The sequence below is a fragment of the Plecotus auritus genome (assembly GCF_963455305.1).
Source record: "Plecotus auritus genome assembly, chromosome: 1".
In the NCBI taxonomy this organism is placed as follows: domain Eukaryota; kingdom Metazoa; phylum Chordata; class Mammalia; order Chiroptera; family Vespertilionidae; genus Plecotus; species Plecotus auritus.
In genome coordinates this window covers 68,555,689-68,837,917 of record NC_137770.1, presented here as the reverse complement: position 1 = coordinate 68,837,917, position 282,229 = coordinate 68,555,689, and the positions used below count along the sequence as shown (strand labels likewise).

General features: G+C 45.6%; 9 protein-coding genes and 1 pseudogene across 19 annotated transcripts; 5 read left to right on the top strand and 5 right to left on the bottom strand.

Moving 5' to 3' along the window:
- Positions 1–9,054: 9,054 nt before the first annotated feature.
- Positions 9,055–27,867, top strand: TERB2 (telomere repeat binding bouquet formation protein 2). Its single transcript, XM_080677901.1, has 7 exons — positions 9,055–9,145; positions 9,262–9,343; positions 10,277–10,416; positions 12,831–12,892; positions 16,708–16,778; positions 25,421–25,509; positions 27,314–27,867. Exons 1-7 carry the CDS (start codon positions 9,082–9,084, stop codon positions 27,451–27,453), a joined length of 648 nt encoding a protein of 215 aa, XP_080534027.1. The 5' UTR covers positions 9,055–9,081; the 3' UTR covers positions 27,454–27,867.
- Positions 27,868–36,990: 9,123 nt separating this feature from the next.
- Positions 36,991–37,485, bottom strand: LOC308235107 (high mobility group protein HMG-I/HMG-Y-like; the record flags this gene model as incomplete). The annotated part of the gene is made up of 1 exon (XM_080643777.1): positions 36,991–37,485. The coding sequence occupies exon 1, from the start codon at positions 37,303–37,305 to the stop codon at positions 36,991–36,993; it is 315 nt and encodes a 104-aa protein (XP_080499903.1). The 5' UTR covers positions 37,306–37,485.
- A 17,876-nt stretch (positions 37,486–55,361) lies between these two features.
- SORD (sorbitol dehydrogenase) lies at positions 55,362–87,388 on the top strand. Its single transcript, XM_080672658.1, has 9 exons — positions 55,362–55,738; positions 64,681–64,714; positions 68,441–68,605; positions 72,465–72,624; positions 76,569–76,687; positions 81,082–81,147; positions 82,206–82,381; positions 85,044–85,165; positions 86,045–87,388. The coding sequence occupies exons 1-9, from the start codon at positions 55,676–55,678 to the stop codon at positions 86,208–86,210; spliced, it is 1,071 nt and encodes a 356-aa protein (XP_080528784.1). The 5' UTR covers positions 55,362–55,675; the 3' UTR covers positions 86,211–87,388.
- Positions 87,389–89,659: 2,271 nt separating this feature from the next.
- LOC308235036 (hyaluronan mediated motility receptor-like) lies at positions 89,660–104,050 on the bottom strand (annotated as a pseudogene). Its single transcript has 4 exons — positions 104,020–104,050; positions 102,961–103,529; positions 100,178–101,008; positions 89,660–89,820 (listed from the first exon to the last, which is right to left on the bottom strand). The product of its transcript is annotated as a hyaluronan mediated motility receptor-like (transcript).
- A 12,602-nt stretch (positions 104,051–116,652) lies between these two features.
- On the bottom strand, positions 116,653–134,189 carry DUOX2 (dual oxidase 2; the record flags this gene model as incomplete). The annotated part of the gene is made up of 33 exons (XM_080659071.1): positions 116,653–116,775; positions 117,081–117,209; positions 117,315–117,470; positions 117,826–117,984; positions 118,234–118,463; positions 119,574–119,727; positions 119,980–120,107; positions 120,392–120,441; positions 121,142–121,241; positions 121,410–121,640; positions 121,729–121,907; positions 122,631–122,714; positions 123,089–123,158; positions 123,713–123,894; positions 125,555–125,648; positions 125,728–125,953; positions 127,055–127,240; positions 127,461–127,663; positions 127,847–127,960; positions 128,178–128,315; positions 128,668–128,786; positions 128,990–129,165; positions 129,740–129,903; positions 130,409–130,511; positions 130,783–130,873; positions 131,315–131,411; positions 131,548–131,608; positions 132,041–132,207; positions 132,327–132,528; positions 132,715–132,902; positions 133,410–133,574; positions 133,763–133,852; positions 134,120–134,189. 33 exons carry the CDS (start codon positions 134,187–134,189, stop codon positions 116,653–116,655), a joined length of 4,629 nt encoding a protein of 1,542 aa, XP_080515197.1.
- Positions 134,190–135,185: 996 nt separating this feature from the next.
- Positions 135,186–138,599, top strand: DUOXA2 (dual oxidase maturation factor 2; the record flags this gene model as incomplete). The annotated part of the gene is made up of 6 exons (XM_080651588.1): positions 135,186–135,351; positions 136,599–136,656; positions 136,929–137,063; positions 137,320–137,533; positions 137,830–138,044; positions 138,406–138,599. Exons 1-6 carry the CDS (start codon positions 135,205–135,207, stop codon positions 138,597–138,599), a joined length of 963 nt encoding a protein of 320 aa, XP_080507714.1. The 5' UTR covers positions 135,186–135,204.
- Positions 138,600–139,886: 1,287 nt separating this feature from the next.
- DUOXA1 (dual oxidase maturation factor 1) lies at positions 139,887–143,103 on the bottom strand (the record flags this gene model as incomplete). Its single annotated transcript, XM_080659084.1, has 6 exons — positions 142,948–143,103; positions 142,565–142,622; positions 141,758–141,892; positions 141,296–141,509; positions 140,835–141,052; positions 139,887–140,143 (listed from the first exon to the last, which is right to left on the bottom strand). Exons 1-6 carry the CDS (start codon positions 143,092–143,094, stop codon positions 139,887–139,889), a joined length of 1,029 nt encoding a protein of 342 aa, XP_080515210.1. The 5' UTR covers positions 143,095–143,103.
- A 9,071-nt stretch (positions 143,104–152,174) lies between these two features.
- DUOX1 (dual oxidase 1) lies at positions 152,175–183,137 on the top strand (the record flags this gene model as incomplete). Its single annotated transcript, XM_080659134.1, has 33 exons — positions 152,175–152,232; positions 154,662–154,745; positions 154,928–155,092; positions 155,858–156,045; positions 156,231–156,432; positions 156,579–156,745; positions 157,178–157,238; positions 157,375–157,471; positions 158,699–158,789; positions 159,883–159,985; positions 160,248–160,420; positions 161,771–161,946; positions 162,136–162,254; positions 162,855–162,992; positions 163,593–163,706; positions 164,454–164,653; positions 165,277–165,462; positions 167,895–168,120; positions 168,390–168,483; positions 168,765–168,940; positions 171,233–171,302; positions 171,699–171,824; positions 172,380–172,558; positions 172,865–173,095; positions 173,688–173,787; positions 174,029–174,078; positions 175,436–175,563; positions 179,042–179,195; positions 179,587–179,816; positions 180,063–180,221; positions 181,601–181,756; positions 181,985–182,113; positions 183,015–183,137. The coding sequence occupies 33 exons, from the start codon at positions 152,175–152,177 to the stop codon at positions 183,135–183,137; spliced, it is 4,653 nt and encodes a 1,550-aa protein (XP_080515260.1).
- Positions 183,138–185,302: 2,165 nt separating this feature from the next.
- SHF (Src homology 2 domain containing F) lies at positions 185,303–205,830 on the bottom strand. Of its 10 annotated transcripts, none has more exons than XR_013959487.1 (8): positions 204,421–204,925; positions 195,478–195,619; positions 193,056–193,262; positions 191,404–191,544; positions 190,745–190,821; positions 190,000–190,171; positions 189,743–189,862; positions 185,303–186,044 (listed from the first exon to the last, which is right to left on the bottom strand). XR_013959487.1 is itself a non-coding variant. In XM_080649092.1 (8 exons), exons 1-7 carry the CDS (start codon positions 204,916–204,918, stop codon positions 186,965–186,967), a joined length of 1,287 nt encoding a protein of 428 aa, XP_080505218.1. In that variant the 5' UTR covers positions 204,919–204,925; the 3' UTR covers positions 185,303–186,044; positions 186,927–186,964. The 10 variants fall into 10 exon arrangements, 8 of the variants coding, with proteins under 8 accessions (XP_080505218.1, XP_080505223.1, XP_080505221.1 ...); XM_080649092.1 differs by lacking the exon at positions 190,745–190,821 and adding an exon at positions 186,927–186,971; XR_013959488.1 differs by lacking the exons at positions 190,745–190,821; positions 204,421–204,925 and adding an exon at positions 196,109–196,204 and having other exon boundaries at positions 191,376–191,544.
- An 18,671-nt stretch (positions 205,831–224,501) lies between these two features.
- On the top strand, positions 224,502–259,315 carry SLC28A2 (solute carrier family 28 member 2; the record flags this gene model as incomplete). The annotated part of the gene is made up of 17 exons (XM_080672177.1): positions 224,502–224,588; positions 224,723–224,811; positions 235,096–235,187; positions 236,467–236,650; positions 238,045–238,186; positions 246,469–246,582; positions 246,872–246,949; positions 247,998–248,078; positions 248,526–248,606; positions 250,015–250,140; positions 250,223–250,353; positions 250,779–250,947; positions 251,137–251,334; positions 251,912–251,993; positions 253,262–253,360; positions 253,570–253,681; positions 259,198–259,315. 17 exons carry the CDS (start codon positions 224,502–224,504, stop codon positions 259,313–259,315), a joined length of 1,983 nt encoding a protein of 660 aa, XP_080528303.1.
- Positions 259,316–282,229: the final 22,914 nt, after the last annotated feature.

The window sequence follows — 282,229 nt, the reverse complement described above, 5'->3', positions numbered from 1 at the left end:
TTTCAATTATAGAAGATAAATAAATCCCAGATACCAGGGCCTCAGCTTGGGTTGCCAGGGGGCGTGGCCAGCCTGCAAACAACCACAGACCCCTCACCCAGGCTGCCCCACACCCCAAGAGGACCCCCACCCTGATCCAGGACACCCTTCTGGGCAAACCAGCTGGCCCCCACCCGTGCACCAGGCCTCTATCCTATCTAATAAAATAGTAATATGCAAATTGACCATCACTCCAACACACAAGATGGCTGCCCCATGTGGTCAAAGATGGCTGCCTCCATGTGGACACAAGACCTGCAGCCGGACATCCCTATCACAATCTAGGACTGCTGGCTCCCAACTGCTCACCTGCCTGCCTTCCTGATTGCCCCTAACTGCTTCTGCCTGCCAGCCTGATCACCCCTAACCACTCCCCTGCCAGCCTGATTGATGCCTGCCTAACTGCTCCCCTGCCAGCCTATTTGCCCCTAACTGCCCTCCCCTGCAGGCCTGGTCACCCCTAACTGCCCTCCCCTGCAGGCCTGGTCCCCCCCAACTGCTCTCCCTTACAGGCCTGGGTCCCCCCCAACTGCTCTCCCCTGCAGGCCTGGGTCCCCCCCAACTGCCCTCCCTTGCAGGCCTGGGTCCCCCCCAACTGCTCTCCCCTGCAGGCCTGGTCACCCCTAACTGCCCTCCCCTGCAGGCCTGGTCCCCCCCAACTGCTCTCCCCTGCAGGCCTGGTCCCTCCCCAACTGCCCTCCCCTGCAGGCCTGGTCACCCCTAACTGCCCTCCCCTGCAGGCCTGGTCCCCCCCAACTGCCCTCCCTTGCAGGCCTGGTCCCTCCCCAACTGCCCTCCCCTGCAGGCCTGGTCACCCCCAACTGCTCTCCCCTACAGGCCTGGGTCCCCCCCAACTGCCCTCCCCTGCAGGCCTGGTCACCCCTAACTGTCCTCCCCTGCAGGCCTGGTCCCTCCCAAGTGCTCTCCCCTGCAGGCCTGGGTCCCTCCCAACTGCCTTTCCCTGCAGGCCTGGTCACCCCCAACTTCCCTCCTCTGCCAGCTTGGTCACCCCTAACTGCCCTCCCCTGCAGGCTTGATCACCCCCAACTGCCCTCCCTTGCAGGCCTGGTCCCTCCCAACTACCCTCCCCTGCTGGCCTGATCACCCACAACTGCCCTCCCTTGCAGGCCTGGTCCCTCCCCAACTGCCCTCCCCTGCTGGCCATCTTGTGGTGGCCATCTTGTGTCCACATGGGGGCAGGATCTTTGACCACATGGGGGCAGTCATCTTGTGTGTTGGAGTGATGGTGATGGTCAATCTGCATATTACTCTTTTATTAGATAGGATAGAGGCCTGGTGCATGGGTGGGGGCCAGCTGGTTTGCCCTGAAAGGTGTCCCGGATCAGGGTGGGGGTTCCCTTGGGGCATGGGGCGGCCTGGGCGAGGGGCCTGTGGTGGTTTGCAGGCCGGCCACGCCCCCTGGTGACCCAGGTGGAGGCCCTGATATCTGGGGTTTATTTATCTTCTACAATTGAAACTTTGTAGCCTGGAGTGGAGCCAAACCTGCTTGCTCCGAGGCGGCAGCCATTTCTGTTGGGATTTATGTATCTTCTATAATTGAAACTTTGTAGCCTTAAGCAGAGGCCTGGGTCGGCCAGGGCTGCAGAAGCTTGGCTTCCTCCATCGCCGGGGGCAACCCTAGCCTCCCGCTCTTTCCAGCTCCATGGCTGTTATCATTTCTGTTTGGATTTATGTATCTTATATCATTGAAACTTTGTAGCCTTGAGTGGAGGCCTAGGCCGGCAAGGGCAGGCGGAAAGCTTGGCTTCCTTCATTGCCGGGGAAACCCAAGCCTCCCTCCTGCTCTCTGTGGCCGTAGCCATCTTGGTTGGGTTTATTTGCATATCCACTCCTGATTGGCTGGTGGGCGTGGCTTGTGGGTGTAGTGGAGGTACAGTCAATTTGCGTATTACTCTTTTATTAGATGGGATGAACTACAACATTCGCTAATGACTGATTACTATAATCATGTTGCATTCATTTCCCTTACTCGTCTTAAGCGCAGGCGCACCATTTCTCTTTACTAATATTAGCAGCGAATATTTTAGCAGCCAATTACCATGTCATTAGTCTTGTACTGACTTGTTTGGTGTGCACAACAGGAAATACTTCGCTTTCAGAGAACAAGAAAAATAGGTTTATTTGTTTTACGCTTGTTAATTTGTGCAGTTACTCAGTGTCTGGTAAGTTAATGTTCAAGAAAAAATATTAATTTTTATTAAAATGTTCTATTATTTTATGTTAATAATTACTTATTTATTTTAGCACTTTGCATTCAGCATGTCTCTATCAAAATAAACCTACGTTTCTATGAAAATTGAAGCTTTTGTTTTTTTGCAGCCCACATAAACTTAAACTTGTTTATTTGGCCTATGTTAGCCTTTGAGTTTGACATGCTTGTTCTAATGAGTATGAATCATAAAACATCAATGTGGGACCTCCCTGCTAGATACAGATTCTGAATGATAATTCATTAAGAAGTGTGACTGGGGCTATCATACATTGTTTATCTGAGGGCATAGGAAATGAGGCTGATAGTGACAAAAATATCCTTATATGAAGTCGAAGATAAAAGAAGTCCCATTGCATTAGAATTCACTGTGGCGAATGCCTTGCACTTTTCTTCAACTAATTGGACATTTAAAATAACAGTGGTAATATCATTGCACAGTTGTATAACATAGCTGAAATACAGAAGAAAAAAAATAGTAAAACTGTATTACCAGGTATTTTCAGGGTAACAGATGCCCTGGATAAATTAATTTTTCAGATGAATAAACATGGTTTATTCAAGGCCTTATTTATTTATTGTCTAAAGTTTTACATATGTCTCCTTTTTCCCCGCTTGACACCCCCCCCCAAAGCCATTCCCACCCCAGGCAAGCCCCCACTGCCCCAGTGTCTGTGTCCATTGATTATGCTAATATGCATGCATACAAGTCCTTTGGTTGCTCTCTAACTGCCCCCCCCTCCCCTGCCATTTGTCTCTGGATCTATTCTTGTTCATCAAATTATGTTGATCATTATATCCCACATATGAGTGAGATCATGTGATATTTATCTTTCTCCGACTGGCTTATTTTGCTTAGCATAATGCTCTCCAGTTCCATCCATGCTGTTGCAAATGGTAAAAGTTCCTTCTTTTTTATACCAGTGTAGTATTCCATTGTGTAGATGTACCACAGGTTTTTAATCCACTCATCTGCTGATGGGCACTTACGTTGTTTCCAAATCTTAGCGATTGTAAATTGTGCTGCTATGAACATAGCAGTGCATATGTTCTTTCTGATTGGTGTTTCTGGTTTCTTGGGATACAGTCCTAGAAGTGGGATTACTGGGTAAAATGGGAGTTCCATTTTTAACTTTTTGAGGAAACTCCATACTGTCTTCCACAGTGGCTGCACCAGTCTGCATTCCCACCCGCAGTGCACCAGGGTTCCTTTTTCTCCACATCCTCACTAGCACTTGTCGTTTGTTGATCATAGATAGCCATTTTGACAGGTGTGATATGGTATCTCATTGTTTTGACTTGCATCTCTCGGATGATTAGTGACTTTGAGCATGTTTTCATATGTCTCTTGGCCTTCTGTATGTCCTCTTTCGAAAAGTGTCTATTTAGATCCTTTGCTCATTTTTTGATTGGATCGTTTATCTTCCTTTTGTTAAGTTATATGAGTTCTCTGTAAATTTTGGAGATTAAACCCTTATCTGAAATATCATTGGCAAATATGTTCTCCCATGCAGTGGGCTTTCTTTGTTGATGGTTTCTTTTGCTGTGCAGAAGCTTTTTATTTTGATGTAGTCCCATTTGTTTATTTTCTCCTTAGTCTCCATTGCCCTAGGATCTGTGTCTGTAAAGATATTGTTACGACATAGGTCTGCTATTTTGCTGCCTATGGAGACTTGTAGGATTTTTATGGTTTCCTGTCTTACATTTAAGTCCTTTTACCATTTTGAGTTTGTTTTTGTATATGGTGTAAGTTGATTATCTAGTTTCATTTTTTTTTTTTTTGCATGTATCTGACCAAATTTCCCAACACCATTTATTGAAGAGACTGTCTTGACTCCATTGTATGCTCTTGCCTCCTTTATCAAACATTAATTGAGCATAATGGCTTGGGTTGATTTCTGGGTTCTCTGTTTTGTTCCATTGGTCTATATGTCTGTTTTTGTGCCAGTACCAGGCAGTTTTGAGAACTGTGGTTTGGTAATATAGCTTGATATCTGGTATTGTGATCCCTCCAACTTTGTTCTTCTTTCTCAGGATTGCTGTGGCTATTCAGGTTCTTTTTTCATTACAGATGAATTTTTGGAGAGTTTGTTCTAGATCTTTGAAGTATGCTGTTGGTATTTTAATGGGGATTGCATTGAATCTGTAGATTGCTTTGGGTAGTATGGACATTTTAATGATGTTGGCTCTACCAATCCATGAACATGGTATGTTCTTTCATTTGTTTATGTATTCTTCTATCTCTTTTTTCAATGTCCTGTAGTTTTCCAAGTACAGGTCTTTTACGACCTTAGTTAAGTTTATTCCTCGGTATCTTAATTTTTTTGGTGCAATGGTAAATGAAATTTTTTTTCAAGGCCAAATATTTGATTAACTATTTAGATAAAATCCTCCTAAGTTGACATACTTGACTATTTTTTTTTTTAATTAAAATGTAAGCCCTAACCGGTTTGGCTCAGTGGATAAAGTGTCGGCCTGCAGACTCAAGGGTCCCAGGTTCGATTCCGGTCAAGGGCATGTACCTTGGTTGCGGGCACTTCCCCAGTAGTGGGTGCGCAGGAGGCAGCTGATTGATGTTTCTCTCTCATCGATGTTTCTAATTCTCTCTCCCTCTCCCTTCCTCTCTGTAAAAAATCAATAAAATATATTTTAAAAAATAAAATGTAAAATACATATGTAAGAGAGTATAGAATGTATATGTACAGCTTAGATTATACTACAACGATCAAGTACTCATTGACCATTTAGCTTTGGAAACAGAACAGTATCAAAATCTTTGTGTACCTCTCTCATCTCTGAGGTAATCACCAATCTACATCTTGTATCTGTCTTTTTCCCCCCCTTTTTTAAAAAAATATATTTTATTGATATTTTACAGAGAGGAAGGGAGAGGGATAATCAGAAACATCGATGGTAGAGAAACATCGATCAGCTGCCTCCTGCACACCTCCTACTGGGGATGTGCCCCCAACCAAGGTACATGCCCTTGACCGGAATCGAACCTGGGACCTTTCAGTCTGCAGGCCGACGCTCTATCCACTAAGCCAAACCAGTCAGAGGTTTATTCCCTTTTTGAAAATGATTTATAGGTCAACAAATATATTGTTTAGTTTTTTTCTATACTACATATATAAGTATAGTTTCACTATCTGCTTTTTAAAAATTTTAAATGAATGGAATCATGTTGTATGTCTTCCTCAGTTTTTTAAAACTTCAAAATTATGTAGTGTTCCATTTTATAAAAATAAAACAATTTAAATATCCAAAATACTGTTGATAGATAGTGGTTGTTTCTACTTTTTTTATTTTTGTTGTTGTTGCTATTGCTTTAACAACAATGTTGCCATAAATATTATTGTATACTAGAGGCCCAGGGCACGAATTCGTGCACCAGTGGGGTCCCTTGGCCTGGCCTGCAGGATTGGGCCAAAACTGGCTCTCTGACATCCCTCGAGAGGTCCCGGATTGTGGGAGGGCACAGGCCAGGATGAAGGACCCCACCGGTGCATGATCAGAGCCAGGGAGAGATGCAGGAAGGCTCCAGGGCATGTCCGGCCAGTCTCACTCAGTCCCAATCAGCAGCAAGCTAACCTACCGGTCGGAGCCTCTACCCCTTGTTGGTCAGTACATGTCATAGCGAGCGGTTGAGCATCCTTAGCATATCATTAGCATATTACACTTTGATTGGTTGAACGAACGACTGGACAACTGGGCACTTAGCATATTAGGCTTTTATTATATAGGATATGTATTGGTAAATAGGAGCAAGGGTTTCTCTAGGTATATATCTAATAAATGCTGGGACATACAGTATACATATCTCCATGTAAGTAATGCTAAATTGTTGGTCAAAGTGTTTGTGCCATTTTACATCCTCACAAGCAATGGGAGTTCCCACTACTGTCTTTGCCAATTCAAGTTTTACCAGTAAGGTGGACACATAATAGCATCTCATTTTAGTGTTACTTTGCATTTCCCTAATTACCACTGTGGTTGGGCATCTTTTCATAAGTTTATTTGCCATTTAAGTTTTCTCTTCTATGAAATTCCTATTTAGGTGTTTGTCCATTTTTTCTATTGGGTTATTTGCCTTGTATTGATTCATAGGGTTATTTGTAGGTTCTGGATAACCAATCCTTTATTGGTTATTTTCTCTGCAAATATCTTCTCCTACTGGTTAATACTTGTGTAGATTCTTCTCTATTCAGAGGCCAAAGAGATATTCTCCTGTGTTTTATTCACATGTTTTAAAAATTTGCTTTTCATATTTAAATCCCTAATAGTTCAATCAAGTAGAAAGTAACAAGTGTACATTTGCATGCACCTAATATCATAATTTCAATATATATAAAGCAAAAATTAACAAAAAGAAATCGATAAAACTCTAAGTAAAGTATATTTTAGCATGCTTCTCTCAGTAACTGATAGAGGAATCAGACAATATGAACATGCTTTAAACACACAGAGAACTCTGACCATATGCTTCCATCATAAGGATAATTTCAACCAATTTTAAAGGATTATTATCACACAGGCTATATTCTTTGACCTTAGTGCATTTAAGTATCCAGAAATAAATAACAATAAGGTAAATAAATAATCCCATGTATTTGAAAATTCTAAAATATTTTAAATAACACATGGATCAAATAACTTACATTGGAATTCCAAAAATACTTTAAATTGAACAATAAAAATGGCATCTCAAAAACTTTGGCACACAGTTTAAAGGAAATTTATACACATATGCACATTTTAGAAAAACAAAGAATGAAAATCAGTCATCTCTTTCAAGATGTTAGAAAAAGAAAAGCAATCTAAAACCAAGGAACTTATAAGATCAGAAATTAATGGTATAGAAAAGAAATATGTGAGAGTATGAAGCCAGAAGTTTCTTATTTGAAAAGGCTAATAAAATTGACAAACCTTAAGAAATAAAAAGGCACAAATAACTAATATCAGAAATGAGAAAGAAGCCATTACTACAGAGCCTTGCAGACATTAAAAGAATAATAAAAGTTTTTAAGAACAGTATTATAATAGTACTAGAGGCCCAGTGCATAAAATTCGTGCACAGGTGCAGTCCCTAAGCCTAGCTGGCAATCGAAGCGTGTCTGGCATGGAAGGGCAGGTCCCAGCTGACTTCTGGGCCCTGGGCAGCACTTGGGTCCCTAGGCCCCCATGTACCCCCCTCCACCTGAGTCATCGGGTCCCCTGCCACTGCCTCTGGTCACTGTCTGTGGGGCGATCAGCAGGGCAATTGGGCCTCACTCACACCTGCCTTGGCCTGGCGCCACCTGCTCACCAGCTCCACCATCCTGCCGCAGTCCCGCTATCGTCGGGCCCATGAGGGCCGGCAGCCCCTCCACTGCCGCCCACTGCCAGTGCTGCATCATGGATGCAGCTGTGTTCTACGCTGCCCCCTGGTGGTCAGCGCACATCATAGTGAGTGGTCGAACTCATGTTTGAACTCCATTCTAGGGGACAATTTGCATATTAGGCTTTTATTATATAGGATTTTTGAAATTTTAGATTAAATGGGCCCAACACCAGAAAATATAGCTTATCAAAACTGATCTAAGGAGGGAGGTGGATACTGTAAAAGAAAACCATAATTTTGAGAAAATTGGAAATTTGAACACTCATCATATTTGACTATTAAAAATTATTATTTTTAAGTGTGATAATGATATTGTGTTATTTTTTAAAGCCCAATTAAAAACAATTACAGATGAAATGATAAAATGAGTTTGCTTCAAAATAATACTTGATGCTACAATTCCACTTCTGGGTATTTAACTAATTCGAAAAGACAGATGCATCCCTATGTTCATTGCAGCATTATTTCCAATAGCCAAGATAAGTGTTTGTGGATTTTATAAATGGATAAAGATGTGGGATATATATATATATATATATATATATATATATATATATATATATATGCAATGGAATTTTATTAGTCATAAAAAAGATTGAAATCTGCTGGGCCAGTGTCAGTGCTTGAACTTCGACCTATGAGGTCCCTGTTCCATTCCCGGTGGGGGCACATGCCCTTTCTGTGGGCTCAATCCCCAGTGGGGGTCATGCAGGAGGCAGCCAATCAATGATTCTCATCATTGATGTTTCTGTCTCTCTCCCTTCCTCTCTGAAATCAATAAAAATATATTTAAAAATAAATAAAACAAATGAACAAATAAAACAGAAACAGACTCATAGATACAGAGAACAAACTGGTGGTTGCCAGAAGGAGGCAGTAGCAGGGAGTGGGCCAAATAGGTGAAAGGGATTAAGGGGTACAAACTTCCAGTTAAAAATTATGACACAGGGATTATAATAACTGCAGAGAGAATAGTCAATAGTACTGCAATAACTTCATACAGCGACAGAATGTAACTAGACTTATGGGGATAATCACATTGTAATATGCATAAATATCGAATCACTAAAACTAATATTGTAAGTCAATTATATTTCAATTAAAAATTTGATGCTACAGAACCTGCAATCATGCCTGTACAACATGGCACAATAATTTTGTTAATATGCACTTTGGGTTTAAAACTCACAAGTGTGACTACTGACCCCTTCCGGCTGAAGGAGGGGAAGCCGAGCCGTCCTGTCCACAGTCCTAGGAGTTGGTTTGCTCAGTCTGGTAGTGGCGGGATCCTTCTTCCTCCTGCCCCCCGCCCCCTGGCTTTTCCCGCCCATTACCCTGAGAACCAATCATCGAGCCCGGCTTTGGAGCCAGGACCAATCAGCGACCTCTGCTACAGTTCCCTCCCCCACATCCTGACCCGCAAGGCGGCGCCATGTTTCAAGGGCAACGGGGCTGGTTCTGCCGCAGCGTCAGCCGCAACCTGAGGCAATTCTGGGGTAGGAAGCTAGGGGGAAAGGGTGGGTAAGGTGGTGAAGGTGGCACCCCTCCCACTCTTGTGCCTTGGCCCCAGGGTCCTTGCTGGCTCACCCTCTCTTCGCTCTTGCCTCCACAGTGTCCGAAGGGGGGACGATCAGTGACCTGAGGGCCGCCGACTTCTTGTTCAGCTGTGATGCTTCGCACCCAGACACGCTGAGGTACCTGAACGCCGCCTGGCATTGCCTCTCGAGTCATGATGAGCCAGGAGTTGGTGGAAATTGCGGTCGCTCATCAATGTGGATGACTGGAAAAGAGCAAGTTTCCAGTCCTAGATGTGGGGATTAAAATACATAGCCTTTCTCCTCTCCTTTCTGCCACGATGGCCTGGCCTCCTGCCTGGTCCCCGAGTCACTTCTTGCGTTCCAGTATTAACAGCTGTCCCTCCCACAACTCCACGTGACTTTTTAAAAAAATATGTTTTTATTGATTACAGAGAGCGAAAGGGAGATGGGAAAGGAGAGGGAGAGAGGGACAGAAACATCAATGCTGAGAGAGAATCATTGATCGGCTGCCTCCTGCACGCCCCACACCGGGGGTCGAGCCCACAACCCTGGCCTGTGCCCTGACCTGGAACCAAACCATGACCTTCTGGTTCGTGGGTGGAGGCTCCACGTGACTTCTTGGAGGCCCCTCATATTGAATACGTTTAACTAAATCTCTTGCATGCCCCTCATACCTGCAGTAGGTCCTGTGTTCTTAAGCTTAAAACCTTCCTAGCTTCTTTTGAATAACACCCCCCCCCCACATTAATCAGTCAGTGTTCAAACACCATGGAGTGTGCCCCTCAAACGCCCTTAGCACTCACTCTCACCACCTTAGTACACACCCTAATCACCTCTTGCCCTGACTCTCAGCGTGTTTTTCTGAGAGGTTGCTGGGCTTTCAATCTGTCCCCTGCGATCCGATCCTCCTCCTCATTGCTGTGGGGTTATGTTTGTAAAGCTGAGGTCTAATCCCCGCCCTCTGAACCCTCCGTCTCCTGGTTACCTATGGATAGTCTTTCCTACTTCCATTTATTTATCCCATTTTTGCAAGGTTGAATACAGTCTTGTTTATTTGATAACCTAAAATATTTTCTTTTTTTCTCCTAGAGTCTATCAGAGCCTCGATTACATAGATGATAATGCTACCGTTTTTCATGCCTACTATCTCTCTGCAGTAGCTAATGCTGAAATTAAAAATTCAGTGGCTTTAGGTCATTTCATTCTTCCTCCTGCATGTCTGCAAGAAGGTTAGCAAAGATCATTCATCCAACCCCTTGTTAGACAGCCAGATCCAGCTAAGTTACCCAGCTGTACTGATCTAAGTGGAAAAGCATGGACTTGGGATCAGATTGCCTTGATGCATATTCTAGTTTTAAATGTTTATCCTTGATTCATGCATTCACTGAGCTCCTACTGTGTGCCAGGTTTCAACCCAGGCGCTGGGGATTCGGTGCTGAATAATGCACATGCAGATCTTGTCCTCACAGTGTTCACTGGCTGGTATACAACACTTACTAGTTCTGTAACCTTTAGCAATTTCTCCCAAGTTGTTTTGAGGTTAAAATGAGATAATATAAGTAGTCTGATATGTGAGCATTCAATAAACTGTTCTTTGCTAGTTTTGAATCTCTTTGTTATATTTCTGAAATTTTTTTCTATTTTTAAAGATTCATTATGATAATAAACCCATATATTACTACTGTTCTTTATACTGTTTAAAGTACTTTCACATTAATTATTTCAGCAACCCTGTGAAGTAAAGGGCAAGTAAATAAACTGTTTCTGAAATTGGTTCTTTTAGTTTTCCCTGATTTGTTCTGTTCAAATCCTACCTATTTTATCTGGGCTAATTAAATATCCCACTTTAAAAAATATTTTATTGATTTCAGAGAGGAAGGGAGAGGGAGAGATAGAGAATCATTGACTGGCTGCCTCCTGCATGTACCCCATTTGGGATTTAGCCCACAACCTAGGCATATACCCTGACCATGAATCGAACCCTGACCTCCTGGTTCACAGGTCAGTGCTCAACCACTGAGCCACGCAGGTCGGGCAAAATATCCATTTTTATAGGTCTTGCGTTATTACCCAATTCTTGATGTGTAAGTGTCTATCCCTAGCAAGACAGATGTACACATTCCCAATGAGCAAAGTATTAAAAAAAAAAAAACACCAAACAATTCAAAAAAGATTTCTATAGAAGAGTTTTAGAAACTCCCAAAATTGGGTTCCTTTCATAGTTTTAATCCCCTGGTAGGAACTGTTTATAACAAGTTGCTCTAAGTGGTTATGTAAATAAGTAAATTAATGTCTCCTGTCTTTGAGTATAGCGTCTTCAATTAAAATGTATTTAAATTTTTTAAACTATCAGAAATGAAAACATGCTCCTTTTTAAAAATAAAAACTATACATTATTATCCACCTAGACCAGTATTGTCTAGTAGAAGTATGAAGATGCAAATATGAGCCACATATTAATCATAAATTTTCTAGTAGTCACATTAGAAAGAATAAAAAGAAATAGGTGAAATTAATTTTTAGAATGTATTTTATTTAACCTAATATATCTAAAGTATCTATCTATCTATCTATCTATCTATCTATCTATATACTTTAGAGAGGAAGGGAGAGGGAAAGAGATAGAAACATCAATGATGAAAGGATCATTGATCAGCTGCCTCCTGCAACCCACAACCTGGGCATGTGCCCTGACCAGGAATCAAACCATGACCTCCTAATTCATTGGTTGATGCTCAACCACTGGGCAACACCAGCCAGGCATTTGCACTCTTGTTTTGATACTAAGTCTTTGAAATTCAATATGTTATGCTTACAGCACATTTCAGTTTGGACTAGTGGCACATTTCAATGTGGTGCCCACATCTGCCTAATGGCTACTACTAGGCAGAATAGATCTTGAGGAATGCTACCTTTTTGTCCTTGAGTGGGCTACTGTGGAATCTTTAAGGATCTTTGAGTTAGGATGATGACATACTAAGCATTGTAAAATTCCTGTACTACCATGCTCACTAGACACGTTGCTCTTCCACCCTTCTTTTAACAAAGTAAATTATTGAATTATTGAGGACCTCTATTCTACAAATTCAGGAATTTTATAGCTTTTTAATATATATATTGATATTAGAGAAGAAGGGAGAGAGAGATAGAAATATTAATGATGAGAGAGAATCACTGATCAGCTGCCTCCTGCACGCCCCCTTACTGGGAATCGAGCCCGCAACCCTAGCATATGCCCTGACCAGGAATCAAACCAGTGACCTTTGGTTTCTGGGTGGATACTAAACCACCAAGCCATGCACGGCTGGGCGATATAGCTTTTATTTTGACTGGACAGTCATTTTCTTTATTAATGCTTGGCCTAAAGACACATTTAATGAAGAGATATATTCCAGAAGGAAAAGTTTACAACAACGATTCTCATAATGCATTGGAATCGTCTGGAAAGTTTGATAGAAATGCAAATCCCTTAGCTCCTTCTCAATGATCTGATTCAAAAGGAATCTGCATTTTAAACAAGTATCTTAGGTGATTTTGATACAGTGAGAAAATGCTGGCCTAGAAATTTCAGACTTCAAGTAAAATTCAGAAAATGTTACATTTACTTTAAAAAAATGGTATTGGATTTTTTTCCCCATCACAGAAATAAGAAGAAAAATTGGTAGTTTTATTTGGGAACAAGACCGACATTTTCTGACAGAAAAGGTAAGAGTAAAATAAGGTACTTATTTAAAATCTATAGTTTCAAAAATTTTTGAAAGCAATGTAATCTTAAAAATGTTTGCCTGTGACATGATCCAGATTAAGGAATTTAAAGGTCATGCTTTTATTGAACACTATCTGATTTGACGTAGTTTTTGTACTAGTACAATAGTTATATTGAGACTTTTTGTATGAATAAAATTATCACATAACTTGAAAATTTGCTTTTGTCAGTAATATTAAGGAAGTGATAGTTGCACAGTATAGACAAGTTCTTTACTGCCAGTGTAGATTCTAATTGATTAATTACTGTGTTGTGCCATTTGTTAAATGTTTTGAATAATACCTCTCAATACATGTGTATAATACTAAAAACTGACTTTAGCTTTTGCCATCCTGCTTCAATTTGCCTATGCTTTTGACTTCAGAATCTTTATGCAATAGCCAAATTTGGGATAATTTGAACATCAAAATTAACAATGACAGTAATGGATTATAAAACATTAAATTTTTTAAAATCCATGATTATATAGTGATACTTCCAACACATAAAGAAAAAAGTGGAAGAACGGAAGGAAGGAAGGAAGGAAGGAAGGAAGGAAGGAAGGAAGGAAGGAAGGAAGGAAGGAATGCAGGAAGGAAAAGGTGGGATAAGAGAAATTTTCCTTACAGAATAGCAGCTAATAAATACACAAAGAATGACAGAATAGAAAATTTTAAATGATAGAATTAAAATTTTAAAAGTCCATGACTATATAGTGATACTTCAAAAACATAAAGAAAAAAATGGAAGAACAGAAGGGAGGAAAGGAGGGAAAGAAGGAAGGAAGGGATGAAGAAAGGAAAATGTGGGATAAGAGAAATTTTCCTTATAGAATAAGAGCTAATAAATATACAAAGAATGATAGAATAGAAAATCCCCACTTTATCACTCCCAATAAAATAATTGACTTGGGCAAGAGTCATTAATGGATGTTAAAAGCATGCTCGCAAATGATCACCCCACAGATTACTTATTATAAAGGTAAGCAATGTACCTTTACACTGGAGAGATCTATCAGACCACCACCTTAACCAATTGATTGAATTTAGCATCACCAATACTGGACAACCTCTCATTATGTTCAGCTTGATGTAATATAATAAAAAGTACACAATATTATCTGTATAATGTTCTTGTTCAAAATGCTTAACCTGAACCTACTTATGGGTAAACTCTCAGGCAATTCTAGAATATTGAAAATATCAGAAAACAACGAGCTGGCTCAGGCTCTTTAAAACAATGCCATTAAAAAAAAAAAAAAAAAAAAAAAGGCAGGAAGGCACTCTCCTTCCAGGGAGCATGGCCATGCCATTCCATTCCCTCTCCTCCCGCGACAGGCATGTATCCTCTAACCTCAAAGGGACCCCATGAGACTTGCAACTCGGTGACAATGGCTAGCAGCAGCTGGTCCAGAACTAACTCCCTCAACCTGTCTCCAAGGCCCCCTATTCTCTGACTTCCCAGTGAGCTAAGGTAGCCCAGCCTAGGTCTCTTATTGCTCCTTCTATGCCCTTCTTTGTTTCACTATCCTAAGTATATTTTTGCTGCAGTCAATATATTCTTGCTTGCTTTAAGAAAAAAATAGCAGGAAGACTGTTTTAAATTAAGACATAACCAAATGTGATGTACAAACCTTGATTGGACTGGATTCTGGATTTTTTTAAAACAAGACATTTTTAGAATAATTGGGAAAATCTAAATATGGATTGTATATTAGGTGATATTGAATTAACATTAATTTTTAAAATTATGATAGAAGTATTATAAAGATAAAATATATTTTTTAGAAAATGCATGCTAAAAGCCTGGCCAGCGTGGCTCAGTGGTTGAGCTTCGACCCATGAACATGGAGGTCATGTTTTGATTCCCGGTCAGGGCACATGCTTGGATTGCAGGTTCGATCCCCAATGTGGGGTGTGCAGGAGACAGCTGATCAATGATTCTTTCTCATCATTGATGTTTCTATATCTCTCTCCCTCTCCTTTCCTCTCTGAAATCAATAAAAATATATTTAAAAGAAAATGCATGCTAAAGATTAAGGAGTAAAATGTTATAATATCTGAAAATATTTTCAAATGGTCCATTAGAAATAAAAATTTATAGAAGGAATGCAGGATGGTAAAAATGTTAACACTTTGTGAATCTAGGTGAAAGGTATATTGTACTTATTGTATTATTCTTTAACATTCGGTAAGTTTGAAATTTTTTCAAAATAAACAGTTAGGGAGAACATCTTTATAATATAATATATCTAAAGCCAAGCAATTAATTTATGTATTTTGTACTCCTTTTATAAATTTTTCTTCCCAAAGTGTTATCATCTGAAAATACTAATAGTTCTTTTATATTCTTTGTCTATGTTGTACAAAGAACCAAAATATTTAACTTATCACAGTGTTTCCAGGGACATGAATGGTTATTTAACAGTAATTATTGATTATACCAGAACATTAGAGCTAAAAAGTTCTTAAAAATCATTAATTTAATCACTCAGTTTTAGAAATGAGAAAACTGAGGTAAAGAGAAGCAAAGATTTGTCTTGGTTCACATAGCCAGATATTATTAGCAAAGTTGAACAAAATTTTCTCAGCTTCAACCCAGTCCAATGTCTTTTTCTACTAAAAATTAGTACAACATTCCTGCTGTACTATTGACTATTGACTGAAGACTATTGACTTTAGAAGTTGTATGATTATATAACAAGGGGTTTTATTAGTTCTTTCAAAATATTGATTGATATAGACATTATATTAGCCAATTATAATGTAATTATTCTATATAATAAAACCCTAATATGCAAATGGACCGAATGGTGGAATGACCAGTCATTATGACGTGCACTGACCACCAGAGGGCAGACACTCAATGCAGGAGCTGCCCCCTGGTAGTCAGTGCACTCCCACAGGGGGAAGCACTGCTCAGCCAGAAGCTGGGCTCACAGCTGGCGAGCACAGCGGCAGTGGCGGGAGCCTCTCCCGCCTCAGTGGCAGCACTAAGGACCCCTCAGAGGTCCTGGACTGCGAAAGGGCGCAGGCCAGGCTGAGGGACACCCCACCTCCCCCAGTGCACGACTGTTGTGCACTGGGCCTCTAGTAGTATATATAAGTAGAAGGTAACAATAAAGGTAAAACTGGTAAGTAATTTTGGGGAGCATTATTATTGTTATTTAGAGTGTATTTGTAGACCTAAATATAGCAATTTCCTAATGGCATATTAAGTAAATATATTATGTGATAGGTACCAGTATTTGAGTTACTGTTACATAATCTTCAGTTCTTTTGTAACGCCATAGCTAAATACTTCACTTTAATTTTGAAGGGGAAACAATTTGTAAAGCTTACTTCATATTTTTGATTTGTAGCTCACAAACAGCTTAGGAATCTTCAATTCAAAAATTTTAAGAGAGTTTAATAACACTTTTTTTGTTTCCTTATTTTTAAAAAAACTAAGAAGTAATATGACCACATTAGGGAAAATTTCAAAAACTGAAAAAGAATAAAATCAGTCAAAAGTTTGACTATCTAATACAACCACAGCTCATATTTTAAAAATTTTGTTCTTCTTTCTTTATGTATCTCTAAAAATATAGAGTGTAATTGTGTGTGTACAAAATTTTGTTAGGTTTTTCCACCAAACTAGATTGAATGTACCTAGGCATATAAATACTTTATGACTCTTATATAGTGCCAATGTACTTTTCTTTTATTAAAAAATTTATTGATTGGCTTATTGGTGTGCTGATTTTTAAAAATGTAATTTCTTTTGCTATCCACAGCATGATGAAGTAATGTCAAATGAGGAAAGCAGTGAACTGGCCACAGATCACAAAAAAGAATTATCCAAAAGGTATTGAATTCATATACTTCATTGATATTCAATTCAATGTAGACATCTTTGAGCACTGACAGTGCATTTATCTCATTTAATTTTTACAGTCTTCTTATGAGATTATATTATCATTTTCACATTGACATTTTAGAAAGAGATCTAGGGTCAGATAGATTGTAATTTGTCCAAAGTTTTGTATAAGTGGGGAGAAGCAGGATTTGAACTGGATCAGCCTAATTCTACAGCCCATGCATTTAACTACTATGCTAGATTAAACTTGCAGAAAAGAAACTAAAATTTTATCTATATTATGAATACGGTTATATTATTTTTAAAATATGTTTTTAATAATAAGAAAATATACTAAATATTAGCAGTAATATTAGGATTGGAAGTTCTGGGTGATTTCTCCTTCTCCTTTCCAAATTGTTTGTAATGTGATTACTTTGGTTTAAGAAATTAAATTTAAAAAGACAAACATGGACTTGCCATTGTGTTAGGGCCAATCTATGAGAGGCCCCCTTATTGCAGGCTTATTTATTATCTAGTCCTAATTTCATATTTCCAGTTCAATGGTTTTAAAATATTCATAGGGAGCATTGGTTATGTGAAAGTCTGGTATTTGGCTACTAAAATAAAAATGATCAATATTAGTCTTTCTTCCATATAAAAAGTAATGTTTAATCTTTATCATTTTTTCAATGTTAAGTTTTTCTCCTTATATTTTTTCTACCTACGATTTTAGTTTATTAAAATTAGATGTAAGTTGTTGTCTGATTTAATACAATGCTGTATATTCAATTATGCTAAGTTTAATAAAACATTGCTTCATGGTCCTGTGACTTCTAGATATTTTACCACTTAAGTTTAAGAATCCATATTTTAGTTCTTTTGGATCTCTATGTGTAACACTCCTTGGAGCTTACTTGTTATGCTTTTTGAGATAAGAAATTGGTAAGGAAAGGAAGAAAAATGAAAATAGAAGAGGTGAGATCATGAAGATATTAAGAGATGGATAGTGGAGAGAATACTAGTAGTTATCCTAAATGGCCTTGTAAGAGAAGGCTGGGAAATGGAAAGAAAGTAACTCCCCGTGATTCATTTTACTAGGAAAGATACAAGATATATAAATTCTTTAAGAAACAGTTGTCCTGACCTGGCCAGTTTTACTCAGTGGTTATGTTAGAGCATCAACCCTCAGATCAAAGGGTCGAGGGTTTGATTCCCAATCAAGGGCATGGACCTTGATTGGGGGTTCAATCCCGCCCCAATTGGGGCGCACGTGGGAAGCAAGCAATTGATGTTTCTCTCTCTCTCCCCTTCTCCCTCCCTTCCACTCTGTCTGAAAATCAATGGAAAAAATATCCCCAGGTGAGGATTAAAACAACAACAACAAAAACAAGTTTCCTCCAAAGCACAGAATCCATTAAAGAAAAGATTGCCCAGCTGGTGTGGTGCAGTGGTTGAGCGTTGACCTATGAACCAGGAGGTCATGGTTTGAATCCCAGTCAGGGCATATGCCCTGGTTATGAATAAGCTCCTGCAGCCAATCAATGATTCTCATCATTGATATTTCTCTCTCTCCCTCTCCCTCTCCCTTTCTTTCTGAAATGAATAAAAATACATTTTTTAAAAAGAAAAAATTGATAAACATGACCAAAAATATTTTAAACTTGTACATGGCAATAAAAATATTATAATCTAAGTCAAAAGAAAAATATACATTAGGAAAAACATTTGACAAAGGCTTGTTTCCTTAATACTATATAAATACTATATAAAGAGGGCTTGCAAATCTGGGGAAATATGTCCAATCCAATAACAACAAAAATAGACGAAGGATATGAATAGACACCTTCAGTAGGTGTCTACTTAGAGCCATTTCTTTGTGGAACCACCAGAGGGTGTAGTGCAAACATAGATAAAATATACTTTACCCTTGAAGCATTTATTTTGTTGGCATACTACTAGTATTGAACACTAAGTGGCGAACTAGTTATCTAGCACTTGCTAAATACAAGACTTGTGAGCTCAGCAGTTCACAATAATTAATTTGTTTCTTAGAACCTTATAAGATAGATAAATAGTATTAGACCCATTTTATAGTTGAGGTCTCAGAGAGCTAAATAATTCACCCAATATTATTTAAGTGGTGAAGCTGAAACCGGCTAGCTAATTGGCTCAGACTCCAAACCCTTAATCACTATGTTGTTTTCCTTTCCCAGTACATTCACAAAATCTTCAGAAAATTGTATGGATTTCTTTTCTTGTTTTTAATTACAGTAATTTTATTATTATGAATGTAATGCATGCAATTTGTCAAAATAGAAAATACAAAAAATGAATAAAGAAAATTTAAACCCTACCACTGAGAGATAACCATCATCAACATTAGCATATTTCTTGCTAGTTTTATACAAATAGATGCATTAAATAAAATTGATGTTGACTGCATATACAGGGTGGTGCAACAATAGGTTTATAGTTGTGAGTGTGTAAAACACAGAGTTTATACTTATATTATTATTTATTAATTACTGTATTAATTTCCACATAAATAACTATAAACCTACTTTTGTCCTATCCTCTTTAGTTTGTCTCTTGATTTTCCCCATTTTGAAAAGCCTTATTTGATATTATGATTTGTAATGGCTGCATATGGTATTTCATCTTGTTTAATCACCTTCCTTCTTTTTCTTTATTGAATAAGCTATTACATATGTGTCCTTATCCCCCCATTGCTCCCTCAAACCCCCACTCATGCCCTCACCCCCCTGTTGTCTGTGTCCATTGGTTATGCTTATATGCATGCATACAAGTCCTTTGGTTGATCACTCCCCTTTACCCCCACCCTCCCCTACCTTCCCTCTGAGATTTGAGCATCTGATTGATGCTTCTATCTCTGGATCTGTTTTGTTCATCAGTTTATGTTGTTCATTATAATCCACAAATGAGTGAGATCATGTGATATTTATTTTTCTCTGACTGACTTCTTTCGCTTAACATAATGCTCTCCAGCTCCATCCATGCAGTTGCAAATGGTAGGAGATTCTTCCTTTTTACAGCAGCATAGTATTCCATTGTGTAGATGTACCACAGTTTTTAATCCATTCATCAGCTCATGGGCTGTTTCCAAATCTTAGCTATTGTAAATTGTGCTGCTATGAACATAGGGGTGCATATATCCTTTCTGATTGGTATTTCTAGTTTCTTGGGATATATTCCTAGGAGTGGGATTACTGGGTCAAATGGGAGTTCCATTTTTAGTTTTTTGAGGAAACTCCATACTGTTCTCCACAGTGGCTGCACCAGTCTGCATTCCCATCAGCAGTGCACGAGGGTTCCTTTTTCTCTGAATCCTCCCCAGCACTTGTCCTTTTTTGATTTGTTTGTGATAGCCATTCTGACAGGTGTGAGATGGTATCTCATTGTTGTTTTGATTTGCATCTCTCGGATGATTAGTGACTTTGAGCATGCTTTCATATGTCTCTTGGCCTTCCTTATGTCCTCACCTTCCCTTTTTTAAAAATATATTTTTTATTGATTTCAGAAAGGAAGGGAGAGAGAGATAAAAGCATCAATTGATGAGAGAGAACCATTGATTGGCTACCTCCTGCATGCCCCCCACTGGGAATATACCCTGACTGGGAATGGAACCATGACCTCCTAATTCATAGGTTGAGGCTCAACATTGAGCCATGCTTAAAAATGTTTTAAATTATTTACAGGTTGTTTCCCTTATGGCAGCTTCATGAACATCTTTTTAAAAATAAATCTCAAAAAGAAAAAAAGAAAAATCTTTCTCTACTTTTAAAGATAATTTTCTTAATGTAAATTCTTAGATGTGAAATTTACAGTATGAAGAGATATGAATACTTTTTAAGGGCCATGACATCTACTGTTAGTTGCTTCCCACAAAAGTATAAATTTAGATTACTACTAGTATTGGTCTTGCTGCATCCTCATCATTATATTGAGTGTTAATAAGAAGCCTTGTGTTAATTTAATAGATGAAAATGGCATCTTCTTTTAATTTTCATATTTATTTGATTACTAATAGGTTTGAACATTTTAAAATTTGTTTATTAGAATTTTATAGTTCCTTTTCTGTGGCTTTTTTGTTTCTATTCTTTCTCCATTTTCTATTGGGGGGGTCCTATTGTCTTTCTTATCAACTTGTCTGTCATCTTTATATAATAACTATATTAAACTTTTGCCAGTTTGTCACATTATATCCTCAGTTTGTGGTCTGGTTTATACTTCCTCAGAGATACAAGTTTTAAATGTTCACATTATTAAATTAATCACTTTTATAATTTTTTCTATTGTTTTTACCTTCAGAAAAATCCTTTCCCAATCAGAGATTAAATGGGTTTTTAATTCTGCAGGTATTTATTTTGGTATAAGTTAATAAGGGAATATCTAAATTTATTTTTGTTTTTTAAATAAGAAATTTCCACCAGTTTTTTGAAAAGTAAATCTATTTCTACTGATTCGTGATTTTCCTTTGTCATATGTTGTTTTATGTATTTGAAGATCTATTTTTGGACTATTTGTTTTATTCCATTAATCTGTGAATCTATTTTTATATCAATACAATCTTATTTTAAGTTAGATAACTTTATTTATATTTTCTTTTTTTATTTTTATTTTTTTCTTTTTATTTATTTATTTTTTTAAGTAAATCTTTATTCAGATTATTACAATTGTTTCTCCTTTCCCCCCCCATAGCTCCCCTCCACCCGGTTCCCACCCCACCTTCTGCCCTTACCTCCCCCCCACTGTCCTCATCCATAGGTGTATGATTTTTGTCCAGTCTCTTCATGAACCCCCCATACCCCTTTCCCCCTGAGAATTATCAGTCCACTCCCTTTCTATGCCCCTGATTCTATTATATTCACCAGATTATTCTGTTCCTCAGGTTTTTAATTCACTTGATTTTTAGGTTCACTTGTTGATAGATATGTATTTGTTGTTCATAATTTTTATCTTTACTTTTTTCTTCTTCCTCTTCTTTAAGAATACCTTTCAGCATTTCATATAATACTGGTTTGGTGGTGATGAACTCCTTTAGCTTTTTCTTATCTGTGATAAGCTCTTTATCTGCCCTTCAATTCTGAATGATAGCTTTGCTGGGTAGAGTAATCTTGGTTGTAGGTTCTTGCTATTCATCACATTGAAAATTTCTTGCCACTCCCGTCTGGCCTGCATAGTTTCTGTTGAGAAATCAGCTGACAGTCGTATGGGTGCTCCCTTGTAGGTAACTAACTGTTTTTCTCTTGCTGCTTTTAATATTCTCTCTTTGTCTTTTGCTCTTGGCATTTTAATTATGATGTGTCTTGGTGTGGTCCTCTTTGGGTTCCTTTTGTTTGGGGTTCTGTGCGCTTCCTGGACTTGTAAGTCTATTTCTTTCCCCAGGTGGGGGAAGTTTTCGGTCATTATTTCTTCCAATAGGTTTTCAGTATCTTGCTCTCTCTCTTCTTCTGGCACCCCCATAATTCTGATGTTGGTACGCTTGAAGTTGTCCCAGAGTCTTCTTACACTATCTTCAACTTTGTGGATTTTTTTTTTTCTTTTTGCTTTTTCGGTTGAGTGTTTTTTGCTTCTTTGTATTTCAATTCTTTGACTTGATTCTTGTGTTCCTCTAGTCTGTTTTTGGGTCTCTGTATAATATTTTTTATTTCAGTCAGTGTATGTTTAATTTCTAGTTGGTCCTTTTTCATATCTTCGAGGGTCTCGTTGTATTTATCGGCCTTTTCTAGGATATTCTTGAAGAGCCTTATAACCGTGGTTTTGAATTCTATATCCAGTCGTTTGTTTTCCTCCATTTCTTTCGTTTGTGATCTGTTTCTTTGACGCCGCATTTTCACTGCTTCCCTGAGTTGGTAGGGTAAATTTGTGTGCTAGGTTTCCTATATGGCCCAGTGGGTCGGCCTCCCCAGTTAACCTGAGGTGGACACTCTTGGTGCACCCCTCTGTGGACTGTGTGTACAGCCTTGTTGTAATTAAGTCTTGATTGTTGTTGGTATCACTGGGAGGACTTGACCTCCAGGCCAGTTGGCTGTAAGGATCAGCTGCGTCTACGCTGGGAGAAGTTCGGTGCTGGAGACAGCCTTATAGGATTAGACTTGCCAAATTGCAATAGCCTCTGTGTTCAGCTTGGATGGGGTGGAGTCTCAGGGCGGAGCAGACAGTCTTGGCTTCCCGTCAGCCTTGCCCTTGCGCACACGCGCAGACCTCTGCCTTCCCCGGCTCCCGAGTCTCCGCCCGAGAGTCCAGACTCCCCCCACAAGAGCGTGGGTCCCCAGGGGCTCGCCCGGAACTGGGGTTCAGTGCAGTCAGAACTGGGGCTCAGTGCAGTCAGGAGCTTCCAACTCCCTTCCACTAGGGAAAGCCTGTGGCAACCTCCGCAGCCTTTGTGCGCACTGGCAGGCGCGTTCCTTCAGACCTCTGCCTTCCCTGGCCCCCGAGTCTCTGCCCGAGAGTCCAGACTCCCCCTACGAGAGCGTGGGTCCCCAGGGGCTCTCCCGGAACTGGGGTTCAGTGCAGTCAGAACTGGGGTTCAGTGCGGTTGGGAGCTTCCTTCCCCCTTCCGCCAGAGAAAGTCAGCCAGGCTCTCGGCCGCCCTTCCTCTCTGCGCGCACAAAGACCCTTTGCCGTACCTCCAATTCTCTGTGAGGTTTTCTCTTTCCTTCTAGTTGTAGAATTTTCACTCAGCCAGCTTTCCTGTGGTTCTGGATGGTGTCCGTTCTGTCTTTTAGTTGTAGTTTTGAAATTGTTGTGCGAAGCAGCAGTTTAGGTGCTTACCTATGCCGCCATCTTGGTTTCTCCTATTTATATTTTTAATACCTGAAAAAAACAAGTCCCAAACTCCTTTTTCCTTGGCTTTTCATGCTACACATTATTTTTCTATTTTCAAAATTTAATTATTTTTAATAGGTAAAATATTCACATGGTTCAAAATCAAAGATATATAAAAGAGGGTACTATGAAAATATACTGGCCCCTAAAAAGCCAGTTTCCTTCCAGAGGCAATCAATATTATCAGTTTCTAATATATGCATGTACTAGAAAATTTATAAAATATTCTTTAATTTCTCCTTTTTGCACAAATAGTAATACACTGTATTCCATTTGTGATGCAACAGGGCCACTGTTTTAATTACTTATAATATGATTTAATATCTAGAACTAGTTCCTCCTCCTTACTCTTTTTCAAGTTTTCTTAGCTATTACTTCTCAAAATTTCCTTCTGATTTTTGCAACCATCTTGTTCATATTTTTTAAAAATTCCTGTTGTTATACTTAGTGATATTACAAAGAATTTATAGATTAACTTAGGGACAATGTCTATGATATCAAATACCTCTATCCGAGAAAGTGGTATTTCCCCCCATTTGTCCAAGTTTTCTTTTGTGGCCCTCAGGAACTTCTTCATATTTTCTTTATATAAATCTGTACTTCCTTTAAGAATATTCCTCGGACCGAAACCGGTTTGGCTCAGTGGATAGAGCGTCGGCCTGCGGACTGAAAGGTCCCGGGTTCGATTCCGGTCAAGGGCATGTACCTTGGTTGCCGGCACATCCCCAGTGGGAGGTGTGCAGGAGGCAGCTGATGGATGTTTCTCTCTCATCGATGTTTCTAGCTCTCTATCCCTCTCCCTTCCTCTCTGTGAAATATCAATAAAATATATTTAAAAAAAAAAAAAAAAAGAATATTCCTCGGTATGTTATTTCATTCTATTACAAATTTAGTCTTGCCTCCTATTAGATCTTCTAACATGTTGTTAAGATGAATTTTAGAAATTTTTTTCTTAAGCTCTAAGGGACTTTATTGAGAATTGTGTTAAACTTCAATTGGAGAAGAACTACTGTCTATAATTTTCAATATTCCTATCCAGGAGAATGCTTTGGTTTTCCTTTATTTTTTCTTCTATATCTCAGTCAAGTTTTTTATTTTTCTACATATCTACACTAATAAAAGAGAAAGATGCAAATTGACCGTACCTTTGTGATGCCCACCAGCCAATCAGGAGTGAGTATGCAAATTAACCCAACAAAGATGACAGGTTAATTTGCATATGCAGGCACCCAGTGGCCGGGGGTGGGACACAAGCATTTCGCACCGCCCCAGCCGTTCAGTACCAGCAGCCAGGGGAAGGAAGGCCCATTCTTGCACGAATCTTCATGTATCAGGCCTCTAGTCTAATTATAAAGCACTAGAGGCCCAATGCTTGAAATTCATGCAAGGGGCTCAGCCCTCACAGCCCCAGCTTGGTCCAGAAGGTCGTCCAGACAGTGGTCCAGAATGCTGTCCAGACGGTCGTTCTGCTATTTGGTCTAATTAGCATATTAGCTAAGTATTATATAGGATTGTTGAATTATTATGCATTCAAAAATACTGAGTAAAAGACCCAGGCCTCTATATAACTCAATAAATACTTGTTTTATAAAGTGGCCAAGATAATAAAAAATATCTATAGAGGCCTTGTATTACTTAGAAGCACAAAAGAATTTCACACTTAACATTTTTACCCAATTAAGACTGAAATCTGATCAAAGAGCAATTAGATTACTATGTATATTGCCTGGAATAATTTCTCATTTGTAAAACAAGTCCAAAAAACAAATATAAATGTGACTTTCTCTTTAATTTTACAGCACAAAAGAGCATTTTATAAGGACTCCAGTTGTAGAAAAGCAGCTATACTGCCCTCTTCAGAATTATCCAGTGAACAACATGGTAACAGGTAATTTAAAATAAAATTTAGCCCAGCTGGTGTGGCTCAGTGGTTGAGTATCAAATCAGGAAACAAGAGGTCACTGGTTTGATTCCTGGTTCAGGGCACATGCCTGGGTTGCAGGCTTGATCCCCAGTGTGGGGCATGCAGGAGGCAGCTGATCAATGATTCTCTCTCATCATTGATGTTTCTATCTCTCTCCCTCTCCCTTCCTCTCTGATATCAATAAAAATATTTTTTTTAAAAAAGAGATTTTCTGAGGTAAATGACTATAATTAAAATATCTTTAAAAATACTAATCAGTTTTATCTGATTGAATTCATAGTTAATTTATTAACTGTAATTTGTTATCTATTATGAGAAACAATCAAACTATATGCATAGATAACCTGTTGGTAGTGGTGTTCTAAATTCAATCATTCTTACATGCTATCAGAATTTTTGTCATACAGGATTTACTTTTTAAATTAAGTTTCACTTTTAGCATAAACCATAAACACACTGAGTGGCCAGATTATTATGATCTCTGATCGCATAATAATCTGGCCACTCAGTGTGTATATGTGTGTGTGTGTGTGTGTGTGTGTGTGTGTGTGTGTGTGTGTTTTATTAGAGGTCTGGTGCATGAATTCGTGCATGGGTGGGATCTGGCCAGCCTGACCAGGGGAGGGAACATGGGCAGTTGGCCAGCCTGCCTGCTGGTCGAACTCCTGGTCGAGGGGACAATTTGCATATTAGCCTTTTATTATATAGGATATACACTGAGTGGCCAGATTATTATGCATTCAGAGATCATAATAATCTGGCCACTCAGTGTATATTACACATGAAATATAATCACTCAGATAAGAATTCCATATGAAGGTAATATTGCTAAAGTGACTGAGTTCTTCTTTTTTTAAAAAAAATATTTTTATTGATTTCAGAGAGGAAGGGAGAGGGAGAGAGAGATAGAAGATCGGCTGCCTCCTGCACACCGCCTACTAGGGATTGAGCCCACAACCAGAGCATGTGCCCTTGACTGGAATCGAACCTGGGACCATCCAGTCTGCAGTTCAATGATCTATTCACTGAGCCAACCCAGCTAGGGCAAGTGACTGAGTTCTTAAATTCTAGAGTTCTTTTTGACATTAATATCTATTTCAGATTATTCATGACATCAAAATTACTCACACCAATAATCTTTGTTGACTAAACAATAATGTCAATTTTCCCATTAAGTTTTTATTAAAAGAATATTATCTCAGTGTTAGCAGTTAAGGAAAGTGTTGCCTGTGCTATTAGGAAAGATGAACTATTTGTGCCGATTGTAGCTAGTTGAATATTTCTAAATGATTATACTCTAAACCAGATACACTTCCCAGTTTTTTTTTACCTAGGTACTTTAATATTCAGTTCCCAAATTCAACATGACACTCTCAATAGTCAAAGTGGTTAATTAAGTATCTTTGTTTTAAAGGGAGGTAGAAGGGTAGCTCAGTTAGTTAGTGCTGTTCTGATTCTCCAAGGTTATGGTTTCCATCCCCAGTCAGGACACATACAAGAATCAACCATAAATAAGTAGAATAACAAATTGATGTTTCTCTCTCTAAAAACCAATAAATAAAAATAAAAGGAAGTAGAAGGTTGTGGGGAACAGGTAAGGGATAAGAAGGTTGTTCACTGATAATTATCAAGTGTCATGGAGAATCTTCTGACTAGTATTATTTCTTCTTTTCTAAGAACCTTCTTTAGAAATCTTAACCCTAATCAACCACAACACTGAAAATCAGATAGTATGACAAAATTTCAAATATATGCTTTTTTTTTGTAGGCTATATATCAATTGATGCCATGAAGAAATTCCTTGGGGAGCTACATGACTTCATTCCTGGAAGTTCAGGATACTTGGCATACCATGTTCAAAATGAAATTAATATGTCCACCATAAAAAACAAATTGAAGAGGAAATAAATTGTCCTTGTACCTGGGCATTTATTTTCTGTAAAATATTATCAAAGATGGGCATGATTTTAAATTCTCCAATTTGGGACAGGGGTATGAGGAAATGGGGATAATTTCTTTCCTTTCTATCTCAAAAATGTATCTTTTGAAAATTCAAAATCTTTTTGGCTTTGTATTTTGACATTTGGGCTGGACTGTTTCCCCAGCTTGTAACATATGTCCACAATTCTGAGTGTACAGTTGTTTGGAGTAATTGTCATTGAAACATACTTTATAAGATCTCTCTTTCTCTCTCCCTCTCCTGATTCTCTTTTAGCTTTAACATTTTATTATATGTATATTTTTCTAGGTTCATTGTTGTGAATGTAACATTTATTATTCTGATCATCTTATTTCAATTAAAAAATTAGAATGCTATAGTTGAATTCTGAATTACTGTTTCTTACTTGAAAATATGGAGTAGAACATTTTAATAATTCAGACTTCAAGTGTGGACAGTTTCTGATAATAAATGTATCAGAAGTGGTTTAATATAAACAAGTGTTATGTCATCTGAAATGAACCCTCAAGGCATCTTAAAATCTTAGTACTGGAAAGGACCTGAAAGAACATAGAGTCCAACCCATGTATTGCTTTTAATGAGGAAGGCCTTGAAAAGGTGTCTTGCCTGGGTAACTAATTGGGGGCTGATCCAGGACTGGAACATAGTTCTCTTCATTTTCTAGGCCAGTGCTTCCCTCCTCTTCCATGTGGTATATGCTGTAGGCTGTGTCAGATATAATATGTCTTGAGATGTAGTGATTTCAATAAGTAATTTCTTTATTCAATTCATATGGGCATGCTGTATAGAATCTGATAGATTTATTGCATTTTGAAGATTTGTAGATGACATTATTTGTAAAACTATAATCTTGTTAAAACTGTACTCTCTCCTAGGAAGTACATGCCAGCTATAGAATTATCTAAAGAAAATACACATTTCTTTTTTTTTTTTTTTTAGCGTTTGGATCATTTGAATATATGTGGGCTCTGGCCTTTCTCCTGTGACTTAAATTTCATTATACAAAATTTAACACTAATCGCAGCATCAGCATTTGGAAGTTCTATTTTTCCCATATAATAACTTTTATTTATTTATATTCATATTTTTTGTTAAACTCTTCTGAACTCGTAAACTTTAAAAAAAAATCCTTAAATGTGAATTATCTTTTCCTGAAACATAATAAATATTGTCTTTCATGAAGGCTTTATTTTAGTCACATTCAACTGATTATGTTTCTTATGTAGAAACAAAGGCTGTCTGTGGACATGCAAACATATCTCCTCTGATGCTTTTTCACTATTAGACATAGTTAGTTCTCATACTGTTTAATTTAGTGTGTAGTTCTTAATTCATCTTATTTCTTTTTGTTTCTTTTTATATTAAATTAATTAGGGTGATATTGGGTAACAAGATTATATAAGCCTGGATTTATATAAGCGTGGCTCAGTGGTTGAGCATCCACCTATGAACCAGGAGATCATGGTTCAATTACCGGTCAGGGCACATGCCCAGTTTGTGGGTTCGATCCCCAGTAGGGAACATGCAGGAGGCAGCTGATCAATGATTCTATCTCATTGATATTTCTATCTCTCTCTCCCTCTCCCTTCCTATCTGAAATTAAAACAAATATTTTTTAAAAGATTATATAAGTTTCAAGTCTATAATGCTATCATCTTATTAATTTCATCTTTTGTGAGCAGGTTGTTTTTCTTTCTAGCCTTTGGTAGGGTCTGTGTCATTAGGTAAGTTATGGATCAATGGCAGAGTCTGCTAGTGATTTCTGAATGTCTGTTTCCCTGTCTTCCAGGATGATAGAACCCCTAATTCCTATCTGGGCACAGGCTACCTAGAATAAAGACCATATTCTCAGTCTCACTTGAAATTAAATATGACTATGTCACATGTTTTGGTCAATGATGCACAGTGGAAATGGCATCTGGGAACCTTTCTTAAAGACATCTGGCACCTACCCTTTGTCTCCCCCATTTTTCCTGCTTCTTCTTTCATTCTGTTGCTTGGAATTCAAATGTGATAGCTACTATTTGAACCATAGAAGTGTGGCAGGATAGTAAGAAGCTAGGAAAATTCCTGGGTGAGTGGAAGGGAAAACTGAATTAAGGCCAAACTGTTTGGGCAACTTGGAACCAGCTTGTGAATTGCAAGACCTTATCTTCCCCAACCAAGGACACTTAAGAGCAAATGATTAATACCTTTCCTCTCTAACCAGAGAATATAGGAAAGGGGGTAGGGAGAAAGGAGAGGGAGTTTTATTTTACCTACTGAACAAATAAATCAGCAATTTTGGGACTTGACAAGATAAAATCACCAGATGCTCTTATAAATTCTGAAAGAAGCCACAACAAAGTAAAAGGGGGACCGTGAAATTTAGTCTATTTTCTAAGATATCCAGCAGAGGAACCTTGAAATCTGTAGACAAGAAAAGTATGAAATCCCTGAACTTCCACCAGATGGGACATTCAGATTAGCTGGGTGCCTTCTTGTGCTGTACACCAAGTGTATTTTTTAAATTTTTGATTGCCTTGCTTCCTTTTTTCTTTTCTCTTTTTTTTTTTTGAATATATTTTTTTGATTTCAGAGAGGAAGGGAGAGGGAGAGAGAGAGAGAAACATCAATAATCAGAGAATCATCGATCCGCTGCCTCCTACATGCCTCACACTGGGGATGGAGCCCACAACCCGGGCTCAGGCCCTTACTGGAATTGAACCTGGACTCTTCAGTCCACAGGCTGACGCTCTATCCACTGAGCCAAACAAGCTAGGGCTTGCCTTGCTTCCTTTATAAATTATCTTGCTTTGCTTCAACACTGCTTGTCTGTCACTCGTTTGAAATCTTTCTTATGAGACTGACTAGAGCTGAGAGGGTATGCTCTTGTTATCAGACAGTCCTCTCCCTCCTACTCAGGCGGCTGGCCAATAACAAGAGCATAACCTAGGGTTGGCAAAGCAGGAAACTGAAAGGATCCTTGGGTTCTGAGGGCATTGTGGAGATATCTGCCATCCCAGCTCTGAGTCACCTACCTCAAGACATTTATGTGACAGAGAAATAAACTTTTTTGTTTAAGGCACTCTATTTTGTGTTTCTTACTTCCAAACTAATCATAACTGAGGCTTTGATGATGAACAGGCTGCTGACCTTTTCGGTGGGAGAGAATTGCATGGAAGATACTAGTTCTTTATGTCTGTGAAGTATTGACTAAAAATAACCTTAATGTTTACTAATAATGAATGGCATCTTAAATCATATTGCATCAATTTAATGAAATAGCCATTTTTTCTTTTTAATATTAAGATATACCACATACCATACAATTCACCCTTTTAATGGGTATGGTTCAATGGTTTTTAGACAGAGTTGTGTAACCATCACCATGATCTGATTTGGAACATTTTCATCACCCTAAAAACATACCTCTTGCCCATTAGCAGTCATTGCCTATGCCCCTTTCCCACACTCACTCCTCCAGCCCTAAGCCACCACTAATCTACTTTCTGTCTATATAGATTTGCCCATTCTAGTCATGTTATATGAACAACATTGTATAAAACCTACTCTTTTGTGACAGGCTTATTTCATTTAGCACAATGTGTTCAGAGTTAATCCATGTTATAGCATGTATTAGTACTGCGTTCCTATTTATTGCCAAGTAGTATTGCATTGTATATGGTGTGATGTAGGAGTACAAATTCATTCTTTTGTATGTGGATATCCAGTTATTCTGGCACCATTTGTTGAGAAACCTATTCTCTTCTCCATTAAATTGTCTTCACAGGAATAACCACTTTATTTTTCTGATTATGTGTGATGTGTTCTTAATTATTAAAAAATTAAACAGCATATAAAGGTGCTCTCCCTCTCAGGAGCACACCCATGCCTTTCTTCCCTCTCAGCATATGTCTCCTAAACTCTCAGGGTCCCTAAGAGACTGGCAACCAGGGGAGCAATGGGCAGTGGCAGCTCCTGCTGGGCTGACCTCCTGAACCTGTCTCTAAGGCCCCTTTTCTCAAACTTTCCAGTGAGCCAAAGCAGCCCCGCCTGGGCTCTCTCCTGTACCTTCTTCCATTCTAAGCCCTTCCTCGTTTCACTGTCCCCAGCTTTAATAAATGTTCTCTCAAAATAAATAAAAAATAAGCATATAAATAAATAATATAAAAAGTAAAAGGCCCTTAGAATGCCACTTCCAAAAGACAGTAACTATTACTACTATAAATGAGTGGTTTGGAATAATTGATCTCTAGGGGCCCTTCCAGACCTATGAGTATATAAATTTTTACTAGGAACAAATTATTCCCAGAAATACTATTTAACATAAATTCCTATTTGACATGAGTGATTCCCTCAAGTACTCAAGTGAAAGACCTAGTGGCCCAGTGATATATCTATTATCCTGTTACTATTATATACCACTTGAAGCTATTTATACTTTTATTCAAATATGCTGATCTTTTCTGGAGTACCTAACCTGTTTATTTCTGTTTACCTTGCATTCTGTATTATGCCAAAGCAAGCATGCTTATAAATATTACTTGGACTCATACATTCTGTACCAGAGAAGGCATCACATCTCACTAGTAGTATAAAGAAATGGCTGAGAGCACAGAATCAGACTGTCTTGTTTTAAATTCTAGCTATAGTAGGTGTGATCTCGGACCAGTTACTTAACCTATCTGTGGAAAATAGGGACCATATTGCCAAAATTATAGGCAAATTGTGAGGATTAAGGAAATAGTACACATAAGGTGCTTAGGACAATACCTGGCACTGAGTAAGTGCTTAATGATAAAGCTATAGAGCTTCATTGTTATTATTACTAGCATATTCTGGTTTCTGTCACAAAATAGATGATTGTGGGAAGCCGCCTATTGTCTTCACTGCAGAGAGGTGTGGACAAGGAGCCTGGAATGCTGGTGACCCTTGAGCCCTGGCAAAGGTCAGAGCTATGCACCAACTGTTTAGTCGAGACAATAGTAGCTGAAGCAACTTTCTGACCAGATAGTCATGTAAATCCTTACTGATAAAATAGTTTGTCTGTTACTGGAAATTGTCTGCCTAAGGGCTACAGGTGTATCCCAAACTGAATGAAAGGATGGCAAGGCCTGAGCACAAGGGGAGTCCTTCCTCTTGGGTTGGGCTCCCTCCTGGCCCCCTAATTTCCAAATTATTATTTCTGGTCTTGTCTCTGTCATTTGTGCTGAGCCCCTCTTCCAGAGCCTGAACCCTGAACCACGCGGGATGTGGGTCATCACAGATGATGCATGACCATCAAATTAGTGCTTTCTAAACTTAATTTGGGATTATTGTGTATAGGGACATTGGGTAGATTTATGGAGTTCTGTATCATCTCCTGTAAGACACAAAGAGTTCATGGCAGCTCCATTTTTTTTTTTTTTCCTAAAGGATTGGAAGAGACAAGAGTAGCTGAAGGTAAAAATGTATTTATCCAAGACATTTATATAGTTGAGACCTTGAACAAAAGCTTTTAAAAAGCTCAATTGACAGGAACAATATATTTGGAGTAGTTTTTTTTTTTTTTTTTTTTTGATATTTTACAGAGAGGAAGGGAGAGGGATAGAGAGTTAGAAACATCGATGAGAGAGAAACATTGATCAGCTGCCTCCTGCACACCTCCTACTGGGGATGTGCCCGCAACAAAGGTACGTGCCCTTGACCGGAATCGAACCTGGGACCTTTCAGTCCGCAGGCCGACGCTCTATCCACTGAGCCAAACCGGTTTTGGCTGGAGTAGTTTTTAAAGTGAAAAGCATCAATGTACTTACCCACATTCTTTGCCAAGAAAAAAAATTTCCCCTTTTAGGGAAAGATATATAGTAGAAATGTTAATTATTTATCTTAAATATATCAATAGTTACTTTAAAGGTAAGTGGACCAAATTCTTCAATTAAAAGACCACTATTGGCAGTTTAGGTTTTTAAAATAATTGTGTGCTGTTTATAAAAAATTTAAAATATAAGAATGTTGAAAAGTATATATATTTCATACACATTCACATATATATACACATATGTATATATAATATAGAATATAAGGTTCTTGAAATGTTGAAAGTAAATTAGAATAGAAAATGCTAAGCATGCAAACACTAACCAAAAGAAAGCTGGTGTAATTATATTAATACTAGAGGCCCGGTGCATGGATTCGCGCACTGGTGGGGTCCCTCGGCCTGGCCTGTGGGAATCAGGCAGGAACTGGCTCTCCGACATCCCCCGAGGCGTCCCGGATTGTGAGAGGGCTCAGGTCAGGCTGAGGGAACCCACCAGTGCACGTGCACTGGGCCTCTAGTATGCATATAAGATCTTTGGTTAATCTCTTCCTACCCTCCCCCTCCCCTCTTCCCCCTTCCCTCTGAGATTCATCAGTCTGTTCCATGTTTCCATGCCTGTGGGTTGAGCATCTGCCCCCTGGTGGTCAGTGCATATCATAACTACCAGTGGGACAGTCGAACAGTCCACCGGTCATTTAGGCTTTTATATATATAGATCAGACAAAGTAAACTTTAAGCAAAAGCATTACTAGAGATAAAGAGGACTACTTGACAATGATAAAAGTTTGTGTTCACCAGGAAGATACACAACTCTAAATGTGCTGTCACCCAATAACTTAGCCTCAAAATATGTAAATTGAAAATTGACAGAACTAAAAGAAGAAATAGGCAAACATAGAATCATAGTGAGAGATTTCCAATATGCCTATCTCAGCAATTTATAGAAAACAAACCAAATCATTAAGGATATAGATTTGAATATGCAAACGAATAAACTTATCTTAATATATATATTATTGATTTCAGAGAGAAGAAGGGAGAGGGAGAGTGAGATAGAAACATTAATGATGAGAGAGAATTATTGATCAGCTACCTCCTGCATACCCCATACTGGGAATTGAGCCTGCCACCCAGGCTGACCAGGAATGAGACTGTGACCTCCTGGTTCACAGGTCGATGCTCAACCACTGAGCAACACCAGCTGGGCTGAACTTACCTTAATTGACATATATAGATCATCACATCCAACAGTTACAGTTGTTAATTCTTTTTAAATATGCATAGAACATTTAAACAGATCAATCATATTCAGGATAACTATTTCTATGTTACAAATTACCCATAAATGTAGAGCTTAAAATAGCAATTTATTATCTCTCAAGATTTTGTGGTTGATGGCTCAGATAGGTGGTTTGCATTTGAGGTCTCCTACGTGATTGCAGTCAGAAACAGCTGGGACTAGAATCCTCTGAAGTCTTGACCAGATTAGATACCCAAGAAGGTGCCTTAGTCACATATCCTGACACCTTGGTGCTCCTTGGTCTCTTTTCATTTCTCAAGATATCTCATCCCCTTGATGGAGAAGTGGCAATATCACTTAGCAAAAATCATGAAGCATTGGAGATACTGTTGTGGACATTTGGGAAAATATAACCTGCTACAGACATTAGAAAATATAATCTGCTACAAACCATATATTGAGTCATAAAGCAAGTCTCAACAATTTCAGAGAATTAAAATATTCAAAGTATGTTCTCTGATCACAGTGCAATTAAGCAAGACATCAGTAGAAAAATAATAACTAGAAAATCTTCATATCTGAATATTAACGAGGTATACTTGTAAATAACCCATGTATAAAAAGAAATCACAATGGATATTGGAAAACATTTTAAACTAAATGGTAATAAAATACAAAAGTTGTGAGATGTAGCCAAAGCCATTCTTAGAAAATTTAGAAAAAAGTACTTTAAAATTTAAAAATAAAATTGAAAGTAAATCACTCTGGTCTTTAAATCAGATTCTCTCTGCTTTCCTTTTATTTTATTTTTATTACTTTTTTTCTGCTTCCTTTTATACACCTGCCCTGATGCATGTTGGAATTTTTCCCACTGCTGTGGATACAACTTTTGTGTGTACAGAACTACCTACACACCTCCAGGCATGAATCCTGATTTCAGTGGCTTGGTAAAGGGTATCACAACTTGTAATATAGAGTCCAACCCTGCCAATTGCTGTTCCCATTCTCCTTCCATCTTCCCACCCAGGGCTAATTTCCCAGGCGGGTGTTTGATTCCCCGCTATAACTGCTCCTATGATCTCTGGGGCATGCAGGACTAGCTAGCCACAATATCGCCCACATCTCCTGCTTACCTGATCTCTTCTTACCTCTAATCTGGCTTACCTGATCTCTTCTTAACTCTCTCACTCTGGGGCTTTGCTCAAATCTGGTTGTGTAACATTCTTTAGGAGTTTTCTCCTTCCTTGACCCAAGGGCTCTTCATTTCTGCAGTCCTTGCCTCTGTGACAGAGACCGACCTAACCCCCTCCTGGCAAGCTCTTCTTTGTGGCATTGCCTTCTCTTTTTTTACAGAAAAGGATATCTTTTTATTCAAATAACTGCAAGTAGGAAACCAGAGGGAGAGGCCCAGCCTGGGACAAATAATGGCTACCTCCTCCCCGGCAGAACAGGGGGAGGTGGCCCTACACTCAACGCTGTCAACACAGGCCCTCCCCTGCTCACTCTGCTGCAGCATCCTAGGGGCAGAGCCCCAACTTCCCTGGGACTGGGGCAGTCGATTCCCAGCCTGCTTTGCCCCTGGCTCCTTCCCAAGAGCATCTTGGAGGGGAATGTGGGCAGAACAGGAGGCTGTGAGGGTGAACATTTGGCGCTGGTAGCAGCAGCAATGACAGATGTCTAAGAATGAAACATGGAACAAAAAAACAACACAACTGTCCAGAGGTAGTTTGTGAACAGAGGAAAGGTGGAACCAGAACCTTGGTGGGTGGGAAGGAGAAGGGGGTGGGAGTGGGCAAGGCTCGCTCCTTGTTAGTGCCCCATGTGAGGGGGAGGAAACTGGAGGCCTAGAGTGGAAGCAGATGGGGTCAGGGGCTCACACCCCTCCTGCCTTCCCTCCTGTGCCCCAGGGGGCGCTGTTCAACCTAGTGCAGGGCTAGGCACCTCGTGGAAGGAAGGAAAGTGGGTGTGAGCCACACCTGGTGAGAGACACAGGTTCATTGGGTCATCTTGGGGCCAAACAACCCTATCCATGACCACAGGTGCTGCTGCCCGGACAGTGGAGTGGGCATGTCAGAGTGAGATGGGGCTCAGGCCCCTTTAAGGCCAGGGGAGCCCTCCCAGGCCCCCTAATGGGAAGCCAGAGGTAAGAGTGGGGAAGAGACCCCCTAAACCGGGAGCCCAGTCAGCAATGCCTCCACCACCCAGGGAACAGGGACGCAGCGGGCATGGGGTGCAGCTAAGTGGGATGTCAGCTTTGTCAGGAGGCCGGGGGAATGCATGTGGGGGTGAGAGGGTGCTGGGAATCGAGACCAAAGGAAAACTGTTCCCCACTCGGGCCACCAGGGTTAGGGTTAGTGCTGTGTAGTGTGGCGGTGCAGGCGGGCGCAGGTGGGTGGTGGTGGCCCGGGGAGGGAGCGGGGGCAGTGGGAGCGGAGCTGTCCAGTCCCAGAAGGAAATGGCTCTTCAGGGAGGAAGCAGGTGGCACGGTCTCTGCTCTTCCTCGGAGGACTCCTGCGAGATGCCCTCTTCTTCCTCCTCCTCCAGTTTTTTGGGTCTGCCCCTTGGTTTCCTCCCTGGAGTTGTGGTGGTTTTCCGGGTCTTGGCAGCGCCCTTGTTTTTGCTCCCCTTTGGTCTGCCCCGAGGTCTCTTAGGTGTTGGCACTTCGCTGCGCTCCTTCGGAGGCTGCTTTCTCGGCCTGTCCCGCCCTCGCTTCTCAGTGCCGTCCTTTTCCTGCTTGGAGGCCAAGGGCTGGCTGGACTTCGGACTTGACTCGCTCATCTTCCCTTCTTGATGGAGCAGGCGGAGGAGCGATGGCTGAGATGCGCGAGCTCGGCCGCCGGCCTGTGGTGCGCGCTCCGGGCTGCTAGGAGCGACGGTGCTGGGCGCTGAGGACCGGCCTGTCTTCGCCGCCGCCGCCGCTGGTAGCAAAGGCTGATGCCTTCTTGGAGCCGCGCCAGCGCCAGAAATAGCCGGGCCCGGAGTCCCAATTAGAGGAGCGCAGCCCCGGCTCAGGGGAGCTTCGGCATTGCCTTCTTAAACAAGAGTACCTGCCTGCTGTGGAGCCCTCACCTCTGTTGATTTCTTCCACCCTGCTCTTATTTTTGGAGTCAGTTTCATTTCCTTGTCCTAATTAGTGTCTTCACCACACCTCCTCTGTATTTCTTCCTCATTAGTCAGATTTTTAAAAACTGCTTCTTTCCCTCCCTCCATTCCCACCTGTCCTACCTTCAAGTATCATCTCAAAGGATAATCTGAATGAAGCTTCTTTTGCAAGTCCCCCTTCTTGTGCCTTCTCCTTACAGGACTCTATTTCACTTACAGCACTCAACTTACTCAACTCAAAATTATAATTACTTACGTTTACCTATCAAAGGCTCCCTCCCTACTAGATATGTAGGGACTTGAGGGCAAGGATATTTCTTACTCGTCTTTGCAACTCCCACAGCACACAGCACACAGCACAGTAGCTGGAACATAGGAGTTGTTCAGGAACTATTTGTTGAATTTATGAGCGTGAGATCCCAGAGGATAAAGGCAAATATTTCCTTCAGTTTCTAGGCTGGGACCAACAGTGCCTTGACTGGTTTCACTGTTTATCAGGAAATGGTTTGTATGGACCTGGAAGTGCCAGATGAAACAAAGATTTCCATAATACATGTTCATTGATCCTGTAAGGGTTGTTTCATTCATTCATTCATTCAACCAACATTTATTGATGACTAAGTGCTAAACCTACTGCAAAGAGAGATGACAGGGAATAGGACAAATACCAGGAAGGCATTAGTAATCTGGTTTGAGAGTTTGAAACACGAACAGCTGACTGTAGGGCAAAGTGAAATAGGTGCTATAATCCAGTACAGACCAAATTTGCTGACAGCACTAGTCCTTGATTTCAGGAGGGGAAAGAAGAAGGACATGGGATAAATGAGGAGGGTTCAGAAGAAGAGCAACTTAGTTTTTTCCAGTGGACTCAGCATCATCATGACACAAGGCCCCTGAACATTTCTGACCCACCACTCAAATCTCTGAACCTCATGGGAGTGGGAGGTAGAGTGGGAAGGAGGAAGCAAGTCAGGTTCCTCCAGGCCCATGCTGTCTAATTAACCACCTGCCAGATACAGCTACTGGGCACTTGAAATGTGGCTAGTCTGAATGGAGATGTACATAAGGGTAAAATAGAACTGGATTGTGAAGACTTAGTACACAAAAATTTTTTATATTGATTACTTATTAAAAATAACATTTTGTTGGGTAGAATAAAATACGTTATTAAAATAAATTTCACTTATTTCTTTTTAAAAACAATATTTTTATTGATGTTTAAAGAGAGAGGAAAAGAGGGAGAGAAAACGAAACTTCAATATGAGAGCAAAACATGGATTGGCTGCCTCCTGCATGGGGACTGAGCTCGCAACTGGGGCATGTGGCTTGACCAGAACCAAACCAGCAACCTTGTGGTGCATGGGATGATGCCCAACCAACTGAGCCACACCAGCCAGGGCACTTTTTACTTTTGTTGTTGTTGTTAATCCTCACCCGAGAATATTTTTCCCATTGATTTTTAGAGAGAGTGGAAGGGAGGGAGAGAGACAGAGAAACATCTATGTAAGAGAGATACATGGATTGGTTGCTTCCCGCATGTAGTCGGGGATCCAGGTACATGCCCTTGACCGGAATTGAACCCAAGACCCTTCAGTCTGTGGGCTGACACTCCAACCACTGAGACAAACTGACCAGGGTTCTTTTTACTTTTTTATGGGGCTCAAATTACATTTATTTCTATTGGACAGCCCTGTTTTAAAAACACTTCCCAGGTTGCGGGAGCCTAGAAAATTTGGAAAATATGTGAGGGAAACAGACAGACTTTGACCCTGAACCAGAACCGTGGCTCAGTGGTGATTCCCAGCCCTGACCTGTATCCAGACTCCTAGGGACTTCAGTCATCACTTGGGCCTGGGCTGGGGCAAAGTCAAGCCACAGTTGGGATCTTGGTTTTCTCCTTTTTGCATTTCTCTGTGACTCTGGCCATAGGGACAAAGGTGACAGGGAGTTGGTTTGTTTTCTGTATTTCTTTCAAGCAGCTTCCTTGAAGACACAGCTTCTGAATGGTGAAGACAGGGGCTAGTGGAGTCTTTCATAATAACAACTAGGCTTATCATTAATCAGTTAGTATACTGCTTGGGGTGGGGGACTTATTATATTCAATTGTTGACCGATCTTTGAAACTGTTAAAGATGATATGTATTATTGACAGCTTTACAACTGTTAAAGATGATATGTATTAGTAAAATAAAACCTGGAGAGTGTGAGAATAACCAAGCTTCAGCCCCCGATAACGAAGTATAGCTAGCTGCCCATTGGTGTGTTGGTTCCCAACTACCCTACTCTATCCTACTTCCCTTACCCTTTGGTTCCGATCTCTCACAACCCTCTGTCTAATGTTCTCAGATTCTGCCCATCCACCAATATCCTTAACATTCACCTCTAAGCCTTGACTCCTGATATTCCGTTTGCCAGGAATATTCTCCTGCCTCCCTTATGCTCTGCTGTTTCATGATCCATTTAAAAGTGAGACAACCCTAGCCCATTTGGCTCAGAGGTTAGAGCATGGGCCCTCAGATTGAAGGGTCACAGGTTTGATTCCAGTCAAGGGCACATACCTCGGTTGCAGGCTCAATCCCTAGTGCTGGGTGGGGGCACGTGTGGGAGGCAACCAATTGATGTGCTCTCACACATCGATGTTTCTCCTTTCTCCCCCTCCACTCTCTCTAAAAATCAATGGAAAAATATCCTCAGGTGAGGATTAATAAAAATAAAAAAATACAACTAATTTCTGGATATTTATTTTGTTACTTAATTCATTTATCAGTTCTAGTAGTTTTTTTGGTGGAATCTTTAGGGTTCTCTATATAGAATATCATGTCATCTGAAAATCATGACAATTTTACTTATCATGTCATCTGAAAATCATGACAGTTTTACTTCTTCCTTTTCTATTTAGATGCCTTTTATTTCTTCTTGTCTTATTGCAGTGGCTAGGATTTCCAGTACTATGCTGAATAAGAGTGGTGAAAGCGGCCATCCCTGTCCTGTTCCCAGTCTTTTTTTTTTTTTTTTTTTTAAATATATTTTATTGATTTTTTACAGAGAGGAAGGAAGAAGGATAGATAGTCAGAAACATCGATGAGAGAGAAACATCGATCAGCTGCCTCTTGCACACCTCCTACTGGGGATGTGCCCGCAACCAAATTACATGCCCTTGACCGGAATCGAACCCGGGACCCTTCAGTCCGCAGGCTGACGCTCTATCCACCGAGCCAAACCGGTTTTGGCGTGTTCCCAGTCTTAAGGGAAACACTTTTAGTTTTTGCCTATTGAATATGATGGTGGCTGTAGGTTTGTTGTATTTGGCCTTTATTACGTTGAGGTATGTTCTCTCCATTACCACTTTGCTGAGAGTTTTTATCATACATGGGTGCTGAATTTTATCAAATGCTTTTTCTGCTTCTATTGGTATGTTTATGTGGATTTTATCTTTCATTTTGTTTCTGTGGTGTTTATTGATTTGTGGATATTGTACCAACCTTGCATCCCCAGAATAAATCCCACTTGATTGTGGTGTATGATCTTCTTGATCTGGGTGTTCCTGAGTGATACATCTATTACACATTCACAAATAATCCCTTTAGCTGTGTCATTTCTACTGATGTGTCTGATCTCATCCTTTTTGTTTCGGTCTTATTGATTTTATTCTTACTGTGAGGATACTTTGGGGTGTCGGCCCAACATATTGCCCATATAAATACTGTCTCATTAATTCCATAAATGAACATTAAGGAGTAGCTAGTGTTATTCTCATTTTGAAGCTGAAAATTTGATACTAAGGCTTATCTGAACTTGTCTGAAATTACATAGCTGGTAAATTATAGAATTGTGATTCCATAATTTCAAAGTTCCTCCTCTTCCTACATAATACTAAAATAACTAGAAAAAAATCAAGCTTCCAAACAAACATTTAAGTTGGGAATTTACTATCATGTTTCCTGGTGATAACATCTTATGCCATGTACAATAGGGGTTCAAACCTGACTGCATAACAAGTCACATTGTTGAGCTTTTAAAAACCACACATGCTTTTAATGTATTACTGCAAATTTGCTGGCATTTTGTTTAGGATTTTTGCATCTATAAAGGTGAGAGAGATTGGCTTGTGATTTTCCTTTCTTATAATATCCTTGTCTGATTTGGGTATCATGGTATGCTGACCTCATAAAACAAGTTAGAAAGTGTTCCCTTTTTCTTTTATTTATTTTTTTGACTTGTGTTTAGAAGATATCATCTGTACTATTTGTGCCATTTGTTCTTTACAGAATTTTTTTTGGCCTGATATATGGTCACTTTTTATGAATTATTCATGGATACTTAAAAGAAAGTGTATCCTCTTTTTAGAATGCCAAGTTTTATCTGTTTTTAATCATGCAATTTAGACCTTCTATGTCTTTAAGGCTTCTACTACAGTTGTCCCTCCTTATCTGCAATTTAACTTTCTGAGGTTTTAGTTACCAGAGGACAACTGTGGTTCAAAACATTAAACTAAAAAGTCCAGAAATAAGCAATTCATAAGTTTAAAATTTTTCGTCATTCTGAGTAGCACGATAAAATCTCTCACTGTCCTGCTTGGGACATCATCCTTTTGTCCAGCATATCTGTGCTGAATATATATACCTTCCCGTTAGGTAGTAGCAGTCTCAGTTATCACGTGGACTGTCCCGCTATTGCAGTGCTTGTGTTCAAATAATCCTTAGAGCGATCTAATGCTAGTCACAATACCTACGTCATCCACCTCAGTTAATTTAATCACATAGGCATTGTAATATCTCACATCGTCACAAGGACAAGGTGAGTAGAGTACAAAATTTTGAGATAGAGAGACCATAGTCATGTAACTTTTATTACAGTATATTGTTCTAATTGTTCTGTTTTTGTTGTTGTTAATCCTCACCTGAGGATATTTTTTCCACTGATTTTTTAGAGAGAGTGGACGGGAAGGGGAGAGACACACAGAGAGAGAGAGAGACATCTATGTGAGAGAGACACATCGATTGGTTGCCTCCTGCATACATCCCAACCCACCAGCACCAGGGATCCAGTCTGCACCCCAGCTATGTGCCTTTGACTGGAATTGAACCTGAGACCCTTCAGTCTGCAGAACAATGCTCTAACCACTAAGAAAACTGGCTAGGGCTATAATTGTTCTATTTTATTATTAGTTATTATTGTTAATCTCTTACTGTGACTAATTTATATATTAAGCTTTATCATAGGTATGTATGTATAAGGTTTAGTACTATCCACTGAGGGTCTTGGAACATATCCCCCTTGAATAAAGAGGGGACTACTGTATTGTGTTTCTGTTTTTCCCTGTATATACTGTGGTTTTATGTTTGTTTGTTTTTTTAAAAATATTTTATTGATTTTTTACAGAGAGGAAGGGAGAGGGATAGAGAGTTAGAAACATCGATGAGAGAGAAACATTGATCAGCTGCCTCCTGCACATCCCCCACTGGGGATGTGCCCGCAACCAAGGTACATGCCCTTGACCGGAATCGAACCCGGGACCCTTCAGTCCACAGGCCGACGCTCTGTCCACTGAGCCAAACCGGTTTCGGCTGTGGTTTTATGTTTTAATTAATATTCATGTTGATGCTATGTAGTTTGAGGCATAGATATTCATAACTTGGAAAATTCATTGTGGATTGCATTCTGGATCATTATAAATAACTATTCTTTGTCACCTTAACACTTATTTCTCCTGGTGTTAACCTTGCCTGATATTAAAATTACAGCCCCTGATTTCTTGTGTACAATTGTGAAGATTTCTGAATTGTTTAGTATTAGGTCCGTTGTAAATAACCTTTAGTTGGATTTTACTTTATAATTCAATCTGAATTCTTTTAATAAATTAGTGTAGTCCAGCCCTGGCTGGTGTGGTTCAGATGGTTGGGTTTTGTCCCGTGCACCAAAATGTTGCTGGTTCAGTTCTGATCAGGGCAGATACCAGGGTTGCAGGCTCAGGCCTTAGTAGGGGGCGTACAGGAGGCAACCAATCAATGTTTTACCCTCACATCAATGATTCTCTCTCTTTCCCTCTCTTCTTCTCTCTCTTAAAAAGAAAAGAAATCACTAAAAATATATGTTTTAAAAAATTAGTTTGGTCCTTATATATTTTTCATATTGAATATATTTGGTCTTGGTTCTTGCAGTTTATTTTATATGAATACTTTTTTGTGGTTTATAAGAAATATATATTTGGTTTTCCATTCACAAAACCCTTGGAATTGCACGTGTCAAGAGTAAAAAAAGTATCTTTTGTTATGTTAATGAGGTGACGTTTAGAAAGCACTTAAGGATGAGGGCTGGTTGCCCAAACTAACCATGTGATTACAGAGTTGAAATTTTTAGTCCTACTTCCTACCTCCCCATCCCCACCCCTGACCTTTGGCCAAGGGAGATTATCTGGAGGGTGAATCAATTACCAATGGCCAATGATTTAGTCAATCATATCTGTGTAATGAAGTCTCCATAAAAACCCAAGCCCTAACCGGTTTGGCTCAGTGGATAGAGCATTGGCCTGTGGACTGAAGGGTCCTAGGTTCAATTCCGTTCAAGGGCATGTACCTCAGTTGTGGGCACATCCCCAGTAGGGGGTTTGCAGGAGGCAGCTGATCGATGTTTCTCTCTCATCGATGTTTCTAGCTCTCTATCCCTCTCCCTTCCTTTCTGTAAAAAATCAATAAAATATATTAAAAAGAAAAATCAAAACAAAATGAGGGTTCTGAGAACTTCTGGATTGATGAAGGTGCTGAGTGCGTGGCATGCCCAGAGAGGACATGGAAGCTCCACATACCTTGCCCTATGCATCTCTTCCATGTGGGCATTCCTCAGTTCTATTCTTTTATAATAAACTGGTGACCTAGTAAGTACCGTAACATGTTTCTCTGAGTTCTATGAGCTGGTCTAGCAAATTAATTGAAGCCAAGGAGGGGGTTGTGGGAACCTCTGACTTACAGCCCAAAGGTCAGAAGTACAGGTAACAACCTCAAATTATAATGGATATTCTGAGTTGGGGGTGGGGAGGGGTTGTTGGAACTTCTGACCTATAGCCAGTTGATCAGAAGCATAGGTAAGAGCCTGGGCTTGTGGCTAGCATCTGAGTATGTGTGTGTCATAGTAATATATAGAAATGTTTTTAAATGCTTTAAAAATGCCATATATATGTGTGTGTGTGTGTGTGTGTGTGTGTGTGCATATATATATATATATATATATATATATATGGTTTTAAAATGTTCAAATTAACTTTCCTTGAAACTTAAAGATACATTCCCCACTGCCCTGAAGCGTGTGTACCCCAGAGATAAGGATTTGAACTGACGCAGAGTGACTTGTGTCAGGATAAACACTTGAGTGAGTGACGTACTCTCCTTAGCCCCCTCGCGGTGTTTAAGATTAACATATGTGCATTGACATAAATCATTGATAGCCACCTGAGCTGCTGCAGGTACGAACAAGCTTTAAATATGGACCCCTGCCAGCCAACAATGCTCCTCTTGTCCAGACATTACAAAGGCCCGTCCCTTTGTCGGTCTGACAAGCGACGCCGCTCCACCCTCCTTTTCCTGCCGGATGACAGAAGAACGGCCAGTAATCCCCAACTGAGACTCTGACTGAGCTCTTGGGAGAAGAACGCCAGCCCCCTGCACCCGGACCAGCCCAGCCCAGCCCAGCCCAGCCCAGCTGCCAGACCACAGAGGACAACACCACAGGGATCCCTAACTAAGCGAGTACCCGCAGCCGCTCAGGAGTTTGTGTAAATAATAAAAAGCTGAGTAATTTGCAACTGCATATGTTTCATGTGGTATAATTCCTCCCGCAGTTAAATGAATTATTTTGTGTACGCTTAAAATTTAAATTAAAGCCTCTGGTCTTTGTTGGTCCTAAGCCTGCCACTCTGGACCTGCGTGTGTTAAGAGCAGTCTCTTTGCTAGCAACTACTTGAATGTCCCACACCTGCACGGTTAACGTTTATCTCAAGGGATGCCTTAAATAAACACCCCAGATCCTTTCCCAGGATCTCCTTGGGACAGTGTGTGTGTGTGTGTGTGTGTGTGTGTGTGTGTGTGTGTGTTCGGGGATCGTGGGGGAGAGACGCAGTCTCTTAGGAATGAATTCTTCATCTGTGGAATCTGGTGCTATATCTGGTAGATAGTGTCAGAATTAAGTTGAATTTTTGGACACCCTACTTGTGTCTGAGAATTGTTTGTTAGCGTCAGGGAAGCCCTCCTCTAGCCTCAGGTTGGAATTGGGTCTAGGAACCTAATTTAGATTACTTATTTTATAGATTCTTTTATTTTTATTTTTTTAAATATATTTTATTGATTTTTTACAGAGAGGAAGGAAGAAGGATAGAGAGTTAGAAACATAGATGAGAAACATCGATCAGCTGCCTCCTGCACGCCCCCTCCTGGGGATGTGCCCGCAACCAAGGTACATGCCCTTGACCGGAATCGAACCTGGGACCCTTCAGTCCGCAAGCCGACGCTCTATCCACTGAACCAAACCGGTTAGGGCTTATAGATTCTTTTAAAACTTTGAAAATATGGTGGTATGTATTTTTTTTTGGTATTTTTTCTGAAAAATTGGCTAATATTTTTGTTTTAGTGGGTGACTTTATAACTTACACATCTAATCTTCATTTCTTAGGCATTATTTTATCTATACTATAATATTAAAAAATAATGAAATTAATATATTTGCTTTGCTTTCTCTTGTACTCTATATAGACCACTTTTTGCTATATATTTCTCATTCATCACTTGGTTGACTAAATTCATCTTCTAGTAGTTACTTCAAGGAAGGCTCACAGAAACAATATTTCTTGAATTCTTGCATATTAAAAATATCTCAGTGTGCCATTTAATTAACTAATTAATTTATATTTTTTAGTTTGTTAATCCTCACTCGAGAATATTTTTCCATTGATTTTTTAAATATATATATATTTTTATTGATTTCAGAGAGGAAGGGAGAGGGAGAGAGAAACAGAAACATCAATGATGAAAGAGAACCACTGATCGGCTGCCTCCTGCATGCCCCCACACTGAGGATCGAGCCTGCAACCCGGGCATGTTCCCTTGACCAGAATCTAACCTGGGACCCTTCAGTCCACAGGCTGACACTCTATCCATTGAGCCACACCGGCTAGGGCTCCATTGATTTCTACGGAGAGTGGAAGAGAGAGGGAAACACATTGATTGGTTACCTCTGCATGAGCCCCTACCAGGGCCCAGGCTGGGGAGCAGCCTGCTAGCAAGGTATGTGCCCTTGACCAGAACCGAACCTGGCAACCTTTAGTCAACAGGCCAATTCTCTACCCACTTAGCCCAGTGGTCGGCAAACTCATTAGTCAACAGAGCCAAATATCAACAGTACAATGATTGAAATTTCTTTTGAGAGCCAAATTTTTTAAACTTCAACTTCTTCTAACGCCACTTCTTCAAAATAGACTTGCCCAGGCCATGGTATTTTGTGGAAGAGCCACACTCAAGGGGCCAAAGAGCCGATTGTGGCTCGCGAGCCGCAGTTTGCCAACCACTGACTTAGCCAAACCAGCTAGGGGTCAGTGTGCCATTTTAAATAAACCATGGTTTGGCTGGGTATAAAATGTGTGGGTGACACTTATTTTTCCTGAGGACTTTTTAGGCATTGCTTCTTTCAATAAGTGTTGCTACAGGGAATTCTACTAAGATAAGCCTGATTTTTCCCCCCTCCCTTGTAAGCAACGTGATTATTTGCCTTGATTTCCAAAGGATTATTATTTTTAAACTAGAGGCCTAATGCACAAAATTCATGTACGGGTAGGGTCCCTAGGCCTGGCTGGCAATCAGGGTCGATAGGGGCCTTCTGGCTGCCAGCTGGGGTCTGCCTTCCCTGGCTTCTGGCTGCCAGCCGGGACCTTCCTTCGTTCTGCGCTGCCCCCTGGTGGTCAGTGCATGTCATAGCGTGCGATCGAACTCCTGGTCACCTGGTCGAACTCCCGAGGGGACAATTTGCATATTAGGCTTTTATATATATATATAGAACAGTGGTTCTCAACCTGTGGGTCTCGATCCCTTTGGGGGTTGAATGACCCTTTCACAGGGGTTGCCTAAGACCATCGGAAAACACAGACATTTACATAACGATTCATAACAGTAGCAAAATTATAGTTAGGAAGTAGCAACGAAAATAACTTGATGGTTGGGGGTCACCACAACATGAGGAACTGTATTAAAGGGTCGTGGCATTAGGAAGGTTGAGAACCACTGATATAGAAGATTACTGATTGATTTGAGAGAGAGAGAAAATTGATTTGTTGTTCCACTTACTTATGCATTCATTGGTTGCTGTTTGTATGTGCCTGACCATACTGAACCTGTAACATTGGTGTATTGGTACAACACTAACCAACTGAGCTGCCTGGCCAAGGCCCAAACAAATAATTATTTATCTTTGAAATCAAGCAAAAGCTTCTCAGTGTTGACCTCTTCATATTCACTTTTCCTTGGACATAGTATGACCTTTCCCTATGTAGATTCAAACATTTTTATTTTTGGAAGATTCTATTGAATGGTACATTGAAATTGCTTTCTATTCTAATATTTTGGGCTGCTTCATATGGGAATCCATTATGCAACATTGGATCTTTTTTGCCTGTCTTCCATATCTATCATTTTCTTTCTCCTTTTAGACTTGTTCATTTCATTTTACTTACTTTTCTCAATCCTGTCCTCTGTCTTTCACTGTTTTTGTCAGTGTATTTATTTCTTTGTGATAATTCTGGTTTTGCTTTTATTTTTCAATTGCTTTGTTTTATTTCACTTTTCTCCTAAGGTCTCCCAAGTTCATATTTTATTTATTTTTTTCTAATATGTCACTATTGCTTCCCTAACTTTTTCTTTATCTCTGCTTTATGCTGTTTTCTTATAAAGGCAAATACATTATTGAACTTTCCTTCAAATTTATTTTTAAATTTTTATTTATAGAAAAGTTGCAAGAACAATACAAAAAAGTTTATTCTTGCATTCCTACATTGACATATAATATTACTATCAGTTAATCCTTGGACCGATGTGGGAACCCCTTTCACGTCCCGAGTGGTTCAGGGTTCCGGTTCAGGGTTCGGGTTCTGGAGAAGGCCGCACACAAATGAAAAGAGACTTGGAAAAGTATTAATTTGGAAAAATGGGGGGCCAGGCGGGAGCCCACCTCTAGTGGGAGGACTACCCTTTGCTTTGGCCTTGCCATCCCTTTTATTCAGGTTTGGGATACACCCATTGCTCTTAGGCAGGTAATTCCAGTAACAGGCAGATTATCTGATTATTTGGTGGGGAAGTTGCTTCAGCTACCATTGTCTCAATTAGATAGGGAGTGGTTGGCTCTGACCTTTCAGAGCTTCAAGGTTGACCAGCCTTCCAAGGTTCCTTGTCCACACCTTTCTAATTAGTGAGACAATGATCGGTTTCCGGCAGACCCCTATTCTGATTTTACCAATTGCCCTAATAGTGTCCTTTATAGGATATGAATTCCATTCAGGGTCATGTGTCACCTTTGGTTGTTATATCTTTTTAGTTTCCTTTAGTCTGAAACATTTCCTCAGGCTTTCTTTGACTTCATGACATTGACATGTTTAAAGATTACAGACCAATTATAGTAGGGTGTCTCTCAATTTGGTTTATGCAATGTGTTCACATGATTAGAATCCAAAAAAAAAAGAAAAAAAGAATCCACTTATGCATTGTTTTTTGTTTTTTGTTTTTTGTTTTTTGTTTTTAAATATACTCTATCGATTTTTCACAGAGCGGAAGGGAGAGGGATAGAGAGCTAGAAACATCGATGAGAGAGGGACATCGATCAGCTGCCTCCTGCACACCTCCCACTGGGGATGTGCCCGCAACCAAGGCACATGCCCTGGACCGGAATCGAATCCGGGACCCCTCAGTCCACAGGCCGACGCTCCATCCACTGAGCCAAACCGGTTAGGGCTATGCATTGTTTTTTGCATGAATATCTCAGTAGCAATGCTGTTTTCTTTTCATTGCGTTCTATCAAATGGTTCATGATTTCAATTTGCCCATGGCTGATGATATTAACTTTGCTCATTTAATTAAGGTGGTATACCCAAGGATTTTCCACTTTAAAGTTACTCTTTTTCTCTGTGTAATTAAGAAATACTTGCCGAAACTGGTTTGGCTCAGTGGATTGAGCGTCGGCCTGTGGACTGAAGGGTCCCGGGTTCGATTCCGGTCAAGGGCATGTACCTTGGTTGTGGGCATATCCCCAGTGGGAGGTGTGCAGGAGGCAGCTGATAGATGTTTCTAGCTCTCTATCCCTCTCCCTTCCTCTCTGTAAAATATCAATAAAATATATTTTTTAAAAAAAAGAAAGAAATACTTTGTGGGGTAGGTGGTGCTTTACATTTTGTAACTACTCATTCTTTGTCATACTTTTAATTGATTAATTAGTTAATTTTTCTCAGTATGGTCTTGTGATTTCCTATTATATTTAATAGGAGGCCCAGTGCACGGCATTCACGCACTGGGGCGGGGCGGGGAGGGGCATCCCTCAGCTCGGCCTGTGCCCTCTCAAAGTCCAGGACCCCTCGGCGAACATCCCCTGAGGGGTCCTTAGCACTGCTGCACTCGCCAGCCGCGAGCCCAGCTTCTGGCTGAGTGGCACTCCTCCTGTGGGAGCACACTGACCACCAGGAGGCAGCTCCTGCGTTGAGTGCTTGCCCCCTGGTGGTCATTGCATGTCATAGTGACCAGTTGTTCTGCTGTTTGGTTGATTTGCATATTAGGGTTTCGTTATATAGGATAGGTTATAATCTGTTACTATTACTAATTTTTTTTTTTTATGCTCAAAATGCCTTTGATTTGGCCAGTAGGTCTCTTCCTACTGGCTTCTGTGTCCTTTGATGTGTTCCATCATTCTTGGAATGCTTATTCTGGCACAATAACATATACCAGGTTTATTTTGTACTTTTCATGTCCCAGACCTAAATTAAGTCATTTCTTTAAGGAGCCGTCATTCCTTGTAGTGGAGAATAGTATTTAGAAACCAAGATTTGGGTGCTAGATATGCTCTTTGCTATCAGATATCACTGTTTCCAAGCTCTTTCAGTAGACAGAGCTCTGGCATTTATGTGAACACACATACTAGTACAGATACTTAGATCTATATTTATTTATACGTTTATCTATCTTAACATTGAAAACCATGAGTTTACACTGATCTGTTTAATTTTATGCAACACCACACAAGCTTCATTCTGTTTTTTTCTTTTTCCATATTTGTTCCTCTCTTTTCCAACAGCGAAAAACCGCAATCTCATCATCCTTGATATAGTTACTTGTTTTATCAATTGCCCTGTATGTACCAACCTCCCATCTCTGTAGCTCTTTCCTTATCTGAGCAAATGCTGTCTCCAGTCTACCCAGGTTCCTACACCCCATACTGGCCCTTCCCTGAGGTTATCCTCCTCATCGTCCTCAGTCTCCCTTACCTCACACTACATTTCTTCTTGCACTCCCACATTTCCAAAAATGTGAAACACTAGAAGACCTATGTACATCCATGGGTTGGGTCCCCTTGTTCACTGTGGCCCTGCCACAATACTGACTTTTAACGATGGTCTCCACCCATTCTGGGACTCACTCCTTCAGCCTGGAACACACACTCTCTCTCCCTTGCCTCACTGTTATGACTACCCAAAACTTTCAAGTACAGCTCATATGACACTTTGCGGGGGGCAATCTTCCCTTGCTTTCAAGCTGGACTAGGTTTCCCTGTTGCATAATTCATGGTATCCTTACCTTTTTCTTCATATCCCTCAGCATAATTATGGTTGTGTTGTAGGCAGTTAGACAGACATGAGCAGAGCAAGGACAAGGGGCCAGGTACGGAAGGTCACCAGGATGGAAAGCCCCAGGTGCCTAGCAATCACAATCAATTGTAGGATGGGATCTAGCCCCCAGAGTGACTTTTCCTCCCATAGCATTTCACTGGTCACGCAGTTTGGACCAGGACCCCCTTACCTTTCCTCCCTAGAGATAAGATCTGTGCCTCAGTTGTATTTCAGCTCCAGGCCCAGATAAGCAACAAACCCAACTACAGCTGACATCAGGACCAACTGCATTGAATAATGACCCTTGCCCTGGTGCTCGCCAATCAATCAGTGGAGACTACAACCCTGAATGGACACACCTGGAAAGCTACTGAATTATCTATTGAGATCTTTTCCTAGGACCTCCCCTAAAATCTCCACCCTGAAAACCCTTAATGGAGCACCCAGTGCGGTCTCCCTCCCAGGTCTCCCAGGTGTATGCCTATGCTTTTCCCTCCCCCCTCACTCCCCAGGTGCATTACCATTACCTTCCTCACTCCCAAGCTCCAAGGGCCCTTCCTTTACCTCTATAACTTGTTTCCTAAGCCCATTTCTTCTAGCAATTACTTCTTCTACCTCTGTGATTTACCAAATAAATATTCTCTTACAGCTTGGGTCTTGGCTCTGAATTCTTTCCTAGCCTGAACTCAAGTACCAAGGTTGCTAGTCATGTGGTTTGGACCAGGACCTCCTGACCTTTCCTCCCTAGAGATAAAATAATTGAATTTCTGTTATCCGTCTCCCTGAGTAGGGTGATTTAATCTATTTCCCCTCTAGCTGGGGAGAAGTGCAAACCATTATAGGTGGCTGCAAACTGCTGTTTAACTGTCTTAGTTTCCCTATTCTGCTTGTCCTGGAATTTTCCTAGCTTTTTACTATTCTGTGACATTATTACTAGTAGTTCCTTAGGGAAGTTCATACATCTTATCCATTGCCTATAGTTTAACTTTCATTGGTAACATTATTTCCAAGGTCTGCAAGAAATCTCATGGTTGTTTTTTGGTTTATTTTTGTTTATTTTGTGGGTAAATAACTGGGTTTGGATAATTAAATAGTTGATGACTAAATGGAGAAATCTGGAAATCAAGATTTCTTGTTAGTACACTGCATAATCCAGACCTGAAGTAACCCAGTGTCTATGATAACATGTTCCCTGGGCTAAAGTCTTCCTTCTTCTAGATTAGTGACCCCAGAGGATATGCATCCCGTAAATTAATTTATAAATTCCAAATATGTTTTCATAGCAGAAATGTATTGACAACTTGTTGAAGTTGTTGTGGACGAAAGGAGCCACATGCTAACCTGACAGGCTCACAGGAGGCCTGCATGGCGGTCTTGCAAACTCAGAGACCTAAAGTAACCACAAAGGGTGGTCTGAAATTCAACTTTAACTAAAAGCAGTTATGGTGGGCAGTTACATCCTAGGCCGGTATCTTCACTGACAAGGTCAACCTTTACCTGAACTGAGCCTATCGGTCGTTTTTCATCTATAATAACATAGCCTTTGTAACTTCCCTTTTTCTGGACCCCTTGGGGCACAACCTACTGTGCTGGGTGCCAGGACAGATACTACAAATTCCTTCATTATCATGTTAATTGTTCCTGCACCCACCTAAGTATGTGTCTATCATTTTTACTTTTTATCCAATCCCAGGGGTTTCCCCCACGCTTTGCGTTCTCCTGCCTCTCTAGTCTATCACCAATGGATTTCATGTAACCCACCTACGTCCCTTTCCTTTGATTGCAATGTATAAATACAGATGTAACCCGCCATTCTCTGGAGTATTATCTCAATTCATTGAGGTTCTGCTTCATTGACAGTTTGGCTCAAATAAATGGACAAAAATTCTTTACAGGTTTCAATGTTTTTTTTACGTTAACATTGTATTCAGTGGAGACAGTGCCTCATAGTGCTGTGCTGTTTGGGAAACTCAGGCAGCAATCCAGAGAAGCTGTGCTAAGCAGGCCACCAGCACAGGCAAAGCCAGCATTTTACCCCTTATTCAGTAAAATGCCTAGTGTTCCTCACCACTGTGAATGCTGGTCTCTGTTAGGAAACTATGTAGAAATGTCACAACAAATTGTTTAAATACTACAGTAACAATTTACATTTTTTATATTAAAAATGTCAGTTTTTCAAGAAACCTATCAACTTGCCCTTTGAGGTTCTAGACTAGAGCTTGATCCACATTCATCAACAAAAATTTTTTGAGCTCCTATACTGTACAGAACATTTTACCAGGTTCTGTTTAAGAAATGAGGCTTCCTGTCAGTGGGCTTCCAGTGCATTGGGGAAGGATGTAAAAAAAACATTGAAACCTGCAAAGAATTTTTGTGAGTTTATTTGAGCCAAACTGTGGACATATGATGGGAAGCAGAACCTCAACGAATTGAGATAATGCTCCAGATAATGGCGGGTTACATTTGTATTTATACATTGCAATCAAAGGAGGGACATAGGTGGGTTACATGAAATTCATTGGTGATAGATTAAGGAGGTGGGATAAAGCAAAGCGGGCGGGGGCGGGGGTGGGGGGGAACCCCTGGCCTTGGATAAAAGGTAAAATGATGGACACATACTTAGGTGGGTGCAGGAACAATTAACATGATAATGAAGGAATTTGTGGTATCTGTCCTGGCACCCAGCAACTTAGGTTGTGCCCCAAGGGGTCCAGAAAAAGGGAAGTTACAAGTTATCCTGACATTTCAAGGGTATGTTATCACAGATGCAAAAAGACAGATAGGCTCAGTTCAGGTAAAGGTTGACCTTGTCAGTGAAGATACCGGCCTAGGACGTAACTGCCCACCATAACTGCTTTTAGTTAAAGTTGAATTTCAGACCATCCTTTGCGGTTAGGTCTCTGAGTTTGCAACACTGCCATGAAGGCCTCCCCTGAGCTTGTCAGGTCAGCAAGTGGCCCCTTTCGTCCACAAAAGCACAGGCTGTGTCCCATATGTGGGCATGCAGTAAGTGCCAAACAGAGACAGAGTGTCTGGAAAAGAGGCTCTAGGGCAGTGGTCGGCAAACTCATTAGTCAACAGAGCCAAATATCAACAGAACGATTGAAATTTCTTTGGATAGCCAAATTTTTTAAACTTCAACTTCTTCTAACAGCACTTCTTCAAAATAGACTCGCCCAGGCCGTGGTCTTTTGTGGAAGAGCCACACTCAAGGGGCCAAAGAGCCGCATGTGGCTCGCGAGCCGCAGTTTGCCGACCACTGCTTTAGGGGATGAAATCCTGCGCGCTGTTCTGGGAGGTGGGAGGGGCCTTTACGGAGTTAGGCCTGTCCATTGGGCAGCTCTCTCCGGTTAGAAGAAAACTTCACTGTTTCTAAGAGGAGAGAGGCTTGAAGGGATACTTCAGGCAGAAATCCTGCTTCTGTCATAAGAAGCAGAGCCAGTGAGGAGAAAGAGGCTCACAGATTCCATTTCACAGCTGTTTCTTCTTTTTGGGAATTTTTATGAGTTTGAGTCAAACAGAGGACATATGCCAGGGAGCAAGATCTCACATGCTCTCCATTTCACAGCTTCTCTACACTAATGTACCCGTTCCCTCATTCACTCCTCCTTGTGCCAGGTGCTTTGCTGGATGCCGGAGACACCAGGCCAACATCAGTGAGGCTCCTGTTCTTCAGCTTCAGCATTCCCAGCGCTAACAATACAGACCCACAGGCCTCTCCTCAGACCTAGACTTCAGCTATCAGCGTCTCAGTGCTGATCCCAAGAACCTGCCTCACATGGCGCATCCCCGTTCTTCTGCAGCTAAAGTTTGAGAACACTGGTCTGGTGGCTGTTGCCTGTGCCAGCTGCTTTCAAGGCAGCAGTGTTTGATTGGATGTGAGGCTGACAGAAAGGTGTGCAGCAGATGGAGGCTGCGGACCTGCTTCCTCTCCCAGAGACCTCATCCGTCCTTAGGGGCTCTAGCAAGGGGGAAGCGGAGGGGAGGGGGAGGGGAGGCGGGAGTGGGGGTGGGCCTGGCCCCTCCCACTAACCCCGCCTAGGCTGTCAGGGACGAGGAAGCCCCGCCCCCGCCGGGCTCGCACCACCTCGCCCAAGTCCAAGCCCGGCCTCCAGCCTCCTACCCCCGACCCTTGGCCGGGCAGCCGCCAGAACCTCCAAGCGTCCTGCAGACTGCAGCTTCTACTCCGGAGGGAAGAGCGACATGGCGGCGGCCAAGCCCGAGAACCTGTCTCTGGTGGTGCACGGACCCGGGGACCTGCGCCTGGTAAAGCGGGAAGGGGAGTGGGGAGCCGAGCCCGACCCTGCCCTCTGGCCTTGGAGCCCAGATGGGTCAGCTCGCCAATTCCAGCGCGGCCGGGCCCTGCTCCTCACGGGTCCCGGCCACTCAGATCCTAGTTCGTTACCATGTTGGGGGGAGGGGGAGGTAGGCGGTTGACATGTGATGCGAAGAGCCGGGTTGGTGTCGCGCGCCTCCCGGAACAGAGCCCAAGGCCGGCACGTGGCTGGAGCCCGGGAAGGTTGCGAGATGACTGCTAGTACACCTCTGTCATTGCACTTTTCAGAAGAGATACCAGGGAGGCTGCCTGACTTAGCACGTGCCCTAAATTTCTCTGGGCAGACAGTGCAGGGCAGAAAGGGGGGCCAGAGGGACATTTAAAAGCTGTAGGACTCGTATTTAATCCCTCTTGCTTGGAGCTGATAAAGCCTCCTTTGCAGGATTATTATGATCAGGAGAGTGCCCAGCTCTTAACTAGGTACTCAGCTCCTTCCTGCTTCCCTTCCAGCACAGCCTGCATCCCCAGGACTCTTGGTGTTCCCTGTGCCTCTGCCAGACTCCTGGGTCTTGAAAGCCTCTATGTCTATAAAGCTGCTTTCTTCCTTACCTCCCTTAGTCCACATCTGGTTCACTTTCCAGCCTTTTCACTTTCCGACCCTGCTCCCTGTACCTTTAAAAGCATTATGTACTAGTATATTTCTCCTCCACTCAGACCCTGCCTCTGCTCCCTGGCTCCTGAGGCCAAAGTTTAGGAGTTTAGGCAGCTGCAAAGTCAGCTTTGGGAGTGTGCCAGGGCTCCCTTGACAAAGTCCATCTCAGATGGGCTTAGGATGGCAGTGAGTAAGTGGGACGGGTGCCAGCCATCTCTTTCGCTCCCTAACACATCCTTCCCCCTCAAAGAGAACATGCATCACCAAGATCGAGATTGGAGAGACCCAGCAGGTTACTCAGCTGGGTGCCCAGAGAGGAGGACACTGCCCCTAACCTAACCATCTGTCTGCTCTAGGGAGATAGACAGATGCAGTAACAATACAACAGTGTGAGTTTTTGATGGCGGTCAGAGAGAGTAAAGGCCCCACAGGGAAGGGCCTTTGGCCCAGGAAGGAGGTCCTAGAGATGGATGCTGCTTGAGCTGATTGTTGAAGGTGTTGATGTAAGAAACATCCAAAAAACACATGCCAGGGAACAAGAAATGAGATTTTGTGCTCTCTTGAGGTTGGTCTGCTTTAGGAGAGGTCCGAAAGGGGTGGTTATATGTTAGAAGAAGGGGTCTGAAAGAGTGTTTTTCAAAGGTGTGTTAACCTAGATGCAGAGAAAGAATGGCGAGGGCTTACTTAAGGCAAAGATAAGTCTTTTACTAAAGAAGTTATAGTCCTGGCTGGTGTGGCTCAGTTGTTTGAGTGTAGTCCCATGCATCAAAGGGCCCCAGTTCGATTTGGGGCACATGTTCAGGTTGTGGGCTCCATCCCTGGTGGGGGTGTGCCAAGAGGCAGCCTGATGTTTCTTACATCAATGTTTCTCTCTCTCTCCTTCTCTTGCTAAAATCAACAAAAACATATTTAAAAAAGGGTTATATACCTGCGGTGTGACTATTCACCATGACTTTCCCAGTTAGGAATTTAGGATCACATCACCCTGTGAGGTTACTTTCCATAGAAGTCCTTTTTCATTTACAATTTCCCCTTTTGGTCATATATCAATGACCAAACTTTTGTTCTGATAGTGTGGTCAGTCTCCCAGAGCTAGGAAGGCTTGTTCCTAGGAAGTCTCAGTATCTACATTATCTTGACCACTGGGGATGGGGCAATACCATAACCATGGGATACTAGTTGGAGTGGAATTGTCCCAAAAAGGGAAAGGCAGGTCAATGGAAAGCAGTCAGGTCTTATGGCCTTCATTGTGAAAAAAAAATCACTCTAGATTATTGCTATCCTCTGAACCATTATGACCCAAGGTTTGCCTTCTGTCTCATTTTTCTGTATTTGGCATCTAGTATCACATTTACATATGCCATGAAAAGAGTATTAACAGTTATTTTACACATGTCCAGTAATCATAAGCAGTGGGACTATATAGAAAAATCCAAAGAACAAGTATAGGTATTTGTATGAATAACATCATTAGCAAACAGGTAAAGATAATCAAATAATTCAGAGTTCAATGCCAATCCATAGTTATACAGGCTTAGTCGATAACTTGGGACAGCTGCCTACCTCTGATGTCAGCAGCTTCTCATTCTGGAGGAGTCTTTGATGTCCCCTATTAATGCTGGTGTGTGTTTCTCAGCATCTAGAAGGGGTTCAGGAATCTGGAGAAGGCGCTGTGTGTAAATTAATCAAGAGTCCAGAGATGAAACATAATTTTGGAAGGCATTTGGGGGGCCAGAGGAGCTTGGCTAAAGAAACCAAGTTCTCCCTTGTCTCAGGACCCCTTGCTTTTTATTAACACAAATTGTCCTAAGACAAGGTAGATATGCATATCAAAGGCCAGGGTTTTAGTATACAGAATCCATTGTCAGATTGGAGGAACTACCTCTGGCTATTCAGGTGTTTGGCCAGGAGGAGGCAATAACATGTAGATTGAAATGCCTTCAGCTGTCCGGCAACAAGCAATCATTTATGCATCCTTTGTTTTTTTTAAAAAAATCACTTAACCTCTAGAAATATTTCATAGACATCAAAGTCAGTTATTAATATGAACTTATTTTTGTAAAACCCAAATAAAGACATGTCTGTTTTACTTAAATCAAGTAAGTTAGGCTGGCTTTTATTTACTAAGGATTAACCTCAGATCACGTGAACTTCAAAGCATGAGTTAGTTTCTATATTTATGAGAATTTTAGAATATTCAATCCTCACAATGCTTCACAAACTGTTATTTTTCCCCAATATGTTTTTTTAAATTGTGGATGAAACATTTATTTATTTGTTTAAATGTGCCTCAGGCATGAAACAGCTCTGGCCACCAACACAGGTATCAAACTAGGATGAACTAAGGACTATACATCTGCTTTGCCCCTGGTTGACATAAGAGCAACACCACCAGTCAGGTATCTCCTTGCCCATTGCTAAGGGGTCCTAATATGATTTTATTGATTTCAGAGAGAGAGAGGGAGAGAGATAGAAACATCAATGATGTGAGAGAATCATTGATCGGATACCTCCTAAATGCCCCCCACTGGGGATCAAGCCAGGAACCCTGGCATGTTCCCTGACCAGGAATCAAACCATGACCTGGTTCATGGGTTGATGCTCAACCACTGAGCCATACTGGCCGGGTGCTTCACAAACTTCCTGAGATTGACCAATTTATTTATATTGCTACCTTTGGATGTTACATTAATGTCAAAATGCTGTAAACATTTCTAAAGCTCCTCTTAGTTTATGTCCATATTGCATCACATATCAGTAAAAGTTCATGGACCATACTGATTACACTTTATCTCCCTTATTACTGATAGCCAGCTCTACCAGATTTTAGGCACCAGCATCTGGATAGGGAGAACAGGAACAATCTTCATGTCCAGGGAGCTGAATACCATGGAGAGTTATCTATAGAATTTACATATATCTCTCCAGGCATTGGTGCACGCCTGAATGTTTTATAATTAGCTGTATGTGAAGAGGACAAGTTAAAGGGAAAATAATTTTAGGATTATGGGTTGATCTTAATTATAAAGAGCAGAGACAGTTATGTGTCAGGATCAAGTTTAAACATTAATGAGTTCCATGAAGATTTGAGTTGTTATTTCTGTCTTTTGAATTTTGTCATACTATCAGCTTTCTTAACATTTGTGATTCATTGTGGTTTTATTTCTTATTCTAAATAAATCATTTTTGTACCTAAAAGAAAAAATAATTGTCTAGTAAGTTCATGTATGGTTATGTTCATATGTTTTGAATTAGGAGGAAATTATTTTTCAAGTTAATTTATTTATCATAACTGAGAATTAAATAATCCTTTACCCATCCTGCATGGATTCAGTTCTAGGTGCTGGGGAAGCTCAGAGAGGAAGGGGTCACCTTCCCAGCTAGTGAGGATAGAGGAACCTTCTTGCAGGTTTTTGTTTTGTTCCGAGTTCATGATTCATGCCTATTGGACAGCCCACCTGGATGTCCCCAAACACCACAATTCCAACACATCCAAACCTAAATCTCCCCCAATTCCCACAGGAATTAGGAAGTCATCCCAAATGACTCTTCCCCCTCACTTCCCACCTCATGTGGGATCTTGAAGAAGGAGAGGGATCAACCAATGGTGAAATGGTTCCTGGGAGGTAAGCAAATGAGCACAGAGTGAGTTTGAGAATTCAGGAGGCTTGGAGCACTGACAGCCTGGGCTGGAGACTGGCTGAGTGGACTTTGGGAGAGTGTCTGACCCTTCTACTTTGATCCCATTTGCCAGGACCAATGACAAGAACAAAGCCTCTTATGACAAAATGGCCAACTGGGAAACCTTTGGATTTTCCTCCCACCCTCAAAACACCCGTTAGGCATTCTAAGGGAGGAAAATTGATGGGGCAGGAGAGCAAAAATAAGGCCTCCTGCTCTGCTTTCCCTAAGTGTGCAGGACAGCCAGCCAACTGGTTGACAGGAGACCTGGCAGGCAGGAGAAGGTGGGCTTTGAGGACCTGGGGCATGGACGACCACTTCTTCGAGCTGTGCCTGCTGTCCCTCACTCTGAGGCAGGGGGTGTGGCTTTACATCTAATTTACAATTGATAGAATGAAGCCTAAAACATTGCTGGCATCTTAGCTCATATTCTTCCGTATCCCAGCCTTTAAAGGATCAGTGAAGTTCTCTAGTAGTGACATGGAAACAAGGGAAATACAGTCCAACTAGGCATGGCTCAGTGTGCGTAGACCTATGATCCAGGAGATCGTGGTTCAATTTCTGGTCAAGGCACATGCCCTGGTTGTGGGCTCGATCCCCAGTGGGGGCCATCTCTGATCAATGATTCTTTCTCATCATTGATATTTCTATCTCTTTCCCTCTCTCTCTCTGAAATCAATAAAAATATTTTTTAAAAGAAAGAAAACAAGGGAAATACAACTTTCCTCCAAAACAATAAAATCTTTACCCTTTCAAAAGGATAAGGTTGTCCAGAGCTGGTTCAACCATACTGGGAGCTAATTATAGAAAAAGAACTTTGGTTTTCTTTCTTTTGTAATAAGCTATCTTATTTACTCTGAGTTGGATACTCTCTTTTATGATTATCTTCATTAAACAGGATTAATTTGAGGGCACAAAGAGGTTATGTAATTACCCTGAGGTCACAGAGCTGGTGGCAGGGAGCCTGGGTTTGTACATGGACAGGCGATTCGAGGGTCTTCACTGCACCACTCAGGTTGGCTGGAGGAGGGAAAAGGCATCTTCCTCTGATTTCTTCTCATGTTGAGGCCAGTGCTACAACCCATGCAAAATACTATACTGAGGGTGTGAACTCAGATGTGCAGGTGGAAGTAGGGGAAAGGGGACCATTAAGATATAGTTAGAAACATATTTAGGCTAATTTGAGAAAATATATTTAGGAAAGGCAAGATAACATTTAGGATGCTAGAGGCACCTGAGATGATTCCATGTTCCCACAGTATTTCCATGATTTATTCAAGTGGCGGTGGTGGTGGTGGTGGTGGGGAGGGGGAGTAAATGGGAAGACCTCAAGGGGATAGAAGGGAGAATATGTATGTAAACTATGACTGGAAGTGAAAAAATGCTGGAAAACTGACATAACTACAATAAAGAACAGTTAGTTACTCAGCTCATCTCCTTGTTACTATCACTCACAGATAAGAAATTGGGTTTAGGAAACCTTGACTGTGCCTGATTGGGCCGTGGGAGTAAGAGTGAAAATTCCAGATATCAGAGGAGCTAAGGAACTTTGATAAATGAGAAACAGGATAAATGAAAGAATATCACCATCAAATCCTGAGAAAGAAAAGGAGATTGAGTAAACAGGATTGTAGCCAACATCACCAACAAAAAGCAAGGAACCATGAACAAAAAGCAAGGTTTTGTTAGTAACCATGCTGTGATAACTTTCCAATACACTGAGATTCACAGCTGGGCTTGGGATGATACCTACCAACTTAAGGGCTGATCTTTAGCGTGGTCTTGTGCTCAGGTGGCATGTCTCCTGCTGAGAGGGGAGTCAGGAACCAAGCTGAGTTGTAAGAGTGATGAGAGTCAGCAAGAAAAAGGGCATAAAAGGAAAGCTGGCTTATGGGGAAAGGTATTTAAATTCTCCATAAAGCCCAACCGACGTGGTTCAGTGGTTGAGCATCAACTTAGGAACCAGGAGGTCATGATTTGATTCCCAGTCAGGGCACATGCCAGGGTTGCGGGCTCAATTCCCAGTGTGGGACGTGCAAGAGGCATCCAATCAATGATTCTTTCTCATTATTGATGTTTGTATCTCCCTTCATTTCTGAAATCAAGAAAAAATATATTTAAAAAATAATAATTGCCTCATCTCCAGAAAGCATGTTCTGCTGCTAAGGAAAAACCAGGCTATTGGCGCAGCGCCCCCTAGTGTCTGGGAAGGTCACTGCAGCCTTGCTCCTGTGGGAAGGTCAAAGCTGGTCCCCTCTGTTAACTCCAGCAAATATTTACAGAAGTAATGTCTAGTGACATCCAGGGCCTGCTCGGTGTGCCCAACAGTTGCTGTGAGCTGGAATCTTACCCCTCCCTCCCCCTCCACTCTCAAATGGGTGTTCAGGTCTAGCCTGGCTGGAGGCAAGCTATGAAGAGTATGGCTGAGGAATTTTCTCTGTGCCTGAGAAGTTGCCTACTAGTGCCGTTAGGGGGCAGAATGGGGTGTATTTCCATGTTTGAAATAAAGGCCTGTTTTAACCTACAGTTTAAAATTTCACTCAGTATCACAGAAACAACTATACAGCAGTCCCTGTGTTGTATGTCAGGTGTGGGACCAGCAACTTCTTTGAAAAAGATTTTGGTGATAGCTATCATGAGTTGCCCATTTCTAAATGGATTCTCTATCCCCTTCTCTCCCTCCTTCCCATCGGTCTTCCTTCCTTGCAGATGTAGCCAGTTTAAATTATTAAGAGATGAAAAACTACCTTGAGCCCCTCTGCCCACATCAGGCTGCTTTGGATGCAACTCCACCATTCACTACCTTAGTGTTCCCATGCATGGGCAGTTTGCTAAATCTCACCCTTCTCAGTCTCATCATATGGAAAATGAGATAATAACAGAAGGTACCACACAGGCTGTTGTGAGGGTTAAACGAGGTGATACATGTACAGCACTTAGCACAGAACCTGATACAAAGCAGTTGGTCAGCATTAGCATGATCACTTTGGGCTTTGTTTCACTGGAGGTGAGGAGTTCAAATTAGCATTGAGCTACTTCAACAGAAAGGGCTGGTAATCTGAGATGAGTGAGAACCTCGGACCTTCCATGGAAACACTGTTACGGAGAAGAGATATTTAACCAGTAAGAAACCAGGTTTGGGGCAGAACACTACCTGGTTCCGAAGAGATTGAAGGCATGGTCTTTGGCATTAAGGTTATTATCTTGTTAGCTAAATAGCCCCATGTTGTGTATTGCTACCTATAAAAGCATCTTGGGGAAGCTTTCAGCAGGAAAGCTTTGAGTAGTGTCCCTCCCAGAGTGCTCTGTGTGTGGCCCAGCCCCGATCTCATCACCCAATAGATGGCTCCTTGCATCACCACCCCTGAAGGAGAAAAGGCATATTTCACCTTGGGGGTGCAGTGAGATGCATTGAAGCAGGCTTGGGAATCAGACACACCTGGGGTTAGCCCTGATCTATCCACTCTGGCAAGTTATTGAACTTCCCAGCCTCAGGTTTCTCATCTGCAAATTATGGGCTTTGGTGAGGACCATGTGCCATGATGTGTGTAAAGCCCAGAACACTGTCTGGCACATAGTAGGTGCTATGAACATTTCATATCCCTTCCTCTTTTGGGTTGCATTCAAAGAATCCTATATAATAAAGAGCTAATATGCTAACTACACGGATGGTAGAACAATCTTCCAGAACGACCAGTGGGTGGGGGGCGGGGCCTCGGAGGCCTACCCTTGCACGAATTTCATGTATTGGGCCTCTAGTTAATAAAATAACCACTTGGATTTGCCCACTCGCTGTCCTTCCTCATCACCAGGAATTTCCTAGCCACTTGACATTGAGGGAAAATGGTAATAATAGCTGTATCCTAGCTGGGCAGCTCATTTGGTTGGAGCATCGTCCCAATCTGCCAAGTTTGTGGGTTTGATCTCCAGTCAGGGCACATACAAGGATCAACCAATAAATGCATAAACAAATGGGACAACAAATCAATTTTTCTCTTTTTCTCTTCCTTTCTCTAAAATAAATAAATAATAGCTGTGAACACTGAAATAATCAGGTTGCTTTTTGAATCTGTGAACAGGTCCCATGTATTCCCAGAGGACCTCTAAAACTCCACATAGGGTGTTTTGAAAGAGAGGGCCAAGTGTTGGTCTGTGCCCTGGTGTACAGGGAAAAGAGCAGCTGCACACTTTTTCAGCCCTTGGAGCTGCTCTCATGTAGCTGCTAGAAACACCCTCAAACTTTCCCTGCCCAAGTTTGCCAGACCAAACAAATCTGTATCTAACAGTGTGTTTTCAGGAGAGAAGGATGTGATAAGGAACGCAAATCTAGGTGGCAGCCCAAACATCCTTTCACCTGGGGACGCACACAGCATACTTTTCTTTGAGTCCTAGGCCAAGTGCATCGTTGAGTGATGTGAGTGCAGCACTATTCAGTGTAGCCCCTCTGGCAGCCACCCAGCAACAGTATGGCCTGAGCCTGTGTTAACTCTAAAAAGAAACATTTGAATGAAACTCCACTTTAATTTTTTTTAAATGAAAATGTTCATAAGGTAAATTTATTATGCATGCTAAATGATTTTTCTGTTTTATTTTCTTTAGGAGAACTATCCTATTCCTGAACCAGGCCCAAATGGTAGGTCCTTGGGATATTCAACATATTTTCTTATTTCCCCTGGAGACACATGGGCGTTGCTCCCCCACCTTCTTCTGATACAATTTATACTTTTGCCTCTATTTAAAGCTATGCTTTTGTTAGGCTCCACCTCATCCACTGTCCACAGCATGACTGGATATACTCCACTTGGATGCAATAAAACAGACAGTGGTAGAATGAGAAGAGTTACCATATCAGACTACTGACTTGTCCCAAAGAGTTTTGGGCGTAACACATCTTATGGACCAAAAGTAGAATTGTTCTTTTGACTTTGGGATACTCTACCCACTATAAGCCACTATTTGGGTGGCTGAATTCAAATTTTGAAAAGGAGACTGCAGAACTTAATGTTTTGGTCAGAAAAGGAAGTATCCTGCCAGGAAGACCAGGACCTGTCCAGTGGGGATGGGAGGGGCTGCATGGAACCCTGCCCCACTGCCCTAATCATCCAGGTGCCGAAAGTGGGTGTGCACACCGGGGCAGGGTTCCACCACCTTTGTTCCACTCTATCTAGCCTCTCACTGTGCAAGCCTGTGGCTGAGATGACACACATGTTTCCTGGGTGGTGTCTACCTGGGCAAGTCATGCCACCCTATTGACTAAGGCAGATCCCTGCTGACAGTTTTCCAATCCCTCCCATCCCTGGAGTTTCCACTTCATGATCTGCCAGTAAGACTGAGAGCAAGGTGCAGGGTGTCTACAGGTAGTTTATCTCACCTCCAGCCAGTCAGGTCCCCTTTCTGTCCTTGATGAGTTGGGATATGCTGTCCCACCTTACCCCACAACTGTAGCTTCTGGGTGAACATCAGATTGAAGGAAGCTTTCCTGGAGTTCCTAGAGCTTTGCTACTCAAAGGTCAGTTGGGTTATTGGTTTACAGACAAGAGCTGTTTCTATCAGTATTTAGCAAGTAATGTCCATTTAGGACTTATGTGTCTTCACCAATATATCACTGTTAGAGAAGTGAAAGAGACAACTCACTGTGTTCTGAAAAGTTGGTGTTGATTCTAGAGGTGGCCAAACAAGGGCTGCCTTTGACTCAAAGGATCCCGGGACTGCTTTTCTCCTGGAGGCAGCATTCTGTTCTCACTTCCTTGCCTCTTGCTATCCCAGAATTGGAAGGGGAAAAAATGGTACATTTCAGCTAGAGTTCTAGCAAGTCAGTTTTTTAAAAAATGTTTTTATTGGTTTGAGAGAGAGAGGAAGGGAGAGGGAGAGAGAGATAGAAATATTAATGATGAGAATCATTGATTGGCTGCCTCCTGCACACCCTCTACTGTGGATTGAGCCTGCAATCTGGGCATGTGCCCTGATTGGGAATCAAACCGTGACCTCCTGGTTCATGGATTGATGCTCAACCACCAGCCACACCAGCCGGGCTAGCAAATCCAATTTCAACTCTTATTACAAATTGGTAACTTAAAGAGAGGAAATTCTGACATAATTTTCCTAACTCAGATGACTTTTCCCTTCCTTAGATTTCAGAATTCACCCTGCCATTTCTTACTATGTTCACCCAAACTAAAAGTGGCGAAAGTTCTACAGAGCCACACCTGGTGGATCACCTTAGGTGGGTGGCAAGGACAGTGTAAGACACCTGGGTGCACAGCACAGCTTTGGGTCTCTTTGTTTTTCTCAGGGAGATACTTGTAACATGGTCATCTCAGTCAGACTAGGCCAGTAATCCTGTAGGACTTATTTTAGCAAAGAGGCGCAGTAGCATTATTATTTTAAACTTGGAAAACGGACAACAACAATACCACCAAATCTCACTATAGTCAAACCTGTGAAGGTTGAAATGCCAGTTGAAATATTTGAGTGGCTTAAATTAACACTGCCGTTGTTAACAAAACAACAGGCGTGAAAACATAGCTTGATAGCTCCTGAAGTGTTGCCAAGCCTAGATCCTGCCAGCCTCCCTTTTGTGAGAAGCCCAGTCTATTGTCTAGTAACAGTTATCTCCTAGAAAACAGTTTTTTCTCTTATATGATTAATGAATTTCTTCCTCCTAATAATATCTTATTTATGCAGTGTATTGGCGTTCTCCTGAGAAACTGAACTGAGAGAGATTTGTTATATAGATTTATTATACATGTATACAGAGGGCAGGGGGAAGATCTATTTTAAAGAATTGGCTCACATGATTATTGGGGCTGGCAAATCTGAAGTTTGTAGGGCTGACCAGCAATCTGGAAATTCAGGTAAAATGTCACAGTCTTGAGCTTTAGAAAACCTCAATCTTGTCTTTTAAGGACTTCAACTGATTGAATGAGGCATATCCACATTATGGAGAGTAGTCTGCTTTATGCAAAGTCTAATGATTTGAGTATTTTTTTTTTAATATATTTTATTGATTTTTTTACAGAGAGGAAGGGAGAAGGATAGAGAGTTAGAAACATCGATGAGAGAGAAACATCGATCAGCTGCCTCCTGCACACCTCCTACTGGGGATGTGCCCGCAACCAAGGTACATGCCCTTGACCGGAATCGAACCCGGGACCCTTCAGTCTGCAGGCTGACGCTCTATCCCACTGAGCCAAACCGGTCAGGGCTTGAGTATTTGTTTTTTAAAGTAGAGGTATAATTGATAGACAACATTATGTTAGTTTTGGATGTTCAACATAATTATTCAGTATTTGTATCTATTGTGAAGTGATCACCACAATGTCTAGTTAACATTCATCACCTCATGTAGTTACAGTTTTTTCTTGTGATGAAAACTTTTACGATTTACTCTTTTGGCATCTTTCAGATAACACTGGATTATTAATTATAGTTACTGTGCTGTACATTAGATCCTCATGACTTATTTCACAACTGAAAGTTTGTGCCTTTTGACTTTCTTCACCCATTTCATCTATCCCCACGCCCTGCCTCTGGCAACCACCAATCTGTTCTATGTATCTGTGAGCTTGTTTTTTTTTCTTTTTGTTGTTTCTGGGTTTTTTAGATTCTACAATATCATATTAGTGAGATCATTTGGTATTTGTCTTTTTCTGTCTGACTTACTTCACTTAGCGTGATGCCCTGAAGGTCCATCCATGTTGTCGCAAATGGCAACATGTCCTTCTTTATGGCTGAATAATATTCTGTTATGTAGCCAAAACCGGTTTGGCTCAGTGGGTAGAGCGTCGGCCTGCGGACTGAAAGGTCCCAGGTTCGATTCCGGTCAAGGGCATGTAACTTGGTTGCGGGCACATCCCCAGTAGGAGGTGTGCAAGAGGCAGCTGATCGATGTTTCTCTCTCATCGATGTTTCTGACTATCTATCCCTCTTCCTTCCTCTCTGTAAAAAATCAATAAAATATATATTTAAAAAAATATTCTGTTATGTATATGTACTACATTTTCTTTATCCATTTACCCATTGATGGACACTTAGGTTGTTTCCATATCTTAAATATTAATCATGTCTGAAAGATACCTTTACAGCAACATCTAGTGATTGACCAAACAACTGGGCACCGTAGCCTAGCCAACTTGACATGTAGAGTTAACCCTCATATTTTACTCTGTGGAAGCTTTCTTGTCTTGCAAGACTCAATCTGGGTTGCTGTTAAGCTTGCCTTCATCTGTGGCCTAAATTTTGTACCTGGCCTTTGAAGCCAAGCCCTCTCCTTCATCTAGAGAATTGCCAGAGTGCCTCAGGGTGATAGAAGGGTTGTTCCCTCCCTCACTTGTTTTTTCCTTCTCCTTTTTCTTATCAGAGGTGCTGCTGAAGATGCATTCTGTTGGAATCTGCGGCTCAGATGTCCACTACTGGCAGCATGGTCGAATTGGGGATTTTATTGTGAAAAAACCAATGGTTCTGGGTCATGAAGCTTCAGGAACAGTCGTAAAAGTGGGGTCCTTGGTAAAGCACCTACAACAAGGTGAGCAAAGCCCTTCAGTAATGGATCAATTTATTCATTCAACATCAATATCTGTGCATGCTTTCTCAGGGCCAGGCTCTCTGTTAAACACTGGGATGCGACAGTCAACAAGACAGCCTTGGTCCCAAAACACATGGACCTTAACCTTCCACAGTGGGAGACAGAGCTGGGACACACAGATAGTTACTTTATTACAATCATGTTGAGGACAGCAGGGAAGAATACAGGGTGCAGTTGGTGTATTTTACTCAGACCCCTGGCTTGTCTGAGGAAGGGACAATTAAGCCAAGCAGGCAAGTAAGAAATAAGCCAGGTACTGGCGTGGGGAAAGTGTTCCAGGCCCAGGAACCACAATATGCATCCACATACTAAGAACCAGGGCCTGCAAAGCAATCTTTGATTTTATTGGATGGCTAGGAAACCACCAGTATGTTTCTAGATTTGCTTAATTCATGCTCTCAGAGGGAGGAGTTCTCGGCTGTGGCAGACTATGATATGTTCCCCAACACAGTGAAATAAATCCAAGCTGTCTTGGCATAGCAGCTATTGGCTTTAACCTTCCTTTTCTGATGAGGCCACTGTATAGTCTGGAGATAATGTCAGATAATTTGGAGGAAGGAGAAGGTTGGTAGGAGGTGCCGTCCTATGTTAGTTAGAAAGCTCTCTGAGCCCAGTTACATAGGGAGAGATAGACCAGCTTTGAAGAAGCTAGACGTGTGTCTCATTCAGGAAAGTTAAGTCAGGCCCTCCATCATCAGTAAAGTTGAGAAACCCCCTGAATTTTTGCAGGTTCTTCCAATGTGGAAGGTTCATAGCTTCTAACATTCACTGATTGGTTCTTACCTGTGAGACGAGGTCTCTAAATATATGTCATAACAAGAATTGTGTGTGTGTGTGGGGGGGGGGGTTGTCTCTAAATTTAAGTTATAATAGGTGCTTAGTCAGTGTCGACAAAAGATCCAGCAGTACCAGGTGCTTTGAGGGCTATAGAAAAAGGAGAAGATAAGATCCTTAGATGCTTTGATCTACTTGGGGAGACCAGACATCAGGATATATATACCAACAATTAGAGAACAAGACCATAGGGTGAAGTGGTGAAATCAGTAAAGAATGGGCTCTAGAAGTACAAAGAAAGGGCATTTTTCATGGACACAGGTGTGTCAAGAAGGTTCATGGAGGAGATAGGTCTTTCTTTGAGCTAGACATTTAACAATAATATTATGAGCCCTAGCCGGTTTGGCTCAGTGGATAGAGCATCGGCCTGCAGACCAAAGGGTCCCATGTTTGATTCCTGTCAAGGGCACATACCTTGGTTGCAGGTTCCTCCCTGACCCAAGCCCTGTTTGGGGCGGGTGCAGGAGGCAACCAACTGATGTGTTTCTCTCTATCTTTCCCTCTCTCTTCCACTCTCTCTAAAAATCAATGGGAACATATCCTTGGGTGAGGATTAACAACAACAAAAACAAAAACAAAACAAAAAAACAATAATAATTATGAGAAGACAGATAACATTTATTGATTTAATATTGTTATTCTCCATGTTAAATACTTACCCATAAAATTACTTACTTTGTTCTTGAAACAACTCTACAAGATAGGCATTATTTTCCTCATTAACAGATGAAGAAAGTGAAGCATGGTGATTGCCTAGGGTCATACACTAGTTAGTCTTAGAGCTAGGGTGCCTGCCTTGGTCTTTCTGACTCTAGAAAAAGTGTGCAGAGTCACTGGGCTGCCCAGCATGTGGAGACTTGAACAAGGTTTTGTATTTGAATTTCTGAAGAGATCAGAAGCTAATATTCCAGTTAAGAGGAACAGCATAATAAAATTACGGAGGCAAGAGTTTTATATCTGTTGTTAATAAACTCTGTGCTTCTCACAGCAAAGGTTCTGTCTTGGGCAGTTAGTAGAGATGATAATTTGCATAATCTGTACAGAAGTCCCTCTTTAAAAAGCACCATACAACTGTGAGTTGTATTATTATTGTTATTATGTAGTAATAATTAGAAGACAAAACTAAATAATATAAACTCCACCTAATTATGGAAGATCTTGAATACTGAGTTGAAGAATTCATTGTCAGTGCTAGAAGCATAGTTTGGAGAAAGTTCTTTGGACAACAGAGAAAATAGAGGGCATAGAAGGAAGAGACATATAGGTATAAGATCACATCTTAGTGGTCACAGGGATTTCTATGGGTACTGTTTTTTAGAATACGAAATTTTTATTTAATTGTTTCATTTGCTAACTTTGACTTAAAGCTCTAATCAACTAATCTAGAAAGAATAAAACCACTCATTGAGTAGTTCTTGATATACTTGTTTATAAAATTTAAACATAAATATTAAAGAATTAGTAAATCTAAGGCATGGAAGAATTCCTAATTTATATACAATCAGGCCATCTATCTTTTTAAAAAGTATATTATTTTATTGGTTTCAGAGAGGAGGAGAGAGAGATAGACAGAAACATCAATGATGAGAGAGAATCATTGATCGGCTGCCTCCTGCGTGCCTCCCACTGGGGATTGAGCCTGAAACCCGGGCATGTGCCCTGACTGGGAATTGAACCTCAACCTCCTGGTTCATAGGTTGATGCTCAACCACTGAGTCACCCCAGCCTGGCCACCAACACTATTTTAATGAGCACTAACTACGTACCTGGACTCTATACTATTCTCTGGGTACTTTTAACACAAAAGATACAAGAAATGGCCTAATGTATCACCGCTTAGTAAAAGGCAGACCTCCCAGGGCTCTTCTCTGTCTGCTAACAACACATTGTTTAGGCTCAGGAGGGCCCTAATACCACTAGTACACCCCTCTTGGGGTGGGGGTGGGGATTGACTGGGAAGGAACACAAAGGAATGACATTTCCAAGACAGTGGTAATGTTCTGTATCCTGACAGGGGTTCACATCACACAGGTGAATGCATCTATCAAAATTGATCTAATGATCCACTTAACATTGGTGCATTTCATCAATATCAAAATTTTATCTTAAAAAAGAACCATAAACAAGTATTGAACTCTACATAGTTAATGCTATGCAGGCTGAAGTATTTAAAGGTGACGTGTACTAATGTCTGCATCCTATTTTGAAATGCATCAGAAAAGATGGATGGATGGGTATGTGATAAAGTGAATGTTGCTCAATGTTAATTGAAGAATCTAGGTGGAAGATATCTGGGTGTTCACTGCACAGGTTTTTCAACTTTGCTGTGTGCTTGAAATTTTTCCTAATAAGAGAGAAGAGCAATTCTAATGCTTGGTTTCCAAGCAGACCCAGTGAGACATAGAGTAGAAGTACGATAGAGCGGGCAGTTCACAAGCCTGCGTGTCACTCTCCGCTGTACCCGAGTCGGAGGCCTCTGCGGGTCGTTTTCCTTAATGCTTCTGCTAACCAGGAATCAGTTGATTCCTAGTTATTGTCTAAACACAACCAGACTGTATGGCTTTTGTAAAGGCCTTGCCCCGTTTTCAAAACAGGTCAAGAAAAAAAAGTCTGCAAACTCCACACACTAGCTACCTCTTTTGCAGCAGTTTGAGGCGGGAAGTGGAGCTGGCTTGCCTTAGAGATGGGACTGGTTCTGTGTTTCCCAAGCTGGGAAGTGGCTGTGGAGCTGGAGGGAAGGTTGGTCTGGTCCATGAGTTAGTAAAAGGGCAAGCCAGACCCACCTGTGGAGGAGTGGGATGGTCATTCTCTCCCAGAGTGTGTCTGTGCTGGGTCCTGTGTTTCCTTTGGAAGTGCTAACGGCCTGAGCTTGCTTAGGACACCCCGGGTATTCCTCGCTGGTACCTGCCCATGAGCCTGTGCCCCTCCACAGCACCTCTGTGCCTGCTCCCGTTTTCCTTTCCAGGTGATCGTGTTGCCATCGAGCCTGGCGCTCCCCGAGAAACCGATGAATTCTGCAAGATTGGCCGATACAACCTGTCACCAACTATCTTCTTCTGTGCCACGCCCCCCGATGATGGGAACCTCTGCCGGTTCTATAAGCACAATGCCAACTTCTGCTACAAGTTAGTGCCCAGCCCAGCCTGCCACCTGGGACATCTCTCCCTTCATTTGTTTGGTGTTCTTTCTTCTACTTTCCTGTGGTGACTTTGTTCTTTTTAGCTCTTAATTCCAGACATGAGGCATCTCCATGGTGGGCGTGCTCTCCTGGGCGGGTGGAGGGAGGGCAGTCTGACAAGCACTAAGACTGACTCACAGTGCTTGGTTTTAGTCTTTCAGTCTAACTTTCCCTCGCCCAGAGCAGCAATAGGAAATGGTTGCTAAAGTCACTCACTCCTCTCCAGCCATCCTGGTGATAACTTGTTGTAGTTCATCTTCCGTTATTGGTTTCCACTGCAGCTGCAGGAGGGAGAACTTTTAACAGCAGTGGCCTTGTAGGGGGCTTACTGAGGAGGCCTGGCAAGGAGCCAGCACATGACTTTGGGGCCCTGGATTCACTCCCTCCTAGTGAGTAACTTTGGGGAAATGACTTAATCTTCCTCTGCTTCAGTCTTATTTAATCACCAGATGATTAAATAAGACAAGGCACGTAAAGTCACAATTATTATTACCATGTGCCTTTGTGCTAGTAAGTGCTTTGCATGCCTTATCTTACCTCTGCAAAGACAGTGATAAGGTGGCAGCAGATGTGCGGTCTATTTATTTATTTTTATTCTTTTTGTTAATCCTCACCCGAGGATATTTTCCCATTGATCTTTTAGAGAGAGTGGAAGAGAGAGGGAAAGACAGAGAGAAACATCAATGTGAGAGAAACACATCGATTGGTTGCCTCTTGCTCGCGCCCCAACCAGGGCCCCGGGCCAGGGAGGAGCCTGCAACCAAGGAATGTGCCCTTGACTGGAATCAAACTCTGGACTCTTAGGTCCATAGGCTGATGCTCTATCCACTGAGCCAAACCAGCTAGGGCCCAGTTGTGCAGTTTATTCCAAGGGTTAGCAGAGGCAGGAGGAGGCTAACAGACTTGGCACAGAGCAGAACCAGGAGTCAAGCTGTGATTCTTGAACTGCTGCCCTGTGCTCACTGCACAACCCCAGCATTCAAAATGGTTTTGGGGTGAGAAATTGTGTCTGGCTGAAGAAGCAGAGTGATGAACCTCCTACATGGCCCTCAGCCCTTGGAGCTCTGGGGTGCTGATGTGCCACTTTCCTTCTGATTCCTCCCACCCCAGCCCGGCCCCAGCGGTGGCTCTGTCAGCCAGGATGGGGCTTGTCCGATGGAGGCCTGATGCCAATCACAAGGCAGTCTGACAGATCTGAGTTTTCAAGTGCCCACTGGAAACCTTGAGAGGAGTCACAGGCTGGAGACCTCATGATGAGTTTAATTAAGTCAACATCCAAACCTGCTCTAGAAGAAAGCAGGTTTTGTGGGCAGAGTCCACCTTTCAGCAAGTGGTTCCAGAACCACCTTTCCTGGGCCCTTTCCAACTCAGGGTGCCAAACAAAGTTTTTGTAGAAGGCAGAAGAACAAAGAGGTAAAGCTCGAAACTAACCACTAATCTCTGCCATTTACAAACAGTGTGACCTTGAACAAGTTACTTAAACTTTGTAAACTCAATATCCTTGCCTATAAAATGGAGATGATAATAGAACCAATCTGATGAAATGCATATAATTATTGACAGGATTTAATGAGAAAGGCATATCAAGTGCTCAGCATGAGTCCTGGCACAAAGGAGGTGCTCAATAAATGGTGCCATCGTATGTCATAGCCATGGCCTTGAGTCCAGGGGTTAGAACAGGGTTAGCCCAGAAAGAGCCTTGGGCTGGGGAGGGGTGAGGGATGCTTTGTAGGGAATGCTGTGGGAGGGCGTTCTGGCTGGCAGTGGTGATGGGAGGACGGAGGAGGGCCTCTAGGGGATATGCAGCCCCTGCCTCTCCTCTCCTCCCAGGGTACTTTCTGGCTGTGTCCCCAGCCCATGGGCCCAAGCCCTCTCTCTGGTTTCTCTACCAGTCTCTTTATTTTCCTACCCACCTTATTCGGTTTATCTTCCTGCTTCCTCCTTGGCTTCTTAATTATTCTTTAACCCTTTGCCTGTTCCTTGAACCCTATTGTGAAAACCACCAGATTGCCTTGTCATTCTCTGGTGTTTATAGTCATGAAAGATTAGGCCTGGGAAGACACTCATCTTCCCCTCTCATCCCCCTCCTCCCTCAACCCCCAGTGAACAAGTTTGGGGAAGGATGACCCAGTAACTCTCTCAAGGTCAGTGGCAAAGGAGCTGAGCCTCAGGACTCTGCCTGGGGCTTCTGCCTCCATGCCGCTGGCTATGGCTGCATGTGTGATGTCTCCCAGATAGCAGTCCTCTCTTAGCACCATCCCCAGCCCTTTTCTCCTCGGTGTTCTCATTCCAAAGGGAAGTCAGAGTGAAGGGGAGAGGAGAAGCACCCAACTCACGACCAAAGGCCACCCTCAGCTTAGCTCCAATACAAGCTTTAGGGAAGGCCCAAATGGGAAAGGGCAGGTGTGTCTGAGGGAGTGTGGTTGGCAGTCCATGAGAGTTTGGGAATTTTCATTATTCTATTTCAAACTTTTTTTTTTCATGTAGAGTAGAAGGGGTGATGACAGCACTCAGAGCAGGAGGGTGGATAGGAGTGGGGAAATGATGTGAGAGAAGCAGAGGGGAGGGAAGGAAAGGGTGGTGGGTGACAGCCAGGCCACCTGCAGGCCTTGCTATTTATTCTTTGGGGATCGTGAACAATGACAGAAGGTCATGGGGATGAGCACCTGGTTTGGCTGCCACTATTATTTCTTTTTGGAACTTGAGGGTTTTCTTTTTTTAAGATTTTTTACTTATTTTTGTAGAGAGAGGAAAGGAGAGGGAGAGAAACATTGATGTGATAGTGCAACATCAATCAGCTGCCTCCTGCATACCCACTACTGGGGATTGAACCCACAACCCGACCATGTGCCCTGATCGGGAATTGAACTGGCAACTTTTTCTGTGCATGGGACGATGCCCAACCAACTGAACCACACCAGGCAGGGCTGGAACTTGAGGGGTTTGGGTATTTATTTTTTATTTTTTTAACTTGAGGGTTTTTATGTGGAGTTTTTTTGGGCACTGAATAAATAAATACTGGAGGGTTAAGAACTAGCAGAAATTAAATATTAACTACAGAGCTGTTTGTATCAAGAGTCAGCTAATAATGGGACTGGCAGAGAATGTGGAATCAGGAGCCCTGGGTTCAAACCTTGCTTTTCCACTCGCTAGCATTTTAACCTTGGGCAAGTCTCTTAATGTCATTGAGCTTCAGTTTTCTCTTCTATAAAATAAAGGTAAAAAATAAAGCCTGTCTTTCTCACCTGACAAGGTCATGGTGAGGATTAAATGAGATAATGGACAAGAAAGCTGGCTAATCTGTAAAGCCTTAGGAAAATGTTTGCTGTCATCATCAGTAGGATGGTTAAAAGGATCAAGATACCAGTGGACTTGGAGGTGAAAACTGAGAACACCGTGGTGAAAGAAGGTGACACAGCATTTAACCAGCTGTGTGCAGACAGGCACTTTCCCCACCTTAACCAGGCCTGGGACAGCCAGGCAGCTGCCGCCATCCGATGTGGTTCTTCTGGAACATGTAATGGGAAGACAATGAACAGAGTGACACCAGCTTCTAAATCACTGTTTTTCAAAGCTGCTGATAGTCGGGATTGCTTGAGAAAAAAAATGAGATGCTGGGATGTAGCTTATGTGTATATCTGGTTTCAATTTCAAATCCTTTGAGCCTCTCACTAGTTTTGAATCTTTAGAGCAAGTTATTTAATCCTCCAAGACTCAGTTTCTTTGTCTGTAAAATAGGAATAATACTACCTACTACATGTAATCTGAGGATTTACATGAGTGAATTTATATAAATTGCTTAGCACATTGCCCGGCACATAAATAAATGCTCAATAAATGATTGTCAACCCAGAGGGACTAACCGAGTGTGTTAAATGACTGACTCCCCAGGCTTCCTGACAATGTCACCTTTGAGGAAGGGGCCCTGATTGAGCCACTGTCTGTGGGGATCCATACCTGCCGGCGAGCTGGAGTCACCCTGGGGAACAAGGTCTTTGTGTGTGGAGCTGGTAAGAAACAGACGATACCCCAGTTATGAGTTCATTAAGGGAGAATGTGGGGGCACCTCTGCCCATCTCATTCCCCCTCCAAAGGATGAAATTTGAAATTGGTCCTGGGATCTTTCTGGTAGGAAAGGATTACAATGTCCCATTCCCTCGGTGGTTAGCACTTTGCTAAATAAATGAATATCTGCAGAAATGAGGTTATTCCCTGGGCAACAGGACCCTTTTATTTGTTTAAAGAATGCAACCTGGGATTACATTTTCACCCAAGACAGGAAACTAGGGAAATATTTTTTATTGATTTCAGAGAGGAAGGAAGAGGGAGAGAGAGAGACATATCAATGATGAGAGTCACATTGATTGGCTGCCTCCTGCATGCACCCCGACCAGGGCCAGGGATCGAGCCTGCAACCTAGGTACGTGCCCTTGACCAGAATTGAACCTGGGACCCTTCAGTCCACAGGCTGACACTCTATTCACTGAGCCAAACCGGCTAAGTCTAGGGAAATATTTTTGATAGTAAAGGGAAGAACAACTTTGGAACTTCCACATCATACCAGAGAAGTGGCCTTCTGGTCCATCCAGGAATGAGGTGGGCCCTGCTCACCACCAGTGAAAGGAGTAGAGCCCAGCCCCACCATGAGCCAGCACTCTGCTTGCACTGGAAAGCTGCCTTCTCTCCTCCACCCAAACAAACCCTAGCAGCCTCAGGCAGAATCATTCTAGACTTCTAACTGCTGGTGACTCAGACAGCATGCTCACACTCCTGGTGGGTATGATCTGGTCTGGTGTTCCTTATACACTTTGGGAGGGAGGGTGTATAATTGACATGTAATGTTAGTTTCAGGTGTACAATGTAATTATTTGATATTTGCATATACAGGTGACTTGTGAACAACACTGGGGTTAGGGGCACCCACCTCCAGTACAGTTGAAAATCCACATATAAGTTTTGACTCCCCAAAAACTTTACTACTAATAGCTTACGGTTGACTGGAAGCTTCACCAATAACATAAATAGTCTATTAAAGCATATTTTGCATGCTATATGTATTACAATGAAGTAATCTAGAGAAAAGCAAATGTTATGAAAATCATAACGTAGAGAAAACACATTTATAGTACTGTAGGTGTTTATTGAAAAAAACATCCGCATGTAAGTTGGACCTGCGTGGTTCAAACCTTTGTTGTTCAAGGGTCAACAGTATTGCAAAATGACCACCACAATATGTCTAGTTAACATCTGTCACTAGATGGTTACCAAGTTTTCTTTACTTGGGATGAGAACTTTTAAGATTAACTCTCTTAGCAACTTTCAAATATGCAATACAGTCTTATTAACTATAGTCACCATGCTACACATTACATCCACATGACTTATTTATAACTGGAAGTTTGTACCTTTTGACCCCCTTTACCCATTTCACTCAACCTCCCACCCCCTTCCTCTAGCAACCAGTCTGTTCTCTGTATCTTTTAGCTTGGGATTATTTGTTTGTATTAGAGTCCACATAAAGGTGAAATCATATGGTATTTATCTTTCCCCATATGGTATTTGTTTTTCTCTGTCTGACTTATTTTACTTAGCATAATGCCCTCAAAGGCCATCCATGTTGTCACAAATAGCAAGATTTCCTTCTTTTTATGGCTGAATAATATTTCATTGCATATATACCACATCTTTATCCATTCACCCATCGATGGACACTTACGTTGTTTCGATGTCTTGGCTATTGTAAACAATGCTGCAGTGAACATGGTGGCACACACATCTTTTTGAGTTAGTGTTTCTTTTCTTTTCAGATAATACTCAGAAGTGGAATTGCTGGATCGCTTAATAGTTGTGTTTTTAGTTTTTTTGAGGAACCTCCATACTGTTTTCCATGGTGGCTGTACCGATTTATAGTACCACCAACAGTGTACGAGGGTTCCCTTTTCTCCACATCTTCCCAACACCTGTTATTTCTTATTTTTTATAATGGCAGCCATTGTAACAGGTCTGAGGTGATAGCTTATTTTTTTTCTTGATTTACATTTCCCTAATAATTAGTGATGTTAAACACCTTCTTCCATGTACCTGTTGGCCATTTGTATGTCTTCTTTGAAAAAATGTCTATTCAGATCCTCTGCCCACTTTTTGTTGTTGTTATTGTTAATCCTCATTTGAGGACATTTTTTCTGTTGATTTTTAGGGAGATTGAAAGGGAAGTAGGGGGGGGACAGAGAGAGACAGATAGACATTGATGTGAGAGAGACACATTGATTGATTGCCTCCCATACATTCCCCAGGCCAGGGATTGAACCTGCAACCCAGGTATGTGCCCTTGACCAGGAAATAATGGAATTATTTATTTATTTATGTTATTGAGTTGTATGAATTCTTTATATCTTTTGGATATTAACCCCTTAATAAATATATGGTTTGCAAATATTTTCTCCTATTTGGTAGATTGCCTTTTTCATTATTGATGGTTTCTTTTGCTTGTAGAAGCTTTTTAGTTTGATATAGTCCTACCTATTTTTTTAAAAATATATTTTATTGATTTTTTACAGAGAGGAAGGGAGAGTTAGAAACATTGATGAGAGAGAAACATCAATCAGCTGCTTCCTGCACACTCCCTACTGGGGATGTGCCCGCAACCAAGGTACATGCCCTTGACAGGAATCGAACCTGGGACCCTTGAGTCCGCAGGCCAAAGCTCTATCCACTGAGCCAAACCAGTTAGGGCAGTCCTACCTATATATTTTTGCTTTTATTGCCTTTGCTTTTGGTGTCAAATCCAATAAAAATCTTCACCAAAACTGATGTCAAGGAGCTTACTGCCTATATTTTCTTCTAGGAGTTTTAATCCTCATACAATTTTGTGAATGATTTTTCTTTTTTTTTTTAATATATTTTTATTCATTTCAGAGAGGAAGGGAGAGGGAGAAAGAGATAGAAACATCAATGTTGAGAGGGAATCATTGATCGGCTGCCTCCTGCACACCCCACACTGGGACCAAGCCTGCAACCCAGACATGTGCCCCGACCGGGAATCTAACCGTGACCTGGTTCATATGTCGACGCTCAACCACTGAGCCACACCGGCTGGGTGCTGATTTTTCTTTGGCAGAGCCAAATAAGTGACCACAGGGCTTCCTAAGTAGGGTGATGGGTATAGAACAGACTTCCCTCAGTATCCAAGCAGGCCGTCAGATTCAGGTGACAGATTTTTAAAATACCTTTTTGTCATAGGCAGAAAAGAAGTCAGCCCAGCTGGAGTAGCTCAAGTGAGTTGGAGCCTTATCCTGTACACCAGAAGTTGCCAGTTCGATTCTCAGTCAGGGCACATACCTAGTTCAATCCCTAGTTGGGGGATATATGGAAGGCAACTAATCATTTCTTTCTCCCTCTCGCCCTCTCTCTCTAAACATGTCCTCAGGAGAGAATTAAAGGAAAAAAAGACAAGTCATACACACCACATGTGCATACACAGAAATTTACCCATAGACCCATCAGTCCAAGAGAATCACTATTAACATTTTGGTGTAGAGCCTTTCTTTTCTTTTTTTTTTTTTCAATGAGATCATGTTGAATATGCTTCTTTTTTTTTTTTTTTTACCTACTCTTTTTAAAAAATATATTATTAACATTTTTTAATGTCAGATATAAAAGAGTTATCCCACAGTAGTTTATTTAACTAATTAATCCCTTTGTTGGTCATTTCAGGTACTTCCCAGTGTTTTGCTTCCTAGGGGAACTCACAAAATTATTTTACAAGGGAGTGTCCAAAAAGAAAATCCCCAAAGATTTTCTGAAAAGCCTTATATTTGTGGGTTTTTGTATTAAAACCATCATGCCATCTAGCAGGTAGATACTGTGGGGAAGCAGGTCTCCAGGCTGATTCTTAGTCACCTGAACATCCTGAGGCTGCCTGAACAGCTGCCTCAACTCAGGGAGCCAGTTCACTTAAGGATACTCCAGGCTGGTCCTCGGAGGGCACATAAAACAATATGTCTCTCCTTGGGAAGGTGTGGTGGGTTCTAAAAAGGTAGGGGTTAAATAGAGAACAGGAAAATGTATCCAGACCTTCTGAGATAACCTCTAAGAAAATATATGCTTCCTTGAACCCTCTGATTCTTTGATATTATCCCCACACAGTACAAAAGAGTAAGTGGAAAGTTTATAACTCTGTTTAGGAGAGTACCAAGCAGAATCCAGCCCTACGAGCAAACAATCCCTCATATACTTATTTACTCATGCATTCAGTAAACTGTTGTTAAGATCTCACTATGTATCAGGCACTAGGATAGATGCTAGAGGTATACAAAAGATATGGCTGTTGTTTGTGGCTTGCCCCGGGGGAAGAACTGATGCTTCATATTTCACAAACATCTTCCATCTTTCCTGCTTTATTTAGGACCAATTGGATTGGTCAATTTGCTGGTGGCCAAGGCAATGGGTGCAGCTCAAGTGGTGGTGACTGGTAAGGTTTTCTTTTTAAAAATATTCTTGAGGGGGAAACAGCTGGGCCTATAGTTTGAGGCAGAAGCATAAGACCTATTCCCTTCAGGGAATACTGGGTTTCTGAAGGGGTTTCTCCCCTTTTCTCTGGGTTCCAAGGTTGAGAAGCCCACTCAGGGGATGACCAAGTCAGAGCTCAGGAGGACACTCTTCTTTGAAGCTGCTGGGAGAAGGAGACCTGGCTCTTTATGTATGGACCTGAGATGCCCGTACTGCCTACTTAGTCCTAAAACAAGGCTCAGCCCTTGGTTCATTTGTCTAAGTCCAGGAGACAGATGGTGTGTTTGTGTGTATGTATATGAGGTGAAGTTAGTGGGAAGTATAATATATTTATAAGGATGTTTGTGTGTGAGGTGTGTGCTATGAATGAGAGAAATGAGTGTATATGTGTGAGGTGAGGGTATCCAATAGCATGTGTGGGTGTGTCTGGAAGAACAAGGGGTATCAAAGGGTGTGTGTATGTGGTGAAGGCATCTGTTAGAATATTTGTGTGTGTGTAAGGTATCTGAGAGTGCATATGTGTGAGAAGAGGTTATTACTGAGTATGTGTGGATAAGTGTGTAGAGTTGTATGGTGTGCAGGTGTGTGGGTGAATAGGGTAGTGGGAATGCAGAAGGGGGTGAGGAGAAGCTATCAGAGTGTGTATAGAAGGTATCTGTGAAAGTGTGTGTGTGTGTTTCAAGACAGTGTGTGTGCATGTAAGTAGATATGTGTGTGTATGGGAGTGTGTGAAGGTATAGACAGTATGTGTGTTGGGCTCAGCAACACCACCCACTACACCAGAGCTTCATTGGAATTATTATCTACACCTCCATTTTTAAAACATATGTTTTTACTGCTTTTAGAGAAAGAGGGAGAGAAACATCAATTGGCTGCCTCCTGCACGCCCCCTACTGGGATGGAGCCCAGTGCACGGGACTGCACTCAACCAACTGAGCCAGGGCTGCCTCTCCGTTTTTATTTTCTCCCTAATCCACCATCCAGCTTCTCAGTTTGAAGGAAACCTTTTTTCAACTTTAGATCTGTCTGCTTCTCGGTTGTCTAAAGCCAAGGAAGTTGGGGCTGACTTTGTCCTCCAGATCACCAAGGAGAGCCCGCAGGAAATCGCCAGTAAAGTGGAGGGTCTCCTGGGGTGCAAGCCAGAAGTCACCATCGAGTGCACTGGAGCGGAGGCCGCCATCCAGGCGGGCATCTACGTGAGTGGGATGCGGGCAGGGCTGGGAATCCATGGTGGTAGTGAACTGAGAAGTCAGGGGTCCTAGGATCAAGCTACTCCACTGACTTGCTCTGTGGTCCCCCATCAAAATTAAGTGATCTCTCTTGTGGAGATAGTGGCACTTACCTAACATTCTCATTGGGTATTTGTGAGGGTTAAACAAGGTAACAAATATACACGGTCCTTGAAAGATAAGTGACCCACATGTTTAGGATGGGTTTTCTGTCCCCACTATATCTGTGATCATAAAAGTTGTGCTCTTGATAAAGGATCAATAGGAGGAATGGGGAAGCATGTCTTAAGCGTGGGAAACCCTTATCCTGTTTTATTGAGAAAACTATGGTCTTTAAGTCATTTATAGAAAGTGACAGCCAGTAGTTCAGTTAGTCACAAAGGTAAGTTTTCAGGGTCACAGTTGGCTACTGTGTCCTCTCCCAGAATTAGGGAGGGGGGGGGAAATAAGCTGTCAATACTTGATAAGTTCCTCATGGGCTCACTGTAATTTATGAGAAGTTGGCAGGGAGGTGGAGAGGGGAAGTGGCATTGACAGTCAAAGTATGAGGAAAAGAGGAGAGAAAGAATACGTTCCAGGTTCCAAGCCTCACCGTGTGCCAGGTCTTCTGCTGGGTGTTTTATAAACGTGATATCCCCAATCTGCACCGTAGCCGTGAAATGAGTCATCATTTTGCAATGAGAGGTCCACTGGCTTGCCTTGAGCACACTTCCCCAATGCCTGTGCTTTCCTTACTCTGTCCACTGCTTAGGAGAGGAAGGGAAAGAAAAGATAAGCCAGTGGGCAATCATGCCAAGGTAGGAGGGGTGGGGCTGGGGAAAGCGCTGGCTGCACCTGCCACCACTGGGACTCCTGCCCTGCCTTCCAGACTGCTTCCCCACAGCAGTTGGGCTTCCTTCTTCCTTCTGAGTCATAGCTGGGTCACACACAAGGGCACTTTGAACCACGCAAGACATCCCAGGGAAAGCTGACCCCTCAGTTGAGTGTGGCATGGCCCTCCAGCCCAGTACCTGGCAGAGCTGCCAAGCCCTCCTCCTACCAAGATGCCCATGGCATCAGGGGCAGATTAAATGGTGACAGGAGGAAGGAACAGATGGTACCCTCACCCCGGGACCAAAAGAAACCAAAACTCATTGGTGATGGGTATGATCAGTCAGTTCATGACATGTCTTGGGCACTTTGAGGTCTCTGATAATGAGTGAAGTACGTCTGTTGTCTTCAACTTGTTGGCAGATCAGGCACACCGTACCCCCTCCCCTCCACCCCCCAATGCACAGAGAGGCAGTAAAAGGCATGGCTTCTCACTTCGAGGCTTTTCTTCTGCTTTTCTCCTGCCTGAAGAGCATATGGAAACAGCTGGCATCTCCAGCTGTTAACAGTGGGGGCCCAGTTACCAGCCTACCTGAAGTGAGTGTGGAGGTAAATGTGACCCAAGAGCCTCACCAGGCCTGAGGCCTCTGCCTCTCCTGAGTGGAGGTGGAGCCATCATGCATGACGGGTGCTGTAGAATGCTACAGGCTGCCCCATCAGCAGGCAGGTTAGGCGGAGGCACCTTGTATGGGCATACCTGAGAGTTCTTTTCCTGCCTATCATGACTAGGTAATGTTCATGAGGAGAAGTGGCAAATGCTTAGGGTAGAATTGATGTCATCTCTTCCTGCAGCGGTCACACCCACCTCCTCTGTGGCCTATGCGTCAGATAGCCCAAGCATTCGTCTGTGGTCAGCAAACTGTTTGGGATCGCCAGTGTGAAGGTGTTCTCCCTCCTCACCAGGTGGAGAGGAAATACAGTGGGGGAAGCAGTTTTCTTAGAACATTTCTCAGTTTTCTGTGGCTCGCTCACAACTTTGACCTCTCGCTCCCACTGTTCCAGTGGATACAGCAACATTTTCCTGCTTCTCTGGAGCAGGTACAACACAGGAGTTATGTGGAAATTGTCAAGAGAAACGGCACTCTCTGGCCTACTCCAGGAGGGAACTGATAAGGCAGATAGATGTTCAAGGAAGACAAAATCCATTATGACCAATACCATCGGGATGAATATTTCTGGAACAGAGATATTTCTAAATGCCAGCTTGCATGTATGAGGCAGTTTTTAAACCACAAACTTCCAGTAGTCCTCCTCATTTGTATAGTGCTTAATAGTTTTCCCCACAAGAGGGTGGTTCCTTAGAGGTTTGACAAAAGTCCTGTCTTGTGGGTGGGGACTGGAGGAGGGGCAGGTGCTGAGATGAGGGAGTAGCTGGAGCCAACATCTGGTATAAGTTAGTAAAGCATTGAAAGACGTGCCAGGGTTGCTGAAGATCAATGTTGTTTGTAGGGGAGATTCTCACTGGGGTCTGGAGGACCTTGGGTATTTCACAGGATGTTGTGGACAGCGAAAGATGCTCCCATTTTGCTTGTCCTCCCGTGGTGGAGTGTATTATTTCAGAATCTTCAAGGAAGATTACTCGGCTGCTCTGTTAAGTTTGGTTGCCGTGTTGAAGAGTTCAGCGGTATAACGAGAATCATTCCTGGAATTTCTGGATACTCGCCTCTGATGCAATCAGAAGATATTTGTAACACTGCTATGAGCAGGAAGTCTGTATTTTCTTATCTTTCAGGTTTTCTTGTTCTTACTTCCTCTTCAGGCCACTTGTTCTGGTGGGACCCTGATGCTTGTGGGACTGGGTTCTGAGATGGTTAATGTGCCCCTAGTGCATGCAGCCATCCGAGAAGTGGATATCAAGGGCGTGTTTCGATACTGCAACACGTGAGTATGTTGTGGGTGAGTGGGGTGGCGAGTGGCCAACAAGACCAGGGCAGGCCTCTGGGACTAAGAGTCTCTGCCTATTTATTTATGACGAGCTCTCTGTGGTCACATGGATAGCCATGCAACATGATAGAGGTCCAAAGAGAGGATTCACTCCTGGTAAAAGAACAGGAGGGCAGAGATGGCAGAGGGAGGGAGGAAAGGAGGGGGATTTTGAAACATGCTCTTCTTGGGTGTCTGTCAGGCCCTCTCTTTTCCATTTATTTAAGTGGCCTGATGACCATTTTCCCTCTTCAAAGGGAAGAAGGAGAGAAAGGACAACAGCAAGAACCCCTCAAGTCCCTTGCCTCCTACTCCAGAGCCCCAGGGCCCACTCTGGGAAGTGAGAGGATCTTATTGTGCCTCAGCCCACATTCTGTGGCTCCACTCTCTCCCTTGGGGAGCTCTGTCTAGGACCATGTTCCCCACAGTGTCCCTTACTCACACCTTTAAAGTCTAACCATTCCCTCACCAGAGTGCCAGTTTTCCAGTAAACTCTCTCAAGCTGAGCTGCTTAGGGGTGTGATTGGATTATCCTGGCCTGCCTCCCTAGGGCTTATCTGCCTTTTCACAGTGGCCTCCATATGCCTCATGCCTTCATGCCAAAAGAATTCTAGGCTTCACAGCAGACATTGCAGAGGGGCCAGTGGGCATTTGGGAACAGCCTCTGAACTCCCAAATTATAAGTTCTAAGATTCCCTCCATTTTTGGTCTGTAGAATTGACCTGGCAGAACCATAGTGCAGTCAGTGAATATGGCCAAACTGATGTGCTTGGTACATTTGGGGGCCTGGCTCTTTCCTCCTGAAGGTTGAATGTAATGCTTGTGATTTTTTTACAGATGGCCGATGGCGATTGCAATGCTTGCATCCAAGTCTGTGAATGTAAAGTCTTTAGTGACCCATAGGTTTCCTCTGGAGAAAGCGCTGGAGGCCTTTGAAACATCCAAAAAGGGTTTGGGATTGAAAGTCATGATCAAATGCGACCCCAATGACCAGAATCCCTGATGTTAATTGGGCTCTGCCCTCATTCCCACCCTCTTAGCATCTCAGGGCTAAATGGCTAGGTAAGGGTGGGCTTTAAGGCAGAAGTTTCTTTTAAGTAGTAAGGGTGATTAAAATAATTCATTACAAGCAGAGAGCCTTACACAGAGTGGTTGGTATGCCTTAAAAACACAAGCAGGGATAGTTTGGAGGACCTTGTAGTCAGAATGACCTGTTTCTGCTGAGTCAAGTGAAGGAAGAAATCTGTCCCTTGAGTTCCTGCTTCCATCATGACTGGTCAGGTGGGGGATGGGAGGGCTGAGTTATGAAGAGACAACTTGATCGAGACATAACTGGTCCAGAAGCCGATTTTCAGGAAAATCTGCAGCTCAGAACCTGGGATGAAGGGCTGTCAGCAGTTTTAGTTGAGAGCACAGTTTCTAGACATAGGTGCTATTTGGTTTGATGACAAAGGGAGAATAAGGGACTAACCTTCTGGGTCTAGGGTAATTATAAAACCAATCAAACAAATAAAACCAAAATCTCACATGAGGTCAAACCATTCTATTCCTCAAATGTAGAAATAGGGAACTTCTCAACACTGAAGTCTGCCTTTTTTTCAACCCCTGAGAATTGTGTTTGCAAGGTGAATAGCCACCTTCCTAACGCCCCACCCCCAGCCATTGCCGGCTTCGTTGTCACAGGCAACCAGGAGATGCCTACCTAAGGAGAATCACAGGGGGTTCTCATGGGAGACCTTAAATCATGCCTTTGATTAGCCCAGAAGGGTTTGGTTGATGCACCACAGGAATAGCACCCCTTCTAGGCTCAAACTCACAAAGGATTATTATACAATTCCATGTAATTCTGGTAACTATAAACAGAAAACTGTCTTCTTCTCATAGCCAGTTAAGATTTTTGATGTCTTTCTGTCTGAATAATCTCTCTAAAATTGTGACCTTATTTTAAGTTTACTGTGTAAGAGTCAATTACATTATGCCCATTTGTGACTTTAAGATTATTAGTCAGGAATGAGGATATAGTAGCTGTGACTTAACTTGGGCTATAGCCATTAATCCCTCACTCCAGGTGGGGGTGGAGGGTGACTTCGAAGAGGTTCTGATTTTCTTGTGACCCGGTAAAGCTGTGACCTGGAATTCCTCAAACTGCTTTGGGTAATAAATTCTGCTTGTAGTGCCAGGCTACTGTCTTAATTTCTGCCTCTGTTTAAGGAGGAATGGGCTTGGGTTTATCATTTCACAAAGGGAAAGGTCCAAGATTTTTGAAAGCCACACATTTTGTGCATCGAATATAATTTCATTGACTGTTAGAAATTAACATTAATGATATCTTACAGTAAGCCAAATACATGTGATTATTTTACAGCTAAGGAAATGGAGAAATCAGATAATTTGCTCAGGTCACATACTACCTTTTTTTTTTTTAGAGCTTTTTAAAAATATGTATGTTTTTATTGATTTTAGATAGAGACAAAGGGAGAGGGAGAGATAGAAACATCAACGAGGGAGAAATAATGATGGGCTGCCTCCCGCATGGCCCCTACTGGGTACTGAGCCCATAACCTGGGCATGTGCCCTGACCTCTTGGTGCAGGGGTCAATGCTCAACCACTGAGCCACACTCACCGGGCACACACTACTTATGTCACCTCTGGAGGAGGGTAGGATCTTGAGACTTCCGTCTACACACAATATAAGCACACACTCAGTAGTCACATCTCCCACTATGCCTGCTTTGAGTCCTGTTTAACTCTAGGGCCAGATTTGCCCGCCGCCTTCTATCAAAACTCTCCTTCCAGCCCAGCCGGCATGGCTCAGTGGTTGAGCACTGTCCTATGAAACAGGAGTTCACGGTTTGATTCCCGGTCAGGGCGCATGCCTGGGTTGTGGGCTCCATCCTCAGTGTGGGGTGTGCAGGAGGCAGCCAATCAATCATTTTCTCTCATCATTGATGTTTCTATCTATCCCTTCTTTTCCAAAATCAATAAAAATATATTTAAAACAAAACAAAAAAAAAGCACACACAACTCTCCTTCCAGCTTAGTGGTGCCCAGAGGCTTCCAATAGAAATGCTCCTGAAGGAGGTGGACTCACTGTGTTAAGCCCACAAGTAGCCACTTTTCCTCTGATTTGGTGGAGCCAGGGGCCACTCAACCTGAAAGGGACTTAGGAGCTTCAGAGGGGACTCCTGGAAAACTAGGAATACCAGGATAAAGATGTGTCACTTATTACACAATGATAATTGGGCTGGGTCTTCTACGTCAATGTCTTGGAGCCTCGGTTTCCTGGTCTGTTAAATGTGCTTCGTGATACCTGCCACACGGGCAACTCTGGAAAATGAAACAGCAGTCCAAGGAATACTTTCCATTTCCAAATCCCCCGAGGGGCTCTAAGCTGCTATGATTTCACAGCTTCCCAAGCTGGGGCAGAGAGGGTGGCAAGAGATGGTGTGGATGGGCCACCAAGTCAGTCCTTGGGGTGGTGAGAGGGCCCGAGTCAATGTTGCCGGGCTCCCTTGACCACATCCTCTGCTTCAAAGGGGCTGCAGGAAGCCCGAGAACTCATCCCAATACTTACCTGCCGGGGGAAATACCATGATCACGGAGAACTCATTCCTCACACCACCCCTAAGTGTTCAATAAATATTGTTGGACTCTAAATCAGTCCCGGAACCAAAACATAAATTTCCCATGAACTCCCCAAGCTTGGGTGGCCCAGCCAGCCTCTGTGTGCTCTGTCACAGGTGCCTGACACCTGGTTCACTTTCAGTCAACACTGAGAACCCCACCCAGCCGATACTCCCAGCACTGGGTAGGGTGTAAGGGTGGAGAGCTGGGAAGAAGGGGCCCCGGAGACAGAATAGAGGGTTTAAGGGGAAGGTCGCACCATGGATGTCAAAGGAAAAAGCGGACTCGGCTCTGGAAACTCCTTGCTGTCCACCTTTGCTACAGCAGATGCTGACGTGAAGTCCCTCTGGCCTTCCAATCCCCGGTTCTCAGGCCTTGCCAGTCTGATTGTGCACCACAGTCCTTCTTCCTTCCTGGCTCCTATTTTGCTCCCTTTGGAAGAACAAAGGGGGCCAACGGGAAGTTAGTTGGCCCCGAGTTAGGAGTGGGGAAGCAGATAGGATCGGATATTCGCCTTTTTCCAGAACTGTGCACATTATCTCAGCCTAGGCTTGGAGTACAGAAGCTAAATGGCAGGGCCCACATCCCTTGGTGGCAGGCAGGTCTCCATTGTCCCTGTCCCCTTCCACACACCCAGGTCCTCCAGGGCTCAGGAAGGACAGGATGCAGAAGGAAGTTTGGCTCGGAGTTCATTACCTGAGGGAAGTGCCTTCAAAACAGCAGCAGATGTTTTCTGGCGCAGCCACTGCCATATTGGAACTGCACAGTGATGCTCCCACAGCCTCCACTCATCCCCCCTTCCCTCTCCCCTTAAAGCCCTGACTGAGTCAGACATTGAGGTACTTCCTTGGGCAGCTGACAGTGGCATGGGATATGTGGATGATGTTCTTGCCAAGAGATTGCTCACTGAATCTTACCCTCTGTGGGAGCTTCTTGTAGTTGCTGGGTGGAAAGAAGCCTCTGTCCTCTGGTCTTGGACCCATGAGGCCTGTGAGAGGCAGATGTAAAGGATTCAATGCCCCCCCCAGTCAGCGTGGCTCAGTGGTTGAGCGTCTACCTATGATCAGGAGGTCACAGTTCGATTCCTGCTCAGGGCACATACCCAGATTGCAGACTTGATCCCCAGTGTGTGTGTGTGGGGGGGGGGGGGGGGGGGGAGTGCAGGAGGCAGCCAATCAATGATTCTCTCTTATCACTGATGTTTCTATCTATTTCTCCCTATCCCTTCCTCTCTGACATCAATAAAAAATATTTTTAAAAATAAAATAATTTTTTATAAAAAGGATTCAATGCCAGGATTCCTAGGTCTATCTGACCTGGGCCCACCACCAACTCACTGTGTGATTTGCCAAGTCACTTCAATCTGAGCCTTGATATTCTCCCTTCTTAATGGCAGTGTTGGGCCAGATTAGCAATTTTCAATCAATGTGCTGCAAGAATTTTTAAAACATGCAATACCTGACTATTTAGTCAGGGGCACTGACCTCTTTTCCCTTAGATTGCCAAATTAAAAAAATGATAACAGCCAACACAACAATAACCATGAATGAATTTTTTGCCAACAGTCAGCTTGGCAAAAAATATGTTTTTGGTGTACTACAGAATTTTAGTAATTAGTTTACGTGTGCCGTGAGATGAAAAAGGTCGAAAATCACTGGGTTGGATGATCTTAAGGTCTTCCAGCACTGAAGTTTTACAGGGTTCCCATCACCCTCAAGCTCCACGGACTGAACCTCTTTGGATTGAGGTATGAGGGGCCTTCTTGGATTTCCGTTCCAATCCCATGTGTATGTGAAGGGGTGGCTTGGGATGGGAAGGGCAGCCTATGGAAGCACCTGTGTCCTGAGTATCACCTTGTTGGGCTCCTTTGCCTCAGCCTCCACGTGTGTTCCCGAGGGGTTCTGTACAGCCCAGAGCTGAGCCAGGGAGGTCTGGCCTTATCATTAACTTCCCTGCTGGTGGTCACTGACTGGCCTCCCTGTGCTCCACATAGGACAGGAGGCAGAGGCACAGCAGGCTGGGTGGGGGTGGGCAGCTGGTCAGCCATAGAGAGAAGGGAGCTGTGGAAGAAGGTGGGCTGTTCTGGTCCAGGCCAAACCCCCCCCCCCCCCGCCCGCCGGCCTCCCCAGGCCTGGAGCAGTGCAGCTCCCTAGGAACAGCTCCAGGCTTCAGGCGGGTGGTGCTGAAGCCCTGTGCATCCCGCAGTGAACTCACAGGCTCTGTGTGCACGAAACCACCAGCCACCAGCTTCCCCATAAGCCTGCTTCAGCTCCTCTTCCCGGCAGGAACCTCCATCGGCTCCTCAGGTCAGCTGTTCGCAGTGCTCTGGTCACCAGGAGATACTGGTGACTGTACTTTCCCTTATTACGCAAGTTTGTGCATTGTTCAGAAAATAAAGACAGATAAGTAAAAAGAAGATAAAAATCAGCCATAACCTGTTCTCCAAGGATGCTAATAAATTGGAGTACTTCCTTCTAGCTTTTCACCATGCTTCTCTATACAGATAAAATGTATAATTATAATTAAAATCAGAAATAGGAATTACTTTACCTACTCATTTTCCATTTTCACTCATAACAGATAAGGACTTTCATTTAAATAATCATACTTCCCATTAATAAAATTAATAATTCCTTCATATCATCTCATACCACATCAAACCTAGTTCAATTTTCCCTAATTATCTAGATAAAAAGTGACTTTTTGTTTGTTCGTTTTTTTAATCCTCACCAGAGGATATTTCCCCCATTGCTTTTCAGAGTGGAAATGAGAGAGGGACAAAGAGAGAGAGAGAAACATTGATGTGAGAGACACATCAACTGATTGCCTCCTGCACGATCCCGGACCAGGGGAGACCAGGGGATGGGGAGTGAACCCGCAACCCAGGCAGTGCTCTTGACTGGAAATGGAACCTTCGACCCTTTGGTGCTTGGGCTGCTACTGTAACCACTGGCCAGGGCTATACCACATCATTTATAACCACTATATCCCATTGTGTGGATGTGCTATCATTTACAACGCAAATCACAATATTTTGGTTATTTGGATCATGTATAGGCCTTGGTCTTAGATAAAGTTGTGATGACTATGCTTGTACATGTATTTTTGTACTCCTGATGTATTTCCTGAAGTTATGTTATATTTTTAATGAAAATAGTTGGGTTTGAAGGGTATATACATCTTAAAAGTGACCTGGTTAGACAAGAAAACAAAATATTGATACTGAGACAGAAAATCTGAGATTGGGGGTGCCCCATGACATGTACAATGTGGGAGGACTCTGGAGTCCGGGCACCTTTCAGGGGTGCCGTGAAGCCACGGGCTCTCTGGCTTCAGGCCAACCTTAGGAGAGCTGGAGGCTTGGGCCTCACCATCTTGGACAGGTCACCACTTCTTCAGGCCTCAGTTTCTTATTAGTGAACTCAGTGGTCCCTTCCAGCTCCAGGACTACTGCCAGGACATGAAGATATGTCCTGGCAGTAGGGGTGGCATGGGGTTCACAGGAACTGTGGCTGGGGTACTGTGGAGCTGTGAACTCCATCAATGAGTCTGTACTGGAAGACTCTGCCCACTCTGCCAAGACTCAACGCCAGGGGACTCTGTGTACCATTCACCAAACTTCAATAAGTAACTAAGAGGAAGTGAAGGTGGTGTGTATAGAATGTTCCTTTTTCAGCTCTGGCCTCTCAAGTAGATGCAAATCCATGTGGCATAGAATAAACTGGAGTAGTTATGTAGATACAAATTTGGTATTCTCTGGACCTCAAGAGATTAGCAACTTGTAGGACTCTTTAGGAACTTGGTCTTCTAAGTGAGTGATTCAAATATAATTGCCAGATTACTTTTTAAATCTCTTGTCACGTATATATTAATGCTGTGCTTACGTGGCCTAACAATATAGTTTAGAGTGTGTTTGCATGTTTTTGCTGTGTGCTTTCAGGAATGCTAATGTCAATCATCTCCTTTGTCACCCATCCTGTTAGACGGAATGAGACTGCCAGCATCAAGGACTGATGATTCCAAAGAACTCTCTGGAAAGCTGTTATCAGTAAGCAGAATGAAAGACAACAGATTACCTGAGGGAGAGGAATGAGGAAAAGGCTAAGAAGAAAAGGAACTAGTAGTGTATTCGGGGCACAGTGAAGAAAGTGACTCAGCCGGGGCCTTTGGAGACTGGAGACAGGTTCAGGGAAGCAGCTGGGATTTCAGCACAGGAACGGACAGGCTTCACCAGAGCTCTTAGGAGTCTACCCCAGACTTGGCTTCCCTGGTGTCACATACAAAAGTCCCACATCTTGCCCTGGCCGGTGTGGCTTAGTTGGTTGAGCATTGTTCCACGCACCAAAAAGTCACCCGTTTGATTCCTGGTCAGGGAACATGCCTGGGTGTGGGTAGCAACCAATCGATGTTTCTCTCTCTCTCAAATCAATAAACACATATCTATTTTTTAAAAGTCTCACATTTTGCTGTACACCTGAAACGAGAACCATGAGTAGCACCTATTACCCTGCTCAGTGATCCCCTAAACAGGGGTCCTCAAACTTTTTAAACAGGGGGCCAGTTCACTGTCCCTCAGACCGTTGGAGGGCTGGACTATAGTTTAAAAAAAAAACTATGAACAAATTCCTATGCGCACTGCGGGCCCGGGAGGAGTCGGCTGCTAAGCAGGACAGGCAGCGGCACCCGGTGGGCCGGATAAATGTCCTCAGAGGGCCGCATGTGGCCCACAGGCCGCAGTTTGAGGACCCCTGCGTCATCCTGCCTTTTCCCAGAACAGGGCTCCAGAGGGATTTAAGCTCCAGACAGATCTTGCTGGGATGGTTGGCTGCAGAGTTTCTGCCATCCTGTATGTGTCTTGTCATGGGCCACACTAGAGAAAAAGCTCTCCTGCATTTGGAAACGGTGGTAAAGGAAGAGGCCAGTGGGATTGAAAAGGAAAATGGTGGGGGGCAGGGGGTTGCCACCTAGTTCAGTATCTGGTTAAAACTGGAGTCTTACTTCCCCACTCTGACTGACTTGGGCGGAACTGCAGAGCCTAACCCCTGGGTCCCGCCACAGCTGACTCAGGTGGAGCTTCGGAGCATGCCCCCAAGGCTCCACCAAGACTGACCTGGGTGGAGCTGTGGGGACTCTCAGGGGCCCACCACAGGAGGAGATACATAGGAGCCTCATCAGAAAGACTTTGGCTGCAGCTCATTTCCAGGAATAAGGAGAGGGAGGGGCCAGCCACTTCCAAGCAATTTATAATCCCACCCCCTGCCCTTAGAAGGCCCCTAGGCAGCCTGGTCAAGGTGTATGTTACATCATGGGCCCAAGGGTCACTTGTGAGGCCTGAAAAACTGTGGGGTGAAACCACTGGTTCTGAGAAGTCAGCTGTTTGCATGCTTTGGGTCTTTTTAATTAATCATCTTCTTTATCTGATGACAAGCTGAGTAACTGCCCATGGAGGAGGGCAGTCTTTGGCACCTCTCTAATTCTTTCGTGCTTGCAGCTTTGTTCTTAGCTATGTTTGTGGTTTCCATGGCACTGGGTTTTATTCTTGAATTGAGTCAATGACCCTCCCATTTTCAGAGGAATTGAGTTGTTACTCATTTATGGCTGTGATTTTATTATCTGTGCTTTCTTCATCCCTCGGGTTTGCCTTGGTTACTTCCTTCTTTTGTTCCCTCACCTTGTGGAGGACTTTGGGTTTTCTGAGTCCGTTTAAATTAGGCCAGAGAGAACATTACCTCATGTTTCTAGTTTTTTACTTCTTTTTAAAAAATATATTTTTATTGATTTCACATAGGAAGGGAGATTGAGAGAGAGATAGAAACATCAATGATGAGAGAGAATCATTGATCAGCCGCCTCCTGCACGCCCCCTACTGGGGATCGAGCCTGCAACCAGGCATGTGCCCTTGACCGGAATGGAACCCTTCAGTCCGCAGGCCGATGCTCTACCTACTGAGCCAAACCCACTAGAGCAGTTTCTAGTTTTTTAAACTGACTTTTTACTGTAAGAAGTTCTAACAATATTTTTTTTCATTCCTGGTAGTTTCTATGAACAATTAAGTCCTATTGTAACCTTGCTTTTGCAAAATGTGGATTTAAGTGTTTCCTCCCGGCCTTACTCAGCCTTTGGTAGTATATTGCTATCTAAAACATCCTGTCAAATACTTACCCCCTAGTAGTTCTCACAATACTGTATCTGATGCCTGGTTTAATTAGACCTCATGCCATTAGATGTGACCTCTTCCAGATCACTTCTCTTCATGTCCCACTGTTTTTAATTATTGCTTCTACAGCTGACCACCTCTCTTGATGAATTCTTTTGAAGCTTCCATTTCTTTCTTTTTAAAATATTTTTATTGATTTCAGAGAGGAAGAGAGAAAGATAGAAACATCAATGATGAGAATTGTTGATCAGCTGCCTCCTGCACACCCCACACTGGGGATCAGGCCTGCAACCAGGGCATGTGCTCTGACAGGGAATCGAACCGGGACCTCCTGGTTCATAGGTCGACACTCAACTACTGAGCCATGCTGGCATTCATGTCTTGAAGTTGTAACGGAGCGCGTCCCCCGGAGATAGACCACCGAGACCAATTGGATCAAACAGGGAAAAGTTTATTGCAGATTCGAATCTGGGCCCCGCCATAGCTGACGCAGCAGCAGGCAAGTGCCGTGGCGAGAGCGCCGTTGAAAGGGGCAGTCCCTTCCTTTATACCCCTTCCCTCTACAATTGTTGGTCTGGCATTCCCTGATTGGTCCCTTTGAATGGCCCGCGAATTTGGGACTTCTTTGTCTTGGACTCTTCCTAATATGGTTTACTGGTGCGGTGAGGAAGTTCTACACCGGACCTTTCCCTATATGGGTTGTTCGTCGCAGGGACAACTCTGTAATGCCTCTGGCATGCAGGGGAGCAGTGGTCAGGTAGAAACTATTTCCTTTGTTGATGGGACTCAGTGCCTGTGAGGGGTGACCTTTCCAAATGGCTGTTTAAAAATTTTTCTACTCTGACTCCAGACCCTAAGGCCTAGTCCCTTCCTGCCCTCCACAGAAGTTTTCTACCAAAGGGGAAAATCAATTAAGATCCTTACCTTAAGTTGCTAATTCCTTTTCCTTCAGGGTGTGAGTCCTTTCCTTCACTCTTTCCTCTTTTCCCAGGCTTTAGAAGTCACGTTCAAAAATATTTCATTCTAGCTTCTTTTAAAAATCTTTTCCCAGCCCTAACTGGTTTGGCTCAGTGGGTAGAGCATCGGCCTGCAGACTCAAGGGTCCCAGGTTCGATTCCGGTCAGGGGCATGTACCTTGGTTGCGGGCACATACCCAGTGGGGAGTGTGCAGGAGGCAGCTGATCAATGTTTCTCTCTCATCAATGTTTCTAACTCTCTATCCCTCTCCCTTCCTCTCTGTAAAAAATCAATAAAATATATTTAAAAAAAAATAAAATAAAAAAATAAAAATCTTTTCCCAGCCCTAGCTAGTTTGGCTCAGTGGATAGCCTGCAGACTGAAGGGTCCCAGGTTCAATTCCAGTCAAGGGCACATGCCAAGGGTGCGGGCTCAATCCCCAGTAGGGGGTGTTCAGGAGGCAGCCAATCAATGAGTCTCTCTCATCTTATATGTTTTTATCTCTCTCTCCCCTCTCCCTTCCTCTCTGAAATCAATAAAAATATACTTAAAAACAAATCTTTTCCAGAGTCCCCTAACTAATCCTCAAGTTCTGCATTCACATTGGTATGGTCCTATTTGATCTCATCTCTGAATTTACAGAGTTGGCAAGTAGTTAGGCAGTGAAATGTCATGAAGAATCATATCACTCTGAGCTTTACAATATTATCTCATTTCACCATCACACTTGGCAGGAAATTGAGACTCAGGGCAGTGATGGAACCCGAATGCAGATAACTGACACATGGGGGTTGAGCACCAAAGACAATTATACCCTAACCATAGTGATGCTGCATTTTCTTCATGATATTCTCCATCACCGTGTGGCCCTTGTACCTTGTTATTTTCTTTGTTTAGTTGCTAAGCTGATCAACCAGTTATTTAATTTAGCTGTATGTAGGCTTTCTATGCGAGTCTTCTTGGCATTGCTGATTATTTATTCTCCTGTGTAATGAGATTTAACTCAGCTGATAAACAGATGTCCTTACCATACCCCAACTCCAATTTTCCTAGAAGCCTCCCTTTTTAATGATTTGGAGTTTATCCTTGCATACACACACACACACACACACACACACACACACACACACACAATCTCTCTCTCACACACACACACACACACATGAATTTAATTTTACAAAAGTGCATCACATCCTGTTTATATATGTTTCCATGTCAGTACATGTGGATTATATTCATTCTTTTTAATGCTAACATTATTCCACACATGGATGTACCATATATCACCATATATCCTTTATTATTCTCCTGTTAGTCGGCATTTAGGTTTCTTCTAATATGTTACTATTTTAAATACAATTAATTTCCTTGTATACATATCTTTCCACATAAATGCATAAAATATTTCTGTAGGATTCTTAGAAGTAGTGTTTCCATGCAGAAGGATATTGCCACAGTTTTGAAGCATCACCCATATGCTCCCTTAGGGAGGCAAACATTCCTCTTTTCTTTCAGAATAAATACTGCCCAATCAATTGGATATCTGTAACTCTTCAGCATTTCTTCCATTGTTTCTTCCTTCTTTGGGTTCCTTTTAAGCACCTTTTCCCTTCTGGTGATTTTTTTTTTAAACTAACTTTTGTCTATTCCAGGAATCATTCATAGAAATAGATAAGATAGACATGGATGTCGTATTTAATTGAGGGTGCTGACTTGGAGGAAAGAGATGATAAACTTGACACTTGTGGGTTGTAATGCTACATAAAGTGAAACAGCACATACAGAAGGCAATCCATCAATGTTTCTCTCTCACATCGATATTTCTCTCTCTCCCTTCTCTCTAAAATCAATAAAATAAAATAAAATAAAATAAAATAAAATAAAATAAAATAAAATAACATGTTAGATGATGTTACAGTTTTCTATTGCTGCACAAAAGACAATCCACATTTAGTGAGTTAAAACAGAAACATTGATCCCTAGCTGGTTTGGCTCAGTGGATAGAGCATCAGTATGAAGACTGAAGGGTCTCAGGTTTAATTCTGATCAAGGGCATGTACCTCAGTTGCAGGCTCAATCCTTGGCCTGGGTCAGGGCAAGCAACCAATTGATGTCTCACTCATATTGATGTTTCTCTCTCTATTTTCTCCCTTCCATTTTCTCTGAAAATCGATGGAGAAAATATTATCGGGTGAGGATTAATAGAAAAAAACAAAAATAAAACAGAAACATTGAAATTTTAGAAATTTTCTTTTGACGCTATCAGCCTTAATAATAATTTTGATTTAACAACAATCACTGTAACACATCAGCTTTGAACGTTTTTGTGCTGGCTGCCAGCCCTTGCATATACTGGGTGGGCAAAAGTAGGTTTACAGTTGTACTACAAATAAATAATACAATAATAAATAAAATACAAAAATAAACTCTGTTTCACATACTGACAGCTGTAAACCTACTTTTGCCCACCCCTGTAAGTAACTATAATTTTAAAATATTTCATTTTTAAGATTATGAAAGTAATATATGCTTGTTATAAACAAAAATCACGGAAATGTGACGATAGAAAATGAAAGTCACTCTTAGTTCTATTCCCCCAAGAATAAGCACTGTCAACAATTTATAAATAAAGTAGAGGCCTGCTGCACAAATTGGTGCACAGGTGGGGTCCAGCCGCCCACCCGGATGGGGACGGATAGGGGCTGGGATGGCAGGGTGGGGAGGGGATGCGGAAGGTTGGCCAGCTGGTCCCGCCCTCGATTTGGGGGTGGGGGGCGATCCGGGCTGGGCTGGCCAGGGGAGGGGCTGTGGGAGGTTGGTGGGGCTGGTTGGCTGCTGCAGTGTGCTGGTCACCGTTCATTTCATCATTCCTGTCACTTGGCTTTTATGTATATATATATTTTGGGTCACCATCAAAACACAGCTACAATTTATTTTCACTTAATAAATCTTAACCACTTTATTTTTTTAAATATATTTTTATTGATTTCAGAGAGGAAGGGAGAAGGAGAAAGAGATAGAAACATCAATGATAAAAGAGAATCATTGATAGACTACCTCCTGCATGCCCCCCACTGGGGATCAAGCCTGCAACCCAGGCATGTACCCTGTCTGGGAATATGCTGTGCCCAGGAATCAAATGGTGACCTCCTGGTTCATGGGTCAGTGCTCTACCACTGAGCCATGCAAGGCTGGGCAATCTTAACCACTTTAAATGCTTAGTAAATTTTTGTAGTTTTTCCATGAAGACTTTTATTTGGCCCTAATCAGTTTGGCTCAGTGGATAGAGCGTTGGCCTGTGGACTCAGGGGTCCCAGGTTAGATTCCGGTCAAGGGCATGTACCTTGGTTGCGGGCACATCCCCAGTAGGGAGTGTGCAGGAGGCAGCTGATCGATGTTTCTCTCTCATTGATGTTTCTAACCCTCTCTCCCTCTCCCTTCCTCTCTGTAAAAAATCAATAAAATATATATTTTTTAAAAAGACTTTTGTTTGGATTGTTTTAAAATTTATTTTATTTTATTTATTTTATTTTATTTTATTTTATTTTATTTTATTTTATTTTATTTTATTTTATTTTATTTTATTTTATTTTATTTTATTTTATTTTATTTTATTTTATTTTATTTTATTTTTTAGCCAGGCAGGCATGGCTCAGTGGTTGACCATCAACCTATGAACTAGGAGGTCACAGTTTGATTCCCAGTCAAAGCACGTGCCCGGGTATCAGGCTCCATCCCCAGTGTGGAGGCAGCTGATAAATGATTCTCTCTCATCACTGATGTTTCTATCTCTCTCTCCCTCTCCCTTCCTCTCTGAAATCAATAAAAAATACATTAAAAAATAAAAAATGTTTTTAATGGTTGATTTTTTTTTGTTATTTAAAAAAGATATTTTATTGATTTTACAGAGAGGAAGGGAGAGGGATAGAGAGTTAAAAACATCGATGAGAAACATTTATCAGCTGCCTCCTGCACGCCCCCTACTGGGGATTGAGCCAGCAACCAAGGTACATACTCTTGACCAGAATCAAACCCAGGACCCTTCAGTCCACGGGCCCACGCTCTATCCACTGAGCCAAACTGGTTAGGGCTGGTCATTTTTGAAATAAAACTCAAACCACTGGTTTTAAATAAAGAAAGGGCTTGGCTTTTATTTTGGCTACCATACTTATCTATATGTACATCCTACGCATGTACTTTCTCCTTACTTGCAAAATAATTTTAACCTCACCCACTTGCATGATGGATATAAGAATCCCGAGAATGTACTGGAAAAATACTTTGTAAAATCTGAAGTCATATGTATAAAGTCCTATTAATACAAACCCCTTTAGCTTTTCTTCTAGAAGTTTCAGTTCTTCAGCTCTAGCTTTTGTCTCTTCTTCCAGCTGTTTGACCAACTTTTCAGATTTTTCCTCCTTTTGCTGTAATTTATCTAGCTCATCCAGAACTTGTTTTAATTCTTCCTCAAATAGATTCTTCTCTTTCCTCATGTCCTCTTGAAAAGAACAGAGCTTCTGGGGAAGACTAGAATATAATTCCTCCTCTTGTTGCAGAAGTGAATCAATTTGCAACTCTTTTTGTTGTGGCTTTTCATGTTCTTGTTTTTCAAGAATTAACTTCTCTTTTAAGTTTTGCATTTCAGAATTCAGATGTTCATCCCGTTCTCTGTCCCTGTTGATGAGGTTTTCTTTTTCTTTTCAAGCAGCTGACATTTAGCATTCAGGTCTTTTACTCGTTCAGACAACATAATATTTTCTTCAAGAGACTGCTTACGGCTTAAAAACTTCAGAATTCTTCTCTTTCAAATTTTCTTCTAACTGGGCAATGTCTAGCTTGTATTTTTCCACTTGATCTGAGGGACAACTTATTTCTTCAATGTATTCCAAGAGTTTTTCCGTTTCAGATTTTTCATCAATCTTTTCTTTCTGTATTGAAACAAGTTTCCCCTCAAGCTGTGCTACTTTCCCTTGGGACTCTTCCAGATTCTTCTGGGTGACCTGCAGTTTCATCTCCATGCCTTGTTGTTTAGCCATCATATTCCTCATCTCAGTTTCTCTCTCTTTTTTTTTTTTAAATAAATCTTTATTGTTCAGATTATTAGAGTTGTTCCTCTTTTTCCCCCCATAGCTCCCTTCACTCGATTCCCATCCCACCCCATTGCCCTTACCACCCCTCTCCCACTGTCCTCATCCATAGGTGTAAGATTTTTGTCCAGTCTCTTCCTGCACCCCCACACCCCCCTCCCCCTGAGAATTGTCAGTCCACTCCCTTTCTATGCCCCTGGTTCTATTATATTCACCAGTTTATTCTGTTCATCAGATTTTTTTATTCACTTGATTTTTAGATTCACTTGTTGATAGATACGTATTTGTTGTTCATATTTTTTTTTTACCTTTTTCTTCTTCTTCCTCTTCTTAAAGAATACCTTTCAGCATTTCATATAATACTGGTTTGGTGGTGATGAACTCCTTTAGCTTTTTCTTATCTGTGAAGCTCTTTATCTGACCTTCAATTCTGAATGATAGCTTTGCTGGGTAGAGTAATCTTAGTTGTAGTTTCTTGCTATTCATCACTTTGAATATTTCTTGCCACTCCCGTCTGGCCTGAATAGTTTTTGTTGAGAAATTAGCTAACAATCGTATGGGTGCTCCCTTGTAGGTAATTAACTGTTTTTCTCTTGCTGCTTTTAATATTCTCTCTTTGTCTTTTGCTCTTGGCATTATAATTATGATGTGTCTTGGTGTGGTCCTCTTTGGATTCCTTTTGTTTGGGGTTCTGTGTGCTTCCTGGACTTGTAGGTCTATTTCTTTCACCAGGTGGGGGAAGTTTTCTGTCCTTATTTCTTCAAATAGGTTTTCAGTATCTTGTTCTCTCTCTTCTTCTGGCACCCCCATAATTCTGATGTTGGTACGCTTGAAGTTGTCCCAGAGGCTCCTTACACTATCTTCATATTTTTGGATTCTTTTTTCTTTTTGCTTTTCCAGTTGGGTGTTTTTTGCTTCTTCGTATTTCAAATCTTTGACTTGATTCTTGCAATCCTCTTGTCTGCTGTTGGATCTCTGTATATTATTTTTATTTCAGTCAGTGTATGCTTAATTTCTAGTTGGTCCTTTTTCATATCCTCGAGGGTCTTGCTAAATTTATCGGCCTTTTCTAGAAAATTCTTGAAAAACCTTATAACCGTGGTTTTGAACTCTATATCTAGTCGTTTGCTTTCCTTCATTTCTTTCATTTGTGACCTGATTCTTTGTCTCCACATTTTGGCTGCTTCCCTGAGTTGATAGAGTGGCTTTGTGTGCTAGGTTTCCAATATGGCCCAGTGGCTCAGCCTCCCCAGTTACCTGAGGTGGACATTCTTGGTGCACCCCTTTGTGGACTGCGTGCACAATCTTGTTGTAGTTAAACCTTGATTGTTGTTGGTATCACTGGGAGGAATTGACCTCCAGGCCAATTGTCTGTGAGGATCAGCTGTGTCTACGCTGGGAGAACTTCTGTGCTAGAGACACCCTTATGAGACAAGACTTGCAAAAGCCTCTGTGCTCAGCTTGGATGGGGCAGAGTCTCAGGGCAGAACAGACAGCATTGACTTCCCGTCAGCTCTGCCCTAAGAGACTCCTGGGTCTCAGTGTCCTGTGGTAATCACTGCAAGCACCTGTGAGAGAAAGCCACCCTTGAGTTTTACCCGCTGCCAGACAGTCCAGTTTCTCCCCAAATGAGTTTGGGTCCCCAGAGTCTTGCCCGGAACTGGAGTTTAGCATAGTTGCAAGCTTTTGTCTCCCTCTGTCTTGAGAAAGCCTGCTGCTTACTCAGTTGCCAGTCCTCTCCGTGTGTCTCCATACCTCTGCCTTCTGCAGCTCCTTTGAGTCCCAGTGTGCTTTTCTCTTTCCTTCTAGTTGTAGAATTTCCACTCAGCCAACCTTCCTGTGGTTCTGGATGATGTCCATTTTGTCTTTTAGTTGTAGTTTTGAAATTGTTGTGCGAGGCAGCAGTTTAGGTGTTTACCTATTCCACCATCTTGGTTTTCTCCCTTAGTTTCTCTTTTGTTTCTAAGCTTCATCAGCTCAGGGCTTAGAATTCTCAGGTTCTTCTGGTTACTATCTTCAGAAAACTTAGATTGGAGTAGCTGGTTAGTCCTGGTTAATTCAGTAAGCTGCTTTTCCAGCGTAGCGTTGCTTGCATACAGAGACGTTTTTTCCCTGACTGCAGCGCTGAGCCTTGCTTCCATCTTCTCCAGCTCAGCTTCCGGATCCTGGAGATGCTTGTCCTGAGTACCACGTTCCTGCAGGAGGACACGTATCTCTTTTTCCAACAGCTTCAAGTCTGTATCATTCTTTTGAGATTCCGTCTTTAATCCCAAAGTCTTAACTTTTCTTGCTGAAGCAGGCAAGGTAGTATCTTTATCAACAGTAAGATTTTGTTGAGATTCTTTTTGGTTTTTAAATCTTTGTGATTTTGAAAGGATACTGGTCCTTTCAATACTTCTGAAGTTTTCACATCATAAGCACCTGGAGATGATGCACAACCAGAAGGGTCATTGAATCATTTCAGGGGCGCCTTAGGAAAGGCATGATGACCACCAGCTCCACAAACCGAAGGGAACTAGACTTCCTCGACTAATGGTTTATTTTTAATGTTTTTCCCCTCTTATTACAAATATTTTGCATTTTTAAAACAATGTACACAATTATAAGGAGGAAAATAAGATCAGCCATAATGTCCTCATCTAGAGTTAACCACTGTGAACATTTTGGTGCATTTTCTTCTATAAAATGTAAGTCTTTGTTCACATTTCTAATTATTTTCCTGGGATAGGTTCCTACAAGAGAAATTAGTGAAAAAAGAGGCTTAAATATTTTAAGACTCTTGAGATATTTTGCCAAATTTCCTGAGTATAAAATTTCATTGGAAATGTAATAATATTCTATTTGACTGTGGAGTTATCTTCTTACTGTTGGACAGATGATTATAGCTGCCTTATAGGGTTGCTGAGGGAATTAAATGGCAGAGCATATTAGGGAACCCAGTCCTGGGCCTGACATGGAGGGGAACTCCATTACTTTGTATGCCTACCTTCTCCTTCAAACACTTCAAGTGATGACATTCTTGTCCCCCATAAAACTCAACCCTCAACTGCCTCCCCTCCCCATCTTGGGGTCACTCCAGTTTACCCCCTAAGGCCTATGCCTTTCTAAAGTGTCAACCCTCCTAAACCTGGACCATACAAGACTCTTGTTTTCCCTAATGTGATATGCTAAGGTGACAACCCTCCGTCAAAGTCACTGACACACTGGGTGTCAGCAGATCCAAAGGTAGTAAGAATTCTGAGATGTTCTTTCCTTTTGAGGCACTTTAGGGCTGGGCTTTCTGGGGGACAGGAATGCTGTCTTTAGGAAGGTCTAAAGTCTGACCAGGTAAAATGTGGAATCCAGCCCAGATGAGTGTGTACAATTGACCTTAGTCCCTCAAGGTGTAACTCACAATCTCCCTTCTCTAGAGACCTTTTCTGAACTCATTGGGCCCTCACAGCTCTCCCATTCATCTTGGTGTTTATTCAGTCACTTATTGTGTGATTTAATTTATTCATCAAATACTCTGGGAGAATCTGCTCTTTGCCCAGCACTGTGCTAGGCAGTGAGTTAATGACATTGATCAGCAAAGGCATAAGTCCTACCTTCTAGGGGCTCCCAGCATAACAGGAAAGAGGAACATTGAGTCAGCACTGTGCTTTCAAGTGTGATGAGGGACTGAACTTTCTCCCCTGAACTGGACTGATTTTCCACTCCCGGAAGGCTGGGAGTGTGTGCTTTTTTTTAAAAAAAAAAAATCTTTATTGTTGAAAGTATTATATATGTCCCCTTTTTTCTCCCATTGATCCTTTATGGGAATGTGTCTTGCACACTTTTTGGGTCCCATGGATTAATGATCGATATTCACAGTAGTTGCTCAACAAATATCATTTGAACAATTAATAATGGGAAACAAATAATGAAAATGTTTTATTGCTTCTTACTTATCTCTTTCTACATCTTTAGAGGCACCACGATGGAAAGAGCAAGCTTTTTCTATAAAATGAGGGCAAGCAAATATATCTCCTCCAAAGAGTTATTGTGAAGATTAAATGAGATAATTTGCATAATTGTGGTATAAGATCTAACACATATAAACTCTGACATGTTAGTTCCCTTCCCCAAGCTAATTGAACCTCAGATGAGAGGCAGAGAAAGCCTCTAATCTAGGCCTAATATAGGCCTTCCATTCATTCGGGACAATAAGTGCAGAAGAAAACAGTGAAATTTTCTTCTGGGAAGGGACTTATTTGTCTCTTTATTTTCTTGGTGAAAAAATTGAGGCCCAGAGAACACAGGTAACTTCTTTAAAGTCACACAGTGATCTTGTTCTATTTATTTATTTATTTGAACTCAATAATTAAAATAATTAAAATAATCCATTTTAATGGAAAAAAGATTTTTAAAATTTTTTATTGATTATTTTTTTAGAGAGAGAAGAAAGGAGAGAAACATTTATTTGTTGTTCCACTTGTTTATACATTCATTGGTTGGTTCTTGTATGTGCCCTGATAGGGGATCAAAATGCAACCTTGGTGTATCAGGATGATGCTCTAATCACTGAGCTGCCTGGCCAGGGCTTAAATGGGAAAAGGATTTGAAGAGACATTTTTCCAAAGAGACATTTTTCCATAAATGGCCAATAAATACATGAAAAAACACAGAACATCATTTTGTGGAAATGCAAATCAGTAGCACAATGAGATACCATTGCATAGCCCCTAGGATAGATGCAATGAAAATAAATGTTGACAAGAATGTGGAGAAACTGGAACACTCTGACATTGTTGGTAGGAATGCAAAATAGTACAGCCACTTTGGAAAAGTTTTTCAATTCCCCAAAAAGATTAAACATAGAATTACCATATGACCCAACAATTCCTCTGCTAGATCTATACCCAAAAGAAATGAAAACTCATGTCCACACAAATATTTGTACATGAATGTTCATAGCAACATTGTTCATAATAGCCAAAATGTTGGAAACAACCCAAATTTCCATCATTTGATGAATGGATAAACAAAATGTAGTATATCCATACAATGGAATATTATTCAGTGGTAAAAGAAATAAAGTATTGATACATGCCACAACACAAATGAACCTCAAAAACATTATGCTAAATGAAAATATATATACAGAGATAAAAAGTAAATTAGTGGCTGCCTAGGGGAAGGAGACAGGAGTGATTGCTAATGAATCTGGGTTTTCTTTTTGGAGTGATAAAAATGCTCTAGAAGTGATTGTTGTGAAGGTTGCACAACTCTGTGCATATATTAAAGGCCATAGAAGCCCTGGCCACTGTTCTCAGTGTTTAGAGTATTGGCCCAGGCACTGAAAGGTCTTGGGTTTGATTCTTGGTCAAGGGCATGTACCTGGGTTGCAGGTTTGATCCCCTGCCTCAGTCAGGGAGTGTGCAGGAGGCAACCAATCTATGTGTGTCTCTCACATCAATGTTTCTCCCTCTCTTTCTCTCTCTCTCTCTCTCTCCCCACTCCCTCCCTTCTACTCTCCCTAAAATCAATGGAAAAAATATCCTCAGGTGAGGATTAACAAAACAAAAACATAAAGTAAAAAAATAAAAGCCATTGAATTGTATACTTTAAAAGGTCAATTGTATGGTATGTGAGTTATATTTTGATATAGTTGTTTAAAAAAAAGAAATCAACATAAATTCTAATTTCACTGGGTAAGTAACTAGAAGTAGGAATGCTGGGTTGTATGGTAAGTGTATGTTTGTTTACCCTTATAAAGAACTGCCAAATGTTTTTCCAAAGTCACTATACCACCTGCATTGCCATCAGCAATGGAAGAAAGGACCAATTGCTCCACATTCTCATTAGCATTTGGTACTGTCATTTTTCCTTTTTAATTAATTTATTCATTAATTTTCTCACTAGGCATACAGGTCACACAATTATTTTAGAAGTAGGGCTAGGAACAGAACACAGGTTCCCATTCCCATCCAGTGCATTTTGGACAGCTGCTCCTAGAATCTTACTGCCAGCCTCCCACTCTCAGAAAAGATAGTGCTTTAGTCTTATAATTCTCCAGAAAGGTTAAAGATTCCTGTGAAGTCAGTTGGAGAGATTCCCAGGTCCTTTATGGCTTCCTGGAATATGGGTGGGGAACCTACAATTTGCTTATTAGAGTTCAATCCAAGCAAGGCCAAGATGAGGTGACTGTCAGATGATATGGGAGCTTGGTGTTTCCGTAGGGCAGGTCTCCTTCTTCTTAGAAGATGAGAATGGAGGTTGTGGTTAGAAGATTGAGTTCAATAGCCAATGGCCAATGATTTAATCAATCGACTGTGTAATGAAACCTCCATAGAAACCCAGGAAGACAACTCCTTGGCCCTTTTTATTGGAGAACTTCCACGTTGATCAATCAGAATGCTTCCATGTGTCACCTTGCCAGACCAAGTTTCACAAAGACAGTAGCTCTTTTGTTTGGGATCTTGATCTATGTATCTCTTCATCTGGCTGTTGATTTATATCCTTTAATATGCTTTGTAGTAAAGCAGTACAGTAAAACCTCGATTTTGCAAACTTTGATTTAACAGACTTTTGGATGTCATATGTGAAAATTAACACCCTGCTAATTTTAAAATGCTTTTAACCAAGAATTACTTATAATTAAATTAGTAGGTTATTTTTTGTTATTAATTTACTGTTATTTTTTACAAATTTTAGCAAATAGGCCATCTGTTGGAAAAAACACTAGTAATTTTGCCAACATATATAAATATTACATATCTATAATTATAGTGTACATATTTAAATCCAAGTCACCATTCTAAAAAATGTTGGGCGAATTATTAGCACATGATCACACCACATTGTGAGAGCTAATTGGTTCTGTTGTCTTGTGGCGTGACTTTCTGCAGCAGTTTTAACAGGTGTCAGCCTATGTTGCCAAGCACGCGAAGCCACGCCCCAGCCATGTGCATTTGTTTACTTGTGGTGTTGTGAATGCACGCATTTACTAGATATATTCAATATAAATTTAAAATTACTGTAATACATATAGAATACAAATAGAAAACTTTTCTGTGAAATTAAACTTTTCAGACTTAATTTTAATTACACAAATGTGTCTACATAAGTAAAAACAGGTTAACTAGTTTGTCAATTTTTTAACATATGCATTCGGAAAACCTACTTTATTATATAATGGACTTTCGGTTTTAACGGACACCCCCTCACCCAAATTAGTCCATTATATTGAGGTTTTACTGTAATCTATTGTATACATGGGTTTTCCAGAGTTCTGTGAGCCACTTGAGCAAATTAATCAAACCCAAGGAACGAATATTGGGAACCTCTGATGAACGATGATTCTCTCTCATCATTGATGTTTCTATCTCTCTATCCCTCTTCCTTCCTTTCTGAAATCAATAAAAACACATTTAAAAAAAAAGAAATCTGTGCTGAGTATCTATTACGTCCTAGGCACAGGACAGTCAGTCAGAAATACAGGTAACAACCTGGACTTGGGACTGGCATCTACAGTGCTGGGTGATCTTGTGGGACTGAGTCCTTTACCTGTGAAATCTGATTCCTATCTCTGGATAGGGAGTGTCAGAATTGAGTTGAATGCTTGGTTGTATAGGGAAGCCTCCACACACACATGGATTGGGTCAGGGAACCCTTTTTAGCTTCCTTTTCTGTAAAATGAAGAGAAAGGAGCTACCCTACCTCATAGGTTGTTAGTAAGCACTTATAATAGCACTGGGAAAACAGCAAATCCTGTGTGCATTTAGTTGTTATAATCTTTTTTTTTTAATTTAATAAATCTTTATTGTTCAGATTATTACAATTGTTTCTCCTTTATCCCCCCATAGCTCCCCTCCACCTGGTTCCCACCCCACCCTTTGCCCTTACCTTCCCCAACACTGTCCTCATCCATAGGTGTAAGATTTTTGTCCAGTCTCTTCCTGCACCCCCCATACCTCTTTCCCCCTGAGAATTATCAGTCCACTCCCTTTCTATGCCCCTGATTCTATTATATTCACCAGTTTATTCTGTTCCTCAGATTTTTAATTCACGTGATTTTTAGGTTCACTTGTTGATAGATATGTATTTGTTGTTCATAATTTTTCTCTTTACTTTTTTCTTCTTCCTCTTCTTAAAGAATACCTTTCAGCATTTCATATAATACTGGTTTGGTGGTGATGAACTCCTTTAGCTTTTTCTTATCTGTGAAGCTCTTTATATGACCTTCAATTCTGAATAATAGCTTTGCTGGGTAGAGTAGTCTTGGTTGTAGGTTCTTGCTATTCATCACTTTGAATATTTCTTGCCACTCCCATCTGGCCTGCATAGTTTCTGTTGAGAAATCAGCTGACAATCGTATGGGTGCTCCCTTGTAGGTAATTAACTGTTTTTCTCTTGCTGCTTTTAAGATTCTCTCTTTGTCTTTTGCTCTTGGCCTTTTTAATTATGATGTGTCTTGGTGTGGTCCTCTTTGGATTCCTTTTGTTTGGGGTTCTGTGTGCTTCCTGGACTTGTAAGTCTATTTCTTTCACCAGGTGGGGGAAGTTTTCTGTCCTTATTTCTTCAAGTAGGTTTTCAGTATCTTGTTCTCTCTCTTCTTCTGGCACCCCCATAATTCTGATGTTGGTACACTTGAAGTTGTCCCAGAGGCTTCTTACACTATCTTCAACTTTTTGGATTTTTTTTCTTTTTGCTTTTTTGGTTGAGTGTTTTTTGCTTCTTTGTATTTCAAATCTTTGACTTGATTCTTGTGTTCCTCTAGTCTGCTGTTGGGTTTCTGTATAATATTTTTTATTTCTGTCAGTGTATGTTTAATTTCTAGTTGGTCCTTTTTCTTTTTTTTTTAATATATATTTTATTGATATTTCACAGAGAGGAAGGGAGAGGGATAGAGAGCCAGAAACATCGATGAGAGAGAAACATCCATCAGCTGCCTCCTGCACACCTCCCACTGGGGATGTGCCCGCAACCAAGGTACATGCCCTTGACCGGAATCAAACCCGGGACCTTTCAGTCCGCAGGCCGACGCTCTATCCACTGAGCCAAACCGGTCTCGGCAAGTTGGTCCTTTTTCATATCTTCGAGGGTCTCGTTATATTTATTGGCCTTTTTAGGATATTCTTGAAAAGCCTTATAACCGTGGTTTTGAATTCTATATCCAGTCATTGGTTTTCCTCCATTTCTTTCGTTTGTGATCTGTTTCTTTGTCTCCCCATTTTTCACTGCTTCCCTGAGTTGTTAGGGTAGCTTTGTGTGCTAGGATTCCTATATGGCCCCGTGGGTCAGCCTCCAGTTAACCTGAGGTGGACACTCTTGGTGCACCCCTTTGTGGACTGTCTGTACAGCCTTGTTGTAGTTAAGTCTTGATTGTTGTTGGTATCACTGGGAGGAATTGACCTGCAGGCCAGTTGGCTGTGAGGATCAGCTGTGTCTACGCTGGGAGAAGTTCGGTGCTGGAGACACCCTTATAGGATTAGCCTTGCCAGATTGCAAAAGCCTCTGTGCTCAGCTTGGAAGGGGTGGAGTCTCAGGGCAGGGCAGACAGTCTTGGCTTCCCGTCAGCCCTGCCCTTGCCTGAGTCTCCAGACCTCTACCTTCCGCATGAGTCTCCAGACCTCTGCCTTCTGCGGTTCCCGAGTTTCCGCCTTACAGTCCAGATTTCCCCCGTAAGAGCATGGGTCCCAGGGGTTCACCCGGAATTGCGGTTCAGTGCAGTTGGAACTGGGGTTCAGTGCAGTCAGGAGCTTCCAACTCCCTTCCGCTAGGGATAGCCTGTGGTAACCTCCGCAGTCAGTATTTGTGCGCACTCGCCCCTCCAGACCCCTGCCGCCGCGGCTCCCTTGAGTCTCCGAGTCTCCGCGTGCTTTTCTCTCTACCTGACAGTCCAAACTCCCCCTGTATGAGCCTGGCTCCACAGGGTTTCGCCCAGAACTGGGGTTCAGTGCAGTCGGAACTGGGGTTCAGTGCAGTCAGGGGCTTCCTTCCCCCTCCTGCAAGAGAAAGCCAGCCAGGCACTCCGCTGCCCTTCCTCTTTGCACGCGCATGTCTCCGTACCTCAGCTCTTTGCCACTCCTTCTCCGTGAGCTTTCCTCTTTCCTTCTAGTTGTAGAATTTCCACTCAGCCAGCTTTCCTGTGGTTCTGGATGGTGTCCGTTCTGTCTTTTAGTTGTAGTTTTGAAATTGTTGTGTGGGGCAGCAGTTTAGGTGCTTACCTATGCCGCCACCTTGGTTTCTCAGTTGTTATAATCTTATAGTCACCTTCTCAGGGCGTTTCCTTAATCATCTTATATCTAAAGGGTCCCCCTTAGTCACTCACTATTATATTACATATTCTGTTTTATGATCTACAAAGCTCTTTATCATAATCTGGAATTACCTTCTATTTTACTTGTTTCTTGTCAGCTTGCTTCCACTAACGTGTAAGTTGCATAGGAGCTGGGCCTGTGCCTAGGACGTAATAGATACTCAGCACATATTTCTTTTTTTAAAATGTGTTTTTATTGATTTCAGAGAGGAAGGAAGAGGGATAGAGAGATAGAAACATCTATGATGAGAGAGAATCATCGTTCATCTGCCTCTTGCACACACCACACTGGAGATCAAGCCCACAACTCAGGCACAGGCATGTGCCCTGACCGGGAATAGAACCGTGACCTGCTGGTTCATAGGTCGATGCTCAACCACTGAGCCATGCCGGCAGGGCTTAGCACATATTTCTTGCACTGAATTATAATGTTGGATTTTCCCAAATTCTAGGCAGCAGATTCACCTGTTATCCCCATTTTATGGAGGAGCAAATAGGCATGGAGAGTTTCCTTTGTATGTTCAAGGTCATTCAGCTGGGGCTCAAAACCCAATTTGAGTCAGTTCTTACTTTTTTAAAAAACACATATTTTTATTGATTTAGGAGAGGAATGGAGAGGGAGAGAGAGATAGAAACATCAATGATGAGAGAGAATCATTGATTGGCTGTCTTCTGCACACCCCCTATTGGGGATCAAGCCCGCAACCCAGACATGTGCCCTTGACCAGAATCGAACCCAGGACCTTTCAGTCTGCAGGCTGATGCTCTATCCACTGAGCCAAACTGGCTAGGGCCAATTCTTACTTTTAACTACTATGCTAGATTGGCTCCTTCTATTAAAAAGTTCTTAGCAAGTGGGTGGGAAGATTGACACATCTTATCAACTTTCTTCCTTCCCATTTGGGGCAGAAGCTGGGTCTGGAAAAAGAGTCAAACAGTTAGCCTTCTTCCTCTCCTACAGAGCTCAGCCTCAGCACCTCCCTGTCCTCATCCAAGACATTTCCACCAACCCATGGAAGACCTTCCACTCAATCTCATCCTCAAAGTCCCCATCTCTAATCCCATCACCATCCAATTCCATCTGATTCCTTCTCCATTGCTGTTCCATTTTCATCCTCATCTCTATCCCTGTGAAGCAGGGCTTGGGTTGGGCTTAGGTCTCGGGGCCTGAGACCAACATCTGTGACCTGAGGTGGAAAAAGTTTGCTTTCTTTTACATTGTCAATATAAAAATTTCCATGACTGCCCCGAGTAATTTTTTCCTAGTCCTCTTTCTCTGGGATATTTTGGGGTCTCACTTGTTTACATACTTTTCAGTCTAACTAACCTCTCCCCTACATCCACTTGTGCAGATACATTTACTCTCTCTTCAAGTCCTTGACTTTCATCCCAGCAATGAGTGGGAATCTGGGAAAGGTTAGACAGAGCAGCCAGATAGTATGAATAAATGCCTCCATCTAGAACCTGGCTAGGGTATGGAGTCAGGACTGAGCCTGGCAGGCCAAGTGCCACTTGAGGCTACTCAAGATCATAATGGCACATCCCTCTGTCCAACTGGACATGCATTTGACATTGTCTGGCATCTGGGAAAGAGTGATCATGGAGTCTTCAAGGCCCTAGCAGGGCAGGGAGGATAGGGTTGAGTAGAGAGTGTTACAGATAATCATGACAACTATGTTAACAACAGTCGCTAGCCTAGCAAGGAGAGATGAGTTAGGATGGGACAGATAAATATTTGAGCTTTAGAAGGAATAAGGAAGGCACTAATGGGCCAGATTTGGTCTGCTTTTTTATCTTCCGGCGCTTTAAATTCCCACTCTTTTGTTTTAAATTCACCAGATGTGAGCCTGTGAAATCCTGGGCCCTCGCCCTCAACCCTAATAAAAACAGCCCCAGGCCCTCCTTTCTCTCTACCCATGACCACACTGTGTGGCCCCAACTGTGCCATGTAATATCCAGGACCTGTAAGTACTGACCCTTGACTCTCAAAGTTTTCTAATGGCTGAGGGCATCTTATACAATCACAATAAGAACCATGATGGCTGGTCCAGTCACAACACTGGTTATCAATAGGCTGAGATTGGTACACAACACATACATTTTCTTATCTGTATAATTTCCTGGGCCAGTATTGTTATTTGACTTCCTACTACCCACATAGACAATTTAATAGATGAGGAAACAGACTCAGAGAGAAAAGGTAAGGGATTTTTCTCTGTAGTGATAAAATTCACACTAGAATTCAGGTTTCTTAGCTCTTGATCCAGCTCCTTTCCAGTTCTGTCAGAGATTCCTTCAACACAGAGGATTGAGATCCAAATGCATTTGGCCTGTCAGAAGATGTAGGGTAAGACCAACAAGGAGAGGGGCCTGGTGCAGGGATGTGGAACTAGCTTGAAACTCCTTGCCACTGGGCTCATTGGCTGGAGAATTCCATGACTCAACAATTTCATTCCTAGATATAGACCCAAGAGGAATGAATGTATCATTTCCACCAAAAGGCAGGTACAAGAATGTACATAGCAGTTTTATTCTTTTTTGTTTTTATTTAAATTCTCACCAGAGGATATTTTTCCATTGATTTTTAGAGAGAGTTGAAAGGAGAGGGAGAGACAGAGAGAAATATTGATGTGAGAGGGACACATTGATTGGTTGCCTCCTGCATTTGCCCCAACCAGGTCCGGGAATTGAGCCTGCAGTCGAGGTACATTGCCCTTGACCAGAATGGAACCCGGGACCCTTCAGTCCACAGCCTAACACTCTATCCACTGAGCCAAACTGGCTAGGGGTGTTATTATTATTTTTAATATTTTTTATTGATTTCAGAGAGAAAGGGAGAGGGAGAGAGATAGAAATATCAATGATGAGAGAGAATCATTGATTGGCTACCTCCTGCACACCCCACTGGGGACCGAGCCCGCAACCCCGGCATGTGCCCTTGACCAGAATCAAACCCGAAACCCTCAATTCACTGAACCAAACCAACTAGGGTGGCTAGGGCTATTCTTAATTTAAAAAAAAACAACAAAAAACAAAAAACTAAAAACTAAGAACAACCCAAATGTCCATCAACAGAAGAATGGATATACAAACTGTGGTGCATCTCTGGAATGGAATACAATTGAGCAATAAAAATGAACAAACTACTGATGCATACAACAACATGGGCCAATCACAGACACTGTTGTGTGAAGAAGCCAATCTCAAAAGAGTATATTCAGTATGAGCAAGACTAATCTGGAGAAATCACAGCAGCAGTTGCTTCTAGGAGTTGTGGGAGACTGTCTAGAAGGGGAACAAGGGAAGTTTCTGGGAAGATATAGATGTAGTGGTAACACTAAGTAATACATGGTAACTCTAAGATGTATACACTTTGCTGAATGCAAATTATACCTAAATTTTTAAAAACTTAAAGCTCAGCTTTTTAGGAAAGAGCAAGTTAAAGAAGGAAAAGGAGGTTCTTAAAGAACCAAAATTGGAGATGACATCCCAGGTTAACTCCTGTGTAAGATGACCAACGGTCCTGATTTGCCTGGGAGTGAGGGATTTCCTAGGACAAGAGACGTTCGGTGCTAAAACTGGGAGAGCCTTGGGTAAACCAAGTCAGCTGGTGACCCAACTGCTATGGAAGTGAACTGGGAAGGAGTTTTGGATGTCTGGCCCACAACCTGGACTCCCGTGGTCCCAGAGTCTTAGGGCTTCTCCTGTGGGCTCAGAGAGGGCTCGCCAGGAGGTCAGGACAATGGGCATTGCTGGCTGACACCAGGAACATCAGGGTTGGTGAGTCATCTTTGTTCCCAGGTTGTTCCTCAGGATTCCTGACCCTCTTGGAACATAAAGGGGTGGAGGGTGAGGAGGAGGGAAAGGCCTCAGAGACTGAATTGAGGCACTTGGGCTGACCAGGTTCTAAGCATCACAGCTGAATTGGGCTCTGAGGTTCTCACTCATCCCTGTTCTCACATCCCCATTCCATCCTCCCTCAAATGCATAGGCCAAGAAAATACCAAAAATATCTTCCACATTGATTCTGTGGAAGATAACCAGACATGGGAACCTCTCAAAGACAAATGCTATTGTATCTCTTCACCTCCACAGCTGTCATAGGCAGGGGCTGTCCTCTCCCCACTTGGTCTGCCACAACCTGCAGTGACTTGAGCTGTAGGGATCTCCTTCCCCCCCCCCCATTTTTTTTTTAAGAAAACAAAGGTCACAAAGATAGTAAATAGTAGAGCAGCCAAGTTTAAATCTAGGCATATCTTGATTCTACAGATGAATTTTTTTTAAAATATATTTTATTGATTTTTTACAGAGAGGAAGGGAGAGGGACAGAGAGTTAGAAACATCGATGAGAGAGAAACATCGATCAGCTGCCTCCTGCACACCCCCCACTGGGGATGTGCCTGCAACCAAGGTACATGCCCCTGACCGGAATCGAACCTGGGACCCTTCAGTCCGCAGGCTGACGCTCTATCCACTGAGCCAAACCGGTTAGGGCCAGATGAATTTTTTTTATTGTCTAAAGTTTTACATATGACTTCTTTTTCCTCAATTGACCCCCCGCCCCCCGCCGGCAGCCATTCCCACCCCAGGCAAGCCCCCACCGTCCCAGTGTCTGTGTCCATTGGTTATGCTAAGATGAATGCATACAAGTCCTTTGGTTGCTCTCTATCCCCCCTCCCCTGCCATTTGTCTCTGGATCTATTCTTGTTCATCAAATTATGTTGATCATTATATTCCACATATGAGTGAGATCATGTGATATTTATCTTTCTCTGACTGGCTTATTTCACTTAGCATGATGTTCTCCAGTTCCATCCATGCTGTTGCAAATGGTAAAAGTTCCTTTTTTTATTTTTTATTTTTATAGCGGCATAGTATTCCATTGTGTAGATATAGCACAGTTTTTTAATTCACTCATCTGCTGATGGCACTTAGGCTGTTTCCAAATCTTAGCTATGGTAACTTGTGCTGCTATGAACATAGGGGTGCAGATGAGATTTTTAAAATGTTTTTATTGATTTTAGAGAGAAAGGAAGGGAGAGAGGGAGAGAGAAACATCCATTGGTTGCTTCCTGCACACCCCCTACTAGGGATGGAGCTGGCAACAGGGCATGTGCTTTGACTGGAATCCAACTGGTGACCTTTCGATGCACAGGATGATGCTCCACCAACTAAGCCACACAAGCTAGGGCTCCTCTCGCTTCTCAGAGCATGGGAGATGTGGATGTGGGGTAATGAGGGAGCGGCTCTCCAACTGAGGCCAGAAGTGAATTCCGACAAAGAAACTGCCAGGTGGGCTAGTTCTCAGAGGAGAAGCAGGCACCAGGATGGGTGGGCTCAGAAGTTCTCATAGTGGTGCATGAAGTGAGCCTGGTCCTGCCTGTTGATGAGCTGACAGGCCTTCTCTACATTCTTGGTCATTCCTGGAGGGCCGCAGCTGAATACCCCAATCTTTCGTACCTGTCAAGTGTATGTGGGAAGAGTGGTTTCAGAAAGAAGGAGCCTGCAGGCTTGAGAGGCTCACTTTCAGAAGGAAGCTGCTTCTGAAGCCTGGCTGGAATGACCGCAGCATCAACCCCAGACCACAAGGAGGAGACTTGAGCTGGAGATGGGAAGGGGGTGGGGAATTTAAGCCTTCCTTATCTTGGGGCCAAATTGGGGGGGGGGGGTGGTTTCCACTCAAGATAGAGCCACAGGGTGCTTACAGGTCAGGATGTCCTGGTGGGGAAGTCCAAAGTCCCAAGATGGGTGAGGTTGGGACTAACCTTTGGGTGAACCTCCTGCAGGGAGTTGAAGAAGGGCTCAAAGGGGGGGCGACCAAAGTGGGTGATGGAGCGCAGGCCCGTGAACAGACTCCGGTTCAGCACCTTCTGGAAGTGCCGCTCACAGATGTACTGGTAGAAGAATGAATGTAGGAAGAAGGTCAGAGCCCGGCAGAACCAAGGCAGCTCCTAGCCTAGATGGTGACCCACCCATCCTGCCTGCCAGCCCTGACATACCAGCATGGTGGTCCTGAGGTCGAACTTCTCAGCCAGCTGGGTGATGTAGATGTGCACGGACACCAGGTCCTGGTGGTCATTCTCCTCCACCTCCCGGATGATGTCAGCCAGCCACTCGAACTGCCGCTGGGTCCGTGTCACCCAGATGAAGTAGATCTGGGGACACATGGCTGGAGCTGAGAACTCAAATCAAGGTTCCTCCACCCCAGGTGCCTTCACCTGAGATCACCTGAGGAGCTAGGAAGCCCCAGATTACCCACAGACACTGACCCTCTGTCAGGACCCACAAGCTTGGCCCAAGGCTTCTAACCAACAGATCCCAGCAGAGGCCCTTCTGGCTACACTTCCTAGCCTCCCTCAAAACATTTGGCACATAGAAAACTGGGTATAAATGGCCCTGGCAGACCTAGTGCCTATGAGCCAGGGGCTTTTTCTAATGCTACTCTGTTGTGATGTGGGAACACAGTCCATCTATTTGGATTCCTTTGAAGAATGGGAGAGAGATACTCACCTTTTTACAGAGCATTTGGCTGCCCAAGGATGACTTGAAGACCAGGTCTTTAAGGATGGAGGCAAAGGGGGTGACCCCAATGCCTCCTCCCACCAGCACTGACACCTCAAATTTATGCCACTCCTGGTGGCCCTCTCCAAATGGTCCATCAAGGTACAGCTGCCAACAGAAGGGGGAAGGGATGAGCCTAGACCTGCCCTAGCTCTGAGGCTAGAAATGGGGCGGGGTTGGGGGGGGCAGGAGTATAAGGAAAAGAAAGATACAGGTACATTCTAGCCTCTTCTGAGGCAAACAGCCCTCTCCCAGCTTGGCCTTGAGGTATCTGGTGCTTCCCATCTCAGGGAGGGGGAAGACAGAGACACATCTGCCAATGCCAGAGCCCCCAAAGTGGTTCCCAATCATGGGCACCTTCGGGTATCTGGCAGAGCCGTTGGTCGGGAGTGAGTAGATCTCCCTGAGGCGAGTGGTCCAGGGTCCTGCTGCCCGGATGTGCAGGCTGAGCGTGTCCTCATGGGGCGCAGAAGTCAGTGTGAAGGGGTGGTACTCGGTGGTCCCCAGAGCCAGGCAGGCGATCCGCACCCACTGTCCTGACTTGTACTCAAAGCCTTGGGGCCGCTGGAACTGCAGGTGGGTCACTCCTAGGGTCATGGTCAGAGAAGGGCAGGGATCAGAAGGCTTGCTTCTGGAACCTGAGGACTGACAGGTACCCTCTCCTCTCCACATGCCTGAGGCACAGGGAACAGTCACATGGTCTGAGCAAGTTGGACTCCTGGGACTGGGAGTCAGAGGGCCCCCTCCTCTGTTTCCTGGGTAACATGAGAGCTTCTCTGCTCCCCTATTGCAGCCCCTCTCTTCTCTCAGCTCTCTCTTCCCACATAGGGCTCATGTCTGAAACCACTGTCCTGGATACAAGCCTACTGGGTCAGGGGACCTCAGGTTCCCCAGGGGCCAACTCAGTACTTACCAAACCTCCGCTGTTATAGCCATGTCTGCACACCTCCTGCACTATCACTTACGTTTTTCTTTGAATTGACTTACTTTTTCAATTTGATTTACCTTGACAACTAGGTTTAGGTCACTAAGGTAGGTGGAAAACCAATATCATGTCCTCTAAATAGAAGACATCATGTTTTATCAATTTTTTTCTGAATACCCTTTGTGGCCTGACCACAGGTGAGCCTCAGGCCTGTTCTCTCTTTGCTGAAAAAGGAGATTTGCAAGTATTGGAGCGTACAAAAGCCATACTAACACCATGTTGCAACTTTGTCCTTAAGTAATCTTGATTGAAATAGGTTAATTTTCTTACTATGTGAGTCCTAAAGGTTGGATGGTTCCTTGACACCTAAAATCATCTTCATCACCCTCTACAGTGATGTGAATGCCCACTTTAGCCAGCACTGGCTCTCAACAACAGTCTCACAATCAGGCCATTGGCCTATCTCTGAAAGGGGATTGTTCTACAAAATTGAGTGTGAAAGGGATAAATGGTTTCCTGCGCTGCACCCAGGCCACACATGTGGGAGTCTTTCCTTTCCTTAAACGCTTTAGTCTGCACTTCCAGCTATCTCTTTTCATAGTCACTTCTCACTGTGTACAAGTCCTCCTGGGACTGCATTTGCATCAGGAACGCTGCAGGGGTCCCAGAGAGGCTATCTCAAGGTGGGGTAGGAGGCCTGGGAAGCTGTTGTCCCACACACCCTGAATCAACTTCCTGTGCTCCCCACCCAGGGTCAGGCCAGGCCTGGTACCTGAAGGCAGCAGCTCAGCCTTTACCACGTTGATCTCCACTTTCTTCCGGCTCAGGCTCACCAGCTTGTCCCCCCCATAGATTAGTGCCGGGACCAGGAAGTAGATGTGGAAACGGGGCAGCTGGATCAGGCCGAAGCTGCCATGGATGATGATCTAGAGACACAGCCAGTTAGTACAGCTGAGGCCCAGCCAGGCCCCCTTCCTGCCCTCCCCTTGCCCAGATACGTTCTGCTTGGGCCTTGGGCCTGGGCTGGGTAATGGGGATGGAAATGGCTTCGGGTTTCAGGGATCTCAGATCTCAAGGTCTCAGTTTGAGATCTTGTGTCCAATTCAGCCTGCTCCCCCTCCCATCATGAGTGTTCATTCCTACCCCATGGCCGGGCCCTGCCCAGAAAAGTCCCTCACCAGGATGTAGAGCAGGATGTAGAGGTGGTGGGTCAGCCAGAAGCCCCGGAAGCTGCGGCGCCGGAAGTGGTGGGAGGCGAATACATACATGATGGCCAGGACCAGGAGCAGAAGCACTCCTGTCATACCTGGAGGTACGGGATGCAGGGACAGAGAAGCATCTCAACACTTCAGCCTGGACTGAGAATGCAAAGAGCATTCCCCCCATTCTGCCCTCTTTCCCTGACCTTCCTCATCCCTCCCTAGTTCCCAGGACAGCCTGCCTGAGGGGGCTGCAGCTGGGGCTTGTCCTGGAGGCTGGAAAGGGAATCGCTGATTATTATACACATGTGTGTATTCATGGGAAAATGAAGACAAAAACAGAAGTCCTCAGACCATACCCCCAGTTCCCTCACACGGCCCCACTCCTTACCTGGGACTGTCTGGAAGAACCACCAGTAGAACTTCTGGGGAAACTGGGACCTGTAGGGCAAAGGCACGTGGGACCTCTGGCTGGGGCAGGAGGGGCTCCGCCACTGTCACAACATGATTCTCTTCCTGCCGGCCCTGATGGCTGAGATTACTGGGCCTCCACCCAGAGGGCCCACCATCCTTCCAGGGAACATGCCACTCAATCTCCCACAGTTCCATCCTCTGCTCTCTCAGCAATTCCTCCTCCAGTGTTGTCCTGAACTCTCCTACTGTGCCCGATCTTTGCTTCCTTCAGTGCTTGGTTCATGTTCTATAAATCCAGTGAGGGCACGGGTATGTGTTTTGCTCAGTGCCCTATCCCTATGCTCAAACAGTGCCAGGCACATAGTCAATGTCCAGTAAGTATTTGCTGAGTGATTGCATGTGCCTTGGCATCCCTACTCTTTGGCTCCTGGATGGCCACATCAAATGTGCTCCATAAATGTTTGCCCAGTGAATGGCTAATATGCTGAGATGTGTGTCAGGTACATGTGGGAAAGAGTCTCCAACTTCATCTCCCAAACTCCTTTCCTGGCCAATCATGGCCAGCTTCCTTCCTGAGGCTGAGGAATTTCCCTCTCAGCTTCCCCAAGGAGGCTGGCATCTCACCCTCACTCAGTGAGGGAGTGGAGTGTCTGGGGCCATCTATTTCTTTTCTATTATACCCTTGGATGTGCCCAGGTGTCCCTGGGGGACTCTCCCCAGAACTGACCCATCATTCACAAAGACGCTGGGGAAGATGCAGGCCAGCAGGCTGAGGGGGCTGACTGAGAAGATGTAGACATTGACCACGTGGCCAGCGCTGTGCAGAACTGAAAGAGACAGACCATTAGAGATGCCACCCTGGGCCAACTCGAAGGGAAAGAGGAGGAACCGGGGGAGAGATGGAAGTAAAAGTAGTGCCAGTCACCTCACTATTTCCCCCACAGCTAGTCCCAGGGGACTGCAGCAATGAGATTGATTACCCAGGAGCCACATACCAGCCAGGACAACAGCAGCCATGGCGATCCAGCGATGGAAGTCCACGGCGGCGTCGAAGGGCACGTAGCGGTTGAGGAAGGTCTCCCGCAGGAAGGTGATGAGGTTGCGGCACATGGTGAGCAGGATGTAGGAGAACATGAAGGAGATGCTGGCGGCCGTGCCCCGCGACAGGATGATGCCCACAAAGGTGGTCTGTGCAATGCCCGAGGGTGGCGAGGCAAAGGCGTAGTCTGAGGACAGAGTGGGACGCTGAGGAGCGGGAAGAGCAACCAGAGGGCTTCCCTTTGCCCGTGCACTGCCCCAAACCAGAGCTCGTACAGTAGGCGCGCTCTGCAAACAGGCCCGCACAGATGGCTGAGAAGACCGCGATGCACCCGATGTGCCGCCGGTAGTTCTCCACGAAGCGCTTGTATTGCTGCAGCTTCTGGGCCAGCAGGCCCCTCTGCCTCTTCTCCTGCAGCGCCTCTGTGTACAGCGGCGAAGAGGTCACCGCTGCCCTGCGGCCAGGAAGGCAGGTAGCTGTAAGGTCAAGGCACCCTGGCTTCCACTAAATGTCAGCCCAGCCAGTGTGATTCCGGTTGAGCATCGACCTCTGAACCAGGAAGTCACGGTCCCATTCCCTGATCACCGCACACGCCTAGGTTGCTAGCCCCCAGTAGGGGACGTACAGGAGGCAGCCGATCAATGATTCTCTCTCATTATTGATGTTTCTGTCTCTCTCTTCCTCTCCCTTGTTCTCTGAAATCAATAAAAATGTATTTAAATTACAAAAGTATCACCCCATGAAGGAGATTGGGTGACTCCCTGGGGGACAGGATGGGCTACAAAATAAGCTTATTGGGGGGCAGACTCCCAACCCCCAAACCTTTGCCTCTCATCTTTATTTGTTTTATCCACCCCCTCTTTTGTCTCCCCATTATTCTACTTCCTCTTCCTCCTGCCTGCTCTGTCCTTCCCTCTTCCTGCTCCCTGCACAGGCTTCACTGCTCTGCCCAAAGCAGGCAGGAGCCAGGAGACTTGGTGTCGCGTCTGAGTGCCAGATTCTAGCCTGAAGATTAGGCTATTGATCACTTGACCCTATAGCCCTCCAATCAAGTTAGGTACTCATGGAATAAGACTCAGGATGGTCTCTTGTGTGTGAAGGTGGTGTAGGCAGAACCCAAAGACCCTGAGATCTCTCCCCATGTCTCCTCGGCCCAAGATTTCTAGGAAACACTCACTTTTTGCCAAACCTCTTCTTCAGCCCAGGGCCTCCCAGCTCTGGGGCTTCTGAGGCAGGGAGCCCCACTCCCTGGGAGCAGGAGCTGAGAAAAGGGAAGTGGGTCTAGTTCTCCCCTTGTCTTCGCAGCCAGAGGAAAACTGCCAGATCAGAGCTTGGGGATGGGGTGGGGTAGGGTAGGGGTGATTCTTATGACCCATCCTGCCCACGCAACCTGCCCATAAAACTGGTCAGAGAGTAGCAGACAGCAGACAAGGCAGAATGAATAAATATGATCTGGTCATCTGTTCTATAGGATATGGAAGGCAGTGGAATTTGGGCTAGGACTAGCCATGCACTAAGAGTAACTTTCATAGGTCAATGTCTGACCCCAGGGTCAGATTCAGCCAGCCCTACTTTCTTCATTTCTTTGCAGGGTACCTGGCCAAAGGGACTTCCCAATGCCCCATTCCTTCTCACCGTTCTCCAGGAGTTCGAGTGATGAATGAAACTCGACAGCTGATCCTTGGTTTAAAGATGTCTCCAACACCTGGAGAGAAGAACAAGAGGCTTCCCCATGAGGTCGGTGGGGTGGGGTGGAGCGGGGTGGAAGACTGTCCCTCCAATACCACCCACTGCCCTCTGGGAAGGGTGCCATGGCACTTGCCAGTGACTTGGTCATGTCCTCATCTCCTGCTCCAGCTTTGTTCCCTTCACTCCCCACACTGCACACAGGGCAGCCACTGCTAGACAATGTGGCAATGCTGTGCAATTAGGAAAAGGAACCCTCTCCGGGTAGATGCCTGGGCCTGCAGATCCTTTGTGTAAAGAAAGTAGTGCCTTTTCCTCTGGCCAGATACAATCCAGACCAATGCACATGGCTTGGTGAGCAGAATGAATGTAGGCTGGATTTCAGCTCACTCTTGAATACTCAGTGGGCATTTTTGTGCAGGGCTGTATTACACCCTTGATTACACATACCTGACTCAGTGCTAAGCACCAAGGACTAAGATAGAAATGAGATCTGGGTTCTATACTCCAGGAAGTCTCATTTTGAGGACACACCCTTCCTTGACTCTGACCATCCCTTACATACTCACACACCTTCACCTCTGACACAGAGCTGCGTGCGGCGGAGTTCACTGTCATGGTCCCTCAGCATAAAGTGGAAGTCCTCCCATGTCAGCTCCTCCTTGTCCTGGAAGCCCGACTCCCGGAACATGGACTCCACCACCTCTGCCAGCTGGGCCTTGGACAGGCAGTTGTTGGAGATCTCGATGAAGGACCTGGGAAGAGGACCAGAGAGAGCAGCCTGTTACCTGGTGAGGTCAGGCTCAGGCAGGTGCAGAGTGGGGCAGGCCATGGATGATCTAATGTTGTTGCCAGTAACCCTGGAAATAACACTGAGAAGATATTCATCCAGCCTGTACCCAACACTAAGCTGGGTGGGGTGACCACGAGCTCAAAAGGCAGAACAAAACTGAAAATGACCTTGACCAATGAAAGCAACCTTCAAACAGAGAGACATCTACAGCTGGGACGGATGTCCACTTAGTGTAGGGACATGTCCAGGTATGCCATGGTGCCATGACAGGGTCTCTGCCTCTGACAGGGTCTCTCTCATATTATGTCTCCCACACCATCACTGGGCTCCCCGTTTCACAGTCCAGTGGGGGCATAGAAAACTGGGGTTGGGGCTGGGGGAGGAGATATAGCTGCAATGGCTGCTGCTTCCTCGTGCCAAAACCTCAAGGCACAGGCAGGAGTGTTTCCACACCCAATCTGACAGCACCCATAGTGGCAGCAGCAGTAGCCATACTCTTTTCTTAAGCTGTGCTTTGGGATGAAACTATGAGCCCAGAAGATAAAGAGCTTTTCCCACACGGCACAGCACGCACTGCCATTACACTAAAAAACGCATCATCCCACCGAGACTGAGGAAGGTCCACACACTGAGTATAGGATGAGAAGTGGAAGCTCATGCCTTGGGGGCAGAGACCCCCCTCCTAAATTCCCTAGGATGTACTCTGGCCTGGGCCTGCAATGGCACACCCAAAGAGGTACAGACCGCAGTCAGCTAACTTGACCCCATCCCTTCTAGAAGCCCATGTCCAGTTGTGGTATATGGACTGTGAGAGGGATGTGGCAGTCAAGGGGAATACAGAAGTCAATTGAAAGGCTTAAAGAGGGAGAACATTTAAAAGGTCCTGAGCTATTATATGCATTCTATCCATTCATTTATTCCATCTTATTCAGTTAACCACGTATTGAATGCCTGTTATATGCTAATCACAGCATAGAGGAGGTGCATTCAGCAGGAAACAAAGAAGGCATGAACTCCATCCTTATGGGGCTGAAGGGGACTGTGTTACTGGAGCATTGTCTTCAGAAATAAGAAGTCTCAAAACTGATTTTTATCAAAGCACTACAACCTGAAATGGTTTAAGGAGCAGTAAGAGAGGAGGGTCAGAAAATAGAGGAACTGTCTGTGTTCCTCCTCCTGCTAATCAGGGTGATTAATATTGAAAGAGTGACTAAGGTTGTCCATGCTCCATCCACCTGTGATTTCACTGCATAGAGCAGTGTTAGGCATGCTGTAGACTTCACAAAGATCCAAAAGCATCCAGAAGGGGTTAGTGGACTTTTGTTAGTGGTCATATTAGGGTTGTTTGTGGTTTTGTTGTTTTTTCTAAGAAGGGAGGGAGAATTTCTGGCTGATGTGAAAGTGCAGATATTGACCCTCCTGGAGCAAAGTTTGGGAATGCTAAGTGAGAAAGCTTATACTGGGGACAGAAGGGTCAAACTTTTGAAGCTGACTGATCTGAGAGTCTAGGACACACTGAGGGCCAGCTCTCAGTGGAGGCTGCCTCCTTGCCTACACTCCTCTGACCTGACTTGTTTTCCTGTTTTCAAGAAGTCTCAGGACTAGAAGGGTCCAGCCCGTACCGCATCATGGTGAAGAATTCCTCCTTGGAGAGAAAGCCATTTGCATCCAGGTCATACATGGTGAACATCAAACGGGACTTGTCCTCTGGGGAGCCTGGGAAGAGAAAGGGGAATACAAGTCATCTCTCTGCTGAAAGAACCGTGGCTCCTGGGTTGGCCGACCATCCCCCTACCTTTCATGAAGACCACCAGGATGTCCAGGAACTCCCGGAAGGACAGGTAGCCATTGCCATCTTTGTCAGCCAGAGAGAACATGGACTCCACAAACATGTCCTGGGGCTTGAGGCCCAGGGACTCAGCAAACTCAGCCCTACTCAGCTCACATGTCAGGGCCTCTCGTACCTTCTGTGATGAGTCCAGGGGTAGAGCCCCTGCATCAGCCTGGTCAATGTCCAGCACCTGTACCCAGACAGCAGTAGCAAGAGGGAGAGAAGGAAGTGAGGCCTAGCTGAATGCAATTCAGTGACCCTTCACATCTCTCCAAAGTCCAACTAAGAAAGGGAAGCCCTGGTGGCTATTCCTAGTCCTCAGATATACTCCTGACTTGGGCCCCTGCTCTCCTATAGAGGGAGTAGCTTCAATCTCTAGCATTTTCTTTCTGGACCCAAGATCCAGGAACTTTAAACAGTAGGAATGGTGCTGGGTCTATCTGGGAGCAGCAAGGGGCAAAGTTTGGGAATGCTAAGTGAGAAAGCTTATACTGGGGACAGAAGATGTAGTTGACATGGATGGCCAGGCAGGAAGAGACTAGAGATATGTTCTCTTACCAATTCAGACAAGCTGCCATGTGCCTGATTTGGTCTTTGCCCATTATTTAAAGATTTTAAAAGTCATTTATATGCAGCAACCATTTGTTAAATGTCTACAATGTACAGTTAAGTCCTCACTTAATGTCATCAATAGGTTCTGTGACTTTAAGCAAAATGAGGTATAACAAAACCAATTTTACCATAGGATCATGATATAAGCTTGAGTTAAGTTCCTATCATCTCATCAAAGCTATCAGAAGATCTGCTGTACCAAGCATTTGAGCTAAACACTACATAGAACAGTGCTTTTCAAATGTTGGAGTGTATCAGAATCCCTTGGCGGGTTTATGGGCCCCACCCCAAGAGATCCTGATTCACTAGGTTTGGAGCGAGGTGATGGGGGTGAGGGCTGCTAAAGATTTACATTTTTAACAAATTCCAAGTTCAGGCTATTGCTGTTGGTCTAGGGGCTACACTTTGAGAACCACTGATGTAGATTGTCTCACTGAATCCTTACAACAACCCAATGGGATGAATCTTATTTTAATAGGCTGTTTTACAGATGAGAAAACTAAGATACAGAGCAGAGGTCATGTGATTTGCCTAAGGTCACACAGATAGTGAGTGGCAAAGCTAGGATGTCTCCAGCCCACAGAGCAGAAGCTTAGTTCACCCATATAGAGTCCTATCAGACCAAGGTTTCCTTCAACCCATGGGTTGGTCCTATCTTCAAAAGGTACAGCCATAGCACCTGGGCAAAAAGGTGTCTAAAGAAGACTTCCAGGATGCGGCCCCGCTGCTGCTTGGTCACAGCCTTCCTGAACAGCTCATTCTCGCCCATCTCAGCCATGTGGAGGCCCAGAGCCCAGTGTACACAGAAGCCTTGCAGATGCTGCACGAAGGTTCCTCGCTCCTCCTCGGAGTTGAACTGCAGCACCTGGGTGGAAGGAAGGTTGAGCCAATGCTTGTGGTTTAGCCTCCCCTCAGAGAACCTTAGGTTGGGGGTAGGTGAGTGGCTCAAGAGGGTCAGAAGGAGGGTCAGGGGACCTCTGAAAGGAGTGCCTCTCCCACCATCAGCCTTCACGATGAGCTCTGTAGCTAGGAAGAGGGTGACTCGAGAGGACTCGCTGTGAGAGGGGAGGCAGGATGGGCTGTACCAGGTCATACTCCTTGGGGATCTTGAGCAGCAGGGTGCAACGTCCACGGTTGCTGGACAGAATGAGGTTGACCTGCTGCAGGGGCCGCAGCTGGATGGTGCGTAGCACAGAGAGACGCCTATCCAGAACCTGAAGACACCTGTCTGGGAGCAGCTGAATGGTGATGGGGTAGCTCCTCTCCCTAGGGCCTGGCCACTCCATCGCTGTGGAGAAGATTGGGCAGAGCATTTCAGCAGAGGTCCTCAGGCCCCTGCCTTCAGGCCAGTTCCACTTTACTGGTCAGAACAGGCATCCCAAAATCTGGCTTTCTCCTCACATTTGTAACCTGGTTTTCCTCCTTCTTCCCCCCGCCCCCACCTGCTCCCTCCTCCTCAGTCCCATCTCACCTGGTACTCCATCTTTGGCTGCCTCCTTCTTCATACTCTCTTTGCCTTTCTTTTGTAACCTTTTGAGTTCTCGGCTCCGGAAATGGGCCACCACCCCAGAGATAAGCAGACTCACTGAAGGGGATCAGAAGGAGCCAGTGGGTAGGGGAGCCCCTCACCTGAAGCTTTACTGAGGCTTGGCTGCTGCCCCTCCTTCCCAAGGCCCACTGTGCCTGGCTTCGACTCTACCAAGAAAGTAGCCCTGCAAGCCAGCAGGTAATGAGGGACAGGGACAGACGGTGGGAAGCGGGAGGCAGGAGAAGAGAGATGGGTGAGGGGGTGAAGGGCCTACCTAGAGGAAGACAGCAAAGAGCCACGATGGTGATACCAAAACCAGGACCACTGCCCTTGAAGTAGTCAAACACGATTATGGGCACACAGGGTGGCAAACCATCAGTTGTGAGCTGCCAGGGCTGAGGACATGGTGCACCTGAGGGAGAGGGCACAAAAGAATCTCAAAGTCTGAGGGTCCTACTCCTTGACCAAGCATCCTCTCTCTCTCCTGTGAAAAAAACAGGTACCCTCCTCTCTCCCAGGCTCACCTCACTGGAACATGTTCCCCTCCAAAAGTCCCCTTCCATATCCCACCTTGCAGCACTCACCACAGCTTGCAGCCTGCAAACTAGTCCAGTCTCTAGTGGGGGAGATGGCCTAATGCAGGCCTCCCAGACTAATACAGAGGGGGCTACCTGGTGCCTGGCTCCCTGGACAGCACCAAGTGATCCCCCAAACCTTGGTCCTTTCTCTGGCAGCCATCTCTTGTGTTCTACCAGGACACCTACCTTCATGCCAGATAAAGACATTGGGCTGCAGGGCACTGGGGTCCACGTTAGTGACAGCCACCAGCACGTCCCGCAGAGTGGTGTTTCTGATTTCTGCAATTTCTTCCCTGGAGAACAGCCTAAGTTGGAGAAAGCCAAGGATTTTTGGGATGGGAAGGGGTTGTAGGCCTCTAGCAATCTCAGCACCAGGTACCCAGGTGAGGAAAGAGACCCAGAGGGTCTGGGGAGAAGGTGGGGCCAGCTGGGAATCAAGGGCCCATGGGGACTGTTTACAGGCAGAGGTTCTGGGCCCAAGCCCAAGTGGGAGCCAGGCAGGCCTTACCCATTCCTGATGTTCTCAAACCAGTAACGGTCACCATCCCGCAGACGCACAAACTGGTCTAGGACTATGGTGCTGAAAAGGGGTCCGGGGTCCCCCTGACTCTCCAGGAGTCCCCCAGGGAGTAGCTCCAGCAGGGACAGGTCGTGGTTGTACAGGGCAGCGGTGGCCTCCAGCACCTGGGGAACCCAGGAGGTGAGGTATGTGTGTACACGTGTGTGTCTATGTGTTGGGGAGGGCAGCCACTCTTGCCCCATCCCTCAAACATAGAACCCCATCAGCTACTTGGCTTGCTGTTCAGGCCTCTTTCTAGGCAGCCTCCTCAGTTGGTGGCAAATCTTGTGGGAGGATCAGTGTATCCCTGCCCATGGTGGGACCACTATCAAATGCCTAAGGATATATCTGTGACCATCGCTACCCAGACTGCCTGGCCCCAATGATTAGCAGCTTCAGAGTCACCCAACTCTTGGGGAGGAAACCCACAGGAATAGGACAATGGCACCCACGCAGGGGCCACCCTGCAAGAATGGTACAATGTAGTGATGAGGAACATACTCTGGAATCAGGTGGCTGAATTTAAATCCTGCATCTAGAGTGACTTCACAACTATGTCATTGATAAAATGGGGATAATAGTAGTATTTACCCTACCACATTCCCAATGTACATTAAGTGAATTACATGTGTAAAGGACCTGGAACAGTAGGGCCACAGGAAAGCTTTAGTTGCTATTATTATCATTACTATTCCTGACCTGGGCATCCAAATTGGGGTTGAGGTAACTCCAGTTCTTCGGGTTCTCTAAACCCAAGGCTAGCAAAGCTTGACTATAGCTGGGCAGCCCCATATCCCTGCCACGTTGGATGCTGCTGGCCACGTAGTCTGTGCGGGAGAACTTGCCAGAGCCAGGCCAATAATCTAAGGAGAAGAGAGGACTAGACGATAGGCTCAGTCACTTCAATCTTTCTTTGCCCAATAGCCTCCAATTGGGCTGTTGGCACTACCCTCCTCACCACCCCCCAGCACTTGTCTACATGTGACTGTATCCATATCATCCTTGCCTTGGTGTGGAGTCCATGTCACCATGTCACAAGAGACCTTTTCTGCTAAGTCTCTTCCCCTAAGACTCAAGACTGTTTTAGTTACCCAGCAGAAAACTCCCTAGCCTTTACCTCCTTAACGTCAACACAGGACTGAATGAAAACCTTTAGAGACCTAAGCATTGAAGAGATTGTGGCCCTTCCCCCACATACTCAGACATAGGCAATTTAGAATGAAAACAACACTAAACTGTAAGTGGCTATTTGCAGTGTATCTCTGGCCCTGCACTGTAGGTACCAGAGGTCTACCTGTTGATTAACTCAGAAGAATCCCCAGGCTGCCAGGCCCCTGGGCCCCTTTCCCTTCTGGTTCCAGAGCTCACCCCTAAGATCTTCAACCACTATCCTGTCCTCCAGCTCTGAAATCTGGGAGGCCATTCCCAGCAGCAGTTGATTCACTGCCTGGGCACTGTTCAGGTTGGGGTTCTGGAAATAAACAAGACTCTCAGTCAAGGTAAGCTTTCAGCTCCCTTCCCAAAGCCCAGTCCCTCTAACCTTGGACCACAGGACAAAGGTCCCTTGGCCAGTCCCAGACTCTCTTGAGCTGTTGTCCCCAGGTAATTTTCTGATCACTCTACCCTTCATCTCCCACCACCCTGGAGCAGCAACACTTGAGAATTGGAATTGTTGCTTTCCCCATTCTATGTAATGAGACTGACCTTGAGCCACTTTCCCTTGACCCTGACCCCAGACTAACCTCCCGAGTCCAGTAGCTGTTGCAGACTCTGAGAGCTGGGGAGATGCCAAAACCCTTGTTGGTGATCTTCTGGAAATGACAGCTGGCATTTCTGAAATAGGAAATCAAGAATGTGATAAGGGGACTCAGGGAAGAAGCTAAGATGGGGTTGAGTTAGGTGAGGGTTTCAGAGAGGGTTGGCCAGGTCTGAGGGATGGTCCCTGAACTTCCTTGAAGTTCTGGCAATGTGTGTGGATTGAAGATAAAGGTTGCTCTTTGTCCACACAGGGTGGGAAGAGAAGGAGGGAAAAAGGTTATCCAGCTGATGAACAAATCCTGCTCTCAGCAACTGAAGTTCAGTCATTACAAGGAGCTGGGGAGATTTCCCTGTTAAGGCTGAATCTCCTATCCCAGGGTCCTGTTTTAGGACCCCAACGTCTGCTTCCTTCATGTCATTGTAGAGGTATATAAAAAGCTCTAGGACCCCAGGCCCACTAATTGACCACCTTTGCCAGTGCTGTGCCTCCTTTCCCATCACCAGACTCTCCCTCACCTCATGTAGACGCCAGGGGGCACCATGGTGGAGAGGAACTGTTCAGAGGCTGCCAGGAACTCTGGAGAGATGCTGGGGTCCAGGAAAGGGCGGTACCCTGCCCCATGGGAGGAATAGGAGAAATAAACTCCTTAACCCTCCAACCTCCCATAACAGGCATCCACCTGTCTTCTTTCCACCTATGGATCCTAACCACAACCTCCCCTCATCACAGGTGCTGCCCATGCCCTCACCTGTATATTGTGGGGGTGTTTTCTGCAGGAAGCTGGGCAGCCACTCATACAGAGCAATGTTCTGAGGGTCAAGAAAGAGGAAAGGTGGGGCGAATGCTCCAGCTGCCAGGCCAGGAGGGATCTGAGCCTAGGGAAGGCTTAAGTGGGCGAGGACGACCAAGCAGGGGCAGTCATGGGAAAGGCAACTCAAATGGGAGAGAAGCTGAGGCCTCGCCCCACAAGGAACAAGGGATTTGGGGTTTGGGGGCGGGACACAGCTACATCTCTTGTGTAAATGGCACCTTGCCTCTCTATCATTCCTAGACTTTAGCTCTCCACATGAGCAGGGGGTCCTGCGAGCCAGGGAAGGCGGGTCACCCGGTCCTGGTCACCAGCTGTCCCAGTAAAGGATGTTTCTGGGTGGCCGATGTCCAAGGATGGAGGGCTCTGCAGGGGAGCAGAGTCTCCGTGGACCAGGACATGAGGGTGGGGTGGGGAGGGCCGTGTCACTGACCTGGTAGGTGGCAATGACCCTCTTGCGCGCGTGCTGGAACAGCTCCTCGTCCCCCCAGCGCGGGTGCTCGCGGGCCAGCCTCTGTGCGCACAGGTTGTGGTAGCGGAACCAGAGCAGGCCTAGCGCCTGCAGGAAGGGCTCGCGGTTCCCTCGCTCTGCTCCGAAGGCTGCCTCCGACAGGGGGACGCAGGAGGGAGAGGAGCGGCGGTGTGACCCAGGGGAGCGCCACCGCGCAGACCCCAGCCCGCCCTGCCCTCCCGCGCCCCTGGCGGCCCCGGGGCCTCACCGTACAGCCCCCGGGGCCCGCGCTGTCCCGTGGCGGGGTCGGGCGCGGCCCACATGAGCAGGGGCTCCTGCGCGTCCCGGGGGAAGGCGGGGTCGGTCCCCGACGCCAGCTGTCCCCCAGAGAAGCTCCGCAGCGCGTCGCTCCAGGAGTGCGAGGAGCCATAGATGGCGCTGCCGTCCAGCCAGCCCGTCACCTCGTTGGTCTGACAGGTCAGCAAGGGGGTAGTTGAGGCGGGTAACGGGGGCGGGGGGGCGGGGGCAGGGCCAGGGCCAGGTGGGTGTCCGTGGGTGGGTGGGGGATCCTCTCCCCACACGACCTGCCAGACCCGGAGCCCAGAGCCCCACCTGCCTGGGATCCAGCTCCTGCCCCACCACCTGCCCAGTCTCACCAGGTCCCGGGGGTTGCTGGGGCTCTGTCCGGTCTTGGGGTCCCAGCGGCTCCTCTGGAAGGGCAGCACCACGTCCCCGCGCTGGTCTGGGTCGAACACGGGGTCTCCGGTCGGGACCCGGATGTTGAGGAACTCGGCGGGGCAGCCAGGTCTCTCTATGCTCACCAGGTCCGAGAGCACATGGTAGCCTGCGTGCGAGGGGTGCAAATTGGTGAGAATCGCCACTTCCTGTGGCCAAGTTTCTCAAGAGCCAAAAGGCAGATGTTTGAATGCAAACTCTACCAACAGCTCTGAGGGTTTTTTCTGATCTGCAAAGATGTTGTGATAATCAATATAATTAATATAAGCCCCTCCCCAGCCAATCCACATCTCCTAATAGGTCCTTCCACCTCCCCTCCGTCTAGCGGGGGTGGGGGGGCAGGTGGTGGGGGTAGGGAGAGCGTGACCATATTGAGAGGAGAGCATGGCAGGGGACTCAGCTCCTGAGAAGTATAACGGAGGTCCAGTGGCACTCCTGGGTTTGTAGTAAGGGGTAAAAGAAAATTTATGGGCGTAAAGATCCCTGAATGGAAAGCCCAGATCCCTCTGAGATGAAAAAAGTCTCGTGATGCTTAGTGGGGGTCGGGGGATGTGGCTGTGGGCTTGCAGAGGGGCTTCAGTGGATCAGCCCTCGTGTTTTCCCACATTGCCCTCACCAAAGAAGACCCCCAGCACGGTGCGGTTGCGGCGGGATGCCATCCCGGCTCTGCCCCGCGTGGCGGCGTCGCTGAGTCGGCGCGGGTTGGGCAGCTGCGGCTCTCCCAGAGCTTGATACACACCGTCAGCGTAATTGGCTGGTACTAGGCGTCGCAATCGGCAGCCTGCAGGAAACAGGCTGTGTTAGAGCACTCGGTCCCCAACAAGCCCCGCACTTTGCCCTACTCTTCCCTCACCAGTGACAAGACCCCTCTCCCTAGTCTCCTGGCCCCGGGAATGCACAGGAGTTCCCTGCGCAGGCAGCCAGGAGGCTGATGGTGCGCTCTCTCACGTTCTCCGCGCCGGGACGCACCTGCCGCGCCTCGCTGGTGGTGCCTCAGGTTGTTGAACCAGCCGTCATAGCGCTGCACTTCCCAGGGCAGTGAGAGTGCGTCCTCGCCGCCTGTGGGTCAGAGAGTGGTCTCTTCAGTGCTAGCCTCCCTGCGATGCCCTGGGTACCCGACTACCTCAGCCCGTGCTTCTCCGGCTCGCCGAGAGTCCCCACACCTACCCAAGTGGCTATGCCTGCGCCGCGTGGAGGCTGCGCTGGGAAGTTTCCCAGCCTGCTGAGCACGATCTTCCAGCCTCAGGGAACCGCTTGACTTCATTTCTCCCTTCCCTCAATCCCAGGGGTACTGAGTGACATCTCGGGAGGGCACCTGATGCTTACCCGCCGGATCCAGGGATCCAGTCAGTAGAGCTCCCAGGAGCATCAGTATTTCTGGTCTTGCGTGGAGCATGCTGAGCCTGCAGCCTGGGGAATAGGAGGTGGTATGTGAGGGACAAAAAGCTGGTGTCCCCAAAGCCTACAGCCGGCACAGAAGGAGGAGGTATCAGCTGTTTTCACTTCTGGAGCGAAGCTTTTAGAAGCAAAACCCCGCATCGGCAAGCTGCTCTTTTGGGTGGACGGCGGACGTGGCAGCCCTCACCTCCCCCGCCGGGGAACTGCTTCTCCTAGAAAGCAGGAAAGCAGGGAAGGGAAAGGGGCTAGTAAGCTGGAGGCCAGGACATGCAGCACCTCACACTCCGAAATGAATGTCTGTGCATGGACTGGAGGGATGGGAAGTTCAAGCCCCAAGCCCCCGGTCCAACCTCTTCTTGAGAGCCCCTGTCGGGATCAGAAGGTTTTTCCCCTATTGGAATCTTTGCTTTTTTTGCTCAGCATCCTGCCTCCACCACCCCATTCCCACACCCACTCACCAGCTCAGCCTCCCCGCTGCGCTCTCACCCAACTCTCTGGGTCCTCTGAGGCACGTTGCGCGGGTGTCCACTCTGGCTAGACCGGTTACAGGTGTGACCATCTAGTCTCTGGGCTCACCCCCTGCTGAGGAGGCAGGTCTCCTCTCATTTGCATAGCGACCGCCTCCTTTCATTTGCATGATCTTTTCCTGGACAGATCCCATTTCCAAGCCCCAACGCTGCTTGGCACGCTGCCCACGCAGCTATAAAAGGAGTCAGGGTCCCGAGCGACTTCCAAACGCAGAGCAACCCCGCAGAGCCACGAAGGTAATGTGAGAAATAATTCCGTTTTCCCGCCTACCCGGCTCCTCCGGGTCAACCCCGAGCGTTCGAGGGCTGCGCTTCCCAGCCCAGGGGCGCAGACTTGACCAACCCCTTGGGTCTTGCCTTAGCACGATAGGGGCGGGGTAAAGAGAAGTGGTACGCAGGCTCCGACGCCACGGATGCGCTCTCCCAGCTCAAGCAGGCTCCCGGCTTGCCCGCCTGACAACACACAGCGCCCGTCCTTGTTACAGCATGACGCTCTGGGATGGCGAGCTGCCTTTCTACCCCCAGCCCCGGCGTGCCGCTGGCTTCAACGTCCCGCTGCTCATCGTCATTCTGGTGTTCTTGACCTTGGCTGCCAGCTTCTTGCTCATCTTGCCCGGGATTCGTGGCCATTCGGTAAGGGGGTGCTAGAAGCTGGGGTCTGGGGACGTCATGGACAGCTTGTTTCTGGAGGACCCAGGACAGATTAAGACTGCAGCAAGGACCTCCATGGAATAGTCAGACAAGCATAGATGGGGCAGACCCAGAAGTTTAGTGCAGCAAGCACCCCTTTCCAAGGACAGGAAGAGGTCCCATTCTAGACATCCTAGAGACTGGCCCAGTGGGTCATTCAGGAGGCTGCTGAAAAGAGTAGCAACCCGCCTTAACCAGTTTGGCTCAGTGGGTAGAGCTTTGGCCTGCGGACTCCAGGGTCCCAGGTTCGATTCCTGTCAAGGGCATGTACCTTGGTTGTGGGCACATACCCAGTAGAGAGTGTGCAGGAGGCAGCTGATCAATGTTTCTAACTCTCTATTCCCTCCCCACTTCCTCTCTGTTAAAAAAAAATCAATAAAAAAAAGAGAGAGAGAGAGTAGGTACCCACCTGGGGCCTATTCTAGTTTATGTGCTGGCTAGCCTCCTTGCCTCTCCCCCTACTGCAGCTCCATTCCTCCCACTCGCATTCACTCCTCCCAGAAGGACAGAAACTAGCAGCTCAGACTGCTGTGTTTCACTTGTGTGCTGGGTATATGGATGCCCCTATCCTAATGATTCAGACACTTCCACACAGGATTCAAAGTTGTAGCCGACTGAATACTTCCCCTTAGGTTCCCATCTCTCTCCAAGAACCAACTTTGTTTTTCAAGTCTCGGAGGACCTAGCCTCCCTGGCTCTTGACCTGCACTGGTTTCCTGGGAAACCAAGGAATACCTGAGAGGTTGTGTTCATACCTCTTCTACTTGGCCACCAAGCCCAGGGCCTCCTCTTGGGGGAGGTGACCCCTCCTTGCCTACCACTTCTGGACTCACTGAGCCTTTCCAGAGCAGCGACCTGAGCAGGAGGTGGAACCAGGCCAAGGAGCCAGATAGCTGGGGGGAATGAAGGTTGCGGGAGAGCACCAGGCAGGGAGAGATAGCCGATTGCAAGGTGGACTGGGAAATGGGGTCTGGGAGATGCAAGCACAGGTCAGAAAACATCAGAAATGCCAGTGGCTCAGAGGGACTTGCACGAAAAGCAAGCCTGACTTCAGCCTGAAAACACCAGGAATGTGACTGGGAAAAGGACTTGCGGCAAGAGAGGGCAGTTGCAGGAGCACTAAATATCCAGGTGGCATGGGGACTCTGGTTGAACAGTACCCAGGCCTGACCCCGTGCCTGTTCCTGCAGCGCTGGTTCTGGTTGGTGAGAGTTCTCCTCAGTCTGTTCATCGGCGCAGAAATCGTGGGTGAGTGCGCGGTGCAACCGATGAGGAGAGGACCTGGGGCGGGGAAGGAAGCTGGCAGAGGGCACCTGGGAAAATGGAGAACTGGGCTTCCCTCCTCCTCTGTCCATTTTCCAGCTCTTTTAGTGCCCACTCTTCGGTTCTTACCATGTAGACTATATTGGACCTCCACTCCCATCTCTCTTCACAGTATCCCTCCTTCCATCGCCACTCTCCCAGTTCCATCTCCCCAATCCTTCCCCTAACCGCCCCCCACCCTGTGCCTCTCCTCATAGCGGTGCACTTCAGTGCGGAATGGTCAGTGGGTAGAGCGAACACCAACACATCCTACAAGGCCTTCAGCGCAGCCCGCGTCCAAGCCCATGTGGGTCTGCACGTGGGCCTGGAGGGAATAAATATTACTCTCACAGGTGAGGGGGCTGGGCGACGTGAACTTCTGAGATGAACAGACCCCATAGAGGGGTTGGGGGTGGCGGGAGTGTGCCGGGGCAGCTACAGGACCTCTCAGGTCTCACAGGGTCATAGAGCTCGTGGTCCTCTCGCATTTGTGTTTTCCCCAACCACTGCCAAACCCGTTTCTCTCGTGCCTCCGCTTTACTATCCGAATCCACTTAGTTTCCGGGTCCGGGGCTGGGCGCGGCCCCATGACCCCGCCGCCCTCCGCAGGGACCCCAGTGCAGCAGCTGAACGAGACTATCGACTACAACGAGCAGTTCAGCTGGCGTCTGGGCGAGGACTACACGGAGGAGTACACGGAGGCGCTGGAGAAGGGACTGCCCGATCCAGTTCTCTATTTGGCGGAGAAGTTCACCCCGAGCAGCCCCTGCGGGCTCTACCGCCAGTACCGCCTGGCGGGACACTACGCTTCAGCCACGCTGTGGTGAGCGCTGGAGGGAAGGCGCCGTGTGTGTGTGTGTGTGTGTGTGTGTGTGTGTGTGTGTGTCCAATACGCTCAGGTGAGTATGATCGCCCCTCGGGTCAGAAGGTCAGGACCGCACAGACCGTCGGAATCTCCCTGAGTCTCATCAAAGACTTGTATCCAGCTACACCCTTTGGGGGTTCCCCCTGCACTTCCGCCACGCCACCCCGGGGTTTCGGCCTGGGGTAGGGACACAGAGGCTTCGGGAGCCCGGGGACTGGGAGAAGCGGGCTCCCAGCACAGCGGTGTCCCCGCAGGGTGGCGTTCTGCCTCTGGCTCCTCTCCAACGCGCTGCTCTCCATGCCGGTCCCGCTCTACGGAGGCCTGGCGCTCCTGGCCACCGGCGCCTTCGCGATCTTCGCCGTCTTGGCCTTCGCCTCCATTGCCAGTGTGCCGCTCTGCCCGCTGCACCTGGGCTCCTCCTCGATCACCAATCACTATGGTGCCGCCTTTTGGGTGACGCTGGCCACCGGTGAGGACCAAGCGATGGGCCCGGGGCGGCTGGGCATAGGGACGGGATTGGTACCGGTTGCGCGCTTTCCAGTTTACAAAGTGAGCTCGCCTACGTTACTATTTTGCCCCTCTCGATAGTTCGCAGAGGCAGGCACTGTTGTGCCCATCTTGCAGAAGGGTGTGGTGTCTTGCCCAGTTAGCACTCGAACCCTTGTATCATGCAATCCATATTAGAGGGCTTCTGCGTGTGTGTGTGTGTGTGTGTGTGTGTGTGTGTGTGTGTAAGAAATGGGAGGGGTGGCTCCATAGATGAAGGGGGCAGGCCGGGTTCTGTTCCGGAGCCCTGACAGCCCCCTTTCCTTACGTGGGCGCTGCCGCAGGCGTCCTGTGCCTCTTTCTAGGAGGGGCAGTGGTTGGTCTCCACTACGCTAGGCCCAGCGCTCTTCGCACCTTCTTGGACCGAAGCGTCAAGAACGGCGGTAACCAGGCGAGAGCGGGCTCGCCTCTCAGCCTCAACAACCCATTCTACAAGCAGTTCGGGGCCTCAGATGTATCGATCAGTACTAACCTGTGAAAGGGACCCCAACCTCGGACACCTACTCCCCTCGGTCCCCGGGCGCAGAACTTCATCCCGAGCAGCCCTTGCGGGCTCTACTGCCAGTACCGCCTGGTGGGACACTACCCTGGGGTGCTCCTCCTTTCCGCAGTGCCCGCCAAACCTGAGCCGGGACTGCCCTGGGAGGGGCGCTGCGCGAGGAAAGGTGGGCGGCCTCAGGCATGCGCCTTGCACCCAAGTCTCCCAAGATGAGCTGCAAATAAATTTTTCCCTTTTGTTTTTTAAAAACGTTTCTCCGTTAATTTCCATGGCTTCTCCAGACTCTTGTGAGACACGCGCCCTCGGGAGACTTCGCTGGGCTGCAGGCAGCCATTGAACATTTTCTTTGTTTGCCACTCGGATTCTCTCCATCTGGAGAATCCAAAGTAACACAGGAAACTATCTGGGAGAAGGGCGCCCTCTAGTGAGCTCAGAGGAGATCCAACAGGAGCCAGCATGTTCCTGAGCCACCCCCAGGGGATGGTAAGGTTGCGGTGACCAGACAGCTCACCCTCCCACTGACACACCCAGTGGGATCCCCCTCCGCTGGCCCAGCTAAGTGAGTTAAGAGGAAATGGCGTTTTGGAGTTTATTCACTAATTCCAGTTTATTCACTATGGAATGGTGTTGAGGTCCAAGGTAGATGTCAGCAAGGCATAAAAATGTAAATCCTGGGATTTTTTAAAAGGTCCTTGGCAAGTCTTACAATTTTATTTAGCAAACTTGAGAACTGAAACTCAAAGAGAATGTGCCACAGTTGGTTAATATTAGGCCTAGGGTAAGAAGTTTGGTTTCTTCTCTCTCCAAGTGTCTCTTTCATTGTACCAAGAGGTCACACAAGCTGGGGAAGTAAAGAAAGAACAAAGGGGACCCAGGAAAAAAGGAAAACAAGAGGTGTAGAGGGATGAGTGGGACCACAGAATCACACCGTAACTGCGCCCTGCACCACATCATTATGGGGGTGACGCTAGGTTTCAATAAATGGAATCTGGAACAGGCAAAACATCAAAAAAAGGCAAGGTTGCTGTGTGGAAACATTTGGTCTTACAAGGTTTATGGGCAGTTCCAATATCTGTTCAGCACCTTAGGTCTTTTGTTTTTGTCAACATTGATAGATAGAGTCTCCTTTTTCAACTCCACCTACAGACCAGGGCTGGATGGCTGATACAATCCATTCTATGGGCAGTTCCGGAGGGAGGTTAGGGGGGGCTCAAAGGAGGTCTGGAATCACATTGGAAGTCTGGGTGGCCACCAAGGAGAGGAACCTTATAGGGCAGAGTCAGGCATTCTGGGTTGCTCCTCCTCACAGCATGCCTGGGAGGAAGCCTCTGACAGAGGAATGTCCTGGGGCTCAGGACTCTCAGCTGTGGACCGGTAGCGGGGGCTCAGGAGTCCCCCTTCTTCAGGATTCCACTCCAGCCCAGGGTTCTCCCCTACACTCTGATTAAAGAAAGCCTTCAGTCTGTGGGGCTTCCTCCTGTGGGCCACCACCATGACCAGGCCCAGCAGCACACAAAGCAGTCCTGGGAATGAGGCAACAGGTGTCTTGCTTAGTAATGACAACACCCTCCCAAGGACATGTTCTCCTAAGAGCATCAGAACAACTCTAAAGGAGGCCTGGTGTCCTGGCTTCAATGCAATTTGGGCTCAGAGAGGCGGTTGTGAGTTTTGGACTCTAAGCCAAATGCTTTCAATAACATGGAGAGAGAGAGAGAATGAATTTGGATCTGAAAACAGAAAACCCTGAGGAAGGGCAGGGCACAAGGAGGAGGCACAGGAAAGGGCACGAGGGACAGACACAGTGGGTGGGACAGGAGAGGACAATAAAACTGCAGGACACTTGAAAGCTATGTGAAACAGGGACAGAGAAGGGTTCTAGGAATGGGGGGACACAAAGGAAAATGTTTGGGGGAAGTGGGAGGGGACATGAGATTAGAAGATTTAGGCAAGAGTTGGACAAAGAGATAGGGGATGAGCACTTGACAGAGAAAGAGAGAAGACAAGGGGGAGTAGGCATATACAAAAAGAGAGGGGACGTGGAACTGAGGAGAGAAAACCCAGGGATGAGGGATATAAGAGGAATGGAGCTTTAAAGAAGGGAAAGGCATCCTGGCCCCCAGACCTTCAACCTCCCCCTGCCCCAATATAATGGTCCCTGATCCTCCCTCCCTGGCCCTGAGCTCTCCAGTGCCTGTCTTCAGGGCTGAGCCTCACCTGTGGTCAGCGTGATCCAGAAGGCAGGTCCACGGTGAAAGTGCAGCATAGCAGTGCCCATGCGCAGAGGACAGGGTGGGATAAGTGGTGTGGCCATGGAGAAAAAGATCAGTCCCAACAGCTGGAAGATGCCCGTGGCAAGCAGCATGTGGCAACCATAGACCAGCACAGGCATGGACAGCATCACGTTGGCCAGCAGCCAGCAGAGGAATGCCACCCTGGAGAACCAGGACCCCGTGAAGGCTGGCCCAGGCACCTCTACCTGGAGGGCTCCAGGTGGAGGCTCAGGGACCCAAGGATACCCCAAAGATGTGAGGCAGGGATTTCTGCTTTGGGATTCCCAACTGAGTACCGTGGTGACTAGCACCACCTTCCTCATAGGAATTGCAATATAAGGCGGGGGGACGGGAGGAAACCCTGTTCCTGGGTCTAGAGCAATAGGGCCTCTATCCCACCCTCACCACAGAATGGCCGAGGTGTAGTGTCCCGCCAGGCGGTACTGGCCATGCAGGCCACATGGGCTGGTCGGAGTGAACTTCTCAGCCAGGTAGAGCACAGGGTCTGGCAGTCCTTTCTCCAGCGCTCTTGCATACTCCTCAGCATAGCTCTCTCCTAGGCGCCAGGTGAACTCCTCATTGTAATTGATAGTCTCATTCAGCTGCTGCACTGGGGTCCCTGAGAAATGGGGCAGCTGTGCTCAGCAGGGACCCAAGGGCCAGAGTGGGGCATTTGCCTGGGTAAGGGGCTCACCACAATGGGCAGAGGGATAGGAACTGGTCTCGATGGAGAGAAGGCAGCTTCCAAGGCCTGGGAATTTCCCTTCCTACCATCCCCCTACCTTGCTCTTTAGACCATATCAAACTAGAGCCCAAAGACAGAGAGCAGACCTTTCCCCTCCCTCACCGGCAAGAGCCCTTCCTCACCTGTGAGTGTGATGTTGACTCCTCCAAGCCCAACATGGAGCCCAACATCAGCGCTGATCCACTGGGAACTGAAGGCCTTGTATGATGTGTTGGTGCTGACCTGGCCCACAGACCACTCAGAACTGAAATTCACAGCTGGGGTTGGGGAGTTGGACATATGGGAACCCAGGGAGTTCTGGGCATTGCTGAGTTAGAGTCAGAGGGAGAGCCACAAGGGGACTGTGTCTGTTTTGCTCATAATTGTATATCCATTAACTGGCCTAGGGTCTGGCTCATGGATGTTTGCCAATAATGTGTGAGATGAATCCTAGATTTCCCTTGGTCATGCTCCTCTTATCCCTCCTTCCCTTTCTCCTCCTGTTTAGAGAGAGCTACTCAAGCAGCTGAGGGAGGAAAACATTAATGTAATAAACCATGTTGGGCAAACACAGCTTCAGCTTTGAGACTTCATCTCTCCTACTTGTCTAATTCTCAAAGCAAAGCAAGCAGCCCACCCCTCCATTCCCTCCCTCCATTATCTAAAGGCCTTCTCCCCACAGACATTCATTTTGATCTGCTTTCCTCTGAATAAAAATGTTATGAAGGTTGGAGAGATGTGTCCAGGATGGTTTCCCAGGGCCCACCACCCCTCTGAGCAGGGGTAACAGTGAGGAGATATGGCCACAATGAGGAAGGCATGTGGGCAGGGTGTGGAAGACCACTCTGAAGCAGAGGCTGCCCTGAGGAAACAAGGAGACGCCAGACTGGCTGCTGAGGGAACCAGATGGGACGGAGGCACTGCCTGAGACAGCTGTGCTTCACACTCACCCAGGATCACAGCCCCGATGAATAAGCTGGTCACCACCCGAAACAGCCAGAACAGCCTCTGAGCCATAACAGGGTGGGTGGGTTTAGGAAGGAGTACCCTCCTCCCAAGTCCACCCTTCCTCTTTCCAGCCTTGGGATTACTCAGTGGATGGAGATCAGAGCGCCTGGCAGGCACATAATAGGTGCTCAACAATCATCTGTTGAATCAGTAAGTGGGGGAGCTCTCTGCTGGGCAGGGGGGAGGGGGGCATCTTGGGGGGGTTGCTTTCTCAGGACTGAAGCCTGTTTCCTGAGTCTAGTTATAGTGAGAGAGTATGGCCCCCTCACCTCAAGGCCAAGGTCTCTCTGGGGTCCGGGTCTCCAGGGCTGGGTTTGTTTCTTACCATTTTGCCCCGAATGCCAGGCAGGATGATGATGAAAGTGACAAGTGCAGTAAGAAAGATGGTGATGATGATGGCCAAGGTGGTGTCCATTGGGAAGGTTGGCTTGGGACCAGCATAGAAGGGGAATGTGTGTCCAAAAGCAGCCATTTTGGTGGGGTTGTGTAGGGAAGGCAGATGCTGTACAACAAGGATAGATGTTTATTGAGTGCCCTGTGTGTCAGGCACTGTTCTTGGTGCTGGAGATACAGCCAAGAATAAACCAGATCAGGCTCCTCTTCTCTTGAGCTCATCAGACTCCACTGTTACTGCCATTCCACTGCCTCTCAGCCACCCATCTCCCATATTCTGGCTGTGAAAGGATGAGGGTCTTGGCAATCAGTCTCTGTGATTGCATGTTCCCTTTCTAACCTCCAGGCCCCTAAATCAGTGCTGCCACCACCCTGGAGACTTCTCTGCTTCCTTTGGCATTGTCTTAAGATACACAATTCTTTTTTTTTTTTTATCTCCCTCAGGCCTCCAGACATATCATAGAACATAAAAAGAGCTATATTTACTATCAAGTGAAAGCATAAGGGTGAAAGATAGTACAGATGACACAAATTTTGGTTTTCCTCCTCAGTCTCCAAAGGAACAAAGGTCAGGCAGCTCTGATCCAACTATATTATCAGAGGGCTGATTTCCAGACCTGGCACTGCCCACACTCGTCTGTCAGCTTTCTCAAGTGCCTGGCTCCAGCTCTGGCTACTCCAGAACAATTGAGTTCACCTCAATAAGCACTGAAGAAGCACCTGCCATCCACCAGGCATGGCGCCAGGGCCAGAGGCCAAATGTCCTTCTACTGCACACATCATCAACCGCAGCCATCCTCCTTGACTTAAATTCCCAGGCCTTATTTCAGCTCAAACACTGGCTCAGCTCTTCTCTGCCTGTTCCCTGATCTCAGAGCTAGATTTACTCTAATTTGTCCCTTTGCAGACAGATAGTGTGTTTTATTAAATCCAGACAGAATGGATTATAAGACACACTATTACTTTATTCGAAAGAAAGAAACTACAAATTAAACCATGACAGCCATTGTTGGTAAGATACACCTCAATTTCAGAGATGTCAAAATGTAAGAATAAAGTACATTTTACAATCAATGATTCCAGCTCTGCTCATTTCTTTGAGTGTGATCTATACTAGGGTCTTGGTTTGCACAGGAGGCTCCATGCTTTATAGTCTGACTAGAGGCCCCGTGCACAAAATTCATGCACTGGGGTGGAGGGAGTCCTTCAGCCCAGCCTGCACCCTCTCCAATCTGGGACCCCTTGGGGGATGTCCAACTGCCTCTCACAATCTGGGACCGCTGGCTCCTAACTGCACACCTGCCTGCCTGGCTGCCTGCCTGATCACCCCTAACTGCTCCCCTGCTGGCCTAATTGCCCCTAACCACCTCTGCCTCGCCCCGCACCTGGGACTCAGGATTCCCTCCCTCTGGCTGGCCACAGGCACCCAGGACCCAGGCCAGCTTCACCCAGGCCGCATCTGCAGATGCCCAGAACTGCAGGGCGGGCAGCTTGTGCCTGTCCCGGGCCGCAGCCAGTCTGGTCCCCATTCCTCTCTCATGAGCTCATTTGTGCCTGACTGGTCCCCATTCCTCTCTCCCCAGTGTGATGGTGTGAGGGCGTGAGGGCATGATGGCCATTTGCATATTAGCTCTTTATTATATAGGATGAGAGTGAAAGAACAAACTTTGGAGTTAAGTAGCTCTATATTTGATTTCCACCTCTGCCTCTTGCAAGTTACTTGACCTCTATAGAGAGTTTTATTTAAAAACTAGAGGCCCAGTGCATGGATTTGTGCACCGGAGGGTCCCTCGGCTTGGCCTGTGCCCTCTTGCAATCCAGGACCCCTCGGGGAATGTTGGATTGCTGGTTTCGGCCTGATCCCCACAGGCCAGGCCAAGGGACCCCACCAGTGCACGAATCTGTGCACTGGGACTCTAGTATGCATATAAGATCTTAGGTTAATCTCTTCTCACTCTCCCACCTCCCCACTTCCCTCTGAGATTCATCAGTCTGTTCAATGTTTCCATGCCTGTGCATTGAGTATCTGCTCGTCATAACTACCAGCCAAACAGTGGAACGGTGGCATAGGCTTTTATATATATAGACTAGAGACCCAGTGTACAAAATTCATGCACAGGTAGGGTACCTATGCCTGGCTGGCAATCAGGGCTGATTTGTGGGGCGACTGACAGGGTGATTGGGGCCCCTGCTCACATCCACCTTGGCCTAGCACTGCTCACTCACCAGCCCCACCCCCCACCATTGGTCACTGTCCCACTCTCATTGGAGCCCATTGGGGCCGGCAGTGCCTCCACTGCTGCCTGTTGCCAGCGCCGTGTCACCGATGCCTGCCATGTTCCATGTCACCCCCTGGTGGTCAACGCACGTCTAACTCCCAGTTGGATTGAATTGGTTGGTCAAACTCCCGCCCATGGGGACAATTTGCATATTAGCCTTTTATTATATAGGATGGGGATGATAATAATTTTACATCATAGGGTCATTGTGGATATAAAATGAGACTGTGTATGTAAAGTGCTAAGAATAGTACCTGGAACAGAATATCAATACATGGAAGCTACCAGATTGGGAAGGAGATGACATTCTATTATTTCATTTATCTCCAATCCTTTTTGGAGAGAACTGGGCTGGAATCAGTTCTGGGTCTGGTTCCAGTTCTTCAATGAATAATTTAACATTAAGAAGGCAAATGACAACTTCCCCAGTCCTTTGCTTCTTTATCTACAATTAGATATGATGATCTTTGAGTCCCTTCTAGTTCTAAATACTATGATTCTCCTACAAAACATCATAGCTCCCAGACTTCCCTTTTCCTTCTGGGCTGGATATTTTCTTAACTTGTCAACTATCCCATCCCAGAGGAATGAGTATCTCTTTTTCTTCTGGGCTCTGACACCAACCCAGCCTGCCTTCACCACCACCTTTCTCATAGCTTATGCTTCTCAAATCTATGTTTCCAAGTAGACCTCTTATCTGGGCTCCAAACACAGCAGGGTCAATTACCCCATGGGCTTTTCACTTGGATGTTCCATGGATGCCTCAAATTTAACAGGTCCCAAACTGAATTCACTGTCTCTATTTTGCTTTTCATTTTTTATCTTTTTGGTCACCACTCCATTAATCAAATAAAGCAGAGACCTGGAATATCTTACTTCTTAAATATTTATTGAAACCATCAATGCATTTCCTTCCCTACTGCCTCTGCCCTAATTCAGCCTCATTCTGACTTACTTGGTGTCAGAACAATATTTCTAACAAGCAAATATAATTATTTCAATTTTTTGCTCTGGGTAAAATCTAATCTCACCATCACATAGAAAGTCCTTTGTAGTCTGGTCCCACCTACCCTTCCATCTCCATCTTTCACTCAGCCTAATCTCTAGCCACACTGAGCTATTGGTCTTTCTCAGAATCTGACATGCTCTTTCAAGCCTTCATGCCTTTTTACGTGCTATTTCCTCTGCTTGGAATGCTATTACCTTCTTGGCAAGCTCCTTTTCACTTTTCAAGTCTCAGCTTGTGTTAACTCCTCTGTGAAGGATGCTATCAGGTCTATGTGGATGTTCTGATTGCATTTTGAACACACCTCTGTCCATGATCCCAAAATCAACTTATAGTCTGTTTGAACATATCCCTCTCTTTGAGCTTTGAGTATCCTTATTCCATCTTTGCAACCCCTGAACATAGCATATACTAGTACTAATCAGTCTGTGGATCAAATGAATGAATATTATGAACTGGTTCCTCCCTGTGCAGGCAGCATCTTCTTTTGGAACACAAGAGGGAGCTATATTCCCTCATTGTCATTAACATTAATTTGAGTTCTCACCAATATAGGGCTAAGGACTGGGCAGGAAGGGATTTGACTGACCATGTCAATTTTTAATGCTTTCACAAAATTTTCAGAAAGTCTCTTCCAATGGTTGGATTCTCCAAAGCATGAAATGTTCATTTTTAATTGAATCTGAAACATACATTTGAACTCTAGCTGAACATGAGTAACAGAATTTATGGATTAAATTATTTTGTAAAATATGTGATAGTGATATTTATTTTATTTTTTAAAATATTTTAATTGATTTCAGAGAGGAAGGAAGAGGGAGAGAGAGAAATAGAAACATCAAAGATGAGAGAGAATTATTGATCAGCTGCCTCCTATATGCCCCACACTGGGGATCAAGCCCACAACCCAGGCATGTGCCCTGACCGGAAATTGAACCATGACTTCCTGGTTCATAGGTTGACACTCAACCACTGAGCCATGCTGGCCAGGCAACATGGCCTAGTTTTTAAAGTTAATTTTTCATGATCCTGATCTTTATTTGATTTTCATTATTTAGCTAGCAGGCCTCTCCTGCATGAAAAAGTGGGACTAAAATGAAAAGTCCCCACATCCAGCAATCCTGCTTTTCCTAAATGAAGCTTATCATTTCCCTCGGAACACCTTCCTCCCAGACTTGCCAAGAAGGGTCTGACAGTAGAATTTCTTCTAATCTGATAAAAATCTCATGTCAGTCTTCACTTGACCCACTTCTCCCTGAGCTCACCACCATGATCAGTATATAAACACAATGCACACTGAGTGGCCAGATTATTATGATCTCTGAACGCATAATAATCTGGCCACTCAGTGTATATCCTATATAATAAAAGGTTAATATGCAAATTGTCTCCTCCACCAGGAGTTCGACCAGCAGGCAGGCTGGCCAACTGCCCATGTCCCCTCCCCCTGGCCAGACCCCACCCATGCACGAATTCATGCACTGGGCCTCTTGTATATATATATATATATATATATATATATATATATATATATATACACACACACACACACACACACACACACACTGAGTGGCCAGATTATTATGCATTCAGGGATCATAATAATCTGGCCACTCAGTGTATATTGTTATTAATAAACACTAGGAACAATCAGATATACAGCTAACATGTTCATATAAACAGAAATACAGGCACAACAAGGAAGAAGTTCTCAGTAACAGACATCTAGACACCAAAACCCTGCACCAGACGCCCCTGTAACAAAACTGGGGTACTTTTTCACTGGGGCAGGCCAATCCTCACACTTTGGGGTCCTCCTTTATTACCTGACCTGGAAAGATGAGGAATACCTTTTCCCTTTCCGAGGTCCCTTAAAATACTGAAGCATTTCTCATACTAAGTTGTATTCCAGACACACCTACCTACCATAGGATGAAAAGAGACTCCCATGTATGAGGGGCCAGCAAGAAATAGTTCCAATCTTTAGGAAAACTGATCCTAGTACAAGCTACAGTCCCCAGCATCCAAAGTTCTTAGCTGATTTCTTACTGCTCTGTTATCTCTCTTATAGCTTGACAGGAATTTCTTCCTGAAGTCTGCCCACCTCCCCCATCTCTGGAACCCATAGAGTAAGGACTATTAATTCTCTCTACAAATGGGGAGTGGGTCACATGTCTGGAGTTGCTAAGAGCTCTCATTGGTGATACACAGCTACTGTAATGTGATTGATGGTTTATTTCTCTGGTTGGGGTTGACCCCATTAAAAGTTTACAGCCCTGGTTGGCTAAGGAGACCCTGTCAGAAACTCCTGTCCCCGCCACTCTTCTTCAAGAACGTGTCTGGGCATGTGTATGTGGGTTGTTGCACTAAAGGAAAAATTAAATGGAGAATCAGAACAAGATCTGAAAAGTAGGTTGAGACAAGGATTTCCAGTAAAGGCTGAGGTAGTAAGGATCCAGGGGTACTGAATCATACAAACCAAACTATCCAGACTTTAGCTAAGCCAGGATAAGGACTGGATGTCTGTAAGTCTTGTGGCATGTGTGGCCTTACAAGATTTTTCTTGCTTCCTCGTAGTTTCTTACCAAACTTTTTCTTTGAAAACCTGGTTTTGATCCGGTTGGACACAAGAAGTGCGCCCCTAGGGGCCCGAGCCAGGGCGGCACCTCAAGCCACCCTCCAAAACGCACTGGGACTGCACCAACTCCAGCAGCCACATCCCCGCCACTCACATGGTACCAGGGTTCCCCACCTTCGCCTCTTCCAAACAATGCGTGCGTGGCAGCTCGCGCCGCTGGCCTCCTCCTATGGAACCCCACACGCGACGCTCTCCGGGGTGGAATCAGAGGATCTGGTCCGGACGTTCTGTCAAGAAAGCGCGCGCCCTTTCTCTCCGCGGGGTTCCCTTCCATCCCCCACTTTTCTCATCACTTAAGGACCAGGCTCTGACCTGACAAACCGGGTCCCGGATGCTTCTCCACCCCCTATTTTAAGTTACCCTCGACCTTCTCAGACTGCAGCCCAGGCTCCGCGGCGCTGCCCCACACCAGCCTGGCACAGAGGAGGGACAGTGCCCCTCCGCACCACCCCTCACACTCCTCCGTCTCCTCCTCCCCTCCCATGGTCAGCACCCCGGCAGCTCCAGCACAAACCTAGCGATGCAGTCCGGGGCGCGGGCGCCGTGAGACCTCCGAGATCTCACGGTGAACTCCTCGGGGCTGGCGGGGGTGGTTAGCACCGTCTCCAACAGGGTCTGAGGATGGGTGCCTTGCTTGGACGCCTGGCCAGGTCTTCGGGTCTTGGTCTTAGAGCCCAGAACCAACGGTGCGGGGAGGATTTAGAGAGCGCCTCTCCGTCCCCCGGCACCCTTTCCGTCTTCCACCCCCAGCCTCAGCTGACCCATGGAAGCGGACTTGCCCTTTTCGCTCTCCACGTGGCCACACTAGCTGAGCCCTAGCCACGGACACGAACTTTCCCTCCACTTGGGTCCTGCGAGCACGTGGCGTCTCACTTTGCGCGTCCGGGTCTCCACAGAGCACCTCGGCGGGTCCCCAGTGCGCCGGCTTCTATCCCGCCCCATTTCGCCCCGCCCTGCCGTACATCTGGGGTGCGCCGTCTCCTCTTCACCACCACCCCCCCACCCCCCGGCTCAGCCCCGCCCGTCCTGGCGAAGAACTAGAGAGGGAGCTGGACGGGAGCGGGCGTCGCGGGCCCGACTTCGAGCCAGGCGGGAGCCAAGCCGCAGTCCCTGAAGGGGGAACTCCGCAACCGCAGGTCAGATTCCGGAGGGCTGCCCTGGGCCTGCAGATCTGGCGCTGGGAAGAGGGGGACATGGAAGGGGGGGGGGGGCGGAGGGAGCTCTAGTGGCAGAGTGTGCCCCAGCTCCGCCACATTTTTGAGGGAAGGGGAATTCAGCCTGACCCTCCTGCGCCTCCGTTCTTAGCCTGAGGCTTCAGTGGGTCCCGTTAGGGCCTTATCCTCCATCCACCTAGGTTTTGGGAGACTAGATGCTTTGCGGTCTGGGAATGCTGGGTGACCTGGTTTGCTTGGGCGTCGGGGAATCTCTCCGAGCTTGTCCTGGCAGCAGCACATCATGCCAGGGAGGGAACTGGGGACGTTTAGAGACCAGGCTTTCCCCTTCTGTCCTCCCTTGGGACCAAGCTGGACTCCCTAGGGCCTTGACTCCTCTGTCCCCACCCCAGAGTCACCGCTGTCGGACTTCATGGCTGGAAAAGTTGCCATGTGGGTCAGGAAGGAGGCAGGCCTGTACTCTCTTCCTGGTTCTGCCACTGCCTAGGGCTTTACAGCCCTTTCCCGAGGTTGTGCCTTCCTTTCAAGGTTGGTAAAAAAGGAACAAATGTGCTGTGTAAATCCTGGTGGCTACCCACCCACAGGGAGTGCTTATTACTTGTCCACCTCCTCCTTCAGGTTGTTCCCACAGCGTGGCCTGAAGGCTCGCTGCACGCTTTTGTGGACTGAGTGGTACATTGGTGCCGGACCAAGGATCCAGAAGTCAGAGTGGTAGGGGAGAAGAGGCAGGGCATTCTAGATCAGGGAAGGACCACCGTGGGCACTTCAGCATGTCCAGCCTTATGGCTTCAGCCATCCAGAGCCCTGCTCTTTCTTCACAAACTATCTAAGGCTGGTATCTGGACAGTCTCTGGGATGGAGTGGGTAGAACACCAAGCTTTTGAATTATGACAGGGTCTACCCTTTTTCATTTCTTTCTCACATTTTTTAAAATATTTTATTGATTTCAGAGAGGAAGGGAAAGGGAGAGAGAGATAGAAACATCAATGATGAGAGAGAATCATTGATTGGCTGCCTCCTGCATGCCCCACACTGGGGATCAACCCCACAACTCGGGCATGTGTCCTGACCAGGAATCGAACCATGACCTCCTGGTTCATAGGTCGATGCTCAACCACAGAGCTATGCTAGCTGAGCTCATTTCTTTAATGAGAGATGGCCAGTGGGGGTGAGGTCACCCTCTGAGTTCCCTCCTCTGTGACTAGACAACCTATCCAGGAGCCCTGAGGGTTTGGCTGGAGATGAGGGTTTTCATGAGCTCCTACCTTCCTCCACTAGATAGTTCCCCAGCCTCACTCCACCCCCAACCTCCATATTGCCATGAGGAGGTCTTCACTGGCGTTGGGCGCTCCCTGTGCCACTCAGAAGTCCCAGCCTGAGTCCTCTGCTGCCTCTGTTTCCCTGTTGTCTCTAGGTGATTTATTGGCCTGGGGAGAGCGAGCTGGAAGTTGGCATTAAACACAGGAGCCCCTCTGAGTTGACTCAGAGGAGCCAAGCTCCAGTCCACACTCTCTATGTTACATTTACATAACACCTGCCACTTTTCAATCTCACATTTGAGTCCCAAAAGCATGCTAGGAGGTAGACAGTTCAGACATGTTGACTCCCATAACTCGAAGAGGAAACCAAGGTCCAGACCAGATAAGTGATCTAAGACCCACACAGTGGACTGGCAGTGGCATCATACCCTGGCCTCCTCACAAGGCTCTGTCCCAGGAACACACTGCAGTAAGCAAGGCTTTCCACTTACTCTTGGGCAGTAAAGTCCAGGAATGTGAGGGTTTCTGTTTGCTTTGTTCATCATTTAATCTCCAGTGCCTAGGTCCATGCCCAGAACATAGAGGGTGTTCATCAAGTAATTTGTGAATGAGTGAAAGATTCTTGGGAGGGAGGGAGGCTCCTGCTCTGTGCTACTTACTGTGGCCTTGACCCAGCCCCATGCCTGGATTCATACCAAGGCTCTGCCAAGGCCCTGACCCGACTTTCCTTAATTGCTGGGGTTCATTCTCTCCATACTCTGTCTTTTTCTAGAGTCTCCATTTTACGGTATTCTCCATTTTCATCATGGGCTTCTGCCTGGCTCTGGCATGGACACTCCTGGTTGGGCCATGGATACCCACTGGTGAGTACAGATTGGAGGAGAATCATGGCTAGGAGCAGAGGAACCCAGCGTCTTCTGGGCTTCTCCAAGGATAGAAGCTGTATCACATTCATTTCTAGCCATACTCCCTAGCTAACACAGTAGCCTGTAGATGCTCATCTCCAGCTTGTTGATTGTGCCTTCATTTCATGTCAAGTATGGGCCAGGAAAGTAGCTCTGAGATCCTGTCCTTAGTCTGAGTGGGTGTCACTTTGGCTAATGAGAGTCCTTTTCTTTGCTCTGTTCTCTGAGCTGAGGAGAGGGTGAGACTCAGCCCTATGGGCCTCCACCCTTGACCCCAAATAGAAAAAGATTGATTAGACACAGAAGAAAATAAAGGATCTTGGGGTCAGATTGGACTGAATGCTGACTTCCTCAAAGGGAAGTCACCAATGTTATAAAACAATATGATTAGGGGAAAAAATCCACAAGAGTTTCATCTTGTTACCTTTGGCTTTGGATAGTCTCTTACTAGAATCTGAGGCAATTTCCTACAGTCTGGGTCTCTGAGGAGGGAAGTGGGCTTAAGGTGCCACAAATTAGGTTAAAAGAGCAAGTCTCTGATCATCAGGGATGGGGATGCAAGAACAGGGAGCAAAGAAAATCTGTGAAATGATCTATCCTGGCTGGCGGCATAGGGTGGTGAGCCAGCCCCTGCAGCTTCTCCCTTGCCAGAGCTGCTCACATTTGCATTTCTTCCAGCCTTATCTATGCCTTGGCCTTAGATTTTCCTTTTCTCTTGCCTCTAATTCCCAAGAGGCATTCTCCCCCATGCCCTCCCCAACAGCCCCTATCCCTTGTTCTGCCACAGTTCATCTTATTTTAGAGATAGAATGTATGTGGCTGCCCTATTTCTGCCCCAAGTCCTGATCCTTAGTTGGTTTCTGCAGAGATGGAAAATTTTTCCCTTCATTCCTTCTTGATTCTTTGGCTTCTTTACCATGCTAAGCTGAGGAATGGGATAGGGGTCTGGGGCATCAACGGGGAGAAGGGAAATTCATAAGACAATAGGAAAAGCAGATGTTTGCCCTGCCATCCAGATCAAAAGTTATCTCTGGTATTAATCCTCTTTCTGGGCCATGCCCCCTACCTAATATTTTTTAGGTGGTTGAGAAAAAAGTAGTTTTTTTTTCTTGAGTCTGCTATATCTTGATTGCCTTCAGCTCAAAATAATCCACATGCCAAAGTGACATATTTTGGAGTCACTTATTCTACTCCTCCTCAGTTCTTTGCTCATATATCAGGGCCTGAGTCATTTTTCCTCTCAGACCACCTGGGGTGTGTGTGTGTGTGTGTGTGTGTGTGTGTGTGTGTGTGTGTTAGAGAGAGAGAGAGAGAGAGAGAGAGAGAGAGAGAGAGAGAGAGAGAGAGAGAGAACACGAACTATGGGGCAGGAGAGTAGCTCTGAGATCCTGTCCTTGGTCTGAGTGGGGAGACAATCTGAGAAATAGGTCTCCCTCTGGCTAATGAGAGTTCTTTTCTTTGCTCTGTTCTCTGAGTTGAGGAGAGGGGGAGACTCAGCTCCATGGCCTCCTAGTTTGGGGAAAGGAATCTGGCTGGTCATCTGATCTACTGGCCAGGACCCCTGCTATCTTTCTGATTCTTGCTCCTTCCCTCTGCCCCCATTGCCTGAGTTCTTCCCTCAGCAGCTGAGTACTCCCTCCCAAACCCTAGATTTTTGGAGCAAATAGGGTCAAGAAAAGGAATTATATGGGGGACATGTTGACCCCCAAAGAGAAGGGGGGCAAGGTTATCCACTTGACTATCAGTCCCTGATCCCACCCAAGAAACTGGAAAAAGGATCAAAACCACAGCTCTGTGGCCCACATCCTTACCGTGGGCTCTGCTCAGCAGGAGAGGGCCAAACCCCTCTCCACACTGCCCCTGCCTGGGGATGGATCAGAGAATGACATGTCCTTTCCTGGGTGGAAGAGTGGCTTGCTCTTTGGGGGTGGTTGGCTGTTTGGGGGTGGCTAGTTCTTGCTCTGTGTGATGTCTTAAGGCTTGGAATGGCTGCTGTCCTGCCACATCCCCCAGGGAGGTGAGGTGTGAGAGTAGTAAAAGTCTCTAGCATCTCCTTCCCCATTGCCCTTGTTCTTCTGCTTCCTCTTTCTCTCTGAGGCCATTTGTCAGCACACTGCACATGGCTACCTGGCTACAATCCGTAAGTGCTCCCTGCCATATCTGACACCCCCCACCCCCTGCCAACAGCTTAAAGATTGGGCTTGAATTTGAACATCACTTTGCTCTGATTGTCTCCCTCTGTACCCTACCCTACCTCCCACATCTGTGCTGGATGTCCACTTTCTGCTGACCCAAGTGTCAGGCTCACAGGATACAGATTCTGCAGGCCTGCCCATCCTCTCATGTACTGGCTTGCCCAGCTGCCCCTTCCCTCCATCCTCACACAGGAGCTCAGAACCCCATTTCCTGGGAGGTGCAGCGATTTGATGGATGGTACAACAACCTCATAGAGCACAGATGGGGCAGCAAAGGTAAGTGAGAGTCAAGTAGATACAGAGCCCAGGGTTAGGATGGTACCCACTGCTTAGGGGCAAGGACTGGCAGGCACCAGCAAAGGCTTAATCCATTCCCAAGGTTTTAAGATCTGTGGTATGGAGGAAGCCTGGGCGAGAGGAGGTCAGGGAACCCCTCTGACCTACCCATCCCATTCCAGGCTATCGGCTGCAGCGCCTGGTCCCAGCCACCTATGCAGATGGTGTGTACCAGCCCTTGGGAGAACCCTACCTGCCTAACCCCCGAGAAGTCAGCAACACTGCCATGAGGGGCCCTGCAGGGCAGGCCTCCCTGCAGAACCGCACAGTGCTGGGGGTCTTCTTCGGTAAGGGCCCCAACCTGTAGGGCATAGAGGCCAGGGGGTCAGCTAGACACCTCTGTGTCTGAGGGGGACTCAGAGAATGAGGCAGAGAAATGTTGAAGGGTCAGAGAGACAGGGGAGAGAAATGGAGGGGCAGGCAACGAGGTGGGGTAGGGGTGGGAGCAGAGGGATAAAGTCTGGTTAGAAGAGGAATAAATGTGCCCCCAGATTGAGCTGTTGATGGGATAGAAGCAGGAGCATGAAAATAATCTGGTGGAGACTCTTGGTGGGATGCTCTTCTCTTTGCCTCTGTGGCTCCTAAGACAGGCTCAGTACAGGGTTCTTCCCCTGGCAGGAGGGCTGGTGGGTGTGGAAATGGGGTTGCTAGGGCCTAGTGACGGGTTTGTTTGTTGGCTCACAGCAGGAATGCCAGGCTCCTGCTAGTTATTCAAAATGCCTACACCTGCTTCTCAGTGTCCACCATGCCACCAAGGCTGGCGGGCCCTCTGGGCAGGCTGCTCCCAGCAATGTGTTGGAACCCATGCTGCCAAGGCACACTCACTGGGCACCTCCCAGTTACCAAGGAGAAGGCCAAACTGTCAATGAAAACAGTTTGGACCAGGGTGTAACAAAGCATTGGGAAGAAATGGGTGAGGTCAAGGCTGGGACTTGCCCATAATGGCTGTTGAGTCTTTTGCAGCTTGGGGCTGGGGGTGGGGAAACTAGCTACCTGGGGAAGAAAGGAGAGTGGGCTTCCTGGCCCTAGCGCGCCCTCCCCTGTGTGGGCAGGCTACCACGTGCTCTCGGACCTGGTGAGCATAGAGAGACCTGGCTGCCCCGCCGAGTTCCTCAACATCCGGGTCCCGACCGGAGACCCCGTGTTCGACCCAGACCAGCGCGGGGACGTGGTGCTGCCCTTCCAGAGGAGCCGCTGGGACCCCAAGACCGGACAGAGCCCCAGCAACCCCCGGGACCTGGTGAGACTGGGCAGGTGGTGGGGCAGGAGCTGGATCCCAGGCAGGTGGGGCTCTGGGCGCCGGGTCTGGCAGGTCGTGTGGGGAGAGGATCCCCCACCCACCCACAGACACCCGCCTGGCCCTGGCCCTGCCCCCGCCCCCCGCCCCCGTTACCCGCCTCAACTACCCCCTTGCTGACCTGTCAGACCAACGAGGTGACGGGCTGGCTGGACGGCAGCGCCATCTATGGCTCCTCGCACTCCTGGAGCGACGCGCTGCGGAGCTTCTCTGGGGGACAGCTGGCGTCGGGGACCGACCCCGCCTTCCCCCGGGACGCGCAGGAGCCCCTGCTCATGTGGGCCGCGCCCGACCCCGCCACGGGACAGCGCGGGCCCCGGGGGCTGTACGGTGAGGCCCCGGGGCCGCCAGGGGCGCGGGAGGCACGGGGCGGCCAGGGCCGGCTGGAGGGCAGGGCGGGCTGGGGTCTGCGCGGTGGCGCTCCCCTGGGTCACACCGCCGCTCCTCTCCCTCCTGCGTCCCCCTGTCGGAGGCAGCCTTCGGAGCAGAGCGAGGGAACCGCGAGCCCTTCCTGCAGGCGCTAGGCCTGCTCTGGTTCCGCTACCACAACCTGTGCGCACAGAGGCTGGCCCGCGAGCACCCGCGCTGGGGGGACGAGGAGCTGTTCCAGCACGCGCGCAAGAGGGTCATTGCCACCTACCAGGTCAGTGACACGGCCCTCCCCACCCCACCCTCATGTCCTGGTCCACGGAGACTCTGCTCCCCTGCAGAGCCCTCCATCCTTGGACATCGGCCACCCAGAAACACCCTTTCCTGGGACAGCTGGTGACCAGGACCGGGTGACCCGCCTTCCCTGGCTCGCAGGACCCCCTGCTCATGTGGAGAGCTAAAGTCTAGGAATGATAGAGAGGCAAGGTGCCATTTACACAAGAGATGTAGCTGTGTCCCTCCCCCAAACCCCAAATCCCTTGTTCCTTGTGGGGCGAGGCCTCAGCTTCTCTCCCATTTGAGTTGCCTTTCCCATGACTGCCCCTGCTTGGTCGTCCTCGCCCACTTAAGCCTTCCCTAGGCTCAGATCCCTCCTGGCCTGGCAGCTGGAGCATTCGCCCCACCTTTCCTCTTTCTTGACCCTCAGAACATTGCTCTGTATGAGTGGCTGCCCAGCTTCCTGCAGAAAACACCCCCACAATATACAGGTGAGGGCATGGGCGGCACCTGTGATGAGGGGAGGTTGTGGTTAGGATCCATAGGTGGAAAGAAGACAGGTGGATGCCTGTTATGGGAGGTTGGAGGGTTAAGGAGTTTATTTCTCCTATTCCTCCCATGGGGCAGGGTACCGCCCTTTCCTGGACCCCAGCATCTCTCCAGAGTTCCTGGCAGCCTCTGAACAGTTCCTCTCCACCATGGTGCCCCCTGGCGTCTACATGAGGTAAAGGAGGGCTCAGATGTGTGTTGGGAGGTGATGGGGCAGGTGGGGATGGGATTGTCAATTGAGAAAAATTGCCCTCTTGAGTCTTTAGGACAGGATTATCAGGGAACAGTGAACAAGGAGGGGAAGAATAAAAATAATTGTTTAAAAAGATACATTATTGTGGTTTTTAAGCACTTTGGTCCATATTCCTGCAACTGGTGTAGATATTCATCCTCCAGTTTAAGACTGGCTAATTGAGGCTCAGAGGCTGAGTCACAAAGCCTGTTGTGCTGAACTTGACATTACCCTGGGGGCATTTTTAGCTGTAAATACAGAACTTGGAGCTTATAAACCTTTTGGAGAAATTATAATAAAAATGTGAACCTGACCAGTGTGGCTGAGTGGTTGAGCATTGACCTATGAACCAGGAGGTCATGGTTCAATTCCCGGTCAGGGCACATGCCTGGGTTGTGGGCTCAGTCCCCAGTATGGGGTGTGCAGAAGGCAGCCAATCAATGATTCTCTCTCGTTATTGATGTTTCTATCTCTCCCTTCCTCCCTGAAATCAATAAAAATATATATATATTTAAAAATGTGTGAGAGCTGAAGAAAATATAGGCTCCAAAATAATAAAAAAGGGACTTTAACTAAAAATAATTAATTAAGTAAATGTATACAAAGCAAAGCATGTTAGTTTATTTATTTATTTATTTATTTATTTTTTACAATTGCATTATAATTTAAAACTTCTCTTTCTGGAACAATTTCGGTTGTTCCACTTATTTATTCATTCACTGATTGTTTCTTGTATGTACCCTGACTGGGGATCAAACTCACAACCTCGGCATATCAGGATGATGCTCTATCCAACGGAGCTACCGGGCCAGGGCTGGAACCATTTCTGGATATGCCTGATGATGGCCAAGGAATCATAGCAATTGAGTTATTCATAGACAAGTAATTTCAAAAGAACAATTAAACATTTTTTCAAAATGTATATGAACATGTGGGAAGAGAGAGAATACACAAGAGAGCATGAGCAAACTCTATGGGTGCATTTTTAGATATTGGCTCTGATGTGGGAGAGGGACCTCCCCCAAATCAGATTGTTCGGGACCTACCCTGAACACATACCACCTCAGGGAAGCAATGGCCTGGCCCCTCGCTACAGCCTTGGAGACCAGAGCTGATGCCTGAGAGGACTCTGGGGTCTCAGTCACCACTCCCCTGCTCCTTGCATTTCAGAAATGCCAGCTGCCACTTCCAGAGGGTCATCAATCGGGATGCAAGCGTCTCCAGAGCTCTCCGGGTCTGCAACAGCTATTGGAGCCGAGAGGTCAGAGCTGGGCACATATATGTGGGTGGGTATGTGTATTGTGTGTGTTTGCATGCGCGCGCGCGCACACACACACACGTGTATTAGGGTATGTGGTGAAAGTGGGCAGTAAGGCTGAGACAGCCAACAGCTGGGATAGGCTGGGGTGGAGGAGGCAGCCTGGGGACCAAAGCCATCTCTCCTACCAGTGTCTGAGATGATGGGGAGCTGTACACGGTCAAAAGTCAACCCTCTACTCTCACCTCAGGGCTCTGCAAGTGTGGCTCTACATTTATTGCTTCCTCCAGGTTTTTCTTCTCCCTTGACAGCTCTGAGTTCCCTGTAAGCTTTGGAATACCCCAGCCATCCCAGCCCCCAAAGAAACTCTCCAATTTGACTTCCCTAAGGCAGCAAATGAATGTGTTTTTGTGGGTTGGAGGCAAGGAGAAGGGAGGGATTCTGAGAGATTACCAGGGATAGTCTGTCCATCCAAACCAGGTCAGTGTGGGTCAAGAGCATTGATCATTAATTTAAAGCAAACTCAGAGTGTTCATAAGAGGGAAGGGAGGAGGGAGGAAAAGAGAGAAGAGGAAGGCATAGGATCAGAGTCATGGAGCTGAGTTTAAAGAGACCTCAGTGTCCTCCTGATCCCTTTTTATTACTTTATTAATTTTATTTCATTATTTTTTAAATCTCTAATGCCCTTTTTAGTAAGGGGAGGACACTGAATTCAGAGAGATCCTATTACTTGCCCACAATCACACAGCTGGTTACTAAACAGAACAAGAACCAAGACCTATATCTTCTAGTGTCTTTGTCAACCATGATCTTAAGTCTGTTTCTAAAATAGAAGAAATAATGAATAAATAAAATAGAAGAAATCAAGTTTTTGGTCCCATGTACTCATGGAGACCTTTCTCCCAGCAGCATGGACTCTGGATGAGAACATCACTCACCGTGAGTGGTGAATCAACCTGTGGAAGAGGAATGACCCACCAGTTTGGGAGTAAACAGCAGGATTGAATAGAGAACGTAGACTTACAGGTGGAGGGAGTCTGGCTGCCCAAATTCTGGCCCCATTAGCCACACTCTTCTCCTCTCCTCACGCCCATAGCACCCAAATCTACAAAGAGCTGAAGATGTAGATGCGCTGCTACTGGGCATGGCCTCCCAGATTGCTGAACAAGAAGACCATGTGGTGGTTGAGGACGTGCGAGGTGAGGCCAAGACTGGCCTGTAGGCTGTGCACCCCTGGCCCCTGGGAGGAGGTTCAGCTGGAGCTCCAGAGCCAGACAGGGCGGGGTATCCAGGGCTGGGAACTTGCACTGTCTCACTGCTGAGAGAGCTTCTGACCTGGTGGCCACAGCTCCCCCTCTGTACAGCTTACTTCCCCATGGGGCTGGTGGAAGCCTGGGGCATGGGTCGGAGGAGCTTTGGTGTTGCTGAGCTCCATGAGACTCTCTGCTGTCAAATTCACAGATTTCTGGCCTGGGCCACTGAAGTACTCCCGCACAGACCACTTGGCCAGCAGCCTGCAGCGGGGCCGGGACCTGGGCCTGCCTTCTTACACCAAGGCCAGGGAAGCACTGGGCCTGCCTCCCATTACCAGTTGGCAAGACATCAACCCTGCACTCTCCCAGAGTCATGGCAACGTGAGGAGTGGTCGGGATCCAGAGGGCAGGGTGGGAGGGCCATGGGAACACTGTCCTGAGACATAGAAGATGGGCAGTGAGACCTGGGTACCAGAGACAAGCACCTGCTGAGAGGGGCAGGGCTCACTCACCTTGCTTTTCCCAGCATCACACACCAGGCTGCAGGTCACCAGACCAGCAGGAATTGGCTTTAGACTCTGCAACTGTGCAGATCCAGCAAATGTTTGTTGGGCATCTATTTCATGCCAAGCACTTAGTAGACATTATCTCATTTACTCTTCCCAGATTCCCTAGGTGGCTATAGAAGGTCCTTGACTCAGGAACAGGTCGTACCTTCGCACACTGATATTCAAGCTGCCTTAGGGGAGTTAGTTCTCACACCCTACACTATTACCCAGCCAACAGACTAGTTTTAGCTGCCTTAACATCTTGGTACAGTAGGGTTTCTATAATTGATGACAATGTTATTGCCTTTGCTCTTACTATTTGATAAAATTGTTGGAAAATAGAGAATTGAAAGACCAACGAAGACGTGATATGTGTGTGGGGCTTGTAAACTTTATAAAATCAATATAAAGATAAGAATCAGCAGGCATACCCAAAGTAGCAAATCTTTAGCTTCAATTGCACCTCATTGGGATTAAACTGGTCAAGTGCCTATTTATACTGTGAAGAAAAGAACTAAAGTAAAGGTGAGGTAGAATATGCTGCCCATATATTGTTGAAGACTGTCTTTAATATACAATGTATATGTAGGGATTTGATTTTTTTAAATATATTTTTATTTATTTCAGAGAGGAAAGGAGAGGGAAAGAGAGACAGAAACACCAGTGATGAGAGAGAATCATTGATTGGCTGCCTCCCGCATGGCCCACACTGGCGATCGAGCCCGCAACCCAGGGATGTGCCCCCGACCGGAATCGAACCTGGGACCCTTCAGTCCGCAGGTCAAAGCTCTATCCACTGAGCCAAACCAGCCAGGGTGGGATTTGATTTTTTAAACACTTTTTTAGATCTAAAAAATGGAAGCCTTTTCTAACACACCATTCTGCCATTTAACATTTGCACTGATTTGATTCTTGAACTTGTATACCTTTCCAAGAATAAGTAACGTAGGGGATTGGCTGCCTAATTTATTCCAACTTTGTAAAACAGGCAGCTGAATCTGTGAGAGAATTCCCATAATGAGTGAACTTATGTAAAGCACTCAGAGCAGTGCCCGGGGCATAATAAGTGAGTTAGTGTTACTGTCATTTATTATCATCCCTAAGGCTGATCCCTGGGAACCATCTCTTTGCCTGAGGGTGATGCCAGGTCCTTACACTCACTCCTGTCCCTTCTTGGCCCCAGGTGCTGGAAGCCACCGCTGCCCTGTACAACCAGGACCTGTCCCTGCTGGAGCTGCTCCCTGGGGGGCTCCTGGAGAGCCACGGGAACCCCGGGCCCCTCTTCAGCACCATAGTCCTTGACCAGTTTGTGCGTCTGCGGGATGGTGACCGTTACTGGTTTGAGAACACCAGGAATGGGTAAGGCCTGCCTGGGTTCCCACCTCAGACTCCAGACCTCTGCCTATAAGCAGCCCCCATGGGCCCTTGATTCGCAGCTGGCATTGCCCATCCCCAGTCCCTCTGGGGCTCTTTCCTCATCTGGATCCCTGGGCCTGGGGCCTGCATCTCTCTCCCACTCTGAGAACACCCCGCCTCTCTCACCCCCAGACTCTTCTCTGAGGAAGAGATCGCAGAGATCAGAAACACATCCCTCTGGGATGTTCTAGTGGCTGTCACCAACGTGGACCCCAGTGCCCTGCAGCCCAATGTCTTTTTCTGGCATGTGGGTGAGTGGCCAAGGGGTACTTGCAAGGGTTTGGGGTCTGGAGTTTCTTTCCTCCTCAGCCATGGGTTTGGGTCAGTGCGGCTGGACAGTAGACTCCAAGGGGGAAGTGAACTATGGTTGTGCCCTTGGGAACTTTGGATCTGGGCACCAAGGTTGCCACTTACAGCTACGTAGGTTCCCCTCTGCACAACTCCAGGTGCCCGAGTGAGGGCAGGGCTGAGACTCAGAGAGTCCTGGTAAGGAGACGCATTCAGCTGGGATGGGGTTGGGGGTGGGTGGAATACTAGGAGGGCTAAGTGTAGTGAGGATATCCCAACCCCACAGCAGTGACAACAGAATGGGTGTGTGTGTGTGTGTGTGTGTGTGTGTGTACACGTGCATAGGAGGGAAAGATAGAGGTTGAGGTTCATTTTGGACCCCGCTTGTTACCCAAGTAGGAAAACACTCTTGCTACAATGGCAGGGGTAAGCAGCCTCCTTCCCTCTGGTACCCAGAGCCACCACCATTCCCCCTTTCTGCCACCCTAATCTCCTTAGTGATGCTGTGCCTGAGCCTGTGGTCCAACAGCCCCCCAGGACTCTAGCTTTCTCTGCTTCCCCAGGAGACCCCTGCCCACAGCCAGGACAACTCAGCACGGAGGGCCTGCCAGCCTGTGTTCCCCCTGTCATGCGGGACTACTTCAAGGGCAGTGGATTTGGCTTTGGGATCACCATTGGGACCCTCTGCTGCTTCCCCCTGGGTAAAAGTGATGGGCAGGGTGGGGTTGGGTAAGAGATGCAAGCTGGGAGTAGGATTGGTTCCATCTGTGGCATCAAGCCATGTTCTTCTGGGCAGATGACAAAAACATCAGAGCAAGAGGAGACACAAGAAGTGTCTGACCTGCAGATAAGTTGGCACCAGGGAGAATTGCCCCCCTGTTCTCAGGGCCCAGATTGGTCAGGCATCCCAGGAATCCACAATCCACAGCTATTTGCAGGAACCTGGGCCTGTCAGAGGCAAAGCACTGCTGGAGAACCAGAGCTGGGATGTAGTTGCTGGGGCAGAGGCTTTGGACTTCTGTGAGGGTGGACCAGTAGCCTGGCAGAGTGGGTGCAGCTCTAGCTAGGACCTGGTGCTGAAAACAGGGGAGGAGCCTGCACAGGCATCTTAGATGCTACCCAAACTCCCCATAGGATGCAAAGCAGCTCCCCGCCTCTCTGAAGGCAGCTTTACAGTTTGAGAATGGACAGATCTAGGACTTGGGGAAAGCAGGGGTCTTGGCAAGGAAAGGAGTCTGGCAAAGGAGCCACTGATCTCCCAAGACCTTCCTCTGAGCATACTACTGCCTCTGCCCTGCCAGTAAGCCTGCTTGTTGCCTGGATTGTTGCCCGGCTCCGGAGGAGAAATTTCAAGAAGCTCCAGGGCCAGGACTGCCAAAGCATCAAGTCTGAGAAGTTCGTGGAGGGCGTGGGAGGTAAGCCTGGGGCTGGCCATGGTGGTGAGGAGGAGGACATGACTCAGGGTGACAGCCCCTACCTCCACCTCAGCAGCCTAAGGAAAGGCCTCCTTTTCCTAGGCCTCCTGGCAGCTGGGCAGGGGGGAAGGGCCACAGGGGCATTGGGTGGAAGTTGGTCCTGGAGTCCTCCCGCCCCTGGAGCTCCTCCTAAAGATCCCATAAGGAATGAGATAGAACCATGGAGAGGAGTCACAGAACCGGGACTACATTTCACAGGGTTTCTGTGACTCACAAATTCCCAAGAACTGCTGCTTTGTGCATCTTACACTGGAATTTCAGGCAACAGAGAAGTAATTAATGAAGGTCTATAGTCAGACTGACTGCGGATTGGAATCTTGATCCCAATGGTTGGGCCTTAGGCAGATCTTTAAGTTTTCTAAACTTACTTTTCATTATCTGTAAAATAGGAATAATAATAGCACTTACCTTATCAATTTATGAAGACTAAATGAATTCGTTCATGCAAAGTACTTGATACCGTGTTGGGCACGTGGTAAACACTCAGGAAATGGTAGTTATTCTGCTCATGAGCTAGAGGCACAGCAGGACTATTGGGGATGAAGTGTCCCTCAGTAGCCAAGAAGAGGCAAGGAGCTATGGAGGCCTTGATCTAACTCCAGCTCTGAGCTGGCCTTCTTCCTTTGGGTTTGCCTCTCGCAGGGCGGGCCCGGAGGCCCCAGCTGACCCAGCCCCGTCTCTCCCCAGCGTTGGAATGGCAGGGCCGCAAGGAGCCCTGCCGGCCTGTGCTTGTGCACCTGCAACCCGGGCAGGTCCGTGTCCTGGACGGCAGGCTCTCTGTGCTCCGCATCATCCAGTTGCGGCCCCTGCAGCAGGTCAACCTCATCCTTTCCAACAACCGTGGACGCCGTACCCTGCTGCTCAAGATCCCCAAGGAGTATGACCTGGTATGGCCCAGCTGGCCCCTGGCTCCTTGTCCACAGACACGCCAGCCAGGTGGAGGGAAAAGAGCACTGGCCAGACAGGGTTTCTGGCTTCTGGTTACTGGCTGTAGTACCTGATAGAGAGATAAACTTGAGCACATCTGTCCTGTCTGGACCTGCTGAATATGATCTCCACAGTCCCCTATTCCTCTTGCAGATACAGTCTGCCCCTCCCTTTCTAAGGACACTGTGGCAGGTCCTAGCTGGGATTCCTTGGAAGAAGCTGGGTGCTCTTCCCTGTCCCCTGATTTCAGGCTGGAATGATTTGTTAAAGATTTTGGAGGGAAATCAATCAGAGGCTGATCTTCAGCTCTGGGTGTCTGGCTCATGGTCCCCTCAATCCTCTGGCCTCCCTGCCTTCCTTTTCTCCAGTATGGAACAGGAAGGGAAGAATGCTTTATACATGTATGTGACTTTGAATGCTACCTCTGCACATATAAGAAAACCACTTAACCTATGAGCCCAGGAAATAACAGTATATCTTTTGCAAGGGCTCTCTTTCCAGTGGCCCCTACAAAATTCACATAAAGCTCCTAGACCCAAGAGGCCTTGACAAATGGTTGCTCTCCCTCCTGCTGCCTCCATAGGTGCTGCTGTTTAACCTGGAGGAAGAGCGGCAGGCACTAGTGGAAAACCTTCAGGTGGCTCTGAAGGAAAGTGGGCTGAGCTTCCAGGAGTGGGAGATGCGGGAGCAGGAGCTGATGAGGGCAGCCGTGACACGGGAGCAGCGGAGCCACCTCCTGGAGACCTTTTTCAGGCACCTTTTCTCCCAGGTCTGTATGTGGGATCAGATCTGTTCTTACACGTCTGTCTATGGTGGTGCCCTTACCTGTGTAAGGCCATGGGGTGACTCCAGGGCAAGTCAGAAACCCTGAGATCACCGCCAAGAATCAACTCTACTGTGATTTTGGCCAGGTCACCTGACCTTATTGTAACGAGATGCTCCAGCCCCCATTCCAATCCCACCCACCTGTGAGACTTCATAGAGGCATTTCCTAGGAAGGGGCTTAATCTGCATGTGTCAATATCTCTCCTCAGGGCTGCCCAGGTTCTCTGCCCTCACCTAAAGGCTGCGGAAATCTAGGGCAAGACAAGCTTTGTGGGCAGTGAGAGCCCTTAGCCACTCCTCCTTGGAGGTGTGTAGCTGCCAGAGGCCTCCAGAGGGTATTAGTGCCTACCTTGTAGCCTCCTGAGAGCCACTGAGAGGTTGTGGGGAAATAAGATAGGAAGAGAAAAGCAAGGACTTGAACCCCTGTCTGGCATGAAAATAAAGGCAGCCTGAGCAGAACAGTGGAGAGGAGAAGCTTGGGAGATATAATACAGCATGGGCGCCCACTGAAGGAGTTTATCATCCCACTGGGAAGATGGGATGAGAACAGAAAGGAAGACAATTGGCAAAGAATGACAGCTATAAAAGTGACCCAGGAAAAAAGTGGTCTAGGAGTTCAGAAATGGTAGGTGAAGCTTCAGGCAGGTGTAAAGTCATGGTGGAGGAGCGATTTGGCAAGGACTCAATGTTGGAAAAGTTTTGGCTCAGAAGAAAGGGACTCACATCAATGTTTCACCCTCTCCCTTCCATTCTCTCTAAAAATCAATGGAAAAATATCCTCAGGTGAGGATTAACCAAAAAAAAAAAAAAAAAAAAAAAAAAAGAAGAAGAAGAAAGGAGGTACCCAGTACAAGGGCAAAAAAAAAAACACAGTGTTTGAGGAGAAGAAGCAGGGTTGGGTAGCTGCAGAAAGGATCCATAAGGGAATCTACCATTTAATGGTCATTTGCAGTGTGCACCTGACTACACCACTTACTCTTCAAACAAGTTGAACTTGAGTATGTACTAGAATGGAGGGTCCCCCTGCTGGGCTGACTCATTGCCAGGGCCCAGGCAGGCATCTCTACTCAATTCAGGACCTGCCAGGGCTATGAAAGAGAACTCCCTGTGTTGGGAGGTGAGGGTGTGCTACTGTTTCCTGGGGAAGCTGCCAACCCTTTCAGTGCTTTCAGCTTTTTTTTTTTTTTTTTTTTTTTTTTAAATATATTTTATTGATTTTTTACAGAGAGGAAGGGAGAGGGATAGAGAGTTAGAAACATCGATGAGAGAGAAACATCGATCAGCTGCCTCCTGCACACCCCCTACTGGGGATGTGCCCGCAACCAAGGTACATGCCCTTGACCGGAATCGAACCTGGGACCTTTCAGTCCGCAGGCCGACACTCTATCCACTAAGCCAAACCGGTCAGGGCTCAGCTTTGAAATGAGATATTTTTCATACAGCCTCTCTTGTTGATTCTCACAATAACCCTGTGAGATCGGTAGGGCAGGTGAGGAAATGAATGCCAGACAACTGAACAGACTTGCCTGAGGCCATACAGTGAGACAGTGGCACAGCTGGGACATGAACCTGGGTCTCTTGCCTCTAGCCCCAGGCTCTTTTCGCTAAAGCACCTTATTTCAAGCAACAAGGTTTACCTCATGAAATCATAGCCAGGCTTGAAGTAGGGGCTTCTAGTTGACAGGCAGGAACAACAGGTGTTGTGGTTTGCAGCCTGCTTGCTTCCTTAACCGTCTGTTCTCCTTATGCTGGGGCAGCCCCTTGGGTGGGATAAAGATGGCTCATGATGAGAATTTCCCCTTCCCAAGCCCAGCTTTTTTCTCAACCCAGCTGAGCTTTTCTCTCAGTCAAAACTCTGGATATAAGAGCAACCTGCTCAAGCCAGCATTGATGAAGGATCAGATGACTCAGGATATAACAGTGTCTCAGGAATTCCAAAGGGAGGACTGTGGCCTGGCCTGGAAAGGACCAGGGAAGGGAAAGCTGTCAGCAAACAAGGCCACTCCTCTCGGAGGCTGCCACCTTCTCCTCGGTGCTGCTGCTTCGCTCTGTCTCTGTGTCTCTGAGCACTTGGAGGAACAGGGTGGTCCACAACTTCTGAGTTTTCTTGTGCTCAGGCAAGACAGACCTAGGACTTCTCAGTCCCAATTCCAGGTCCCCTGCGTGGCTCAAGTGGGCATCCCTGGCCCAATCAGCTAATGCACAGGGCCAAGGTTCTGTAGACTAAATGGCCACAGGGACCACCCACAGGGCTTAGGGGGTAGTGCTTAGGGGAGGGGGTGCTGGGCAGATACCTTAAAAGGTGGCTCAACTGGCCTTCAAGTCAAGGGATCCCCATCTCCTTCTCTCCCTCCCTCTGCTGCTGCCCAAGTGCAGGTGCTGGACATCGACCAGGCAGACGCGGGGACCCTGCCCCTGGACTCATCTCAGAAGGTGCAGGAGGCCCTGACATGTGAGCTCAGCAGGGTCGAGTTTGCCGAGTCCCTGGGCCTCAAGCCCCAGGACATGTTTGTGGAGTCCATGTTCTCTTTGGCCGACAAAGATGGCAATGGCTACCTGTCCTTCCGGGAGTTCCTGGACATCCTGGTGGTCTTCATGAAAGGTAGTGGAAGAGGGAGTGATTGTCCTGATAGGAGAAGATGGAAGGGGCTGGAGACTGAGGCTGAGGTGTAGCTGACCTGCTGGAGATGGGGAAGCACTGGAGCCAGGTCTCTAGCCATGGCAGACATCTGGGAGCGCCCTGATAGAGTCAGGAAGCAGAGCAACCCCTCGCTGTGTCCAGCAGTGGGTCACAGTAGTGTAAGGCCCTTCCTGGCCAGCCTGGGTTTAGGCAGGAGGTCCGGGCCTCTCATAGGTTCCTCCTTCTCCCAGGATCCCCTGAGGAGAAGTCTCGCCTTATGTTCCGCATGTACGACTTTGATGAGAATGGTCTCATTTCCAAGGATGAGTTCATCAGGATGCTGAGGTTGGTCCAATGGGACAGCTAGGAGAGTGGGCCAGAGCAGGGAATGCAGGGGAAAGGGTGGGACATGAAGGAAGGAGCAGGAGGGTAAAGAGCAGGGGCCCCCACCTTCTCACCCACAGAGCCAGAGACTGTTAGAACTAAGAGGGGGCTTGGGATTTAGCCCATTGGGGTCTTTCCATGTGGGCTCTGAAGGCCTGCCTGGTAGGATGGCCAGTGGGCCCTTGTGTCTAGGCCCCAGGCCCCTTGTCAGGGCCTGATAGCTCCCGTCTCCCAAACCCCAGGTCCTTCATTGAGATCTCCAACAACTGCCTGTCCAAGGCCCAGCTGGCGGAGGTGGTGGAGTCCATGTTCCGGGAGTCGGGCTTCCAGGACAAAGAGGAGCTGACATGGGAGGACTTCCACTTCATGCTGCGGGACCATGACAGCGAGCTCCGCTTCACACAGCTCTGTGTCAAAGGTGAGGGAGCCTGGAGGTAGGGCTGACTTATCCATTAGGCACAGCAGGCATGGTACACAAGGCCCATATATTTTGGGAATCCATGGAAATGTTTTCATTTCTTTTAAAATCAGAAGACAAGAAAAAACATCATAAAATAATATCAGAAAAGAGAATGAGTATAATAATAATAATAAATATGTAATGACGTATCCAGCCTGGATTATATTCTTTACACCAGGGGTAGGGAATGTCCGGCCTGTGGGCTGTATAAGGCCCGCAGAATCATTTGGTCCGGCCCTGCCAAGGCATTAGGGATGAGTTAATTAAATGTTTGACCAAATATAGCAGGCTAATTTTTAAGTTGATAATTTTGTATGGCCCTCAAATGATGTTATAAATATCCAAATGGCCCTTGGCAGAAAAAAAAAGGTTCCTCACCCCTGCTTTACACCAATATAATTATTTTAAATTTATTTTTTAATGGAGGAAGAGGCCCAGGAAGACAACGGTTCCTAGGACCCACAAAAGTCACAATGCAGCCCTGCTGGTGGGGTGTGCAGGGTCAGGATGGCATGGGAAATGGCAGCTGGAATTCCTCTTTCTTGTCAAAGGACCCTACGCCTGGAGCCCAGTGCAGAGGGGAAATAGTGTCCTCTCATTACAGCCCTACCCTGGCCATACCCACCTCAGCTGGGGTGTCTAGTAGTGGTGGGTGTTCTAGTTTTGTTTGCCACTTTATTCCCTGGAGGAGTGGTCAGTAAATGTTTGCTAAGTGCATGGACACCCACTTCTGTTGTCTGCCCCCCTACTTCCTGCCCTTCCTGTGTCTGACTCAGTGGGTGGGGCTAGAATCAGGGTGAGGAGTGGGTAGAGAGCAGGCAGAGGGACTGCCTGTGGCCTGCTCTGAGCTGTTACTGTGTCTTCACAGCCTGGGATTCTCACTGGGGCATGTTGAAACCAAACCCAGCCCCTCCCAGGATTATGAGAGCCTGGGGGAGCTGAGCAGTCCAGGTGAGAGGGGCGCGTTAGACAAGGCACATTTGGGCTTCTGGTCAGGGCTTCCCCTGCCCATGGTGGAAGGACAGTGGGTAGAGTGCAGACCCAGCAAGGCCAATTCTGCAGCTTTTCACCTTTCCCAGGCAGCCAGAGACGGAGGCACCCAGGCCTGAGGGCACAGCAGGGGTGGGTGCCTGAAGTGAACCCAGGCCAGAGTCCTGGATAGACAGCCCTTGGGGTGGAGGAAGAACCAGGCTTGGGAAAGGAGGATTAAGTAGAAGGTTAGCAATGAGTATTATTTTATTTGGCATTTTAATTAATTTTTTTTTTTTTATTGGAGAGAGAGAGAGAGAGAGAGATATTTGTTGTTCAACTTATTTCTACATTCATTGGTTGCTTCTTGCACGTGCCCTGGGATCAAAACCGCAATCTTGGTGTATTGGGACGACACTCTAACCAACTGAGCTATCCAGCCCAGGGCCCCTTTGACTTTTAATTGTTGTACTTTTAATTGTTGTACTTGTTTCCTCCAAATTTTACTTTGAAACATTTTAAACCTAGAGTTTAAAGGAGCATTTCTTTCTCCCTCACCTAGATTTGTCATTTGTTACCGTTTTTGCCACATCTGCTGTTTGCTAAAGCATTTGAGAGGGCATAGATTACTTTGTTTTCAACACTCTGATTTCATTAAATTCAGCTTAATCACGTTTGGCCTCTGGCCTGCTGTAGACCAGGGTAATCTTCAGGATTGGTTTAGCACTTGGAAGTGACCTGCAGATTCCCAGGTCTCTTGTGAGAACCTGGATTGACTGTCCCTAAGTGCTGAGCCCAGACAGGAAACAAGGGGCTGCTCCTGGAAGGGTCCTCCCTCCCCCCTCGCCCAACATTTTCTTATGAACATTTTCCAACACAGAAAAGTGGAATCTGCCATATATGTACCACCTAGATTCTATACTTAACTCCAATGAGATTTTAAGCTGCAAGGTCATTAGCGGGGGTAAGTAGCAGAAAGTTTTTAGCAGACGGGTTGCATACAGTTCCTGAACTCCACCCCATAAGCCTGATTCCAGTCCCAGCAGTGAGACTGAAGGTGAGCACACACTCAGAGGAGCCTGCCTGGCCAACTTTGTTTTAGGCCTTCTCCCTGACCAATGGTGGCTAGGGCTAGCTCCCACTGGGGACACAGGCTGAGGCTGGGGCACCCAGAGGCAGGGTATTGGCTAGGGACCCTCTATAGTGTCTGGACATTTGAGCCAGGTCCTCCTGAGGCTCTGGGCCCTGAGCTGCTCCCTAGCCCAGCTCTACATTTTGCAGGAGTGGAGGTGCCTGAAGTCATCAAGGATCTCTGTCGGAGAGCCTCCTACATCAGCCAGGATAAGCTCTGGTGAGCCCTCATCTGGGAATGTTGGAAGGAGGGCTGGGGACAGGGAGTTGCCTTTTTTCTCCCCCAAAATGACTGGGATCACAGCCCCCCCCCCTAGCCTACATCAAGCCTTCATGCAAATCAGAAAAAGACACTTCTTACTCTGAAGACACAGCCCTGCATTCACCTTTGGCCTGGGTCAGAAGCCCTTGTAAAGGGCACAGATTTATGTGACAGCCTTGTCTAGAACCCCCAGGATGCGACTCATTCTCTATCTAGGTCTCTGGGAATCCTGCTGTCCTCTGGCTGAGAGCTCTGACCCTTCCTCAACAGAGTGGGTATGGAGGCAGACCAGGGGCAACGGAGCACCAAGTGGCTTAGGTAACCAAGATCCTGTCTCCTGCATTCCTGTCCTAGTCCCTCTCCCAGAGTGAGTGCTCGCAGTTCCCGCAGTGATGTTGAGGTGGAGCAGACACCACAGAGACTGCGGTGCCCCATGGACACCGATCCTCCCCGGGAGATTCGACGGAGGTTTGGCAAGAAGTACGCCTGCTTCTTCCCCTAAGCCCAGGCAGTTCATCCATCCTTTCAGCATGCATACATTGATTACTTGGTGCCAGGCACTCTCTTAAGCACAGCCTCATATGAGATAGCCTGGTACACTGAGCATTGCAATGTCCCACTGATGAATGGGATAACGGTGGTAAGAGCAAGGGGCTTCAGAGCTCAAGGAAATGCTCATCTCTGTCTGGAAGGTCAGGGCAGGCTTCCTGGAGGAGGTGCCCTTTGAGCTCCTGTGTAGAGTGAGAATAGAGATGTGGGAGTTGGGAGCTCAGATTGGAAGGGGAGAGGGCCGTCTGTGAGTGAGAACTGGGGTAGATGAAGTGCGTCCCCTGGGATGTACTGACCCAGTGACTACTTACCAGGGGTCCCTACATGGACAGCTCGCTTGAAGGGTGTGATAATAGCCTTGGGACTCTGAACCATGCTTGGCTTGAGTAACCCGGGGCCCTTTTCTCCGGAGCTCAGACTGGGAGGGGAGCGGGGCTGCACTAGCGCTGGGTCCCTACCTGAGAGCCAAGACTTGCTGTCTCCCAGGGTGACATTGTTTCAGCCCCTGCTGTTCACCGAGGCTCACCGACAGAAGTTTCAGCGAAGCCGTCGCCACCAGACCGTGCAGCAGTTCAAGCGCTTCATCGAGAACTACCGGCGCCACATCGGCTGTGTGGCTGTGTTCTACACCATCGCCGCGGGCCTCTTCCTGGAGCGGGCCTACTGTGCGTGCTGGCCGCGGGGGTGGGGACAGGACTCGGAAAAACCGAGAGCCCTGGGGGCGGGGCCTGCTTGATGGACGGCTGCGGGGAGGACAGAGCGGGCCTACTGTGTGAATGACAGACCCTGGGGCGAGGCCTACAGCAAGCACCAGCCCTGGGGGCAGGCCTCCGGTGGGTGTTTGGGCAGTTTGAATGGGGCCTTGGGGAGGCGATTGTGGGCGGCGGCTGGCCAGGACCTGCGGGTGACCTCCCTCAGTAGCGCTCTCTCTGCTGCACTGCCCCCCCTCACCCGCCTGGGCCCCTCCGCAGACTACGCCTTTGCCTCGCCACCCTCGGGCATTGCACAGACCACCTTTGTGGGCATCATCCTGTCGCGGGGCACGGCCGCCAGCATCTCCTTCATGTTCTCCTACATCCTGCTCACCATGTGCCGCAACCTCATCACCTTCCTGCGGGAGACCTTCCTCAACCGCTACGTGCCCTTCGACGCCGCCGTGGACTTCCATCGCCTCATCGCCTCCACTGCCATCGTCCTCACAGGCAGGGCCTGGGGTCCCGGGCATCCTCTCCTTGTCCTTCCGCCCCCCACTGGCTTCCCCTCCTCTGAGAGGCCCCTAGTCCGTCTCCCAGAGTGAGTGCTCACTGCGCTTAACTGGATTGAGAGTCTTGGATGTCCTTCTCATAAGGATGGCAGCGGCCCAGCAGTGGTTGCAGTAAGCCCATGGGCCCCTCACTGCACCGCCCCCCCCCCTTCCCCGACACACACACCCAGTGCCTCTTCACACTTTCAGGGCCACCTCACCAGCCTCCACCTGACAAGTTACTAACACCCCAGAATGAGTGTACAAAATGTGCCGTCTTGCAATGTTTATGTTTTAAAAGATAGTTCTGTGAGAGGAACCAAAGGAGTGGATTTCTAATATATAATTTAGACTCATGGTTGTCTTCATGGGTGGGGTGTATATGGGACATGGGGAGGAACAGGAAGTTTCTCAGAGGTCAGAAATCCAACCCCCTAGGGTCCTTCTTCAGGCCTCCACCGCTGGCTGGCGGGAGTTCGCCTTGGGCTGAATGGGTTGAGCACCCCACCCGGCTGCCCCCGGGCTCACCCCATCCGCCTGGTCTTCCTTAGTTTTACACAGTGCAGGCCACGTGGTGAACGTGTACCTGTTCTCCATCAGCCCACTCAGCATCCTCTCCTGCCTCTTCCCTGGCCTCTTCCATGATGATGGGTGAGTAGTAAGTGAGGGGAGAGGGTGTATTCTTTGTGAGTGGAAAGAACCAAATGATCTCTGCTCAGAGGAGAGTGTCACCTTCCAGATTATAGAACAGACAATGACCAGCCTGAGCCCCCCGCCCCGAGTCAGCAGAAAGAGGGACTGTGGCTGGGATGGGGTGCCTCATCTGGAGGGTCCTTTCTGGAAGTCCCACACATCTCCTCTCAGGATCCTCCCTTGCGTTCTCTTCCCACAGGTCCGAGTTCCCCCAGAAGTATTACTGGTGGTTCTTCCAGACGGTGCCAGGTGAGAGCCCTTCCTCTTCCGTGGACTTTCTGGGCCTGGCCCCTACTTCCAGGTTCTCCCTACCCACAGAGCAGCCCAGTTGCACTCACTGGCTCTCATGGTCAGTCATGCTCTGCCCTCTGGTCCCCAGGACGCTCCTGGGCAGTAGCTTGACTGGGCTCCCATCCCAACTCTGAACTAGTTCCTCCCTCTGTGTGATGGGAGTGGTGCCCCGCCTCTCCCCTAATGCACACACCTGCCATGACAGTGGTTCTGAGAAATACAGTGCCCCAGTTGCATGGGGGAGGGACCAGGCTCTTTGTCAAGTCAGGCAGACCCCCCACCACCCGATTTAGTCTGTCTTGACAAGGGCTGTTTAGAGGCATATTCCTAACTCCCCATAATCACCCATTTTAGGGCTATTAGCTGTGAATCTATTCAAACACTTCTTGAACCTATTTATATTTTTAATCTGTTCCCTCCTTGGGGTAACACATTTTCTACACTCACTCCTCTATGAAACAAAGCACAGTTTTTTACTTTTTTATTTTTTTTTATCCTAAAACGATCTGCTCTAAACTTCAGAGAGTGCCTGCTAATTCCTGCACACTGGGGTTTCCAAGATAAGGCTGTATTTATGCTCTCCTCTCCATTCTGTACTTGACAGGCTTTGGTTAGATCCCTTCTTAACCTCTGCTTTGCCATTCTTCAGGGCTCTAATCTTCCTAATTTCTGCCTCTCTCCTCCTTGATCACTTGAGGGGCCATTCTCTGACCCCTGCATTCCCATTCTGGCTCCAGTATTGCCCTCCTGGGTAGCCCAGGCCTGGGATTCTCTGTGAAGAGGTGCCTCCCACTAACTCAGGGGTGAACCCAGGGGGGTCTCTGGGGTAGCACTTATTCACCAGAGCTCACGCTGTGTGCTGTAGCAGCTAGGTGGAGTGCTGCAGGGGTGGGGAACAAGCCTTGACTACATAAGGCAGGGCCTGCAATGTCCAGAGTCCTAGCCCCATGCATTCATGTATTCAACATACATTTGTATAAGGCCCACAGTGTAAGGCCTACACTAGGCCCTATACTAGGTTCAGTGTGAACTAGCCTAGCCTGATCCTGTTCTTGTGAACCTGAGAGTCAGGAAAGTGATGGATATAAAACACAGGTACTTGAAAAATATCATGACAAAATCTATGAAGGATGAGTAGGGTCTGTAGAAGCGAGAAGTACCTGTGGCCAGTGGTGTGAAGGGAGAGGAACAGAAGAAGATGCTGGGCTTTCCCCACCCCCTCCTAGGACAGTGGGGTGGAAAAGGGATCCAGGCCCTTGGCAGGCCCAGAACAGCCTCGCTCCTTTGCCCTTCAGAACCCTTGTTCATTTTGCAGGCCTCACGGGGGTTATAATGCTCCTGGTCCTGGCCATCATGTATGTCTTCGCCTCCCGCCACTTCCGGCGCTGCAGCTTCCGGGGCTTCTGGCTGACCCACCACCTCTACATCCTGCTCTACATCCTGGTGAGGGCTTTTGGCTCTGAGCCAGGCTAATGGGGCCTGGGCAAGATGTTCCCAGGGAGGCAGTGAGGGCTGAGACATCGGTTCTCCATCCCCTTAGTTATTTCAAGTATCCTCTTCATTTGTCACTTAAAAGATGGAGATGACAGTAGGGGACTTTCGAGTAGACTGACCCTGATATGCAGCACTTGGAGATGGACTTGCCGGCCTGGGTTTTGCAGTAGCAGCTCTAGCAGACTGGTCTGCATTCCCAGCAGAGACCCCCACATCATTTTGCCCAGCCAGTCTTTCTCCACTTTGAGTGGTCGGTTAGGGCTCCAGGGTGGGCTGTCTACACTCAAGGGCGTATCGCCCTTTTTTAGAGAAACTTACCTTAATTGGGTTTTGCCACTTTTGTTCTGATCCCATTTTCTAAGATGTTAGCCACCCCACCCAACTAAGTGCTACCTATAAAGTTAATGACGTTGCTCCAAAAGTCTTCACTTGGACTGTTGATAAACTGGATTTATAAGGCCACCTTCCCCTTTCCTTCTCCCTAATCGGGGCTCCTGCCTGCCTTCCTTCACATTCCCTCCTTTCTCCTGTCCTGCTCCCTTCCCCCTTCCCTGCATTTGTCAGCTGCTTCAGAGCTGACTTTGATCTGTGGCCCTGTGTCATAGTTCTGTTTGGCCTGCCTTCCTCATGGACACAGGCAGTTCCCAAAAGGACACCCATGAGGGCCGCTTGTTGAGGAGCTAAACCAAGTCCCAAGGCTCCTGTGTCCCCACTAATGACAGCTTGGCTGGGAGCATTTAAGAAATGCATAGTCCATATGGCTTCCTTCTCTGTCACTGGCTCCAGGCAGAACTGCACACAGGGGTCTCCTCCCAGGTGCTGTTCTGTCCTCACTGATAGGTAGGAGGGTCTATTTCTATCTTGCCCAAGGCTTGGTACTTCACAGTTCTGAAGATGACTACCCAGCCTCGGCTTAGGCTGTTTCCTCGAATTGATGATGTTTATTTCCAAAGAAATCTCTCTCAAGCTAATTTATCCATTCCTCACCACCTCCTCGGTAATGGGTGGAGCCCTAGTTACTGTTTCTGGAAGGGGTGGAGGTGATGTTCTTATTCCTGGTGAAAGAGGAGCTTCTTTGAACTAATGGGAGACTGGCTCCCTGAGACCAAGACCCCTTTCTGATTAATCTCTGGTTTGGGAGAATCACTGGAGTTCAGAACCACCCTTCCTGCCAGCAGGGAAGTCAGCAGCTCAGAAAGGTGTAGGCCCCTCCGCTGGGCAGTCCTAGCCCTGGCAGCTTGGGAGCATCTCCCCTGGGGGTAGGTCAGGGCCAAAACACCCTCTTCCTTCGCATTTACCACAGGTGTGGCCACTTGACCTCAGGCAGAAAGAGATGTTACAGGTAAAGGACCCAGGTGGAGTAGACCCTGAGTAGGCTGGAGAGGCAGGGCTAGTAGCACAGCCAAAGCTGAGCTGGTGGCTGCTCCCCCAGCTCCTCAGCCAAACAGCAGATTGTGGTTAAAAAGCAGAGCCAACACCAAACAGGGTGTATAGCATGAGGTCACCCTGGCATTGTTCTCAGCCGACTTGGATGCTCACAAAGCCTTGGGGGTGGGCGTGGGCTCCATAATGAAAGAGGAACTGGGGGAACTGGAGCCAGTTCAGAGGACAGCTCTGAGAGGCTCAAGTAAATCCTGTGGGGAAAGGCTCACAAGTTCAGGGACCCTCAGCTGGGGGAAGGGAGAGCTGAACGAGGAACCAGAGTTCAGTTTAACAGTTGTGCTGAGAGTCTGTTATATCCTAGCTCTGTGCTAAGTCCTGCAGATGCTCTGCCCTCAGGAATTTAGGATTTGCGGCAGAGGTAAATGCCATGCATGTGAAATGATGGACATGAGCAGACAATACAGGATTAATTGCTGAGCTGAGTGTTCCGAAAAATAAGTTACAGGAGCTCATTGAAGGGAGTTTCATTTGGGCCAAACTGGTTAGGGAAGACTTGGGAGAAGATGGGACTTGGGCCAAGCCTTACAGAGAGATAAGCTAAGGTTTGACAGGGCAGAGTGGAAGTTGAAGAGCATTCCAGGTAGAAGGGAGGGCATGAGCACAGGTGTGGAGGTGTGAGTGATGACAGAATATTCAGGGCACAGAGGAGACAGTGCTGCCTGGCCAAGGGCGTTAGGTGGTGGCAGGACATGGTGGGCCTGTGTGAATTGCACTGAAGCTGAGAGGCTGTGGTTCAGCTGAGAGCCATGCTACGTGGGAGAACATAAAGAGAAGCAGAGGGTGAGGAAATCAGGCTTGGGCAACACAAGGGTTGGGGTGGAGAAGGAACAGTCAGTGCAGGAGGTGGAAAGTGAGTGGCCTGAGAGGAGAGAGACACAGGAGAGCATTGTATTGTTGCAGGAGTGTCAAGGTGGCAGGGGGTGCCACAGGTGCCAAGGCAGGGAGCAAAAGTGGTCTGAAAGGACACCTTTGGGGTTTGGCCATTCGTGAGCCCTCAGTGAGAAGATCCTGAGAAGAGCTTGATGGGGAAGCCAGACTGAGCAGACTTAGGAGCAAGCAAGTGGGAGAAATAGGGCAAGAAGTGGCTGACCAGCTTATTGAGGAAAGGACTAGAGCTGGACAATGCCTGTCAGTTATTTCATGGAAAATGGAGACTGGTTATGTGTTCTTAGACTCCAAAAGGAGAAGATAAATTGGGGGGACTTCTTTCATTGATTCAACAGTTATTGAGTGCCTACCATGTGCCAGGCAGAAACCACCAGGAGCTGAGAGTATAGTGGCAAAGAAAATGGATGCAGTACCTACTCCAGCAGTCCACTGGGGAAAGCAACAGTGAATAGGTCAATGAATGGAGAGACACAATTATTGTGGATGACAAATGCTTTGAAGGGAGTTAGCAGGGAGCTGTGATAGAGAGGACGGGGGGAAAGCCCAAGGAGGTGGTGTGTCTGCTGAGACCTGAAACATGAGATGGAGATCATCTAGGAAGAGCCCGGGGAAGAGCATTCCTGGCAGAGGGAACAGCAGGTACAAAGGTCTTGGAGCAGAAAGGACTTGCCATGTTTGGCAGGCAGGGATCAGAGTATCACCAGGCAATGGGAAGGCCGCTAAAGCTTTTAAAGCTGGGGGTGACATGATAAAATGAAATTTACAAAGCCACACGGGCTGCCTTGAAGAGAATCGATCACATGGGGCAACCCAGTGGAAAACCAGTTAGGAGGCTACTGCGTGAGTGCGGGGGAGAGCTGACATGGCTTGGTCTAGGATGGTGCCGGAGAGATGCAAATAGTCTTATTCATCAAGGATGCTTTGGAGGATGGGGTTGGGAATGGTTAGGTTTTGGAACCTGGAAGGAGCATAGCACATGGTGAAGTGAGGTGTGGACATGCCAGTGAGGAATGATACAGGGGTCTAAGCCACAGGCCAGCCTCAGATCCTGTTGTGGGTGTGGCTGGGTCTGAGTGGTATTCTTCACTCTATTCAGCTCGTCATCCACGGCAGCTTTGCTCTGATCCAGCTGCCCCGTTTCCACATCTTCTTCCTGGTCCCGGCACTAATCTATGGGGGGGACAAGCTGGTGAGCCTGAGCCGGAAGAAGGTGGAGATCAGCGTGGTGAAGGCCGAGCTGCTGCCTTCAGGTACCAGCCGAGAGGCTGTCAGGGGCCTAGCTTCGTGGTACCGAGAAAGCAGAGCAGAGCCTGGACCTTGCAGTCTCCTAGCCTGGCCCAGTGGAGTTGGCAGGGGCCTTGGGTGGAAGGGATGAGGGATCTGCTAAAAGAAGCTCTTTACCAGGGGCCCTGAGCCTCTTTCACAACAGAGAGAAGCCCAGGTCAGGCTGTTCCTTGCCCTGCTGACCACCAGCCCCTCCTCAGGGCAGACATGGCCTGAGGGGAGTAATGACTTCTAATGGGGGGAGGTCCCCCTGGCATATTCCAGAAGCAGAGCTGAGGCTGCAGTGGGGGAACTCTCTGGAGACCACATTGTTTCTGGGTTCAGGACAGCAGCCTCCTACCCACCTCCCCTCCTCAGGAGTGACCCACCTGCAGTTCCAGCGGCCCCAAGGCTTTGAGTACAAGTCAGGACAGTGGGTGCGGATCGCCTGCCTGGCTCTGGGGACCACCGAGTACCACCCCTTCACACTGACTTCTGCGCCCCATGAGGACACGCTCAGCCTGCACATCCGGGCAGCAGGACCCTGGACCACTCGCCTCAGGGAGATCTACTCACCCCCGACCAACGGCTCTGCCAGATACCCGAAGGTGCCCAGACCCAGGCCAGATGTGCCACATGCTCCCACCAGCCCCTTAGCAGGCCTCAACTCTGCAGCACCAGACGCCCATTGTGCTCCTCCCTCCCCATCCAGGGACTGGCTGTCCCAGATAAAGCCATAGTCCCCCTTCCCCCTCACTCCTTAAACCTACCTGCTTTTCCTTGCCTCTCACTTCTGGCTTCACAACTATGGTGGTAGCTGAGAGCTTAACTCATACCCACTCTGCTCCCTGCAGTTGTACCTCGATGGACCATTTGGGGAGGGCCACCAGGAATGGCATAAGTTTGAGGTGTCAGTGCTGGTAGGAGGGGGCATTGGGGTCACCCCCTTTGCCTCTATCCTCAAAGACCTGGTCTTCAAGTCATCAGTCAGCTACCAAGTGTTCTGTAAGAAGGTAAGTACCCCCTCCTCTGGCCAGCCCATATCCTTACTCCCAATCACTGTGTCCATCTGTGCTGGCTCTCCTTCCTCTGTTCTTGGTCTCCGTGGTCTAGGCAAGACCAAGCTGGCCTGGCCCTGGGTGGGGTTGGGGTGGGGTGGTCAGGATATCCCCAGATCCTAAAGGACAGAGTTAGTTTGTTGATGCCCCTGGGCTCCTTCCCTCAGTTATGAAGCACCCCACATAGTGTTTGCTTCTGGGAATCCCTCCAGGCAGGTTGGAGAAAGGTCAAGAAACTCTCCTACAGAGGAAGCTGGCACTTGAGGCATTGTCGGGCTAGGAGAAGGAAGGGCACACTTGGGGTGGGGCACAGGTGAAACTGGCTTTGATCTCAAGAGTAAGAGAACAGGAGGTGGTAGGCAGGGCTGATGGGCACGGCTGGCTCCAGGAACACAGCCCAGGCCCTCAGGACCCCTCCACGCCAGGCCCCTTCACCCCAGCCTGCACCTTGTGGCAGGCCCCTGCTTGTCTCTCTAGGCCTGGTAGGTGAGTCAGGAGTGCAGGAATGCAGCAGGCAGAGGCCCAGCCCATATGCTGTCAGCATTCAGAGGTGACAGACAGTTCTCTGCTCCTCTGTCCAAGCCAGCTCTACCTCTGCTTCCTTTTTAAATATATATATATATATATATATATATATATATATATATATATATATATATAGAGAGAGAGAGAGAGAGAGAGAGAGAGAGAGAGAGTTCAGAGAGGAAGGGAGAGATAGAAACATCAATGATAAGAGAGAATCATGATTGGCTGCCTCCTGCACACCCCCCACTGGAGATCGAGCCTGCAACCCGGGCATGTGCTCTGACTGGGAATTGAACCATGACCTCCTGGTTTATAGGTCGATGCTCAACCACTGAGCCACACTGGCCAGGCTGCCCCTGCTTCTTAACCCAAACAGCCCCACTTCCCCCCATCAGAGGCTGGAGATGGATTCCCCTAGGGAAGTTTCCATCCCCCTGGTCTCTGAGTCCATTCCCATCCTTCCAGACAGCCAGCTGGGTCTTCCCTGAAAATGTTCTGTGACAAGCCCCTTAGTGGTACCCTCTCCTTCTGGGCTTTGGTTGGTTGGAGCCTGAGGAGGGCACATTGGAGAGAGTGGCAGGAAAGGCTCAGACTGTCAGGTGCCCCAGGCTATCACTTATTTGCACCTCTCCATGCCTTGGGGCAACTCCATGTCCTGCTCCAGTCTGGCCCTGTGGCTCCACACACTCCATTCCCCAGGATATCTGGAGAGGGGCACAACTGGCCAGAAGAGTTCTATTGGTGTGTAAATCCATGGGGTATAGGGAGCCTGAGCTGAGCTGGGCTCTAAGCTCCAGCCCTGTCTCCAGATCTACTTCATCTGGGTGACACGGACCCAGCGGCAGTTCGAGTGGCTGGCTGACATCATCCGGGAGGTGGAGGAGAATGACCACCAGGACCTGGTGTCCGTGCACATCTACATCACCCAGCTGGCTGAGAAGTTCGACCTCAGGACCACCATGCTGGTATGTCAGGGCCGGCCAGGCAGGGTAGCTCAGTGGTTGAGTGGGTTAGCAGGAGAAGGCAGTATGGCCAGGGAAGGTGGGTGGACAGCCAGGCTCAGTTGGCAGGAGCCACAGAGCAGGTGGCCCCGATACTCAGCCTCTAGCTCCCTCCCAACCCAGGCTTTGGGTTGGCTTGGGCTAGGCACTGACCCTGATTGTCCTTGTCTTGACCTGCCCCTGTGCCCCCAGTACATCTGTGAGCGGCACTTCCAGAAGGTGCTGAACCGGAGTCTGTTCACGGGCCTGCGCTCTGTCACCCACTTTGGTCGCCCCCCCTTTGAGCCCTTCTTCAACTCCCTGCAGGAGGTTCACCCACAGGTCAGTTCCCCCACCCCCCATCTAGGGCCTCTTCAGTTTATCCTCTGGGGGGGTTGAGCAAAGCTCCCAAACCTGCTTCATCAGGGAAGCTATTGACTGCCAACAAGAACCCATCACCCCCTGGGAAGTTGGTGGGGTAATGAAATGGGAAAGGAGAAGAGGGGATCACCCTGAGAGGGAAGTGGGGAAGCAGGCAACAGGGACTTGCCACTTCTGCAGCCATGATGCCTTGTTCAGAAGGAAAAGCCCAATGATTGAGCTAGTCCTCACCATAAACTCAGAGCTACCCTTAACACTAATGCTGACCCAGGCCTCATCCTGGACACTGAGCTAATCTTCACCATGAACACTGAGCAAGCCACTGCTCTCATAAACACTGGGTGAGCCCTTAATGAGACACTAAGCTATCCCTCAACTTGAACATTGATTAACCCAGCCCCGTATCAGAAACTGCTCTTGCTTGCACTTGAAGCTGGCAATGCTTTGGAAGGGGTAGAGGCTGGACCAGGGGTGGGCAAACTTTTTGACTCGAGGGCCACAATGGGTTCTGAAACTGGACCGGAGGGCCGGAACAAAAGCATGGATGGAGTGTTTGTGTGAACTAATATAAATTCAAAGTAAAGGAGCGGAGGGGAGAGCAAGAGAACCGGATAGAACAGCCGGATCCGGCCCGCGGGCCGTAGTTTGCCCACGGCTGGGCTGGACCCACAGAAAGAAGGTCTACTAAAACCAAGTTAGATTTAAAAATACTAAGCTGGCCCTCACCAGGCATGGTAGAAGCAAACTTTCACAGGAACGTGGAATGAGCCCTCATCAAGGACTCTTCATGGCTTTAACATGGACCTGCGCTGGCCCTCCCTCTGAACACTGAGCTAGCCTTCGCTTCTTCCTTCCCCAACAGGTTCGGAAGATTGGGGTGTTTAGCTGTGGCCCCCCTGGCATGACCAAGAATGTGGAAAAAGCCTGTCAGCTCATTAACAGGCAGGACCGGACTCATTTCTCCCACCATTACGAGAACTTCTAGGCTTCCTGCCCAGGGGCTCCACCCACTGCCTGCTGAGCAGAGGTTTGGGTCACACCTCGCCTCACCTCTGTACTTCCTGTTTCTGGTTCCCTCGCCTTCTCCCCACTCCCACCTACCAACCTTGGTCCAGGTGGCCATGGTCAGTCACCCCATGTGGGTTCAGGGACCCCCAGACTCATAGTCTCAGCCTGGAGAAGTGGAAGGCACTGTCTGGGGACTAGAGGTTGGGAGCTATTATTGTTTTGGGGCAAAGTAACACCTCTTCTTCCAAACTAAGAAAAATTTCAAAAGACTGGGGCTGACAAGTAGTAAGTAGTGTGTGTGTGTGTGTGTGTGTGTGTGTGTGCGCGCGCGCGCGCGTGCCTAATGATGAAATGGGAGCACAGATGCTGGCATCTTAGAACTCCTCCTCTAAGTCCTCCCCCTCTTCTGGGCTATCCACTATCAAAAGGGCTGGCAAATGCCTTCAAGGGGATAGAGGCTGGACCCCAGAGAGAAATTTATAGGAAATCTCTCAGCGCCCCAGTTTAACAGCACAATTGATCTTCTCTCCCAAGGTCTTAAACAGGTACTGTAGTCAGAACCTGGCCCAATATCTCTCTGTGTAGTGCTCTTCAGACCTTCTCTTCTTGTTCCATAGTCTTCTTTACAAATAAACCACTTTTCTGCCCCCTGGGTTGCTTTATTCTGCCCCAAGATGGGGTAGTTACTGGCAGAAGAAGCCACTCAAGTGGCCGGCTAACAGGCCAGTGCAGACATTCTCTGAGCTTTCTAGTATCCTCTGAATAAAGGAACCCACCCAGGCCAAGCACCCCAGCTAGAGACCCCTTTCCCTGCTCAAGGGCATCCTTCTGGACAGAGGGCCTCTCTGAGTGGCAAGTGTGAGGCTTCTGAAGCCTTGCCAGGAGCGGGAGAGGTGTGAGGGGTTTTGGAGAAGGTGGACTGGGGGATGGGGTGGGGGATGGGGGCTGAGACACCTAGGAGCCAACAGGGAGGCAGAGTTGGCCTGGCCTGCTCCGGGATCTGTTACTCCCAGTTCTTCTCTGAGCACCAGGTAGTGAGATGACAGCAAGGAGACAGATGAGCACACCACCTCACCTTTTTGGAACTGTTTTTGCATCTACTTAAAGATAGGGCAACCCTCTCGGCGGGAATTTCTGAAGCAGTGCCCAATTTCAAGTGATTCTATTGTCTCCACAGAATTCTTACCTAGTACATTTGTCGGATCACATATCCTCCGTCCCGATCCCTGATAAATTAACCACTGGATTAGAAAATCCAAAATCCCATGCTTCACATCACACTTTGGAGTTGCAGATCTAGGTTCTGGAGGTCTTTAGACTGTTCTCCCAAGGCAGCCATCCCCAGGGGGTGTGTTCAGCCCCTCATAGAGTTTTTGTTCAGCTTGCACAGGAAAGCAGGAGGGCAGGCCTGGAGTGGCTTGACAGCAGCTCTGCCTGGCGGCCCAAAGGTATTCCTGGAACCTGGGCACTCAAGCCTGGGCGGTTTGCAGCAGGGGTGCATTGGGGGCCACTGGCGGGTGTGATCCCGCGCCCGGGTCCCGCAGTTAAGGGCACGGCCAGCAGAGGGCGCACGCGGACGTCCCCACCCCGCCAGCCTCGGCCGCGAGCCGCAGCAGGGAGGGAGATCTGGACCGAGGCCCGCAGGCTGCAGGTCCTGGGGCGAACCCATCCTTCAGTGAATGGAGGAGGCGGCGGCAGGGCCCCGCTTCCTCTGGAAAGGAAATGCAGTAGGCTGTGCCAGCTTTCCCAGCTCGCGGGCGCGCGGCTTCCGCGTGGCAGGGCCACCCGCTCCTCCCGCCTGGCGCGCTGCCTCTTTGTCTCTCCGCGGCTCCCCTCCTCCCAGACAAATGGCTGTAGGCAGGAAATTGGACGCGCTCCTGGGAAGCTGGGCTCGTCGGCGCGGCGGGGAGGGGGCGCCACGAGGCTGGCCGGCGGCTCCGGACCCGCCCGCCCCCCAGCCGGAGCGGGGGCAATGGGGGATGTTTTGATATCTCGTCAAAGGAAGGAACTCATGCTTCGAAAGCGCTTTTCACAGCCGGCCTGTGTCTGCTCCAGAGCTGATTTATAAACAGATCTGTGCTCGCTTCGCCGCTCCCCACCCGTCAGCCCGGGGTGCGGCGCTGAAGGCGCAGACGCGGCTGTGCCTGGCAGCACTGGGTTTATTTATTGCCTCTGGCCGGGAGCCGGAACGGCCGGGAGGGACCGCACCAATTCCCTCCGTCCTAATCCCTTTCCCGCCTCTCCCGCCCCAGTGCCATCTCCATCCCAGGGGTCTGCCGATCGTTTGTGGGTGGAGGGGAAGAGGTCAGGGTGCCCTGCGGGCCTGCGTCCTGCTCCACCTCGTACTGACCTGGGGGTAGAGGGTGGAGGGGAAGTAGGTTGCCACCTCGGCCCCAGAAGCGGAAAGGGCCTGGAGCTGCGGATCTTAAACTCTTCGGGAGACTCCCGGTTTGGAAGCCCCCTTCCTCCAGGGGCTGCCCAGGGGTTCTTCTCTCCTCAGCTCCACACCTCCTCTTACTCCAAGGCCCATAGCCCTTACTCTTCAGAATAAATTAAGGAATCTCCAGTTTCCACTCCACCCCAGGGAGAGGGGAAGAAAGGCTTGGGAGATCATGGCCCTGGGAAGGACCACAGCCCTCAGCCAGGGGGCAGGCACAGGACTGGGTCCAGGTCTGCCGCAGTGCCCACGCCTCACACCTACAGAGTCCGGATGGCCACGGGGTAGAGCAGGGACATGTGCTCGGCCCCCTTAATGGGCAGCTTGCGGCTGGCGTAGTGGTGCACGATCTCAGGGACGCTGCTGAAGGGCGGGCTGTTCTGGCCCAGCACATACTTGTGTTCCTTGGTCCGAGACAGCTTCATATGCATGAAGCCCTGGCTGCTCCTGGGAAGAGAGGAGACCCTGGTGAGTGGAGGCCCTTTCCAGTCCCCTCCCACCCCCAGCCCTGCAGCTAAGGTTCCAAACCAGCAGAGAGTGGAGGTGGCTATGGAAGATGGAGGTCAGTCCAGAAAGCAGGGAGGGGGCGCAGGGGATTTTGTAAGTAGGTAGCAGTAGGTATTGGCTTTGTGGTGAGGGCACAGGGTGTGCCAGGAATGTGCTTGCAGTGAGTGTACAGGGTGTGTACAGGTGGAAACTGGAGGGACCAACACCCCTCACCCCCACTCCAAACCCTGGTATCCAGGCACTCCTGCCTTCCAGCCTATGTGGCCAGGACCAGTTTACCCATCCCCCTTTCGGAGCTGTGGGGGAGGACACCAGTGAGGCTCTTGGTCACTCCTGTGGAGACAGGAGAGTGGTGGGTGGATGTGACAACCAAGAGAATCTTGGTTCGGGCTCTCCCTTGCAGATACCAGGGGAGGAGGTGAGCTGCTCCCCAAATCTGGGGATAGCCAGCCACCTTGTCCTAGGGACATCCCTTCACCCTCCTGCTAACTGGGCCTTGAGCCACGCCCCCAGCCCATCCAGCCAGCCCTTCAGCCTGGGCTGACGTCATGGGTGAGGCTGCAGCTCCATGCCCTCCCTCAGAGAGGACATGCTCCACCACCTCTCCCATCTCCTGGCACAATCTAGGAAGTCAGCAGTAGTGCCTGGCCCTGACCACAAGACAGGGACCCTGTGCCCCCTTCCCCCCGCCCCCCCCCCTCAGTTCTGGCAAGCTCCCAGATGTCTGGGTACCCTCAGCCTTAGAGCGGGGGTGGGGCCCCAGCAAGAACAACATTTGTCCAAACTACTACAGCCCAGGCCCCAGGTCTGAAACTCACTCACCAGCAAGTGGTCAGCACTGCTTAGGGGAGCCCTGCTGGTCAGAGCCTACCTGGGGACAAGGACAGGGCTCAGAAGCAGGTGTGGGAGGTAGGACTCATGGTGAGGCCCTTGCTCTTGAGAGGTGAGGCTGGAATACCTCCTCGCTTGCCTCCCTGCCTAGGTTAAAAGAGGCCTCTGGACCCATTTCACTAGGCGCACCAGTCAGAAAGCGGGGGGGGGGGGGGGGGGGGGGGGGAGTGGGGTGACTGAAGAGAGGAAAGGGATGGGAGGAAAACACAGGCCCTTAACTCCACCCTTCCCTCCCCAAGGTACAGTGCCCAAAAGCCTGCTGGAAGCCCCAGTTCTGGGGTGTGTCAGGGTGTGGGGCCATCCTTCATCTGTTGGTCTGAGATAACTGCTGAGGCTGACAGTGACCACCCAGGCCCTGGAAAGGAGCCGAGGGCCTCAGGAAAATGTGCAGCTCCTGGGGACTGTAGAAAGGGAGGCAGTAAGTGATCTGCTCCCTTGTCTGCCCTATGCCTAGGCCCAGGCCCAAGGCTGTGGGCAGCAGCGTGGACCCTGCCTTCCCTCACCCTCTCGCAGTTTGGGGATGGCTCTCTTCCCACAGTCCACTTGGGAAAAGCACCTCTCCTAACAACTTTCATTCTATCTTCTCTGAGGAACAGATCTGGGCAAAAAGGGCAACAAGTAGCCAGAGACCAGAGTTGGAAGCTGAGAGCTCAGCCTCCATCTGGATAACTGAGCTCCTGGGACAAAGTCCCAAGGGTCCATTAGGACACAGCAGAACCCTTGCCAGACCCTCAGGGGCCAGGGTGGGACTAGCTGGGAAGCAGAGCCAGGGCTGGCTTGACTTGTGGAGGAAGCTGTTTAATTACCAATGAAAGCCCTTCCATTACAGAGAGAAGAGAAACCATAATTGTATTTCAGAAAAGCCATTTATATGTGAACGAGGCTCTGGCAGACAGTTGCTGGCGGGGCCAGATCAGCCAGGGTTGGAGCCAGGCGTCCAGACGATTCTCCCCCTTTACACCCCAGGCTAAGGCAGGGCTGTGTTCTGCAGTGCTCTGCTAGGGAGCCAGACCCCTGCAGTCTCCCTTGCCTTAGACTGTTACAGACTTGAGGGGTGGAGCTGTGCAATGGAGGAACAGTGTGGTTATTAGAGTCAGACTGAGCTGGGTTCAAATCCTGCTCTTAGCCCTAGCCAGTCTGGCTCAGTGGATAGAGCGTTGGCTTGTGGACTGAATGTTCCCGGGTTTGATTCCTGGGTTGCCGGCTCGATCCCCAGTGTGGGGCGTACAGGAGGCTGCCAATCAATGATTCTCTCTCATCATTGATGTTTCTATCTTGGTCTCCCTCTCCCTCACTCTCTGACATCAATAAAAATATAGTTTTAAAAAATTCTGCTCTTGGAATATTATTAGCTGGTGGCCTTGAGCCAGTCATACCACTTTGAGTCTATTTTTGTTTATAAAAAGAGATTGATTTGCAGGATGCTAGTTGGTTTAAGAGATGGTGTATACACTGCTATTTGGCATATAGTATATGCTCTATGAATCTTAACTATAATTTTTAAAGCAATACACATTCCGGAAGTTATGTAAATCACATTTTTGACAAATTTTTCCCAAATGCTCCTTTGATTTTATGATAATTTGCAGACTCCCAGAGCATGAGAGCTGAAAGAAACCTAAGAAGTAACCATCAACATATTTTGCAAATGGAGAAACCAAGGCCCAGAGGGGTTAAGGTTGCCTTGGGTTACATAGCTAATTTTACTAAACCCAAGAATAAAACGCAGGTTATGACTATAGTCTGGCTTTTTCTTTTCTTCATTATCTTTTAGTGAAGCTGAATACGTATCATCAAATGTATCTGTTTAGTAGTCCCAAATTTCCATATATTGGATTTGTTTGAAGTGCAGGTATATCAATATTCTATTGCACCCAGAAAATGTGATAGAAGGTGATATAGATGCTCCAGTAGTGGCAGAGGGCTGTGAATGGACACACCACTCTGACAGGCGGTCCTGTGGAGTACAGGCTCTACCAGGGGGAACTCTCGGGTGCCAAGGAGATGACTTGCCATCCCACCAGGAGAGCCTGGGAAGCCAGTCCTGGCCTGTGTATCTGCTCCCAGGAAGGAGGGCTGATGGGAAGGGAGGGCCGACCTCCCTGACCTCTTCCAGGATCACTAAAGCTCAGTTGTCAGCCAGTAGCAACCAGATCTCCTGCAGGCTTCTTCAGAGTGAATAAGAATAGCTTTGTGTACACAGCCCTGTCCTCCTCCCAGGACCCAGCCTCCTTCTCACCCTGTAGATCCTTTCAGGCAAAGTTCCTATCTCCTTGCCTGTGCTTTTAGAACATTTTGGACTTCCATTAATGATGATGATGGTGATCATTTATTGGGCACTTAGCACCATGGCAAGTGCTTCCCATACATTATTTCATTTAATCATTCCCTATAAAGTAGATATTATTATTCCCTCACTTTGTAAGTTAAGGAAACTGAGGCCCAGAGAGATTAAGGGGACCCAAGGCCACACAGCTAGTAAGTGACAGAACCCTTCTGAACTGGACACCAGCTTAACTATTTCCCCCAAGAAACTATGAGCTCCTTGAGAGCAGGGGCTGAGCTCAGACCCTTAGGGTGTGGCCCAGAGTCGGCAAAGGTTCATGGGGGATGGGGTCTCCCCAGCTTGGCTGAGCCTGGGAATATTAGGGTCTCCTCCTGTCCTGCTGGTTGTCCTCCCAGTGATTATCCTTGGTGCCACCCTCACAGGCTAATCCTGTCTAAAACTGCCAGCCAGCCCCACTCACTTGAGGGACAGGGAGAAGTCATTCTTGCTGGTCTCACTGTTGCGCACCAGGTAGCTGGCCTCTTTGCACAGCCGGAGCAGGTTCTCGGCATCTGTTCGACTGATGGCCCCATGGTACCAGCTGAGGATGAGAGAGAGGAAGGGGAGCATCTCTGCTGGGTCCCTCGCTGACCAGGCCCACTCATTCGAGGTGTCCCCTCAGGCAAATGCTAGGAAGGGAAGGGAGGGGAGAGTCCCCAGCTGGACACAGACACTCACACCTGGTTTTCCAGAGGCAGTGCTGGGTCTGTCCTCTCTCCCAGGGGGCTGCTGGGCTCCATGCTTAGGGGCTTGGCTGACTTGGGGTTCCCTGCAGAGAGTCGGGGAGGTAGACGCCCCTTCTCCTCCAGGCCGGGTGACAGGCAGCTCTTCTCAGATCCTTCAAACTGGGCTGTGGGGAACATACCAGTCACAGCCACTGAGGACCCTAGAAGTAGAGCCCTATAGAATAGCCAGTACCCCACCCCCATTTCCTGGACATGCTCATGGGCCTGACTGGCTCTAGGGATGAAATTCTGGGTCCATCCCCCAGGGGCAGAGGTGAAGGTGGGGCTCAGCCTTCCAGTGCCACACAGGGCCTCCCAGTCCCTACACTGTGGGAAAAGAGGGGAGAGGAGCAACAAGAGAAACCACTTAAACTTCTCCCTGGGGAGCAGCTGACTGCCTTCCCCTATTCCATCCTCCTCAGGGTGGCTTCAGTGCTGATAATATTGTTTCTTTCTCCTCCTCAGAGTTCATTACCGTTCTCCAAATCACCCTTGCCAAGCCATTCTGTAGAAATGACTTATCGATCTGAGAACAATTATCTGATTCCCCTTGGTGCCATCCTGACAGGCTAATCCTGCCCAAAGCCGCCAGCTGGCCCGCCCCTCCCCCACTCCCAAGGTCGCTGCCCACAGACTCCCCTCCCCACCCCCACAGAAACCCAGTAGAGGGGGCTCTGTCCTCCCCGACCAGGGCAGACCTGAGTGCTGAGCCTGCACAGGGACAGCTGAAGCCAGCAGATCACATGGGCATAGGCACACATGCACAGGTGACATCCTGTATTTACAAAATACCCACTCACACTCGGGCACACATGTACAAACAGGTGTTCAGGCCTCTGTGCATGTGCAGAGATACACTCTCCCTCCCCCTCCCCCCCCTACCCTTGTTCCCCCCAACTGCCCATTCTGGGTAAAACTGAACGTAGATAAAGTGTTCAGTGCCTTCTTTCTCCCCATTTGGACTATTTCCCTCTCCTTGCAGCACTTTCAAGCCCTTATTATCTTTCAGACACCAAATGCAAGGAGTAGATCCTTTCCTAGACACTTACTGTGCTAGCTAGTGTCCCCCATCTCAGGAGTTACTTGCATTGCTGAAGTTCTGGTCAGGCAAAGCACTACCCAAAGAAGTGAATTTAGAATAGTGGGTTTCAGTGGGATTTCCCTTAGGAGACACCTTCCCCATACGTTTGGGGAGGGAGGGGAGATGTGTACTTTCTCCCTTCTTCCTCCAGAAGAGAGGGGTTGTTCCTGGGTCCTTCAAACCATGCCCCACCTCTTAGCTCCTCCAACCCAAGCCCCCAGGGCCCGAGGGATGAGAGGACACTTCACCCTGGCCAGAAGCCCCGACAGGACCCACCGCTGCCATCCTCCAGGCTGGGCTCGGGGAGGGGTGAGGCTGGACCGGAGATGTCCCTGTCCCCGTCGGGCAGGGAGGGGCTGCTGTCCAGCTGTCCCACCGGTGGAGGCCAAGGTAGGTCTTTGATGACCTTAATATCAACTGGAACCAGTAGCACAGCAGGGAGAAGAGAGACAGGCAGGGACAGGGATAGAGACAGAGACAGAGACAGAGAGAGTCAGAGGCTGAGACACCAAAACCCAGAGCCAGGACACAGGACAGCCTAGAAAGGAGGAGGGTCAGAGTGGAGACAGGGGTGGCTTCTGAATGGGGAACAGGACTCTCAGAGGGCCAGGTGGAGCCATACTGACCACACTGGGCTGGCATGGTCAAAGGTGAGAGGCTCAGGTGGCAAAAGCAGGGTCTTGCTGTCAGCCCTGTGGATCCCCTTCATTTGACCTCTCACAAGCTTCCAGGAACCAGAGGGGCCAGGAAAGGAGGGAAAGAGGGATAAGGAGCTGCCCATGTCTTCCAGCACCACCCCCAGGTTCCCTCAGCTTCCTGGCACCCCCCGCCTTGCCTCTGTAACCTCCTTTCCCCACGGCCTAGCTGAGACAGCCCAGCTCCAGGTTGTCAGGGATACTCAGATGTGGGGGCAGAAGTTTTAGTGAAATTTGCCCCCATACCCTAAATCCTAAGTCCTGACAAGAGAAGAGTGATGCCACGGGCGGCGCCAGGACTGCTAACAAGGTTTCCTAATGACGAGCATAGATTTTCCCATTAAGCAAGCCAAACAGTATTGATTCTCCAAGGAGACTTCTGGAGATAAGCGGCCCATCCTCAATGGTGCGCGCTTTACAGGAAACAAATTAGAAACCTTGTGGTTTCTCAGTCTGGCTGCCAGGGTGGGCCTCCCCACAGAGCAAAGAGCTGGGTCCAGCTCCAGGATGAGCCTCTTGCCCAAGGAGAAGAAAGAGGGACATGGGCATGGAAATGGAGTCTAATGGCATTTAAGTCCTCTATGTCCTCACTGAATCAAGGATCCAGGAGTTAAAGCTCTTGTGCTCCCTACCCCCAACTCAAACCACCCACACACACCTCTCCATGTCGGATTCCAGGCCTGGGATGGCCACTGTGGTGGTCGGTACAGAAGAAACCTATCCTCATTCAGTAAGGGGGATTTCTCAGAAATCCCTCTGGGAGTAGGCACCCCTGGTCTGCATGGCCTACCACTGGGAGACACAGCCCTCTCACTCAGGGTTGGTATCTCTAACGGTTACAGAGGCAGCTGTTTTCATTGTTTGGAGGGTTAATGCCTTCTTTTGTTAAGTATTTAACATATGCCACAAGTTTTATAATTTTGTTTGGAACTTCTTTATTTTTAAATATACTCAGTCCCCCGAAAGATGGAAGTGGCCCAAGCCTCTTGGCATCGGAGAGGTGGTGATGCAGGGCGACACCTTCATCCTCCTCTTGTGCCCACACCCTGACTCTGCACACAGCGCTTTGTCCACCTGCCAACTCACAGCTCCATGGTGAAGACACAATGCAATTCTCTCCTGGGCCTCCCCCCCCGGCCCCCCGCCCTGCCAGGGTGCCACCCCTTCACTCCCCCGAGACCAGAAAGCTGCCCAGAGGCCCCGGCGGACCTGCCCTCTCCACCCAGGACTCACCAGCAAAGGCTTTAGAAATCCGCTCCTTCTTCCATTCCCAGGGCTGGTCATACTCCTCGGGCGGCCTCTCATCATCCTCAGGCAGGCGGGACTCCCGGGGCCAAGGGGCCCCCTCACCCTCAGGGGTGGCCCCCTCCTCTTCTGGCTCATAGGGTGTGTCATACAGAGGCAGGGGCTGAGTGGCCGTCTCCTTGGAGCCCCGGATCTCTACCAGGGCAAGCAGGAGGGAGGTGTGAGAGCCTGGCTGCCTGGCCCAGCCCCCCAGCAGGGCTCCCAGCAACCGGTCAGACTTCCTTCACAGATGCCGGTGGCTCTGGGGCACACATACAGGGTCCCTCTCCCTCAAAACATCTCTGGGGTTCCAAAAGCATGGGACCCAACAGAGGCAGGGGTAGAGGCACCAGAATGAAAGACAGAAAAAGATCCTGGGATGACCAGCAAGGGCTGGGGAGCTGAGGCTTACACATTTAGGAAACCAAGTCAGGGTCCTCTCCTAGTCCATCTCCTTGCTACCCAACTCCATTTATTTCCTTGGTCCCAAGTGATACCATTTCACAATATGACAATCATTCTTTGTTGCTCAGACACTGCTGACCACCCCATCCTTGAAATTGTCCCCTTCATGGATTGTCCTCCCATTTGGTCTCTTTTACTGGATCCTCTCTTGGTCTCTGTTTCCCAAGGCCAAGTCTTATTCATTTCTCCCAGGCCTCATCCTTGCACTATTTGCCCAGTCTCATGGAACCCTTTGCATCTATGTTTCTAGTTGCCATAAAGATGTTTCAGTTTGATGTTTCAAACTCACCACTCTCCCCAAATGTTCTTCTAGTCTGTTCTGTGATTTTCTTTTTGAGATCTCTGACCCCAGTGAAACTGTTATAAAAGCTATGGAGCTCCCCATATGTGCAAATTTTCTCATCAATTCCAGGGCACTCATGGACCTCCTAGGGCAGCGGTCGCCAACCGGAGGTCTATGGACCACTGGTGGTCCGTGAGGTCCAAAAGGTTGGCGACCGCTGTCCTAGGGGGCCACACCCCTCTGATCTAAATATGGTAGCCACCCTCCCACTATCTCCAATACTGCTCTCCTTGGTCCTGGCCCTCCTTCATTGTCTGAGTCCCATCTGTCATTGCCAATGCCTGGTGAGTCTCACCCTCATCTCGCCACATCTAGATTACTACTTGGGCGAACCTCCATTCTTCAGGACCTTGTTTCATTGGCTCCATGGAATAACACTCCTGACGGCTCTCTGCCCCTCTCCCACCTCTCCCAAGGAGGGAGAGCAGTTTATCTGATCTGCTTTCTTACACAGAGAGAACATTCTGATTCTTTCTCTTCCTGCCCCTGTGCAGGGGCCTACAGTCATGCTACGTTGCCCAAGCCTGAGTGGGCAAGTTTAATTCTTGGGGAAGTATTAAGAAGCCCATTGTAGTGACATAGCTAAGTAATGTTCTCCAATCACCTTTATCAGTAATGAAACTGACATTGTTATCTCCATTTTCTGTTTCCTTGATCTTATTTCTCAATTATTTCCAAGCTCCAGAGGGGAAGAAAGGGGTGTTAATTATTGGTTTGTAAAGCCTCAGTAATTTCCACAATAGGCTGCTAACTCATCTTTCTGATTGATGCCCAGCTCTTCTAGTCAGTTCTGTACACCAAAGCCTTTGTAATCCCCTTAAAATGCCTTATTTGTCCTGTTGTTTTCTTGCTCAAGAATCCATAATGGCTCCCCTTCCCCTTTTGGAGCAAGTCCAAATGCCTCATTCCAGCCTTTAAGGCCTTTCAATGTCCCTCTTGGCCTCTCTCCTCTTGCCTCTCCTGTGAACGTATCTTCCTTTCATCCTGCCTTGGGAGCTTGGCTTAGACTGACTCACCCCTGTCCTCCTTGCCCCAGTCTGGTCTTTCCCTGAGCCCTTTCTTGGTCTCTGCTCCCCAGAGCCAGGTCTTACCCATTTCTTCCTGCCCTCACTCCTTGAACTACTTGCCCAGCATCATGGGCACTGCATCTGCATTTATAGTCATGCGTTTCCAATTGTCATAACATCGTTTGACATCACATCGTTTCAAACTTACAACCTTCTCTAAAGCTAGTGATTCTCTTTTAGGGACCAATGACCCCCAGCCCACACCATTATCTTGCCCTTCCTGCCTATCCCAATTCTTCCACCTGTCTGACCTTTGGTTGTGTGGCCTTCTCTACCACCTCAGGTCTCAGGCACCACAAATCACAGCTCCTTCTCCAAAGTGACTATCTTGAAAGTAGTGGTCACCTTCCCCGAGGACCCAGCAAAGGCATTCTCCATATTTTCTAGAGACCAAGGAATCAATTCTTAAGACATGTGGGTCCCAAAGCTTCTTTTGCAGATACCCAAGCCTCAGGGAACAACTTCCCCCAACACTCTCCCTTACTCTGTCACTCACCAGCCATCATCTTTTGGGCCTCATAGGGCTCCATGTAGCCATCGTTTTCTGGGACCTTCTCTGGGGCTCCTGAAGCTCCTACTAGGCTGTCACCAGTCTCCTGGACATCAAACGGGTCTGCATAGTCTTCTAGGATTGCCAACTGTGGGAAGAAAGCAGGCTTCAGACATTTGAGAGACAGCTCTTCTCCCCAGATGCTCTATCCACAGGAGCAAGAGTCCTGGACAGGCTGCCTTAGATCTGGAGCCCCAGGTACCCAAGGGCAGGCTCTGAACTTAGATGGGGACAAGCCCTGGCTCTTCCTTTGCAGGGGTCTCCCACTAGGCTGCCCCCAAAATGGTACTTTCTTTTCTGTTAATTTTGTGCCTCTGGGCCATCCCCTAGGCTAAATAGCCAGGATGAGACTCTGGGCCTTAAAGCCTGCCTCAGTCAGGGTCCAGGGAGCCCAAGAGCTTACACCAGGTGGTTCCACAGAGGGGGTTAATTCAGAGAACTGGTTACAATGGAGTTCAAAGAGTGGACAGGCACAAGAAGCAACTTGGAGATTAGCTTGGTCCATGCCTACCAGTGTGTTACCAGATGCTGAACAAATATTATTTGACCATCAAGAACAGAAAAACTGAGTACTCACTTTATGCCATGGTTCTGCTGGTTTAGCTGCAGGACATCCATCATAATCATCATGTGGGTATTATTATCCCCGTTTTAAGGAAAAGGAGGCTCAAAACAGGTAGGGGACAGGTAGGGGACAACATGCCCCAGACCATTCCAAGTAAGTGGAGGAACCAGGATTGAAACCTGCATTCTTTGTACAAAATCATGCTGCCAACCTGCCACCAGTGGGCACCTTGGCTGTCCTAGGAGAAAGACAACCTTAGGACAGCCATAAGGAAAGCCAGGATCTGGGCTCTGCTGAAATCCCCTGGGCTCCTGGAGAACAGGGACAGGAAAGGCCTGGTCTTGGCCCTCCATATCCCATGCGTTCTCCCACACAAACGGCTCATGGCCACCCCTCTGTCCCTGCTCCCAGTCAAGGCAGAGGGAACCACAGGCTGCACACCCTGCAGAGGAGTTCAAGGTGCTCAGGGCGGGGCACAACTGAGGACAATAGAGCCTTTCTCCGAGCTGGGCACAGGCTCCTGGGCGGCAGGGAGGGGAGGACTGGTGAGGCAGAGACAGAGCCCAGCCCACCCAGCCCCTCAGGGGAGCACTGCATTAACAAGACATGGCTCTGGGGCCAGCAGCACAGAGGGGCCACTCCTGCCTCTCCCCCATTCTTGGTCTAGGCTTTGGTTCTGGGCCAAGATCCCACAGATCAGGACTGTGGGAGCCAGTTGAGCAGGGAAGCTGTAAGGGTGACCTCCCTGCCCTGGGTTAGTGGATCTGGGACCCTTAGTAAGGCAGAGATGGAAAAAGGAAGCTTCCCACCTCAGAGACCCCTTCTTCATGTTCCTTGGGCTGCTGCAAACCCCTCCAAGGGTCTCCAAAGCATGTCCCAAAGGCTCCTACCATCCCACCCTTCAGCTCTTCAGCTCCCACCTTATTCCATTTTGTCCTAGTCAAGCTGCCCAGCCCCTTTCCGACCTCAGATCTCTGCCTGCTTCCGAGAATACTACCATCTCGGATCTTCCTAACCCACCACCAGATCAGCCACTAGCCTGGAGCCCTTTGTCATTTTTGTCTCTCCGGCTCCAGTAAGTACCCAGCTCACAGTAGGCACTAGAGCAGCCGTGGGCAAACTACGGCCCGCGGGCCGGATCTGGCCCGTTCGGCTGTTCTATCCGGTTCTCTTGCTCTCCCCTCCGCTCCTTTACTTTGAATTTATATTAGTTCACATAAACACTCCATCCATGCTTTTGTTCTGGCCCTCCGGTCCAGTTTAAGAACCCATTGTGGCCCTCGAGTCAAAAAGTTTGCCCACCCCTGCATTAGAGTAATGTTTCTATTAGAAAAATGTTTCTACCAGATCAGCTCCTACCTCCCTCAGAGCCCACCACACCTCATCCTCCTTCCTCTAAGAAGTAAAGAAAATAAATCCACTCACCCCCTCCTAACCCAAACTGCTTCCTCCCAGGCCAGCTGGCACACCCCCAAGTGGCCCCACCCACTTGACCAAGGGGGTTCTGGAGCGAGCCTGTTGGGTACCCAGCCCAGTTAGCACTCAGCCTCACAACTCGCACATGGCAGCAACTCAACAGTAACTGAATCAATGGACAAGCTATCCTTAAACCTTGCAATGGCTCTCCAGTGGCTACAATAAAAAGTCCATAGTTAAAGAGATTTAAAGATTCCACTTGCCTCTTTGGTTTCTCTTTACCCATCTCAGACCACATTGTTACCTGAAAGCTCAATGCTCTTTTTCTCACCTCAAAAGCTTTCCCTAAGCCTGAATCAAATTCTTTTCTTCTTTCAGAAAGCCTTTCCATTCTCCCCCCAGGTCAGGTTAGGTGCCTCTGAGCTGGGCTGTCACCATGTGTGTAGTGAATACTTGTTTTATTATCTGTCTTCCTGCAGACTGTGAGCTTCCTGAGGGCAAGAACCATGTTTACTTGCTAAATTCCCAGTGCCCAAAAGTGCTCAGTAAATCTTTGTTAAATCAGTTCACGTGAAACAGGAAGAATGGACAAAGGAAGCGCATTTTCTTGTTCATTCAGAAGAGGGAGGAGGCATGAATCTGGGTGGGGTGGAGGATCAGGTAGGGGGATTGAGACCCTGGAAGCTGCTCAGTGAGCAGAAGCATCCAGAACCATGCACCGGCGGCCCCCAACTCCACAGAGCCCCCAGCCCTACCCTCACCAAGCTTGGTCACAGCTGTACTAAGCACCCTTCCCGTTGGAGTCCTGGGCCGGTGCCTAGAGCCACGACCCCTCCCAGGCCGGCGTGGGCCTCCCTAGCGCCAGTCCTTGGTGCCCGTGGGCGCCCAGGTGGCAGCTTTGTGGGCAGCTCAATGGCTCCTCTGTTCCACTCCTGGCTCCACACCCTGCTCCAGGAAGCCCCAACCCCCCTGCCCTGGGCTGGGGTGCCCAAGGAGCCGCCCATGGGGTTGGGAGTCAGGAGCAACAGCAGAAATGCCTGCTGGGAAACCAGGCAGGACAGGCACTTGCCCTAGCACAGAGGACCCGTGTCATAGACCAGGCCTGCTTCCTCAGGGGCTTCTGGGTTACACAGGAGGCAAAACTGCTCAGTGGAGGAAGCTGCCCCTGTAGGCTTCTGCCACCTTTGTCCTACCACTATTTATTTTGTGCATGGGCCCTTTACCGGACTCTAATGTGCTCACTATTATACACCACGTCCACCACAGAGCCTGGCAAACAGTGGGTGCTCAGTGCACATTACTTGGAGGCTCGACAGGCCTCCTTCTCCCCATACCCATAGACTCTCAGATCCCCATTTATCTGAACTCTGACCAACCAGTAGCAGCTGTAGGAGCAGGCTGTCAGAGACTCGACTTTAGAATGGGGATCAAAGCCCCTGACTCAGGAGCAGAAGGGAGAAACTAGCAGGGCAGACATCAAGGCCAGGGCTGATATTTGGGCAAGCCCTCTGGTAGTCACAATGCTGCTGAAATGCTGAACCATTTCCAAGCTAGTATGTAAATAGCTGCTGCCCAGAGGGTCCCCTTGTCCCCATACCGCCTGCCAACCAGGTCCCCTCCTTTCTATCATCCAGCAGGGTGCCACCAGGAGGCAGCTCTTGTGCCTGTTCCAACTGGGCAGTGCCCCTCCCAGAGCAGCTGTCAGGTTTGAACTCTCCTTCCTTCTCAAGCCTCTCCTGAGGTGGCTGGAAGGCCCACCATCTGGTGCAACCTTCTACTCTGCAGCTGGGCCCTCCGCCCTCCATGGGGCTTGTGAGTCCAGGGAGACCAAGGGGACAAACATTACAGGATTTGGCTCGGCAAGGTACCCAAAATCTACCACTGCCCCTTTTCTCCATTTCTTTAGTTTACATTTAATGTCTGGAGGCCTCTGTATTTTTATCTGTAAAATGGGGCTGGTATTAGTACCTACCTCATAGGCTTGGGAAGAAGATGATGAATGCAATCGATGCTGCCAACCTTTATAAGGTGTGTCTATGGCTCCCTCGAGATTAGGTGGCAAATGCTGTCCTTCATCATCCAGAAATTGGTAAACTCAGCACAGAATGCACTCCTCATTCCTTCTCTGAGTCCCCTTCCCCTTGTTCATTAGCAAATGTCTAGTGAACACCTCTGCTCTGCAGGGCTCCTCTCCATAAGTGCAAGGGTCCCCTGGCACGGTGCTGGCAGCCAATCTGGAGTCGGGCTGCCTGGCTGTCAACCTGGGCTCTCCTACTTACTAGCTATGAAACCATGCAAGTGTGACCCAGCATTCCTGTGCTTCAGTCTCCCTGTATATAACCCAGGGATAATAACTGAATTTCCTCATAGGGTTGTGCTAAGGATCAACTGGCCTAATCCATGTCAGCCGCTTCAAAATGGTACCAGGCACAAGGTAAGTGCTCAGTAAATATCCGCCATTATGTCATTAAAGATGAAGAGACCAAATTCCTTGGTCCTCCAGAAGCTCACAGTGACAGACACAGAATAAGCTCCAAAAGACTGAAGCATCTTGAAGTGCTGTGAAGCCCCACATCTGGGAGCCAGGCTCTAGAAGCACCACAGGCTCACTGCTGTCAAATAATATCACACTGGTTCTGTGGTGAGGGCAACTGGAGTAGGCAGCAGGTCCCCCTCCAAGCCCAGGGCCCAGCCAGCTGCTCCCATTCCCATTCATGGTCTACAGGGTCCCAGCTGTTCCAGACTCCTAATGGACAGAGTACCAGGGCTGAGGTGTCTCTGAGTCATCGTTCAAGCCAACAAGCCAAAGATGTCTTCTAGAGGGTCAGACTGCCGCAATGTGAGGAGGCGGCACTGGGTCGAGTGGACAGGCCTGCCACACAATCCCACAGGTCTCAGGCCTCAGCCCTCCCCAAAGCACCAACTGCAGGACAGACGACCAGTTCAGGCCACAAAGGGTTAAGAGGTCTAGCCAGTCCACAAAGGTCCCTGATCTGGACCTCTCTCTTCTCCTCCCTCTACTTCCACAGGAGGCCATGTGCTAGATAAACAGATCAGACCTCCTGGCTCTGTGGAAGGCATAACAAGGAAAATTAAGGCAAACAAGCAAACTCAAAAAAAGTCAAGTACCAGGTCTTCTGGGTGGTGAGTCCCTTTCAGGGCCTAGGTATCATTTATTGATACATAAACACTCAATGAACACTGGGTAAGGGAGGGCCCCTACCCGTTCTCCTAACCCCAGGGGAGGCATGTCTTGTTTAATTTCAGACACCCAAATATCTCCTTCACTTTACTGTACCCTTCCTACCTGTCTGTTCACTCATTCTAAATTTGGGCCTGAAGGATCCAAGTCCATGTGGATACCATCTATAAGGTACACCAATTTTTAGTTACATTCTTAATATTTTGGGCCCTGTGAGAACCCCTTTTCCCAGAAAAATGCTCATATACTCAAATATCTGCACAATTTCTGGAGGTTCACGAACTCCAGAAACCCCATAAGCCAGGGGTGAGCAAACTTTTTGACTCGAGGGCCACAATGGGTTCTTAAACTGGACTGGAGGGCCGTAACAAAAGCATGGATGGAGTGTTTGTGTGAACTAATATAAATTCAAAGTAAAGGAGCGGAGGGGAGAGCAAGAGAACCAGATAGAACAGCCGGATCCGGCCCGCGGGCCGTATTTTGCCCACGGCTGCGCATAAGCTAAGAATAAGAACTCTAGTTTCACTTCATATAGGATGCCTGTCTTATTGTTCCCATCACATTTCTCTCCTCTCTCTCTCTCTCTCTCTCTCTCTCTCTCTCTCTCTCTCACACACACACACACACACACACACACACACACATACACAGACGCATATCTTGGCATGATGGACGCAAAGGACACACTGTGCAGATGGTCACAGACAGCTCAAAGCTTCATCCAATCAGGGCCCCTTTCCCATCCCCATCCTTCTTTCCTAGACCAGGTTTTTCCTGTTGAAGGTCTGAGAAAAGGGAGCAAAGCAAGGGAAGGCCTGGCTCTCTGACCTCTGTCAGAGCATGGCCTGGTGGCCAGAAAGGGTCCAACACCATGCGGGAGCTCTTTTTCGGCCAGATGGCGAGTCCCTGCCTTCCCATCCCATGCAGGGTTCGGCTCCTGCTGCTCCCATGCCTGTCCTGCCAGGCCTGCCCAGATGGCTACCCTTGTACCCTGCCAACTGCAGCAGTAGGTCTCAGGGTGGGCCAACAGCCAAAGCCCTGCCTGGGGAGAAAGCTAATGGTCCTGAGCCCCTTGGGCCTCTCAGGGTCCTATCTAAGTCCCCATTCTCTCCTACCCCATATTCACTGAACTCATTTCCCCTCAATCTCTCTGGCTCATCACAGAGGCATTTCCACCCATTTCATCAACCCTCACAAACCAGCCCCTTTCACAGGGTTCTGACCCACCCAGCACCAGTCACTGGGCTCCCGGAGGAGAGAAATTGGCCGGCCCAAGGCACATCCTGGTCCCCAGTGCCTACCTCACCTCAGCCAGTGACCCAAAAGCAACAAGTCAAGAGGATCTGCAGGGCTGAGAGGAGGGAGAACAGAGAATAGGGATAAAACAGCCACAGAATGGAAAAACTGGCTCAGTAATGCCTCAAGAGCCAGAGCCAGCTCACTGTTCAGGGGCAGAGTGAGCTCTGTAGGCATATGCTGACACTTGGATTTAGGGTAAGGGGTTCAGGTACCTTGTCAGGGCTCTTCCTAAGGGAAGACTCTAGGCTCCCCAAAATGGCTCCTAAAGGGGTGAAGCTGCTTTCTTGGAATGGTGGAAAGTCCCAGGTCAGCATCCCTGCCCCTGGGCCATCTTGGATGGCATCCTGGCTCCTTCTCATCACACCTGGTAAAGAAGCCACTGATTGTGTGGTTCCCAGGATATCCTGCTGGATTTCATTCCTGTCCCTGCAGCTGACAAAGGAGTCAGACACCTCTTGGCCCCCAAGGTCTGAACAGCCCACAGATCATAGAGCTGACCCAGGGTGAGGAATGGATGCCCTCAGTGAGAGGAGGCTGCAGGTCTCTGACTGGTTGTGTGGGCACAACGCCTTCATTGTGGGGTCTTTGTGACGAAATGTACTAGGGGAGTCTCTGACCCTCGGGCCACAACGGCAATGGACAGCCATCATTCAGGACATACTTATGCACCCTTCTTTATGCCAAAAATGGTGTCCATCACTCGGAAGACACAGACTTGAGGAGAACATGGTCCTCATCCCGGAGGAGCCCACAGCTTGGTGAGAAGGCTGTTAGACCATTCTAGGACGAAGAGGGCCAGGAACAGCTCAGGCCCAGGTGTGGATGGGTGTAGACAGGGAGGAGGAGACTATTGGTTAATAGTAAAAACAAGCCCGGCTGGTGTGGCTCAGTGATTGAGCGTGGACCCATGAACCAGGAGGTCAGGGTTCCATTCTCGGTCAGGGCTCTATCGCCAGTAGGGGGCATGCAGGAGGCAGCCAATCAATTTTCTCTTACCATTGATGTTTCCATCTCTCTCTAAAATTAACAAAAACATTTTTTTAAAATAGTAAAAACAAGGCCTAATGCTCTCTGTGCCTTACTCCACCACCATCACATCACTCAATAGCCGGGGACAATCTGGAAAAGGGGAGACTAAGGTAAGGACACGTGAAGAAAGCACAGCCTCCTTCTGCAGGCTAAGGATCCTAACTCAGGATGGGCAGCCATGCCCCATGGCAGGAACTAGGGAAAAAATAATTCGCATTCCTGAGGCTTCTGCTCTGACCCTGACACATCTCTCTTACCCAGGAAATCAGGCAGAACGGCACTCTCTCAGCTGAAAGCCTCCACCCTGGAGCCAGTGTATTCGGACAGCAACTTTGCTCTCCAATCCAATAAAACTGTTCTCTGAGGAGGAGGGGGGAATAAGCCCCAGAGCTGAGCTCCCAGGGGAGAGTGAAGAGGGACAGCAGAGCCAGAGTGGCCCAGACAGTCATAAAATTTAGGGCTAGAGGGACCTGGGGATGGCTTTCTGCTGTCAAGGAGGGATACGTCAAACTGAGGTTGGGCATGGGGTGGCTTCTCCACCAGGGCCTGCTGAGGCACAGCGGGTGTTCTCTGGAACAGGGGATGCCCAGCTCTCCTCTCTACCCCAAGCTTGCAGATCCATAAAAGGCTCTTGCCACCCTCAGAATGGACAGAGGGAGGAAGAAGCCAAGAGAAGAAGAAGCGCGGTCTCAGCTGTTCAGCCCCTTCTGGGCAACAGGTTCTGAGCACGGACTGTCCCCACACCTGGGGGGACAAGGGAAGGAGTGTTATAGTGGGCCTGCCTGAACCTCAGCATCCTCAGCACAGAGCTGCACACTGCCCGTCGGGTTTCCTGAGAACAACAGTCCACCCAGCTCCAGTCCGACTGGGTGAGGCAAAGGCCAGCTCTTGCTGTGTCCACAGGGAGAAACCCCAGCCGTCACCCCCTTCCTGGGGCTTCAGCACCTGCAAGGATGCCTAGGCTACCAGAGGAGGGTGAGGAGTGGAGCTTTGTGCTGCTTCTGCTCTGGTGGGAGGGGTCAGAGATCAAAGGGCAGTGAGCTGCTGCTCCCAGTGGGCAGAAAGGCCAATAAGGGGGGTGAGGGGAACTCAAATCCCGTTAGAAAAAGGCCGGCTGATTAAGTCCCAGGGGGCTGCGATGAGGAGGAGATCAGAGCCCCAGAGGGGGAGGGTCACCAAGTCCTGGGGCGCGCGTAGGTCCAGAATTGGAACAAAGGTGGATTAAGGCTCTGAGCCCCCGGGGTCAGGGACTAAGACCGGGTCCGTCAGGAACCGTGACACCGAGGGGCCGGGCGGCCAGGCCACCTTTGTCCCTCCCGAAAGCCCTGGACCACCAACCGCCTCTCCTTCTGGACACCCCGCCCGTCACGGCACTCACCCTGTCGCTGCTGGCCGGGGGTCCAGAGGTCCGCTCCTCGGGCGGGGGCGCTGGGGGACCCGGGGTCTCGACCCGAATAAGGCGGTGGGGGGGCGAGCCGTGGCGCGGGGGCGGCGTGGGGCCGGGGACCACAGGGGCGGCTAGGGCAGCGGAGCCGGACGGCCCTCCGGAGTAGGGGTCTTCGAAGTCCCGCTCCCTCTGCAGCCGGTAGGCGGCCAGGATGTCCGGGGGTGGCGCGGGGGGCGCGGCCGGGGAGGGTACGGGCGGCCGGTAGTCCGGCTCCGGGGGCGCCGGCTTGCCCCCACCGCCGCCGCCGCTCCCCCCACGGAAGCCCAGGTGCTCCCGGAGCCACTTGGCCACTCCGCCACTGCCGCCTCCTCCTGGGCCGGCCCCGGGCCCCCCAGCGCCCCGGCGCGAGCCCCCCGGGCCGCCCCCCGCGCTCCCCTGAGCCCGCGGCCCGGGGCCGGAGCCCGCGGGCGGAGCTCCGCTCAGCAGCATGGGGCCGGCCGACTGCGCTCCGATCCTCGGTCGCGGGGGGCGGGGCTCCGCGGCGGCGGGAGGGGCGGGGCTCGCCAGTAACAAGGAGGGGCGGGGTTCCGCTCCCGGCGGGGCCCACCTCCCCAGGCCCCCCGTGAAGAGGGGCGCGGGCTTCCAGCCGCGAGGACTCAGGAGGACTGAAGCGGGCGACCCCAGGGCAGGGGGCGAGTCCCCGACTGAGGATGAACCCTCCACGTGTCGCCCCGGTGCCCCTGTGGGGGCGCACCTGTCCCCATCAGTTCTCCCTCGCGGGCGACGCCTAAAGAGCCCTCGGGCACCTTCCGTCCCTCTCCCTCCCCTCCCCCAAGACACCCTAATTGGGAAATCATATCCGAGGAGGAAAAGCTGGGGAGGGCGAGAAAAGGGGCTGTGCCTAAGATGTGTCTGTAACTACACCCTCCCTTGTGGGAGCCCCACCTACCTCCTCCCATCCAGCTGCTCGCATGGTACATACTCGAGCCCACATTGCTTCCCAGTCAGGCAGACACATCTCCCATCACAGACTTCCTAGAGGTACCACTTCTCCCGTGTCGTTTCCACACACGCCCTCCTCACACGCCAACAGCCCCTGCATAAAAGCCCGTCATCCTCCGGAGCACCCGCTTCCAGCAGGCCCACCGAGCGCGCTCACGCAGAAATCACGTTAAGTCACATCCCGGGTTTCATTGTCAATCAGATTAGTGACAGAAGAGAAACAGACGAGTCAATAAATCAAGGCTAGAAACAGTTCCAATGTTGTCTATCACATACCTCTTATCCTGAGGCTTGGATGCTGAAGCGATAGGCATTTTTATCTTAGAAGTAAAGCCAGTTTCTCCCCAGAAATGTACCCGCGAAGCAGACATCAACATTTGCTTTCGGCTCTGCTGGGTAGTAGCAGCTTCACCTCACCATCACCCCCTGGACACTGCCTCAGTGTCTCCCTCACTCTTAGCTTCGTATCTGCCTCTGGGGGAGCAAAGAACCAAGAAAGGGGGCTCAAAGCTGGATGGCAAACCTGAGAATCCCCTAGGATCCCCAAGGAGGGCCTCAGGTCTCAAAATATTTGAGCTTCTGCTTTATTCATAGTCCTAGCGTTATAGGACTGTGCTTCTCACACTTTAATGTGACCATGAATCTCCCCGGGAACTTGTTCAACTGCAGTTTCTGATTCTGTAGTTGTGGCTGGATAGGATTCCAGACTGTAGCTCTAATGGACTCCCAGCTGATACAGATGCTGCTGGTTCTCCCGCCACACTTAGATTAGCTGGGCTGTAGGAAATACTGAAATATCTGATACTCTGTCTGGCTTCGTGAACTACAATTGGGAAAATGACATGTGCACATTGTAAAAGTAGACCTGGACTGGGTAGGCTTTGGACAGGTGAAGCAAAGGAGTGAAAGTTCATTCATGCCAAGCTAGGAGGTCAGCATGAGCTGAGTGAAGGCATTGAAGTAGGAAACAGAATGCCATAAAGAAGGGGAGGATTCATAGTAGGGAAAAGTAGGAAATAAAGTTAGATGAGGAGGGGGAGGATATCATAAAGGTAAGAGTTTAAATGATAATTGAAATACTGTAATACCTTGTGTGCACCATGTTCTTAATCTTATTTTTTAATGATCTGTTAATGCAATTTCCTTCCCCACCAAAGTGTGAACTCCTGGAAGCAGGCATTATTGAATGCCTCCTGGGGCCAGGCATCTTGCTAGGAACCCAGGATAACAGAGGTGAAGCTGTCACAGCAAGGGTCCTCTGAGACCTGGGTGGCATTGGCCGGATCCACTGTCTTGAAAGTTAAGCACGTTAAGCATGACACCATAAAACCAGGCTTCTGAAGGGGAACAGAGTGTTCCCACCACTTAGTACAGAGCCTGTTGTGTGGCAGGAGCTTAGCAAATGTTGAAATGAATAAAGAACATTTCTCTTGTTCTTATTTTGTAGAGCTATACTTAACATTGCATAATTTCCCCATTTTTGTTATGTCTTATTTTCTTCCAACTCCTTTTTTAAAAAATTGCAAACCTACAGAGAAGCTCAAAGAAAGTACAGTGGGAATCTGTATACCTTTCACTTAGATTCACTCTTTTTGAACATTTTGCCATATTTGCTCTATCCCTTTTTTTCTTAACCATTTTATTGCAAGTTGCAAATATCATGGCACTTCTGCTCTAAATACTTCAGCAGCAATTTCCTAAGAATAAGGAATTCTTCTATAGGGCCATAAGATCATTATCACAATAGTATTGTCTATTGTGATAGATAGATAAAATTCAGTCTATACTGAATTTTTTCTATTTTTCTCTGCAAAATCAAATATTTACATATATTTATATAGATTTGATTTCATCTAGACTCCTCCATTGCATTTGTTTAAGTTTCTTTAGTCTCTTTAATCTTGAACAGTTCCCCATTTTATTGTTACTAGTTTGTTTTTTCATAGCATTGTTCTGAAGCGTCCAAAGCAGTTGTCATATAGAATGTCCCGCATTCTGGATCCTTCCATAGTTTCCTCATGACTAGATTCAGGTTAAACATATTTGAAAAGACTTTTCAGTTTTGAAAAGACCACCATGTAGGGGATGTTGTGTCACACTGGGAGGCCACTAGTGCATATTTGTCTCTTCATTGGTGGTGCCAGGCTTGCTCACTTGGTTAAGTTAGAATTCATCAGATCTCTCTACACGACAAGTTAAAGTAGGTTCTGGCGTGCTTTCTTAAGACCTTTTTACTATTTGCTCCCAACAAGGTTTTACCAAGTGGTTTTGGCTTCCCTGCTTGCATTTGTTATTACACTGTGGTTGCAAAATGGTGGCTCTGTACTTCTGTCATTACTTCTGTGTTTATTATCTGGCATTCTTCTGTGAAGAATTCTTCCTCTTTCTTCTTTTTCCCTCTCTCTCCCCATGACCTCAAAAATTCTTTAATTCTTTGTGATGTAATCTATTACTATCAATATTCTTTTTGATGCTCAAATTGCCCCAAATTTGTCCAATAGGAGTCCTTTCAGAAGGCTTCTGTGTCCTTTTGATTTGGTCCTATCAGCTTTTAAGCACTTACTTGCTTTCTTACACAAGGTATTCCAGACTCAACTTGTACTTCCCCTGCTGAAGATCTGTAATCAGTCATTTCTTTAAGGGAATCTTACTCTTTTTAGTTAGAAATAATATTTAAAAGTTGACTTTATACTTTAAAAATGATTGTTATTTTAAAAAATTAAAATGACTATTATTATATACCTTAGTTTAGTTCAGCGCTTTATTTGTTGGTCATTTAGGCTATTCCCATTCTCCTCCCTTCTAAATAACTCTGTAAACAGACATCTTTATTCAGATAACTTTTCCAAGTTTAGGATTATTTGCTTTGGCAGGATCCCTAAAAGTAGAATTATTAGAGCAAAGAGTATACTTTGTTTTCCTGACTCTTGAAACACATTATCCAGTTGCTCTCATAGAAGGTCTTAAAAATCAACAATGACTTCTAAGTGTCAAACCCAAAGATTTTGTCTCATTCCTCTTTCTCCTTTGCAGCATCTGAGTTTGCTGACCTCTCTGTGCTCGAAATCTTCTCCCAAATTTTTCTTTAAATGACACTGTTCTGGTTCTCTTCCTTTCTCTCAGGCCACATCCTCTCTTTCCCCTTTAACCTCTTAAATTTGTGCACATCCCAAGGCCTAGTCCTTAGCCCTCACTTTTCTTACTGACTACACTCTGGGTGTCATCACTTCTGTTTGTGCCTGACTTTAGATGCTCATTCTGTCCTGAACTCTGCTTCCTTCTGGGTTGTGCCTTCTTCTAAGTCTGGTCCTTGTCCTGCCTTGGGCCCATCTCTGTCCACAACCTTGTGAGGACTAACATATCCTAGTACACTCACATATGCACTCTGTTCTTTGAGATTCTGGATGTAAATGAGGTTCATTTGGGCCAAGTTTTCTATTTGTCTGATATGAAAATAACATGATTCTGTGTTGAAAGAATACAACCTAATTTACAACCAAAAAGCAAATTAGGCCACTTCACTCATTTAAAAACTCCATTAGAAACCTCAGTTCAAATATTTATGGAGAAGATGTATGCTTGGAACACAAACATAGTAAGATTTGGTTCTGCCTTCAATGAACTTGAATTTTCTAACTACACTGGCTTGTGACTTAGGTTGGATCCTGACAATAAGATTGGGGAGAGATGGAAGTAGAGAGCCTTCAAATGGATCCCTTTTCCCACTTCTAAACCCAGGATGCTTCCCTGCCCTTCCAACCTAAAATCAAAATAGGGCTGCTTCCTTAGAGAGCCCAGGCTCTCATCCAAAGGTTTCTATGGACACAGTAGTGAACCACTTTCCCCTCTCTTACCATCCCAAACATCTCCCACCTTCCCCAGCCAGGATGGAGGCCTGGGGAGAAAAAGGACAGGATCTGAGTGAGTAGAGATTCCCTCCAGGTATGTGTACTGTTCTTCCCTGTAATTGGAGATCGCCTATCAGTGCAAATCTATCACCTCAAGTTTTGACTCTGAGGGTGAGAGAGAGGAAGAGAAGAGGTCATTTGTATTTTGCAAGAAGAGCGGGAATATATTTGCATACATATAAGTGTTTATACAAGGACTGTCATAGAAAGATACACTGGAAACTGGCAATAATTGGTGGACAGAGTGAAGAATGAGGAGACTTACTTTTCACTGGACTTGTGCACATGCACTCTCTATTTGAAAAAGAACAACCCAAATTTTAAAAAGTGCATGAAAAGGAAAAAAAAATCGCAAAGTCACAGAGGCACTGTTTTGCTGGTGTAGGAGAATGATTTGGACACCGATTTTCAAACTGATCTGAAGCCGAAGCGTTAAATCAGAATTACTGGGGGTGGCGACGTTAGAGGTGGCTCAATATTCAGGGGAGGTGCAGTGGCTTATTTTTTAAAAAGCAATTTATGATATATACAAAACAGATCGAGTGGGTAAAGAAAAGAAAGAGAATTAAAAGTTTAAGCCCCTTGCCGTGTCATTGTTCCACAATGCCGTGACTCGGATTCGAACCGAGGTTGCTGCGGCCACAACGCAGAGTACTAACCACTATACGATCACGGCGAGCTACCGGAGCCTTGGGACGCACGACTTTCGATTATCCCTTTCAATAGTTATAGGCCTTCCCAGTCTGCACGTCACTAAAAGCCCCGCCTATGGGGCGGGATTTCAGCTTAAGGCCTGTCTGAGAACTCGCAGTTCATTGAGCTCACGGCAGTTGCTAGGGTTCTGTCCTGTTCTGGTCCTTCAGTCGCGGGAGATGGTGACGATGCAGTGGGAAGGGTGGGTTCCATGTGAGATGAGGGGACCATTTGGGCATCCACATTCGGGACTGGTCGGATATCAGAGCGTTCACAAGCTGTGTAACTCCCATTCCCTGGGGGACGCCGACTTCTGTGCTCGGGAGACCCTTCCAATGATCGTGGGCCTGCAGGGCGCTCCTCAGGGGTTCTCTTCCCTGCTGATTCCCCCAGGAGTGACCCAACGCCTCCTCTGCGGAGGATGTGGACGCCCCACAACCCGGCTGGCCACGTAGCATGGACTCAACGCATCTTACCCTCCCGTTCTCCTTCCCTCAACACCCACTGCCTTGCAGCTTCTTCTACTTCCCCGACGGCGCTGATTCCTCACTCCCGCAATCTTCTGCGGGACCTGGTATCCACCTCTGTTGTGCCCCTGGGCGGCAGCAGGATTTAGGCAGGGTTTTTCTTGTGCTCCCGCCCCCACCGCGCCTAGAACCGGGCGGAGTCCACAGTAGGAAGTGGCTTTCTGCTAAACCAAGAACTTGCTACTGGTTCTAAAAAGTGAATCCACAATGACTACCCGTCTCTCCAGTGTCTGCTCTAATCACCTCCCCACACCCTACAGAATCGCCAGAAGGATCTTGCTAAACACGAGTTGAATCATTTGACCGCACCACCTCTCACTCCCACCCTCCAAGAAATTAGTCTACCCATTCAGAGAGAAAATTTGCAAAGAGGAATTACGATAGCAATTTAAGCCTTTGCACAGGAGATTATCTTGGCTGATTGACAAATTTCCTTTCTGCCTTCAAGAGCTACTTCAAAGGACAACTGTTTTGCGAGGCCTTCTCTTCCTACTATTGGGAGTCCGTTTCCAGTGCTGCCATGGGAATTTGTACACGTCTGTTGTAACACAGCCTTGTGAGTGCTTTGTGGTTTGTCCCCAAGAACGATAACGCACATAGATCTGGAGTAACTGGAAGCCTATTTTTGTCAGATATCCAGTTTAGCCAGAGATGGCGAAAACGCCATTTCCCGCTGTCGTAAGGGAATTGAGATCTATTTTCCAGAAGGTCGTTAAAAACTCGAGAGAAAAGCAAAAGGCAAATCCCCTGCCGTGTCATTGCTTCACGCAATGCCGTGACTCGGATTCGAACCGAGGTTGCTGCGGCCACAACGCAGAGTACTAACCACTATACGATCACGGCGAGCTACTGGGGACCTGACGCACTAAGTCCTCTCCTGAAGTCTTCTGTGTTAAAAGCCCCGCCCCTTAACACATCTGATTTGTCCTTGCTCCCGCCCATCTCCAACCTGGCTTTTCCGAGTGTACGCAGGCGCACTTCCTTGCTTTCGTCTGCGGGCTGGATCCCGCCGCTTCGCATGGAAGGAAGCTGCGCTCGGGTTTTCACTTCCTTGCGTCTCAAAGGAAGTTGTGCGGGTGGGTCGGAACCGATTTTCTTGTAGAATTTAAGAGACAGCCCCATTCTAAACCAGAGTCTGTTCAGATAGCGTGAGCGGTGTGTGTGAGAGGGCCACCTTTTGGGCAACTCCGGGGCCTCACGTTCGCACTGCCCACGTAGGCTTGGCCTCATTGGAGTCCTTTCGCTTGCAAAACTTTTTTACGGTTTGTGTGGACGACCAGCCGGGGAGTCCGCGGTGCTGGTCCTCTGCTTCAGGTCAGGGCGAGGGCCAGAAGGGCCTGGGTCACAATGGTCAATTTAGGAAGCTTGGAATGTCAGGCCTATAGACGAGTACAGCCCTCGGAAGGCCTGCTCCTGTGGCGTTCCGGTAGCTCGCCGTGATCGTATAGTGGTTAGTACTCTGCGTTGTGGCCGCAGCAACCTCGGTTCGAATCCGAGTCACGGCATTGTGGGGCAATGGCACGGCAAGGACGCTCTTTTAGGTTCCCGAAGCCGCATTCCTCTCCAGTTGTTCTCTACCTCTTATCATGACTTCAGCCATAGCCCAGATTCCAAAGTGGCAAAAAATAAACTCTGCGACTTGACTCCTCTTTGTAGTTCATCTGCCCACAGCTCAGCTGGCCTTCGTATTTCCTGTTATGTGCTTGTTTTACCGCAGGACGTCATTCTTTCTTCATTTAGCCCCTACCAAGGGTCAAATCATATATTGTGTTCTTTAAAAAGCCTCGCACTAGCTAGAACTTAAATACTTTGGAGTCTAAGGGTCATAAGAACAATGTGCAAACATTTATAAGGGTGAGAAGAGTGCGGAGTAGACAATACACTGTGACAAATGGAAAATATGGCGGCCCTGGAGGGGGCTCATTTCCAGAGTCACAATGATAGTGCCAATGAGGAGTTTGTGGCCTCCGTCTCCACAACCTCCTAGGTGACCGGGTGTTTCCTCCTTGAGGATTTTTTTCCTAATCTACCTCAGGTTTAAAGCAAATTTTGTTAGTTATTTTATGAGCACTTAAAAAATCCAAATTTAACAAATTAAGGTCTGTCATTTAGCATCAGGCAAAATGGAAGTTTTGGATTTGGCTCTGGGGTGGCTGACAGCAGCTGTATCATGTCAAGGAGGAAATGAGGTAGGACTTAGTGAGAAATGAGCCTCTCCAGCTGCTCCCAGGGGACTTGGGGGCTGGCAAAGCAAGCCAGGAAGCAAACCTGGGAGAGGTGGACATTGCAGTGAGGTTGTGCCCCCTTTACCGACAATTTATCAGCAAAGACTTACTGAATGGTGTGTAAGAGCAAGACACTATTGAGGGCTGTAATTTTCCCAGGTCTTCCCACTGCCAGTTTCTGAAATTTGATGAATTTAAAGCCACACAACAGGACAGCTCAGACCACAATAGAACAGAATGGAGGAAGGTGAGCCTGAGAAAGTGCCAGACTTAAGAATACATACATATACATACATATATATATATATATATATATATATATATATATATATTCACATACACACACACACATATAGTCAACATCATATAAAAAAACAGAACTGGCCAACAGAAATGTGATGAACTTTTTTCCTCTGACCATTTACCAAATAGCTACACTGAAGGTTTTTAAATCCGAGGGCTGGAATGAGGTGTCAGGTGGGAAGCAAGGAAAGTCTCCTGTTTTTTTCCTTGAGAAAGAGTGACAGGATTGGAAGGTGTTCTTCTGCACTTGCAACTGATGACCTTCCTGGCAGGTATATAGTTATCCTGGAGATGGATGAACCCAACTATCAAAATTTCATAATATCCTTTTCTGAAGTCACTTGATTCCCCTTGGTCTGATATCAGGCCTACAAAACAGACTTTTGATAATGATGTGACTGCCCATGTAGATCCATGTAGATGTTTTTGCAGGGAAGAGCATTGTTCTGAACAAGCTCAGTTGTTCTTTTTCCTTTCTTCTATATTTTTATTGATTTCAGAGAGGACGGGAAAGGGGGGGGGGGGGAGAGAGAGAGAGAGAGAGAGAGAGAGAGAGGGAGAGAGAGAGAGAGAGAGAAACATCAACGATGACAGAGAATCATTGATCAGCTGTTTCCTGCACGTTCCCTACTGGGGATTGAGCCCACAACCTGGGCATGTGCCCTGACTGGGAATGGAACTCCGTGACCTTTTGGTTCACAGGTTGACACTCAAAACTCTGGCAGAGCTGAGAACTAGGGACCCTGACCTTTGATGACCTCACCTGCTGCTCTGGAACGCCCTCTCTGAGCAGCCAGACAACACCCTCTTCCCCTTGACCTCTTGCTTTACTAGTAAATCATATTTTGCAGTTTCTGATTCTGGGAATTTGGTCCTTTCCTCCAAGTCCTTCCAACTCGAAGGTTAAGCTCTTCTTTAAGTCTCAGCACTAGAAAAGAGGCAGGGAAACCTTTAAGGGGCAAATCTTGACGAAGACAACTGTAATTTATAAGCATTCGCACATTATTCATCTGCACCTTAGTTTGAGAAGTGCTGCTCTCACATAAGGTAACTACCTGACTCCATTGGAGCCCTTTATTGTTCATCTTGTGAGTACTTGTGCTTACTAGAAGGGTCCTGCTCCAGTCTACTGGGCTTCATCGATGAGGGTGACATTGAGGTTATGAGAATGAGAAGATGGAGATCTGGGGGGAGTAATAGAGGGGTCCAAGTTTGGAGGCATCTAGGGAGGAGGCCGCAGCCCTAGACTTCCACTAGGAGGCGCTGCATTCCAGGAAGTGGATGTGGAATGCTGAGGCTGGAAGCTCTGTTCAGCACCCGTGGCTCACAGGTCCACAGTCCAGGGCCAAGAGGTGTGGGAGTTTTAGGGTCCCAAGAAGAACTCCCTGGCCTCCAAAATTTATTTATTCCACAAAGTTTAAGGAGCCAGGCACTATTCTAGGCACTGAGTAATTAATCCTGAACAAGACAAATCTACCTGCCTGACTTGCTCACTGATTCCTAAAAGCCCTTAACAGGGCACAGAAACCACATGGGTATTTCCTGACTTTGTTCCCAGTGAGGCAGCTGATCTCAGATCCTTCCCTGAAGACAGATTTTGACCAGGCCAGAGAGAGGGAGACAGGATGGAGAAAAGGGAAAAGAAAGAGGGCTTGGCTCCAAAGACTCTTTGCTGGCTTCCCATTTATCTGTGCTGTCCTTCTTCAGTACATGTCTCAGGCATGACCCCTCCTCTTTATGTCCCCATCTGACCCAGGTTGGACTCCATTTTCCTCTCCGACTCTCAAAAAGATGATGTGGACAGTGGTTTCCTTGGAAAGGATCGGATTGGGACTGCTTGTGGAGGTGGAAGAGAGAGGAGTGAAGCGAGGAGGTGGCAGCAACTACTCCATTCCATCTTTCTCACAGGCAGGTTCCACTCTTTCAGGCCACAGAATCAGCAGAACTTCCACCTGGAAACATTCTTGAGCAAGAAGCCTGTGGAGTGAATCATAGGTGGAGTTTATAGACTTCAAAGCTGGTGCCAGCCTGGTGGCCTTTCCCTATTATTAGTTATCTTAATTCATTTTAGTAGAATGCAGAATTACACTTATCCTCATTGCAACGCTACTTAAGAAGGCTTTTTCCTGAGAAGATATGAACTGAGGGCCTGAATCAGTTCCCTAACTGTTCAATGCCCCATTAGCACCCTCTGGGGCTTTAGAGGAGCCAGGAGGCAAGTTTGGTACCTACCACTGAAGGTTTGTGACTCTACTTGAGAAAATACCCAACTATCTGGATTCATATATAAGATTTCCACTTAACAGCAGTTGGACAAGTTACTTAACTTCTCTAATCCCCAGGTTTTGTAAAATACGGGCTTAACAAAGCAGTAACTACCTTATAGGGGGTTGGGAGGATTCAGTGAAATAACGCATGAAAGGCCCTTGGCTCAGAGTTTTGCACCAAGTAAGCTTTCCATAAAGGTTAACTATTATTATTAATAATAATTGGTGACCATTCTAGGACATGGTTTCAGTGAGCATTTTCTCCTTCTCCCTGTAGGCCTTTGTTAAAGTTTCATGAACCCATTTAGTGTTCTGACATAGAGAGAGCTTGACAAAACTTCATCAATGTCTAGGCTGGGCCCATGGTGCTTGGGCGCCAAGCTCAAGTGGGGCCTCCCTGGCAGGTGGCATTCACTTGCCATGGTATGGAATGTTTTCTTTTACAAAAATATGATTTCTCAGAGTGTCTTTCTTTGTCTAGCATTTCTTTATTCTGTAGCGTTCCCAAAAAATAATATCTAACACTTTTTAAGGGCTACTGTGTACTGTGGCACTTTTTAAAGGACAGGGATATTTGAAAGATTAATTTTTTAAAAAGCCTAGTTACCTCAAATGGGAAAATGTAGAATTTAGCAATATAATTATTAAAGAATAATATAAATTGATTTTAGAGAGAGAAAGAAACATTGATCCTACCCCGACCAGGGATGGGATGATGCTCCAACCAACTGAGCCATACCGGCCAGAGCATAGATATATCTTTATCTGAATATTACAGTCATGTGGCAAAAGGATTATTTGCCTGTTTATGGTCAAATTAACTTGCCTCGAATCCCCAATAATTTCTTATGGAATAAATAACTTATTCTATGCAATCTATGTAATTTATTATATGTAATAGATCTGAACAGTTATTTTCCTAAGGAAATGCACCTTATCATTCTGTGCATTGTGTTAATCACCAAGAGGTATTCTTTTGACAAAGAATTTAAACCTAGGGCATAGAGAAAAGGAGCACCCTCTAATTTCTCTTTATAAGAAAGTCAATGTTGCAGACATGATGTCCACTTCCCTTAAGGGAACAATGGCTCTTGACAAGGAGAAATGTGGTTTTGGCAAAGAACTTGCTGCTCCAAAATTTGTTAAAAAAAAACAACACCTTAATATTCTGTTTCAATTCCTACATCAAATATATGGGGAGATATTTATAAGGAAATCTGTAAACTGATGAGTGAAGTATCTTTGAGCCTTGTGTCAGTAATAAAATGAACTTCGTGCTTTCAAACGTATACATTTCACTTGGTTAGAAAGAAAGTCAAGTTTCTGAAAGGCCTCTCTTTAATGGTCAAAATTGTACAGACTAAAGCAAAATAAAAGCTGTACTACAGTAGTTGCTTATTGTTATGGGCTACATGTTTGTTTATCCCTCCCACGCAAATGTTGAAGCCTTAATCCTCACTGTGATGGTGTTTAGGGATGAGACCTTTGGATGGTATTTAAGTAATTAGGTTAGATGAGGTTATGAGAGTGGGGCCCTCCTTAGGTTAGATGAGGTCATGAGAGTGGGGTTAACCCCCTTATAAGAAGAAACACCAGAGAGCTCGATTGTTCTCTCTGCCATGTGGGGACACAGCAAGAAGGAGGCCATCTGCAAGCCAGGAAGAGAGCTCTCGCCAGAATCCAGCCATGCTGTACTCTGATGTTGAACTTCTAGCCTACAGAACCGCGAGCAATAAATTTAAATTTCTGTTGTTTAAGCCACTCACTCTATTGCATTTTGTTATGACAGCCCAAGCCAACTAACACACCAATAAACTTTCCAGACCATGTTTCTCTTTCATTGACAGATTTCTTCACATGGACTAGTATTTGTGTTGAAACCATCCAATGACCTGGCTGCCCCTGGTACTTGGCTCTGAAGTCACCTCTTGGACATGAGAACCGATTTAGCTCCACCACTTTGGATCCCAGGCCTTGTACCTTAAACATGGCCTAGGGCTTGCTATCTGGCTGTCTCATCCAAAGCCTAAGCCCAGCCCAGCCCCTGCTTCCACTCTTCAGGGTTACCCCAGGTGAAGGGTCAGATATCAGTCATGTGTCAGGAACCATCAAAGGTACAATAAAACATAAGGAACATGGCAGGGTAGAACAAACATTGAACCTAAATTTTGAGATAGAGAAAGAAGAGTGAGCCATAGAAGGGAGGAGAGAAAAGAGAATACTTGCCACACTATTTCAGAGGGTTATTGCCAGGATCCAATGTGTCCATACACAGGAATGAGAAAAAAACACACCGTTTCAATTCAACACCTTGTCATAGTTGCTCCTCCAAGGAGCTTATAATATAGCTAAGGAAACATAACATAAACCACATGATAACAATATATATGTGACTAAAGTGTTACTCACTTGGATGTTCCCAAAGTCCTCTGGACTGCTGAGACCTGCCCCCACCCTCCATCCTTTAATATTTAAATAAATTATCTCGAACCCCCCATCTTCTGTAGAATGAGATTAATCACTATCACTCCCAATATTTCTGAAAATTATTGGGGCCTCACTCCTTGTTGTCTTTGGTTCTGTTTGCATACTTTGTCTAAATTCTCTAACTTTGCTGAATGGGCTGTCCATGTAGATATATCACCTCACTGCCCCTGCTCCCTGGCAGCCTCCACACACAACCTGGCTTCCTGAATTCTCCAAGAATTACTGACATCAAGCTGTATGTGTAGCAGATTTTACTAAAGACTTGAGGGAAGGAAGGTGAAGTTGTAGCTCAGCACAGAAAATGTTAAATATCCTTTTCCTTAATTGTCCCTTGGCCATTGCCACCTCTGAAAAGACCTCACTGGCCTGCTGTTTACATGGAGCCCCTGTGACCAACATATTACTCCACTTTTTCCCCTCTCTCTTCTCCTGCCCTTTTCTACTTGCTCCTCCTAAGGTGCTCCAATCATTCCTGCTCTATTACTTATGTAAAACAAGATAGCCGCCACCTATTGAATGCTTACTTTGTACCAGGCACGATGCTTAGCGCTGTACACTTCTCAAGTAACAGATAACCTCACTTTCCTTTGCTCCAGATATCTGGGCACATACCTAGGGGTTTCTATTTTTTCCACAAATAATTTTTACACAATTTCTGTGTGCTAGGGGCTTGGGTCTCTGCTCTAATGGAGCTTCATACCCAAAAAGCCAGTCAAGAAATTTGCTAAAACTAAAACAAAGCAAAACAAAACCCACAATTCTCAATGAGGCATTGTACTGCTACTTTTTATACAAACTTTTTCCCCCTCCAGAATACAATATGACAACATTTTGACAAACAGCATTAGAGAAAAATATAAAAGATGCCACATGAGTAGCTCAGGCTATAAAAGAAGACAGTGAGTTCATTGGAGGTTGAAATGGAGTCCAGCGGCATTCAGAAAAAGAAGTCAGCTGAGTTGGACATTAACGGATGGCATAATGAGAACAGGAAGAGGGGAGAGAGGCGTACCGCTGGGCCAGGATGAACAGCAGAGAGTTGTGATTAAGGGCAAGGACTCTGGGCTCAGACTTCGTTCTGTCATTTGCTCACTTTGGTATTTGGTGAATTGCTTCATGTCTCTGAGCCTGAGTGTCCTCGTCTGGAAAACTGGGATAGCAATAGTACCTTCCTCAAAGGTGCATGGTTAGGAGTAAATCAGAAAATGTGTGAAATGCATTTCAGTGACTGCCCATATAAGTGAACAAAATAGCTTTAAAAAAGCAAAGCTCTAGCCAAACTGGTTTGGCTCAGTGGATAGAGTGTCGGCCTGTGGACTCAAGGGTCCCAGGTTTGATTCTGGTCAAGGGCATGTACCTTGGTTGCAGGCACATCCCCAGTAGGGGGTGTGCAGGAGGCAGCTGATCAATGTTTCTCTCTCATCAATGTTTCGAACTCTATCCCTCTCCCTTCCGCTCTGTAAGAAAAATCAATAAAATATATTTAAAAAAAAAAATAGGAACTTAACACTGCGGGAAGCCGCCCATTGCCTTCACTAGCAGAGAGGTGTGGACAAGGAACCCAGAAGGCTGGTGACCCTTGAGCTCTGGCAAAGGTCAGGGCTGTACACCCACTGTTTAGTCCAGACAATGGAAGCTGAAGCAACTTCCCTACCAGACAGTCATGTAAATTATTACTGATAAGATAGTCTGCCTGTTACTGAAAATTGCCTGCCTAAGGGCTATAGTTGTATCCCAAATTGAATAAAAGGATGGCAAGGCCAGAGCCCAAGGGGAGTCCTTCCTCTTGAGTTAGGCTCCCGCCTGGTCCCCCAATATTTCTAAATTATTATTTCTTGTCTCGTCTCTTTCATTTGCGTGTGGCCCCTCTTCCAGAGTTTGCACTTTTGTTCTAATTTAATCTTTTGGGAGTGAGGTCACTGTGCCCATGGAGCCTGACTCCAAATCTTTCCAATCCTGCTTTGAAGGTAAAGTAAAAACAAAACAAAACAAAACAAAACAAAAAACAGGAGTGGTAAACCCTGAAATGCTTAATAATAAATAGGATTACTTCCTTATTGTTTTCCCAATCAAGGGTAGACTTTCACCAATGAGATATAGTTAGAGCATCTATGGGGAGGGTCAGGAGTGGGACACAACCACCAACTTACTAGACTTTGTCCACCTACCCATTTAGCCATGGAAAATAATTAGCCATCTATTAATCAATAAGAACTACTAGAGGTAAGGCTTTTAAAATTAGAACCCAAATCAAAATCTCCCAAGAAGTTCAGCAAATAGAGAATAAAGATTCTAATCCACACTATGATTAAGTATGGGAAGTGGTTGTTGATGCTAAGTTTCTAGAACACAAGCCTCATCCATTCCCATCACAAAGCCGGGACTGCTCACCCATCTGCGCCCTGATGCACAGACCTTTATCTCTGTCAGCCTCCATCACCAGCTCTGCTCTGCAAGGGCTGACACAGCCCCCATATGCGTTCTGGAGCCTATTTTCCCAGAGCTCTATCACAACCTTCTCAGGTGGAGCACTGCAAAGTTAAATAGAAGGAGAGATGGGACAAACAGAGGAAGGGGTTTGAAGGAGAGACAGAGAAAAGAGAGGGAGGGAGGGAGGCAGTCAAAGAGATAGAGAAGTTAAAAGTCAGATGTAAAAGCAGAGGGCATGAAAGAAAATAGAAACCCCTAATGGCAGAGCAGAAAGGTTATAACTTCTTAGGACTTACCATATTCTCATTCTGCTTTCTGTGGTCAGATAACATTTGGTTGATCTTTCAATTGGGATTGTTAAAAACTGCTGAATAAGCAGGTTGCCTAGTATATGCTCACTGAATTGGTCAAGCCCAGTGCTACAGTATGGAGGGGTATTTATCATTCCCCTTCTCTAGTTCCACACCCTTCACACTTTCACTACTCTGAAAGAAACCTGTATGAGGGACAAAGCTAGAAAGAAAAAGACCTTAAGCTTCTTGAAGGCAAAGTTTAAAAAACTTCAGGATTCTATGAGAAATGGCAAACATTAAAAAAAAAACAACTATAATTGTATACCTGGCATTATAAAAATATTGGGGTTTTTAGAAAACACTTATCACCACCTCTTTAAACCATTTTAAATACCCCCAGTAGTTCAAATGGCTTGATATTCAGGGTCAACCCTACCCAAAATTGTGACATTTGAAGAAATGTATCTTTAAATTCTGCCCCATCATGTCTTTCTTTTCTCCTTCACAAGCTCTTTCCTGGAGGAACTTCCCCTCTGCTGAGCAGGAACAAAGGCTTTAGCTCCAACACAAACTCTATACCTAGCTCTAACACATACTTACCTCCAACACAGAGAGAGCCAAATGAGGGCAAGGGCCAATGGGAGGGGGGCAGTGAAAGAAAGAGGGAAGTAAGTATAAGGATTGCTTTAGTTAGGGGAGAAGGTGGCACCTGAGAAGATAACAGAAAGTTCTTGTTTAGAACATATTGGTGCTGAGACATCAGTGAGTTATCTAAGTGGAAATGAACTTCAGGTTTCTGGGACGACAGAAGTGTGGGAGGGTTAGAGAGAGGGACTGGATATCATCTCCATAAAGTGAGAGGTGTGTAGTAGGCTGTTGGGTTTACTGGGCCTGAGTGCATGACCAGCAGAGCACAGAGTCCTTATGCCATGCCCACCGGGCAATTGCCTGCCGCTTGATGACTTACAATACCTATAGTCAGAGCAGTTGTGGCTAGCCAGAAGATGTTAAAGGTCCATTTTGCTCTAAAAATCTATATGACTCTACAAGATAACCTGCTCCACACCCCTAGATAAAGCTATTTTATGACCCTGGTGGTGCCAAGGCAAGATGAAATTGAGCAAGGGAGGAACAGAAAGGCCTTCAAATACTCCTTGGTGTTTGATTTCTTCAGTTGTCCTCTTAGAAGAAGGATAATTTCCAAATCTGTGCTCTTGTTTAGCAGATAACAATATAATGTGACATATCCATTCAATATTAGCTCAGTCAATGATGAGAAAGTTGGAATTTTCAGTTTGTTATTTCTCTGCCTTTACACTTACTACAATTTCCTCAAGGGACTTTACTCTGGTCAGAGGGAACAAAGGTCTTAACTCTAATATAAACTCTATACCTAGCTTCAACACATGCTTAGCTTCATTTTAAATGCTTTTTCAGTAGTTTCTCCACTAAATATGTTTTTACTAGAGGCCCGATGCATGAAATTCGTGTAAGAGTAGGCCTTTGCAGCCGCAGCGGCTTACTTGGATCCTGTGGCTGCAGCCCCGGCTTCGTCTGGAAGGTCGTCTGGAAGGACGTCTGGTCTAATTAGCATATTATGCTTTTATTATTATAGATTGATTTCAGAGAAAGGAGGAGGGAGGGAGAGAGAAACATCAACGATGAGAGAAAATTATTGATCGGCTGCCTCCTGCACGCCCCCTACAGGGGATCAAGCCCGAAACTCAGGCATGTGCCCTGAATGGGAATCAAACCCTGACCTCCTGGTTCATGGGTCAATGTTCAACCACTGAGCAACACCGGGCAGGCACCCCTCCCCCCTTACCCCTTCATTTCTTTTTTTTTTTTTTTAATATATTTTATTGATATTTTACAGAGAGGAAGGAAGAGGGATAGAGAGCTAGAAACATCGATGAGAGAGAAACATCGATCAGCTGCCTCTTGCACACCTCCTACTGGGGATGTGCCCGCAACCAATGCACATGCCCTTGACCGGAATCGAACCCGGGACCCTTCAGTCTGCAGGCCGACGCTCTATCCACCGAGCCAAACCGGTTTTGGCACCCCTTCATTTCTTAACTAATTTCTTTATTTTGTCCTTCCTTAATTCCTCTAAAAATTATCTCCATTCTTTAGCTAATTTTTGCAGCCTCCTTAGCATGTCAGAGAAGGCCACACCTCTGTGCCTTTGTTCAAGTTTCTCTCTCTGCTGGTACATCTTTCCCCTTCTCCATCATTCATCCCCTACTTACCTTTCAAGACTTTGCAGACTCACAGCAAATGTTACCAACTCTGTGAACCTTTCTGACACATGTCTTCCCTTAATGATTTGTAAGTTCCTTCCCGGCAGAGACCATGTTTCATTCATCTTTCTATCTTCAGCACCCAAAACAGTGAATACTCCATAAATGTTTGTTGAATGGATTAATGAAAGACTTCCTAGTGCTTCCCAGTGATCATGTGGCATTGAATCCTGCATAGTCCTGCTTTCTGTTTTTCCTTCTTTCTAGTAATTGTCTTTCCCATACAACACGATACATTTCCTGAGTGCAGAGACCTTTCTCTTAGTTCAGTGCTGGACAATGCTCCTGCTGATCTGCCTGTTAGGAGTGCCTGCAGAACTCTTAGACCTGACCCCACAAAACAGTCTTTAACAGATGTCAATGTTTAACTTGAGAGTTGCACTCCTCCTCTACAGGGGAGGACTCCCTTCAGAGTCAGGATCTCTGGGAGCTGAGTTTTTCTTCCCGTCCTTCCCTGAGGAGACAGAAGGAGTCTTAGAAGCTGGTGTAAGAAAGGGTGTTTGGGGAGGGTAGGAACCTGACTTGCTAAATTCCTTAATTGATCCTGTTTAGACCAAACAGGTTGTTCTCTGCCTATACGGGAAGGTCCTAATTTACACAGCAAAAATCTGTTATGTGTGTTTAATGAAATTATATTTTAATGCTTGAAGAGATCACATTAAAAAAATTTCATGGGGTCAGTAAACTTTCTGCAAAGTAAAGAAACATCTCAGAATAAGTTTATAAATTTCAATGTTTGTCTATTAGGATTGCTTACTAATACAGTGAGGCTCAAATGTTGCTTTAGTTTATCGATTCTCTCATTTTGTTTTAATACTTTCTTTATTTGGGATAATTAACATTCATGCTGACTATTCTAAGTGTAGGTTTCTTTTATTTAACTAATGAGGAGCTGTCTTAGATGTTCCAAAAACAATTTTTTTTTTCAAAATATATTTTTATTGATTTCAGAGAGGAAGTGAGAGGGAGAGAGAGATAGAAACATCAATGATGAGAGAGAATCACTGATCAGCTACCACCTGCACGCCCCTTACTGGGGATTGAGCCTACAACCCGGGCATATGCCCTGACCAGAATCAAACTATGACCTCCTGGTTTATAGGTTGATGCTCAACCACTGAGCCACGCTGGCCAGGACAAAAACAATGTTTGTGTTACAATATAGTCAGGAACTTGAAAGCCTGTTAATCTTTGTTTTCTCAGCAATATGTTGGGATGTGGAGCTTTCCCAGCCCTCTGCCTCCCTTTCTGTTTTCTTCTTCCCTGGCACAGGTCAGTGGGGCCCCTCCCAGTTAACAGGAATAGTTGCCCTCTGACTCTTTAAGGAACCTAATGGGGACCTGGGTGAACCGCTGATTCATTTCAATTCCTCCTGGCCTTTATTTCTCTTCTCCTATGTTATTACCCCTTCCTTGCCTATTCACAATAGGAAATAGAAGTCTGTATTTCATTATTTATTATATTAAAATTATGTTTCAAATCTTCCCAATTTTCAGTTTTTAAAGAAATCAGCTAAACCTCTAAAGATCTTTAGTTTTATTTTTTCTGTGGGTAACTGGCCCTAAAATTTCTCCCTAGTCCCACATCTTTCAGCCTTGGCCCTGAATTTGTTTTTCAGTTGAGGAGAACAGGAGATGGAGAAAACAAGTGGAAGAGAGGCCATGGCCATTGCTTTGTCCACAACGGAGACTGGCATAGGGAACCCAGGGCTGGAGCTCACGGTAATCCACCAGTTTAGTTTATGCAGAGCTTTCTGGTCTGCTGTGCAGCCTCCTGTAGAGTCTTTGGCTGCTCACAATACCCATCACCCCTGGCAGGGCCCTGTGACTGACCCCAGCTCTACCTGTGCTTATAGGAAGAAGGATTAAATCCTGAGGGAACCAGGAGAACTGAAGAGCAAGGACAAAGCCTCCAGGATGGGCTGGGGCCTTCCACTCACCACAAGTACGTGTGTTCTGAAATTGGTTTAGTTAAGGCCTAAGGAGCTAGGGTGGGTTAATCGTGGCCAATGGACTCAGGAAGCTTCTGGTCTTATTGTGGCGATAAGACTCACAGCCACCTGATGTTGCCATATGCACAACTATTTGTATCTAAACCTGTGCCATATATAATCGGAGTTGGTTGAACTGACAACAAAAATAACAACAATGAGAATAGTAACAGCTAACATTTATTGAGTACTATTATTGTGCAGAATGCTTTATGTAATTAATTTAATTTTCACAACAACAGGTGGATACTAATTTTAATCCCCCTTTTTTTATCAATTAGAAAATTGAGGCTTAGAAATTAACTTACCCATATCATTGAAAGAGAAAACAGACAAACAAACAAAAACCTCTTCTGGAATACTCAATTTTGGGGATGGGGAGAAAGGAAAATCAGAAAGAGAAAAAAAAGGCAGAGAAGGACCACCATGAGGGATAATAGTGCAAGTGAAAATGTAGAGCCTTGAAAGTCAAAAGGAAAGGAAGTATCAAGAATAAAGGCACAGTTCACAATGTTGTCTGAACAGGCACGGGTCAGGGAAATAGGAGTGAGAAACAGCTTTGAATTTGCTCATGGATTTGGTCCCAGAAGTAATGTCTAAGAAAGTTGTTTGGATAAAGTGGGTCAGATGGAAGCCATGTTGCATGTTGTGGAAAAGGTCTGGATATTTATAAAAAAGTGCAGAAGTCAGACGTTGAGAAGCTTAGAAGAGGCTGTTGAATAGTTTCTAAAGGTAATAATCCTAAACACAGAGTTATTTTTGTTCGTTTTCTTTTCTTTGTTTTTAAGAATTAACTTAGTGACTTCACAGAGAAAACAAGCTTAAAATTTTAAATTCTACTTTCTTCTTCAGAAAGTCACTTTTGTATACAAATTGATATATATCAACATGGACATGGCTGGTCCAAGTGTAATGGTGCCTACAATTAATTGATCACAGCCAGTTACAGATGTTGTCCAGGCCAGTGTGGCTCAGTTGGTTGGGTGTCATCCCATGCACCGAAAGGTTGCCAGTCCTGTTCCTGTCAGGGCGCATGCCCTGGTTTCGGGCTACTTTCTTGGTAGGGGGCATGCCAGATGTTTCACTGTCATAGCAATGTTCCTCTCTCTCTCTCTCTCTCTCTCTCTCTCTCTCTCTCTCTCTCTCTCTCTCTCGGAGTAGAATTGACAAGTTTTAGTGATTAAAGGTCAACCATTTTCAGGACACACACTCAGACCCATCTTTATCCTCTCTTCTGTTCTTGGTTCCTCAGGAAATCCTTAATCTGATATTGCAATGTAAACTGACTTTAGCTTCTCTTTCTTTCCATTACTCTTTCTGAATTTAGCTATATATACATATACAGAGTATCCCCAAAAATATACACACACATTTTGAATGATTGTAAAGGCAGCATTTATTAAAATACATTTTACTTTCAAAATTGAGCTATTAGCTGTTAAAGTGTGTATACATTTTTTAGGGATACCCTATATATTCATATTGCATCGTTATCCATTCATCCATTGATGGGCTGAAATAAACATGGAAACACATACATCTCTCTAATATTTTGTTTTCATTTCCTGTGGGTCCTATGGGTATATACCCAGAAGTGAAATTACTGAATAATTTGATAGATCCATTTTCAATTTTTTGAAGAACCTCCATATTATTTTCCATAGTGATTGAACCAATTTACGTTCTCACCAACAGTGTTCAAGGGTTTCCTTTTCTCCACATCCTTGCCAACACTAGTTATATATCTTGTCTTTTTTATGACAGCCATTCAAACAGGTGTGAGGTTATAGCTCATTGTGGTTTTTATTTGCATTTCTCTGATGATTACTGATGTTGAGCATCTTTTCATGTCCTTTTTGACCAATTGGATATCTTCTTTGGAAAAATGTCTATTCAGCTCCTCTCTCCATTTTTAAATTGGATTGTTTCTTTTTTTTGCTATTGAGTTGTATGAGTTCTTCATATATTTTGGATATTAATCTCTTATGCAATATATGATTTGCAGAAATGTTCTCTCATTCTGTAGGCTGCTTTTTTTCATTCTGTTTCTTTTGCTATGCAGAAGCTTTTAAGTTTGATGTAGTCCCACTTGTTGATTTTTTGCTTTTGTTTTTTGTGCTTTTGGTGTCATATCCAGAAAATTATCACCAAGATTAATGTTAAGGAGCTTCTTCACCTACATTTTCTTCTAAGAGTATTATGGTATCAGGTCTTATGTTTAAATCTTGGATCCATTTGTGAGTGGTATAAGATAGGTCAGTTTCATTATTGTGCATGTGTTTATCTAGTTTTCCCAACATATTTGTTGAAGAGGCTATTTTTCCCCATTGGGTGTTCTTGGCTCCCTTGCTGAATATTAGTTGACTGTATATGTGGTAATTTAATTCTGAGCACTCTATTCTGTTCTATTGGTCTATGTGTCTTTTTATGATATACTAGAGGCCTGGTGCATGAATTTGTGCACAGGTGGGGTCCCTCAGCCTGGCTGGTGATCAGGGCCAACTGGGGGTGGAGGAGAGAGGGACGCTGAGAGGTTGGCCGGCTGTGGGAGGTTGACTGTGGGAGTGCACTGACCACCAGGGGCAGCTCCTGCATTGAACACCTGCCCCCTGGTGGTCAGTGGGCATCATAGCTACTGGCCAGTCATCCAATTGTAATGGTTGCTTAGGCTTTTATATATATAGGTCATACTGTTTTTATTATTATAGCTTTGTATTATAGTTTGAAATAAAAAAGTATGATATCTTCAGCTTTGTGTTTTTTTCAGGACTGTTTTGGCAACTTGGGGTCTTTTGTGGTTTCATACAAATATTAGAATAGTTTTTTTTCTATTTCTGTGAACAATGCCATTGGTATTTTGATGGGGAATGTGTTGAATCCATAGATGGCTTTGGGTAGTATGCACATTTTAACAATATTAATTCTTCTGACTCATAAACATGAGATGTCTTTCCATTTTATTTTTAATGCCTTTCCTCTCGTTATGCCCTTTCTTTTTTCTATGCCTTTCTTTCTTCAATATTTTAAATGATTCCATTTTATCTCCTTTGTTGGTCTATTAGCTATAAATCTTTTTTTGTTATATTAGTGCTTGCTTTAGTATTTATAATATACCTTCAACTTATCAAGTATACCTTCAAGTGATATTATATCCTTTCATGTAAAGTATAAGAACCATATAACAGTATACTTCTGTATCTCTGCTTCCAGTCTTTATACTACTATTATTTATGTTTACACATCTTACTTCTACATGTTATAAACTCCATACTACTATTTTTGATTAAATACTAAATTATCTTCCTATATGCTCCAACTTAAATGTACCTGCACCTGCATGAATCCTTATCTTTTCCCCTCCTTTATCAGAAGGCCTACTCTCCCTAAGTCTGAAGCCAACTTCATTATCATCCTTCTCTATCCCCTTCTACAGAGCCCTCTTTCCCCTACATCTTCAGTTACTCCTCTGTTAGACCTTTCCTCAATCTATAAGTGTACTCAAGGTTTTTTCTTCTTATAATAAGCAAACAAACAACTCAGCCTTACCTCAACCTTATGATAACTTTTTCCTTCATGGCCAAGTTTCTTGGAAAAGTGGGATTTATTTGCAACATCATTTTCTCACCTGTCCATTCACTTCTCAGTCCCACATAACCTAGTTTTCACTACCACTGGTCAGCTGAAATTCTCTTACTCAGATGAGCAATGAAAACCTACTTATCAAGTTCAATGTACACACACTTTCATTGGAAATCTCTGCAGCATGACCCTTCTGACCCTTTCCTTCCTTGAAACGAATGTTTTGATTTCAATAACACTACACCTTCCTCATTCTCCTAATTCTGGATATTCTTTATTTTAGTTTTCCAGGGTCTGTCACTTTTCTTCTCTTCTCACTCCTACATGTAATGTCTTGATTTATAAAACCACATCTGAAGTCTGTACCTTTGTTCTAAGCTTCGGCCCTATACATCTAACCATTTGCCAAACATCTAAACACTTAGATGTCACATATATACTTCAAATTAAACATTGAAACCAAGCTCCTATCAGCATAGGTTTGAGGCTTCCATACTACTTCAGGTACCAGGTTGGGCTCTAGGCACACAAGATGAATAAACTCCCATTTCCTCCTCATGCCTTAGGTCTGTTCTTCCTCCTATATTCTCTACTTTGGTGAATGACTAAGGCATGCATGGCAGGAACCTCATTATCAGCCCAGTTTTCCTCCACTTGATATTAATCCTCTCTCCTACACATCTGTGCCATTCACCCCTCATATCAATCTCCCCTTGCACCCTCAGTTACTTCCTTTATAGCCCCAGTCTATCTCCCGCCCCACTGCCACCAGAGTGATCTTTCTAAAACACACATCTGCTCACATTATTACCTTGCTTACATTCTGCAATGGCTTTCCATTTTCTACAAGATAATACCTGAATTCCTAACCATGGCATATAATCTATATGACCTGGCTTCTGTTCCTTTTTACCAGCTTTCTTCCCACCATCCATCTATATACTCCCTGCTTCCCAGTGACTGAAAATCATACTGTTTTTTCAAAATGCTAGGCTCACTCACGTATGCTTTTCTTCTTCTGGAGATTCCCCAACCTTCTCTTCTAACTGCCTGCAACACACCCACTTAGCAAACTTCTTCCCTTTCCTCTCATATCAGTTCGCCTCTCCTCTCCTTTGTAAAAGCTTCTTCAGCAATCACAGGCATGGTTACCTTCTCTCCTGCTCTCTTAGCAATCACACATTTTGAATTCTGGGATGGTCCCTCTGAAATTCTAGTCTTACGTCTCTAAGTAGAAGCCACATGGAATGGAAAGATCTGGATTTTAAATCCTAACTCTGCCACCTACTGGCAGGCTCAGTTCCCTTGCTCATACTTCTAACCAACCTTGTGGTTTGTGGGAGGATGATTGGTGAAGTCTGGTAAAAGGTGCTTAATAAACAGTATCTGGTTTTTCTTTTCTTCACAGGCAAACTTAAAAAAAAAAGTCCATATATGCTCACACTCACTCAATCCCCTGAAATTCTGCTTTTACCCAGTCACTCTCCTGTAAACCACTCTCTTCCACAGAACCAGTCACCTCTTCACTGCTGAATCTAGCATCTTCTTCTCATTTGCTATGCCGCTTGATTTTATTATCATTGAATATCATTGACCTCTCCTCCTGCCTAAAGATCATTTTTCTTTTTCACTTTTTCTCTTAGCTCTCAAACTGCTCCTACTAAGTCTGCTGTGTCTTCTGGCTGCCCTATCAGAGCGACTGTTCTGACTTCCTGGGAGGATGGTGGTAAGCCTGGTAGGGATGGGTGGGGATGGCAAGATAGGTAGGTGGCTGTGAGCTATACAAGTTACCAGGAGGGAGGTTGGGAAGGGTGCCTGCAGCCTATGTTACATGCCAGTGCAATTCCCAAGTGAAGAATTTTAGGCAGCCCTTCCTTGCTGGGAGCTTCTCCTCACTCCTCTTTATTTTGTTTCTCATTATGGCCTGAACCTGCTATCAATAGCTGAATGAGCTAGAGCTCCTTTGTCTTCAAATTCCTATTGAAATCGTTTTAAAAGGTGTAAATAGGGACAAACTGTATTAGCACAGGAAGTCCATAATGGGCCTTAACCATATATTAGAAACCAGGAGAAACTTCTGCTAACAACAGAACTAAAGGGCCTGGCTCAAAAGGCCACAGAAGGTAGTCATGACTCTCCCTAATGAGAGAGGACACTTTACCTGGGAAGATTTCACTGTCTGTCAGAACCACTGCTACCTCTAACTTGGAGAGAACAGAGTTCTGGAATGAAGAGAGGGTGGGTTGAAGGGCTAGTTAGAAATCCCGTCACATAGGTCCTTCCTGTCTTAGTGTGAAGATCTGATGTTTTCTGTTATCTGAAATAGCCACATCAAGCAGAGATTTGGATACAGTATGGTGGAAGAGTTCTTTCCAAAATGATACATCCATCACAACTCAGCAACTAAGCACCTGGCTGTGTTCTGGTTTAGGTTCCCTTCTCACTCTACCTGGGCTGATGGGTCTCAGAACTGGTAATCCCCAGGTGCACAGAGTCTGCTTCCAATGTAAGTTTTCTGGCTTCCCTCTGACAGACCTTTCTCTTGCCTTCCTGGGTTTTCCAATTCCTATTTGGCTTTCTACTTTGGCTTATTGATAAGCTTTTTGTTTCTCAGACTCAGTCACCATTCTCCCTTGGACACTTTTGATAACTTCTCAAACCCTGTACAACACTCCCCAGCTCTCCTTGCCCATCCAGTTTGAAACTAGTTGTGTACATAATTTTGAATCTGGCAAAGTGGTACAAGTACAGTACCCATGGACTAGTTCTTTTCATATCATCCTATCTAATAAAGAGGGAATATGCTAATTGACCCTCACGCCATTGTAAAAGATGGCAGCACCACAGCCAATAAGGAGGAAATATGCTAATTGACTACCCTGCCCTCAAAGATGGTGGCGCCCACAGCCAATAAGGAGAAAATATGCTAATTGCTGCCACGCCCTCAAAGATGGCGGTGCCCACAGCCACAAGATGGCGGCACTCAGTCCCCTCAGCCCTGCTGGTGCAGCAAGCGTGTGGCAAGCAGGGCCCGGCCGCTCCGTGCACCTGCCTCCGGAGTCCCCCAGTCCCCTCAGCCCCCCAGGTGCCCAGGGCTGGCCTGAGGTGCAGGCAAGCCTTGGATGATGGTTGCCCAGCCGCCCAAGGCCGTCCTGAGGCGCAGGTAACCAGGGCCAGGCAAGGCTTGCGCTGCCGGCAGTGGCAGCAGCAGAGGTGTGATGGGGTGTTGCCTTCCCCTGATTGCCAGGTTGCCTCCTGCCCCTGAGGGCTCCTGGACTGTGAGAGGGGGCAGGCCGGGCTGAGGGACCCCCCCTCCAGTGCATGAATTTTCATGCACTGGGCCTCTAGTCATTAAATAAATCCCTTAAGCCCTCGAAAAGATTCTGATCACTTCCGCCTGGAGGCCCTCACTCTTTTTTTTTTTTAATATATTTTATTGATTTTATACAGAGAGGAAGGAAGAGGGATAGAGAGTTAGAAACATTGATGAGAGAGAAACATCGATCAGCTGCCTCCTGCACACCTCCCACTGAGGATGTGCCTGCAACCAAGTTACGTGCCCTTGACCAGAATTGAACCTGGGACCCCTCAGTCCGCAGGCCGACGCTCTATCCACTGAGCAAAACTGGTTTTGGCGAGGCCCTCACTCTTCACTCAGACCATCATTCGGTTCTGGGTTGACTCATTTCCTTTCTTTTTAGTTCTTCAAGCTAGAGCAGCAGATTTACCCAGGACCACAATGTCAATAGTCACTGGAGATGGATTTTCAGAAAGCTGTCCTAAGCTTTCTACTCTAATTGAGAAATGATAGTACCCAGACCCTAGGAGTTTCCATAATTCTATTTCCCTTAATTAGGAGAGTTTCCTCATGTTGTGGATAGGATCACTGAGAAAATGCATGCACACTCTTACTGCTAGGCCTGACCTGTAGTGTCCTCTAATGTTATGTTCAGCTAGCATGACCTATCATCCTTACCCTACTCTTTCTTGCTCTGTCACTTGAGGCTGCAGGCAGTGAGCATATAAGTGAGAGGTTTATTGTTAGTCCATATCTGGAAAGTCTCCCATGTACATACTGGGAGAGCTTAACAGTGGGTACATACTTCAAACAAGTTATGGGCAAGGTATTGAATTTCAGCATCTATCAAGTAGATTATTTCTAAATTCAGCTTCCTGATATAACATAATACTAACCCTCAAACGGTACCATTATGTAAATAAAGAGCTTGGAAGTATTAGCAAGATCCTGGGCCAAGCGGGATGCCAGGATCATGAACACCTGCTCACATGCTTCTGTGCACTGCTTCTCAGTTGGTTCCTCTTTTCAGTTGGATGCCCCTCACGGCTTTCCTTTCTATTTTTTATTTTTATTTTTTAAACCAGAGGTCCAGTTCCAACTTGATATTCTACAATCAGGTTGTTAATGGGCTTTGCAGAAATGAGTGTTCTTCATTGATTTCTGGTAGTACCCACTGAACTTTAGTTCCCAGGAAATGGTCAAGTCTGATTACAAGGTGATGGCAAAAACCTTTTCCAGGCATGTGACTTATTCGCTCTTGGACTAGTGCATGCCCACGCTTATTTTGCAGTGGCCTTGCTGATCTGGCATTTGACTGGGTAAATTTTATATCAGCTTTACCTAGTGTATCAGTTTGAGTACCAACAGGAAACAAATGAACACTTAAGTTAGGATAATTAGAAAAAGGTTTATTTACAAAGAGACCATTACAAAGATGTGTGTAAGATGTAGTGGAACCACAAGGAAGGACAGTGCAAGAACCTGAGGCCAGCAGCAGTGAACTGTTACTGTCCTAGGCCCGAAGGGACAAGATGTAAGAGGACCTAAGTGAGTCAGATAAAGAAGACCTCAGTATGCTGACCTCAGTCTTTTCTTACACTCTGATCTTCTTCTGGGTTCCCCTGGTAGAACCCAACTAGGTAAGCCAGAGGGCATGGGAGCCTATAGGTGTAGTCCACAGGGTAAGACTCCCTGGGCACAGAGCAAGGTGGAGAGTGGATCTAGAGGAGCAAATCAAATATACCTGGCACATACAGGAAGACTAGGGTTAAAATTAAATTCGTTTCTTGATATGTTTTGTGAATGACGTTCCAAAGATAATGATGTCCTTTGGGTATCTGACACCTCTAAGCCAGTGGTCGGCAAACTGCGGCTCGTGAGCCACATGCGGCTCTTTGGCCCCTTGAGTGTGGCTCTTCCACAAAATACCATGGCCTGGGCGAGTCTATTTTGAAGAAGTGGCGTTAGAAGAAGTTTAAGTTTAAAAAATTTGGCTCTCAAAAGAAATTTCAATCATTGTACTGTTGATATTTGGCTCTGTTGACTAATGAGTTTGCCGACCACTGCTCTAAGCAATACTTTTTACTGACTACATTCTTTATTAATCCTGGAAAGGTAGCAGAGTTCTTGAGATCCTAAGGTATCTTCTTGAATTGATTCAGTTAGGTGGTGATAAAGATTGTTTTGTCCTTTTTCAGATTATCTATATCTGCTAATACACATTATATTTTGTTAACACAGGGCTGGGCTTTCTGCAGAGAGGGAAGCGAGGAGGAAGTGGAAGAGGAGGGAGGAGTGAAAAGGAAGGCTGTATAATGAAGAATGAGTGTATTAGATGGGAAAGGCAGCAATGGAGAAGGATATTTTCCCATTGATTTTCAGAAAGAGTGGAAGGGAGGGGGAGAGACTGAGAGAGAGAGAAACATCTATGTAAAAGAGACATATCACCAGAATCAAACCTGGGAACCTTCAGTCCAAAGGCCAGCTGACACTCTATCCACTGACCCAAACTGGCTAGGGCTGGAAATTAGAGCTTTTTGTTTAAATGACTGCAGTGTGCTGAGGATACTGAGGAATGTCAGACAGGCGAGCCTGGAATCTAGGTAAAATACAGCATAGGATGATGGTGAGAAGCTCAGATTCTGAAGCCAGATTCCTGAGTTTACATTCTGTCTTTACTCCTTACAGCTTCCATGACCTTGGGAAAGTTACCCAACTTCCAGTTTCCACATCTGTAAATAGGAATGATAATAGTAACCACCGCAAACATTCTTAGGAGGAGTCAATGAGTTACTATTGGTAAAGTTCTTAGACAGAGCCCAGCACATAGAAAGGGCTATATAAATGTTAAATCAAATTTGAATAGTCTTCCCTGTTGGGCATCTTCTCTCAATCCCTGCCCACCCAGGGGTTATTGGTGTTTTCCTCCCAGTCTGTCAATGCACATCTGATTGGCTGTTCAGAGTTATGGGCTTGTGTGGTTTTCAGAAAGGAATGGTCAAAGCTGCCACTCAGAAGAAAAGGCCCTTTTCTGAATCTGGAAACTGAGCAATGCCTGATCCCTGGGGAGAAGGAAATGAATAGGTCCCAGGAGTCTCTCCCTGATATGAGTGTCCACCTCTGTGGTAGGAGATTACTGAGATATTGCCAGTCTGGGTTGGGTAGGGTTATTCTGACCTACTGCCCATTGCGATGTGGCCTTTGGGGCATTGCCGGGACACTACCTAAAGTCCCCCTGGCTGAATAATTTCCTCATGGAGAAGAGAAAATTCTTCCTCGGGCCAGGTCATCTAAGGTCTGGAATTGATACAAATGGGATAAAGTAACTTTCGTATCTTAATTTTTGGGTTCTCATCAGGAGCAGACTACTACAACCTTTCACCAGGGCAAGACGTTTCTGCAGAACACATGCCAGCCTGTTGAAGAAGATCCTGCTGGGCCTGTTCTGTCTGGGTGAGGTGTTGAGAATTCTGTGAGCGAGAGACACAATCACTTTAGGAATGTGACCTTGTGTCAAGATGTTTCTAAATGGGATACAACCTTATTCACAAACTGATCTTTTTTATTTGATGTATAGATCTGAATTATTTATAAGTAAATAATCTGAACTATATTTATTGAGTTGCATTTCTAGGAATAAGTAAAATCTGAGCATAAACTATTTTTCAAAATTATTTGATAGACTTAAATATTTCAGAGAATCTGGGCGTATGTCTGTTTTAGTGTCTTGATCCAATGTAGGGCATGGTCTTTATATCTTTATAGTCTTTACAAGAGAAACCTGTAGTATACATTACTTATTTGCTAGTGAGATCAATGATATAAAATATTTTTAATATATTTTATTGATTTTTTACAGAGAGGAAGGGAGAGGGATAGAGAGTTAGAAACATCAATGAGAGAGAAACATTGATCAGCTGCCTCCTGCACACCCCCAATTGGGGATGTGCCCGCAACCAAGGTACATGCCCTTGACCAGAATTGAACCTAGGACCCTTCAGTCTGCAGGCCGAAGCTTTATCCAGTGAACCAAACTGGCTAGGGCTAAAATATTTTTTAAAACAGCAAACCTCTATTTAATATATATTGTCAGTGATGTATGGGATTTTGATGTCAATATTAGAGGCAGCTGGGATGATGAGAACAAAAATTATATTTGGGGGTCAGTCAAGGAGCTATGGGATGAGGACTGTATAGTAAGTCCTCACTTAACATTGTCAATGGGTTCTGTCACTTTCAGTGGAGTGATGTATAATGAACCAATTTTACCAGAGGCTAATTGATATAAACAAGAGTTAAGTTACTATGGCATCTTATCAATGTTATAATGAAAGACATATTTTGAGGACCTGATATTTTTCCTAGTGTTTATATGATTTTGCTCAAGGTTAAAAGCTTTAGAAAAGACGACTTTTGGAATGTTTAATGGCGGATACTGATCAAATGCACTCCAAATTTACTCTGAAAAAGAATATCAGAGTAAATTCAAGGGAGTTAATGAAAGATAAGTGGAAATATGCAATATTTAAACTAAGTTGGACTCTCCCTGGGTATCCTCAAAAAGAAACCAGCCATCATCCTGGCCTTGAGAACTGCAGCTCCGTTTGAGGCTGGGGGCAACATCGCTGGAGGGTTTTTCTTGCTTTAAGTCCCAGACATTCATGACTAGAGCTTCATTTGTCCCTGGGGAGCTCTGACTTGTTGATCTTTACTCTGCCCCTTCTCCTCTTAGCTTATGCTGCCTACTTCCTGGCAGCCTGCATCTTGGATTTCCAGAGGGCACTGGCCTTGTTCGTCCTCACCTGCTTGGTGCTCTTGGTCCTGGTTCACCGCGCTCTTAAAAGTTTGTTTGGTAAAACATTAACAAGATGTCTGAAGCCCTTTGAAAACTCCTGCCTGAAGCTTTGGATGAAATGGTGAGTTAAGAATCTCAATATCCCTGGTCGCTCAAACGTGTCCCCCTTTCTTCTTTCTTTGACAGTTCCTGAGCTGTCTCTCAGACCCTCACCTATACTTTTCAAAATCAATGCTCAGAGAGCAAATAGCAACAGGCCTCTGAGCACTGGACTTCCATCCAGTTTCTTATAGCCTCGTGTATCAACATTGCTAGGGGGCAGGAAGGGTTAAGTTTCAGAGAAGAGTTTCCATCTACTTATTGTCAGGGTTCATGACAGAAATAAGGAAAACCATACTTTTCTGCAATGAAGTAATCAAAACAAAGAGGCTTATTTTCATTCTCAAAATCTGTGGGGGTTGAGAACTGCTAGCAGGGTCGCCTAAGACCATCGGAAAACACAGATATTTACATTACGATTCATTAACAGTAGCAAAATTACAGTTATGAAGTAGCAATGAAAATAATTTTATGGTTGGGGGTCACCACAACATGAGGAACTGTATTAAAGGGTCACAGCATTAGAAAGGTTGAGAACCACTGCTCTAGAGAGAGTTCCAGTTTCTGCCTATTCTCCAATGGACACACAGAGAATGGATGTTAAGAATGTTTGCAACAGCAATTATTTGGAGAAACACACCAGACTGCAACCTAAATTTTAGATCATTGATTTGACACTGAGGAGACAATGCTAAAATGACACTATTCGTTAGCAGGATAGATTCAAGCCAGATTTTATTCACTTTAAGCGAGAAGAGTTCACAGTAAGAACAGCTCCACAATTCAACCCTGCCTTGTTATCCTTGTTGTTGTTGTTCCTGAGGCATCTCAATGGACAAAGTACTCTTTTTGTTTTGCTTTCTTTTCATATGTGCTCTCCCTTCTAATTCTTTCCCCTGGAACTGGAATGACACCAACTCTCAGACCTGAGGAAACCAGTGTGTGTATTGACCCAGCAGGTTTGGTACATCAAGGGACCATAAGACCATAGGGGTTGGTTTGTGGCTTAGCTTTACTCTTGCCCTCGGAGTGGTTGGAAATTGCCTGAAGATTCATGGGGAGGACCATGCATACTTTTATTTCTTTTTAAAATACTTTGGTTTTTCATTAGTACAAGCTTAAAGAATGAGTCTTTATATCACATCTTACTGATATGGAAGCTTGAGGAAAGGAACTCATGTGATTTGCATCCTCAGGTTGGACTCTTTCAGCTTCATTATGTGAGTACAAGGATTGGAGAGAGAGCTGATTGCTAGGAAACTTCCAGATGAATGATTCTCAAGAGATGTCTCTGTGTCTAATCTATTGAGTTATTTCATTTACCCTTGGGGTGAACTTCTGTTTTTTAGAGGTAAGGTTAATTATTTGTTATTCATTCACTGAGTTGATGACATGGTATTGGCATTCCCTCTTTAGGGTGTTCGCTGGAGTCGCCTTGGTTGGCCTCATCCTGTGGCTAGCTCTAGACACAGCCCAAAGGCCAGAGCAGCTGATGTCCTTTGCAGGAATCTGCATGTTCATCCTCATCCTCTTTGCCTGCTCCAAACACCACAGTGCAGTGAGTTTGGGGTATTCAGGGTGGGCCAAGGGCTGTGTGTTACTGATTACAAAGTGCATGTGTCAAGTATTGATTACAAAGACATAGAACTAAGCTCTTTGGAATCTCCGGAATTTGCTTTGTTGTTGTTTATTTTGTGGTTTTTTTTTGTTTTGTTTTGTTTTTTTGATGATTTTGCTCTTAAGACAAGTTTTAAAGTTCTCAGAGGCTGTAGACCACTTATTTTCAAATGGTAGGCTATAATCCATTAATGAGCCTTGATATCAAATTAGTGGATCTAAGCCAGTGTTAAAGAACAAAAAAAAAAAAAAAAAAAAAGGAAAGAAAGAAAAGAGAATAAAGAATCGACTTGCATTGCACATAGGAATATTAAAGTATTGGTTATGATGCTTTTATTTGTATACTAGAGGCCCACACTGGAGTGGGGGAGGTCCCTCAGCCCAGTCTGTGCCCTCAGTTGGACATCCTTAGCACTGCTGCAGAGGCAGGAGAGGCTCCCACCACCGCCCTGCACTCACCAGCCTTGAGCCTGGCTTGTGGCTGAGTGGCACTCTCCCTGTGGGAGTGCATTGACCCCCAGGGGGCAGCTCCTGCATTGAGCATCTGCCCCCTGGTGATCAGTGCACATCAAAGTGATCAGTCATTCTGCCATTCAGTTTATTTGCATATTAGCCTTTTATTATATAGGATTATTATATAGGATATGTATGTATGCATGTGTGTCATCTAACCTGTAGACACAGTTTTAAAAACCATATGGACATATGTAGCTCTTTAAACAGTATCCCGCTCTGTTTCTCCCTGCTCCCTACTCCATTTTACCCCAGATTTCCTGTTAACATCCTTGGTTGGTTTCCTCCAGAGTACCATGAATCCATGTTTAAAACTTCAACCATATAATGGACAAGTAGGGTTTTTTTTTTTTTTGTTTTTTTTTGTTTTTTTTTTTTTTTTTGGCTTTTTACCTTTTATTTTTTTTTTTGTTTTTGTTTTTTTTGTTTTTTTTGTTTTGTTTTTTTTTCAAATTTTTATTAAGGTATTACATGTGTACATATCTTATCATTGCCCCCGACCCCCACCCCACTCCCATATATGCCCTCACCCCCCAATGTTTTGCATCCGTTGGTTACTCTTATATACATGCATATAAGTCCTTCAGTTGATCTCTTATTTCCCCCACCTCTCCCTAACCTTACCACTGTAATTTGACAGTCTGTTTGATGCTTTACTGCCTCTGTAACTATCTTTTTGTTCATCAGTTTATAATGTTTTTCATTATCCCCAAATGAGTGAGATCATGTGGTATTTTTCTTTCATTGACTGGCTTATTTCACTTAGCATAATGTTCTCTAATTCCATCCAAGTGCCTACAAATGGTAGTAATTCCTTCTTTTTTACGGCAGCATAGTATTCCATTGTGTAGATGTACCATAGTTTTCTGATCCAGTCATCTGCTGATGGGCATTTAGGCTGTTTCCAAATCTTAGCTATTGTAAATTGTGCTGCTATGAACATAGGGGTGCATATATCCTTTCTGATTGGTGTTTCTGGTTTCTTAGGATATATTCCTAGGAGTGGGATTACTGGGTCAAATGGGAGTTCCATTTTCAGTTTTTTGAGGAAACTCCATACTGTTCTCCACAGTGGCTGCACCAGTCTGCATTCCCACCAGCAGTGCACGAGGGTTCCTTTTTCTCCGCATCCTCGCCAACACTTGTCGTTTGTTGATTTGTTGATGATAGCCATTCTGACAGGTGTGAGATGGTATCGCATTGTTGTTTTGATTTGCATCTCTCGGATAATTAGTGACTTTGAGCATGTTTTCATGTGTCTCTTGGCCTTCCTTCTGTCTTCTTTCGAAAAGCTTCTATTTAGGTCCGTTGCCCATTTTTTTATTGGATCATTTATCTTCCTTTTATTAAGTTGTATAAGCTGCCTGTAGATGTTGGAAATTAAACCTTTATCAGTGATACCATTTGCAAATATGTTCTCCCATACAGTGGGGTTTCTTGTTGTTTTGTTGATGGTTTCTTTTGCTGTGCAAAAGCTTTTTATTTTGATGTAGTCCCATTTGTTTATTTTCTGTTTGGCTTCCATTACCCTAGGGGCAGTATCACTGAAAAAGTTCTTTTGGCATATGTCTGAGATTTTGCTGCCTGTGGATTCCTCTAGTATTTTTATGGTTTCCCGTCTTATATTTAAGTCCTGTACCCATTTTGAGTTTATTTTTGTGTATGGTGTAAGTTGGTGATCTAGTTTCATTTTTTTGCATGTATCTGTCCAATTTTCCCAACACCATTTATTAAAGAGACTGTCTTGACTCCATTGTATGCTCATGCCTCCTTTGTCAAATATTAAATGCGCATATTGGTTTGGGTCGATATCTGGATTCTCTATTCTGTTCCATTGATCTATATGTCTGTTCTTGTGCCAGTACCAGGCTGTTTTGAGGACAGTGGCTTTGTAATACAGCTTGAAATCTGGTATTGAGATCCCTCCTACTTTATTCTTCTTTCTCGGGATTGCTGTGGCTATTCGGGGTCTTTTTTTATTCCAGATGAATTTTTGGAGAGTTCTTTCTAGGTCTGTGAAATACGCCGTTGGTATTTTAATGGGGAGTGCATTGAATCTATAGATTGCTTTGGGTAGTATGGACATTTTAATGATGTTGATTCTACCAATCCATGAACATGGTATGTTCTTCCATCTGTTTACATCTTCCTCTATCTCTTTTTTCAGTGTCCTGTAGTTTTCCGCATATAGGTCTTTTACCTCCTTGGTTAGGTTTATTCCTAAGTATCTTAATTTTTTTGGTGCGATGGAAAATGGGATTGCTTTTTTAGTCTCTCTTTCTGTAAGTTCATTGTTGGTGTATAGAAATGCCATAGATTTCTTGGTGTTAATTTTGTATCCTGCTACATTGCCGAATTCATTAATTAAGTCTGTTAGTTTTTTGATGGAGTCTTTCGGGTTTTTTATGTACAATATCATGTCATCTGCAAATAAGGACAGCTTTACTTCTTCTTTTCCAATTTGGATGCCTTTTATTTCTTCTTCTTGTCTAATTGCAGTGGCTAATACTTCCAGTACTATGTCAAACAGGAGTGGTGAGAGTGGGCATCCCTGTCTTGTTCCTGTTCTTAGGGGAAATGGTTTTAGTTTTTGCCCATTGAGTATGATGTTAGCTGTGGGTTTATCATATATAGCTTTTATGATGTTGAGGTATGATCCTTCTATTCCCACCTTGTTGAGAGTTTTTATCAAGAAAGGGTGTTGGATTTTGTCAAATGCTTTTTCTGCATCAATTGATATGACTATGTGATTTTTATCTCTCAATTTGTTTATGTGATGTATCACATTTATTGATTTGCGGATATTGAACCATCCTTGCATTCCTGGGATAAATCCTACTTGGTCATGGTGTATGATCTTTCTGATGTACTGCTGGATCCTATTTGCTAGAATTTTATTGAGGATTTTGGCATCTACATTCATGAGAGATATTGGCCTGTAATTCTCCTTCATTGTGTTGTCTTTATCTGGTTTTTGTATTAGGGTGATGCTGGCTTCATAGAAGGAGCTGGGAAGTGTTCCTTCCTCTTGAATTTTTTGGAATAGTCTGAGGAGGATAGGTTTTAGTTCTTCCTTGAATGTTTGGTAGAACTCTCCTGTGAAGCCGTCTGGCCCCGGGCTTTTGTTTGCCGGAAGCTCTTTGATGACTGCTTCAATTTCTTCCATAGTTACTGGCATGTTGAGCTGTTTAGATTCTTCCTGATTGAGTTTTGGAAGGTTATATTTTTCTAGGAATATGTCCATTTCCTCCAGGTTGTCCAGTTTGTTGGAATAGAGTTGTTCGTAGTAATTTTTAACAATCCTTTGTATTTCGGCGGGATCTGTTGTTATTTCACCTCTTTCATTTCTGATCTTGTTTATTTGGGTCCTCTCCCTTTGCTTCTTGGTGAGCCTGGCTAGAGGTTCATCAATCTTGTTTATCCTTTCAAAGAACCAGCTCTTGGTTTTGTTGATCTTTTGTATTGTTTCTTTGGTCTCTATGTCGTTTATCTGTGCTCTGATCTTTATTATTTCCTTCCTTCTGCTTACACTGGGCTTTTCTTGTTGCTCTTTTTCTAACTCTTTGAGTTGTTGGGTTAGGTAATTTATTACCCCTGTTTCTTGTTTTTTGCAGTAGGCTTGTAGAGCTATGAACTTCCCTCTCAAGACTGCTTTCGCTGTGTCCCATAGATTTTGGATTGTAGTGTTTTCATTGTCATTTGTTGTCATGATGTTTTTTATTTCTTCTTTGATCTCTCTGGTAACCCAGTCATGGTTTAATAGCATGCTGTTTAGTCTCCATGTGTTTGATTTCTTTGGGTTGTTTTTATTGTAGTTGATTTCCAGTTTTATGCCACTGTGGTCTGAGAAGATGCTTGATATGATTTCTATCTTCTTGAATTTGAAGAGACTTTGCCTATGTCCCAACATATGGTCTATCTTTGAAAATGACCCATGTGCACTTGAGAAGAATGTATATTCTGTGGCTTTGGGGTGAAATGTTCTGAAGATGTCAATTAATTCCATCTGGTCTAGTGAGTCATTTAGGATTGATGTTTCTTTGCTGATGTTTTGTTTAGAGGATTTGTCCAATGGTGATAGTGGGGTATTAAAGTCTCCTACTATGATTGTATTGCTGTCAATGTCTCCCTTAATATCCTCCAGGAGTTTTTTTATGTATTTGGGTGCTCCTGTATTGGGTGCATATATGTTTACCAGAGTTATTTCTTCTTGTTGGATTGCTCCCTTTAGTATTATGAAATGGCCTTCCTTATCTCTTGTTATGTCCTTCAGTTTGAGATCTAATTTGTCAGAAATAAGTATTGCTACCCCAGCTTTTTTTTCAGTTCCATTTGCCTGGAAAACCTTTTTCCATCCCTTCACCCTCAGTCTGTGTGCGTCTTTTTTTCTGAGGTGGGTTTCTTGTAGACAGCAGATATATGGGTCGTGTTTTCTTATCCAATCTGTTACCCTATGTCTTTTGATTGGGGCATTTAATCCATTTACATTTAAAGTTATTATTGATAGGTACTTATTTGTCGCCATTCCTATTCTTTACCCCTGTGTTACTTCTTCGTTTCCTGTTTCTTTCTTTCTTTCTTTTTTTTTTACAGTAGACCCTTTAGCATTTCTTGCATTGCTGGTTTGGTGGTAATAAATTCCCTTAGTCCTTTTTTGTCTGTGAAGCTCCTGATTTCACCTTCAATTTTGATTGACAGCCTTGCTGGGTACAGTATTCTTGGATTCAGCCCCTTCCTTTGCATGACTTTGTATATTTCATTCCATTCCCTTCTGGCCTGATGAGTTTCTGTTGAGAAATCAGTTGCTAGTCTGATGGGGGTTCCTTTGTATGTAACTTTCTGTCTCTCTCTTGCTGCTTTTAAGATTCTTACTTTGTCGTTGGTGTTTGCCAATTTAATTATAATGTGCCTTGGCGTCGGTCTTTTGGGGTTCATTTTGCTTGGGACTCTGTGAGCTTCTTGGATTTGTGTGGGTTTTTTCTTCCCTATATCTGGGAAATTTTCTGTCATTATTTCTTCAAAGAGGTTTTCTATTCCTTGCTCAGCTTCCTTTCCTTCTGGAACCCCTATTATGCGGATGTTGTTTTGTTTCGTGTTGTCCCAAAGTTCCCTTAGACTCTCCTCCTGCCTTTTAATTTTTTTTTCTAGAAGTTGCTTTTCTTGGGTATTTTTTTCCATCTTGTCTTCTAGCTCACTGATGCGGTCCTCTGCTTCTTCTAGTCTACTCTTGATGCTTTCTATTGAGTTCTTTACAGCAGCGATGTCATTTTTCATTTCTTCTTGGTTCTTCTTCATTTCCTCTTGGTTCTTGCTCATATTGTCGAATTTGTCTTCCATTCTTTTCAGCCACCTTATGACCATTTCTCTGAATTCTTTTTCTGGAAGGTTGCTTGCCTCCATTTCGTTTACTTCCTTTTCTGGTGATGCCTGCTTTTCTTTCATATGCGGGCTGCTTCTTTGTCTCCCCATGGTCTCTCTTCTCTGGGTGTCTGGTTATGTAGTTCTCTCTCTCCTGGGTTGATTTAAAGGCACAAAATACAGCACTACCAGGTACAACTCACAAGGCACTGAACAGAAATGTATTCACGATATTAATAACCTCCAATAAAGGTGACCACCAGAGAAAGGCAAATTAGGTGATAGGAGAGAAAGAAGAAGAGGAAAAAAGAAAGAAAGAAAGAAAAAAAGAAAAAAGGAGTGTGAAAATGAAATTGGGAAAAGGGAAAGTAAAGAGAAAAAAAAAAGTAAGAGAGACAAGAAAGTGACTAAGAGAGAAAGGGGAACAGACTATATATATTGGGGATAAAACTCCAATAGAACAATCACTAATCCCGGCAAATGCCAGCAACAAGTGCCTGGGGATTAATACAAACTACAACACCAACTAATATGGATTGAGGCAAGGGAAAGCTGAAGCACAAAACAAACAAAAAAATAAACAAAAGAAGAATAAGCAAAACAATCTCACAAAAACAGCATAAAAATTGGATATAATCTACATTCAAGCAAACAACAACAAAAGGACAGAGAGAAGGACAAGTTTATGGATAGCTCAGACAGCGAAGGGAGAGGTGTATGTGGACTTGGAGCAGGGGATTAGAGATTAGATATGTAAGTAGGGTGAAATTTTAACAAGGGGTAAACAGAAAGAATAGGGAAAATCTAAAGCAGTAAAAGGGTAAGACAAACAGGACACTGAAAAGGGGGAGGTTAGGAAGAGAGTGATGGCCTAAAGGTAGAGTTGAGATAGAGTAAAACGATGCTAAAGGAAAGATAAAAAATAGAATGTAGAACCCTAATCCCAAAATAAAATGAAGAGAAAATAAAATGACACTTTAAAAAAAAAAAGATAAAATAGCAGTAGTAATAATACGGATTGAAAATAAAAATGTAATCATTAAAAAGGTAAAATCAAGTGATGAAAAAAGAAAAAAAAGTTTCTTGATTAAAGGATGCAAAAAATGAAAATAAAAAAAAATAAAAAAATAAAAAAATAAAAGGTAAAAATAAAATGTGAAGTAGTGAAGGTCATTCACTTCCTCTGTTTTTCTGTTTGGCACGCCTGTTTCTCAGTCCAGACAGTATTGCAGTTCCCTGCGATCCACTGCTCTTCGGTGTTGTAAGCCAGTCCTGATTTTAAGCAGGCGGTGTGTCTTAATTTCTCGTATTCCTTTATTTTTGATTACGCAAGAGTCAATTTGTGATTCAGCCCCTGGGTGGCAGTGTTTCTGGATTGACTTCCGGGTCTATCTATGGCCTCTCTAGGCAGTGTTAGAGCCTTTTTTCTCTGTGGCACTGCCACCGGCCTGTGGGCGTGGTCTGCCTCAGAGCTGACTCTCTGATGGTCACTCCCCGCTCCGATCCCCAGGTTCCAGAAAAACAACTTTCCCCTGCAGTCTCCCAGGGTGTCCCCAACTGGGTGATCCTATGTATTGGGCTTAGTAATCAGAAGCAAGGATTTGAAGAGGAAAAAGCCCAAGTGTGCGAACTCCAGGACTGCGAGTAAACCCAGGCACAAAGGGAGCGCACGGGCTGCGCGTAAGTCTGGACAGCCTGAAATTCTTAGGGTGTCCCTGCACTTCAGATCAAAATGGGTTGCTTTTTAGAGTGCCCTTCTCTTAGCAGCTCTGAGGACCCCTTTCCACAATCACAGATCACGCCAGCCCCTACAGCCACGGATTTTTCTAGGCACAGACTTCCCTGGTCCTCCAGCTCCCGCAAAACGCGCGTTCCTCTCTCCCGCCGGGACCAGAGACCTCACCTTATCCCAGGCGAAATCTGACCTTTCCGTGGTGGAGTGTAGAGCTCCTCTGAACCCGTGTGCTTGCGCCAGTTGGGGAGCGTTGTTCTGGGGCTCGCAGCTGTTCCTGGGGTGCCGCAGTTGTGGATTCTCAGGCTTCAGATAAGCTCCACTTTCCGGATCAAGATGGCGCAGACTCCGCGTCCAAGCCCGCAGCTCCGGGAGGGGACCCAGCCGCAGTTGGTGCTGCCAGGTCAGGAGAACCCCGTTCAGCAGTCCCCCACCTCCTTCTGGAATTCAGCTGTCTCCCAACCAGCCAACAAACACTCCTTGTGCGTCCCTCAGCTGTTCTTTCTTTCTGCTCCGGGACAAGGCTCGGAACACGTCTGTCTATTCCGCCGCCATTATCCCAGAGGACAAGTAGGGTTTAGAACTCACATAGGAATAACATGAGTTCTTATTGGTCCCAGGTGTCCTGGAGGACGGTGCTTTGGGGCCTGGGTCTTCAATTTGTCTTTGGGATCTTGGTCATCAGAACTGATCCTGGATTTAATGCATTTCAATGGCTGGGAGACCAGGTTCAGGTATGAGAAATTGAATGTGAGGGCTCTGCTCTTTCAGAACCTGAGAGAAAGGAGATTTGAGTGGGGAGGGGGGGACATGCAGAGATTGGACTACATCTTGTTAATGATGGTGGTGGGAGATCTGGTGGGAAAGGAAAGAGTATACTAGGGTACATATGAATAAAGAACTGTGAGAGATACATTCAGTAACAGAAGTAAGACCTAATCATGTCTGAGTCTGATCGAATGTTCCTCTTTGTCCTACCTGGCTTCACTCTTGTTCACTCTCTCTCTCTCTCTTTTCTTTCAGATTTTCCTGAGCTACACAGTGGCTGGCTCCAGTTTTGTCTTTGGGGATACACTGGTCAAGGATGTCTTTGCTTTTCAGGTCATTATCTGTTTTGTAGGCAGGGATGAGGGTCCGTGTGGGGAGAGGTGTAAAGCAGAGGATAAAAATGTGTGCCCAAGAGATCAGCCAGTCTACATACCAATTTGACCCTAAGAAGAGGATCTGACCCCATCAGTAGAAAGAACAGTATCAATCTCCCGCCCTTTGATTATTACCATGCTGAAACTGGAATAAAATAGGAGTGGGGGAGGAAGGCTCCTTGTGGCTTGGTACTAATGGGATAATAGATATAATACATTTAAAATTTATTCCTAAACTAGCTTGTGTTAAAAAATATCCACTGAGTATCTATACTGTGTCAGCTGCTCTTGGAAGACTGAGAGTTAATTTAGAGGCCTGAAACACAGTCCATCTATGGCATACCTGAGCACATTTGTACAGTAGTCCCCCTTACCTGTGAGGGATACATTCCAAGATTCCCCCAACCCCCAGTGGATGCCTGAAACCAGATATTACCAAACCCTATAAATATTGTTTTTCCCCCTATACAGACATACCTTTGATAAAGTTCAATTTATAAATTAGGCAATTTCACAGATAGAAGATTCATTCTTACCATAGATCTTAGCAACCTTACCATATGATTTTTTTTCTTTTCTTACTGAGAATTTTTACTTTTTCTCTTAAAGGAAGCACTTTATGAATTATCAGCATCACTACTCTTGTGTTTTGGGGCCATTAAATAAAATAAGGGTTACTTGAACACAAGCACTGAGATACTGTGACAGTGGATCTGATAACCTAGACAGCTACTAAGTGACTAATGGGCTGGTGGCTAGTGTAAACAGTGTATACACTAGATAAAGGGATGATTCATGTCCCAGTCGGGACAGATCAGGACAGTACGAGATCCTATCATGATACTCATAGTAGTGCACAATTTAAAACCTATGAATTGTTTACTTCTTAAATTTTCCATAACGTATTTTCTGACCATGGTTCATGGTGGGTAACCACAGAAAGTGAAACCATGGATAAGGGGGGTCTATTGTAATATCTCATTAGTAGCCCGTCGTTCTCATTACAGGCCTTACCGATCATCCTTTACTTTGGATGTGTGATGTCCATTCTCTACTACCTGGGCCTTGTGCAGTGGCTAGTTCAGAAGGTGAGTCATTCTCCTACACCACTCAGGAGCGGGGCTCTCATCTTGTGATCTGTCAAGAAGCATGAACATGACACTCACTTTGGAAAAATGCTCACATGTAGGATCTAGATGTTAGAACCAGTGTGAAAAGGCAAACTCAAGCATGCCTGATATCGGATGGTCAGGCCCAGGCTCTAGGTAGGCGGAGGAGCAGAGCAGGAAGAGAAAATGGGCTGGACTGCCAATTCATACTGAGTTTTAATCTATTAGTTCTGGAAGCCAAGAGACCTGAGTTCTGGTCCAGGCTCTGTAATTTGCTTTGTGGCCTTGGGCTTACCACTCCACTTCTCTAGGCTTTAGTTTCCTTACCAGTAAATGGAGAAGGGAATGGGGGTTGGGGAGAGGCTTGCTAGATACTCTCCAAGATTTCCACTAATGTTAATGGTTTAGGTCTTTGTATCCCTTTAGGTTGCCTGGTTTTTACAAATTACCATGGGCACCACCGCCACAGAGACCCTATCTGTGGCAGGAAACATCTTTGTGGGTATGGTAAGTACTCTGAGGCCTTCTGATCATTTTTTTTCCTGGGGAATACATGATGTGGCAGAAAACAGGTTGAGAAAAGTATGTTTTCCTTCTGAAAAGTCAAATAAATGAGATGTATGGGCAGTTAATCACTGATGAAAGAAAACTCAGAAGTTCAAAGGAAACTCAGCTCACTGCTTTTACCCTTCATGTGTAATACAACCACTTACCTGGGTATACTTTGTTTGGACATCCTTAACCACTGATCCAACTTCTTACACAGGAATATAGGGAAACATCCTGGTCCAAATCTCACCGCCTTCAGGGTGCTCTATGGTTTTAGTTTCTCCCTGTAATCCTTGTTTTCCAGGGTCTCTGAGGAAGCAATAATTTGCCTTGCTCAGAGCTAACACCAAGGCTCTTCCTCATAATACACTGTTTGATACATTTATATGGAATAGGTGCTCAATATATGCTATTGACTGATTAACTCAATGTTAGGGACAATGACAATGGCTTGTCAAATTGACAAGGAGTTGGTATTGAGGTCTTTCTCTCTCAAGGCCCTTGACTGATTAACTGTTTCTGAAATGTTTTCAGAGTACTTCTGCATGCTTCCACCTTAGCACTCCACATTTTACTGAAGTTATCCATAACCAGCTTAGTTTTCTGTCCTAGACTATAAGCTCCTAAGAGTAGGAACTTTTCCTTATTTCTATTAATATCTCTGGCATCTAGTACAGCACTAGGCACATAATTGTCACTCATTAAATGATAAATAACATTACCTTAGGTTGATGCTAAATACAGTTTAGAATTGGGTCTTCATAATTTCATTACATTTTCAAACATTTCTTTAGATTCTTTCATCAACAATGGGCTTTAATAATATATTTGCAATTAATTTAACAAGTACTTTTAAAGCTACTATATGTACTCAGGAAATACACTGTATTTCATAAGGTCATTCATTAAGTACATCAGGTCCTCAAATAATGTATGGACAAAAAGTATTTCATTTAATTTTATTTCATTATAAAGTTGATGAGATGCCATAGGAACTTAACTCTTCTTTATATCAATTAGTCTATGGTAAAATTGGTTTCATTATACAGTCACAGAACTTATCAACATTAAGTGAGGACTTACTGTAGCTGATTTTAGACATGGAGAAAAAAATATACCATTGCCCTTCCGTAGCATTTTAGAATTTACATGAATAAGACAAACATGTATGAAAATTGATGATAACAATACCAGCCAGGATATGATTAGGTGCCAGAGAGAGTGAGGCAGATGCTGGGAGGCCCTAAAAGCAGAGCTCCGTCCTGGAAGGGCACTCACACTAGAGGGATGTGTCCCTGGGCCGGGTGGGCACTCTGGGGTGGAGAGTCACATCCTCTTGAATCTGACTCGCTTCTCCTGTTCACAGACAGAGGCACCTCTGCTCATCCGTCCATACCTTGCAGACATGACACTCTCTGAAATCCATGCAGTGATGACTGGAGGGTTTGCCACCATTTCAGGCACTGTGTTGGGAGCCTTCATATCCTTTGGGGTAGGCATAATCTTTTTGATCACTCCTGGGTGAACCCACGTTTGGGTTCTGCAGACTCTGATTCCCATGTCTGGCCTTACAGATTGAAGCGTCATCCTTGATTTCTGCGTCTGTGATGGCTGCCCCATCTGCCCTTGCCTTGTCAAAGTTGGTATACCCAGAAGTGGAGGAATCCAAGTTCAAGAATAAGGAGGGGGTAAAATTGCCCCGTGGGTGAGTCCAATGAGGCATATAATTTGAGAGACCCTGAGATCAGGTGCAGCGTCAGAAGTAGTGCTGTGGTGGCAGAGGCTTCACGTCTCCTGGAGAAGGAATAATCTGATTCCATATCCTTTCTTGTCTACCTCTACCTCTAGCTGATCATGTAGATTTTATTTGTTTAACCCTCCATCTGCCTCTGTCTTCTGCAGACCAGTATCCTCTGTCCTAGATGTCGTGCAATTTAATGGCAATTAAATCTGATACTGCTTCAGTATAATTTCCACCACAAGGGTCACTAAGGAACCCCATCACCTCTTAAGCTGGTCTTGCACCTCCCTGCTGTACTCCTGAACCACAGGAAAAGTGGGATTTCTCTTCTGTGAGAAGCTGAGACTAATCCAGACACCATATTCTTTTCCTATGCCCAATAACCACAGGAAGGAGACAAATATCCTGGAAGCTGCCAGCAATGGAGCCATAGATGCCATAGGCCTTGCTACTAATGTAGCAGCCAACCTCATTGCCTTTTTGGCCGTGTTGGCCTTCGTCAATGCTGCCCTTTCCTGGCTAGGGGAATTGGTAGACATACAGGGGCTCACTTTCCAGGTAAAGAGTTACATTTGTTGTGCTGTCCCTCTAGGTTGTATTTAAGTGGTTCTTGAACTGTGAGTGCTCTCCTGACCCACAGTGAGCTAAAAGAGAGCATGGATAGAAGGGTGGAGGAGACTAAGTTAAGGCTCCAGAGAAAGTCCTTGGGTCCTGACCTGTGTTACTTGTTCTTTCTTTTTCACCTAGGTGATTTGCTCCTATATCCTAAGGCCTATGGTTTTTATGATGGGTGTAGAGTGGGCAGATTGTCCAATGGTGGCTGAGATGGTGGGGATCAAGTTCTTCACAAATGAGTTTGTGGCCTATCAGCAACTATCTCAATACAAGAACAAACGTCTCTCTGGAATGGAAGAGTGGATCGGGGGCGAGAAACAATGGATTTCTGTAGGTGGCAATTCAGAAGAGCATAAATCATTTGTGGGCAGACGGAAAGTATTATACAAATTTGTTTCACACCCATGGATCCCTTTCCCGTGTCCCAGGCCTAAACCTCAAAGCAAGCATAACAATATGCTTAGCTCCAGTCCCCTGAGGTCTGTGTGCTATTCCTCCCCTGCACGCTGACCCAACTTCTCTCTATAATGTAATTTACTGTTGGGGAAGTTCAGGGTGGACACTGTTTTTGATGGCCTAAGGTCCCCTTCTTCATGTATAAGTTTAAATGCTATAAATTGATCTCCTTTTCTCTCTCCCTCTATCTCAATCATCCTCATTCTTAGGCCTTCTCCATACTCATGGACTTGAACAATAAGAGTGCTGGGCAAAGAGGCCCATTGTGGTTGCCATAACATTATTCCTGTAATAACTCGGGAAGTGATTATTTTCTGAGCATCTTTTCCATATTCTTTAGGGTAATGTGGAAAAGATTGGGGGTTCTATGATCTTTGGAACTTCTATCATGATTATATGACTACACATATGGGACTGAATTTATTTACTTATTTACATGTGTTTTTCCTAGGTGAGAGCTGAAACCATTACAACATTTTCACTCTGTGGATTTGCCAATCTTAGTTCCATAGGAATCACACTGGGAGGCCTGAGTGAGTTATTTCATTTTCCCAGCTACCCAATAAGCCAGACAGACCCCAGCTTCTGTAGTAGGCAGTCTGGTGCTTCAGTACAAGTTGAGACCAGATAGAGATGCTGGTATGAAATGGGCCCTGATTGGCACAGATAATTTGGAGTTAAGCTAACCATGTGCCTGGCTATGCATGGAGCCCAGGCTAGATTTACAATCTCAATTTCTGTTACTCTTTTTACATTCAATTGGAGGCTCAAAAGACTTATTTTACTTTTATTTTCCCTTTGAGGAAGATTATCACGATATTACTTTTATTTTGCCATTAAATGGGTATTGTGCATATATACCCATTGTTTTTTATTCAGTACCAAAGGTACTTTCTGAAATTAGGCTGCTCACCAGTTGTCTTCATAGAAGTAGGAGTTGCACAAGGAATCAAAAGACAAATAAAATCATCAAACACATAGGGCAGATAGACAGTAAGAACCACTGGTGTCAAGTGTGGGATTAAAAGATATAAATCACTAGGTGGGGGAGGAGTAAGTATTTGAAGCAGACACAGATACATTTAGATTGTGGGTGATGGCTGGATGAAAAAGTATGAGGAAAGTGGAGTTGTCCTTGAGGTCAGGGATAGCAAATTCCAAGAGTTTGGAAGATCCAAGTTAGAAATAAAGTGTAAGAAGAAATACAGCTAAGTGTGTCCATTTAGAATCATTAAGAATCATTAAATTGATTTATTTGGCTGATGGTTGAACAATTTAAAGGTGAAACAATTTCCTTTTGGTTTATTTTCCCCCTTTGCTAAATGCTTGTCTGTGCTGTTCTAATTCTGATGCCCGATTACTGTCTGATTGTGAGATTGCTATCTAGCAGTGGGATGTGCATCGTGTGACTGAGGTTTAGGCAAATGTGGCCGTCCTTATCCCTCTGGGTCAAAACAGTCCATCAGATTCGGGTTTAACCAGTGAACACCAAGCATCTGTGCCTGTCTGGAGCAAACTGGAGCTTTCCTTGATCCAGATGCATCTTGGGAATGTTCATGGAACCACTGAAGTTAGGGTCAGACACACATTCCTTGACTGGAAAATGTTGTAGTTAGTGAACCCTCAGGACTAATGTATATACACACTTCTTAGGGCACTGCTGGCCAGCCTCTGGTGGTTAGTAGTAAAAAAAGCTATTCATCTGCTGTGTTTTGTTCTTCTGCATTCTTTAATTGGGGCTCATGGGAAATACCGGATTGGCTGGTGAGGAAGAGATCAAATTATTTTGTTTTGTCTGCAGCATCAATGGTACCCCACCGGAAGGGTGACTTGTCCAAGATTGTAGTCCGTGCCCTCTTCACAGGGGCCTGTGTATCCCTTATTAGTGCCTGTGTGGCAGGTATGTACCTCAGCTTAGTCTCTTGGTAGAAATCACATACCTAGATATTGATAAAATCTCTCTCAGAATACTGATTTAACCATCCATCTCACAGATGCATAGAAAAGGCACCTAATCTACAATGTTCTCCAATTTACACCCAAATTATTGAGAGCTTTCAGGAACATGTGTAAAATCTTCCCCTTAATATCTCTGTCTCCTTTATCCAGGAATCCTCTATGTTCCTAGGGGAGCTGAAACTGACTGTGTCTCCTTCCTAAACACAAGTTTCACCAATAGAACCTATGAGGCCTATGTGTGCTGCAGAGAGCTCTTCCAGAGGTGAGTGAGCATCAGGATCCCAGCTTCTTCCTCTTACATGCTATCCTCAACTCAGGAATCTTCTGGGAGAAATAGGGTCTTGAGAGTAATCATGTGGATCCTGACTAGAGTATTTAAGAAGGAAGATGGGTATTTGTGGTGGTCTAGATCTATGCTCTTTTCTCTTATTACCTCTAGTATGTATTATCTCTAGTGTGGACAAGTGACAGATTTTACCGATATTGGTGGGATACTGAGAAGTGGAGGGGCAAGGGAAGAAGAAAGGAAGTGTGGTTTCCCTATTGTGACCAGAATGTTGTAGGTGAAGGCTTGGCAATGGTCCTAGGTGGCTAAGAAATTATGGGCTTCTTCAGACAGAAATGATGACTGAAAGAGGATCAAGTTGAATTGGTCATGATGCATTCAGATAAAGTGAATTTGTTTACCAATTTCTGGGATATTATAATAGTTTTCTGTTTTCTCATGTAAGGAGCTGGTAAACAAGTAAAAAACTGAACAATTTGAAAAATCAGTTATTCTTCTTAGATTCATAAGAGAGGTGAGGACACACAGCCAACCACTGCCCCCAAGATTGGAGAGACAGGTGAATACAGGTAGTCACGGTTATCGGAGCAGAGACTCATGAGTGGAAAGTGCTGCAGAAACCCATGCAGGGGTAGGAAAACCTGAAACTGTAATTGCTGGAGGCATAGTGAGGACAAGTCTGAATGTTAAAAACTTGGGCGGGGGTGGGGGTGACAGTCATAGAGGGCACCCCCACACTTTTGTGAGTTTTACCTCCAGGAAATAGACCAGGTTCTCACAGTAAATAAAAAAGAAACAGAGTTGAAGTTCTGGTGTACTTCAAAATGGTTCCCTTTCCCCCTCCCTGGGTGAGGAGGAAAAGGAACCATTTAAAAACATACCAGAGACTCTGTTTTTGTTGTTGTTGACACGTTTTTATTTATTTTGGGTGAATACCAGGAGTAGAATTGCTGGGTCCTAGAGTACATACATGTATGATGAAAAATATGCTATTGAGAACTTGGTCTGTAGAACAGTAGAACTGTATGGTCAAATACAATCGCTTTATCAGGTGCTCCATTTGAGTCTTAGTTTTCTATGAGTTATTTTCTTTAAACAATTTTTTATTTTTCAGTTACAGTTGACATGCAAAATTATATTACTTTCAGTTGTACAATCCACTGATTAGACATTATGTAACTTACTAAGTGATCATTCTGATAAATCTCGTACCCATCGGGCACCATACATAGTTATTATATTATTGTCTATATTCCCTATGCTGTTTTTTACACTCTTGTGACTATTCTATAATTACCAATTTTTACTTCTAAATCCCTTTACCTTTTTCACCCATTCTCCCAACCCCTGTCCCATCTGTCAAAATGCTCTCTGTATCTATGTCTACTTTTTAAAAAAATATGTTTTTTAAAAATTGATTTCAGAGAGAGGAAGGGAAAGGGAGAGAGAGATAGAAACATCAATGATAAGAATCATTGATCAGCTGCCTCCTGCACGCCCCCTACTGGGGATCAAGCCCAAAATCTGGGCATGTGCCTTGACAGGGAATTGAACCAGCAACCTCCTGGTGCATCGGACGATGCTCAACCAACTGAGCCACACTAGCCAGGCTGTTGGTTTTTTTTTTTATTTAATCCTCACCAAGGATATGTTTTTTTAAAATTGATTTTACAGAGAGAAAGGCAGAGAGAAAGAGAGAAACATCCATGTGAGAGAGAAACATCAATTGGTTGTCTCCCATATGTGCTCTGACCAGAATTGAACCCACAATCTGGGTATAAGCCATGACCTGGAATTGAATCCGCCACCTTTCAGTGTACAGGATGATGCTCCAACCAACTGAGAAGAAAGGCATAGAAAAAATATTTGAAATAGTAATGACTGAGAATTTTCCCAAATTAATGTCAGACACCAAGCCAAAGATCCAGGAACCTCAGAGAACACAAAGCAGGATAAATACTAAAAAACTACACCTAGGCATATTTTCAAACTTCAGAAGATCAAAGACAAAGAAACATACTAAAAGAAGCCAGGAGGGGGAAAAGGGAGCATATATAAACTAAAAGAACTAGTTATAGGATACACAGAAAGAAAAATCTGAGGAACTAGAATGTTTAGTTCTGCCAAAATAAAAGATGTGTACAGTAGTGATATATGGGTGAGCGAAAAGAGTTCTGAAGACAATGAAGAGAGTTCTGGGAGATGAGGCTAAAATACCTTAAAAGGCCTTGTGTAAAATGCTAAGGTTATAGATCTTGACTTACAGAATTCTGAACATTGGCATGATAAGATTTTTTAAAAGATAATTATTATAACCAATAAACACATTGCTATAATAGTCTAAGTGACTAAATGGTGACAGCTGATACTAAGTGGTTATGGGGATGAAGATGCACTAGACCGAGGAGAATTAATGGGATTGGTCATCACTAGATAGGAGGGAAGGTTGGAGTAGGGAAGGGAAAGGAGCCTCAAGTGATTGTCTTCTTTGTAGCTTGCGAAAGTGGGTCTAAAAGGGATGACACTAGTTCACTGAGAGGAGGACTAGTTTCAGGAATGGGAATAAAGGGGAAAGATTATGGTTTAGCTTAATTCAGTTGGATACGTTGACTTGGAGGTACCTGTGGGACCATGTGACGCTACTTGCAAGCCAGTTGGGGTCTGGGGTTCAGGAGAGAAATCAGAGTGGGAGATATATTTGGAAGTTATCATTAAATAGTTGATCTGTTCACTATTTATGCAGATGTTTGGGTGCTGGCTGCTTAACAAGTTACTATGCTGAGTAAACAGATGTTACCCTCTTGTGTTTGGAGGTTATCATCAGAGTAGGCAACCAACAATCTTTGAAAAATAATCCCTTTATTGTACTATTAAAGATGAATTATAAACAGGATAGTGATATTGTTTGATTCCTATGTTCTCGTGGCAGTCCAGTGGATTTCATAGTAAGCACAATCTAAAGTAAATGAATAAAGTGAAAACTGCTAATTTTTGTTTAACAATGAGTTGTCTTTCCATTGAACTTCACTGAAAAATTAACAGAATACTCTTTCCTGCTCATTTCTGCCTCTAAAGCTGCAATGGACTTTTTGTCTATAGACATTTACTTAGTGTCATTAGCATCTAGATTCTAAAAGAGATCATGTTTTTGTCCAATTTGTTTATACTAAATAAGTTTTGAGTGACTCCAGGCCAAGATGGGGATAGAGGAGGCTCCTGAATTTCCCTCCTCCAAGCTACACTGAATGTACAGCTTTATAGTAATTCCCTTTGAGAGAACCAGAAACTAGCGGAGTGACTCCTACACATTGGGAAACTGAGAAAATACCCACATTGAATTGAGTAGGAAAGGCTAAGACACAGTCTTACCATAAACCCCACCCCTGGCACAGAAACATACTATTGAGAGAACTCCCAACTCAACTTCTCCCAGAGGAGGGAAGGGTTTGGACTACACATCTAGGGCACCAACTTTTAAGGCTCCCACCTGAGGGGCAGGTGCCCCAAACACTTAGCTCTGAAATAATATGGGGCTTGGGTTTCTGAGTCTCCCAGAACTATAGCAAACCAAGAGCAGTTCTTAACAGGTGGTGAGCATTCATTGTGGCTATCCTCCAAGGCTCAGTGCAGAGGGAACAGGCAAAATTGCTCATCTCCCAGTCTTTCCCAGGAAAGGGCTCTACAGCAGACTTTCTAAATTGCTGCCTGGACTGTCGCTTCTAATTAGCATGCAACTAAGTGCTTCCTGCAATTCTCCCTAGAACCCAAACAAGCCTATGGGCACTTCCCTGACCTTTTCCCTCAGGCTCGCTTCAATGATAAAACCACGTCATCAGCATTTCTCTGGAAAGAGTTTTACACACTTATGGTGCCACAGTTTTTGTAGTGCTGCCCAAGGGACAAGCCCCCAGATCACCTGGCTCTGATAACCAATGTGGCTTGCATTTATGAGTCCCCTGTGTCTAGCTTCTAATTAGCATGTATCTATGGGATGACTGTGAGCCTCCTTGGAGCCCACTTTCTCCCTCCAACAATAAAACCAATTTTCCAGTATCTCCCTGGAAGGAGCATGTACACACATCGAATGCCCCAAATTTTATGGCTGCCACTTAAGGGACAGGCCCCCAAATCACCTATCTCTGGTAGTAAACTGGGCTTGCACTGGAAATCAATTTCCAGTGGGAAATCTAGCCAACAAAGATGAAGTTTTTAAATGAGCACAGGAGCAACCCCCAAAGCTATACACCCAGGTTCAGCACAGAGGGGGCAGGCACAAATGCCCATCTCCCAGTTTCTCCCTGAAAAGAATCTGACTGCATACTTTCCCAGCTGGTATCTAAGGATCCAGCTTCTAATTAGCCTGCATTCAGGTGCTGACTGCAAACCTCCCCTTCGGGACACCAACAAGAGCTACACAGAGACACATAATTAAATTGTTAAAAGTTAAAAACAAAGAGAGAATTTAAAACCAGAAAAAGAAAAATAACTAATTATGTGCAAGGGAATTCTCATAAGAATATTTGCATATTTTTCACCAGCAACCTTGTAGTTCAGAAGGGAGTGGGATAATATATTCAAAAGAAAAAACTGCCAACCAAGAATAATTTATCAGGCAGAGTTGTCTTTCAGAAGTGGAGAAATAGTGTTTTCCAGACAAGCAAAAGCTGATGGAGTTCATTACCACTAGACCAGCCTTACAAGAAACAGATAGCAATACCATCTTCCTAAATTTATTAAGACTTGTTTTGTTGCCTTGCATCTGACCTATCAGATAATTTTCATGTGTACTTGAGAAGAATGTACCAGTATATTCTGGTGTTGGATGGATTGTTCTGTAAATGTATGGTAGTCTATCTGGTATATAATATAATTTAAGTCCAATGTTTCATTGTTGATTTTCTGTCTGTATGATCTATCCATTACTAAATGGGAATATTAAAATCCCCTACTTGCATGAAGGTTCCCGAATAAATTAAAAATAGAACTACCACATGATCCAGCAATCTCACTTCTGGGTATATATCCAAAGAAAATGAAATCACTATCTGTATTCCCATGTTCATTGCAGCATTATTCACAGTAGCCATGGTATGAAAACAACCTCTGTGTCCACTGACAGATGAATGGATACAGAAAATGAATCCTTATAAAAGAAGGAAATCCTGGTATTTGTAACATTAAGCAAAGTGAAATAAGATTGACAAATACAAATACTGCATGGTATCACTTATATGTAGAATAAAAAAAATAAAACTCATAGAAACAGAGTAGAGTGGTGGTTGCCTGGGACTGGGAGGGGGGTGTATGTAGGGGGGAGTGGAAATAAATGCTTTTATACAGGTCTTATCTTGGGCATGAATGAGAAATATACTTAATTCTATCCTATTTAATTGGTCATTGCAACAAGTTGCTTGGTAGAACTTATTGATATGTCTTGTTGAATTTTCTTAAAAATCTGACCCACTGTGTATCTCTCTGGTTTTTCATTTCAGTACTTCTCTGAATGGCACCAACGCTCCTTCTTTTTCTGGCCCATGGGAAAATAAAGAGTTCAGTGCCATAGCCCTTGCTAACTGCTGTGAATTCTACACCAATGCGGTGTGTGCATAAGACTGGTCCATTTTCATAATTGTCTCAATCTTGACAGATTATGATGGTAAAGGTATTTATGTAGTCAAGAGTTCCCACTCTACAACTAACTCACCATGATTTTTAATAGTACATGTAAAAAAATAATTTGGTTCACTGTATGCCAGTAATGAAAATCAGCATTTGTCTTTCCATTATTTGGCTGAACCAAATAGGAAATTCTTTATGGGCTCTGTCTCAGTTTATATGTGAAATAATAAATATTACCATATCAAAAATATCTTGCAAATCTTCCTTCTAGTTGCCACCTTAAAAATTCTGTGATACAGTCTGCTATAAATGTGATTTAGTATGTAATGCACACTGTGGTAAAAAGCTGTATTTCTTGGAGTTCTGTGGATGAGATAGATTTATGGTTCTAAAGATACATATGAAAGTTACATGAATATATAAATATAAAATTTTTTCTGGTTATCACACATACAACTCCCTTAATATAACATAGTAAACAAAAAGTATTTCTTGTCTGAAAACTTGAAAGGAATGTCTATTTCTTAAAGGCCCTTACTTTGTTTTAGTATTCTGCTTTAGTGTCCTATTTGTTTCAAGTTTACAGGGAATCCTTTAAAACAGTGATTTTCAGAGGGAAGGGTGTCAATTTTGCCTCCCAGGGGATATCTGGCAATGTCTGGAGACATTATTACTTCTCACAAATGGGGGGAGAAAAGAGGATGCTGCTGACATCTACTGGGTAGAGGCCAGGATTACTACTAAGCATCCTACAATGCACAGGTTTCTCTGGCCCCAAATTTTAACACTCTGATTTAAAATGTCTAATATATTCCTTATATCTAATATTATTTATAGTATTAATAATATTATTGTATTAAGGAAGAGTTTCAAAAGAATGTAGAGTTCCTCAAAAGTTAAACATGGAATTATCTCATGTCCCTACAATACCACTCCTAGGCATAGATGCAAAAGAACGGAAAATAGGTATTCAAACAAGTATATATATATATGTACATTTCACAGTAGCATTATTCATAATAGTCAAAAGATGGAAACAGTCCAACTGTCCATCAATGGCTGAAAGGATAAACAAATTGTGTTATGTACATATGATGGAATTTTAGTCAGCCATAAAAAGCATGAAGTACCGATATATGCTACTTACAAAGAGGAACCTAGAAACATTATACTAAGTCAAAGAAGCCAGACACAAAGGCTTGTTATTATATGATTCTATTTTGTATGATTCCATTTATATGCAAATTCAGAACCGATAAGTCCTTAGAGACAATATAGATTGGTGATGCCAGGGGCTGGGAGGAGTGGGGAATTGAGAGTAACCACTTCATGAGTATGTGGTTTTACTTCAGGGTAATGGGAATGTTTTGGAATTAGTAGAGGTGGTGGTTACACAGTATGAATGTACTAAATGTCATTGACTTGTTCATTTTAAATAGGTTAGTTTTATGTTATGTAAATTTCACGTCAATAAATTATATTTATATGTCTAAAAATGGATGTAGATACTTGTATGTTCTTGTAACTAATCTACCTTCTCCCACTTCACAGTTTTCTGAGCTCAGAACCTCTTGGTCTTCTTTCCAGTCTCCATTCCAATCTCCTCTCTCCTATTTCCCAAAGTTGACCTAAAAGAAAACGAAGCCTCAATAAACTGCTTCTTGACCTGCACACTGATTTTCACCCTAGCCTGGTTTCTTTCTGCGAGGCAGCAGAATGCAGTGCTTGGTGGTACTGGACACTCCGCCAGATTACTTGGGTTCTAATTCAGGCTCTGCCACTAAATGTACTAAATGAATGTACATTGGGTGAACTCGGGCAGATTCCTTAACTTCTCTGTGTCGTGGCTCCTCATCAATAATATGGGGATAAATGGACCTACCTTATAGGCAAAGGTTGTGAGGTTGACTGCTCACCGTAGGCTCAATGTAAGGGTTAGCTACTACTAATCATTACTATTTAAGGAACTTAGTTCACGGCTATCAGTTTGAGTTTTGTATGCAATTTAGTTCACACAAGGAAGCGTGTAGCACGGAGGGGAGGGAACTCATTATCTACTTTCAGGGGGAAGGGCGGGCTTTCTTATTCTCAGTTTCCTAGTTGAAGCAAATCTGGTTTAAACTCCCGCACTTAGAGGGAGGAGCTGTAACAGCAGGAAGCATGGCAATCATTAACACCACCACCTGCAGAAGAGTCTCAACAGCCAGAGAAGCGAACAGGAAAACCCGGCACTGAATGTGTTCTCAGCAAACTCAACCACAACTTCCCTAGTTGAGCACCAAGGTGACTTGGGCAGAAATGGGCTGGGCAGCCGGGGTTGGGTGCAGGCGCGGGAGGCGCGCAACAGGGATCGATGACTCTCGGACTCATCCCGGGGGCAGGGCAAACATGCCCACTCCCTGGTCTAGGAAGCGCATGCGCTTGGCTTCCACAAACAAGCGCTCCTGGGGTCCCTGGTAAAGGAGCCGCAGGCGGAGAGAAGAGAGGAAACTGGGGAAGAGAGTGGGGAAAAGATAACAAGGACCAAGAAAAATGGGAGTTGTGAAAGGAGGCTGTGGGAGTAATAGTGTGGAAAGGGGACCATGTGATGAGGACTGAATCACGTGGGTCAAGTCTGTTCTTTGAAACACTACCTATAACGTCCCTCTTGTGCATATTGTTCCACAGCCTGCTCTTTTGTTTAAGCTTGTGTGGACGTCTTTCTAGGCCAGTACATATAGATGTACCTCATTCATTCTATTGGCTACATGGTATCCCATATAAGGAGGTACCTACGTTATCCTTTCCCTATTAATGGACATTTCTATCAATTTATGTTTGGCCAATTATTTCTAGAGGCCTGAGGTACACAAATTTTGTGTTTGACTCCCACTTCTGACTTAGCTTTAGATGCCCGATCTATTCTTGGTGGAAGTTCTTGCCTAAGCTATTGGTTGTCATGCCAGGTTATCACCTCTGTGAGAATAATTGACTTTTAAGACAGAAATAAAAAGATTAGGAGCCAGAAGATCTGGGTTCAAAGTCTTGGCCTGAGTTCCTTTGAAGCCACGTGAAAATTCTTAATCTCTCTGAAGTTCAATATCCACTTCTGAATAATGAAGGTGATGATAGTTATATCTACCTTACAAGTTGCTGGAAAATTTGAATGTACATGAAAAAACCACATTGTGGAAATGGTAAGGTCTCAAAAGATATTCTTTTCACAAGTAGTTAAAGTGTAAGGACCTCAGAGAGTCTGTCCCTTTATACATGAACTTTTGCTTGGTACTTATCACACTTCTGTCATTGCTTACTTATTGAGATTTACATGTTTGCGTTCTTCCCCCATTTAATCCATACAGTGACCCTTTGAGGAAGGTACTATTACTATCCCAGTTTTCCAGGTGAGGAAATATAGGCTTAGAGAGATTATAAATTGCTCCCTAGAGTCACACAGTAAGTGACAGAGCTGGGAGTTGAGCCCAGAATCTAACTCCAGAGGCCTTGCTCATAACCACTATGTCTGTTCTCATACGACCTCAGGCTTCCCTGCCTACATCTGCTTGCTCTGATCCAGTGCCTCAAGGCCCACTGATTTAATCCAAGTGGTCTCATCAGCTTCTAACATATTTACACTTTCTGAAGTACCTGTGTGCCAGTCATGTCCTGCTGTGTGGCATCTTGTATTTTTGTTTTATTTTGCTGTTTGTCTTATTGTTGTCTTTTATTGAAGCAAGTATAAAAATAGTTGTTGTAAAATCTGGAAATTCCCTCAAAGACAGAAATGTCTTTATTTAACAAGTTACTTTTATCAGCCCTGAATATGGAGCTCCAGGAGAAAAGAGACCAAGTCTGTTTGCTGCCAAAGCCCAGGAGCTAGTACTGCCTAGCCTAAATACTATCTAATAAAAGAGTAATATGCAAATTGACCATCACTCCAACACACAAGATGGCTGCCCCCATGTGGTTAAAGATGGCTGCCCCCATGTGGACACAAGATGGCCGCCACAAGATGGCCAGCAGGGGAGGACAATTAGGGTTGACCAGGCCTGCAAGGGAGGGCAGTTGGGGGGGACCCAGGCCTGCAGGGGAGGGCAGTTGGGGGGGACCAGGCCTGCAGGGGAGGGCAGTAAGGGGTGACCAGGCCTGCAGAGGAGGGCAGTTAGGCATCAATCAGGCTGGCAGGGGAGTGGTTAGGGGGTGATCAGGCTGGCAGGCAGAAGCGGTTAGGGGCAATCAGGAAGGCAGGCAGGTGAGCAGTTGGGAGCCAGCAGTCCTGGATTGTGAGAGGGATGTCTGACTGCCCGTTTAGGCCCGATCCTACTGACATTGGGCCTAAATGGGCAGTCGGACATCCCTCAAGGGGTCCCAGATTGGAGAGGGTGCAGGCTGGGCTGAGGGACACCCCCCCACACACCGTGCACGAATTTTGTGCACCAGGCCTCTAGTAAATAAATGAATGAATAATAAATAAATGAAATGTTTATTATTGGTTGAGGACCAAAAAAGATGAAGCTCCAAGGTTTGGTCCTACACCTGGGGCAAAACGAACGTAGAAAAAATGTCTGCCAAGTGAAAGCACATACATAAAGCACTTACAATGCCTGATATAAAGTAAGCATTTAGTCAGTGTTTGTTATTATTGCTACATAAGTAATAGGGATGGGGTGGTGCTTATAAGTAGCAGGTAGAAAATAGGAAGGCAAAAGAAAGAAAAAATGGAGCAAAATGACACTGAACTATGGCTGCTTGTGAAGAGATGGCCAGTGAGGACTACTGAAAGGCAGAAATGGGCAAAGGGCATTTAAGAACAGGGATACCTAATATTTACCCTACTGTAACCCCACTAGTTTTGCCCTCAAATCTTCAGTAAAATTCTGTTCTACAGATGATCTAGTGCCAGTAGTATTCTGAAGAAACTAGGTGGTGTCCAATGTAGATGGTGTGTTGTAAATGGACCAGTCAGCAGAGATAAAGCAGTCAGCAGGAGTAAAAATAGAGTCATAGATTATAAAGCAAGAGGTAAGGTGTCCAAGAAACCTCAGAAATATTGGGGACAATACTGTGTTTTTTCTCATTTGATATAGAGTGGGGGTTCAAGACCATATCCATTAAATTTTAAAGGATGAGGGATTCTCCAGTAGGCTAAAGGACTTTGGGACATCAAGACAGCTAAACCTTGAATTACACTTCTGTGGTTATTCTAAATAGGTTGTGTTTATGATATGGCCTCCCAACTGGATTGCACATTTTTGCAACTAGAAACAATGAAAAATGAGTTGAAGTTGCATGGCATTTTTCTATGTATGAATGTCTTCTTTACATTAATTCATTGGAACTAACAAATTTTTTAGTATTATTTTTTTGGTCTCTCCCCCCCCCCAATGTCCACAAATAGTTTTATTGGCACCCCACCATGCCCACTCATTTACCTACTGTCTGTGACTGCTTCGGGCATAGTGAAGTTGCTGAAATAGAGACTATGCAAAGCTGCAAACATTTACTATCTGACCCTTTATAGGAATGTGGAGAGCAGCTACAGCGTTTGGACAGGTTCAAGCCTCGGACTAATGAGAGGGCACGGTCCTCTCGTGGCAAAGCCACGTGCATGTTCCAGCTTGGAGGGCAAAGCCCTCCCAGAACAAGTATAGCCAAAGGCTATCGTTGTAAGCTTTACCTTATGGTCCAAACCTGTGGTCCCAGGTGGCTAAGTGATACAGGCTGTGGGAGGTGCAGCAAGTGCTGCCAAAACAAAGCTTGATAGAGTTCAGGTGCATGTAATTGAGTAGATTCAAAACCCTCGAGAACACTGTAAACATCTTGACCATGCCCTTACTTTGCCTCATGGAATCTGGCTATAAAATACTCAGCTTGCAGGCTGTGGCACTGTCTCTCCATCCGAGAACAGTGTCCTATCTAGCCCCACTTTATTCTCTTATCTGTCTTCTTTAATCCTTCACTGCCCCCACCCCGCTCAGGTTCACCCCTGGCCATGCTGAGCACGGCTCATAGGAAACTCTGTCACAGAGGATGAGGCCCTGGATACTAAACTGAGGCCCCTCTGTGGCCACTGTCTGGACCTCTTTCTAGCCATCTGTTTCTCTGGGCTCCTCCCACCTGCCTCTTTCCTTTGGCTACAAGCTCCCAGCTATTCTGACTGTCCCACACCACATCCAGGAGAGTTTGTCTCCTTTGGTTTTAACAGAACTTTTTGTGGTAAGTATGATGAAATCACTCCCCCTGCCCTCCATTTTAATGACAAGGAAATTCAGGTGGAGAGAGGTATATTTGCCTTTGGTTACAGAGATAACAAGGACATAAGCCAGGCTACGTAAAAAGGACAGGGCTTAATAAGGCTTTCTATTATCTGGGTGAAATCTAGTTTTCCAATCTCTTTCTTACCACTGTCTCATGCCACCCATCCATGTATGTAATTACCACACAGAACTACTGACTTTCCCTAAGAAATCAAAACCTAAGTGACTTTGAAAAGGTACCTAACCTCTTGGAGCCTCTATTCTCACAGTTATAGAAATTAAGATAATAATGGTTTCATTGAAGGGTAGTAGAGATTAAATGTCTTAATGTTAAAGCACTTGGAACATAGAGATGCTTAAGGGATGTTCTCTTCTCTCCTTGGTTCCCTGGCTTGCTTTCTTTTGCATATATCCCAATTTAAAGTCCAATACTTTCTGCATAACTCTACCACATATTTCTTATATTTCTTTGCAACTTGGATGACACCTGGCTCCATATTGCTGAACATGTCCCACTCCTCTCCTGGGACCACAGGTAGTCTCAGAAGGGTGGGCTACGGGCTGGATTAGGTCTGGTTGGTAGTTGTTGGGGGTGGCCTGAGGCATTTAGACAGGTGCCCATGCCATGTTTAAGGTACAAGTCCAAAGATCAGAACTGATAGAGCCAAATCTGTATTCAGGTAATTGGGGTTGATGTAGATCTGGGAAGAGGGGCAATTAGGTCATCAAATGGTTTTAATGCAAAGATGAGACTCTTATGATAAACATTTGCCATCGACAAGAAAAGCATGATTTAGAAAATTTATTAGAAACCACCCATGTTACAGCTTACATTTTTCATTAGACTCAATAAGTTCTACTAGTTTTATTTTTTAAAACTTAACTCTTGCTTCCAGAAAAGCAAAAGGTATATTTTTCAAAGCCCCAAATTCACTTTTTTCAGTCTCAAGGCTCATGTCTATTACATTTATCAGTACATAGATTTACCCTGACTGTAAAAATCCTCTCTATATATTTTAAGCAGGAATCAAAACAGAATATTGAAGCTGTTTTTATCACACAGAACAGCAATTTCTTGGCTGAAATCATATTTCCACTTGTCAAGAGCTGTTTTACCCTCGAGGGAAGTAAACATTATGTCTGTAGCACTGAGTGCCTCACAGAAAAAAATGGAGAAGGGAGCCCTCTTTTCCATGGTGACAAGACTAAGATTTGAATTATTCATTAAGTGAAGGATATTTATTTATGATTAACCTAGCTCAGAGGATGATGTAGCACATTTCCCAAGGAAAATATTAGCCTTCAGGTATTTGACATTTGAGAGTTCCTGTATTCATGGTTTCAGAAGCAAATCTACAACTCTGTGAATAGGAAAATGATCCCTCAGCTACATAGCTATAATTTATAGAACAAAAAACAATGTCAATTCATTTTCTTAGTGGATTTCAGAGACAAGTCAAATGTTTAAAAGAATATTTTAAGGTGGCTATACATGGAAGGCATTATCACTAGTCATATTTTTGTAAAGGCAAAATACTCAGCTTCATTGCATAGCTGTGTGCAACCATTGCGAATTTTTTGCTAAACCATTTGACTGCCTGGATGCCTCATCCCCGCTTCCACTCCTGTTGCTTTGGATGATCCACAGCCCATGGCATTGTTGAACCACTGAGATGTGTCTGGCTGTGTATCAGAGTGCTAACTGAATCTAGTGGTGTTTAACAAAGGCTCAGAAGGGATGGAGAAAATGCTCCTAACAGCCATGTCACATAATAATCACACACAAAAATTTCACTTAATTACTATTGCTAATAATAGCTAACATTTGCTAAGTACTTACTAAATGCCAGGCACTGGGTACTACTTGACTGAGTCCTCACAAAAACTCTATGAAGTATCCTTTAGTCATAAAGCCACAGCCTCTGTTGCAATCTGTCCTCCACAAACTGAGGGGCCCCCACATGTAGTACTGTCTAGGCAGAAGGACTGAAGCACTTGAAAATTGGCTAGAATGGAATACAAGGCTCTAGCTTCCCAAGAAGCTATCTGGAGGGACTAGGTCATATAATCTATAAGTGTGGTGAATTAATATCCAGGGTGGGATAAAACTTAACCAATCAGAGACAGAGACAGAAAGAAGCCAACATTGCTCACTCCTCCTCCTGTGTGATAGATGGTTCTGAGAGGCAGTAGCTTCGTAAGTTCTTTCTGGAGATGTCCTGGAAGTTCAAGCAATCATCTTTGTTTGTAATGAAGCTATGGCCATCTGGGTAACACATCTCTTATGTTTTTTTTCACTTTTTTCCTGCCTCACTTCCTTTTTCTCTCATACTTTCTTCCCTGGAATTTCACCCATCAATAAAGCATTAATACATAATCTTTTGCTTCCAGCCTTGTTTTCTTGAATCCTCAGTTAAAATGATGGTCCCAGGAGTGGACTTTAAGAGTAGACCCTCAGAATAGGATTGTGGAGTTGAATAGCCCACACAACTGAAGGCAGAAGCATGGTTTTCCTCATGGTAAGTAGATGACACATAATCCCTGCTCCGCAGTGGCATCACAGTTACTAAAGCTTTCGTGTACAGTTAACAGGGATGAGGTGCAGGTGGGAGATAAGGCATTGGAATACCGACTAGATGCTGTATTTGATTGGTCTGGGAAAATCCTATCTAATAAAGACAGAATATGCAAATTGACCATAACTCTGAGACAAAGATGGAAGCGCCCACAGCCAATAAGGAGGGAATATGCAAATTGATGTGACAAGGCGAGAGCTGGAAGGCAGCTCTGGCCAGAGCAAAGGCGGAAAGGCTGCTCCAGCCGGAGCGAAGGCGGTGCCAGCAGCCAGGGGAAGGAAGGCCTATTCTTGCACAAATCTTCGTGCATCGGGCCTCTGGTGATAATAATAATAATTGGAGAATAGACTGTTTGCTTTTGATAGCATTGTAAGCCTTGCAAAAGGAAAACAATAGCAGCCAATTGCCCATTTAGAAACACTATGAAAGCCATAGGACTATGAAAGCCATAAGCAGCCATAAAGGAGACTCCCATCTCTTGTAACAGTAAATCAGACACTGTTGAAAAGTAGTTTCAGGGTCCAGAGTGGCGGAGTTGCAAGAGATTGAATGCATAGCTTCAATAGGTCTTCCATTTCGAAGTCTTTCTCAGATAAGAAAAATGTGATACCTTAGGCCTGGGCAAGAAATATTTGGGCGCATGAGCCTAAGAACATTGAGCCCATAATTGTCCCTAGATCTTTTTGGCCAGAAGAAGCTGTCCATTTCCTCTTGACAGAAGAAAACAGCCTTCCCTTGCCTGGAGACCATATATGAACTACCCTGAAATAGATTCATTGCAAGATAACTCCTGTTTTCCTCATGACATGCCTCCATCACCCTTTTTTGCCTACAGGCTGATAACCAGTGACAGAGCTCTGCACAGCCTGAGCAGGGAAGTACAGGTCCTGTTCCAAACAGAATTTGTCTACAAGATAACTGTAGGACCTGAGAATATGTGGGGATCAGAATACGATAAGAAGGAACTTGACAAAAGTCAAAACAGAGTCAAATTTGAAGAAACTTTGGTTCCAGGTAGGATAAAAAATAATCTCTGATGTTACATTCTCTTGAATAATGTAGGTTGTAGGAAAATAATCCAGGAGTGAATCTCCCAACTAAACTGTTTAAACCTGTAATATATTTTTTAATTCAATAATTCCATAGAAGGATGTCTTAACTGACCTCCAAATGTATTCAGAAATGGGCAGTTTAAAGAACCAGTGGGAACCGGACCACTTTGGTAAGCCCCACACATGAATTGATATGCACAAGAACTATTATTATTTTTTAAAATTTCTTTATTGATTTCAGTGTTACATATGTGTCCTTATTTCCCCATTACCCCCCTACTCCCCCTCATCCCCTCACTCCCCTGTTGTCTGTGTCCATTGGTTAGGCTTATATACATGCATACAAGTCCTTTGGTTGATCTCTCCCCCTTACCCCCACCCTCCCCTACCTTCCCTCTGAGGTTTAATGGTCTGATCGATGTTTCTCTGTCTTGCACCAGAACTATTATTGTTTTGACTAATGAATTAAAATTCATATGGACTTTTATTGTTTTGGTAGGAGTTTGGGGCAGGTGTGCCAGTGATGAAGAGTAAGAAAGAAAGGAGACATAGAATGGGACTTATCCATCAGCTAGATCCAGTGATCTCATTTTGAGCTACTTTGGAAAGAAGGTTTAGTTTTAGAAAGAGAAAAATCTCTATATTTACAAAAACCTTTGAGACTGGGACTATATTCCAAAAATCAAGGGAAAAAAATATAGCCATAGAGCTGGGGAACAGACCATTTATTTCCTCCCTTTCTCCCCTGCCTCTGTGTAGCCTTTGGACCACCATCATAAGTCTAAGTGACTATTGTATTTAGAGGAATGTCATTCTCACAGAGGGCACTGGTAATATAAATGATAGCCACGCCTCTCAACAAAAGGGAGCTGAGCAAGAGAACTCAAGACCCTTGGGAACACTCACCAAAATTGGGTGAGATTTTGGTATTAGATGCTGAGGTCCCAAGGTATAATCAACCAAATAATAGTCTTCCAAAGATGTCTATGTTCTAATTCCTGGGATTTGTGAATGTTACTTTCCATGGCAGAAGGGACTTTACAGATGTGATTAAAGTTAAGAACCCTGGAAGGGGGAGATTATCCTGGATTATCCCAGTGGGCCCAATGTAATCAAATGAGTCCTTAAAAGTGGGCCTTTCCTGGCTGTGGTCAGAAACAAAGAGATGTAACAACAGAAGAAGGGTCAAAGAGATTCTGCCTTGCTGGTTTTGTAGATGAAGAAAGAGGGCATGCAGCTAAGAATTTGAGTGGTTTCTAGAAGCTGGAAAAGGTTAAGAAAAGGGATTCTCTCCTAGAGAGACAAGAAAGGAACATAGCCCTGTTGACACCTTGATATTAGTCCAATTTGACCTGTGTTGCACTTCTGACCTACAGATTTGTAAGATAATCAGTTGTGTTGTCTTAAGCTACTAAATTTGTGGTATTTTATTATGGCAGCAAAAGAAAACTAACACACAAGTTAATTAATGTAGTGGACAAAAGGTCTCATCATTTGGGATTGATGTCAATGTGATTAAAGGCATGAATCCTTAGTCGTGAGCAGGACAATTAAAAATAAATGTAAAGCTAGACACACTGTAGTGAAACTTCAGATCTTCAAATACAAAGAGTAAATCTTCAATGGAAGAAAGTACAAATTAACTGCAAAGACACAACAAGTAGACTGACAATAAACTTATTAGCATAATTAGAGGCCAAAATATAATGGAATAAGTTCTTCAAAGTACTGAGGAAAATAATGGATGATCTAGAATTCTATCCCTAGCTAAGCTGGAGAGCTAAAGATATTTTCAGTCAAGGAAAGACTGAGAATTTTCCATTCATATATCCCTGAAAGAGCAAATAAGGGAGGTGATAATTCTCCCTTACTTGCTAATGCTCTTTTGTGAATGGTGTTTCACTTGGAGAGTTCAAAAGGCTGAGGAGTCAGCTGATACACAATTTATAAGCATAAAGAAAAGCATTCAATTTTTTTTTAATTTAAAGATTTTAAAATTGATTTTTAGAGATAGAGGAAGGGAGAGGGAGAGAGGAACATCAATGTGAGTGAAACATGGATCAGCTGCCTCCTGCATGTCCTCTATTGCGGATTGAGCCTGAAACCCAGGGATATGCTCTGACCGGGAATCAAACCAGCAACTTTTGGTGCATGGGACAATGCCCAACCAACTGAACCACACCAGCCAGGGCAACCTTCAATTCTATAATAGAAAATACATTTCTTCTACATTCATTAGATACTATTTAAAAATATTCTTAAAATGCTGGCTTGGAGGATGACAAATTATTAGCCAGACTACACAGGTGCTATCAACCCTGGTCATCGGATGCAGAATGTTAATGTCATGTATTAAAGATCATAAAATTGGCATTTCAGGAATCCTAAGAGAAATATTAAAAAAATGGGAGGATCTGGAACATGATAGATTTTTTTTTTGCTAATTTCCCTATTTTACTTTACTTTTTATTTTCAAAATAATTTTTAAAAATGAAATGCATAAAAGAGACTACCTTCATTCCACCCATTTTAACTGATAAATGTCTCCCCACAGTAAATAATTAGAAAACTGAACAAAATATATGAAATGACTGTTTTCAGACATTACATAATAGTCAGTGAAGTACTATGACTCCTGAGATAATGGAAGCAAGCAAATGGACCCTGAATCAATCTTCCCTTAATACTCTCTGCTACCCAGAAAGAGTCATAACCTTTGTGGCCAACCTTCTTGCAGAAGAAGTAGGGCTCACTTGCTGTTTCTAATTCCTTACCTTCTACTTGATAGATCCTCCCTTTCCCCAACTGGTGGGTGGAGTATGACGTAACCAGCGTCTGCGCGGGACATCCCCGAGACATTGAACCACCAATCAGCACGTGCTGAGTGCCCTGGGTCCCACCCCTTCCTGTTCTGCCCTGGGCCCAACCCCTTCCTGTTCCTCCCCTCAAAAGGCATGTTCACCGCTGCACGTGTTGCTGTCTCCCCAGTCTGCGAGTCAGCCCGACTGGGTCCTTCTTCTCCTCCTTCTCCTCTAATCCTGATTTTTCTACCCTCCTCCGTAATGAATCTCGCTCGTTAGTGCAGAATAAACCTCCTCTTTAACATGCCTTGGTCTCCGACTCCTGTCTCCTGCACCTCAAACCTTACACTACTTAACCAAGTGCAATTTATTAGTAATTATTATCTTACCCACTAATAAGGGGAGTTAATAATTTAATAAATGTGTTTGCTAAAATAATAAATGAAAACCCAATTGTTAGTTACAATGTATACACACTTACCAGTCCTTATTTGTCAGAAAGACCCTTTCCTTTTAAGTGGATAGTATAGTAGTGTTAACTTTATGCACATTGTTAAAAAATTCTCTAGAGGAGAACCAAGATGGTGGCATAGGTAAACACCTCTACTTGCTGCCTCCCACAACTACATCAAAATTATAACTAAAATACAGAACAACTATCATCCAGAACCGCCAGAAAGCTGGTTGAATGGAAGTACTACAACTGGAGAAGTAAAGAAGAAAGCACATTGAGACTGGTAGGAGGTGTGGAGGCTTGGAATGGGCTGGTCCAGACTCAGGTGTGCCACTTTTTTAATCGGGAGGGAGATCGTCCCAGCCCCACACCAGACCCCCAGCCCAGGGTCCCAGAGCTGGGGAAAGAAGTCCCTATGGGCAGTAAGAACTATGGACTATAAAAACCAGTGCAGATTGGGGCTGAGTGACACACAGGCTGCTAGAGACCTAGCTGCTCCTCTTAAACGCCGGCACTATGAACTGAATTTACAAGCTCCCACTTCCTCTGAGCTTCAGGGCTGGGCAAGGCTCTGGGGAACCCAGACACATACGGGGAGAAACTGGACTGTCTGGCATCGGGGCAGGAATTCGGGGGCGGCTTTCTTCCAGATGGAGGTGCTTGCAGCAATCATTGTTCCTGTGCTGGGACCTCCCTGGTGCAGGGCTAACTGGCAGCCATTTCTGTTTGCTCTGCCCTGGTGATTCCCTAAGACCCGCCCCACCCAATTTGCAACCCTACCCAAGCTGTGTGCAGCAGCTTTTGCATATGAATGGTCTGTCCTTTTTCAGGCTAAAAATCTGTCAAACAAGCTGTAGCTGGGTCAGGGAGCCCCAAAGCTATCAATAAAAGGCCCAAAGCAGGCACCATCATCAGCCTGCCTTGCTTCACAGCTGGGCCTTGTCTAGACACTTCCAAACCTGATACAAAGAGGAGGAATCTGCAGATCTCTTTGTAGCTCCTGTTGGATGGCCTCAGGCAGTGGCTGACTTTGCACCTCCCTGGAGACCCAAGAGCCAGTATATGCAGTGGTCAGTGTGAGACCATAACAGATTACAACTCTTCACATCCATAAGCATCACACTCAAGGGGCATACTCAGTGAGCACCAAAGCCCCACTGAAGCAAGTCCTGCCCCATAAGGGTGTCTCCTGCACTGTAGCTCTCCCACTGTAGTCACAGCTGGTCCCCACAGCCAATTGGCCTGGACGTCAATTCCTCCCAGTGACACCAACAGCAATCAAGGCTTAACTACAATAAAACTGTGCACACAGCCCACAAGGGGTGCACCAAGAGTATCCACCTCAGGTGACTGGGGAGGCTGAGCCACTGGGCCCTATAGGACAGCTACTACACAAGGCCACTCTATCAACTCAAGGAGACTGCGCAGCTACCCAATACATAGAAATAAACACAGGAAATCAGCCAAGATGTGGAGACAAAGAAACATGTCACAAATGGAAGAAAGCAAACTACTGAATATAGAGTTCAAAACCACAGTTATAAGGTTACTCAAGAATCTTCTAGAAACCTCCAAGGAACTTAGTGAGACCTTCAAGAATCTTAGTGAGAATGCCAAAAAAATGGAAAAGGACCAGTCAGACATTAAGCATACACAGACTGAAATAAAGAATAATATACAGGTTGCCGAAACCAGTTTGGCTCAGTGGATAGAGCATAGGCCTGCGGACTGAAGGGTCCCGGGTTCGATTCCGGTCAAGGGCATGTACCTTGGTTGCGGGCACATCCTCAGTGGGAGGTGTGCAGGAGGCAGCTGATTGATGTTTCTCTCTCATCGATGTTTCTAGCTCTCTATCCCTCTCCTTTCCTCTCTGTGAAATATCAATAAAATATTAAAAAAAAAAAGAATAATATACAGGGATTCAACAGTAGACTAGAGGATCCTGAGAGTCAAATCAATGATTTGAAATATGAGGAAGCAAAAAACACCCAACCAGAAGAGCAAAAAGAATAAAAAAATATGAAGATAGTGTAAGGAACCTCTGGGACAACTTCAAGTGTACCAACGTCCAAATTATGGGGGTGCCAGAAGAAAAGAGAGAGCAAGATACTGAAAACCTATTTGAAGAAATAATGACAGAAAACTTCCCCTACCTGGTGAAAGTAATAGACCAACAAGTCCAGGAAGCACAGAGTCCCAAACAAAAGGAACCCAAAGAGGACCATACCAAGACACATCATAATTAAAATGCCAAGAGCAAAAGACAAAGAGAGAATATTAAAAGCAGCAAGAGAAAAACAGTTAGTTACCTACAAGGGAGCACCCATACGACTGTCAGTGGATTTCTCAACAGAAACCATGCAGACCAGAAGGGAGTGGCAAGAAATATTCAAAGTGATGAATAGCAAGAACCTACAACCAATATTACTCTAACCAGCAAAGCTATCATTTAGAATTGAAGGTCAGATAAAGAGCTTCACAGACAAGAAAAAGCTAAAGGAGTTCATCACCACCAAACCAGTATTATATGAAATGCTGAAGGGTATTCTTTAAGAAGAGGAAGAAGAAGAAGAAGAAAAAGGTAAAGATAAAAAATATGAACAACAAAGTGACAACAAATACATATCTATCAACAATTGAATCTAAAAATCAAATGAATAAAAAATCTGGTGAACAGAGTAAACTGGTGAATGGAATAGAATCAGGGGCATGGAAATGGAGCAGACTGATGATTCTCAGAAGGAAGGGGTGTGGTGGGGTGCGGGAAGAAATTAGGCAAAGATCTTATCTGCATGTATGCATTACCTATGGACACAGACAATAGGGTGGCGAAGGCCTGGGGTGGGGTGGGAACCAGGTGGAAGGGAGCTATGGGGGGATAAAAGAGGGACATCTGTAATAATCTCAACAATAAAGATTAATAAAAAAATTCTCTAGAACATTTTCATCTTGCAAAACTGAAATTATACCAATTGAATAACAATTCTTCTTCCCTCCTCCCTCTAGTCCCTGGCAACCACCATTCTACTTTCTGTTTCTATGAGTTTGACTATTTTAAATACTTCATGTAAGTAGAATCATACAGTATTTGCCCTTCTGTGACTGGCTTATTTCACTTAGCATAATGTCTTCAAAGTTCATCCATAAAACAGATTTCCTTCTTTTTTTAAGGCTATTAAAATAATATTCCATTTTATGTATTTACTACATTTTTAAAAATATGCTTTTATTGATTTCAGAGAGAGGAAGGGTGAGGGAGAGAGAAATAGAAGCATCAGTGATGAGAGAGAATCATTGATGGGCTGCCTCCTGCATGCCCCCTACTAGGCATCAAGCCCACATGTGGACATGTGCCCAGACTGGGAATCAAACTGTGACCTCCTGGTTCATGAGTCTACACTCAACCACTGAGCCACACCGGCCGGGCGCTCCTGAGTCATCCTATCTAATAAAAGAGTAATATGCAAATTAACCACCACTCTGCTACACCCACAAACCACGCCCACCAGCCACACCCATCAGCCAATCAGGAGCAAATATACAAATAAACCCAACCAAGATGTCTACAGCCACAGAGAGCAGGAGGGAGGCTTGGGTTTCCCCGGAGATGGAGGAAGCCAAGCTTTCTGTCTGCCCTTGCCAGCCTAGGCCTCCACTCAAGGCTACAAAGTTTCAATGATAGAAGATATATAAACCCAAACAGAAATGGCGGCAGCCACGGAGCTGGAAAGAGCAGGAGGCTAGGGTTGCCCCCAGCGATGGAGGAAGCCAAGCTTTCTGCACACCCTGGCCAGCCCAGGCCTCCGCTTAAGGCTACAAAGTTTCACTTATAGAAGATACATAAATCCCAACAGAAATGGCTGCCGCTATGGAGCAAGCAGAAGGCTTGGCTCCACTCCAGGCTACAAAGTTTCAATTGTAGAAGATAAATAAACCCCAGATACCAGGGCCTCCGCTTGGGTCGCTGGGGGGCGTGGCTGGCCTGCAAACCACCACAGGCCCCTCGCCCAGGCCGACCCACACCCCAGGAGAACCCCCACCCTGATCTGGGACACCCTTCAGGGCAAACCAGCTGGCCCCCACCCATGCACCAGGCCTCTATCCTATCTAATAAAAGAGTAATATGCAGATTGACCATCACTCCAACACACAAGATGGCTGCCCCCATGTGGTCAAAGATCCTGCCCCCATGTGGACACAAGATGGCCACCACAAGATGGCCAGCAGGGGAGGGCAGTTGGGGGTGATCAAGCTGGCAGGGGAGGGCAGTTAGGGGTGACCAAGCCGGCAGAGGAGGGAAGTTGGGGGCAACCAGGCCTGCAGGGAAAGGCAGTTGGGAGGGACCCAGGCCTGCAGGGGAGAGCAGTTGGGGGGGACCAGGGCTGCAGGGGAAGGCAGTTAGGGGTGACCAGGCCTGCAAGGGAGGGCAGTTAGGGGTGACCAGGCCTGCAGGGGAGGGCAGTTAGAGGCAAACAGGCTGGCAGGGGAGCAGTTAGGCATCAATCAGGCTGGCAGGGGAGTGGTTAGGGGGTGATCAGGCTGGCAGGCAGAAGTGGTTAGGGGCAATCAGAAAGGCAGGCAGGCGAGCAGTTGGGAGCCAGCAGTCCTGGATTGTGAGAGGGATGTCCGACTGCCCGTTTAGGTGGGATCGGGCTTAAATGGGCAGTCAGACATCCCTCGAGGGGTCCCAGATTGGAGAGGGTGCAGGCTGGGCTGAAGGACACACACTCCCGTGCATGAATTTCATGCACCGGACCTCTAGTTTTTTCATAATCCAGTCTGACCAGGGAGTCACTTCCATCTTCCTTTTTCCATCTGCCCATGCTGGACGGCCAAGAGCTGGGAGGGGAGACCTTCCAGACCCCAGCCAGCTCTTCCCCTTCCTTGGAACTGGTCTTCGTCTCTTTCCCTTCTGCCAGTCATCTCCCCACTAGCATTCAGTCAGCACATTTTAACTAAGGTGTGTGTGGTTTTTTTTCTTCTAACTTTTACAAATGAGTAAAGTGATGTTCAGAGAGGTTAAGATGCTTACCTTAAGATCATCCAGCTAGGGCGTGGTAGAGCCAGGACTTACACAGTCTTTGTCTCTACAGGTAGTGCCCTGCATCTCCATCAGTGAGGCTCAGGGCACTACACTCACTGGTTTCCAGTCTTCTCTCGCACTACATCCCTCTGACCTCCTGAGACTGCTAGTTAGTGCTCTGACTCTCTAGTGCTTTCATTTTTCCACCATTGTCCATGCTGTTTCCTAAGTCTGGAAGGACACTTTCTCATTTCTCACTATAGAAATCTTACTCGGCTTTTAAAGCTTACTTGGCTCAAGTATAAATTATTATATTAGAACTGCAGAAGACTCAGGAGGAATAATGTTAACATTACTAAAATCATGAGTGAACGTAGACTGTTTACCAGCTTCTACAATATTAAAAGAAGGGGATATGCCATGGAGCTTCAAGAAGAGAGTTTTGGGACAGGTAAGGGAAGATCACATGAAACAGTGATTGGTAAACTAATGGAACTTGGTATTCAAGGGGTGATAAAGTTGGAAGATCACCAACCAACATTTATTGAACATTGACTCCAAGTCAGTCTCAGGAGATAAAATGAGGAGCTAGCTTACTGTTTAATTGTAGAAACATGTGCTTAAGTACACAATTACAATACAATGTGACATGTGCTGAATCCAGCTAAAGAAATCAGGGAAAGCTCCTTATAGGTGATGATGCACTTTCTATTGAAGAAGGAACAGGAATTTCTCAGATAAGTGGGAGCAGGGAGTGAGAAAGATATCCCAGGCAGATTGAGCAGCAGTGTAAAAGCTTGGCAACATGAGAGAATATGAAATGTGAGTTTGATATTACTAGAGCAAAGGTGAGTGTGTGCATGTGTGTAAGTAATGCACTTATTATCATTATTATTATTAATCCGCACCTGAAGACATGCTTTTATTGATTTTAGAGAGGAAGGGAGAGGAAGAGAGAGAGAGAGAGAGAGAGAGAGAGAGAGGGAGAGAAACATTGATTTAAGAGTTAAACATTGATCAGTTGCCTCCCACACATGCCCCAATTGGGGGTTGAACCCACAATCTGTGTATGTGCCCTGACCCAAATCAAACCCAGGTCTTTTTGGTGTACAGGACAATATTACAATTAATTGAACTACACTGGCCAGGGCAGTCATGTACTTATATGTGTGTGAATATGAGATAGTCATGAAGTGTAACTGGGTGAAGAGAGTTATAGGAAATAAGGCTAGGAAGGAGTTTAGCTTTTTTCTCTATAATTTTGAGAGATGAATGATCAGATTTTCTTTTTGGAAAGATCATCTTGGTTGCAGTGTGGATGGTGAATTAGAGATGGTTGAGACTAGAGGTAGGGATTCCATCAAGAAGTCTGCTACAGTAGTTCAAGTGAGAGCTGATGAGGGCTGGCATGGTACACCCTGTGGTGCCCTGCCCAGATCTTTCAACAGGCTGGAGCCCAGCCCTCATCCCCAGCAGTGACTGTGGATACTGTGAATGGCTCACAGCTGCCCCTTTCTCCAGTGAATTACCCACCATTGACTGTGGCCACCTTCCCCAGGAAGTTATGACACCCTCTTCAACCACTGCCCTCAGTCAATATCTATTGGGGGGGGGTTGTATTACAAGAGATTGGCCCCCTTGCCTCAAGGGGGTATAATTCTGCTGTGTGGTTAATGCTTCAGATCCCTTACCCGTGGACCAGACCAGGCTAGACTTTACCTGAGACTACATCTTTGTTAGGTAGGCCCTTTTCCTTTTCTTAGTTTGTTTCTCTCCCTCCCTCGGGTGTTTCTCTTGAAACTCGCTCCCTCAATAGATCATATGCAATCTAAATCCTCTTGAGACTCTGCTTCTAGGCAACCTGACAACCAGTAGTAACTTTATGAGTATGGAGATGCCTGTTACACTGACCCAGGTAGAATCAGTACAATTGACCACTAGTTATATGAGTCAGAAGGAAGAGTAAAGGGAGGAAGGGATCTGGAATGTTCTCTAATTATGGCTTGATTCTAAAAGGATATTCACTATTCATTCAGAGAAATATGGAGTAGTTCTGGGCAGGGCATGAGGGAAGTTATAAGTAAATTCAATTTTGGACATGCTGGGTTGGAGATAGCTGTGGGACACCCAGAACACTCAGGTAGAGATGAAGAAGCTAGTTGGGATGTGTTTATTTATTACTATTTTATTTATTTTAGAGAGAGAGAGAGGAGGGAGAGAGAGAAAAAAGGAGAGAGAGAAAGGGAGAAACATGGATATGAGAGAAAAATATCGACCAGTTGCCTCTTGTACGCACCCCAACCAGGGATTGAACTCGAAACCTGGGTATGTACCCTGACCTGGAATCAAATCCTTCACCTTTTGGAGTATGGGATGATGCCTCAACCCACTGAGAACACAGGCCAGAACAAAGGAGGTTGGAATTTAGAATTTGGAACAGGAAGTCGGAACTGGAAATCTAGAGTTGAAAGTCAACAGCAAATAAATGGCAGTCACAACAGAGGTATTATGTTTACAATCCTGATTCCATACAGGGAAAGTTATAGGATGCTGTCCTGTTGAATTTGCAAGTTAATACCAGGGAAGGCAATCCAGTTCTCCAAATGAGTCCTTTTGGCCCATTCTGAGCTGAATAATCTTGACCTGGCCTTTAAAAAAAAAAACAAACAGTTTATTTTTATTGTGGATCTGTGTCATCATTAGGGCCAAAGGTAGTAAAATAATAATATAAAAATAACCAATTTTTTGTTCACAGTGAGTTGTAGTCACATCACCGATGTATACTATGCCCAAATGAACAAAACACAAGAGTGTTTCATACTCACTTCCTTCAGAACCACAATTAACTGTTTGCCTAAAGCTCCATAAAGAAGGCATTAACATCCAGAATCTGAAAGAATGACTATTTTTACCCAGTCAACCAGACATTAAGCCTGGGCCTTCTCTCCCTCAAAAGTAAAGGGACCTGAGGATACCTCACTTAACTTTTAGGATGAAGACCCACCATAGAAATTACAAAGCATGAACTAAATTACAACAAAGACGGGGGAGAGTTTCCCAGCAGGTACAGAGTTAAGTACGAAGCATGGGAAAAGAAAGAAAGGAACTAATTCTAACACATTTTACAGAGTTCCTTACTGGTATAATTTGAGGTATGAAAGGGAAAATACATTTTTTATTCACTTAGTCATTGCTGAAGGCTTCACCTCCACTTCCTTAGCAAAACATACTGATAGTCTTGTTGCTCTATATTAATCTGAACCACTATGTCATCCTTTGCTTTTTCATTTCAGTGCTTCTCTAAAGGGCACATTTTCCAGTGTCTCAGTAGAAAAGTTCAGTGTTCAAGTACACCATTGTGTGTAACAAAGATTGGTTCACTTCTTTACCATTCTTTATTCAGACTATCTCTTTGTCCGCAAAGCTAGTTGAGTTCCTGCTCTACAATCAACTCACCAAAATCTTTAATAGAAAATGATTAGGCTAGTTCACTGTATCCTAATAATGAAAACTTACTGAACAATATTGGAAATTGCCCATGGGACTTACCTAAACTTGGATTGGAAATAATAAATATTACCATATCAAATAAACTCTTGGCATTTTTGTTCCTGGCAGTCATTCTATAAATATGATGTAAGGTGGTATACATGTGGTATGGCGAGTAAAGGTACTTATGGAGAAAAGCTCTATTTCTGGAAATTTTGAGATGAGATTTATGTGACTACTCAATCATTTGAAAGGTGCATATAAATTTAAGGGCAGAGCCCCCACCCTACATTTGCATAGCTGTTACACATCTCTTTAAATATTAATACAGAATCAAACTACTTTCTACTTACAAACTCCTAAAGCAGTGGTCGGCAAACTCTTTGGTCAACAGAGCAGCAAACCGCGGCGGCTCGCGAGCCGCAGTTTGCCGACCACTGTCCTGCTCCTTGAAGGTATTTGCTATGTTTTAGTATTAAAGAGCCATGTTTTTCCCATTTTAATAAAGGATCAATTAATAGTTTTTTCCCCCTTAATATTTTAAAAAGTTAGCTTTAAATACTGATTTCAAAAGAATACCCACATACTGTATTACACACTTAATGAAATCACCTCATCTTTCAACTCACCAAGCTCAGAGAACACAGCGCCAAAGCAAAGCATCTCTTGGTCTTCTCCATCCTCACCCTTCCTTCTCCATATTTTCTAAACCTGCCTCAGTGGAAGACTTGACTCTGCTTCTGAATTGTGAATTCATCCTAGCTCCGGAGGCAGTGGTTGTCGTGGTTTGGAGTGGCTCAGGTAAGTCTCACTACCTGGGTTCTAATCCTAACTGCCACTTAATAGCTGTTTTAATAGCGGATCGTTAGCAAGATACTTAACCTCTTTGTAACTTAGTTTCCTCACTTGTAAAATGGGCATAATATACATCTACCTTGCGGAGACATGAGCTCATTCTTATAAAGCGTCGATGATAATGTTTACTATTATTATTATCACGGAGCTCAGTCCATGGCTAAGGATCAGTTTGGTGGACTTCTTTAAAAGTTTGGCCAACACATGTGAACAAGCAGGAAATTTGAAGAGCAAGGGCCGGCTTTCTAATTCTGACTCGGTCTCCTATTTAAAGAAAATCTGGGCGCAACTCTCCTCGCAAGGAACTACGGGATCCTAAAACCACTGCTTGTAGAACAGACTGAAAAGCTGGGAGAGGCACAGCGTGCGGGGACAGACTCGGGACCAGACCAGGTCAGGCATGAGACAGACACGCGCGG

Excerpts from the sequence above, each read along its gene's own strand:
- TERB2 (XM_080677901.1), top strand. The coding sequence starts at position 9,082 with ATGTTTCAAGGGCAACGGGGCTGGTTCTGCCGCAGCGTCAGCCGCAAC. Across the intron at positions 9,344-10,276 it reads TCGCACCCAGACACGCTGAG|AGTCTATCAGAGCCTCGATT; the intron begins GTACCTGAACGC and ends TTTTTCTCCTAG. Across the intron at positions 12,893-16,707 it reads GACATTTTCTGACAGAAAAG|CATGATGAAGTAATGTCAAA; the intron begins GTAAGAGTAAAA and ends TGCTATCCACAG.
- SORD (XM_080672658.1), top strand. The coding sequence starts at position 55,676 with ATGGCGGCGGCCAAGCCCGAGAACCTGTCTCTGGTGGTGCACGGACCC. Across the intron at positions 68,606-72,464 it reads GGTAAAGCACCTACAACAAG|GTGATCGTGTTGCCATCGAG; the intron begins GTGAGCAAAGCC and ends TTTCCTTTCCAG. Across the intron at positions 81,148-82,205 it reads AGCTCAAGTGGTGGTGACTG|ATCTGTCTGCTTCTCGGTTG; the intron begins GTAAGGTTTTCT and ends TTTCAACTTTAG.
- SHF (XM_080649090.1), bottom strand. The coding sequence starts at position 204,918 with ATGCTGCTGAGCGGAGCTCCGCCCGCGGGCTCCGGCCCCGGGCCGCGG. Across the intron at positions 189,863-189,999 it reads CTGCCTCTGGAAAACCAGGT|CTGGTACCATGGGGCCATCA; the intron begins GTGAGTGTCTGT and ends TCTCATCCTCAG. Across the intron at positions 186,045-189,742 it reads GACTTCTCCCTGTCCCTCAA|GAGCAGCCAGGGCTTCATGC; the intron begins GTGAGTGGGGCT and ends CTCTCTTCCCAG.